We start from the raw sequence: 232125 nt of genomic DNA, 5'->3' as shown, positions 1-232125 counted from the left end.
TGTCCCCTAATCTGCAGTGCATAAAGTTTGTCTCTAGGTGAAGATACGATCCACAGTTATTACACATATCTCACAGTGGTATAAACTAACAATTTTTAGCAAAATAATTGCTCTTCACAGTCATGTCATATTTCCTCAGTATGATATTTTCAAACACATGTTTCAGGAATCATTCGTTGACACACTTTCTCGGCAGAGGTTTACCCAAATAGTCTGGTTTCTTACAATTATTTCTGTTTGGGGAGGAAATAAACTCCGAGGTCTCCAGGATTAGCATGCAAATTTTTATTTTCACTTTCAAATTTGGATCCTTGCTTGCTCATGTTATACTGTTTTCCAACTGTGAAGAGGCATTTCCTTTGCTAGCCGTCGAGCTGAGAGAGTTAAGATGCAAACTGTAACATTTGAAAAGCACGCAGAATCATTTCAAAGCTGAGAGACTCTCTGACCCCTTCTTTCACGCCTTGAGTTTGGCAGGAAAAATATAGGCTTATTTTCAGTTTGTTTGTTAAGCTAGGGCCATGTCCACTAAGTCCAAAGAACCGCTTATCTGAGATCAAGTGACAGTGGAATCAGCAGCAGCAGAAGGAAAACACAAGTAGAGACTTTTCATTATTTGGAATTTAAACAACAGTTATGTGATAGCAAAAGGAGAGGCCAGGGAAAACCAAATCTAGTGATTTTTACTTACCTTCTACAATTGCAACCAGACCAATTGGGTGAAGTAAGTGTTTAAATAAAGGATCATAATAGGAATTATATCTCTTAGATTTCATAATTTTGAAATAAAAGAGGATTCTTCAATCAGATATCTGAAATTCACTCTTTGTAGACAGGAAATGCAAATGGGATTTAAGTGGAACAGGAGGTTCAGTCTCTGCAGAGAAGAGGGTTTTATCAAAGGCAAGCATCTCTTAAACAGATGTCCAAAACGCTGATGCGGATTTTTTTTTTTTTTGTATAATATTGTTCTTTCTGTATGCTATATGCATATTATGTCATAATTGGTAGCTACTCCATCTCCATAAGTCCATAATTATAAGGGTGCATCAATGCAGAACCAGAAACTTAACCAAGGTGGTGGGAAACGAAAAAAGAGCCACAGACCATTACAAAGCAAAAGGCTACCTTTTGAAATCTTTTGCTTTCAAACAAACAGTTGCTTTAGGGTTTTTTTTGATCTTCAAAGACGACAATGTTTTTTCAATCACGACCCTTGGATACTTACAAGAAGCTGCACTGCTGTTCTCCTGGTTAGAATCTCGTAGCTATGTTGCCTCATCTACGCTAGTAAACAAAATGGACATGAACCTATCTGGCACAGTATGACTCATGTCTGTATAGTTAATTTCTCTTACCTTCTGAAACCGAAAGGTTGCAGACAAAATACCTGTTGTAGATAGTCCCTAACTCATGCTCATCCTCAGACTGAGTCTGGTAATTGTCTCGGAGATTCTTCGTTGTGACAATATAAGACCATGCCGAGAGCTGTGCTTAAAACTTAGCAACTGTGGGAAACAGTCCAAGACCATGCCTGCGCACTATTTTGTTTATCACTAAGAAGCAGTTGATGAGTTTAAGTGCATAAATGCACAATAACAGAAGGAACGTATACCATTTTCTTAATCTTTCTTGAGAAAAAAATAGTAATAAATATTGTGGCCTACATTATAAGGACAGGCCTGTGAACTTCTCACTGAACTGGTGGGTGTAGGCTGAAGGAGTCAGAGATAATATTGTCTTATGTTGAACTGAACTACGTTGATACAATTTCAATTAATTGAGAAAGGTTATTCTTAATCTGCTCTGATAATACAAAGAAAATAAACATATCCAGTTATCCAGCCTTTTATAGACAATAATATCTAATTTCTTCCCTTGCTATATTATTCTGATATTCAATTTTGTCTTCCCCCCTGTTAATCTGCGTCTCTCTGATTTGCTATAAATGGATACTGTGAAACCTGGTTCTCCGTTAACTGATTTCTAACACAACTACATTACACAAATCTGACAAAGTTTCCACAATGCCAAGTATATTGTGTTATAAATTTCCAGCTGAGAAACACAACATATGTGTATGGAGTGTTCGATAGCATCTAAACTAAAAATATAAAATATGTTAAGACATTTCTAAGTAACCGTTTTGTCACCTGCATGACAATAGTGGCAGAAATTCACTCCCTGTGAGATTTCACAAAATCTAGAAAATTCTGCAATTTCAGTCAAGTTGTTGCACATCATGCAACGTAGAAGCTATGCAAAATATACCTCTGGGAAGCGATTAGCTCACACACTCTGAGATGTTTTGTATAAAAATTATTCTTATACATGCCTGAAGAATTCTGGTCCGTTGAGCTGATGCGTGTTTAACATCTAAAACAACAAAATTCTTATGCCTTCACACTGAACAAATCTTTTAAATACTTTTTGTCTAAAACTCCTCTTAGTTGGATCAGTTGCTGTCCTACAATTTCACTGTAGATCTCCCAGGTTGACATTGGCAGACCTGCAAAAGGAATTTATTCGGCTCTATGAACTACTTTTTCTTCTATGGTCAATGAAATGTGGAACAGTAGATGTTGATGAAAACTTTAACCTGGAATACTTCAAAATATAATGCATTATCTTATTGACAAAGTCTTATCTGTACTTATAGATCATAATCATTGTTACAGAACCAAGTGCTAAATTGGAGGAATTTCTTTAACGCAGAGAACAGTCAGGCTACAAAGTGCAAACCAGCTGCAGACCCATTAAAACAAACTGATTTATGCTCTTCTAATTGGAGTCCAACCCTGCTGCTTCCTCCATTCCCTATTCCCTACAGTAGCTGGGACTTGGATCAATTGACTCCTCCAAACCCAGGTGGACTTTATCAAATCTCTTACTAAAATCTGTCAGGCACTTCTAATCATATTAGTGATTTCCCATCATATAACATCAATAATTATATTATTAGACTTGGGGCTTGCTTCCCCAATCTGATATAAAATTACCTCTGCATATTAATAACTTTTCTATCATGAGACTTTAATGAAGCAGAATATCAATGAGATGCGATGGGGTGGAAAACTGTTAGTGATACAAAAGATGTTCACATTCTAGAATAGACATGTTGTTCTGCACTATTAAAAAAGGTTTTCTTATAATGAGCAAAGGTCTCTCTCTCCTTTTTCTTCTTTCATTTCCCTCGATGGGGGACAACTGTAAAACTTTATTTACAATTCATATGGAGAATGATTAAATAGCTTTCATTCTCTGTAGGTTGAACAGCACTGCAAATCACAAAGGCACTCACTTGCTAAGAAGAAATTACAGTGATATTGTCTCATCCTCAGCATCATTTGTTACTTTAAAAAACATAAGAAAGTATGTCAAATTGTGGCAGAGACTGTAGTTTTATCTAAAATAAACTTATTAAAGACGACAGATTTTTTATTAACAAGTCAGAAACCAAATGATTAAACAGCTTTCCCTCTGTCTGAATACCAAACAGAAATCAATGTACATTATACCGCAGTGGCAGCTGAGATTGCAGAAGATCCAAGGACGGCATAAAGACTGTGATTTACTGAAAATATTTCACCAGGGCAACAGCCATAAGATGAAATCTGGTTTGCTCACAGAATACATTCCCTTGCTCTTTTCAATATGGATTTAGAAAACTTACTTGCATAAACTGTAAAAAGGTGGTATTCTTGTTACAAATCCATAACTGTCAAGCTAAAAATAATTGTTTCTACATCCTAAGCAGGTGCTCTAGAAAGCCTTTTGGAATATTATATATTGCTGCTCAATGGCAAACAATATTAACAATTTTTTTATTGCTGGTTGTGACAATTACAGCCATAGAAAATGGAACTGCAGAACACTCTGTTTCTATAACCTCCTTGCAACACTCAAGAGAAAACATCATAAAAAATCTATGTTCACCCAGTTCTCATAGTGATTCACACCACGTCAGCTTCATGTAGATCTTCATGGGTAGAGTGTACAGAGAATCTGGATCTACCCATCCAAATGATTAAAGGATGATTTCTGTTTAACATTACCATCAAAGAACCTATACTATAAAGTAGCACACATGACAGCTAAAGTACTTCACTAAAGCTTGCAGGTTTTTTGGTTTCCTGTAACTGTCTGTTATAAAGATGCCAAACTGCACATAGGAATTAATTTTCCAAAACAAAAATATAAGATTTTTACATTGTTTCACAAGTTGTTCTTCGTTTACTTGTTCATTTATTGGATTTACCTTGGCAGAACTGAAATAAACAGAAGAATGCAGGGCATGGTGGCTGAAATTTAAAAAGTGGACAACAAAATGGTGGCCATATGTCACAGAAATAAAAAGATTCTGTACAATATATACTAATCAACATGAAATAAATAATAAAAAATATTCAACAAGTTATTAGGCATCATATTCATGTTATTACTTAAACTTTAGTGATATAATTGGAAAGTATTTAGCATTATTTTTAGCATACTATCTGACCAACATAAAACAATATCACACAGAGAAAACCATGCTTTTCTGAGTGGTTTGAGGAAAAGATTCATGTACGTCATATAGCTAATATACCTTCCACTAGGCAGTACCCATGTTTGTGAGCCCAATAGAAGTAAATCTAAAGAAGCCCTGGATAAAATAATTGCACTGTAGGTGACAATTAGGTAGGAAATATTACAGCTGTAGACAGACATAAAGTCAAGTTCCATCCTGATTTATAATATGTAAAATTGTATCGGCTACAGTGGAGAATACTTACAATAAGTCAATGCAGTTTGTAGGTAATGCAAAGCAGAACACATGCTTGCTAGGTCGAAGTGATAGATTTTATTGAGGTAAAAATGCAAATCCAGAGAGTATGCAAACACTCAAGAAAATGCAAGTAAGTTGCAATTATTTATAGTGTGCAAAGATACAAAGTTTACTAGGTATGTCCCTCACTTTTTCTTGATTTTTTAAAACAACATATTCACTATCTGAAGTCAGGTGAATACTTCCAGGCTATGTCTGCACTAGTTTAATAAAACTAGTTTAATGGTACGGATGATTTGGGGCAGTTCCCTAGCCCCAGTTTGGGTGACAGCTCAGTCTGTTATAAGTCTGTATCATGCACTATATTGGAATGGGGGAAAGTAAAATTTGATTTGAAACAAAAAGTCTATTTCAGGCAGCAGGTAGACTTTACAGCTTTTCCTTGCATCTAGGATCTAGCTAACTATTTTTCTCAAAAGTTTAGGGGGGTTCTCATGGTGTATCAGAGCTTATGCTACCCTTTCAGACCTTACAGACATACTACAGCAAAGGTACCATATGATTTCATAAGTGGCAGGTCTTATTCCATCATGGCAGACCACAGCAATTCCCAGTGATGGTCAAGGAAATTGTATTCACATCTTGCAGTGGGAGAAAAGGTTTTTGTAATGTCAAATGATAGCAGAATTCTTAGTAACTTGGGATATCCTCTCTAATTGTCAAGGCTATCATAATTTATTACAGTGAATAGCCAAATAATTTTAAAAGGTTATGCCTCCTCCTGTAAATTATAGCTATATTTTCTCTAATGCTCCTTTCGTTTCTAAGTGCCTTATTCTATTAACATTCATGTAGTAAAATCTTGTGCTGTATTTTTAATAGTTCTATCTACTCTACACAGAGACTGCGTCCAAAACTTGAAGATAGTTAATCATAATCATGAAAAAGTCTGATACATTTCTAACGAAAGTTTCAAACAAAAATGTGGAGCCTTTTAGAAATGGTATTATCTGGTGATAATTGTTTGCTTTGCATTATTTACCTTTTCTCTATGAAAGGCCAGACATCTGACTCATTCCTAGAAGAATGTGTATGAAGAGGACCTCATTATTTCATTTGATAGTTGACTGGATAGCACTGCCACTGGCTAGAACTTCTCCCAAGGCAGATGATGACTCATGGAGACATTGTTCACATCGTTAGATGAAGGAAAATCCCTAAACATTCACAAAATTATTAGAACCTTCTATAAAAAGCTTTTGCCAATTTTATAAATATATTTATACCGTGTTAGTATTATTTTAGGGTTAGGAATCGCAAAGGATTCATTCTCTTAAATCCTGTCAGAGAACCCTCTTTGTAGCTACAGCAAAGAAGTAACTGTTTAGATCAAACGCTTGCACTACCTCGAACATCATTTTAGTGGTTTTATATATAAGCATAAGAATATAGTTAACAGACAACTACAAATAAACCAAAATATTTTGGGGAGCACACTGAAAGTGGCTTTACATGGTAATAATTATTAATCTCTACACATTCCAGGCTGAGTAAAAAATCCCTAAAAACTTTTGCTGAGCAAGTCAAACAAAACAAAAATTCACAGTCTGAAAAAGACAAGGTAGGTAGGATGTGTACAGGAGAATGAGACAAAATAAAACAGTTACCAGGAACACACTGCAAGCCAGATGCGTGCAACTAGCTTATGCAATGAAGCCAGCGTTAGCTGTTAACTCAGGATGCCTAGAATCCATATTAGGAAAATATTTGAAAAAAAATTAAATGGGAGCTGTATGATTTCAGAATCTGGAGAAGGTAACGGATGTATCTGGCTAAAGGACTCCGTGTAGCGATGGGAGAAATTTGAGAGAGGAAGACTCTGGACATGGAAGGCACAACTGAGCCAAACAACAACATTTTTAACAAGGTAAAGAGAATTTCTTTTAGCGTGCCGCATTCCAGTGTTCTGTCTTGATACATGAAAAACGCTACTGAACTGGAGAATGTTAGCGCAACAAGAATATATACAGCTAATAGGACTGAATTGCAAAGGGGAACTGAGAGAAATTTGTGTACAAAACACGGCTAAGTGGCTACTGAAAGGTGTGAGAAAATGTGATAAGAATTGATTAGACCAGACAACCAGTCTATAAAATCCTGAACTACTAAAGAAAAAAAAATTAAAAATTTTGAAATTATCATAAAGCAAAGTGCAAAATGAGGTCCATTACACTATAATATAAGCCAGTTAATCTAAAAGTGAAAAACAAAACACTTGAGAAAATACTGATGGGTTTCAGCACAGTCTGAAATGCCTGGTATTGTGTTCTTTGTACTGTTGCATGTTGACTGACAGAATGTGTTACACACTATTATTTTTTTTTTGCCTAAATGAACATCATAGAGCAGGGAACAAGTCTCTTTAACTCTTTTTTCACAATCATTTAGTATGTCTGATACGACTGCAGCAGTGTTAGTGAGGTGGAAGCACAAAGTATGTCTATACCGAAAGGGAAATGCAGGCTTGAGCCCACGCTGTTAGCTAACTAGCAATTGAAGCTGATTTGCTTTCCACATGTTCTGCAATTTGAATGATAAGAAAACTTGAGCTTTCTCTGATCCAGCAGCCTTCAAGGGCCAAATGAAGAAGAGAAAACAGAGATGACATTGGGAAAATTATATGTGTATTTAGCGTCTAAAGCAAAGAATAATCAAGAATGTCAACACAAAATAGAAGGTAATTCAGATCTCCAATACTTTTTGTGCTTTTCTCTTCCTATCTTATAAGCAGTCTAATTTTAAGATCCAAACATACAGTAACATTTGAAAAACAGTTTCGCTGAGAGCTGAATCTAGAATTCCCCACACAAAAACTCAGTGTGACTTGTATGACTTGTATCCCAAAAATGACGCTAAAAGGCTTTGAACAAGTGTTCAGCAGTGTTGAACATCCATTATGGATCCCTTGCAAACATCTATAAAGCCCCTTTTCTGGTGCCCAAAAAGTGGAAAACTTTTGAGTCAACTTGAGGAAGCAAGTCAATTAATATAATTACCTAAGCTGGAAGTTAAAACTTGGAACTCCTTTTACTATATGCTTCGGGGACATAATGAAAAACACCAAAAAGCCTTTGCGCTTACAGCATTTGCAAGCAGCAGGGGAAAAAAGACAGATGTTGTCCTTTCTACTGCCCACTAGGATCATGTTATCCTCACCATTAACATCCTCCCCATCCATTTGAAACAACAACTTGAAGGCGACAACACAAGTGTGATATTTCTGGAGCCATTTGTTCAGTATGTGATGAAAGTGGTTCTGAAACCACTAAGAAGTAACTTTCAAGCTGTTGTCAGGAACCTTCCTATCAGGAGAAGGCTTAAGAGTGAAGAATGTATGTTAAAATATTGCTTTATTAACGTGCCAAGGGAAAGATGTCACACCATACTACCGTCTATGAAGACACCCAGCAGACAATTGGAAGGATGGTGTCATAAACAGCTACAGCTCTTCTGCTGCTGTTTCTTTATATTCCATACCTTCTGAAACAATATGATTAATACACTTAACAGCAACTTTGTTAAGTAAGGATCAGCTACAAACAATATATTATTTTTCTCAGTAACAATCTCCAAACTAAATAAATAAAAGCTTTTGCTGCTATAGAAACATTCAGGTAAGGCGCAAAGTATTTTGAAGGCACCACAGGAAGGCTGAGGTTGGAAGGGACCTCCAGAGGTCATCTGGTACCCTCTGCCCACTCCAGCAAGCCCACCTACAGCCAGTTGCTCAGGACCACATCCAGATGGCTTTTCAATATTGCCAAGGATGGAGACTCCACAACCTCCCTGGGCAACCTGTGCCAGTGCTTGGTCACTCTCACAGTAAAAAAGCATTTCTTGATGTTCAGATGGAATATCCTGTGTTTCATTTTGGACAGGACTATCCACTGGGACAGAATCACTGCAACCAGTTCTCAAAAGGCAGTAGATACGCATCCAATCTGTTCCGTTGTGATTTTTTTCCCAACAGTAGTAAAATATCTGGGACAACATCATGTTGTGTAGAATTATTTCCATAAGAAAAAGGAGAAAAGGTCTCTCCTGACTCAGATTCATAGAAAACACTTCTCAGCACGATCTTATGTTGTTCAAAATAACTATTACATAGTGAAGACTAATGTCTGCATTTGAATGCCTTCCTTTTTGGGAGGAGAAGCAAGTGCTGATGGTGGTAGCTCTGTGGACTGTGCTCCTGTAAGAGACCAAGATTCATAATGTCAAGCCACTGTGAGTTCTCCATACAGCTCTTATATGATTCTCCTGCAAGGTTAGAGCAATCCAAGCCCAGAAAAACTCTATTATCTGCTGGTAAGATAGAAGCTGACTGACTTAATTGCAGAGATATACCCTTTATTCTTCAGTAAACTCTGCCTGTGTCTCTATAGCCACTAATGGTCTTGCTAACAGAAAAAGGCTTCCAGTCTACTTGTAGAAAGTCCAGAACATTTCAGTTTATAAAAACAGATCATAAAAAACTTCAAAGCCAATGGAAGTTGTCCAATCTTTTATTATGATTTGTTTCATGGATTTTTACTCGTACTACTTCACTCTTTCTTCCTTCCTCCCTCTGCTTATTTATGTATTGGAAATGTTTTGGGATTTCAGACCGGCTGAAATGAAAGAAGAACAACAATGTAGGCTTGGATGACTAAAGAAACACCAGTGATACGAAAGGGGTTTTCAGGCGAATCCTGCTATCTGTTCTGCTTTCTAAAATGGAAAAAATAAGGAAAATATTTTCCTAGTCTCATCTGGCATATGTGGACATGGTTGTTATATTTATATGCTTTAATCACAGTAAAACATACATTCTGGAGATGCAGTTATGGACAGGACCAGACTGAAGGACCAAGTCACTGCAACTAATTGTCAAAAGAAAGTATGTCTTACTGTTGATCCATCTTCAGAGTTTGTCTTGTTTCTACTGGGGAGTCACAAAAGGAAAAGAGACATTTTAATAACAGTTAAGTAATTGAGAACAAAGCTTCTAGGTTTGTAAGACTTCAGGCAAGAAAAAAAATAATGCTGTCCAGTTCTTAACATAGCTTAGTATTTAATATACTGTCCTTTTTTTTGTTCGATCGACAAAAATTCATATGAATGAACTTGATGTCAGGTACAATGATGTAACGCTTAATTACCATGATAATCTTAATGGATCCAGGAACCTATAGGAATAAAAATAGTTGCTATTCATGGCTATAGTCTTTGCTTATTTTCTGGGATCAAAATAAGATCCAAGGGTTACGTACAATCACTTTTTCATTAGTGCATTGATCATTTAATACAAATGCTTCCCCTGAAAATTGGGCCATTTTCCAGACATTGTAAATTAATCTTCCAGCTCCACAATTAAAGACATCATGCTGATGAATGAGGTAGTGATGCTGATTTACATTCAGCAGTTATGTGACTCAAAGATATGATATACAATATCTTTACCTCCTCAGCAGAAGCAGCAAGCAGTCTCTGAAAACCATTGTCCGCCAGGTTTCTTTGTTATCGCTCTCACTGAAGAACCTGTAATGCTTCAGATAGCAGGGAATTTGCGAATACCAGAAATAGTTTCCTTCTTTATTACCTGTTATAAAAGCAAAGGAAATGCTTATTGATGAAATCAATCTGATGGCCTTGAAGACAGATTATTTATTTTACCCAGAGGATTGTCACACCAGAGGCAGAACCTGGACCAGTTCTCCTTCCTGCCACAGCAAATCAGCCGTGGCCAGAAACAGCTATTCTGAAAAGGATGGAACATATTCATCTTCAGTCCTATTCAGTTCTGGATCTCACTATAGAAACTGCCAACAAACATGTTAATTAGAGAGAATCTAATTCTGTAGATGCTGTTGCCATTGGAACAGAGACCTTAGAACTTGATGAGTGTCTATCATTTGAAATAAAATGGTGGAAATGCTCCAAGAACAGGCACGTGAGAACGTATAATGAATGTGTAAGGGCTTTCAGTTGTGACTTCCATTTTAGGGTAAGTCTTCTCATCACTTAGAGCAATTCTAATGTATTAATTACTTTCAAAATACATAGTACACAGTTTAGCTACATAGAATTTGTGCTGTGAACAGCTCACATACTCTCTCTGTCAGATATTCAGCATTTATTTTTTGATAGCTATGTTATGTGATCCATGATCTAAGTCTATGGTCTCTATAACCTTCCAAATTAAATAACCAGCCTTTCTTGAAACTAGGAAAAAGCAAAGAACAAGTTTATGTTTTAGTAATTATGTATGGTAGAACATGTAGGACTTCAAAGGGTTACAAACATTTTTAATGAATTCCTCAGAGCTATAAAAAGTCCATAAGTAAAATCAGAACTCCCTGTGAATTCACAGTATGCTTTCACTTGGAAAAAAAAAAATACAGTTGCAACTGATATATAATTCAGTGATGTTAGAAACATGCTATGTTAACACTGGGCCTCAGTGTTTCCTGCCACATGCAGTACACACTTTTTTGTGCTTTTAATCCTCAGCACCAAAAAGATGAAGGAAATAGGGAATATTTAAGGATTGTAGCATTTTAATGCCAACATCATATTCAGCTGATTAAACCTCTTCTTCACTGAGGTTTAAGTTCCTGATGAATAGCTCATCACTTGTCTGTAGTTACTATACAAAAGGTGCACTTTGACATACTTTTAGAAAGGATAAATGTAACTGTCATAAAGGGTTTTGGTGCTTAAGAACAAGCATTAACATAATTGCTCTAAAAATATTTAAAAGAGCTGGAGGTCACTGGCTGACCCTTCATATCTAAGAATATACTGCAGTTGGCCTCTGTCTCTTGACAATAAACTGATCAAGGCTGTTGCCACATCCAGTTATAACGCTGTCTGTCAATGTTGCTGAAGTTACAGATTTATCATGGGATTTTCCTTGTCATTCCTTGGTTTTAGAGATTTATAACTCCATTAATCATTCTTTAATATTAATGCAGTAAATTTGCCATCATGTACAATGGGATTTAATTACTTTTTTTTTTTTCCATTTGTGGAAAGGACAAGTGAGATAATTTTCAATTTTCAGAAAACTACTGCTTTTAGAAGTCAACATACAAACCTTTGCAGATGTCTAACATTCAGCATTGCCCATCATCCTGCTTTCTTATATACATGGAATGCGTAAGAAAATCACAATTAAGCGGTTATTTTAGTTCTGTGCTGTCTTGTATACCTGCCAAGAAGCACTGACAAGCCAATGGATATCTCACATACCCAAATTTCTGTTTCATACTAGATAAATCCAGAGCCTATGCAAAGCTGTCTATGTCCCTCATGCCTCAAAGGGCCCTGGATGCAGGGGTTTTGAAAAGCAGCCACTGTTCCCACTAAGATTATTAAGAGATCTTGGCATTTGGTACTTTGGAAAATCAGGAACTTTAATGTGGGGCTTTGTGGGGCCCAAGTGCTACAGGGATTCTTGAACAGCACCTTTGAACTGGTTATAGTTAATTCTTCCAGGGGTGAATTTTGCTCTCAGTATGTAGTAACTAGATTCTTAATGCTAATATGCATATAAAAATATATTACAGATCAATGCACGGGGATGAACTTCACTCCCAACGCGTGATGAATCTTAATTGCATTCTCCTCCGAGTCTCAGATCTCCCCACAGGAGAGCTGCGATCACTCATTTAGATTGGAGAAAGGAGCCACTTTTCTGAATGGGTTTCATAGCAACAAAATCCTTTTAGGCCCAGTCAATAATGCTGCCACATACTGGCCTAATGAAATACAATTTTGCATAAACAAGACGACACATTTTAGACAATATGGTATATTCAGTTGTAAGGGAACATAGGTCACGATACATGGCAGTTACGCTTTGCTTTGCATCTTCAAAGTGCTTCAGAAGCAAACTAATTAATCCTCTAAGTAATTAATACTAATTATTTAGTAGATGATAATTATGGTAGTCGATTGCTTTAAACTAATTAGTTGTAAATGTTTTCATGATATACTATAATGTTTTATATGCAACTGTTATGGTCTGCTGGGCTATAATGTGTATCTTACGATGTTTATTCCAGGTCACAGCTTTTAATGGATGATCAGATGAAAGCATACACAAGCTGAAGGACGAGGTTCACACCAGGACTCACGTGCTGGGATCGACATTACACTAACTGGAATCCAGAGCAAAGTATTTAGTCTTCCTTACACCATGCACGGAAACAGCGAGGACTTCAAAATTAGGGGCTTGTGCGAAGTGTGATAACGCACACTCAGGGCACAACACAACTCAGCAGCTGTGCAAGGATGACCAGAAAATAACAACTGCAGCCCTGTACATGCTGTTAACAAATGCTGTGCAGGGCATAGATCAGCTTTAGGACTTAAGGATGTGTATTCAAGTGAGCTTGCTTTCTTTTTCTTAAATTCGGGAAGGGCAATTGAAGGGTTAGTCCATAAGTAAAGAAAGAGAGACTCACAAGCCAGTAACAGATACGAACAGTCATCTGAGACTGAGACGCAACCTGTGCTGCAAGGGGGAGGGCACTCTCTTGGTGACTGGCGATAGGGGCTACAACCCACTTCAGCAAAGGGGAATCAGACTGGGTCTCCCACATGCAGCAGGAATGCTCTTACCCCTACGCCTTCCAGGCATGCTCTTGGCAGAGCTTTTCCAACAGATTTCATCAAGTGTTTTCTACAGCTGAGGTGGGCACTGAAATGCCTGGCTTGTGAAACCCGGCAAGGCTTAGGGATGAGGAAGACACTGATCTCCTCAGCACTGCCAGGACAGAAGGACGTCTAGGCACGTGCTGGAGACAGCATCTCTTTGCCTTTGCCTATTGCTCTGACAGTAGCAGCTTAGCATCGTTTGAATGGCAGTAGCACTTCAACAGCAAAACAAAGCAAAGTTTTAGCTTTAAAATGTGTTTCAAGTAAGAAAAGCACTGTGTCAGAAATTACTTCACAGGGCGCTGTGTTTTGTTCTCCCCCCAGTGACTCCACATCAAATCTGATAGGCTTGCAAAACAAATGATTTTTCTAAATGTCATATCTAGCACACAGAATCCCCAAGATCTGAAAGTCAGCCTGTGCTCATTGCACTTCTTGCACCATTACAAATAACAATTTTGCAGTCCAAATCTGAAATTGCAATTTTTGACAGAATGGAATTCAGCTCAGCTCTCTACAAAATGACTGGTTTAGTACCAACTACTAAAAAAAAAAAAAAGTTGTATTCCCACTGCAAATTAAACATAAAAAGTCAAAGAACACCAGGCATCTTCGAACACTAACTTTCACCATTTGAATTATTCCGACAGATAAGAATTGTCATGAAAATAAATTAATGTGAGGCTGAAGCCAGAACTGTTGCTTACTATATATATAAGAGTATAAAGGGGATTAATTCACTCAGTTCACAGGCATGGCAATGCTTCTTTTTCACACATTACAGCCTTTTAAGTCCAGAAAATCCCATTTTAATTATGTACTCTAGCCTCCTGTTTAGTGCTAGCTGATTTTCATGCACTAATTTCAGCTTCACAGTCCAACAGTTGAGTTTGAACAAGATATTTTCTTATAGAAATATAACCAGTCTTGATTTTACTATTTCCCAGTGATTAAAAAATACATCAGAACTCTTCATAACCTGCTCCCACTTTTAATTATCCTCACCATCTAAAATATACACAGAATAACTTTCTCAAAATTCTGTCTCTTGAATTTTAGCCTTTTGTTTTTCCTGGACTTTTCTGCCTGACTAAAAAGCCTTTTCTTATCAAATTTTGTGTTTTAATTATATATCTGTCCTTTAAGTCTTTATAAATTGAGTCCTGTATCAATGCATCCACTATTTTGCCAGAGATCACATTGTGAGATGGCTGTCCTTTACCTTAAACAAACAAAACTCTCATAGTACCAGCATGATTCTAATCCTTGGAATGTCTGTGTTTTTCCAATATGTATAGCAAAATCAATATTAACAATCCAGAAAGCTCTTTTGCTAGCTGTTTTAAAACTCATTTGACGAAGATTAGGTTTTAAGATGTTCATTTATGTAGTTATTCTTCTAAGGCAAAGCACGTCATCACTATTTTCAAATATAAATACTGTAACAGTATTTAGAATTTGTACCATAGAGATCAACGGGACTTTTACTGCCACAGCTCCACCATAAGCCGAGTATAGACATTAAAGTCACACATAGATATTACCTAGAAACAACGCTTTTGGGGGATTCTTTATTATTTTATTGTTTTTCAAAAATGTCCTATTAAATATTTTTTAACACTTATCAGCCTGTCTGTAATACTGTACGTTACCTGGAGCTATATCATTGGACTCCGACAACTGAACATTTTCAGAGAAAAGTTTTAGATCACTCTAGTAGCTTTTAAGAGTCCCTGTAAGTTATGATTCTAGTCACATGATATGACTAAATCGGAGGTAGAAAGTACGATCAGATGTCTTCCCCTAATTATTCGCTTAAGCTCACAAACATTGGCATGTTTAGTTTTCCTGAGTACCCTTCAGCAATCTGGAAAAGTTATCTTTGCCTACCTATTTTAAAACACAGTTCAATTAAATTAAGTGAGATGTAAATTCAAATTCAAATATGACTTCAGGGGGCTTCTGTAAGTATTCATTCAGTCAAAAATTTGTACCTTACTTATCCTCTAGATGTGTTCAAGTGCTGGAGCGTGTCCAGAGGAGAGCAACAGGCTGGTGAGGGGTCTGGAGACCAGGGCATATGAGGAGAGGCTGAGGGAGCTGGGCATGTTTAGCTTGGAGAAGAGGAGGCTGAGGGGAGACCTCATTGCCCTCTACAACTACCTGAAAGGAGGCTGGAGAGAGGTGGGTGTTGGCCTCTTCTCCCAGGTGAATAATGACAGGACCAGAGGAAATGGTCTGAAGTTGCGGCAGGGGAGGTTTAGGTTAGATATCAGGAAGAATTACTTCACTGAAGAGTGGTCAGGCACTGGGACAGCCTGCCCAGGGAGGGGGTTGAGTCACCATCCCTAGAGGTGTTTAAGAAACGTCTAGATGTGGCACTTCAGGGCATGCTCTAAAGGGCAGAGACTGTAGGTTGTTGGTTTTTGGTTTTTTGGTTTTTTTGGGGTCTTTTTTTGTGTGTGTATGGTTGGACTCAATGATCTCAAAGGTCCTTTCCAATCATGAAGATTCTATGATTCTACGATTCTGTGAAGGGACGTAAAGCATGCTGTTAGGTTGATTGTGTTGGCCTGAATATTTAGTTCTCCAATGAGCTGCTGCACCCTGAGGAGAAATCAGCATTCAAATCATATCTGGAATTCCGGAACCATGCTTCTAAGTATCTTTTTGGACTTTTTCAGGTTATCTCCTCATTAGAGGAGTGTCACGAATAGGCTGCGCATTTTAAATTTCTCTACTGAAGAAGCACATTATAGGGAAACTTGGTTGTCCTCCAGATCTTGACTGACATTTGAACAAAATGGTCATCAAGGAAATAAACAAACCACATGAAAGCAGGTGAAAGAGCCTGTAAAATAAGCAAAGAATTTGCTTTCAAAGGAAAAAAAATTATTTTCCTAGACATAAGAAAACTTTGAGTAAGTGTGAATTATGTAGTTGATATTTTCATATTTAGGAAGAGATTTTTTTTCTTCAAGGTACCGTTATGGAAAAAAAATCTACTGAATCTGATATTGATGAATCCAGTTGGATGATACAAATTTTTAATACTGTTCTATAGTTATTCCTCAAAAAAGAACAACTTCTTATATTTTATAAAGAAGAATGAGTTTTCACACAAGCTTTATTCTTGTTATTTTAGGGTTTCTCTTTGATTAGTTCACTTCTGTTGGATGCTCAGAGAGCAGTGGGAAGCCAAGAGAACATTTTCTCTCTTATCTAGCAAGAAAATTGAAGCTGCCTTTCCAAAACAATCCTCTCTATAATAAACCATCTTTTCTTTGTCACAACAGGATTAAAGTTATTGTGTTAATTCTGCATAATATATGGGAGAGTTTTTCAGCAAGCAATTTCTTCTTCAGGCACAGTGAAATTTTGTACTTGAATTTTACATTCCACACAGGCACTGTTTCTATCAAATAAACAATTTTTTTCCTCGACAGTTCTAAAAGGAGTGTCTTCCTCTTCTGCTATGCACACATTCTATAATCAAGCTACATTGTCTTGTGTGTCAAATGCTGAAGTCTCTTGCCTTTGCTACTTTTTTCCTTATTTTGTTCAAATTGCAGCTCTTCCATTCCCATCGAATCATCCTTTCACCTTGACTTGTCTGAATGTCTTCGAGGCTTTCTGACACTTCCCATATCAGTATCAAACTCCTCATATTTAGCTGAAAAGTTATACATAGACCTACTGACTTAAACGTCTCAGCTTTCGTCTTGCTGCCATCCTCCATATTCTTTATCTCCATAGTCCTTTTTTCCCTCCTCTGCCTTTCTTCTTACTAGCTTCCTTACACTTGAACTATCAACATTTTTCCTAGAAAAAGAAAAGTCCTTTCATCTTTCTTCTTCCAAGTTCCTCATCAAACGCACTTTTTTAAACTTCCTAGCACAGAAATTCCCTCAATAGATAGTGAGAAGTACTATCTATTCCTGTGCCTCACCATAAAAGACATAAAACAAACTTCATGACATCTTTTCACTCAAAACATCATCTTCTTTTAAGACTATTTTTCTCTTTCTCCATGATCTGTTCCCACCATGCTCTATTACCATTCTCTATGTAATAAGTTTATAAACGTAAACCTAATGTTCTTAAATATATGAGGTGCAAAACTTTTTTTACTACCTCAAAATTTCTCCTGAGAAGTAGGGTGGTTTTTTTCTGAACAAAAGACTAGCTGCATGCCAGGATTATTTGGCTCTTCCAAATTTCAAGTTCCTATTATAATTCATTGAGATATTAGGGCTCTTCAGAATATGCAAAAAGAATTTCATAAGAGAAAGTACAGAGAAACTAACTATAAGGTTTCCTCCCCTTTCCTATAATAAAATTTCTTGAGCTTCACTATTACCTTACAAAGAGGAAAAATACCCAAAACACAAGCTGAATTTTGCAAAAAACGATACAATTTTATCAATATCAATAGTAGTGCTGTGTTTACATTCCACAAATAAAGCTTACTTTCTTTTCCTTCCAAGGGAAAGTTACAATTAAACCTAAAAATAATTTATTTGGACAGTGCAACAAAAAGAATGCTGACTGATCGATATAGCTGCTGTTTTATAATAACTATCATGTCACAATCACCTTACATCCAAACACATGGAAACCTCAGCTGAGCCTTGAGTTGGTATAGAAAAACACTAAAAAATAATAATAAAAAACCCCCCAAAATCTTGTATTGTTTTCATTATGAAAGCTCCCACTTCACATTCTTGGGGTATGACCTTGCAAGGTCAAGGAAGTACCTCTCGGGTGTGGGCTGTAAATGCACAGAATATATATTGCTTTACCTCCAGCACTGGATTTCTATGATAACTCCAATAACTGCAGTAGAGATAGCCCATATTTCCAATATTCTGTAGTGTGGCTAGTGGAATTTCTTCATTAAAAATATTACTGTTTTAAAAAACGTAAGCCTTCAACAATTCAGCAGAGCGGACCACAGCATCATGGTCCTCTACACTGAATATTACAATTTGTAAGAAATTAGTTGAAGAACTAAACGTCTTTCAAGTAGGTTACTAAAATGGACAAACTGAAATTAGATCATTTTCCTTACATACAGATAGCCTTCTTCCCTAGTCTGGACTGCCGTAATCAATCTGCTCCTTCCAGCCTTTCAGAATCACAATTATTAAAACTCAGTCTCACTCCAAAAGGCTAGGGCAGTAAAACACAATATATTTTTGTAAACTTGGTTCTATAGCTGGCTGCTTTTCACCCTCTTTTTCCCATGTGCAGAAATACATTCCAAATCACTGTCTCTCTTTGCCACCTAGCGGGTAGCCTGATTTTACAATTGTATTTGACCTACTTCCTTGTAAAAATATCATCACAGCATCCTACAAAAACATAAAACATGAAAAGTATCTCTGGTGGGCCTTCTGGAAGCATGGTCAACATATGAAGTATGCCTACAGTCTAAACTACAAGGAAAGTTACACAAAGGCGTCTCTGAGATATTGCATTGCTGCTCCAAGGGTAAATCACGGAATCGTAGAATACCAGGTTGGAAGGGACCTCAAGGATCATCTGGTCCAACCTTTCTCGGCAAAACTACAGTCTAGACAAGATGGCCCAGCACCCTCTCCAGCTGAATCTGAAAACTGTCCAATGATGGGGAATTGATCGCTTCCCTGTAGCTTTTGAAATAAATCAGAGTGTTTTTCAAACCCTCACATAGCATGTAGTATAAAAGTGTGATTCATTTCTGAAAGAACCAGAAAGTCCTGGCATACTTACTTGCATTGTTAATATATATTTGCTTGTAGGTTCCCCTGTTCTACAGTTGTGTTGGAATATTGTCAAGTCTGTGCTTCCTCAAATTATATTTGCATGCAAAAATTGATGTGGGTAAAGATAAGAAAAACTGTTAGAATTTGCTTAAAAATTCTTGGCCTTACTACGGAAATTATGATGCTTGCTGATCTATGTATTTAGAAAAAAAAACCAAAACCTAATTCAGGTCTTTCCATCTATTTGTTAAAGTCTTCCATTTTCCCACTGGGCCAACACTAGAGATCAAATCCGGGCAATTATCACTAGGGCTGTGAGGATGCAAAGAGCAAGAACTCAAGTCCTGAGCAGTTAGATCTCCTGCTTGGGCTTTGTGGAGGCACAAGTTAGTCAAGCCAGTGGCCATTTTTATTTTTCACATGCCTGGAATCAAACTGCTTGCAAATGGCCCAACATCATACCAATTGAATCTATGCTATCAGTGTTGCAGACTTTTTCTTATTTTTTAAATCATTTCATATGTATTTGATGGAAGACGTTATCAAATATTGCAGAGCTAGAAATTGCAGACTATTAATAACTGAACATTTTCTGCTTATGGGTGGGCTAAACATATAACACGAGATAAGGTAAAGAGACAGATTGTGACGCTTGTCTGTGGAGGCTGACGTGGCAACTTGACTCTGGAGGTTGTCCTCAATTGCTTCAAGTCATATCTGTACAGACCTGGCCAGTACAGAAGTGTGAAGGCAGTGGACCACAAGAACATTGTTCCTTGTAAGCTACACATTCAAAACTATGAAGATCAAAAGAGTCATAAGATCTTTTGGGGGTCAGAATATATAACTACTAGAAGAGACTGACTTCAGGGATAAAAAAGTATGTATTTATCAGGAATTTGTACTATTATTTGCAACTAGTAATTGAACTTCTAGTATATCAATAAAGAGAACCTTTAAAGATTTACAGAAACTCTCCAGTATAAATAATAAATAAAACACTGGTTTATGCAAAACAAGGCAAATAAAAGCAAGCACCTAGTGCCAAGTGGTGACTATTCAAGAGAGCTTGGATGTCAGAACCTTAGCTATTTGTTACCAGTCTTCTTAAATTAAGTCAATAGAGTTTGGCATATTCTATAAAATGAGCTCAAATGTGCTGTGTTACTCCTTGTACTATAACAGGTAAACAGGATAACACAGGTCTCATCTGCTAGCTAACATGAAGCATCATGACATTTATCAGGCTGTTACACAGAAAGAAAATTAACCATGTCCTCATGTCCCCCTCCTACAGAACAGATTTATTTAAACAGAAATATCTCCTCCAAATTTCCGTCTTGACTTAATGTCCTTCTGATGCTGTATTTTCTCTAGAAGAGGGAATCAAGCAGTCATTCCTAATTCTTAAAATTTGATAGAGATGGAAATGGTGATTCATTACTTTGTCAGCTCTGTATCAGCTCTTGGGTTCGGTACTTTTCCAGTATTCCAGTGAAGTTAAAGACAAGGGAAATCAAAGAAAGTCCTTAATCATGTTCCATAATACCACAGTTATTCTCAGCTTGGCATTCATTGAAATATTACTGGCATGAATTCATTGCCTGAAGATGCAACTTGCAAGTGGAAATGGGTCAAGGAAGACCCACACTTGATTTGCCAAAGGACTGCTTTGATGAAAAGACAGAAAATGCATTTGATTTATCTTTCATTTCCCCAATGTCAGTTCAAGTCCATTACACAAGGGTAAGAGATTAGAATTAAAAAAAAAGGGACTAACAGCTTTCAGTGTTTCTGCTAAGCTCAAGAAATGTCTGTATTCTGCTGAATGGTACTAGCTTCTGGAGACTTTCCATCCACTGACGACTGTTTTGAAAGCACTTTGACATTTGTAATAACTTCTTCCCTAGTTTGCTTTCAGTCCTCAGGTGGCTATCGATATTGAGATTACACATACCATACAATAGAATAATCAATGTGATTTTTAGAAATGCTAAGCAAATAGTTTTCTTGATGTTTGCAATATTGGCCTGTACCACTACTATAAGTTGTGGCATCTTCCAGTTACATAGAGCGTATTCTAAACAAGAACATGAAGTAAGTATGCAGTTATTGTGATTTATTGTGCACTCATCCAAATTATGAAAACTCAGGTTTGATAGCTAAACACGATCCATACTGTAAGAAGAGATGGACTGGCATAACATGAATAGGTAAGGCAAAACAGGCTAAGCCTACATCTACACAATAAGGGCTCACATTATTGCCAGCAATGTAAACGTAATCTGGTGGCATTATGAAGCTGCAAGAAGTCATCTTTTACTTCTCCCTTTTTTTTTTTTTAATTTCCCTAGTCAAGCAAAATGAGTTTTTATGTACATACCTCACTAAATAATTTCTCCACATCAATCACAATTCCTTTTTTTATGGCAGTTCCCACACCACACATGATAACTTAATATGCAGCCCTCAGTGAAGAGTTTCCAGATTCTTAGGATGAAATGGCAGCTGCAGGCAGTTAGGCTAAGACCTAACAAAATAACAATAAATTGGTGACGGAATTCCTGAAGTGATCACGAGCTCCATAGTTCCTTATCAGTGTTGTCCAGCAGGCTAATCCTCAAAGGATTCCATGCTTAAACACAGCATATTACAAGTTTCCATAAGAAATTAAGATCTTAGTCTCATAGTGCATTTCTAATCTCTCTCAGTTTAGTTTCTATACTGGGCTTCCCGGAGTTTACTAACAGCTGAATAATGCAATTAGGAGGAAAAAACACAACCTCACAAGTTTATCAACTTTTTCCCCACCAAGAGAGACCACAGTTTAAAGGACAGCTTTCAGTTTAGTTTACCAAACTATTCAAAGGACTAGAGTGAAAGTTACTCTAATCCATTGAAGCTAAAGCAATAAAAGAACGCTTCTTCCAAAATACAAGCTTTATACACTTAAGTGTCCTACAGCTATCCGGAATATAACATGGAATTGACAAACAAACTGATCTTGAAATGTATTCATGTAAGAATATAAGAAACAGTAAGAACATAAGGAAACAGAGACTGAATGAATGTAGGTAACAAGATGAGCATTTCATCAGATTAAGATGTGCAATTCAATGGCACATCCTTGACCTAGCCATAAAATTCAAATGTATTTTCAACCATTTATGAATTGTATTCAACAGATAATTGATGCTAGATTTGTACACAGAACAACTAAAAGTTATTAAGAAATCATCACCAGTGCAGACCATACAACCATAACACTGAAGAATTTTAGGATTGATGCTAACATCGCCAGAAAAGAACATTTCTTACCAATGTCAACAACTGAGAGGATGTCTAAGCATGGACAGCTAACCTAGAACCTTAGAAAGCTTTAATGCTACAACACCTTAGAAAGCTTTAATGCTACAACACCTTGTAACAAATACTTTTTTTGAAAAGCATTACTCTTATACTAGTTGCTGTATTCTGGAGTTAAACTACTCCTTTTCCCCTGTATTTCAGCACCTCACCTGATTCAGTATCCTGAAGTTATTACTCATTCAGATACTCAGAAAATCTGATAGGTATTATCACCTATAGAGGAAGAATTCTGTAAGAGAGTAACATGAGCTATACATCTTCCAAATTTCTCCCTGATATACAGCTAGCACTATATATAAACAGAGTTCCTATAGTAAATCATAAAGTATAATTTTCTTATGTTGGAGAATCTGGGGACCCTAAGTGCATCATAATGCAAGTAGAATTTAGGACAGGTCAGACAGAAACTTTATTAACTATGATCATACTGAGAGAACATTTGGACAGCATCTCCCTCTCTGCTCCCCTGCTCTCTCCCAAGTGATTGGAGGGACCCAACCTACATACTGTTTCAGAAAAGGAAGAGGTGAGGAAAAATAATCATGTCAATGTTAATGAAGGACAAGTATCCACCCCTGGGAGGGAAGGACTCCTTAAGTAGTGTGCTAACTGCCAAGGAATCAAACAGTAAATAACATGACAATATGGAGGCTTTTGATGGAGTCTACAGTAGTGGCACGCTCAGTATTCTCTTAGCTCAGAAGAGGGGAGTTGGAAACAATCACAGGCTGTCAGCTTTTAGTCAGAAAGGAATGTTCGTTTACTAAAAGTAACTTCTTACCCAGACCTCTCAATCTTCAATATTAATAATTTTACTATAGAGTCTCCACTTACATTTTCCTTTCTACCCATACAACAATTGGATAACCAAGACATGACATCTCAAGACTCCCAAGCTCTATGTCCATAGCAAGCACTAACCATGGAGCCTGTAAACATGCAAGCAAAATTATTGTAAGCATTAGCATACTAAAAGGACAAGCAGAATGGAACCACGAAGAGGTTCTATTTCAAGCTAGTCTGGTATAATTGAGAAAGTGTTATATAATTATACTCACAAAGTATTAATGACAAATAACCACAGATTACTAAATGAGAAGTTAATAAGTACATTATTGTTGATGAACAACATGGGAAAATTAGTGGTCAAGGGAAAAAAAAAAGGGGGGGTTACAGAAAATTGACCGCTACATTTGTACACAACAAACATTATCAACTGAAACTGTCAGCCATCAGAAGAAAGGAGCAGGGATGGAGGGTAACTGCATTTGGTAATGAGTTTAACAAAGAGAAGAATAGTCAACACAAAGCAAGAGGGCAATAAAATTTGGAATGGCTTGAATTGACTTGAAGCATGGGCACACTAAGCATTCAGCATTGAGAAGTGGAAGGTAATGAGCCTGTGGGGAAAAAAAAAAATTGTATGGGAAATTTATTTTTCAAGGCCATATGTTGCAAAAGTTTGAGCTGGAGTAGAATGTAGCATGGTGGTGGATAAAACTAAATACTCCTGTCACTCTGCTTAAGACTGCTGAAGAGAAAATCAAAAGACTGCAAGATCAATTTCAGAAGATACTAGAACAACTACAGCTCTGGTGTGAGAAGGTGAACTCCCACGAGGAACAGTCCTCTGGTACAACATGACACACTTTGCTAAATACAGGACAAGAAGACTTTGGCAAAATTTCAGGACATATGAGAGTCTGTAATGTTACAAAATTTACCAGCATGTGTCTGTATGAAGGTCTGATATTTACTCTATTTTACTCATGAGTCATCAACATTTCATGAGAAATTCTTGGCCTGGACTGTGCAACTCATTAATTTGCAGATCACATAACTTATGCATAGGCTTCCATTCTCTGAGCAGAACATAATTTTTAGAATCCGCTTTTTTCAAAGCAACGCTTTGAGCAAGCTTTTGATGTGCTCTGTGCAATTCCAAAATTGTTTCCATGATTATACATACCACTGGGCTTACCCACTATATTTAATGAAAGCAATTGAAAAAATAAAAAATGGTGGGGGAGAGGGACAGGCTTTTCTGTTTTTCACACATAGACCTGTTCTCTTCTCTACCATAAATTCTGCAAGGTCTGAAGATGGAATAGGTGTTTAGGGAAACACAAGCTTTACCCTTTCTTTCATTTTCTCCTCCAGCACTTGAGAAAACTCCATTCCCATATTGTATTTTTTTTTAAATGTTGGGATCCATATTCCACATCTAGCCTAGGTGTTCTCCATCTGATTTGCTCTGGCTTACTTCTGTTCACATAATTTCTCCACGGTTGCAGCTAGATGGCTGTAAGTGTCAAAAGTTTACAAGTGCTCGAAGGACAAAATGGGCCTCCGTTGCTTCTTTTATCACTATTTGGCAGCAATTTGGGCCATGATCTTTAAAATATTCAACTTCAGTTACTATTCTGGCTGCTGAGAGGGACAGGGAAGAAAAGGAAAGAGGGATTTCTAAAAATCAGTAAGGCAGCAGAACTGCCGTGGAGTTCCATGGGACAAGACAAACGTACTTCTTTATTTCTGAGGTACTATCCCTGGTAAGTATCAGAGCGCCACCATAAATAAAGGTAACATCAGAGTTCCCCAGAGGATCACAGCATTCTATCAACTTCAACATTTTGTATCTTATCTTTGTGTTCATATTTCCTTTCACTGATACCAGCACATTGCCAAAAGTAATTAGATTTTTATCTACCACTAGCTCCATATAATGCTCCCATTTAATTTAATGGAGCCTCTGGTCATTAAAGATACACAGAACTCTCGTGGCCTTGTTCTGCATTTTCCTCAGTTTGGTATGTTGTTAATATCTGAACACAAAGACATTAAACTGAGAATACAATTAAAAAATAATAAAAAAAAACCCACCCAGATTTCTCATTGCTGATCGTTTCCAAGCCTTGTTGTCACTTTGTTTAATTTCCATTCTGCTTTAGGTAAAAAGATCTTGTACCGGACTGTTTGTGAATATTTGTATAAAGTAACATCAAAGAAACAGTTTAGATTTTTTTTTTTATATAAGATTTCCTACACTTTAAGTAATAAAAATACTACACTTTGGCACAATGCATCATACTTTGGAGCACTCCGAGTGTCTCACAGCAATAAAAGGTATTATATATTTTCTCATGAGGAATGGCATGCACAAAGTTGATAATGTAATAGCATTTACTGAACCCAGAAATAAATCCCAATATACAAGCTCTCAAGACAAAATGGTATCTTTCTCACTTGTCTCTATACTGAATAATATAAAATGTGATACTATAATTTAACCAATAATTAATATAGACAAAGGCAAACCCTTTTTTGTGACATCTTTTCTATTATGCAAATAGGGATTATAGAAGTACAAAATTCAAAAATATGAGACTGAAAATCAAGACAAATGCCTATGCTCTTTGCACTTCTCCATATTAACTACTATATCACAAGGCAAACAATATGTTTTTTTTTAATTTTACGCAACAAACACAATATGACAATTTTTACACAAGAAACACAATATGACAACACTGCAAGTGTTCCACTGAAATCCACAATAAGTGGATTGTAGACTTAGCTATTTTGGTGTTTTCAGAGATTACTGAAGCAGAAATACATTCAAATCCAAAACTTTCCATTTAAGACAACCTGAATGAATCTCCAAGTGCAGTAATTATAACTTTGACTAGAATTACCTAGGTGAAAAATATTTAAAACCTGATGCTTCTATAGACAATGTTTAGTTATTGATCAAAAATAACCAAACACTGCTGAGAAAACCAATGTTTATAGGGAGCTGATCTCTTTGGGTAAATTAGCACTATAGATTTTCAGCTAACAAAACTTTTTCCTATCCAATCTATATTTTTGTCACACATTTAATCCAAACTGCTTTTTGTACATGAGTAGTATTCTGTTCACCTCAACAAACCACACAGGAGATTTAAAGACTTATCCATTCAGCACATTTCATCTTAACCCTATTGTGCTCACTTTATAGCTCTGGACAACTTTTCCTGCTGTTAACGCAAGAGTATTTGCTAAATCACCCACCTATTTTACCAGATTATGAAAAGTGGAGATTTTCCCTGCTACTTCGCATTCTTACCCTAATTTAAATGTACTGGAAGTGAACTAGTCCGATTTCTCAGTAACCCATTTCATTATTCAGATTAGCTATATTTTAACTCATTATCAGACATGGTTCCCTAAGTTCTCTTTTATATCCACATACAACTTCCTTATTTTCCTCCCCATTTTCATACCTTATGTTGCTCACACTTAATATGCCTTTTTTTTTTTTTTTTCTTGAGCTTATGGTAATTCAGAGCCACAATTCAGTTTTATACATCTGCCATGACTGTGCTAATTGCGACTATATAGGAAAACTGAGACTTGTGATTTCTTTGTATATTCTTGAATGGAATTAGTTGCAAATACTACTCATGTTTTCTCTGCTTTTTTTTTTTTTTTTTAAATATATATACAGCAACACATTTGTTTTCATTGATTGGTTGGTACAGTGCATTGACATACCATAAACATCTATTCAAAATAACCCTGGGGTAAACATAATCTTTTGCTGATTAAGAATGCTGCAGGTTTACTTGGAGGTGAAGAATGCATTAAACTATTGTCCTGGTTTGAGGACATCATCATTCATTTAAGTTATGGTGATTTGGTAAATGCGTGATGCCATCATTTGTTATTAACAGTAAACAATACAGAATATTTTGGGCTGCTCATATTCTTTCTCAAGACAGAAAGGTGCTGCTTAAAACCACGGTATTTTGCTCAACAAAATTCTTTTTTGTAGGAAGTATTTCTGTCTCGAGGTGTTTAGACCCATGTCTTCAAAATGTTTCCCTCTTGCCTTGGGTGCAACCTGAAGTGCTTTTCCACTACCTTTTAGCAATAATTGGCACCGATGGATCCACTTTAAGACAATGAAAAATACCAGTGTACGGTACTTACCAAAAACCCAGATCCCTAGGGTTGAATACTTACATCTCCAAACATGACCCAATAAAAGACTATATGCCAATGTGTCTGCCTTCTAACTCTACCAGTTAGCCTGATGAAAATGCTATCTTTCTTTAAACATGTTGCCATCCTAAATCATCTTATGTTTCCTAAACTAACGACCTTATAAGAAAGAGACCTTAAGCACCAAAATAAAAGCCTCTACCATTAAACCTAGGTACACTGCACTGCACTAATCCTCTTTTTATTGGTGAGAAACATGCAACACACAGGGCACCTCTGCATTAGCATTTTAGTGTACATCAGGAGAGCAGATTTGATGCCCATCTGTTAAACATCCCTATTTATTGCTCTTTCACTCGCTGCAGTGTGGTTTTGGTCTGCATGAATTGGTCCTTCTTCGGGTTCAAATAAAGCCAAAGGTGTACTCCAGGAGGACACCTAAGAACATCGAACCACCTACATTCATTCCCTCCCTGGGACCCAGAATTAGACTTTTGTGAAGTAGAACCTCCTGAAATTCTTCGAGCATGGACATTAGCTCCTCTGTTCCACAGAGCTGCTGCCTGCAGTACACATCACTTGCTGACATAGACATAGTAAACAAGCGGCTATTCTTAATATCTCCGAAAATCTGTTTATCCTAGAAGTCTCTTGTTAGGTACCCAGCAATAGAAGACATATAAAAATTTTGTCTTAAATAACTTGACTTAAATGTCTGCAGACAAGCTGAAATAGATCTGTACAAGCATCATTCCCAGAACAGAACTCTAACCATGGGGTAGCATCTCATTTTTCACTTGAAGATAGCAAAAATTAATTGCTAATCCCAAATTTTGAGAAAAATATATCTGTTTTTCCACAGCTTTATCAACAGAGAAAAATCCCTACTATAAACGAAGGAGCAATCAAAACGAGTTCTGGTTCCTGAAATAAAGGAACATAGGTAGGTCATAGTGAAAGAAGCAAGAGAGTCAATGTCCCAGCCCTTACTCCGGGAATTGTTTGTGAATTACTGCCACAGAATACACTCCAGGTAATAGCCACAATTCAAGAGAATTAAAACCCATCCAGTTTCTTCCCTCAAATTAATTTTAATCAAGCTAAGCATGATGCAGTGGAAGAATTGACTAAATATATATAATCATTACATTTTTAAATTCTTTATTAAGCAGGAGGCATTCAATCTATTAATTAGTGTATTGTCACAGGCAATTTGAAAGCACCGGTCTTAATCCAAATAGAGTAATTTACAAATGGAGAAACACTGGATCATCATTTGCACAGACATTTTGATGCTGACTTACAGCATTGTTTCCTAAATTCAATGATGTATGGGAAGAAATTAATATTTGAAAATGAAACCGAGCATATTTCATCATAATGTGATACAGATACACTCTTTGACAGAGACATTATTGGTAATGGCCTCCAGCCAATATCTGGCTGTTATCTTATTTGTACAAGGATGCACTTGAAAATCAGGAACAATAGCTGAGAATGCATTATTTTATTCAGTTCAATCATTTTGGTTCCTTCTCCGACATTGGATTTGTGCAGCGGATGCTCAATATGTTTACCTAAAAATTCACAAGGCCTATACAACAACTTAAATCCCATTAAAGCTTCGCACTGGGACTTCAGTGGTGCATCAGCCCTTTACACATGGGTGACTTTCACCATAAATAATGACCCTTTTGGAGCAAGGTTTTCAACTCTAATTAGAGAACATTTTTGTTACTCTCCAAGTGGAAAGCTTCCCGGTGTCTCAGTGGTGCATCTTTTTCTCTGCCCAGGACTGCAGTGGCTCTGAAACATATATGCCTGCCTTCAGCCACAAGGTACAGATGGACTGGGTTATAATCCACAGCAAATTTTAAGGTCCTCACCCAGAGAAATGCATGTAGTTTAGAAATGCATCTAGTTTATAATTTGCTGGGAAATATTCTTTGAATTATTTTTTTTTTCTTTTACCGGGTAGGATTCATTGTAAACTGTAGAAATTTTTACGAGGCTGGCTGATTTCTCAGCATCTGTTTTCTGTGCTTCATCCATTCTTAATGGCTTTCTCCCCATATTTACTTTTCAGGCTGATCTCTATATTACACTCTTCCTCTCCCACTTCAAATCTACTAGCAAGAATAAGGGGATATTTTAAGAAATTTTAAGCTTTACACAGTTCCCTGAGTCAGATTAGCCTTTCATTTACACAGTCTAAATGAATTCTGTGTAAGCCTCCCCTAGCAAAGGTACAATATCCTTTTCCAGCCATCCCATCCTCTCTCTTACCATCAACTCACCGAGTGCTGCAAATGCAGTGGAGTAGCTAATTATATTAGAAATGAAAACTAGTAATGTATTCAGAAATTCAATCCAAGAAAGGATATAAGCATGCACATAAGGTGTATAGAGCAGCTGAATTAGCAAGATACTACAAGTCCTGTCAACAGGAATACAGACATTTCTTGCCTTTCTGACTCAAATTCAGACTGCAAAACTCTAAATGAATAAGAGTAGGAATAATTTTAAATTAGGAGCCCAGTTTCTCCAGTTGAGGATTAGGCAGTTGTATATAAATACAAAGCAGGATAATGGCATTATGCAATATACCTATAATTGAAGGCAAGGGTATATTATGATTAGAAAACTTCCACTTTGAGTCATTACTAAATTTCCTTAGTATTGTGAAATTCAGATATATACTCTTTGTCAAAGGTGAATTCTGGGGAAATTTTTAGAAAGCTGGAATAGCAACCAACCGCTGCTTATTTTCTGTAAGGATTTTTATTCCCACAGACCTTTGAAATTATTGATACCATTGCCAAATTTTACGTTTGTCCCAGCTTGTTTGGAATTTGGGCTCTCTTTTTGAGTAACGACTCCATATTTCTAGATAAACTATTTAATAAACAGAATATTTACATGACAGGAACACCATACACTATAAAGTTGTTCTCTTCGCACTTGACCCTTGACTTCAAGCAATGCAGAGCTAAATTTAGCCTTTATCTCTCCTCTGCTTTTGTTCTGTATAGTTTAATATACTAATTATCTTAAGGGAAAATTCAAAAAGCCCAAGACCCACGTATATGAGGCAGATGACATTCAATATTTGGGGGTTTCTTAACACTTTTCATTTAAGCCTATCTTTTAAATAGGCCTTTCAAACTGTCCAGGGTTACATGATGTACATGAAGGAAACTGATATGTTCACTGAGAAAGAGGGTAGAGAGTGGGGTGAGCAGAATCAGCCTAAAGTATCTGTTCTCATGAAAAAAAAAAAAAAGGCAAAATTACTCTATTACAATGAAAAAAGCTACAAGATTTCACTCTATAAAATAAGGAGAGATTGTTGCCATGGTACCAGCAAAATTTCTCCTTCACTTATATGCACACACATGAACCTTTCTTGACAGAATAAAATTATAAATGTGCAAGGTAAAATATTTTCTATTACACTTCTTCAGAGTATTTTAAATAGATATTTGCATTGTATTTAGATGAAATCATTTCTTGCAGATCTCTTCCAAAGCAAAGCAACAAACATTGTATTGACATTGAAATGCATGTCCTCAGAAGGCACTAGGTAACTCAAGGCACGTAGAAGGGTATATATTGACTTCTGAGCTATTCTCCAGCAAAGACAGATTTCTCAGCAACTGGAAACTCTCTTAACCTGGACAAAATCACATTCAGCAAATATGCAACTGCCTTAAAGTTTTTATCCAGGATGGCTGAATGACTCGGAGTCATGTTCCTGGGGCTCCGTTCCTCATGTTCCTACTGCTATTACTACTCTGTGGCCTAAAATAGGATAATCTTATGTTCCAGTCTATTTGTCTTTATAAGACATACGACATTTTGTGCCAATTTTCCCAAGTGGTCTGAGCACTTAACAGGAAAACTTTTATTCAAGAGTTCTTAGACACACAATCAGATAGCTATTCAGTGTCCTAATGTGAAAAGGCACCGCTAGATTTTCATTGCTCTTTAAATTGGTAGGTGTCCATTTCATGCACAAAGATTTCACACCAGTCCTTAATGTCAGTACAAGCATTGATTTTATATGATGATATTATACCATCTTGTGCCTACAATTGGTCCTTGCAGATACAGTAAATTTAATGACAGACATTTTGAAGACAAGAGGGACCACCTACGAGCACTCAAATAATCTATGTTCTTGCATAATGCATGACATATAACTGTCACTTATGCTAATTTCTAGAAAAGGAAGAAATATATATTTTCAAAATGATCACTGATTCGCTGAAGATTGCAAATCACTAGAAAAATCACCAATCTTTGAATAAGATCCTATAATAGCTTTTTTAAGTTTATAAACTCATTTTCAAATGTGAGCATAATTTCTACCTGAGTTTTGTCTGACATCAACTTCCAGCCAGTAGATTATGCTGCACTTGCAATCAGCTGAAGTCTTTCCCCATGTAATACACAGATGTGATCAGGTCACCTTTTAAAGTTCTCTTCGATAGACTGCTTTTTTTAGGTTTAACCAAAGCAACTTTGGCATCCTTCTGAACAACAGAACTGGACATAGTAGCCCAACAGCTGGACACAATAGCCCAAAATGCCATACACATAGGTAATATAATTTCCTAATTCCCAAAGTAAAGTTCTTTCTTCATAAACCCTTTCAACATATGTTCTCATAGCTGGAGTTTTGCACAGGGAGTTCATGGCTGTTTGATTATCCAGTATGACCTGAAAGTCAGAGACAATATATCCAGAGGCAATACTGTCTTGAACACCGTCCCTCAGTCTGGCTATTTGACCTACATTCACTGTTCCTAGATGCATAATATTGTATTTGGCTATGTTAAAGTTGAACTTATTTGAATAGGAAAGCAAGCTATTCAGATGACGCTGTATAACTGGCTTGTCCCCAGGTGGACAAAATTTGAAACTTTACATTCCCTCCACAGGATATGTAGTCTTTTCCTCTAAAGGAAAGACTTCATCCTCCAGGGCTCTCTCTACTTTGCATTTTCCACACCAGCATGACACTCTTGGAAAAAGTAATGAGAGGGAAGATTGCAACTTCATATGGTCATATATTTAACCCTTTATTTTGTCAGTTATCAATCTACGTCCCACCATTTTATCTCCCCAATGCTAAAGCCACCCACTTTGGATGGCTGAAGCATGCTGCACGCAGATCTAGAACATACATTCACTGTGGCGACCCATCACTCTTCCCTTCTTTCTCTCAGTGAGCAAGCAACAGTGAAAACAGATGCAGTATTGTGCTTTGCTGCTTTCTTTCTCACATGCTGCGTGCTAGAGTCTGACAAGAAAGATTATAAATAGAACAGAGCTTCTTTCTCATTACAGTGATTTTAATGAGAATGATAAATGGGTTCAAATAAAACCATTCAGGCTCCAGTGATAAGATCGCTATCTCTTCCAGTGCTGCATCTAACCCAATTTCACGTCGTCATTATCTTCCCTGAAACGTAATGGAATTTATGGCAATTTAAAGGATCAATCTTAGTATATTTTCTATATGCTATGATTTCTCCAGCACAGGAAAACTCCCCTTACTTGATCTTCATTATGACTATCCTTGCAGGTATATCTGCTCACAAATGACAAAATAGCTAGCTACAGATTAACACATACATTGATCTGTGCACGCGTAAGACACTTGCCTCTTGGTTGTTGTTTATTCCTAAAAGATCAGAGATCTACTGTTATGACTTGTACTGAGATGAATAATGTAATTAAACAACACCCAGGAGAAAGAGGAATAAAAAATGCCTGAATAACAAACTCATTTGCTTTTCAGATTCTTTTTTTTTAAAAAAGACTGCCAAACTTTAAGGCTGCCAAAGACTACCTCAGAAGGAGTGCGACAATTATCAACACAAAGCTTACAAGTGAAAAATGGATTAATAATCCCGAAACTTTTTCATGAAAATTTTTCTATCAGAAGGCTAGAGAGAACTGGAAGTTCATAAGTTACATTATCAGCACAGAGAAGGCATAAGTCAAAGTGAAAGAATAGCAGCCTAAAACGTCAGCGATGACAAGGTCAAGGCAAGGATTTTTGCCACAATAAAATTAAAAGCTATCGTTCCCTTTCATCATTCTCCTAGAAATTGTCTGTGTTGCTTTATGTTATTCCTGCTCCCATGTAAGAAAAAAGAGGTAGAGTAGATCTGGAAGACTATGTTGTCACCTTCTAACAATCCATACAGCTTTCTGCATTCTTGAGATTATCGACTGTTTTGATATATCCGATGGTTTTGCTCATAGTTCCTTGTGCAAATGTTTACCTGAGAACACATAAAGAGTCTGAAAAGTCATAAAATGCCTCTTTTTGGGACCGTGGTTTATGATTCTTTCTGAAAGATGTGGGATATGCAACACTGCTGCCAGAGTGCTCTCTCGTTGTGGGTTTTGTACAATGTCCTTGCAGTCTAAATGCCAGGAACTGTTCCAGAAGTAAACAGAGCCTTACAGACTTTCACTGAAACTAGCACTGAATAAATGCTGGTGCCATCAACAGAGTCAGAGTATTTCACCCAGTATGTTCTGTGTCATTGCTAAACCCTAGCAAGGGAGCTAGAATGTCTCTTTTTCCCTCTCCTCCTCTCTTGCTGTGCCTGATTTTCAGGCTTACACTTTCCTGCTGAAAATTGAACTGGTTTAAGGCAATGGCAAGGATATTTTTTCCTTCTTGTATACAAGGAAGACTGGGGGAGAAACTAGACCTTTCTAGACTTAACATCTTATCCACTGTAGAGACAATGAGGCTCAGTAACACAGTTGTCCCTTCAGTCCTGTGTTCTTACAGCTCTCAAACCTTAACTGTTAGGTCTTAAGAGCTAGTAAAGTTTTCCAACAATACAACAGCTTCACACTCTATATGACTTTTTGGCATAGTAAACTTTGTTCTCCTCCCTTCTTTTTCCTGTTAGGTTTGTTGGTCTCTTTAGCCAAAACACACAGAAAGATATAGAGTTAGCACACGTCCATTTTCTCTGACCTTATGGGCTAAATACTAGTTGAGATTTTATGGAAATGTAAGTCTAAATGTTTATCGCAATATTTACCCAGCCCTTTGTTCTCTGCAGAATAAAGTCTGTATTGTGCATCTATATTTGGATGAGATTCCCTCCTGCTGATTTATCTAAATATGAAATAAGAAAATAAACAACATCAACAAAAACCTTCTGATTTGAGCCCCCATTAAACCCCAGGTTTTCAAAAGCATTCTCTTTAAGTCAAAAATGTCACAGCCTTTTTTATTAGGGGTGAAATTATGGAATGAAAATATCTCCTCTTCTCTGCGCTCCAGGAAGGCCCTCAACCACCTCTTCATTCCAAAGATGGCTAATAATTCCTGCATGTATCGCGTGTGTGCATGAAAGTGCTTCAGGAGGAAAAGTGCTATATAAATGTAAGCTGCTATTAATTATGGCACTCGAAGGAACATTCAGATAGCTTAGTTTTTCAAACTGAACCTACATTAACGTTGCTATATGTTCTAAATTTCATTTTCTCCACAGCTTTTAATTTGCCACTCTGTCAACAAAGAAATATAAATTCACTATTCCAACACACCTCTAAACCTAGATATACTCTGCCTGCTGATTCAACTACAACAATTGCCTAATATATATTATTCCTAGAGCTCAGCTGAGGCTGATGTGAGACAAAGACTCAGAAAGGAAGATGAGAAAAAAATAGTTTGTTTTATACATACATATAAATATATACGTTTTACAACATGGGAGCAGGAGTACTGAGCAGGGAAATCACACACATCTCCTCAGATTTCCAAGAGATTACATTAAAATGCAGCAATTAAAAGGGAGGCAGAAGATGATAAGGATTATAATCAAATTTGTTCTTCTGGAACATCTTCAAGCCAGTGTTCTCAAATCATTTCATTAAACAATCAAATCTTATATGGCATAACATAAGGTTACTAAGAGATTAAAAGATACCTTCACCCATCACCAGGATGACTACTTGGTGTTTAACAAGCAGCTGTACATAGTAAATAAACACTTACTGACAACTACACAAAATGGAGAAGTCAATATTCAGAAAAGATAAAGGCAAGAATTCGTGAATAGGATTGCGCTGGCTACAACAGTAGCCCTAACACCCCTAGTGCTGCAGTAAATGCCATGGGACTTTTACCCAAAGGAGTATTAGGCTTTCTGAATGCAGGAGGCTACACAACTTTTTATTTTCTCGGGTTTTGTGTTAGTTTCTCGTGATTTTGACGACCATAACATAGCAGTAACCTCATCACTTGACGGTCTGCATCTCTCTTCAGCATTGCAGATTCTCTCTTTGCGTGCGACCCGTATCACTCTTACCAAGATTAGCTTGCAGAATATATTCAGTATAGGACTATTCTTTAAAAATTTTATAGGTAAGTCTGAAGGACTCAATTTGTTAACTTGAGCATCTTGCTGGAACCACGTGACTGCTATAAACTTTTATATGACCTACAGTCATACAGAGATGTACACTTTCTGTGCCAAATTTCCATTTGCCAGGAAACCTGCTCAGTCTGGACTTTTTGTGTCACAAACAGTTGGGCTGCTGGCAGAATGCTTTCTACAAGGTCTTGTTCCATTTGTGATTTGGGCCAAGTGGAAATCGTATCGGGTTAGAAAGCTTTCAGACAGGAAAGATATTTTTTCACATGCCGAGACAAGAAGCAATTCTTTGTATGGTTGAATGATCGATTACATTATTGTTTCAGAGATTTAAACTGCATTGTTATGGAGCATCACAGCACTAGGAACTCAGGCTGAGGAGATTGTCTTTTACCTATAGATAGGATCCACTTGCCCCCTAAGAAACTCTTTTATCCAATGTTCATCTCGGAAAGGTAAGAAAGAGAGAAGGAAAGCCTCATCTATAGGAATAGTCATTATCCAGCTACTGGTAGTTCCTGTTGTCATCACTCTGAATAAGGAAGCAATTTGATTTTCTCATGTAGAAAGATATGAGAGGCTTCCAAAAGAAGGCACTGTGGTTAAAGCCTCTGTAGTGTCTGTAGACAATAACAGTAACTCTTCTGCATCAAATGCTGGGGAAGATGCCCTCAGTATGCAAACCCCCTAGATTTATATGTCTGCATTAAAGGACACACAAATACCCCTATGAACATAACAGAATGAGTGAATGATCAGTCACAGGCTACCTGTAAGATTAACTATGGAGACTGGAAGTGTCAAAACACAGTATCCCACATGATGCCTGCTCACCAGGTAGGATATTGGGATTCTCCACCTCTGATCCTTAAAAAAATAAAATAGTAAGGACTGTGTTACAGCAATCCGGGGCTGTGCTTTCCTGAAGTGGATATGGAGATGAGTGTAAAATGCTCTGACAACAGAAGAGCACAGAGAGATGCATTGCTGGGAGAGAGCACTGGGGGACTGCAGAGGGTGGAAAGTGCCAACGTTGATCCCTTCTCAAGTGTACTACTTTCAGGAAGGTAGAACTTAAAATGAAACACCCCAAGAATATTCCACTTCCCACCTCAGAGGGTTGATTCTTCTGGGAACAAGAGACAATTTAGGCAAATTTGGACTAGGACCAAACTGGGATCCACGTTATTGACACTAGAAATACTCAACATCTGTAACTGGGCAGGACTGGTAAGAACATTGGGCTTCCCCAGCACAGAGAAAAGGACTAGAGGTGGGTAGAACAGACCAACATTGAGCACCTCTAGACTTCTCTTTGAACAGTTACTGCTTCTTTAAAATGGAAGGGATCACCTTTCCTCTTTTACACTTCTCTTTGGGAAGGCAACTCATGCAACTGCAGGGTTTCCTTCCTGATACATATCCAGACAGCAGAAGAGTAAAGAATGGAAAAGCATTTCATCTCTCATACCAGTTCAGCGGAATCTCATTATCTTGCTTGGTGTGGCTGCTACAGTGACTTAACTGTTTTCTGTGTCATTTTTCATCAACTGTCTTACAAATTACAGTCTGGCTTTTGAGCGATGGATATTTCATTGTAAGAAAGAATGTAATTTGGAATTGGAGATTTGAAACCAAGTACTGACAGTACTATTCAGACCAAACTTCAGGACCAAATCCTGCCCAGCAGAGTCAGAGCTCTGCCTCGCTGTTACCTTCACACAAGTCATGCCTGCCCAAGCCCCATGCTGCCTCTGACAGCACCTGCTTGCTCTTTAAGCATACAGCACCAGAACTGCAGGGTACAGAAGAAAAGAATGAAAAAAATAATTAAAAAAAAATAATCCACCCATCATGCTTTACCAAATGCCTCATCTAAGGGGTTTTTAGATTTTTGTCCTCTAATATTTTCCAAATTAATCTGAAGCAATTGAAAAATGGATATTACTTATTGGCCTCCAAATTCTTATTTTGAATTAATACAAAATGCAGAGACAAGATCATTGACTCATAGTTATTTCTTAATGGGATGAAAACCAGTGGATTTCTCAAAGTATAAGCGAAAGTTCAGAAAATTCCTTCCCTGGACACTTGTGTTAAGAATAAATTATTTCTCTTCAGGTTTGTATGCGATAAAAGATAGAATTTATTACTATTGTCAATTGTCTCTCACCCAGAACTACTTACAAGGACAATTCATTTTGCAGTCCAAACCAGCAGAACTTTTAATTCACTGGGTAGCATTCTATACTTTTACAGCTCGAGAACACATCTCATTTCTTCCTTTTTTTCCAAATATTGATGAAGTGCAAAAATCACCTTGTTATCTATGGTAATCTGCTCTCACACAAAATTATAATTCAGACATCTACAACATTCTCTAGATAGAAAGCTTACGCAATTCAGGATGATGTCTGTCCCTCTCAACAGTCAGAGAAAGTGGTGTCCTAATTCAATCTAAATACCATGGATGATTCAGTTTCAGTTCTGATTAGAGCTAGAATTGGAAGCTGCAGATAAAGACTAACAGATTGAGTTTCACTACGTGCATAGTTTGGGTGGGCACGGCTGTGTTAAGGAGCTTAGCAAAAGTCTGACAGTGAGTGAGGAACACCTGTAGTCCAGAAGAACCCCCATAACAACAGTTTCCTACTACAATTGTTAGGCAAGTTTTGCCTGAAGCTGAACTACTCCACCCAAACACCCAGAGTGGTGACTTTTTGTTATTCTACCAGTAACTGCTGCATTAAAGGGTATAAATTTCATCATACTGGCATCCTCTGCTTTAATTTGCACAGGATTAGTTTGTTTTTTCTTCTTAAACTCTCTGAGATTTTATGGAGCTTTAATGAGTAACTAAGAAGGATCCAGACTTGTTAAGCCTCTGACAGATGTTCTTTAATAATATCATCGTTCTTGGTCTTTTCAGAGACTAGACAATTGGGATTATATTTTGTGGTCTGGTATGCAATATTTATTAGAATTTAACTATTTCATTAGCTTGCCTTATGAAGATGCTGTGTTAATGGCTGCTATTCCAACTTAATTGTTGCTGATTATTTTTTTAATTTTTACAAGCGTAGTCACACTGTGTGTATCCAGCATATCACTGGTGTTTCCTTTCCAAGAAGATAACAAGGCTTACCAAACAGTGTCACCCAGCAGGTTTTTATTGCCGCATACACTTTGGTAACATAATGCCCTTCCTTTGGATATATCAATTATCGTCACTTTTTCTTCCTTTACACTAACATACTGTTGTCTGTTTAGAAGTGGGAATAATTTCCTTTTCTGATAGCACAAGTATATTTCAGTTGTATCTCACAAAAAATGTCTATGAGTTTGGGAAGGAAGTGTGCAGACACACAGGATAAGAGAAACATGATAAAACCAAGTATACCAAGGTTGCAAAGACGAAGAGACATGTAGCTAGATAACCTGCTCTAATATTTTTACCAGAACACAAAATTTCTTTTCCCAAGAAAAAGACCGCCAATGTTTTCGAGATTGCTTTAAGAAAACAAAGACAGCATAAATATATATTGTTCTTCCTTCCTGGCAGAGCAACCAAACATTCTGGCCTCACTTACAGTATCTCATGTAAAATCACACAGCCCTCCAAATGGGACAGAAAATTGATCCTTGAGCTTCAGCCAAAAAACACACGTCAGATATCAGCACCAGCTATCTATATGTTGACTTCAGCGGCACCTACAACAAACAGCATTGTGGAATAATTCCACTTAGCTTATCTGTAGCCGGTAGAGTAATGATACCAACTAGAAAAATATTCTATAATGCTATCACCTTAAGTAGCCCAAGTTGCTTACCTGTCTCCCCACATTCCTCAGTAATCACCTGGTAAAGCTCCCTTTCTAGAAGCATCCTTGCACAAACAGCACAAACCTCCCCCAGATTTCTTTCTCAATAGTCCCACTGCTTTTTCATTCCTTCTGAATATTGAAAAAGAAATTCTCTAATGACATTTAAGAGGGGTGTTTTTGGAAAATTATTCTGCTACTACATATTTACCTTAATAAAGTTAAAAGAGCCGTAACTCCATAATTACTTATAAACATGGCTCATTTAGGATATTCTTGTTTTATTAGAATAGCAGAGTGCATAGTTGGTGGGGGTAGTGGTGTCTGTCTGTCTGTCTATCTATTTATTTACTTAATTACTCACTCACTCACTCACCCTCAGTGCTAACTCTCTAGCCTGCTTTTGCAACAATTGCAGCTGACTGCAAGCTATTGCTTGTAAGGCTCACCAGGAGGAGACTTCCTACCCCAGAATGCAATCGGGTTTTCTTATTAATCAAAGTCCTTGAGAGCTGAATGTTTCCTGTTCCCTAATCACATCTGTGAATGCTGCTTTAGGAAATCTTTTTTGCCAGCTTTTGCCACTTTTCCTTTTGAAATGGACTGAAAATATATTTAGCCGTGTGTTTTTTAAAGGACTTAAATCCATTTAATGGAAAGAAGGAATAATTCTTCTATTTCTCTTTCTATTTCTCTCTCTTCTCCATGTTCTGTGAGGTGGCCATATCCATGTCTTCACCTACCCCAGTCAGCAGTGCTCTTTTGCCTACTTAAGTGCTATCTCTTCCCTTTTTCCATCGTTCCTTCTGCTGTCTTTTATTTTTTTTCTTCCTCCTCCCCAGGTTTCTTCAATAGAGATAAAGGAGAAGAAGGTCAAAGCTCAGCATACGGCTATGTCTGCATTTACAAGTTGTGCAACACAACAGGAACATACCTGTAGAGCAAAACAATTCTTGCTGGAGAACTGACATCCACGCTACACAAGTTTCAAGAGTTTTCTTTCAGAGGAACTCTAAACCTGGATACTCATTAATGACTACAGCACGTTAGGTGCAATTCTTGAATATATCTACTACTTTAATTTCACCAGGAAGGGAACAAATGTGTGTTCAGAGATTACTCCACAGTACAAAACATAGCACGGTGTTGCGGTTTGGCCTGGACTGGACACTAAAACATGGTAAAGGGAGAGATTAGTGGTGGATTTGCTTTAAAAACAGACTCCTGAGTTAAGTTGATCATGTAGACATACTCTAAGTCACTGACTGAATCAGTAATTCAAACCCTTTGAAGTAATTAAAATCCTGCAGTTACAATTTCCATACAGTCAGCTTCATCAAAAAACACACTTAATTGATGCTGGACCTCAGTTATTGAATAACAACATAAAGCATTTATCCAGGAGACAAGAAACCTGAGTACGCATCCCACTTCAACAGGAGGGACTTCCGTCAATATCTTATTGCCACACAGAGTACATCATCACTGGCTAATGCAGTAAGAAGGAAAAAAGCATACTTGATCCCTTCTGTAGAAGACAAACTACTGTGAGGTCATAAATTCAAGCTTCAGAGGATCAAAACAAACGTAGAGTAGAAGACAGGTCAGTCAGCTAGGAAGAAAATCAAAAGGCTTGTGTTTTGTTTCCACAATTGTCTGTGTATTTTAAATTGCCCAGTCACCAGCTAAAGAAAACAGAAACCATACTGTGAGCAAGCTTCAAAATCAGGTAAAGCATACAGTTGCCGGTCTGACAGAAAGTAGTAAATTGTATGTCAGTCTTGAAGCAAGCCTTATACCTGAAGGACACTTATGCATGCCACTCAGAGACTTAGACAGAACTGGGGAACCTTTGCACCTTCCTTTTGGATCACAGCAGAGCAAGGCCGGTGTTCCAGGCATCTCATCCTCCTCTCTCTTTGATTTCTACAAATATGCTAGTGTTTATGTTCAAAAACCTCAAGAATGCTACACTTCAGAAAGTAGGTGTCTCTAGGGCTTTAATGGTACTGGAAAATGCCTCCTAGCCCCAGGCATCTAAATTCCATCTGTATCCCACAGACAAAAAAAAAAGAGGTTTTGTTGGCTTTCTCCCCTGTGCCATTTTTGGGGTGATCTGCACTTGCTCAATCCAACTGCTCAGCTCAGTAGGGAAATGGGGACTGAGTGATCAGTATCATCAGTGCTGAAACATCATCCTTTACATTCCCCCCTTCTCCCCATTTTTCTTACTTACACTGAGAAAGCCATCAGTTTCTCACATTCTTTGCTTTCAGCTTTCTTTACAGCTAAAAGGCTCTGTGACTCACAAGAAAGCTTATAATGTCTGTCTCATTCTGAGTCCTACTGGTGAAGAGTAAAATGCAGAGAAGTGAGCAACAACAGAGGTCTTGATATTAGCTTTCATTTTAAAAGAACTAAATCTTCTACTAATGGAGCTTATTAATTAGCAAGGGATCCTTAAAAACATGAGGAAGTAAAAGTTTTATGAATACTCTTTTTAATGGTAAATATTTTTCTTCAGGGTAAAATGCTGGACTGCAGCATTTCATTACTGTATGAAATTCTGATTGTGTGTAAAACAAACACAAATATGAACCGAGGAGGAATTCATTGTCAGGCATATTTGAAAAGGATTGCAGGCACCCAGGGAACGTCTCTGTTTGTTGGTTTAAAAGGCCTTTTAATCTGCATCCAATATCCTCCTAAATCTTAAAGCATTTCAGTGCAGTCTTTTCACACAAGGTGGAGTGTGATACATGCCTTGCACATAATTTTACCCCGGCTCAGGCTTTGAACTAGCTGCTAGTGGTAATGGAATATGGAGCTGTCGTGTTCTGCTATTTCGAACTCAAACTAGGAGATGAGAGACTGAAAATAGTTACTCTTTTGACTCTCTGTGTTCTGTGTCACTGAGTTTGAGTTTCTCCTTTAATATTGGAGAAAATCCTATGAAGTATCACCATCTGCTCTGCCTTTATACTCTCCCCTGGACGCACACTGTTGACTACTGTCAGAGAGAAGTTATTGCCCTGGATGGATCTGACAATGGCTGCTGTTATATTTTTTTATGTTTTTCTAAAATTTTAGTAGATCATAAGTACCTCACGTTGCCACAGTCACCCTTAAATTATACTTTTGGTTGATCTCAGAGGAAAGGCCAAAGCCTGATATTCTTCCCACCATAGCAGTGCAATTGGTCTTGTTGCCTTCAATGGAAGTTGCACTGGGTTTTGACACATAAAATTGTACAATGAAGAACCTGAAGTGTTTTCACCTTCTCCAAGGTTATCTTTTGGATCAGATTCAGGTTTTTCAAACTACAATAATCTCCTTCTGTTTTCAACTACCCAAGAGGAACAGAATAATACTGGTGCTAGTCACATGAGCAATGACTCCTTGTGTACCAACATCATTCCTGAGAGGCTGGCACAGAGACCAGCACGTAGTTTCTGTGTCAGCTCTACTACCATAAGACATGGGCAGCCAAAAAACCTGCAGGGATATATATCTTGTGTAAGAAGAAAACATCATTAACCAAATCTTATCCCTAGGTTTCTGTATACAGCAATTATATTGCTATCAGTGAGGCTGATACATATAGATCCAAGGGCAGAATAAAGCTGCTAGATAGCATTTCACTGTAGAGCTGTAATTATTCACATTGTTTTTATCATAATAATTTTAGATTAACACACTAAAACTGTGTAGTGAGTGAGGTAAATTCTACTTTCCGTCTGGAACAATTCCTGACCAAGTTGCTTCCTGATGAATATATAAGTTAGTTCTGCAGTCAATGAAACTACGACATGATGTTGAAATACCAATCCAGAGTCTTTTGGACAGCATGCAGAAGAAATGAAATGGGTTATTTACATGGTGTTGAATATTCTTTTGTTATGGAGGTCATTTTGTATTTCTTTCGAATTGCAGGGAAAGGTTCACACAAAGTCCAATCTTTGTTTAAATTACATTATCTACACATTCACAGGCTTTTTTTTGCCATTTATGATGTTAACTGCAGGTGTCAAAGATCCAAGGATCTGGCATTCATCATGAGTCAACACACAAGAGACTAGTTTCTGAACTCAGCAGTACAGTACAGATCCAAAGGCATACTATTACCTATCTCAAACCCAAAACTTTCCCATAATAAGGAATCAACAGCCTTTGTTCACCAGTCTTTGCCAAAATCTCTTGATCTGGCACTCAAAATGATCAGCTGGCAGAAAACAGAATAACTCCAGTGGTGTACACAAAATATCAGCTGGGGCTTAGGGCAAATCTTGGTCCTAATGAAGTTAATGGCAGAATTCCCACTGATCGCAATGAGACCTGACACAGAATGTGACAGCTGCATATAAACCAGAGCAGACTGGTAACAGCCTTTCAGCTCATTGTACTTCCTTGGAAACACACAGAGGCTTTCACAAGTCCTTTTGTCCACTCCAGCAACTCAAAGGAGATTTAAAATTACCTGGAGGCTAATGCTGAGCAGTGCAGATACAACTGATTTTTAGTTCTCTGCTGTATAAGAAAAATAAAAATGAAATGTTGTTTCAAGCCTCTCTCAGATGAATATTTCATGAACTTTCCAGACAATTAAAATTATAAAAATTACTAGCCAGGCCAAAATCTCTTCGATTTAAAATGTTTTGCAATGCAGTTTAAAAATAAAGAAAAATATTCTGATCATTGAGTTAAACAAAAAAGTAATTTTGAATTTAAGATCTACTAAAATATTTTTTATAACAGCTTTCCATTTCTGACAGGAGCTAACTGGAACAATGCTTATAAAAGTTGTTGAAACATCATTTCCCCAAAAATAGTTTTGGTCAAAAAAATCCTAGCTCATTTTTGAAAGATGTGACCTTTGGATAGCATGAGGCTGGCAGAATGTGTCACAAGCTGCTTCTGGATCCCTTCCCAAAACAAGTGGCTTGTGGTGATCTAAAAACAACTCAAGACAAAAGAGGAGTGGGTTTAGTAACCCCAGCTGACAGAATTGCTCCTCTGTCATGCAGATACTGTACCCCAAATGGAGGGGAAGTTCAGGACTGCTGGGACAAAACAGAGACTGAAAGTGGATTTGCCTTCCACCAGGCTTGCTCAGTGCTTACGCCTCTATTGCACTTGCATAGACCTTGTCCTTTGAACTTTCTGCTAGCAAAATAGTTCAGTACTGCTATACTGAGTCCCACCACTCTGTAGGGTTACCTAATTATGCCTATGAAAAATGAATTTTATCTTCTTTTCCTGCTGTATCTTTTCCTTTATAGCGCACATCACAGGTGTTTATTCAGCAGGAAGAATCAGGTCAGGGTCTTCTATTTTTCTTTGAAGAGGGTTAACACAAGACTATCCTGTTTTTTCTTGATTTAATTACTGATTCTGTGAGGAAAGCTCTCACACAGGTTCTATTACTGTTATTTTGCTTCAGTTGCTACTTGGGGCCATCGTACTGTCTGTTTCAGATATGCCTCCAGGCAGTTTTGGCCTGCTGAGATCTTTTTTTGACACCCTGAGAACTACTGATGAGGTTTTGTACCCCTGCGGCAGCGCAACCTGTCTCCTTGGCAGCTAAAAATGACGCCGCGCTGATTGGACTGCTCTCCGGCATGGTTCATGTATTCTTTTCTTGGCACATAATTTTCAACAGGTGTAATCATGCTCTAAGAGGCCCATGGTAGCAGCCTGTAATACAGTAATTGCTTAAAGGAGCTGCTCTTTTAGAAGAAATGACGCTTGCATTGTCATGCAGGCTGCTGATCATTGCCTGGCACCTCTGCCCTCAAGGCAAGAGTCCAAACAACTTGTGAGAAGGCACTTTGCCATATCAGCAGATGGACATGAGCATAAGCAGCTTAGGGACCATGTCTGCGTATCAAGCATAGGCATTGAGGGCATGATTCCTAGCCAAGAATGCTGCAACTGCTGTTTATCTTCTGCTTACCAACCAAGAGTTGTTTATCTGCTGCTTACCAACCAAGAGTTCAGGGAATATGTCATTGCTAATTAAGACCTGGGCTGGACTCAGTTTCCAAAGTATAAAAAACGACTGTGCAAAACAAGTGTCTGTCTGGCTTGAATCGAGCAGCGAGTCCTAAAAGGGGCCAAGGGAGTTATCAAGATGAAATCTGCACTGGGGCTGACCAAAATGCAGGAAACGGAGCCCCAAAATGTTGCCATTTCATCAGATTCAGGAAAAGAGTAAGGGAAGGGTGAACAGGGAAATCACTGTTGATATACGCGTGGATTTATATTTACTCAAAAAAAAGAGTAGGACTTGGCATAATAAAGGTATGTAGGTGAAATGGGAAAAAATTTCAGCCCGAGAAAAAATCCTGATTGTAAATTGCATGGATTTACAGAATAATCTCAGAAAGGAAGGCTTAGAGGCATTTTTGTTTGGCAATTGTAATACCCGAAAGAAAAAACTTCTTCAAAATAAGAAGACAATACTGTATTCACTGTGAGAAAACACAGATGACCTCAGGAATCCTTTTCTCTCTCAGTTCCGTGAGTCAGGTAAGATTACGTTACCTGAGATACAGTGGTACTACAAGTCCTATAATGCCTTTGAAAGCCTGAACTGGAATTAAGCGGTTCAGAGCCCTCTCCGTGTACAGAAAAGAAATGAAGCAGAGGATCAGGCAATATGTTATTTAAACCATGGTGTGACGTGCGTCTACTCATTGGAGACAACTGCAATATCAGATGACAGGATCAAGGACATGCTGAAAATATATTGGAAATTTGTTAAAACTGGATTTTGATCTTACCATTGTTATCTGAGTTTCAGGCCAAATATTCATGAAGTATCATAAAATCTGCACCTGCCTTTTACAATTTTAGTATCAAAAATGGTTAGTAATTAGGGTAAGAAAAGAGGTCAAGCATTTGCTTTTCTGATAAAAAAGAAGTTATAAATAGATAGAAGGAAAGCAACTGTATAAAAATGCAAAAAACTGAAAGGGATTCAATGCATTATACTTTACCGAATAGTTGAAATACAGCACCCAAAAAGGAAAATCTGGCCCAAAAGGTAGAACACCTGACACCAAAAAAAATCATGAACCAGCAAATTTCAGAGATGATGTTCTCTTTTTGAGGTTGTTACCCACACACTATGAGTAATAGGACCATGTATTTTACATTATTTTATTTCACGTATTTTTATTTACACCCGTGAAGCTATCTTCATCATTATGCCTGTATGGAAACTGGGATAAAAAAAAAGTCAAATGTTCTTCAAATCTTTACAAATACCTATATTCAGACAAAAAAAAAAATCTATATATTTTATGTTTCCTTTACCATGCACTGATACTAAGCAGCTAGAAATGTCTATCTTCCTTTCCCACTGTCCTTCCTCTTTCCCGACCTCCAAGATAAGAGGAAGAGCCTACAAGGGAGCAAAACTAAAGCACAAGCACAGCTCACACAAGCAGACGCAGCATGTTCTAACACCCTTCTCCAATGATACAACAAGGTAAATTATATCACTCCAGACTGTTCTCCAGCCCTATGCAAAAAGACAGACAGGATGCAATTGTCATCACCAGAATATTCTACCAGCTTTCAAAAACAGTCGAGTCCCAACAGCTACTTTCATTATCACTACACTTATATCTATATCAATATTTGAATTTATATATTTACACTTCTGTCAGAGGTCCTTCATATATAAGAAGAAGAAAATATCTTTGGTAGTATCATAAAAATGCTGCAAGGCCATCACATCCCCTTGCATTGTTTCATGCAATAATGCAAATATTTTGCGATACAAAGTAAATTAGAAGAAATCTGCAGTTTTGTCCTTCACTGTCTGTTACCACGCACTTTATCCTACGGTAACTATTTAAAGTCTAACTCAAAGCACAGTGAAGTTAGAATTTGCTCAACGAAATAACCTTTTCTTATTTATCACACTTCAAGTCACTCAGCTTTCATTTGAATATCCTGATGACCTACACAGTCACACATGAATGTCAGTTGAACTATTACAACTCATTTTCTCATACTGCTTATACTGCTTTGCAGCGCAGACAGAGCCCCTCAACACATCAACAAAGTCAATTAAATGGACATTCTTTGCTTGCTTACAAGATGTAGGTCAGCTATCAGGTTGAAGATGATGTGTTAGCCTTATCCTCTCTGCTAGACGGCAGAATATCTAATTTTGGGAGGCTTGGTTTGGAAAAAATGTAGTAAAAAATTGCTCTCCATCACATAACACAAGTACAAAGTACCGTGACTGGGTTTTGTAAGGCTGGAGGACATGCACTGGGCAGTGCCTGAAGGGTATTAGGGAAAACAAAAACCTGAAGAAAGTAACCAGTAGCTGAACAGCAACCAGCACTAGATGGCACACCAACAATGAAAATATGCGCTACTGAAGTAGTACCAGTTTTTTCTGGTTTACCTTCAGCTTTTTTTTCCTCTTCCGTGGTATCACAGCCAAGGCTAAAAAGGAGAGTAAGCACTTGCAAGGGAGGCACTCCACAGTCAAACTTGTGCTTGGACGTGTCCAGCTCTCTGAAAAGTCTCCAGATACCTGCCTGAGGTGCCACTGCTCCACAAGCAGTGCACAAAGAGGCTGAAGTACCTCAAAATGGGCTTAAAATGTGTGGTACTAAAGCTAGACACTAACATTATGGTTGTTCTCAAGGTAATCCAGTCCTTCTTGTCTCCAGCTTCTTGTTTTCTGTGTCCACTCTCTCTCAAATTCACACACTTCCCCTTCTGAGGCTTGCTATAGCTATTCATCTCATCTTCCATTTCACCAGCCCTCCTCTAGCATAACCATCCAGACTATCTATTTCTATCCTGCACAAAAATTCTTGAACACCTAAGCTCCAGCAAAAGAGGTCTTGCACAGCAGCTCTCATCTGGGACGCTTATTGCCCGGAGATCGAGAAAACTAAACTCTTGACAAACTTGCTCTAAAGAGGACTTGTATGGCCTCCCATTTATAACTTCAGGCCTTCTAACCCCATTCACAAAGAGATTTTTTTTGAAAATTGCCTTTTTCTTGTGTAAACTGTTTTCTCACAGTCCAGTTTCACTGCTACCCTACCTCAGTGGGTAAGCAGAGATCTGCCAGTGGTGGTGGTGTGGCCAGTGCACAGCCAGGAGGGCAGAAGAGGAGCAGGAGAGACTGACCATCTTCCCTGAGCTGCTGCCACAAGAATAGGACACAGTGGAGCCTTGGGTCCTCCTCATGCTGCCTTCTTCCAGAATGATTTGACCTCAGTAACTAGCGTAAACTTTTCACATGGTTACCAGGGAGAAAGACAGTCGAAAAAGGGAAAGGTAGAGTCAATGATCTTTCCTTGAGCCTTCTCAGAGTCCTGAGAAAGGTATTTCGAGAATTTATTCTATGCCATGGGGGAAGGTGGGGGAGGAGGCACTTTCTGAAAGCAGCTGGGTTAGGCAACACTAAGCACGAGGACACATTTGAAATGTGACCCTGACCTACTCTGTGCTTCGCATTTTTGCAGGAAAATGCTTTTATCCACTGCAGATCCACAGCATTTAGCCCTTTCCTGAAAGAAGGGGTCTGTGACCTGTCTTTGAAACAGCTAAGCAGGGACTATTCTTTTCCTTTTAAAACACAGTTGAAAGGGGAGATGATGAAACAGCATTGAATAAAATATGAATCCCTGGAGCAGAACTCAAGCTATCCATCTATCATGTAGTGCCCTGCCCATGAAGCTATGTTCGTACTCCTGTTATCTTACTGGCCCAGTGAATCTTGAGTTCATTCCTGTACAACAATCCAGACTCAACAGGATGGCTGAAGAGCACTGCCCACGTGTATACCCCATTAACCGCAGACACCTAAACTAGGCAAGAAAATGGGGCAATGTGGGTCTCAACTCTAAGACAGGAAAGAAAGGTGAACATAATTCTTTTGCAATTACAGGCTACTACATATAAGGGAAACAGTAGGGTGAGACTATCTTCCTTCTAAAGGAAAACGACATCTCCTACTGGATTTCATCCAGTCTTTCCAGCTCATGAGGCACTTAACTAGGTGGAATACCTTTTGAGATTTAATCACAGGATTATCTAATTACTGGATCTTGAATGTGAAGCCCGTCAAACTCAAGTTATGAATTCATCGTTACTTCAGCTTGGTATCTGGACAAGGCTGAGTAAATCTGAACTCTGGCAGAAGGGGGAAAAGAAACATACTGAAGTATAATCAGTTGCAGCTACTCTGAAAGCCAACAGCAGTCAAAGGACCAGAGTCCAAATCCTGACACACAGAAGGAAAAGCATGAGTTCATGGCATATTTAAGCTCACAAAAAAAGAAAGAAATGAAAAAGGGAAAATATATAACAAAAATGTCATGAGCAGTACAACTTTTCAGGTTTCTTATGAAGTAAGTGTAGTCCAGCAGAGCAAGCACAATCTGAAGCGCAGGTTCACTAGTTAATACCTTAAGTAAATTCTTGGTTCAAAATTCCACTGGGAACAATAGTCATTAGGCCCTGTCACCTACTGTAGATGGTTATGAAGGATCTTAATAGAGGAAGAAGCTATTAAACATTTCATCTTAATAATACCTACCTGCTGTCTCATGGTCTGCAAAAAGAGACACAAGAATTTTCCATGATAAATTTATCTCACAGAACTGCTACTTGCTACAGAATTTTTTTCCATTTGTCTTTTTTTGCCATTTCACTCCATACGCTCTGGAAGCATTTGCTGCCAGAGAGGAAAAATATATTATTTACTAAACCAAACCAACAGTTCATGTAGGTTTATGCCCTGTCCTTGGTGGTGGTCTGTATGAGTTACCTGACATAGAATAGGATGGAAGAGATACAAGAAATTCTAACTAAAAATTCTGAGTAGCAGGCTCAATAAGAAAATCCTGGCATAAGCTCAGGATGAATATGCCCTAGAACATAATGATTAATAATAATTTAAATATTGCATCCCACTAATATTTGTCAGTTCTTTCCAATTTTAGTTCTGGCAGTTTGATAATACTGAGACCATTTCAACTTATATATTCCTAAACAGTATTTCACTCCTGTACTGCATTCTCCCAGTTCACCAGCACACAAGTTAAATCGATTGAGAAACAGGCTGCTTTCCATCTGCAACCAACAAATGTGATCTAATACTTTAATTATATTAAAACCCTATCTTTGAAGAGTTTTTTAATAACATGCTAGAAAATCATTACCACCAGTTTTTCCAGTTAAACTTATTTAGGCTCACAGTCTGGTGTAATATTCCAAACTACCCTAACTACAGTCTGCATTTGAAGAGCAAGCCATTAGTTTTCTGTTTAACAGATGTCTGTCTGTTTTGGTTTAGATTCCCAAAGTCAGATGCAAATCCCTCACGTTGCTTCCCTTCTTCTTGACTGCTCTGCTCAGATAAATTTCCCCATGACCCACCTCCATTATGTTTACTAAAGCAGAAATGAAGCATAGATTTGTAACATAAGCAGTAGATCTTCATACTGGTTAGCCCAACACAGGCAGTCACACAAATGTTTTTTGCATCCTGTTCAACATTAGTGCGTGGGAGAACTGATTTCTCCTCACACTTACTTCCATTCTTCTGGAACTGTGAAAAAATCAGTGGCCTTGATTAGGTATTTTGTCAAATAGGTTTTGATGAGATGCGTAGCTGGAAGGATATTTGACTAGTTCTGCATCTGTGCTTTTGAGCAGAAAGAGCTCATCAGCTTAGCTCATATATTTCAGGAAAAAGAGCAGGATGAAATGTCATGAGGCTGTACTGAATTATACGCAAGGTTTACCGACCTAATTCACTTTTATTTTTCCTTTTTTTTCGCCCCCTCTAGTGCAGTATGCTTCAGTAAACCTAATATCTGACTTTCATAACTATTTTGAAAATTATAAATACCTCTTCTATGAAGCACTATGAAAAGTCATTGCATCACAAGCCTTACAAAGAGATGCTGAAAAAAATCTTTCATTAAAAGTCATTAGGTGCTAAATGAATCTACAAAACCATACTCAGAGACCCATATATTGCCTGTATGCAGAATAAGATATATAAAGTTTGTGGCTGGCAATCTGTTATTTAAATGGAACATTAATGTAATAGAAAGTATCTGCTTGTATCAGCAAGACTACCATCATAAACTTCACAGAGTAATCTCTTGCTGTTAATAGCATTTCACAGGAATCACCACAGACAGCACAGAAAACACATCCACTCTAGAGATATACAGCAATATCCAAAGGACAGTCCTTTCTCTTAAATGCAAAATCAGAAAGGGCATTATTTAAAAAGGTCAGCACTCAAATCCGATTCTGGATCTCAGATCCCCAAAATATGAGGGTAGGGTACCAATCTGATCCTTATTTTCCATTTTATGTACAAAAAATTGAGAACTCACCAGCACTGAAATCTGGTACTAAGTATATAAGGAAGAAAAAAATGTTCTCAGGTGTGGAGTGTGGTTTCTCCCCCTTAGGTTAATGATACAGAATTTAAGTTATACTTAATGGATTAAGATGTGTAAATTCAATTGAAGTTTTCAAGTCAAATCCTGGTGTAACTGACTGGTGTAACTCAGATATAGTTCAGGCTTAAATAACACCAAACTAACAATGTGAACTACCAGGGAGCAAACCCAATCACAGTAAGAAGAAAAAATTACTTAACTATGTCATTTCTGTGACTAAATAAAATATCAGATTTGAGTAATTTTAGCAATAGCAAGGCTTCCAGTAGCAGTTAGCAAGATGCTTCTGAAAAAAAATAAATAAATTTGTTACTCTCTTGGTGTCTGAAATAATTGAAGATTTTTTGTGTTGATGCTTTGTTTCATCTTCTATCACTGCAATACCCAACCAGAAAAATATGTGATGTCTATTTGGCTTCATTTAGACTTCATCAATGAATGGTGGATAAGGGTTTTTCTGACCACCCTGAGGCTGAATCCCTTTCTGTTTTCCCATCTACATATTCCAGTACAAGTCTGTGGACACTTCACACCAAAAAACCACTGTGATTCATAACACAGACATTCCTGTTCCTTTCTCACCTATAGGACCTAAACAATATGTTCTGAGCATGTTCAAGCAATGAAAGAGGAGAGGAACTCTCCGTAAAGTCATTAAAATATTTATTGAGGCACTGGACAATCCAGATCAAAAAGCTTCATCATGTTATAAGACTTGGACCTATCAGCCCTACCCGCAGGACAGTATCCCACTGGAAACCACAAGACAAGGGATTCTTAATCTTTCCTTGTGGAGCTCTTTTTTGCATAGAAAAATTAAAAATATTTGTCATTAGTTTGAGATAAATTCTTGCAATTCACATGGGATAAAAGCAAAATGAATTAAAGTCCCTGAGGAAACTAATATTTGTTTCTTAAAAGTAGAGAGAAGCTGGGGAGGGCGACGAGAGACAGGGATCTCCCCAAAGGCACCGACATCTGGGCCGTCCTCTCTGCTAGCCTTCCCCATCACCTAGCTGTTCTGCCATTTCTGCATGCTCACTTTCATAAATCCATTTTTTAGGTAAATATTAGATCCAAGGATTGGGTGACAGAATTTATATACTTATCTCTGGGTTGTGAACTCGCCTAGCCCTCTGGGTATGAAAAGTGAGGAATCAGTAGGTTAGTACTCCAGCAACCGAATTCCCCTTGAGAATCTACCCTCAATGTCTCAGCTCTGTGTTGCCTGAAGAAGGGCACAGGTCAGGTTATTGTACAGAACAAAACATAATAAAAACAATAATTTTTTTTTGCCATGTAAATCACCACTGCCTGAGACAAGATGCAAATTGTAATCTCTAATTGCAGGTTGTCAGAACCAAGCATTTTTCCCAGTTCAGTATAATGGGAAACAGTAGTGACAAACTGATCCCATATCTAAAAACATGACCTACTCTCTCCCTTTTCTGACTTTGAGAAGACTGAAAAACCTTTATCTTATTAATAGGGCATACTTTTTTAGCAGTACAAAGTACATATTTCTCCAGAATATTTCTAGATTAGATTTCAGTACAGCCATAAATCTACATTAGAAAATACCTTGGCAAGCAACTAAGGTTTCATTGTACAAAATGCTTCTGAGTAATACTTAGCAGATTATGCTGCAATGTTTTTAAATGTCAAAATCTAATCTAATCTAATCAAAAACAATTCAGCTGAACTTCCTGAAGGAAAGGATAGGTGGGTGGTCCACTTAAATGACATCTTTACTTTTTTCTAGGATTTTCAGAAATATGCGTGTAACGTGGAGACACTCGCACTCCAAAGCCACTGTGTGCTTGGAAAAGCCATTTATAGTAAAATTTTAATAAGCACACTGATGAATTAGGAACCTAAATTCCCTTTTTGAAAATGAGGTAGGCACTGACAAGCTTAACTCTTCTAAAAATATAAGTGACTCAACACCAGAATTCCCCAATTCTCATGCACATAAGTAGTGTAAATTAAGCTTTTTATCATTTAAGGAACGGAATTATTGCAAATGGCAACTATTTTTCTACTGATATTCAAGCTAATAAAGAGACTATGTATACTTTCTACACACCCTGTTTTTATGTCCAAATCTGAAATGATTTCATCTTGAAGTTGGTTAAGGGTAATTTTTTTCCATCTTGCAATTTGAGCAAGATAACTTCCATAGCTGTAGGCAGTTTGTAGTAGACTTCTCAAAGAGCATCAAAACCAAACCAGAAAATACAAATTCTTATTACAAAAATGTTTATATTTAGAACAGGGGTAAATATTTTAAATACTCATTTCCATGGGAAGGAACTGACATTAAAGGAAGAAGGTGGCAATGCACGTGTTTGCACCTCTTCCTAGCTGGGAAAAAGAAAGGCAATTTTAGTTTCTTTCTACAGACCCATTCTAGATAGTCTGCCAAAATCTTAGCAGAGAAGCCCCACTCCCCTTCTGCCAGGTAAGGGAAGCGGAGCACCCAAACCTGCGTTTCCTTCCCTTGCCATGCTGTGTGATAAATGGTCCAACTCGCTGCTTCCTCAGCCTCAACATGGAGCCGCCTGTTGCGGACTTGCCTTTCAATGTTGCTTTTTCCTTGCATCCAGAAATATCTTCAGTGCCTTAATTTCTCAAGAGGATTTACCATCAGCTACATATTTAAAAAAAAATTCCCCAGACATTTTCTAACATTCAGCAATCTGCTGACTTTTGGAGCAGATGATTACTTATTTGAGCACAGACTTCCCTTTTTCTTCATTTTTGTGCTTTGCACAACAGGGGCGTAATTATATTAATGGTCTTTTGCCTCTAAAGTCTGTAACTTGAAAGGGTCATGTCAGAGACTTCAGCATTTACATCTGTGCCAAGCCTCCAACAATCTATTATTCTAAGAAAAAAAAAAAATAATCCCCTAAAGCACAACAACGTTTAAGGATGTAGCAGATCACTAAGGATCTGCTTGAGACAATAATATAAATATATCAACTCACAGAAACCAATTTGCTTCTATGAATGCACGGTTTGTTTCTGGACAGTATCAGATGCGTTGTCTAAAAGAACTGCACTCATTTAACCTGTTGAGAATAACCTTTTCCCGTTTCATATAACACATACATTGTGATAAACTAATGCCAGCATTCATACCCGAACTTGGAAGATAGATAGAAACTTAGGATACAGTGTTTGCAAACTGAGCTCTAAGGTACTCGGGCATAAAAATACACAGCAAGGGATCTTAAACTTGTAAATAAATGTTATTGAAGACTACTCCTGAGAGCAAGTGTGGAAAAAAACAGGTTGTCAATAGTATATTTTAAATCAATGAGCTGCTGTAGTATTGGAATTTAGTGATGCTTGTGCCCTTTCTGACATTACAGTGCTTGCCATGCTTGCTTTGTCTGATCAGAGCCTGTAATCTTTGCTGTTGCTGTATTTCAAGCTGCTGATGAAACAGCCTGAGGAAAAACTGGAAATACCTCTTTGAAATGCACAGCAGGATTTCTCAAAAATGAAACAACAAAACTTTGAGAAAACTCTGCTGCAGAACCAAAAGCAAGAGAAAACTATGAGCATAAAGATATTCCAACATCCGGGAAATGCTCAGATAGGATTAAAATTGAGGGCAAAAAAATGCCTAAAAATATAACCAAGTATGGACAAGAGTTGGTGCACAGAGGTAGGATTCCCCCAACTAAAAGTAAATATTTATCCTTTATTGTTTTCTCCCCGCTCATGTGTATCCAGCTTCTACAATGGCAGAACAACAACTAACCCTGATTCTTTGCTGTGGTCTACATTGAGAGATACAGGGGTCACTTTAAATTTCAGTTGCAGAAAATCACTTGGTGAAAGTACACAGCAAAACTGTTGTGTCTCAGATGAAAGGCTGGAGGCTGGGCGAACAGAAGTTGATGATGATCTCAAATTGATGATTTCATGGTAAGGAGACAAATAGGAGGCCTTCTGTAGTATCATGCTACCAGAAAATTGGGACATTCTTTCTCACAGGGTTTTGCTAATATTTTATTATTGGTGACATCTCTGTGAGTACCCTGTGTGCAAAAGATGGAGCATCGCACTACAAAGCCTGTCATAAAAAGCAATCCCAACCAACGCTGATTTCATTTAAAGGTAGCAACATAGCAAAAAATTGAGCAGAAACCCAACACTCTCCTTTGCTATGCATGAAACTTTCTTGCCAAGAATAGCACTCTGCAATATTTTTTTTCCCTTTTTCTGCTTTTGCTACACCTGTAAAAGATGACTGCCAGCATGCAGCAATCAGTACTATTTTGTAAAACGGATGATAAAATCAACCTGCTTGCAATAGCAGATAGCTGGAATCAATGATGTAGGGGCTTTCCTCCGATGCTGCATTCCTATAGATGGCCATTAAGTATTTGAAAATGAAGCCTCACTATATGCTACTTATTTTTATATACACTTAAACAGAAGTTTAAAGTTTCAAGCCTTGTGACCCCCATCAAGAAAAACTTCAATAAAACAGGAAAAGAACTTGTACATCCCAAATGATGTACATCCCTAGTAAGTAAATTACAGCTTAGCACCTCAGAGTAGTATTGTGCAAAGGCAAGACATCGGCAATGTCACCTATAAACAAAGGTGACAAATGACAAAGCACCCAGGACAGTACCTGCAACACCCTCCCCTCCAACAGCTGGTCCTTACCCAAGGACACGGCCCAATGGCACACAGATACTTGTGAGCTTTCTGCAGCAAAGACCATCTTATTCTTCCGTGGATTTTTATTACGCCACACCGAACAGCAGGCAGTCTCACTTCATCACGGGGGCTCTGGAATTCTCTGGTGCAAATATAAATAAATGAGCCCACCAAACAGGCTTTTCATGGCGTCTTATGGAAACAGAACCTGCTCTGTGTATGACAGTCAGTGTTCACAGAATCACAGAATGGCAGCGGTTGGAAGGCACGTTCGGAGATCATCTAGTCCGAACCCCTGCCAGAGCAGGGTCACCCAGCGCAGGTTGCACAGGAACGCGTCCAGGTGAGTTTTGAGTATCTCCAGAGAAGGAGAATTCACAGCCTCTCTGGGCAGCCTGTGCCAGTGCTCTGGCACCCTTAAACTAAAGAAGTTTTTCCTCATGTTGAGATGGAATTTCCTGTGTTCTAGCTTGTGTCCGTTGCCCCTTGTCCTGTTGCTGGGCACCACTGGAAAGAGTCTGTCCCCATCCTCTTGACACCCGCCTGCTAGATATTTATAGGCATTGATGAGGCACCCTCTCAATCTTCTCCAGGCTAAACAGACCCAGGTCTCTCAGCCTTTTCTCATAAGAGAGGTGCTCCAGTCCCTTGATCATCTTTGTAGCCCTCCACTGGACTCTCCAGCAGTTCCTTGCCTTTCTTGAACTGGGGAGCCTACAGCTGGACACAGTACTCCACCTGTGGCCTCACCAGGGCAGAGTAGAGGGGGAGGATGACTTCCCTTGACCTGATGGCCATGTTGTTTTTAATGCACCCCAGGAGACCATCTTCTTGGCCACAAGGGCACTTTACTGCCTCATGGGAACATGTTGTCCACCAGGACTCCCAGGTGTCTGCAGAGCCGCTTTCCAGCAGGTGAACTCCTAACCTGGTTCATTCTTTCTAACCATTTCCCTTCTCAGCCTGAGAAACGTGGCAAGATTATAGGGTTTCTGTTGGAATTAGAATTATTCATCATCCTTGAGCCACCTCAGTCCTTCAAAATGTTTGAAAACAAAAGGGAGCGTTTAGTTTTACCCTGCAAAGCGGGAGCCTTATGTACACTGTATCAACAATTAATCTTAAAAGTCACCTTCAATCTCACGCCTGCCAGGAAAGGGGCTCTGTCAGACCCTCCCCGCCCCAAACGCGCCCCGCTCGATCGCGGAGGAAACATCCCAGCGCGGGCGGACAGCGCCCCCTGCCGGCCCCGCCCCGACACAGCCGCGCAGCCACCGCGGGCGCGGGCCCCGCCGCAGCGCGGAGCAGCGCGGGGGTGGCCGGCGGCTCGGTGGGGGGAAAAAACCAAACCGAACCCCCCCCCAAAAAAAACCCCAAACCGGAGTCCGTCTCAGTGAGGTTTACCTGCCGTAAAAGTAGTTTTAACTCTGTGTCGTGGTTTGGCCACTGAAAGGAGGGACAGATGCTCTCTGACCTCTCTCCCTCCAGAGAAGGGAAAGCACCTCCCTTCGGGGAGAGGAGGGAGAGAGAAAGAGACGTGTGAGTTCAAAAGGAACTAAACTACTTTAATAAAATATTAATAATAAAATAATAAAAAGAAAAGATAATAATATCAAAAAGAAAGAAAACTATGAAATACATACGATACATACAAACCCCACATCCAGCTCCCAGGATGACAATCACCTCACCAGCAGGCACTGGAAAAGTCCCAGGCTGGACTCAGCGATTGATGGGAACTGGATTCTAGATCTGGATTCAGGAACACACGGATCAGGATCAAAGGCAGATGAACAGACAGAGTCCTCCCCGGACGCCAGCCGTTGAAGAAAGAGCTGACCCTTTGATCCCTCAGCTTTATACTGAGCGTGATGCAGGTGGTCGGGAATACCCCGTTGGTCAGTTTGGGGTCACCTGTCCTGTCCCCTCCTCCCCACATGTGCGGCCCCTCTACACTTTTCTGCTTCTGACCCTCCAACAGGGCAAATAATTAATTTTGCTGGCCTTGGTTGTTATAGCAATAAGTATAAGCAGGAGCCTCTCTGTATACCATTCCTTGGCATAATTATATCTTATCTTACCTTATCTGTGTCTTTATCATTATATCTATGTCTTATCATTCTGGGAGCAGACTACTGTCTTAAAAATATGCCATTAATTTCAGAGAGTTCGGTGAGTTAGAAGAGGCTTAACTGAAATACTGAACAGGAAATTGGTTCTGTTTTACCTCAAACCACAACAGTTTATCTATTTGTATTTTGAAATGTATGTATTTTTCACTTTGTATATGCACAATTTCATATGTTTGTGCATGCGCTGCGATTTCCACAGAGCCGCTCACCGAAACAGCTTGCTTGGCACCACGTGCACGACAACAGATGCCCGTGCTAACCATGACAGATAATCTGTGAGGAAGAGCGACCTTCGCCCGTATATGAGAGATCTGGGGTAGCATCCAGACTCTGCCTGTGCTCATCCTGATGGACAGTGTTTTCTTCCTCAAGTTTTCTGCCCGTGAGGAGAGGATTTTAAGTAACGCCTGCTTTATCTGCACAGCTACACTCGGGGTGCACAATGGGGACCCTACACGATCTGAAGGGCAGCCCCAGGCCCAGTCATCGGGCACCTCCATGGGGATGGGCCAAAGCCAGGTTGGGACATCAGCCAGGCTCATCTTGGTGGGGCCCATGGCCAAGCAGGGCAGGGGCAGGCAGGGCTGGTGGTATCCTCAGCCCTGACAAGTTTGTCTGGTGTCTTCTGGGTCCTCCTGCTTCCGCATTCCTCCAAACTCTCAGGTTTTTCTTCTTTTCTGCATTTATAAAGGGAAAGGAAAGGAAGTGCAGCGGTCCGGACGTCTGGGCTCCCATGCAACACGGAGGGCAGGTCTGCATCACGGTGAGCGCAGGGCTGGTTCTTGATTACCAAAGCTGGTGGCTAAAGACTATAAGGTCTCCTTGCCTACCTAGTATGCAAATTAACTATTTTCCTATACCACCCCCAAAGAGCTTAAATAAACCCTAAAGTGGATTAAACAGCTAAGAAAAGGAAATCTTCCTCAATTTAGCAGGATGGAATGAATAAAATAGTTTTTAAAAATATGAATAAGAATCTCAAAGCGGCCACATAGGTCCTTAACTGTACCATCTCTAGGCTGCTCTAGTGCCCAACCAAAGCCCAGAAATTAACATCCCGTAATCAGAAATTTTTAGCACTTGTCATCTCATGTCACACATTTATATTGAAAAGACACATTTCAGTAGTCATGCTTAATTTTGTTAAAAACTCATGCTGCCATTTTGTTTCCACTGCAGATATAAAATTTTTTAAATATATGAAAAAATAAAAGCATGATTATATGGACTGAGTATGCAATCGGGACTTTGGAAAAAGTCTCTTAATTAGTTTCCTTAGGACAATATCAAGCACCTAAGAAATAACACAATAAAATAGAAATTTAAGTCACTGCAAGGTTTGAGTTCTGTCAGGACTGCTTTCACTTGTTATAAAAAGAACAGAACAAATTTCTCCAAATGTTTAATGTCAGTACTTGCAGTTCTCCTTTCACAACAGCAGGAGAAAAAAAAAATTGTCTAATGCCCAAAAACGACATCTGTGAAAAAAATCTGTGCTAAAAAGGATGAAAAGAACATCTAGTACAATTTATTCACAGAAATGCCCTTAATAGACTAAATTTACACCATAAATCCCCTTTTCTTCCCAGTTTGCATAATAAAGAAAATGATGGTATTGATACTAGTGCTAAACCGGCTCTGTGTGGTACAGTAAATCAGACTCATGCTATGATTATCAGACGGACAGATTTCTGCTACATGCTAGGGACTGTATCAGCCATCTGAGAAAGTCTTATCAGCACATTCATCCCTGTCATCTAACTTGCATTTAAGGGCATCACTATAAATCAGGATAGCTGAGATTTAAAAGGTTGAGAAAGCAACCAGATCACCAGAACATTCTTGTGTCGCACGCACAGCCCATCTCAGACAGCCCTTGCCGTAGACTTGAAGCTGGTGCTGCAGGCAGAGAGCATCAGAGTGAATTCAAGTAGCAGCCACCTTCCCAGAACAGCATTTGAAATTTCACTTGAGGAGGCACATTGTTGAGCCAACCAAATTAACATTTTCACCATTACTGACACTACAAGATTTATTACTCCCTGTTCAATTTAGAAAGATTCCCTGGGGAAATTTTTAAGGGGTGCCTGCTTTATTAGTTGTTATTGAGTTTGACCATTTGACAGCTTGTGGGGAATGTCTGAATAACAAAATCCTTGCTAGAAAGAGATCAAGAGACCCCTGGTGACTGATACGGATGACATTGATTTGATTTTGGCGTGATGCATTTAGTTTCCATTGTTAAAAGAATATAGCAGATTAATTTATAGAATGAATAGTAACTATATGAATCGTATACACAAAGGAGTCTGACTAGGGCTGCGATAGAACCTGGAGCCCCACAGCGCAGGCAGCTCTTGCTCCCCTGGTAAGCAATAAATTTCAGCAAGATTACTACACAGAGCTATATTATTATATAGAGCTGGGTTACTGTGGGGAGGAAGCACTAGAGCTGAACCCTACAACTTCTACACTTGATATTCACAGAAGCACTCCATTAATGTATTACAGTGGCTGTGAGGTGGGGAGAGAAGGAAAGATGGGAGAGGAAGATTTCTATCTATGAATAACTTTCTTCCAGCATAAAGAAACCAGGAAACATTCTTGTATAAGGAGGATGTTGAAACAATAGAAGCGCTCCAGCAAACACAAACACAGGGTGAATGAGAGTCACGCAGTCATGCAGTTTAAGAGGTATTCTTGGTATTAAAACACAAAACACAAGGCTAGCTAACAAGTAACAAAACACACGGTTAAGCACTGATAAGACTAGAACTAATATTTCTGAGGGATTATGAGAAAAACAGAGAGTCTAGGGAAGTGGAGACAGGAAAGGATATAAGTCTAATGAATTCACCCAGACACCAGAGTATTTATAGAACTATGCGCAAAGACACCAGCTTCCTCTAATATGCTGGTAATAAGAATTTTTAGAAAAGCAGGAGTGCATCAAGTTTACATGATTACATCACCAGCATTGTTTGCTGATTGCCATAACCCATAAGTCAGTAGTCAAAAGTTGTATTGCTGCTGTCAAAATGGCTTTCACTTTCCAAAGAAACGGTTGGTGAATATTCCTGTTACACCAAGAAACAATAGGTAGTGGAGGGACATAACGTACTCAGAGATGGTTGAAATCAGCTTATCTGAAGGTAAACTAAAAGCTGAAGACTTTTTAAAAGGACTTACTTAAAATATGCCCTTAAAAAAAAAGCCTCAAAAAGTCTGAGGTATTTCAATTTCAGATGAAGTCTCTGCTGGATGGGCGGTAGCTATACATATTCTAGACTGACAACTGCACTAAGATACCTTTCTATCATGGTTCCAAAAATTCCCTAGCCTCGTGTATTTATTTTCCACACCCTAGTGCCCCAGCAAATGTAGAGTTGTGGCAACCTGGTTGATCATCCCTACAATTCCACCCTGCAACCACTGAGAGCTTGAAAAATTACCATGTGAAGGAAGAAAAGGATTTTTATTCAGTCTGTGAGCATTTGGGGGCATAGATCTGAACTGTCTAATCTTAGAGTTCATCCGAGGACTAATATGAATCGATCATTAACCCCACATCTGTGCTACATACTGGGCTTTGGCAAAAAAGTGTGCCAGGCAAACATTCAGATTATAGAAACCAAAGGAAGCCTGGAATCCGTTTCTCCAAGCACACTGAGGTTACTCAGCAGGCCTTTGGCCCACTGTTTTTCTACCCATCTATACTTTTCTATGTACAGCTACTGCAATTATACTTAACCCTCTCTGTGTAACATATGCTAATGTAATTTTCCGTACTGTGTTTGAGTCATCCATAATTCACTCCTGCCTTTCTAACACAAAGCTTTATGCCTGTGGGGCTGGTACACACAGTTGGTTTTCCAATCTGCCAGATGAATGCCCAAACCAGTGGATTACAGTCAGCTTCCTTAACCTTGACTCTGTCATCAACAAGTCTATAGAACAAAACAGTTTTAATACCAAGAGACTCTGTGGGGTAGGAGATATTCATAAGCAACAGCGCTAACTCACCATTTCTGGTGATCTGGCATTTCTCCATTGCCGGGTTAATACCCTTGTCATTGACCTACGCAATTTCATTGTGCTAATTTTCTCTTGCTTCGGCCAGAATGAGAGAAATCCTTTTTCTAGAACAAAAAGAATCTCAAGAATAGTAAACTTCTTACTAAAAGCATCAGCTTCAAATGATGAACATTAGCTCTTGAAAATCAACGTTGGACTCTCGGTTTGAATGATATGTCTGTTGTTCCAGGTCTGAGACCAAAAAGGTCAGTGACTATGAATCTCTAATTCGTGGCTGAAATAGAGAGAAAAATTATTGCCGAATGTTCCCTAAATGAGACCTTCGCACACCTTCCTAACTAGTGTGCCTACAGGAGGAGCAATTCAAGGGAGCTCTGTGAGGTACTGCAGTGCAATTCCATTCCTTACACACCGCTGTATGCTGTGAAAGCAAGAGACAAGGCTCGAATACTCCTCGAAAAGCATTTAACAACGAAGAAAAGGAAGAACACATTTCTTCACATTAAACCAAATCAAAATACCGTGTTCAAGAACCCAGCCACAGATGACTAAACCTAGCAAATTGGATGATCACATTATGGTGAGCTACAGGCATGGGTGCCATATGGCAAGAAGTACCCTGCGACCAAGGAGCAGCACGTAAGATCAGCCTCGCTGAAAGAATGATTGATTGCAAGTAAAGAAGAAAGAAATTACATAGGATAGCTTTTTCTGGGGACAGTATTCTTCTTTGTGCTCTTTAAAGCCAAGACAAAGCCTCTGGGAACATAAGATGCTAATTTAAAAGCAATGAAAATGATTTGTACCTTGTCATATCAAACCCTTATATGAAAGCATTTCCATTCACTGTGTAATGCCTGCAATGTCTAAAGATCTTCTCAATTATATTTGTTTTCTGGTTGATTCTCCTCATCTAAGAAAGAGATACATTGCTATCTAAAAAGCAAATGCTTCTGACAAGCTTTTTCTCTTTTTCAATGGCATTATAATAGTAACAAAAAATCTCGAGCCATTAACTTCAGTGCAAATTTTGTCTGAAAATGGATAAACTAAACATTTCTGGATTAGGTCCATAGAATTACACCATCATTAGATTCAAATAGATAAATATTTATTCACGGTGAATGATATCGTAACACTTCAAAGGGACTGTGCTGGGAACAAAGGATGACAGTATCAGCAACAGCCCACAGTAGTCTGATGCTGAAACATTTTATATATTCAAATGTTAAATGTCAAACACTTGCAGACAAAGAGACACGGTTGCATTCAAAAGTGACAGAAAATACTTGCTGCTCCCCAAGGGTAGCTGCTGGACACCAGGAGACTACTGTGACACCACCTATCCCCTGAACCAGCCATCTCTGCTTCAGACAGCAGGAAATCTGGTTTTGCTGGGAAGCGAAAGGGACAATACGTGGCTGTGCAGGAAAAGCAGAAGGGCAGCCATGGAAGCAGCAAAACTCCTGTACTGTTGCCATACCTTCATTTCCTTCTTAAGAGAAAAGCACTGGAACTCCGAGAAGATGAAAAGATATTCTGAGCTGGCTGTGAAGAGAATGATAAATGAACCTGAGGGTAAGATGGAAGGCTGATAAGGGAAGGAATGGAAGAAAGGGGATATCAGAATCAAGTGGAAAGGGAAGAGATCTGGAGGTGGGCAAGAAGAGCTAGGTAGCACCAGCGGCATGAGAAGAGAGAACAGAGGTGGAGAACACAAAGTTCAGTTACATGCCAGAGGAATCGCTGGTAAAAAAGAGCTCGGAAATCACTGACATAAAACACTGTACACAATACAGCAGTAAACCTACATGAATTATTATTCAGATTACACATAATTTTAACTCTGTGTACAAGTGTGAGAATGTAACAGGAAAAGAACAAAATAAGAGCTGTGAAGTGTGAAAGAGAGAGGGAAGAACTTGTTTTTCTTGGGTTATGTTTTTACATACAGAGAAGAAAACATTTTCACTCTGAAATATTAAGAAAAACAATTTAAAATAATAGAAAGTCTCCATTAAAAAGAGTACCTTCTGGATTAATATCTTGTTCTGTGGTTTATCTTAACCTGTTACTTTTCCTTCTCTCAATTACACTTTGAACACCTAAATCTGTCTTTTAGATGTATATGCCCAATGATCCCTAGCTATTGAGTACACCCGTCATGTATAAGAACCACCACCCTGCCAATTCTGGTATCTAAGTCTCAGCCAGGGTCTGTACTGGGAGATATCTATATGTGCCTCTCGCCTTCAGAAAAAGGCCTTACTCCTAGTCATGGCCACAACCCAGCAGGTGGTCTGCAAGTGAAGCTCCCAAAGGACAACGCTGACTAAACCACATCAAAGAGGTGCCTTTTGAATTCGCAAAAGTGAAAAATCAGAATTAGCAAGAGAAAAGATTAGGTTTTTATACCTGGGAGCCATTAAATTGTACCTGAGGTAGTTCAGGTTTTAAGATAACCCAGATAGATACAAGGTGGGAGAGATCAAGGTACAAACTTAGGTAGGAGAGAAAAACTAAGCTAAGGTCAAGTTACTCTGGCAGGAGTTAAATACAATGCTATTATGGACTGTAAAACTAAGTCAATTGTGAATCCTGTACCTCCTCATGATTCCTGCTGGTTACTTTGCATTTTGAAACAAGCAAAACAGGGCTTCAGCCAAGCTGTTTGCTTGAATTTGGCTCAGATATGTCTACACCCTGCTGAACCAACTGATTTCGCTGGCAAATTGATAGTAGCATGAAACCTATCACTGGAAATTATTTGTTGCATAAAGCCAAGATCATTTGGCCAAGTTCACAACAGGTGTAATAAAAATAAGAAAAGTCTCTGACACATTTTTCATACAACTCACCCAGGACCCTATTTCCTGACAGACCCCTTACCTGCTAGCTAAGCAGCTTCTGAGATGTACAGTGTAAAAACAGGGAGCAGTGCTCCTGATGTTAATAACATTATCATTGAAACTTGAGTTGATAGATATGAGTTGATAGATATCACTGGACTGTTTCGATCAAAAGTAATGATGAGTAGTGACAAGGGGAACTGTTATGGAATCATAGAATTATAGAACGGTTTGGGTTGGAAGGGACCTTTAAGGTCATCTAGTCCAACCCCCCCCCCCCCATCTTCAACTAGATCAGGTTCCTCAGAGCCCTGTCCAACCTGATCTTGAATGTTTCCAGGGATGGGGCATCTACCACCTCTCTGAGCAACCTGGGCCAATGTTCCACCACCCTCATCGTAAAACTTTCTTCCTTATATCCAGTCTAAATCTTCCCTCTTTTCATTTAAAACCATTACCCCTTGTCCTATTGCTACAGGCCCTGCTAAAAAGTCTGTCCCCATCTTTCCTGCAGGCCCCCTTTAAGAACTGAAAGGACAAATAAGGTCTCCCCGGAGCCTTCTCTTCTTCGGGCTGAACAACCCAGAGCAGTTCATGGCAATGCTTATCCCATCACTGTCTGGGCCTGGTTTTTATATGGATTAAAATCAGCGGTGAAAGGGTCATCGTTAGGAATCCACACAGGGGAAGTTTCAAATCTAGCTTCTCATATAGTATGCAGTCATGGCGATTGTACTTGATGCACCACATAATCACAGTGGGGAACATAACTGTGTTTTAGAATTTCTTGGGATGGAAAAGCAATAGAAAGAATCACATTGTTCTATGTCCTAGCTTTAAAACCAAAGAATGACACAAACAAGAAAAAATTAGTGAAAGCTTACGGGAGACATGTGAAACGGGTTCCTCAAAATGTAAAAGAAGGGCTCATGAAGCAGCGTAGGACGCTGACTATAGTTCAGGAAAGGATTATACAAAAGTTGCTGGTCTTTGGAGGAGGAAGCTCTCTTGTATGATTTAGTAAGATGTACCACAGTAAAAGAGTACTAATAATCAATTCACCACTGTCTGATAACACCGCTAAAAAGATTAGCGTTAAGAAAGGCAGATTAAAGTAAGTGCTGCAACTGCTGTTGACCCTGACAACAACGTGCTGAATTAGTGAGTATGAGCCCCAATCTAGCAGCAAAGCATATCTTGAAAATAAATTCAAACCAAAGATTTTCAGATGTCTGGTTAAAAACCACTATAACAGAAGAAGAAGAAGATATTTTAAACATGAGTTCTGGGGCATGCAGAAAGAAAAACAATGATGGACTCTTAGACCATTAGCATTTCTTAAAGGCTGTGATATGGAGATACTAAACCATAAGCAGACAGAAATATTTAAAAATTGAGTGGATGCTGATAAGTGCAAGGTAAAGAGTAATGCTCTGCCTGTTTCAGCTTTCATTTGAGCACGACAGGAAATGTGTGGGGAGGATATCAATTTTACAAACAGAAATGGAGGGATGAAGCTTAATAACTTCATTACTTTGTGAAAGTACAAAGGAAATGAAGGAAAAAGCTGCAGCAGGCCAAGGCAAAGTTAGCTGATACAAATGGTGCCTCATTGGCTAATGATTGATAAGAGCAGCAATTACTGACAGTTTTAAAAAATGTCATTCTATTTTAATTTTCAATATGTCAGACCCAGGAAAATTAAATCACATCAGAAGCCACAGACCTATTACTGAAAGGCCAATTTTTATGAAACTTTTCCTCAGTAATTTTAACGGAGAGATTAACTAACGCCTACTCCATTAGCTTCAGTCAGACAAGTTTTAGGAGAACATCAGGCAAAAATGGACTAAGAACTGTTGTACTTACAGATACTGGACAAGGCTTTGCTTCTATTTCCAAAGACTGCTTGAAAATCAAAGAGTAAATGACCTTGATACTCACAGTAGTAATATCATTCAAGACTTCTATCAAAACATACAGATGTGCTTTGAACTTCTATCAAAACATACAGATGTGAATTGAGAAATTAATTAGCATCACTTATCTTAATTAAGGTAGAGATGGATCAGGAAAGAGGGTGTTACCCCTCCTATGTAAAGTCACATTCACTCCTCTAATGCACCCGTTGGAACTGATGGGGCAGAGTATGAGCCGCTTCAGAGCGAGACCTCTACACTTGCAAATCCCAATGCTTCAGCTCCTTCAGTAACCCACGGAAAGGCACGAAGGAAAATATGATCCCTGAGTCCTTGTGCAAACGACTGGTTTTAAAAGCCAGGTCAAAAAGTGCTGGGTGTTTTATACTGGCTCATTTCTTGATTCACGCACAATTTCAAATTGTGAAGCATGGACTATGTTTCTGAGAAGCTGAGTATGATTGTGCTGGAAAACTGTGAGAAAATTGAGGACCAAGTTTAGTCCAAGAAAAGGAAAGGTTATTCTACACTTAAAGGTATAGTTTGAAAAAAAACCAACAACAGGAGTTCTTGAAAAATAGACCTACTGATACATTTGCAGTACCAGAGTTTATGTACCATATCACACAAATATCACTTTCTCTCCTTTACAATACATATCAACAAATGTCTGTGTGTTCATCTTTTATGTTTGATGATAAGGATAAGCCCACTAATTTCAAGCATTTGACAGGGATGCCAATACCAGCTATCTTAGCAGACTGACTTACATGAAGATTTAACCTAAAGGGAACCATCCAAAACTATATATTGTATGCTCATTAATAGGAGACATAATGAATTCAACAATCAGGAGAAATCTTCACAATCAATACAGTAAGACGTGAGGATTTCAGAAACGATCCAATTAGTAATTACTGGATAAGTAACTACCATGCTATCTTCATGCCTCTTTTCACATTTGAACTGAAGTGGGAACCAGTAGAACTTTTAAAATTGAGGGAAACAAGACGTGACAAATGAGACACTTCCTCATATATTATGCACTTGAATAGAAATCCAAAAGGGCATAGTTAGAAGGCAAAACTAGTTTTTCTTCTGATAAACAATACAATTTACAATTCATAAGAAGAACTATATTATAGACACAGCGAGATCTCAAGAAAAGAGACTTGACTTTTATTGGAGATGGCATAGTTCCTCTTACGAATTCAGCAGTTTGACAGGAAAGGAGAATTAATATTCTGAAAGGTAGCCACCAAAAAAGTGTTCAAACAGCAGATTTGCTCTGCAGAAATTGCAGAATTATGCACTGACTTATTTGTGTTACACTTTGGTTTTCCTACAGCAAAAAAACAAATTATGTTTTTGGCACTTGTAGGCCGCTTTGAAACCAGATGAAACAAAGCAGCACCTTGCATTTTGAGAGCTTTCATCTATTCCCCTAAAATTTTAAATATACTTCCCAGCCAATGAACATTTTAATTTGATATTACGTTTTTCTTATTTATTGCTTCTATTTTTTTTTCACTCTCTCTCCCCCACAGGCTTTGCTCTTCCCTGTTTAGGATGTGTACGTAAGTTACTAGATCATATTGATTTCATCCTACCATTATTCTTCTTATGTTACCTATAAAGCACTGATTTTTAGATACATCATTTCTGCTTAAATTTGTCACTTTTACTTTTTGCCTGATCCTTCCAATTCTGTTTGATGTGGTCAAGCATTTGAATGCCTGTGCATTTCACAGCTCCTGCTGCTCCTGGATGCTCATCATGTTCACAGAGCTCACACGACTAATCTGTATGCCCAGCCTGAGCTGCGGCTGGGATGGACAGGCCAGTTGGGGCAGCCCTAGCAACTCCACACAAGGGTTCCCCTGGGTGGGGAGATAAGCACTACATTATTCAGACAGGATCTGGGATAGGGATCAACTAGGGCTAGAGACTGGGGAAGGCTGGAAACCATACGGTCACTGTATCTCATGCAGTCACGTGGAAAAGCCGTGAAATGAGAAGGAAACTGAGGGGCTGCAACAACCAAGAGCTACCAGCCCACTCATTTTTGTTAGAATTAAAAACAAGACTGTATCAAGTAGTACTGGATCAAGGCTGATATCATCCACTATTTAATTTACCTCTTATGAGAAAGGCTCCCTTTTAGCATATATTACAACTACCTGAAAGGAGGCTGCAGTGAGGTGGGGGCTGGTCTCTTCTCCCAAGTAACAAGTGAGAACAAGAGGAAATGGCCTCAAGTTGTGCCAGGGGGGGTTTAGGATGGATATTAGGAAAAATCTCTTTACAGAATGGGTTATCAAACATTGGAACAGGCTGCCCAGGGAAGTGGTTGAATCACATCCCGAGAGGTATTTAAAAGATGGGGTAGGTCCGGTGCTTAACGACATGGTTTAGTGGCGGTTTTGGCAGTCTTAGGTTAATGGTTGGATTTGATGACCTCAAAGGTCTCTTCCAACCTAGATGATTCTATGTTTCTATATATTAGTGTTACTACATCCATTGCGGCCAGCACAGGCCAGCACAGACATCCACATCTCCAGACAGCAGCACCTTGAAGCACGCAGCTCAGCTGTGAGATGGTATCAGCCAGCGCACAGCCGCAAGAATCTGGGAAAACCTGTGCGTGCTTTGGGAGGGTTGGTTATTGCAGAAACGCCTTAGTCACCTTCCTTTCTGCCTATGACCATCACGCTGCCTTCCCTAAGGCAGGTAGCCCTGCACACACTCACCTTGCTTGCTCCTATAAATGCTATTTTTTAACTTTTTCTCCTTCTCTCCAATCTTTTCTGTCTCCATGGAAAACTGCATATTGTTTTCTTTCCCAACACATCTATCTTCATTCATTCTGCTTAGAAATGCTAGCTGTGGCCCTACACCTCAACCACTCTGTACGATATAAGGCCTTTCCATCTTTCCCTCTGAAGGAGGAGAATGGGACTGCTGGAAAAGAAGAGCAAATTAGGAAGCTGCACGAGCTTGTGAAAGATGGAAACCTTCAGCCAAGGCATTGGAGCTGGCCTGCAGAGCCTACCCAAGGAGAAGGGCTGAAAAGAGACGATCTAGCTTGGTCATCTGATGTCAGAGAAGCCAAGATGGAAAGATGCTTCCTCTGTTTGAGCTGGTTTTAGGGGTGCTGTGTATGTGCACTGCAGTGAATGGAAGCTTTGAAACCTAGGTGTAGGTCTACGACATATGCAGAATTTAGCAATAATATATAACAGCAAACGTGAAACATTTTCTTAAAGTTCACATAATAACTACTGTTATTCTTCATGAAGAATTTTATAAACAGCAGACAAGACGACGTTCATTCAATACTGCCCATAGGATTAGACAATCACTTGTACCATTATTTTTATTCTCACCAGCCTGCCAGCTAAGTAAGTTGTGCTTGAATATCTTCCACAAAATAACTTGTGCTTGAATACTTTGAAGGGCTTATATTTTTCTAGAATTTTTGAGAAAGCTGATAACATCTTGATCTAGTTTTTATACACTTTGTAATAAAATATGTAATCAAGGACAGTTAAAAATGTGCAGATATGAGAGATGCACAAGTAATTAAAAGGTGTATACAAAAATTTGTGGTTTTCACAAATTTATTAGTGATGACACGCAATATTATCTGTGTGTATCATATATAACTGACGTTTTTTGTTCTCTTGTACTTTTATGTTACCTTTTTCATTTAGTTCTGCTTTACTGTCTAATCTGGTTAATGCACACTGAACTGCACCAAACGTGTTAATATTTTTGCTAGAGCTACTGAGCTCCCTGCATCATTTCAGTGCTCTGTCGTTCACGCACCAGCCTCATTTACTCACTCCAAAATCCTCTGTGTTTAAAGAAACAATATCATTCTATTTTATTTATTCATTTTTCATTCTGGGATAATCAACAGATATAGGTAAAAGAAACACCAAAATTAAGCATGTGTCAGTATATCTAGTTTCACCGGAAACTTATTACCACCAGAGGGCACTAAACCCTGAGAAACTAAATTGTCTATAAAAGGACAGGAAAGAAAATGGATGATTTCACTAGAAGCACACAGGAATTTACTAAGATGACGCAACTCCTTACCTTAACATTGTCAGTTAAGTGCCAGCACTGATGAAGTGGCTTTATCCCAACCCTGCCGCATTCAATAATCTTTTATGTGAGCATACCTATCAGTGCACAACCCATTAGAATTAAATACTGATCTTCACTCATGCTGTTTAGGACCAGTTTAGCAAAATCAATGGAACTATATCCACGGAGACATGATGAGAGTGAAGAATCATTTCTCATACATTGTTAGTGATTTTGTACACATTCAAGTATCCTTAAGAAGGTCTTTAAGCAGGAAAGAGATTAATTCTTTCTACTCCCCAAAACACACTGAAGTAATTTTTTCTTGTCGTCTTTTTTTGTGGTTTCTTTGGATTATTATTATATTATTTTAAGAAGGCTTTGATGGCAGCTGTAAACCGGGCAATCCAGTTGTGGGAGCGTGACTGCAAGATTACAGAACTAAAATGTCTGCTTGTGGCTGAAACGGGATACAGGCTTCTGCTAAGATTACCTTGATCTCTGGCAGCTCTCAAAATCGCTGTTGCTCACACAGGGCCCATGTCCCCAGTGTCCCCGCCTCAGGCGTTCCTCCTCCAGCAGCCCGCGCCGCAGAGACACAGCTGGGCTTCGCTGAGACCGCACCCACGCAGTTTCCTTGCCCTGGGGAGGGTGCAAACCGGGTAGTCGGTTTTAGTTCTACTGTTGCAAATCTGTAGTAATTCCGGCCAAGAAAAAGGTAGATTATGGTCTGTAAAGTCATCTGTTTGTTTAGAGATCATATGTGTTATTCTTACTTGCACCGCTTTTGGCAAACAGCTGACTAATTGAAAAGTGATGGAGTCGGAAAAAAATGCAGTGAGTAATGATGAACTTTTGCATACTATGTAAAACTTTATACTTCCTTTGAAAATGTTTGCATTCTGCTGCCCTGCACCACAGCTCTGTATGGCACTCTCTTTTCATTTCCTGATGGCTTTAGTGCTGTGTGGCAGCACACACAAAGAATCGGCTGTCTCGATATACGAATTCAAATGCCAGTCCCATCAGCAGGCGCTGCTGTATTTCTCAGTGCCCGACCCTGGAGTGGTATTCAAGCAGCTGGGTTTAGCTTCAGGAACTAAGAGGGAGGGGCAGAGTCGGATGTCAAACAGCCTCTGAGTAAAATGCAGAAAGAGTTTAGGGAGCCCTGATTGAATCTCCAGACAGCTGCGATCTCCCTTGGGCTTTCTCTTTTGTCAGTGACTGTTATATTCCTTTCTTTATAGCGGCAGCCTTCGCAGGAGAGCACGCAGTACTTCCCCGTCATCCCTGCTTCGTTGCTGGCTCCCTCCCCACACCTACCCCAGCCTGCGGGCTGGTGGGGCAGCCTGACACCAGGAGAGGCTGAACCCCCTACAGTCACAGCAGTTGGAGGCCTGTGACCTCCCACACTCCAGGCACGTGTTGAAACTTTAACTGCTGTTATTGCCTGGGATACAGAAACTGCGCTTTCTGTCTAGTGCATTTAAAAAGAAAAAAAAAAAAAAAGTCTGTGGAAGTTCCAAGGTTATGTGATAACCGAATAGCAGTTTTGGGTAGCATAATGCTGGATTTGGGCACCTAATTTCTGAGTCCCACTTTACCTTTCTAAGTCTGTTTGGTATCTGGTCCCACTGGTCTCTAAAAGATTAATTTCTCTCCAAATGACACTATTACTTATATTCTAAAGGGCTAATTCAAAGACAGGGAAATAAATTGGTTAGCTCTCCAACTAGAAAGCCTCAACGGCCTTTAATTGGCTGACAAAAGCACACTCACGAAGATGAGGGAGGCAGCAACATTTGTTTCTGGGATGCAGCCCCCATGTATTGAAATCTCACAGCAAAGCGACCATCCGTGCGGTTGTTCAGCCATCAGAGGAGAAAAAGAAGGTTGAAGAGGCCGGGAAGGTGATATACGGCTTCCCCGTTGTTCCCGTATCGGTTTCAAATTTGTGTTTTGTTATTGTATCTATTTCTAACTTGTGCTCACAGTCTGATTTCAAAACTTACTAAAACTCTGAATATATATATATAATTTTTTTTAAACAAAAGGAGTGTATGCAATACACGTATCTTCAATAGTAGAGAGTTGCTGCACCTTTTGAGACTGTAACATGAATATACGACACGCACAGCGAAGGGAATCCTAAAAGCATTTGTTATCCGAACAACTTACAGGCAGGTCCCCAAGTGGTAAATGCAAAAGCTGTATATATTAGATTCCTTCCCAGAGGACAGATAATAGAGAATGAAATTTTTCAAAGCACCTAACTGATAGACACAAAAGCTCCGTTTTCCACATGATTTAGGACTCAGGTTCATATTTTCAAGGATGCTTTGGTGCCAAAAGACAATCCTCTAACAGGACTTTCAGAAGTTGTGATCTCAGGTTGTAAGTTGTCAGCGGTTTTGAACAGGCCCTGGGGTACCTACCTGAGACAATGACGGGTGCAGAGATATCTTTGAAAAGTGGCCCTCCAATCCTACCAATTTTCTGTGTTTACATAATGGGTTTTTTAAAATATTAAATCAGTTTCGTGCTTTTGAAAAAGCCCATCAGTGGAAAGCAAGACTTTATAAGGGCTACAAACTATCTGCTCTCCTTTAGCACACACAGTTAAGGATTATGCTTTGGTGCCGAACATCCTAAGTGTGATCACTGCTAGTAATTTCTGGTGATGCTTGTTACCTACACTCACAGCCTTCCAGGTATTTTTACTAGTATTTTTACTATTTTTTGGTTTGTTAGAAACAGTGTTTGAACTCCAGACCACCAAAAGCAGAAATACCTACGGCGTACCTGGTTATTGTGTTGATATTTCAGGAATAAAATGGTCCTGCCGCTGTGTGGTTCCCCTTTTCTTCCTTCATTTTGACAGTAGCTGTGGCTTGCAGCAAATCATGGAACTGAAAACCCAGGAAAAAAAAGTTCAGTTAGTGTAACAGTTTGACATGACTCATTGTATCGCCTTGTGATCAATCAGTAGTGAAAATGCAAGGTGGGAGGGGAAAAGGTCTGTGCCTTTTGCAGGTGGCGTGGTCCTGGGTGGTTTGGGCATACAACAACATCTTATCAACACTTACAAATACTTAAAGGGTGGGCGTCAGGAGGATGGGGCCAGGCTCTTTTCAGTGGTGCCCGGCAACAGGACAAGGGGTAACGGGCACAAACTCGAGCATAGGAAGTTCCACCTCAACATGAGGAGGAACTTCTTTACCCTGAGGGCGGCAGAGCCCTGGCACAGGCTGCCCAGAGAGGTGGTGGAGTCTCCATCTCTGGAGACATTCCAAACCCGCCTGGACGCGTTCCTGTGCCACCTGCTCTGGGTGACCCTGCTCTGGCAGGGGGTTGGACTAGATGATCTCCAGAGGGCCCTGCCAACCCTACGATTCTGTGATTCTGTGATACTGTGAGACCACTAAGTCTGACAATGGCTGCTTAAACTCTGAATATACAAGGAACCTCAAGGCTGGGTATTGCATGGGCCTCCTGTGCGCCTGACAGGGGCACGAGGCCTTCCATAGATAGCTCCTTGTGGGATAGCAGACCTCTGACACGGGCCACTGTGTCATTTACACAAATGCCTCAAGAAGCCATGAGACTGTCCAATTACAGAGATCTGCAAAATCATCTTTGGCATCCTAGATGTGGTACTTACACAGATCTAGGTATGGTTGGCTTCCCCACCGCACATGCCGGGTGGAGCTGGGAAGAGCGAGCGGCTAATTAGAAGGCAAAACCCAGCAATGGCCACTGCAATTCCTGCTGCTCCTGGCTCCTGTTGAATACTGGCTCTAATTGCATCTTCTGTGGGCATAATAGCATTTATCTGGGATATATAATGCTGTGAGGAAATTAAAGGCTTAGAAAATACAGCTTTTAAACCGAACCTTGTGTGTCGTATGCAGTTACAAGCTGTTTAAAAGCAGCCTTTGGTGCGCCGTGCCCGTCCTCTTTGTTCCCGCCACCCTGCATCGTGACATTAAAAACCAAACTCAACATTTCTGACTTTGGAAAGCAACCAGACACAATTTTTGGTCTTGCTCCTGACTAAAAATATACTTCTTGGAGCAGTAATGCAGCACAAAACAAATAAAGGCCTAATACTGTACATAGACCTGAACACAAGCCCAGCACCTTAACTGACTCACTTTACTTGATTAACTTCATGATTAAGAAATCCTGTCATGAAACCGCTGTTGCATTAGAGTCGCCCAAGTAACAAAACTCCCTATCAGTTTGGTGCATAAAACGGTTACTTAGGCAGTAAAAGCTGAATATACAAAAAGTTAATCTGAAAGAAGGCCTGAGATGATATTAACAAACAAAAAACACGTGAAATATATGTACTGAACAAACAAGCCTGTTGGAAATTACCTCAGATTGTTGAAGGCAGCGACGAGGAGACGGGGCTGGTGGAGACACAGAAATGGCGCCGGCTCCAGACAGCAGCTGCGAGTGGAGCCTCGCGTCCTTCCCGGCATCACCAGGCTCCGGACTCGGGAGATTCCCTCTGCTCCAGAGATCCTGAGGGAGCCTGGAGTAGATTTGGCCAGACTGATGGACCAAGATGGCGTTTCTTTTTCCACACGTGGCATGAAAGACTTATGTTTCTTCTGCTGCCTTTTCATGCCTCATTTCCCCTTCCTCAGGCTATATTCTTATTTATTTCTCACTCCCGACTACTGTAAAGGACCCAGGATCATTAGCCAAAACAACGTTTTTGCTAGCTCTGAACCTATAATCAGGACAGCAAACACCATTATCCTTTATTGCCTGACACAAACTTAATTTTGCCCTGTAGGTGGGAAAACTGCGTGCCGTGCTTAACACCCCTGCAGGGTCAAAAGTAAGAGCGAATTTCTCCTCAGTAAAGAAGAAGCAGTGACCGTACTGTTTTTGGCTGGGACAGAGTTACATTTCTTCACGGTAGCTTTATGGGGTTATGATGAAAACAGTGTTGATAACACACTGTTTAAGTTATCGCTGAGCAGCCCTTACACTAAGTCAGGCCCTTTTCTGCTCCTCACACGGCCCCGACAGCAAGGAGGCCGGGGGTGCACGAGAACCTGGGAGGGGACACAGCCGGGACATCTTACCCCAAGTGACGGAAGGGATATCCCATGCCATACGACATCATGCCCAGAAATAAAACTGGTGGGGGTGGAAGTTGGCAGGGGCTCAGGCACTGGCTGGGCATCGGTCAGTTGGCCACGAGCAATTGTTTTCTTTCGTATCACTTGTTTTTCTGGGGTTTTTCGTTGGGTTTTTTTTCGTTGGTTGTTTCCCCTCTGTGTTTGTTTGGTTGTTTTGTTTTTTTTTAATTTTTTGTTATTATTATTTTTTGAATTATTAAACTGTGTTTATATCAACCTAGCAGTTTTCTCAGTTTTACTCTTTAGATTCTCTCCCCCTCACCCCCATCCCTCCGCGGAGGGGGGAGTGAGCTGGGGGCTGCGTGGGCCTCAGCTGCCAACCATGACACTGACCCACAAAGGGAGTATTACTTTACTTTACCCCATTTTTTCCCCCCCCTTTTCTCTCATGAAAGATCAACTCTTACAGAATATGCAAACTATCAACTATCATAGGACAGGCAAAAAAAAAAAAAAAGAGATAATAACCCTTTGCTACATACACCTAAACAGACAAATAAAATTGCACGGGGGGGTGGGGGGGTGGGGTGTTGCCTTTCCAAAACGCCGCTCGAAAGAGGGCGCAAACGCTGGCGTTTTAATCGATATTCGCGTTTCGGATGTTCCCCCCGCCCCCGGCTTCGCCTTCGGTCATTTGTCGCTACGTAGCGGAAAAGCAAAGGGTTTAATGGAGATATTAACGAAGTAAAACGCTTCCCCCCCCACCCCCCCCCCTGTCATCCTCCCCGGGGGAACGAATCAACCCCCGGCCCCCCTCGACCGGGCGCGGTTCCCGCCCGGGGGTGGCCGACGGGCGGATCCCCGCCCGTCGGCCACCCCCGGGCGGGAACCGCGCCCGGTCGAGGGGGAGGGGGGGGGGGGGTGGCCCCCGTTTCCCCTCCCTCCTCCGTTCCCCCCCTTTCCGTGCTCCGCCTCTGCGGGCACTGCGCATGTATGGGGTGGCCACTCACTCCCTGACTCACTCCCTCTTCTCCCATCCGTTCCCGGGAGGCATCCCACCCCTTGGGCCCGCTCCCCTTTCCCCTCTCTGTCTTCCCGCGCCGCGGGCGAGGAAGAGAGAAAAAGCCGCCACCATGAATCGTCTGGGGAAGAAAGCCAACGAGACCCTTATCGAGATGGCTTTGTCAACGGATGGTAGGAGGGGATGGGGAAGGAAGGGAGGGAGGGGGATCGCTGTTTTGTTACACCCCCCCCCCCCCCCCCCCGGTGCTTGCGGAGCCGGGCGCGGCCGAGGCTTCCTGCCCGGTGGTGACTCGGGATGGTGACAACCGTAGAAGTGTCGCGGGTGGGAGGCAACGGGGTGTCCCGGCAGAGAACGCCAGCCTGACGGTGTGTGTGTGGGGGGGAGTAGTGTGGGGGGGTCCGGTTCCTCCCCGGGGGTCTGCAGACAGGCGTCTGGGAGATGGGGTTGATCCCGGATGGTTGTCTTTGATCCTCCGGTTTCCACCGAAACCGGCCACAAATAAACGCGTTTGCACGAGCCTGAGCATAGTTTCATCAGGTCTTTGTAAACCCCAAAATAAAACCTTGGGAAAAAAAAAATGGCTCCTACCTCAGCAGGCTGCTCAGAACCAGCACGAAGAGATGGCCCTTAGTTTTTATTTTTAAACAAACTTCCAAGGCAAAGGTGGCCTTTGCCGAGCGGCGAACTTGTAGCCTTTCAGGAAGCAGCAGCTGGGTCCAGGCTGAGATGAGCCGCTGTCGCCCCGCGGCTGAGATGGTCGTGGCAAGAAGGGGCAGGGGGGAGCGGGTCACCTCGCTGCGGGAGGTGGGGGCAGCCCCCCGGCCCAGATCCCGTTGTGTTGGGGGGCTTTTGCTTTTTTTTATAATAGCCAGGTTACACTTTCCAGTAGCCGGGTTAGAGTTTCTGAGTCGTGTTAGTATGGAACGTCATTATTTATAAATGTGGTAATAGTGTGGTTTCGTAAAATAACATGATGCAGATGCTTAGTGTGTGTTTCTCGGTTCCTCACCTGGCAACACGAATCAAGAGTCAGATGTAAGATAGTACCTTGATGTTTTCAGAAAGATTCTAAGATATTTAAAAACAAAAGAAAAATGCTGACCTAGAAAAATTTCTTTAAGGGAATCATGCTTTGAGCATCAGTCCTAGAAGTGAGGATCTTGAAGCAGGAAAGAATCACTAATTGCTGCTGAGTTGGCTGCTTGGATTGTGTGTTTTCCCTCACAGCTTGACTACACTGTCTCTCGTAGAAAAATACATGATGCCATTTTGAACACTGGTGTAAAATCACGATTTTCAAAATATTTGACAGTCTTGTTTCAGAAAGCTGTGACAGCAGCTAATGACTACGAAAATTATCCAAAAAGAAGCCCTTTACAGTGACAGCAAGGAGCGGTGACCACCTGCGGCGAGGCAGGCGTGCGCAGCGAGTGTCAGACGAAGGTTTGCCCTCTCTGTGGGCGCCCGGTGGAGCTGGCAGGCTTGCCCAGACCCCGAGCAGATGGGTGTCCCAGCCTCTTGGCCAGCAATACCCTTCCTAAGGCTTGTGGGGAGGCCTGAGTCATTGCCCGTCCCGCTGCCTGCGAGCAGTGGAAAGCGCCCAGGACAGAGCTGCTCTAACCAGTGGTTGTTCTTTTGGAGTAGCTTGGGCCTAAAAAAATATTTACAAAATAGGCGATAACCATTTAGGGACTGATGTTGGAAGCCAGGTTTGCGCACTTAATTCCACAGCATTCAGTTTTCCCATGAGCGCCTTGAGGGTTTTTATAGTCATAAACCTCAAATATAAGGAGATTTGAGGGGTTTCAGTGAACGAGGATAATTTAGTAGGATTTACCATACAGCAGCACATACCTGCCCACACAAAATCTTGCACTAGTTCAATTCATTTTTTTTTAATCAACTGCTTTTCTAAAATGGAAACAAATGGAATATGGGATAAAGTGAGTAGACTTTTTGAAGTTTATGTTAATTTGTTGTCCAAAATCTCTCAAAGTTAAAAAAAAAAAAAAAAAAAGGCTTCCTCAAATTATGGGTTAGAAAAGTTAACAGTATGCATATATTGCCACTGGGACTGCTCTTAGATCTAAACATCTGCTTTGTGCTTTTAAGGAAAAGATAGCCTCTTAAGGAGGCTCCGAGCTATAGATGTGTGACATGCAGAAGCAGGGTCTGCGCTGTGTCAGTAGGAACAAGGCAGAAGAAAAAACATCTGCAACTTACTTTCCTTAAATACATGTATTTAATTCTGGTTTACTATTGCCTTTCATTAAACTTGAATGCTGAGGAACAGGCTGTGGGGGTGAAAAACTACTTACCAGCAGCAGAAAGTTTAGCTTGCAGAGTCTGTGTTCGGAGACCATGCGCCAAAACTTGTACCTTGAAGGAAGCTTTCTGGCTTCCTGTTGAATTACACCCGCATGAGGTAATAAATTCCATTTTTGTGTGCATGATTTTGCTTTCGATTGGAAGATGTGTGGCGTTTACCTCAAATATTAAAAACGAAGAAAAGTGAACTCTCAAGATTGGAATGTAAATATCAGAGGAAGAAGACGACCACAATATGTTAGGAATATTTCTTTATGTCTATGCTGTCATTCAGCATTATTTTTCCAGCATGAAATGTTAATGCTACGCTAGCTGTGTTGTGGGATATATCCCCAAGACTGTGCATCTTCTGGAAACTCGTAATTGGCTCCATGCTGTGATTTGAAATACGCTGCCTTTATACGCATGGCTCCTTTTTCAAAACTTCCAGGAGTCTGTTTTGAACTCAAAATGCTCTAAGACTGATGTAAATTCAAATGCTTGCTTAGGTTGGTTGTCATCTTGCTTGTCTTCCCCCTGAGATAGGCAGCAAAAAGTCGGGCAGGCTGATGGCATGACTTGCCTCAGCATTCAGGGCCAAATTCTGCTGTCATTTAATAGAATGATATTTCACTTATTTAATCAGAATGATTATGATTCATACTAGTAACATAAAATACAGGCCGCTGTTCAAAACTACGTTTGTAGTATGTATGTAGTAATGTATGTAGTAATTTCTGATCTATTTGTGGAAACGCTGAATGGGATATCGTGTTCCCACAGGGCTAAAGTGGAGGGTTTCTTAACGTGGAAGCTTCTTTTTAAAGACTATTCCTAGGTAATGAAATAAAAGCTCTGAGAAATTTAAACATAGTTCAGAATATAAAAGGTAGGGGAGAAAATACTCCCTTATCCCAACAAACATGCAGTTCCTGAGTGGAATTTCTTTACTGGCTGCGATGAGTCACTGCAGGGGCACAGTGTAAATACAGGTTGGTTATTGGAAGGTAAACCTCCTTTTAATGGAAAACTCCGTGTTGTTGTAGGAAAGCCTGCTTTTGGGAACTGATCCCAACAACTTGGATAAGATCACCTTACATGATGTTTTTGGTATACATGCTGCGGTGCTTTTAATGAGAAAATTAAAACATCAAGCCCATTCCACCACAGCTGTTAAATATGGATTTTATCCAGAGATGGTGCCAATTTAAAAAATAAAAATAAAAAAATTGCCCTTGAACTGGAGACTGAGACTTACAGCACTTTTCTTTTAGATGAGGACCCAATGTATGAGGTTAAAGTCACTGTCACACCCTCTCTCTGCAGCCTGGTGAGTAGCAAAGCGCAGCAGCTCCCGAGGAGGGATTAAGAGCCTCTGGCATGCCTTGTTAACCCAGTAGCAATTATGTGGGAAGGTTAGGCCACACTTCGGAGAGCTGGGCAATATTGCTGAATCCCCTCGGGTAAAGAACTCAGCGACTGTCCCGCCCAGCGGCCGTGAATGCTGTTTAACCTCTATTTAGTAATAAGGGATCCGCAGCTTCACCTTTTTGCTGAGAAAATGCAAGAAAATGCTCTGCAGTTGATTCTGCCTCGCACAGGTTCCTGGAGGAAGGGCTGGTTTCCAGCTGCAGGCAGAGGTTCTGGGCTGGGAATGCTAAATAAATGCTGAGGAAGGAACTGAAACCGTACTGCGACGTAAGGCAGGGGGATGTTCTCTCAGGATTTCCCTCCCAGGCAGCTTCTAGCTAAGGTACTGTGTGGTGGGGTGTCCCATTCCGAGGTGCTAATGGGCTATATAGGACTATAATGGACTATAGGACTAATGAAAAGGCAGGTTTCCAGTGCATAGGTGTTGGCTTTTTTTTTTTTTTTTTTTTTTTTTAAATAAAAACTTGGCTTTGGATCTGAGTAAAATTCAAAATTTTGAAAGTATAACTGCAGCTGGAAGCTTTCCAGTCTTTGCTGGTTGATGAAAATGCAACATAAATATGATCTCACACTCTGGAAGGTTTTTGTAAGTAGCGCTTCTCAACTTGCAAACGAAAGTTACTTTGCTTTCCAAGCTTTTAACAGGTGCATTAGCACCATGTGTTGAGAATTGGAAGCTGTGTCCAAATGCAAGAATTTGCACTTTGGAAAAGTCTCTACAGAAAGGAGATAACTGTATCTTAAACAAGAAGGGCACTTTAACATCTGTCTACAAATGATTAATGATTACTATGATGCAAGGAAAAACTAGGATAAGATAGAAGGGCACTAGTGAAAATGTGCTTTTAAAATTATACTGAGAACTGTTGGCAGATACGTTGTTAAAAAAGACCACTGTCTTCACATTTAGTGTCTGTAAACTGATGAATGAGTTGTATATACACACAGAGAAGTACAGTTGTCTAATATAAATATGTAATTAAGAAAGTATAGGTAATGTAAACATGCGGGGAGAGTTGCTGTGTCAGATGTTAAGTGGCAAGGTAATAATGCAGTGAACTTTTACACTAGTTTTTTATTGTTGTCTGGGGGTTGGACGGACGAGCAGTGTGGTCGCCCCCATTATCTAGCAGCAATTTCATTGCATTTGGTAGTAGCTTTTCACTTGCGCGCATGTATAAATGCACAAAGGGGAGGGAAGACCCTTGTGCTGTATTGCTAGGGATAGTTCTTGCAATTATAATGTATATATGGAAGGATTTTGAGGTGTCGGCTATCTGCAGAAAGACGGATAATATGTCAGGAATTATTTATAGATTAAATATTGGGGGGGGGAGGAGTTGATTCGAGGTTGGGACTTGGTTACTTGCATTACATTATAGAGATGTGTCTTTTTGAAGGGCCTCCTGCAAGAACCTACAGCTGTTAAACTTACAGCATTCATTGCTTTATTCCGATGCATGCCGAGAAAAGGCGTGCTAGCAGGCTAGTTGGCTGCTGCTGGTAAAAAGGTGCAGAATAAGCCAGGACGCCTGAACCAACACTGGAAACTGCATGTCTTGTGCAACTGTGCTGACATGCATTGTAAGCACTAATTATCTCTCTTAATGTAACATAATACAGTATCTACTTTAACTGTCTCATGGTATGTCAAGGGGTGTGACATGAAAATCTATGTCTAAGTGTAGTTCTCCAGAACAGCTGAGAAAATACCTTAATTCCATACCTGCAATACTCATATTCCAGTAATACAGTAAAGGCTTCTGAATCTATTTCTGTGTATTCAGAATACATCCACACATAAATTTGGATCGCTCTTTTCACACCACATCAAGGCAGAACTAGCACTTACTCTCACAAACCGTAGGCCTGCATTGTCTCTCTCTTTAGCCCCTGTTTTCATTCTTGGTTTCTGTCAACGTAGAGTTTAGCCCCTGTTTTCATCATTGCTTTCTGCTGCTGTTTGGTTTCTGCTTTAGTTGTGCCCAAGAAATGAGGAGAGAAATTGTCTTAGGTTTTGCTTGCACAACTGTAATCTGGAATTTTCAGTAGATCCTATTGGGGCTACTGCTGGATGAAAAGCTGGACATGACCCGGCAATGTGCGCTCACAGCCCAGAAAGCCCCCAGCATCCTGGGCTGCATCAGAAGCAGAGTGGCCAGCAGGTTGAGGGAGGGGATTCTGCCTGTCTGCTCCGCTCTGGTGAGACCCCACTTGGAGTACTGCCTTCAGCTCTGGGGCCCCCAACATAAGAAGGATGTGGACTTGTTGGAGCAAGTCCGGAGGAGGCCATGAAGATGATCAAAGGGCTGGAGCACCTCTCCTATGAGGACAGCCTGAGAGAGTTGGGGTTGTTCAGCCTGGAGAAGAGAAGGCTCCAGGGAGGCCTTATAGCCCCTTCCAGTACCTCAAGGGGGCCTACAAGAAAGATGGCGACAAACTTTTTAGCAGGGCCTGTTGCGATAGGACAAGGGGCAATGGCTTTAAACTTAAAGAGGGAAGATTTAGACTAGATAGAAGGAAGAAATGTTTTATGCTGAGGATGGTGAAACACTGGCCCAGGTTGCCCAGAGAGGTGGTAGATGCCCCATCCCTGGAAACATTCAAGGCCAGGTTGGACGGGGCTCTGAGCAACCTGATCTAGTAGAAGATCTCCGTGCTCATTGCAGGGGGGTTGGACTAGATGACCTTTAAAGGTCCCCTCTAACCCAAAACCATTCTATGATCCTATAGATTAATGGGTTATGGGGTTTATTACTATTATTTTTTTCTTTTGCATTTGCAATGTAGTAGTCTGTTACAGATCTGTTCATTAAGAATAAATGAAGAATAGGCCAACATTTGATGTTACTCGTGCTAAAAAAACTCATTCTAGGCTACTGTTTCAAATCAGACTTTTTTTCCAGTGCACATGGATCACTCATTTACAGGTAACAGTACAATATAAGCACCTCATTGTTTCATCTTCTTGGTTTGCTTGGGACTTTTGGTACAGTCAGAACCGTTCTCCGCTGGTCCTCAGTGAGGCAGTAGTGGTGAAGTTCCAAATGCTGTTTTTTAGGAAGTGAGAATATCTTTGGGTGGAGTGCAGTTTTATAACTGGAAATCCCAAGTGATCCTCTTGTCTTCTTTAGCAGGCTTCCAAGGGTAAATGTGAAATTTGAGGCCTTTGGCAAGATAGCAGAAGCCCAGCAAGCCACATGGGTAGGGCTCGTGATGCAGAAGGCTGGCCTTTAATTTTCTGCACTAGCCTGAAATTAGAAAGGGCCCTGTGGTTTGTTATTCGAAGGGGTTTTCTTAACTATCAGGTAAGAAATCAGAGAGCCTATGTTTAGACAACTCATGGTGTGCTAGAAATATACCGTGCTAACGAGTAATGACTATGAGATGTGGTTTTTGGGGTAATGGGCAAGTTGGATGCCTTTGTGTACTTCAGTCCTGTTAATTTACTCGTGCTTCCATAAAAAACTCTAAGCGATGGGAGCCATGGTCCAGTGCCCTGCTCATTTTCTTGATTGGTAGGAATCCCTACTGATAGGGATCAGTATATGACTTCCAGAGTTATTCCATTGTCTTTAAAGTAATTTGGGCAGAAAAAGTCTTGCAAACTCATACTTTAGAAAAAAAAAATTGATGGGATTTGTTTGTAAAGAGTCTTTCTATACTAGTATATTTTTATGTAGTTTAATATGAAAAAAATTAAATGCTTGATGAATACACTAGCAAAATTCCTGATGACACATTTAATCGGAAGCATAACCAAAATAATATGCTAAGTAGAGAATGTGGACCACAAGGAACAAAAAATTGAGGATGAAATTGCCCATCTGAAATTAAATGCCTGGGTAGCATGAAACTAAGGAATAATAACAGAAGACAGTAAATTTGGGGTGTAGGTTTTTATAGGTTGCTTTATACTTTCTTAAAAGTACAAGTTATATGTGTTCCTAGTTGATGCTAATCCAGTTCCCACCATTTTTTTCACTATTTCCCCATCACTAGTTCCCTGTTCATGTATTGCCTTTCTCTTACAGTATCCCTAGACCTCATACAAGGATGGGAATGTGCTGTGTGTGCATAGAATGAATAATATATTGGGCTCTCTGCTGATGTTGAAAACTTACATATTGCAAATGCTGAAAGAAACCAGAGATTGTGTTGCTTCAGAGTTACATCAGTGGTTTCAGTGGAAGTTGGAGAAATGCATTAGTGAATTATTCTATGAGATTTTAAGTGTGCCTCTGGGAACACTGGGAAAGCAAGTCTATACCTAACACTTTGTGAAGGGCTTGTAATTCCCTTGGGCTGTGATGAAAAGCAATATCACCATTCCCCTTTCTTCATCTTACCTTGAAGGAGATGTGAGAGCTCCTGGCAGTTTCACACGTGTGCAAGGCCACTGCCGGAGCTGTTTGTCTGCCTCTGCAGTCAGATAGTGCTGATGAAATCTGGCCCTGCACGTATGAATAGTCCAAGTGCCAACAAGCACAGCCGCAGTGCTTCATGAGTTGTCAGGACTTCTGCAGTCTGGTATTTCACCACCCTGCTCTTCGGAGGTTTATTTGCCATCCTAGTCCCCCTTACTTGCATTTAAATGCTATACAATTTTTAAATACCTGACTTTATCCAGCTATCGCGGGTCTTGGCTTTCTTTTTTTTAATTGTATTTGAACCTATTGATCAGTTTACGTATATCATTTTGCAAAATGATGATACCTGAAAGGTATAAGTGCTAACTTCACAGCTTGCTTTAAGTCTTATCTAAGCTGATACATACAATATGGTAATGGTTGTTGCCTTAACCGCATTAAAACGCCATTCAAGTTCTGTGTTACAACACTCTGCTTGTGGTTTTTTGCTAAAAACAGATTTACCAACTTTTTTTGGTCTTTTTTTTTTTCTTTTTTTTAACCCAGTGCTGTTTAATCAAACAGGACGTTTTATGGTACTTTAAAATGAAGGCAGCTGAGGGTAAACCTCAGTTCTGATTTAAAATACTCTTGTACTATAATATAGATTAGAACTGAGGACTTCATGTCTTTTCCAAATGCTAAATGAGATTTTCTTACTGTTAGGAACAGATTTCTCTTCTATATATTTATGCCTATATAAAGTACTTTTTTATAAAGTTTTTTTCTTTTACTTTCTATGTGTTGATAAATACCTTTTCTATGGAATTGCTTGTTTAATAATAAAACACATTCTGAAAATTAATATGTCCATGAAGCAGACTATACTTGAATGCAATCTCTTCTTTTTTTTTTTTTTTTTTTTCTTAAGGGAACCATAAACGTTCCCTTCAAAATGTTCCCAATAAATTTTCTTGGAGTTACTGAGAATTCAATGCGTTCATTGTTAAGAAATAGTTTTAAATTTTTAGGAGCAGCTCTGAGTGTGCACAGACCACCGCTTCACATGTAGCTTCGAGATGGAATCTTTCATTCAGCAGTGCAGTTATTACTCTTCAGACGATGCCAGGTGAAGTAATAACACTTATTTTACTTGCTCAGGAGCCAGCATACTAGGTGGGTCCTCAGTTCTCCTAGGCAACCCAGTCAGCCAGCTCTGGGAGGATACGGTCAACATAGATGTAAATCTAGTTAATAAGTCATTTTAAAGACATGTTTTTCTTAGATAGGGAAGCACTTAAAATAGTCATTATGAAGCTTACTTGGAAGGAGTGACCTTATTCCGGAGAGGTCTTTGTCCAGTATGCATTTTTGTTAGTGACTCAGTGCTGAATCAGACTCCATATCAAAGATGGAAATCGGTCAGAGTAGATCCCACTGCAGCAGGAATCCCACGGTGATCTTTTGGGAGCAAAGGACACAGTACTGTAAACAGCGCATTGATTTAGTGATAAATAATCCTATTTTAAGTTGAATTCTCTTTTCTGTCAGGCGGGCCAGGTTATTGAATAATGGCAGGGCTTTATCAATATGGTAACTTCAAGACATCTAGGAATATTAGAAAGTTTCTTTGTAGTGGTGCAGAGTAGCTACGTCACAACAACTGCCATGTAAGTTTGTTTCGTTTTGTTTTCATTTTACCTGGACCATCACAATTTTGCTTGAGGGACATGTATATGTGTAAACTGATGTGCTGAAGGCATCAGACATGACGCACGCAGGACAGTATGATAGGTCTGAGAGTGGGTTTTACCTGCTTGGTTTTGTTGACTGGCAGAGATGCTCTTACTGTGTCTTAGAAAATCTTGGAAATAAATGGAAGCAGTATTTTGGAAACAATACTGAAAGTAATAGCAGTACCAGCAGTAATAGTCTTACTGCTGCTAAACAATAAACAGCATCTGCCTGAGCATCCTGGCTCTGCCTTTGCCTTCCGAATAGCACTGTCAGAGGTCTTACGTGTGCAAGTGCAGATGATTTGCTAGTTTTAGTAGCAAAATGAAAATTTTGACCCCTAAAACTGTCTGTTCATCTGCCACTTGGATTTAGAAGCACCGAATATATTAACATTTTTACTGGTAAAAGACATCTACCAAGAGCTCTACTTGGTGCAGATGAATCAGGGTATAAAAGTTGAAAGAAAGGCAAACTTCAGTGCCTTCTCTTGCTCTGTTTTGTGACGCAGCGTTTCTCCGAGCTGTGCCAGACTGCAGCATCTACCCACCAGCTGCTCCGTGCCCGGCTGTACCTTGAGTGCAGCAGCATCGGACAAGCTTTTCTTCTTCCTATCTGCCAGCAGGCCCCGGCTTACCTAAGGATGCTGAAGTGACATAGATCATCGGACTTGTAGGGAAATTGCTGGTTAGATACTGTTAAAGATGCTCGAGCATCCCAGGCTGTGCCTGTCCTAGTAGTTAAAAAAGCCAAGGATTTTTCATTGGCCTTCGAGAACAAGTAGCACAGTCCAACCATGTCCATACAGCTAAACTCCCTCTTCCCCAAGCACGGCAGACTTCTCCAAAGACCAGAACTTGTCCTGTCGTGTCCTTCAGAGCGTGTTTCTGCTCTGTCTGGGAGTGATAGAACCAAAAACCGTTCCACAAAGTGCACTAATATGAAGTCAAGTGAGTAGTCCTGTGGTTGGGCCCGTGTCCTGGAACTTTTATTTGCCTAGTCGAGGCACAGCTGGACCAGGATGTGACCTGTGATGGGTTGCACTTCTCCCAGAAAGAAAAAAAAAGTTCATTTTTGGTGCAAAGGGATATATCGCAAGTCCTGTGGCATAAGCCGTACTGCTTGCCTCGCCCCAGCTATCAGAAAACAGGGTGCTGGGGGAGGCCTTGATTTACAATGGCATCCTGACTTTTTTGTGACAGCACTGAATAGGCTTATTTGTGTTTTATGAGGTTTTATAAATGAAATTAAACAGCACTTGTCAAAATAAGCAAAATTTATTTTGAGCTGTTTTTTTTTTTTTATGCAGGTGACTTTAACTTTTAATTTTATAAAGCTTGTATTACCATTGTAGTTATCAAAGAGAATTTTCCACTTTCTGTCATACTGTCCTATAAAGGGTGAGTAGGCCGTGCCTGGGGTCTCCCATCCATTTATCTGGTTTTAAATACATGATGGCCAGTTGTGCTTGAATAGCTGGCATGACGATTCTGTAAATTGCAGATACGGTGATGTCTCTGTAAAACTGGGAGCGTGTTCGTGTCTAGACCACTAAGGGTTTTTGTCTTTCATCGTGGAATGAATCAGAAGGTTTTGAAGGACAACTTTTCGATTCCTGAAATACTAAATCGCATTAAACCAGTTCTTTTAACCAGTAGGTCCAGATGTGGAGTTAAATTCCTTTTATTTTTTCATAAAACGTTGGTTTTGCCATGTAGAAAAAGAAAGTGATTCAGGCACTGTGAACTAAGTTAAACTATTGTAGAATGACTAATCATTTCATTACGCAAGGAGCCATTTTTCGTGCTAGTTACAGAAATCATAAGATTGCATGTATAAAAGTACCTTTTTTTTTGTGGGGTAAACTACTTACATTTTAAGAGACGAAATCAGTCTCGATTATGTTCTCCAGTCTTCAGTTCTGAATGTTGATTTCTGTGAGCTGTTTTGGATTACTGTTGATCTGATCATCTGGATCTGTAATTGAAATAGAAAGGGTCTGTAATTCTTAGGGCTGGCATACTGAAAGTTTATAAGTAGGTTGCCCTGCGGTAGGGTGTAATTTGGGACAGCATACGTTAATACTGCAAAATTATAGGCCATGTGAAGCTCACTTATTTCCAATAATGTGTAAACTCCCAAGACACACATGTTTAAGAAGTTGCAAATAGCTGTGTGCAGAACTAGAAGGTTACATTGGGAAAGTGGTATTTCTTTCAGTTGGTATACATGCGTGCCCTTGAAAGGCCACTGATTTGAATAAATATTAAAATTATATATGTTTGAAACAATTTTAATGGGTTCTGATAGTCATAGTGTGCTTCTGTGATTAATTATGAAAAAAAAACCTGCAAGGAGTGACTGCAATTTGTACAAAGGGATTTTGTATTGAAGGGCCACTTACATTTAGTTAGATGTCCTCATTCGTTCTTGCTGTGCAGGCGTTTCTAGATCTCTTTAGGTACAGTAGAGCATGTAGTTTTGAAGAACAAGGCCATTCCCTTAAATATGGTGGGTTTATCAGAGTATGATTGGTTTACTCGCATCTTTAGATACAAAGTTGTAATTTCTTGAAGAATTTTAAAGGTGTTTTCTTGGATAGCAGAAACTATTACGGTCCTCCCTTCTGCTGATACGGGAACGTGGCATCCTTGTTAGTGTTGCAGAATAAGGTGCCTGGACAAAAAGGTGAATGTTGGTGTTTGAAGAGGAACCTGCTCCATGCTTTCTGTCTAGGTTGCAGTCTCTGGTTTCCAGGGCTTATTCTTTTATTGGATATAATGGCCGTATTGTAAAGGATAGAGGAGAATTATTAAACAGGTTCATGTTAAAAGTGGATTGTACTTCTGGGCCTTACTGAAGTGTTTTTTCCTTTTAAAGATGACATTGCGATTCTCACCAAGTTCAAGCCGTCGCGGTCAGAAGGTATTGTACTAACCAGTGTTGCGTCATCCTCCCTCTTGTGTGTGTCCTCTGTCCCTTTTTGTTTTTTTATCCTACTGAGAGCCTCTTGGAAATCAAACTTAAGTTTGTATGAGTCATTGATATCACATATGAGCCAAGCTTTTTGCAATGTGGTATACAAGTCAATTTTTAGCTATCTGTGGGCAAGTCTTGGTTAAGAACTAATTGTGCATCTTTGTTCCTGGTGCTTGTTGCAGTTCTGGGTTGCGGCTCCTTTATGCCTTCCTACATGACTTGGACATGGATTTCTTATATTGCTTAGGAACCTGTTTATATGTTTTTCAAGGAGTGAACATATTAAGTATGTTGTACTTCTCAGTTAATACATGTTTTGCATTCTCTTTTTGCCGTCTTGTGTGCTGCACTAGGGTTATTCAGTTTCACTCCCCTGGAGCAGATACCAAGAGGATTTGCATCCACAAGTTGCCTAAGTAATCAGCTATAGAATGATAGAATTTTCATAGTTGGAAAGGACCTTTGAGATCATCAAGTCTAACCATACACACACAAAAAACCCCCTACAATCTCTGCCACTAGAGCATGCCCTGAAGTGCCACATCTAGACGTTCCTTAAACACCTCTAGGGATGGTGACTCAACCCCCTCCCTGGGCAGGCTGTCCCAGTGCCTCACCACTCTTTCAGTAAAGTAATTCTTCCTAATATCTAACCTAAACCTCCCCTGCCGCAACTTCAGACCATTTCCTCTGGTCCTGTCATTATTCACCTGGGAGAAGAGGCCAACACCCACCTCTCTCCAGCCTCCTTTCAGGGAGTTGTAGAGGGCAATGAGGTCTCCCCTCAGCCGCCTCTTCTCCAAGCTAAACATGATACTGGGAATGCATTTGAAATGTAGAAATCTGAATTGCACTTGTTCCTGAGGTTAAACTTTCACAACTGCAGAAAGGAAATCCAGAAAAAACAGACACCAAGGCTGCTGTTGTAGGCCGTGGAATCAGGTCAAGTCCTCTCAGCAGCACAGGCAAATTGAATGTTACTGCTCCAGGGACAAGGTGCCAGGCTGCTTCTGCCATGGAGGGTTGTGTGACCAAACGTTTGGGCTTTCTGCTCCTGGGATGGCTACCTTTGGCCAAAGCTGCAGCAGCCACCTGCTTCCCAGGGCTGTAGGCAGAGCAGGCAGCAGAGCATCATGGTGAGGATCCCTTTCTTCCATCGGGCAGTGGTCTGCTCTCCTGCGCAGCACTCTATGAAGCTAGACCCTCTGTTTAGGAATGTTCTTGCAGAAGCAGCTTCTCAAGTAAGTTAATCTGAATATTGTGTTAGCTGTTTTTTGAGTCAAGACTTTTGTGTTCTTACTATAATCTTCTCCCATTATGTGCCATTTGTTTCTCATATGTGTTAAGCGCTTGTGCTGTGTTGGGAGGTGAAGTGAATTCAGTTCTGTGCTGAAGCTGTTCCTGTAAACCTTTTCTGTGTTTGGTGGTCTGTCTTACAGCGTAGTCCCTGTAGCATTTGTAATATATTTGGGCAGGCAGAATGATCCCAGATTATTTACTTGCACGCTAACTTTTTAGATCTGACTTAACACTGGCCTCTCAATTTGTATCAGCATATGCAAACATCTTTCTACAGGTGCTGAATAAAACTTAAGTGTTCAAATTATATCAACTAATAGAGATTTTGCAGGCGCAGTTTGCTTTAGCAAAATGGCATGCAACAACTTTGAATGTCTGAGCATTCAGAAACCTCTTCACTGTATGTTATATACTATTATATACTGTCGCCCAGTTTCTCATCGCATCATACGTACAGTTATAAATTACAGAGACCTTTTTCTGTAAGTGAATTTAGACAAAGCTTGAGAGGATTTTGTTTCCTCTACTTTTTTTCTTTCAATACTTCCTTGCTGTTTGATGGAGAAAGGAGTATGACGAATCCTTTTTTTTTTTTTTTTGGAAGAAAGAGGCAACTTTCTTAGGTGCCTGCTCTAGGTTGTGATGAGCTGTTTTCAAAACTGCTTATCCTTTCGCATTGGTGGTAGAGCTGTTTAGATGCCTGATTTAGGAGACTGGTCTGTCTGTCTAATCAGCAGAGACATGGTTGTTTACAAAAACTTGGAGCAGGAGCCTAGTTTATGGGTTCTGAATTGCTCTCCGGAAGGAATTGTTGACACAGTAGGTCCAGAGCCACAAACCCAGCAAACATCTCAGTATGATTTAGGGATCTGAAGATATCCAATATGATTTTCCCCTATAATGTTAACATTTAAGTAACAGTGTCCTTGGTGGACTGACTATATTTGCAGCAAAGTCGTGTTGGGAGTTCAATAGTGTTGTTAAAATGAAGGTGGTGGTTTTTTGTTGTTTTGGGGGTTTTTTTGAACAAGAAGAAGCTTGGTAATTTAAGTTGACATTACTGTTCTTGATCCTGTCTCCATATCTCCATTATGTGGGCGTCTGTAATCTTGAGATTATGCACCATTAATCCCTTAGCAACACAAAAATAATTCAATTTCTAGCAAGCAACCCCAGAGATAATTGAACTTTCAAAATGGAGGCAGGAAGGCTCCAGATGTGAGACTTTCACAGTCACCTATCAGACATTTGAGACAAGAAGGAATTTTATCTCATCAAATATGTGATGCTGACAGATTTTTGTTTGTGGCATTTAAAAATGTATTTCTGTGACTGCAAGGTTACAACTAGATAGTACTGACTGAGTATATTGTGTCTCGCAGTGTTTTTTCCCTTCAAAGAACCATTCTTGAAGACTTTATGTAGCTGAGTACTGTTTTCCAGCTTTTGCTTGTTCATAGTTCCACGCTTTCAGGGTTCACTTCATTTTCAGATACGATCATACTTGAAAATAAGGAATGTATTTATGTGAATCTTTCTTTCAATGTTCCTTAGGGGAAGAATGCAATGGACCTTTATGTGAAACTATTTCAACCACAGGATCAGAAGCCCCAAGCAGCTCTGAGGTAAGGTACAGTACCAATGGCGTTAACATACTGGTGGTAGGAAGAAAAATGAACAGTCTCTGTGAAAGGCAGAATTAGTCTTAAAAATATTTCTTTTAGATTATCTCGTACCTTCTTTTTTGTCCACGCAAACATTTTCTTCCTCTAGTGTTCTGAAGGAGCAAACCCATGAAAGTAACACTGCTACTCATTGAGTGTTTTGAGAGAGTTCCGCATGTTAGCGCTACAACACAATAGTAGTACAAAACGGTGTTTCCAGTATCAGTCTTGAAATGAGAATCACATGATCATTTAATATTTTGGCAATTGGAAAAACATAATGCTTCTGCACAAACTCAACACTTTGTTTTTTGCTCCATATTGTATTGCTGGCTTGCTAGGGAATTTAAGGCACTTCTGCGTTCCTCTGCTCTAGGAACTTTTTGACAGTGCAGCAAGATTTATGAGAAAGCAAATGAAGATTTGAGTTATAAGGATACCTCTTCCTTTCAACATGGGCAAAACAAAAAGTATCATCAGCTATTCTTTTTTTCACAGTACTTCATTGCTTAATACGTACAGTACACAATATCTTAAATAGATAGCAGTGTGTGGTTACTATTCAGTTAAGAAACAGATTTAAAAAGAATATTGAAAATATGCAGTCTTGAAATTGGCATTTTATTTTAATTTCTATTGTCTGATTTCTTTATTATGGTTATTATATGCTTAGAGGAAGATAGGAAGAGTTTTAGATAGGAAAAGAAATAGTTGCTCTGTCAAAGTAAAGAGAACTCATCAGAAATGATGTCTTTTGAATCGAGTGTTGAAAAACTGTAGCTGTTCTGCTGAACGTCTTTGGAGTAAAACATGTCCTCACCTACCTCTAAGAGGCAAATTTGGAGATGGCCCTGTGAAGACAGAACTTGGAAGTGCTTCCTAGATTACACAGGTCTTCATCTTGTTAGCACATGCAACCATATCACCTAAAAGTTTTCATAAATCTATTGGTTCCATCTTAAAAATTGTTAGTATGTTCACCCTGCTGCTTTCTCAATCTACTGTGGGAGTTGTAGTAATCTCTTTCTCCTGGAAAATTCTCAGTGAAGAGCCATATCAAATACTTCACTGAACCCTGGGCAGATACGATCTCAAATTACAGCGTATGACTCATCATACCATGATAAGCTTCGGAGTCTGAAGCAGATTCCGAGTTCCTTTTGAGTGTCTCTGAGTAGATGGAGATGACCTATTTCACCAAAGCCTGAAAGAATTAATTTCATGACTTAGCACACAGGAAAAGGCGTGGGAGAAAGGGTGCAACGCATGTGTCTTATGTAGAGGCATGGGATTTGTAGAGACAAGGGATATGAACTTTGTTTGAAGGGTGAAAGATTCACGATGAGGTAGAAAAGGAGGGTTTGATCTTCAGCACTTTCTTGTCTGGGAGGTAGTCTCTTTATGAAACATATCCCTGGTTACCCTCTCAAAAATCTCTCCTTGGTAACTTCATGCTGTCTTTTCTCTTGTTTCCTACTTATGCATGTTCCTTACATAATTTTTTTTTCTTCATAATTTGTTCTTAAATGTCACAAAGTATTGTCATATTAGCCTGTAGTTGGCTTGATGACTCTGGGATTTTTGTTTCGTTATTTTCCTCTCTCCCTCTGAGAAGAGAGGGCTTATTTGGCCTTAGATACTTTATTTCTCCAGATCAGCCAGTTATCTGATGCTTGCTTACATTTAAGTTAGTGTTTTTCTGTGCTTTGCATTATCCTACCCCATGTCTCCTGATATAGTTTCATTTATCTGATTTTTGCTTTCTATGCATTAGGCAGGCATACAGTTACAGAGTTAATCTTCTTGCCCAGTTTCACACTCTCATCAGCCATGACAGGCTTAGTTCTTGATGATTAATGTCCTAGATATTCAGGTTAAGTCTCTCCTTAAAGTCTTTCCATGAGTTCATTCCAATAGTAAGATAGCCCTCATTTTTTTCGTATAGTGCTAATCCTTTATCTTCATGTGTTGTCACAACTTGTTTTCTTCTCCACAAACTGGAAGAATTTCTTTTCCCTCGGTTCTGCGCTAGGCTGCCTTTTGTCATCCTTGATGCATTCCCATAGAATTGAGCAGGATCATCTCTCTTGGCATGAAAGACAATCCATGGTTTCTCCTCTTTTCGCCAAGACCCTCTTGAGCTCAGGTCAAAATGCTTTGTTCTTTTATTGAGAGATAGCACACTTCTCTATTTTGTAATTTTACTCTGGTGATAGGTTGGTAATTTTCCTGTTACTCAACCGTGTACTTACCTTTGTTGCTGCAATTGGAAAATATGAACACTTGGAAGTCTTAAAACAATTTAAGTCAGGTAATTTTAAAACGGAAATGGAATTCATTTATAAAAAGACCATTGGGAAATAGTTAAATGAATTTGCATTCAGGTCACAACTTCATTATGCTTGGGTTGTCTTTTCTTTTGGAAGAGAAGAAACATGAAACACAGTAACAGTATGCGTCTGCTCAGCAGTAGGGAGAAAAAGCTACGGCCTTATTGTTGATGTAGCAACAGAGGAAGGCAGAAAAAGAAATCTAGATTCAAACATGGAGAGCAGAAAATGTTACCTACCCATCATTCAGTGGCAATTTTTTTTCTTTTGTAATCTGTAAAGGAGTATGTGATTTGTACATAAGGAATGATGCAAGTTAAACAAAAATGAAGGTGAAAAATAGTCTGTGGTGAAGCCTGCCAACATACATACAAAAGTCGGATGATGTCCAGGACTCAGAAGCAATTGCGTCTCTAATCAGTGGTGCATTTGGTCCTTCCTTATGGCTTTGCATTTGTGCTCAAACCACCTGCTTCTTCCCTACTTTTATCCTGTTTTTTTTCTTTTATCTGCTTCTTGTTGAGTCTCCTTATTTTTTTTTTCTTTTTAATCTCCCACAAAAACAAAAGAAACGGGATCACTTGGAGTTCAACAGCTCTTCGTATTACAAGCCTTCTAGCACGCATCCTTTCCAGACCCTTTGTCATGCAGGGAGGCAACAAGATGTTTTCAGCAAAGAGCAGACTGGAGAGGAAAAAAAAAAAAAAGGATATGATAGGGATATTTTTCAAATAGCTGCTGCAGTGGGGACTGTTTCAAATTATCTTGTTGTTAAATCAGTAATTCGCAGACAGCCACTTCTCTTAGGGATAGGCAACTGTCCTAATTGAGTCTCTGTGTAGAATCTACCTGAATTAGTTTTTGTGGAGTTCCTGTTCCAAGAAATACATAAATGCCTCTGCAAGTCCTTTCAAGCAAATTGGAAAATGAATGAAATAAAACCTGAGAATCTGTTTTTCCTCTGTGCTTTATACTGGTGCAAAGGGAGAGCTAGAAAAAAAATATAATAGCACAGTTCTGTTTTGATAGCACGGTACATCTCTGTTCAGTGATTATCACTAGTTGTTCAAGTGACAGAGTAAACGAGGATGAGACCCACTGACAAAATAGCGTTCCTATTCTTAAGAGGGAAGAAGGTGAGATAAATAATTCAAGACTGGGAGAAAGGTTAAAAAATGGAATTTATATGAAATTTCCTGATAGTAAAATTTTAGGCCTTTCAAGTGGGATAATTGTAAAATTAGTACAGGTTTTATGGAAGATGGAATCACTAACTACATTGTCATTTATTGATATCTGTAAGAGGTGTATACTGAGGATTATTTGTCTGTCTGCTGTTCCAATTAAGTAGAATAAAGTCACTTAAAATGTGACTCACCCTTATGAAAGTCAGGGGGTTGCACTATTCCCTGAGTAAAGCTGCGGGATCGTGCCCTATTTGAGCTGTGAGAAGGTGGGAATTAACTTTGCACACTTATATATGAAATTTTCACCTTTCTTGCTAATTTCACACCAATGAAACACTCACTAAAAATTCCTGTTAATCAGTATTTTTCCATATTGTAACTTGAACATGAGAAAATCTGAGAACAAGCAGTCTTTGCTTAAACCAGGTTAGCAGCAGTAAATTGGTAGAGCGCCATCAAATGTACTAAAGCAATGCGTTTTACCAAAATTAGGGGTATGACAGATTATTTTTTTTGAGAGCAGCAGGTGCTGCAGGTGTTCCAAATGAATTGATTTATTTTTTTTTTCTGAAGAAACACTATCATAATTTACGTTACTTTTCATGCGTGTTCATTTTTTCAATTCAGACCAGTGGGTTTCAAGTAAAGAAAAATAAAATACTGTTATTAGTATTGTGAAGACAGACCAAATCAGTTCCAAAATCTAGAAGGAAATACAAAAAGGCTTCTGAGGAATATTTTGGAGAGAGAGTGCGTTAAAGATTGACAAGAGTAAATTCCAAAGTTTGAAGGATCAGCCCAACACTACTGCCACCACTGCCAGCCTTCTGCATTCTTGGTTTTCCCCTCAATGAAGTTGGGCTGATGGAGTGTTTCTGAAGGCACTGGTTGGTTCTTGTTTTGGGGGTCATGTGTTATCAAAATTGGAGCACCTTTGTGCTGTACGTAGACTTTGGCGTATAATGAAAGAGTGGTGTCTGTGGACAAGAGTTCTTACATTTTAAATGTGCAGGAAAAGGTATGTTTGGTATATCACCAGTTTTGCAATACTTAACCCCCACGACTTGAGCTAATTAAATTCAGAGAGTTGGGCTGAGAGCAGAGTAAGTTCCCCAGTTTACCAGGACAGTGTTTCACAAAATGGAATGGGAACGTGCAGTGGGGTTTTAGCAGCTGAATTCTGCCAGCTGTGTGTCTTCATCCCACAGTTCAGTGTGTCACTAAACCTATTAAAATTTTATTTTGGAGTGGAGCAATGTGGGCAGCATATGGGGGTCAGTGGGTGGCTAAACCCCGAACTTACGTTTAGTCGTGGAGGAGGTGGGAAGCTGTGGGTGGGAGGAGGACAGGGAGGAGAGCAGATGGAAGGGGGCCAGCTTTGCGGGGGGGTGAGCGTGCAATGGAGAGGTCAGGAGCCGCAGGGCAGCCATGAAAAGCAAGGCTGCGCTTTCATTGATGTCGAATTCGTACGGTACTTTAAATGGCAGATAATTTCAGTGCATAACTGGAGGAAAAACTCGCCACTTAAGTGTCTCATCCCTTAGATCTCTACAAATAGTGCAGGTTTTTCCAGTAGCAGCCGTGACGCGAGGATTAGACTTCTAAACCCAGTTCAGACTATCTTAGGGTAAGAGCACAGTGCAGCTATTTATATTTGCACTGTTTCTCACGTGGATTCCTTGCCAAAAACCAGATCGATCTTTCTCTGTTTATTTGACTGAATTCTGAAAAGGGCATTTTTTGTCTTATCTAGATAAGCAAATACTCAGAGATGGCATCATTAAGAAAGAATGTAAAGATGTGTGTATGTATTACTTGCAATGTAAACAGGAACAAAAATAGCGTGTTTGTTTCCCAAAATTATAGGAGTGGACCTGTGTGGTTTCTCTCAAGAAAAATTGCAATAAAAGTGAAAAATACTCATTTCTAATTTCAAAAAACATAGACAGTACTTTTTGAAAACTGGATTATGGGAAATACACTTTTTGAAATATTACAACTCTAAAACAACGGATGATGATACAATAATGAAATGGAATTGGTATTCTGCTTCTGTTGGAAGTCAATTTAATTTCATAGAGAGCTGTCATATTTTCATAATGCGCTCACCCTATTTGGTTGCACTGTTTTAACCCGTCTGTGTTTTGTTTTCAGTAGCAAAACAAAGGCACAGTGTGAGAAATACTGGACTAACAGAATGAGATATTGAGAAACAGCTTCGGTGTTGCAAACCATTATTCATTGCACTACCGAAGCCTGATCTCAAAATCCTTTGCTTGTCCAAGCCCACGGACGCGTCTGTGGAGGGTAACTGTGCTCTGCAGGGTCCTCTGCTGTTGATGTCCCTGTCACCCCTGTGCGGAGTCGGACCAGAGGACGTTGCAGCACCCTCCGGGCCCACATACAGGAAAATAATGAGCACCCGGATCTTCTACAATTAAAAGCAGGGTAGGGCCCCACCAGGCTTGTATCAGAACTGGAAGCTGGGAAGCCCTCGCTAGTCTCATTAAGCATAGCTACTACAATTACTGATACCAATTTGCCTTGTCTACACTATGAGATTAATGATTTGCCTCCTCGCATTTGTCTTCCTTCAGTTCACACGGTGTAATTTAAGTTTGTATTGAAAAAATAGCTAAGTAAGGGATGTCTCGCTTGTTCTGAATGCGAGTGCAGCCATCTGTGCTATGTACGTTTTCTCTCTTTGCTATTAACGTAACAAAAAGTGCTGTTAAAAGTTGTTCTTTATCAGCTTGTAAACAGAAAGCAGTGCCGGGTTGTTTAGGCTTTATTTTTTATAATGGAAATAGTGAGGAATACTGTGTAGCTTTTAATAAAAGTTATTCTTATTAACATCCGACAGTCATTACGGGCTGCGTAAAAGTCAGTGGTGTAGGCCAGAGACCCAGCTCATCTGGGGAAGCGGAGGTTTGTTTAAACTTTTGACTACCTAGACCAAACATCCACCTGTCACTCAGAATAGCTTTTCAGGAACTTACAAGCAGCAGCTACACTGTTTCTTCTGAAATAGCCTTTTATTTTAAAGCATCCTTTGCATCATCGCTAACAACATTATGTTTTTCCCGTGATGCCACTGGCAGGGCCTAAACAGCACTGAGACTACTTTACTCATCCCTGAACATCAAGTGGTAAGCAGTAAGCAATATTCATGCTTCCTTGCATGAATTTGTGTGGCGTCTTCTATTACCGTATGCCAACAAGTCCCTCACCAGAAAATTTTCCAGTTTCAAGGAAGCCATCCTTCCAAAAAGAATTGTTTTTCTAGCACATAAAAACGAATGTGGCTTTTGAGTTTATTCCTGGTGATGGCTTAAATGATAAATTCAAGCAAATCGAAAGGATAACAGACAAAATTGAAAAGTTAAGTATTGGTGGAGTAAACTGGAAAGTTTGCTTTTTTTATCATTGTTTTGGTTTGATGGGATATAAGAGATATTCTGACTATGGTGTTATTAACAGATATGGGCTTCCTTTTTATCATAATAATCTGGAGGGCTCTCTGAGTCAGCATGATACTTTTAAAATGTTTTAAAGAGCAAGAAACAAACACTGACACCATTGGAAATGTATTGCCTTTTTTTTCTTATTGTAGTAAGTAATAAGGAAAGGCTCAAAACAGCCTCTTACTGAAATTCACAATTTCAGACAAGAGAATTTTATTAATTGTCAAATATATCAGAAGACTTAAAATAACCATTATTCTTTTCTGGAGAAAAAAAACGTACAAAAATTAATTTAAGATACCTGAAGAAGTACATGCTGAGGTATATTAAAACTGTCTGCTTGCTTACGTTGGGCTCTGGTGTCTTACATTAACACATATGCTCTCTTAGCATATTTTTTTATTTTTCTTTGTTCTGTTCTTGTTTAATGTGTTCTTTTATCCAGAGAGGCATTTTCTGCGCATTTCAATTTTAGTGCGAACATCTCGGTGTCTTAAACTGCTTTGAAATGCATGTTTTCAAGCTTTCAGATTTTCACGTGGTTCAAAATTGAAACACAAGTGTGATAACGGTGCAAAAAGTAGCTTGCAAGTTTTAGCTACAAGAAATACTGGGGTTTTGTGTTTCTATTCATGGGGAAGGTTATGGTTTTGTACGCAGCTTTGTAGCCTGCATGAAGCATAACTGGAAATGGGGATGTGTGGTGTGAAGAGTGTTGCTCTTTGAAGTGGGTAAAGCACTCCAGTTGCGTGGATTCCTCCAAGGAAGAAATACTGAAGAGAACCTCACGCGAAGGTGATCTCTGGTGTAACGAGAACCGAGTTTACTGTGCGTGAACCAGGAGTTTGCCTTTTTGATTTTCAGTAGAGTGCCTGTATATTTTCATATGTTGCGGAAGTGCATTTCCAGGAGCTCTTTCCTTTTGGAAATAAATTTTATCAAACAGTTATATTTAGCACAGCAGCACTTTAATCGGCGTGTTTCTCCTATAGCTGTGAAAATGTTTAATTCTGTGAAAAGGGGGCTATATAAATATTTTGTGTGAGCTAGGGATCTAAGTGAGGGTGAAAATTTTGTTTTTAAGCCATTGAATGTTTCCTACTCTTGCAATTTTGAAGGATTTTCTTGTATTTTGATTCAGCTTTCAAACCCTGTATATTTTTGTCCATTTCCATATTCTGAAAATTTTTCTGCAGTGGATTGTTAATTCGTAAATTTTGTAATTTGTAATAGTTATTTTTGTTTGTTACATTGTCTGTGATTAAAAACTAATTTGCCTGTATGATTATCAAAGGTATGTAGTAAATAAAATAATTCTGACTGAATGTTAATCTGAAAAGTATTGCTCTAAACCGAGTTCCTCTGTCTTTGAAGTACAGCCGTGGAGAGGGCAAGGATACGTAGTAGCAAGGTGTAGTTGGAGGAAGCTCCATTGCCCGCAAGGAGAGAGCTGTGCTGAGTGCCCTGTAAGGACATAAATTTCCTCCTAGGTGGATGGCCAGAAATAGAGATCCCTCTGAGTCCTGGGGAGATATACAGGATTAAATCATTCAGGTATAATCTGCAAAATATATTTGCTCTTCAGGTACTGTGAGATCAGTAGACCACCGAGGGCGAGCTGATTGTCCTGCCCGAGGTCAGCTCTCCGTGTGGTTTGGTGGGTGAGCAGAGCCACGGAAATGCATTCGGAAGCCTCTTCAGCTTTCATCCCAAGTTGTTTCTCTGAAGCCCTTTCTGTTAGTTTTTAGCAGTTGACGCCACATCCAGCGGCTCGCTTTCCCCTCTCCTGTTCGCGGTGGCTGGCTTGTTTGCCTTGGCCCTGGAGAAGCCTCTCTGAGCCACCTGTGGGAGCAAGATGGCCAAGGCCTGCTCATCAAGTATTTAGCACTGTGAGAGAGTGTTGCTGGGTTTGAATGTAGCCTGCGACCACCAGCCAGCATTTACACGCTTTACCCAAACCAGTTCGGGCAGAACCAAACATGGGGTGTTACAGCCTTACTTTGTCTTGAGCTGTGCTTTGTTTATTTCCATACTGATGTCTTGGTCTTTTCCTGTAACCCCTCCTGTTTGAGTCAGGGTTTCCTACTGCAGGGCTTTAGTTCATGTCTAACGTGAGGATGCCCAGTCTAGATACCTGGAGGGTTGTTTGGTGGAACACAGTACCATACCCTGACCTAGATGTCTAGACAGAACATAACAGTTATGGGATAACTAGGACTATTAATGTAATTCTGTATGAATCCACTAAGTTTGCACTTCTGTAGCCACACGAAAATTTAGCTCTTTATGATAGACCGTTACAGCATTTGGTTAGCAGATCTGTCCACAGCCTATGAAATCACTTAGTTCTTACAGAGATAATTAGGCTACTAAAAATGGAGAGTTACTACAGGAAAATGGGAAGGTAGTATTTGTTTCTGAACACGTAGTTTTTCGTAAACTTGCTTTGTAGCTGATGGATTTATCCAACTTTTGGAAGCACTGGTAAATGCTAAACACTTGTGGTAACACCATTTCATGGAATCATATGGTGACTTGGATTGGAAGGGACCTCTGGAGGTCTCTAGGCCAGCCTCCTACTCAAGACAAGGCCGACTTCAGACTTGGATCAGGTTGCTCAGTCAGGGCCTTGTTTGGTCAAGCTGTCTGGTCTCCAGGAATGGAGATTATTCAGTCTCTCTGGGCAACCTGTTCTACCTGTTCCTGCTCAACCACACCCTCACATCCAGTTGGAATTTCCCTTGTTGCAACTTGTGGCTGGTGCCTCTTGAGTTTTCACCATACACCTTGAGGCTCCATCTCTTCTGTAATTCCTCATTGGGAATTCAATTATTCAAAAGCTTCTGCTTGCTATCTGTGCTGCCTTGGGAAGTTTTAATTTGGTTACTTGTATTCCAGAAGGTACAGGTCATACAATATCGGCTCTGATGAGGTGTGACTTCATTTAATAACTGCAGGTGGTTGTCTAAGATCAATTAATTTGAATACGGTTCTAGAAAGAGCTGTTAAGAAATAAGATGTACTAATCCCTAATGTTTTATGATTCACTGATTCAACCAGTGCAAATTAGTAACATTTTATATATTTTAAACCTGTTAAGTGCACATTTCTGCACACAATTGCATGAATATGCAAGACCGATCATGTTCTTCTTGTGAAATCCAAATGCAGTAAAATGGAAAGGAATAATTTACAGGTTTAATAAGTAGGACCATCACTATCCATGATGAATAATCCTATGTACAGAAGGAAAGAGAAGTGATGAGTATTCCCCTTCTCAAAGCAGATCCAACGATGACTACTGCATCTTCTTCAATTGCTACTCAGGCCTTTAATGACTGAGCAGGATTCCGATAGATCTTAGAAAATGAGCAAACTTTGATGGCACTAAAGATAAAGTATTACTTCAATTGTATGCAATAATCTAATTATAACTGTGCTACCCAAAGAATTTGGGACGCTCCTTTGGCAGGAGGGTTTTTTTGAAGTAAATATTATTTACTGGGTTTTTTCCTTTGTGTATATGGATTTTGTTAATTCAGTAGGACAATGTCTGTGCTCACACAATCTCTGTCTTTTTGAATTGGTATTTGGTCTGTTTTTAAGCCGATTCCCAACATTGTAAGTTGTTACAGTGCACTTTGGGGTTCCCTTTCCAGTACTGTTGGTGCTACGTAGTTGCTGGTGTGGTTCTATGCGTAATTCATGTCTAAACAGTTGCAAATTGCTCATGGTCACAATTATATTTACAAAAAAAAAAAAAACCCCAACAAAACCAACGTGTAAGCACAAAATAGAATAGGAAAATTCTGCTTCGCTTCTTCTATTGGATTCCATAATTTTTGCGAGCCTCAGTCTTTCATGATTATGTGCTGCATTTGGAAGCAAAAGCATTTCTGAGGTAGTTGTCCTGATCTCAGTCCTTACAAAGTAGTCTGCTTTAATAGATCTGCTGGAAATATTTCTCAAGAAGAAAAACAACGAAAACCTCAACAGAATTGCCAAAGAGGGAAGGCGAGGAGAGGATTGTAGCATTTTCAGGAAATAATATCTTCTAGAATTTTTGTGTTACTCTGATTTGCAACACGGTGCTTCGTAGCTCCCCGAAGGCTAGGACAGCTTCAGAAGTACAGGGATTCTCCATAATGCAGGGATGGTCCAAGCAGGCTCCTGTCGGGTTTCAGCAGTTACCGGTGTGTCTAGTGAAGACACATAACATTTTGCAACACTATGGAACAATAGGGATTTTAAATTGTTATTTTTTTTTCTACTAAGTCTGAGCCTGTTTGAAGATAAATGCATGTCCTGGAGTATGTGGATATTATTGCTTGTAACTTTATCAGCTCTGGAATGACGTGGTTGCCATTTGTCTTTTTATGTCCCGGTGGGTCCAGCCTAACAGGAGCATGACGGAAACGTGTGCTCTGTTCATTAGCCAGTGCTTGTTTTGTTACCTTGGCGTTACATTCAAAGAAACTTTCTTATTGTTCTTTTTTAAAATCTGCTTAAGTATCCAAGTCATGGCAATTAGCAATTTAGGAGTCATTATTTTAAACTCCCCGAGTTTATTATCAAAATGGATGCCAGCACAGCTTTGACTTTAATAAAAAAGACATTATAGTCGTAATATTTATGGGTGCTTGTGTTTTTTCTAATAGTTGGAGGCTTTTCCTGGCTTTCTTAAGGGCATGAATTTCTGACTGTCTCTAGTTGGGGGGTATGTGCTCGAAGCAGTTGGTTTGGGTCTTGGAGAGGAACAACGGGCTTGCTAACTACTTGTTGGTTATTCCAGCAGAGTGGAAGGAGATATAATCTGTTCCTGAAGCAACGTCTCAGGGTAAAACAGTGATGAATGATATTGCAAGTGGCTTGGATGGCTGCAGTAATAACATGCTTCACTGTGTGGTGCCTGTTGTTAACTGGGTGCAAGGTTCACAGTTACAAAGTTCTTTGAGAAAGTGCAGAATATTTTTCACGTCCTTGCATGGCTTAAGAGAGAGAAGACAGTCATATCCCTCTGAATTGTTCTTTTTTGTTCCTACAATTCAGCCCTATATAAATACAATTTTCCTGATGGGCAGGAACACCACCAGCCTCCCTTAGCACGGAGTTAAATTTAGACCAGAGTATTGGCTTCTACGGACAGCACTTTGCTATATGAACCTCTAGTCAACCGATTTGGAAGAGCTGAATATTGATATGATAATAAATAATATTACCTAATATTATGTTAACTTCCCTAGGAGAGTGCAGTAATAGTCTTTATTTGCTTAACGTTAATTGCTGTAGCCTAATCAATGAAACAAATAAATGTTTTTATTACGACATTCTGGCATGCTGGTAAATGAAAATATGACTTTTAGTAGATCAATTGGAATACTAATTACCCTGTTCCATTGATACATTTTATTAGGTTTTATTATTTTTTTCCCCCCAAGAAAGTAAATACTCAATTTTGAACTGTAACCCCTGTATCATTTGTGTGCATTTTCATACGTAGTCATTGCTGGGACGTATTTCTCTGTGGTGGCTGGTTTAGTGAATCGTGTTGATATAGAAGAAAATGCATGGAATTTACTTTTTGCTGCCTGCTTCAAATCAATGAACTGTGCCCTAGCTGGCTTTTGTGTCGAGTGGCGTTTGACTAACTGCAGAAGAAGATTCATGCTGTCAAATAACGCTTGTCTTGGTCATTTATGACACACTGTAAAGACTGTGAAAGAATAAATGGTAGCATTGGTCACAGGTATTGCTACACTAACATATATTTATTCTTCATATACCAGTTATTTACATACAGCGTTGGTGCATATAAGTAGTTGATTTGGAAATTATTTTAACTGGATGTAGCCCTTGCACAAGTACATATTCAACTATGAAGAAACTGAAGAACTGAGGCAATTTGGGGAACTTCTGTGTCTTCTGTTATATTTTAGAGCAACAGCAATACCTGCTTTTTTTAATCGTCTGCCTGTATCTTCCACAGATTGATAAAAGACATCAAAGCAAAGATTCTATTTTCTTCAGGGATGGTGTCAGGAGAATTGATTTTGTTCTCTCCTATGTGGACGATCTTAATAAGGAATGGGAAAAAAAATTGGTAAGTTTGTCTTTTTGAGGTCCTCTTAATTCTTATCGACCATAACCTGAATATCAATTACTAAGCCTTTCAAATCACTACACTCGGCTGGAATAGGACTTAGCTAAAAATTTTATAGCTGCGTAAAAAGCCATTCCAAGTACTGAAATTGCTGTGCAATTTACTGTTGTGTATTAGGAACCAATTTTATTAGATTTTTGGGGCGTTATTTACTGAATTAATCACCCTCCTTTACTTAGGCTGGTCAATGTATTATACAATCAATGCAAAGTAATCCAGATGATTTTGCTTTCTATATTTTTCTTTATATAAAGCATAATATTTTAAAAAATAATAATTGCAGGGATTTTAATTATTTTGTTTTCTCTTTATTCGCTGCCTTCTTTCTGAGCCAGCAGAGGTTACATTTACAAACTAGTCTCTACAATATATATCTCCAAAGTCTGTTCTTAAAAAAAACAAACCAAAACAAAACAAAAACGACCAACAAACTTGTTTCTTGTGTAATCACATTATTTTGAAAGATAAGGCTTTCTGAAGAAAACTAATTATGCTGAGGCTTATGACAAAATGATGATCAAAACTCATTATTTGTGAAGTAAAGAACACTTCTCATCTATATCTTGTCATATTAAAGTGTTTCATAATTAAAAATTATAATTTCCTTTGAACAAAAGCTGCAAGATGAGGCTGTTCAAAAAAATCGCATACTGCTTACAGCCCTTTATGAAGGGAACACTGTTTTCATTAAGGACGTACGTTGCCTGTATGCATCCAGTGTGGAACACAGCCCCTGCGTCATGTTCTTGTTACCCTAAAAAAAGCAAGAAGCCCTGTCATCATCTCTGGTGCTTTTCCCAACTGAAACACCTCCCAGTGTGCTTTCCTGGGCTGGCCACGTGCAGGAGGTTTGCTTGGGAGACCAGGGTTACGCTGTAGCTATGGTACCATAGGTTTATATAAAGACACTTCTTCAAAGCCACGCTGATTCTGTGTCAGGCTGTAATCCTTACTCGATTCCTCCTTCTGCCATTAAGCAAAATGCATTTAAAAAAAAAAAAAAGAAGAGACCAATTGGTGTAGAGAGGAAAAAGGTATCTATGCAAAATATGTGAAAGCAACTCTTAAAATAAACTTTTCCATTAGTCGTACTCAAATAACATGAGGGAAGAGATGGAGACTATTTAGGTAATGTTTGAAGTGGGGTGGAAAACAAGCCAGATGCTCAGTCGAGTCACTCATTCATATTGTGTGCAGCAGTTTCCTTCTCGTTGCTTTAGGGCTCGTTAAGGGGTAACAGGAACCTTTGCCAGACCAGAGGCCGTGTACATGGGTGTCATTATTGACTGAAGGATTCACGTGAGGAGAAACCCAAGAGCTAGTAGCTAATATTGTAGTTTCTCTTTGAGGTAAAAATACACTTAGTTAGGAAAAAACATCTCTCTTGCACAAAAGCAGAACATCAGGTTTGGTGAGGTTTAATTCTGTATATGCCTGTTACACCCACAAGAGTTTACGGCCCCATGGAAGAAGGCATTTGGTCTGTGGCCCTGTGGCTCTGCAGTCACAGGATGGACAGGCATAAAGATACCAATGTTATTTTTCACGTAGTTCCTGAGGAATCTGCTAAGAAAATCAAATTTGCCCTATATTTATGTCCAGCATAGTCCTTCATACAATGAATATGCCTGTAAATCAATGCAGACTTCTTAGCGTAGAAGTACTGTGCTGTTGTCTTTGTGGAAACGAGACTTAAATAGTGATGCACTGCAGCCTTTGGAATTTGCCTGACACACTGTACTTGCTATTGTACAGTCGTTGCTGGAAAGAAATGTGAATTTCTTTTACTGTAGTACGATGAGACAGCAAAATGGAACAGCTAAGAATAGAAAAGTTCACAGGAAGAGAATAACAGTTATGACACAGGGTTTTGTTTCCTTGTCTCAAGGAAACAGCTTTATTCTGCATTTATAAGAAAGGGATGAATAACTTCTTTGTGTGCTTCAACACAGCCCTGATACAGATGTAAGAGGCGGCCTGTTCATCTTCTCCCTGGGCTTCATGCAGAACAAATGCATTAACTTCTTTTGATGTTCCCCAGAAACTTTCCAGCTTAAACTCTGTTTTGAACTTGCCTTCTATAAGCTACATGAATAAATCCTAACCACAAAGTCTCTGTAAACAAAAATTAGGATTACATTTTTGTGTAACAATACTTCTTATTTTTCCTCAAAGCCTCTAGCAGATAAGTGGAAATGTTTTACTTATATATGAAATGCATGTGAACATGGAAAAATTAATATAATTTAAAAAAATATCTAACAAATTATTCATGTATGACCAGGACATGTTCTTTATTGTCCATAAGTGTATTTCTTCACAAAATAGTCCAGAGCACAAGTCTTACAAGGACTGTCTGAGGGAGCTGGGGTTGCTTAATGTTCAGCCTGGAGAAAAGGAGGCTGAGGGGAGACCTTCTCGCTCTCTGCAACTCCCTGAAGGGAGGGGGTAGCGAGGTCAAGGTTGGTCTTATCTCCCAAATAACAAGCGATAGGACAAGAGGAAGCAGCCCCTAGTTGCACCAGGGGAGTTTTACTTTGGATATTAGGAAAAATTTCTTCACAGAAAGGGTTATCAAACATTGGAACAGGCTGCCCAGGGAAGCGGTTGAATGACCATCCCTGGAGGTATTTAAAAGACAGGTAGACATGGTGCTGAGGGACATGGTTTAGTGGGGGTTTTGACAGTGTTCAGTTAATGGTTGGACTCGATGATCTGAAAGGTCCCTTCCAACCTAGACAATTCTATGATCAGGACTCTGGGATCTCTGTGCGAAGTAACGTGTTCCTATCTTTACTGGAAGCAAAGTCCCCCTGTCCCCAGTGGGGCACGGAGCTGCAGAAAGAAATTTTATCTAGTCCTTTTCATCGTCTCAGACAGAAACTTCAGCTTTCTCCCAGCCACCAGATAGCCCAAAGTTAGGGACCCAGGGGCAGCAAAAAGTCGGATGCTTGTTGCTCCTGCTGCACCCTGTTAGGCTGCCGGCTGGGAGAAGCTGCATCCCCAGCTCCGCAGGAGCAGCTGAAAACTGAGCTTGAGCCAAACTGGGCATCTTTACAGCAGCCTGGCTGGTATTTGCAGAAGGAAAGTGTTTGGCATCTCCTGCGTGTTCGAGGGCATGCAGAGCACCCCCTGCTACTAGCAGTAACAGCATTGTTGTCAAAAAACGGGTTTATAACAGTTGTCTATCTGTTGTCCTTGGGTATCTTATCGTGCAGCGTTGCATCTGCATCGGGCATGTTAGTATCGCTGGACTTTGGATCTTGCTTTGTTAATCTTATTGGGCTGGTTCATTACAGCCAAGCATGTGTTAGACGGGCAAGTTACAGCGTACGAGTATGCGGGATATCCCCAGCGGTGTTGGGAGAGGTGAATGCTCTATTGCTCCCTGCCCTACAGAGGCCACAGTGGCCTCCGAAAATGTGGTTTCAGTCTCTTACGAATGCTTTGGAGCGTCTTAAGAACTGTACTTAAATAAAACATGAGGAAGGGCATTAGCCCACTATTACTGGTGTTCACTAATGCGATTAATTATGTTGTTTCCCTTGTCCCTCTGTGACTGCAGAGTGGCATCTGTAGCGGAGTCACGAATATATGCACCAGGTCTAGCGTTTTAGGTTTGGGCCAGTAAGCTTAAAATTCTTACAAGTATGTATTAAAAGAAAACAGCACTGGTCCAAGGGTACATTTTGTCTGTTTTAAGCCTTTGACAGTGACATGAGGAAATCCAGTATTTGGCAAGAAAAGGGGGAGTATTGTTTGGTTTTTTTCAGCAGCTGCAGCAGATTGATTGCTTTTAAAGATGGTTGTTTCAAGTGGCTGGAAAGTACAGCACATTCACAGGCGTTTCGGAGAAGGTGGCTTATGGGGAGCGAGCGAGGTGGTGAAATGAGCATAAATTCTATTAGAGCACTGCAATTTATCACGCTAAGTGTACAGTAAGGAAAGATCAGTGAGATGGGGCCAGACCCTTGGGCTCTGCCCGTTGTTCAGCTGCGCAGCCGGAGGAGGGGCTGGCTGGTGTCTCTGGGACAGAGAACCCTCCCAGCTGAGTCGCTTGGCTCTTCTCCAGCGTTTGCCGGGGAAAGAACGCGCACCAGCATGCTTGCTTTGGAGAAAATCTAATCCGGAATAGCACGTAGCTTTGGATACCGGGCTTGAATGTCAGCTGTTATATACCACTTTCGAATGTAATCATGGATCACCTTTTAGTTGTATTGTTCTCTGTTAGATCAGCGGGTCAGCAAACAAGAGTTCTCGGGTGTGTTTACGCAGGTGCATGTAGGCAGCTTTGGGGACAGACGAATTAAAAAGTAATGCATGGAATTGCATTTGCCCCCAGCATGCGCTGCAACTCAGGAATTACCACATTTGCAAGTTTATCTAGGCCAGCGTCTAATTTAAAATCTAATAATATTTGGCAAAATCAGATGCGAGAGGTAAAAATGCAAAGCCACTAACACTGGAAAATGTATCAACACATTTCAACGTAGATTTGAGGGCCATTAAAGCTGTTCTTCCGTTTGCATAAACTACTCAGATAAATGAACACGAACTGAAATGCAAAGCAGCCTATTTCTCGCAGACACACAGGGAAAGGAAATTGGCTGAAAGCGACGGTGTTTTGGATTTTTTAAGTGTATTTGAAAAATGTCATTTAAGACCTTTCAGTAGAGAACACGTCACGCAGCATTGCAGGTTTTAGCTAGAAGAAAACGGCTGGTCTAGCTAGTGCTTTCTAAAGAGGCTAGGGCTCAATGGTTAGCTTAGCTTGTGGTTGTTCTGGCAGTTCTTCAGCACATTTTATATCATTAGAAAGAAATTAATTCAGCCTCCCAATGGGAGCAAAAATTCTACAGGGAAGGAGGGGAAGAAAACGTTCTTGCCTTAAGACACCACCTAGGAATTACCTGGCAAAACACGGAGTTCAAGAAGGGTCGCAGACTCCCAGAGATCACGCAGCCATCGTGCAGTGCCACAGGCTGGCCTCTTTATCTCTGCCTGAAGTCCACGCTGACTTTATGCGAGCTAAGCATATATAAGACTGACAAATCATCACGTGTAAGCTTATCTACTTTTAAGGTTGTGTTGTTTGTGAAGAATACCATTTGAATTGCCTGTAATCAGTACTTGAACTTCTGTATCGGGCATGATTGTGAAACCAGTAAACAGATGTCACTATAAGCCATCAGTCTTCCACGTGCTTCCAGAATTTTTCTTTTCATCTCAACGTTCTTTTAGAAATTTAGCTAAACTTGAACGATAACACACAACGCACATCACCCTCCCAAAGAATCAGAAATGCTCGAGACGCATGGCTTCATTTCCTTCTCTGGCTAACAAGATTGGACAGTTTATGAGCCTGTTCCTAACTAATAAATAAGTTTCCTGTTGCTAGTTAATGCAGTTCCCGATGGGTTGCCATCGCCGGGCTGGCCTTCGCTCAGAAGTGGCCTGGTGTGCATCAGCTGGGCTTTCTTTCGGTCTTCTTTCTTTCGCAAAAGTCACAGAGCCTTAAGGGGTCGTCATCGGGGCAGACAGGAGGAGTGAAACGCGGTGAAGTCATCAAAGCAAGTGATCAGTTAGCTGCTAACTTCGTCAGTTATTAAAGCGTGTTTCTTTCTCTTCAGGAAAGAAGAAAAGAATTTGAGAGAAATCTGAAAAAGGCTGGTTTGGAACTAGAAACGGAAGATAAGAAGGTAAAAAAGAAAAATTAGGACCAAAAAAATCAATCTGCAAATTATCAATCAGCGTGTACCACTTTGTTTCTTTGAGCAGAATTATCAATCATTCTAGCGGATTTCAGTAGCTTGTAACTAATTTAGGTGAAACAAGCTTAATGTGTTTATTGGAGTTATTTTTCCAATTACGGTCATAACAATTGCGGAAGCAAAATAATTTTGATTCAGAAGGAAGTGATGGCTTTTGATTTCATAACAAAAAGAAAGTGGTTCCAAAATAGCTGTGACTTCAGTGAAACCCACATAAATGGGAAGCATGCTCACAGCTGGGCTGAATCCCACCTCCCAAACAGTAACGTGTTTGCAAGTCAGTGGATGGATTAGCACGTGCCCGCTGGATGTTGTAATTAGGATGAGGAAGGACTCTGGTGTAACGACTTGGGGGTGTTTGATTAGTTTTACGATTTTGTTTAATGACTGGAGAAGGTGGGATGCTGACTTCTTCAGTCAGCACGCTCAGTTTTGGGACGTTTTTGCCAGAGATTGCTGGGGCGAAATAACTCTTGATGAAGTTTAGACTCTGTAGCCACAGGTGGAGGTTGACTGAGCAGCACGTTAGAACGACCTGCTGGTTGACGTTTTCTCCAGTGTATGCAGAGGAACGCTAGAAGAGCATATACTGGGCAGGGAGGCCTGTGATAAGATTATTCATTATCGTAGCCGTGAGGCTGTAAATAAATAATCCCCTTTTCCCCCCTCCTTTTTTTTTCTTTCTTTTAAGCTTTCAAAATTATATAAAAGGCAATACATTTTGTATTACAACTATTCTCCTAAATCTCACAATAAAGCACAGTTTAGTCTGATGTCCGATTTAACTTTCCTTGGGCAGGAATCTGAAGATGGCAAGATTTATTTTGTGAAGATCCATGCCCCGTGGGAGGTTCTGATCACGTATGCAGAAGTGCTGAACATTAAAGTTCCCATCAAGGAAAATGACATTCCCTCAACGGTGGAGAACCCCCTGGACTGTATGCTTGCACCGCTCAGGCTTCCCGAGAAGGTGATGCACCCCGAACCAGATTATTTCACGGCCCCGTTCAGCAAGGACAAGCAGGAGCTGTACCTCATTAACGACGAGAGCACTTTCTTCTCACCATCCATGAGAAACAGAATAGTACGTATGTGAATTTGTCCGATTGTATTTACATGTAGATTTACACAGAATGCAAGAAGGAGTATATAAACTGTGATATTTGTGGGTGAATATGAGGAAACCTGTGCGTCTTTCTTACGAATCTGGAATAGTATTTGTTGGAATAGATGTTCTAGGTGTCTACAAGGTAAGCGTGCCCTCAGGGGTCTCATGCAGGGTAGAGCCTTCTGAAGAAACACGTTTTGCTTTTGTGTATTATTCCTGCAGATTATACACAGTGCACAACCATTAAAGGTTTCTGTTAAATGGCCTTAAAGCAGGAGAGGTCTGAAATCCTTGTGTTTGAATCTCAGGTGAATTATATTCTCACACGTTGCCCATATGGAACAGAAGAAGGAAAGAAAAAATTTGGGATTAAGAGACTGCTAAATAACGGCACCTATTCAGCTGCATATCCTCTTCATGATGTAAGTATTTTAGCTTTCTGCTCCCTTGAGCATTTCCCAGTGTTTTTACTCTTTTACCTGCTGTGACATTGCTGTTTGCAGCAGAAATGAAAACGCACTCAAACCCTTCCGTTTATCCCAGTAATTGATTCTCTTTTGTAATACACGAGACATAGCTGCCAGCCCTGCTATTTATGTGCTGAAATGTCCTGTGCACGCGTACGGGATCTGCGTTTCTAGGATATGTGTCAGTCACATAATGTGCTGAGATTTATTCCATAGTTTATTCCTGTTACGTTTATGACAACGATTATGCAGTAGTACATCAGAAAGATTATAACAAGGAACGAATCCCTACTGGAGATGCATACGCTCAGCAGTGTGTGCGTGTGTAGGGTGTGTACATACAGGTACTGTAGTTACATACATACGCAACCGCAAACACTGGGAATATGGTCAGGATGGTAACTACTGGTGTTTAGTTTTGCTCTAGGGTCAATTTTTAGTACAACATATATGGGTTTAGCCCTGAAATCCCTTGGAGAGAACAAGAGAGAGATGGGTTACTGCATTTTAGGGATTTTTTCTTTTTCCTTTTGAATGTTGTGTCTAATTTGTTGCTTAAATTCTCTCCTTGTTTTTGATAGTTATTTGAGATTTGACACAATGCTTTAGTGAAGGCAAATTGCTTATTTATATCTGTGAATTCTATGGCAAGATATTCCTAAATACATTATATATATTTCTATTTTTAAATGTTTTCAAATATTGTTTTCTCCCTCAGAAAATGAAAAGAAATGGATGAATGGACATTCTTTAGATTTTCGGGGGGAAAGTTTAGCTGATCAGAGTCTAGGCTGTAGAAGACTAGTCTAGGCTGGGAAGTACTCTATGCTGTTGGGACTAGGAAAATCACTGATGATAAAAAGCAGTCGTACAAGAATCTCTTCTATACAAATACAACCAACCTTAAATGCTAAAAAATCATATGAAAAAATTCCAAAAGCATGAGACAGTCTCACAAATCATTGTCTAAAAAAATAACTATTTAACCTTTAAAAATATTTTAAAAATGCGAACTTTAGGTTGTTTAAATGTCTTGATTTCTATTTAGAAACCGGTTTTCATGCTTTTCTTTGTGATTGAGGAACATGCAGGGAAAAAATGAAAACCAAGATCACAAAAAGAATATTTGACATAACCAAATATTTCGAAAAGCAGAGTTCTATAATACAAAATAAACTTACAAGAGCTGTCCGAAACTGTGGTTATTTTGTGCTGTTTAATTTCTAGGAAACTGATGAATTTCTAAAATTTTCCTAGTAGTTGACAGGCAGATACATGATGGTGATGAACACCACTGAAATTAATTGGTGTCAGAATTTCGCGTTGCGTGTCCTTGCATTACAGCTTGAGGAAACCACAGCATGGAGTACATCAGAGTGCTATGGCTGGAGGCACCAAACAACTTTAACTTATATCCCCTAGTTTACGCCTCTCAGTGAAATGCTTTTGGCTTTGTGATTTACAATGTGAACCTGATTCAGAAGTACAGAGAACAGGATTTAAATTTGCATTATGGGATGGCACTTTGAGCAGCCTGGTCTGGTGGGAGGTGTCCCTGCCCAGGGCAGGGGGGTTGGAACTACGTGATCTTTAAGGTCCCTTCCAACCCAAACCACTCTATGATTCTATTATTATTTTTAGTGAAGCGGGAGTAAAATGGTGGTTTTGTACTTCAGGGAAGCTTGAAATTCCGCAATTGCGTACGCTACACCAGTGTAAAGGAACAAACCATTCACTGCAGTAACCTCCCAGTGGAAATGAGCGTGTTGTACCAGCACAACACTGGTGTAATGTAAGATGATGTGGTTACACTACAGGTTGACTTGATGTCTAAGATTGGTAAATGTTTTCTGAAAACGTGTATTATCTTAAGACATACATAAAAAGGGTTCTACTCAAATAAAGTGGTGAAGTAGAGTGCTAAGTTTGATTTTCAAAGTAGTTTAAGTGGCATGATCTTAAGAGGAATGCATCATCATCATTAATGTTCATTTCTTTCAATGTAGTCTTTGAGTCTGTCGATGAGGTGTTTTGCCTTTACTCTGATTTGCTCACAGTGCCAGTACTGGAAAAAGGCAAATGATCCAAACTGTGACAATGAGAGATACACACTGTACATGGAGTGGGCCCGTTTCTTGCGGTTCTACAAAGAACAGCCTTTGGACCTCATCAGGTAAAATACTGCCTGTGTTTTATTACATTTACTTCATTTTCACTGTAATATAAGCGTATTACAAAACAGCTTGATCCTGCTAGGAAATTTTTACTACTTTTAAGATCCAGTGAGAATTGGATACTTAATTGGGCACTAGGTCCTTGGAGGACAGGACCCGAGTTTTTACTAGCAACTGGAAAAATGCCAGTTTTTCCAATCAAGCCTCTTTCAATCTAGCCAGTGCTCCTGGGGTCAGGTATGTTACAGATTATTCAGCTGTGGAAGAACACATACGAAGCATTCCTTGCATATTGTAATCAGTATCTGCCACGATATTTAAATATTGATTTGAAATTTCAACACAGACTTGAAAAAACACTGATAAAATCAGTACTAACCCCAAATTTGAACTAACCCTACCCAAGATCTCTTTGATTCAGCTCGTATGATATAACAAAAACATTACTTTATTCTCAGATTACAGTTGCCTCATTCGCAACACAACCAGTTGTATTTCTGTGGATTACCCATTCGTTCTAGCCATATGATCAGAACTGTTGTGCCCAGGAAAATAAAAAAAGTCAAGCTTCATTTACGTTATCCTGTGGGAAGGTTAAAGCTGGAGCTTCTGCTAGGAGGAGAAAAAGGGTCAAAAGAGGCCATATATTTTGCTCATGCAGCTTGCATACCTTCTCACAGCTAGCTTCAAATCTCGTTTTTCCAGTGTATATCAATGCATTTACTCTTCCGTTAAATGAGAATTTTGCCAAGTGTCTCATTTGGACTCTGCCAGTTTCCTCTATTGCAGTTTTGAACTTTGCTTTGTACTCCTATTAATTGCATTTTTTTTGTATTCAGGAAGTACTATGGTGAGAAGATTGGAATCTATTTTGCCTGGCTAGGATTTTACACGGAGATGTTATTCCTTGCAGCAGTTGTTGGCTTAATCTGTTTTTTTTATGGCTTGATTACAATGGATGAAAATATGAGCAGGTGAGTGTAATGTTGAAAATCTCCTGGGCTTATAATGGGAAAAGCTAAGGAATGTGAACATTTTGTTCTTGCAAAAAGAGCAGGTACAATCTTTCAAAGCTTGTCAGAGCAGACAAATTTGTTCTTCAGCTATCTTTATTGACTGAAATGGTGGTGGACAGCTAATGCAGAACTTGTGACTATTAATTAGTAAGACTCAATTTGTAGGTGAAAAGCAATATTTTATTGCCATTTGGCAATAGCTTTTTATATTGGCGTACCTGCAACACATAAAGTCCTAAGAGTACCACTGACATCTCTCAAAATTGTCTGCTTCGAGTGTTTATTGTTGCCTTAAGCTTTTCTATTTTAATCTATCTTGCAGAGTAGTCCCTTGACCTTTTCGTGTAGGTCATCATTGGCTCTAACTACCAAAAGCTGAGTACAGGACAGATCAGCAGTGCTCTCCCCTCAGAGGAATCCCAGATCTCGGAAGCCAGAGTTTGCTTCTTTTTAAATAAGCGTTATGTTTGTTTCTTCAAGGATACTAAGATTTATTGTATTCAGAGATTTGGGGGTGTGGAGAGGAAAAGAGGGTTGACATTTCACTGCTCACTGCTTTTTTTAATAAGAAAGCTGCCAGAAAATTTTGCGTTTTAACCAGAAAAGATGAATAACAGGTTAAAATTCTCATCCATTCTATTGAATTATGTCATTTTGAGACTTACATTTTAGCCAGGTTCAGCATTCACCTGGGGATACTGCTACACATGTTCGGCTTTCTCTGGATACTGAAGGACTATCATAGGATTGTAAACTCTGCCCGCGGTAGTAGTTAAATTGAAGTAGCAAATGTTGCTGTAGATTGCAAAGCTGAATTAATGCCTCTGCATTTAGAAAAGGTGTTTTGAACGCATTACTAACCTGATGAGAAATAACAGGGTTCATATCTCACCTGAAAGCAGTACATGTACCCAAGGAGCAGTACAGCTCCTTACAGACTTCTGATTCATTGCTGGTGCAATCAGAAAGCCCGCACCACGGGAATTCCTAGTTCTCCTCCTTGTAGCAGCTGCTGCATTCTTTGGCTTGCCCTGACCAACTACAGGCTAACACCAGTGAACATGACAAGAGTTGGCATCTTCTCTGTGAAGGTGCAGATGTTGAGCTTTGAACAAACGAAGCTCCTATATAAAATTTACTTAAAAAAAAATAAATTTAACAGCTTTTGAGGTGCTGTGAAAACAGATACTGTACAATATTTTCTCCTCAGCAAAGAAATCTGTGACCCTGCAATTGGAGGAGAGATCATCATGTGCCCTCTCTGTGACCGAGAGTGCGACTACTGGAGACTAAACACCACCTGTGAGTCCTCAGAGGTCTGTATCTGGTTCTCCAGCCACTTGGCACTTTTGTTCATGAACCAGCTGAAAACTGTTTCGGTACTGACCGGTTCCTGTCTGTTCTGTTGCAGTACTCCCATTTGTTTGACAACGTGGCAACTCTCTTTTTTGCCATTTTCATGGGCATATGGGGTGAGTACATTTGATAAGTTTTATGTCAAGCAATAAAGAGATTTTGGCCAAACTGCTGAGGGACATGGGAAGTGGGAAGAAGGGGAGTGATGTCTTCGCTTTAATATCCTGCCCCAGATGCAAAAGCGAGGAAAGAAGAAAAATAATTTAAAGGTACAGAGGGATTTGACTTAACCAAAATGAAAAAAAAAAAATATCTAGGAGGTATCTAGGGTGTCGTAAGCATTGCATTCTCTATCTGCTAAAATTTGTTTCTTTCCTTAGTAACCTAAGACAGAGTGGCCCAACCTCATGCAGTCCTTGTGAGAGTCTTCTCTCTCCTCAGCGCTGCAAGTTATCACTGTCCCCGGGGGAGAGGAGAGAGTAGAGAGCTTCTGTGGCCTTTCACTGGATGGTGGTTCAGCACTACCACTTCATTAGCAGCGCTTTTAGGATGAGAATTAGTTGGCTTCCATTCCGATTAAGTTCATGCATTATAGTATGTTTTGATGATGCAGAAACAGGTGGATTTCCTGACTCTGTCTGTAAGCACGGTTTGACACCAAGTGATACTTGTTCAGACTTTAAGATTGTATTGTCTCGAATACATGTTCTTTGTCGATTTATAGATTCCGGACAGTGTAATTATTGTTTCTTATTTCCTTAAATATCTTGTCTCCTGCTTCATACTGTTTGTATGAAAGATCACAATTAAATCTTCAATTTGAGTCCAGCTATTTCATTAAGACACAAAGATCTCTAGGTGCTAACAGAAAATCTGTTTGTGCATTTGTTACCGAAGGATCTACCCACTAACTTTTTCGTAGAGAATTCTCAAAACCAACTTCAAATAAGATGATGTTGTATTGCTGTTTTCCTGAACTTTTCTTGGTTTTAAGCACTAGCATTGGAGTGACGTGGATTAGTCATTCAGGAAGTACCGGCAGAAGATTTCAGAACTGCAGATGATAAGCTTTCCTGTGTTTGTGTAAACCATAAAGCCTCTCCAGTTCAAATAAGAACAATCAGATTACTAAAAGTTTACATTTTAAAGTAGTTTATAGAGGGTTTTTAAAATGTTCTATAGTATTATAACTTTTATCGTTGTTTATTTTATATATGAAACCTTTCCCCCTAGTGCCTTGGAAATTTCTTAAGCCAGCCTCACTCTTGATCATATGGAAAGCATCAGACATTCACTGTATTTAAAATGACCGTGATATCAAATAGTGATCAAAAAGCAACGGAAATTTTTGAATGTACTACTTGAAAGCAGTTGTACTTATTTGCAATGGTTGTTCGTATGTTACAGGTTTATGCACAAGCAATTAGTTGCATTATCACGTTCCTTTGTTAATTCTGTATCGCTATTTGCGTATGAAAAGTAGTTAAACTGCAATTTAGCATGGTTGCCACAACCATGGAAATACCCATATCCTGGCTTGGCATCTTGCTTGTCTTCCGCTTATGGAATTCAATTAGTTAATAAATTACTTAATCCATTTTATGGTCTTAGCTGTGAACTTTAATAGGTAGTCAATAGAAATAGATGGATGACATTGTGAGGGTAAATAATAGACCGCAGAATAGGAGCCAGCAGAGAAACAAGTTTAACTTTGTTCATTAAGTTGTTCACTTCTCTCTTAACTATATTTTAACTTTTCCAAATTGCAGTTACACTTTTCTTGGAGTTTTGGAAGAGACGGCAAGCGAGACTGAAATATGAGTGGGATTTGGTTGATTTTGAAGAGGAACAGCAACAACTCCAGCTGAGGCCTGAGTACGAGGCGAAATGTACCCAAAAGAAGAAGAATCCCGTAACTCAGGTAATGAGCCCGCTGGGTGGAGGTGCATGCAGATCCAGTTGTGTGCCGAAAGGTAGTTTGATAACGCGTGAGTTCTGCCTCAGGAACAGGCTAAGTGGAGGCTAAGTAGGCTAACAGGCCATCTCGTGGCTAAGTAGAGATTTGCGACGCACACCTAAGTGATGCCGCATTTATATTGGAGCAGGGCAGGCCCTCGGCTATTACGTCTCCACAGAGCAGTGTTTATGGGAGCAGTGAGTTTGGCTGAAACATGTGGAATGTGATGCCAACCACACCCTCACTGAGCACAACAGATTGCATCAAATATCGAAGCAGAATTTGGTAACGCGTTGTTTTCTCGCTGAAGGCGTCCAGTTGGTGAGTGCTGAGGTTTGGGCTCTTTGGTTGATGGGTATCAGAGATAAACTCTTTAACTGCCGACAGCAGCATGGCTGTGTTAGCGTTAGTAAATCTGGGGGGTCTGTTTTACCCCGGCGCAGGGCCACTGCCGTGTGTCTGTCCCGCTTTCCAGTCTGACGGTAACAGTAACACGGCGGCCTCTTGCACATGACAGATGTGCCCCGTCTCTTGGGCCACGGCTCTCTTCCTGCACATGTCTTTTGTTATCTAGGCTTTTGACACAGAATAAATGAGAATGTGAGGGGGTTACCTCTGGAGCCTGTGCATAACTTTAATTACACTCTGTTGATTTTAATTTCCACTGGAAACTGATAGATTAAATTGGGAATACAAAGGCAAAGTTTATAGCTTTCACTTGGCTAGCACCATCTTTACAGCGTCCTTCCCATTTCAAGGTAACAGTCTCTGAAATCTTCACGCCTTTAAAAGCACTTTCTCATCCCTCCACAAGATAGAAGCAGCGGTGGTCTCGATCTAAAGATACATAGGTGGGACTAGCTGTGGTTTTGCTTCTGGTAGACAGCCACCGTGTCTGGGGAATGCTAGAGATGAAGGTTGCTGAAGCCCTGTGTCTGAAATCTAATTGAGGTACAATTAACCACACTATTTAACTCTGTTAAATGCTGGACGTTTTAGAACGTACTAGAAGTTAATCATCTCCATTTAAATTTAATTTAGGTAGGAGTTATTTGACAAATTTAGGGATCAGATGGCTGCATTCCAATACAACATCTACAACCTCAATTTGACGTATTTTTAAGCCATCCTTCCTTTTCCTAGAATTATATATAAATAACTTATTTTCACTAGTCATGAGTATACTAAGATAGCACAGTTCCTGGGAAAAAAACAGAAGCGGAGCCAGAACAAGGAAAGAATCACTGTTATATAAAGATATAAAACAAGTCCTGTCTTCCAGGGCTTGTCTCCTTAACTGTTAGGAACTATATACACTAATCTTATTTCTTACGAGAGACAGCGTTTGTGTCTCTCCTTCCCCTTCTGCACATGCAGCATTAATGCTGTTCTTCTTATACCTGTAGCTTGTATGCTGTACAAGTTACGCAGAGGTCTTTGATAACCGTGCACTATGATTTTGAGGGTGTACAGCTTCAGGTAAATCAATTTTTGGTTAGCTCATTCAGCTAATTGAAGAGAGGTGCCTGCCTGTTGCATGGGGTTTGCTAGTTTGCATCCCTGTGTATGCTCAGCCTCAAAACCTCCACTTTCTTATATGGCTGCGCAGTGACCAAAACCAGCTGGACCACGGTGGGTCTGCTGCAGTTGAAGGAAAGAGCAGGGAGAAATCCCGCAGGGGGTTTAGGGCCCTTGTGTGCCCTGAAGGAAGGGGCTGCAGCAGAGGGTGCTGGTGTGAGGAGAGGGAATGAAGGGGCTCACCCGCAGGCGGCGATTGTGGACAGCACGGACCAAAACCCATAGCCTGGTGAGGTGAAGCAGCCGCAGCAGATGACAGCCAAAGATGGGTGAGGGGCATTTGTATAACTCTCCTCGGGGAGAAGATTTTTCTCTCTCTAAATTCATGCAGATCGCTTAGGTAGGATGGTTTATTTGGCCTTTATTTAGGGAATAGAAATTGGACTGTAATGTATTTTTCTTATGTCAGAAAGAGATACAGCACTCTTCTGTGCTTTCTAAGTATGCATTAACAATTACCATAAAAATTCAACAACTGTACCGTCCTTTATTTTATGACACATCAATATTTTACCTTGGGGGATTTTCAAAGCTTTTGTGTGGCTGTGATCCTTATCAATACCCTGTTATAGCAAACCATGCAGATTAGCCACGCTGTAGTGTAATTGCCTTTCATTAGATAACGTGCAGTACTGAACACGTGAAAGGACGGGGATTTCAAATAAGTTAATTCCGCAGACTGGTAAGTTGATACGCATACAGCTCACTGAGTTTCTGGCGTCCCAAGGTTGGCTTTGCTTCACTCAGAAAATTATTTCCTCATTATTCCTGGCCATGATTCAAAGTTCTAGGTGCACTGAAACAGAAATTGCCCACCTTGAGGCCTTAATTAACGCCTCATTTGGTCATGAAGCTAAACTATTTAGCTAGATCATAGCTAAAATCTAGTTTTGCTGATTACAGTAGAATCTCAATTCACACAAATAATGAAGCAATCCATTCAAACTTAGGCTCTGTCGTTGGACGTTATTGCCTACATTTTGTTCTAAAGTAGAAAACCTGTTGAATAGCCTAGAAAGTGCAAAACATTTGTTCTAAGTATAGAATATACATATTATTTATTAATAGTAATAGGTTTAAAATGTTATGAGCCTATGTCAAGCCACCTGATATCTGTGCTTGTATCTTATCTTCAGCTGGTTTTTATAGTTCTGTTAATAGAGCTTTTAACTGTTATCACCATCAAACAACTCATTGTGACTCGAGAAGGCAGTATTGGTAATTATGGTTAGAAAGTATACTTAGGCAGACAGAGGCGGTGTATCCCTCCTGAGAGAACAGCACATCACACCTCAAACAAAATCACATCGGTATGAGCACACTCACTGACTGAAGAATATCGCCAAACACTTGTAAAAGAACTGCTGCCGCTTGGTTGTCTCAGAGACCAACGCGCAGCTCAGTCGTGGCCGTTGTATTCAGCGTAATTACGCCGCGTTATCCCAGTGTGTTGGCCTTGTGTGCAACAGAAAACAAACTCCTTTCAACAACATTTTACAGGTTCAATATCTTCTGTTGTCAAAACAAGGATTTCCTGGTTCAATACACTTATTGATAATATACTTAATATTGTGCTCGCCTGTAGTGATTGCTGCCCCTTTGTCCAAGAGGAACGGAATCACAGAATCAAAGAATTTCAGAGTTGGAAGGGACCTCTAGAGATCATCTAGTCCAACTCCCCTGCTAGAGCAGGATTGCCCAGAGCACATCCCTCAGGGCTGCATCCAGGCGGGTCTTGAAAATCTCCAGAGAAGGGGACTCCACACCCTCCCTGGGCAGCCTGTTCCAGTGCTCTGCCACCCTCACCATAAAGAAGTTTTTTCTCATGTTTGATCGGAACTTCCTGCGTTCCAGCTTGTGCCTGTTACCCCTCGTCCCGTTACTGGGAACCACTGAAAAAGAGCCTGGCTCCGTCCTCCTTAAACCCACCCTTTAGATACTTGTAAACATTAATAAGGTCTCCCCTCAGCCTTCTCTTCTCCAGGCTAAAGAGTCCCAGCTCTCTCAGCCTTTCCTCATAAGGGAGATGCTCCAATCCCACAGTCATCTTTGTTGCCCTACGCTGGACTCTCTCCAGTAGTTCCCTGTCCCTCTTGAACTGGGGAGCCCAGAGCTGGACACAGTACTCCAGTTGTGGCCTCACCAGTGCAGAGTAGAGGGGGAGAATGACCTCCCTTGACCTGCTGGCCACACTCTTCCCTATGCAGCCCAGAATTCCATTGGGCCTTCTTGGCTACAAGGGCACATTGCTGGCTCATGGATAATTTACTGTCTACCAAGACCGCCAGATCCTTTTCTTCAGAGCTGCTTTCCAGCAGGTCCACCCCTAACCTATACTGGTGCCTGACATTCTTCCTCCCCATGTGCAGGACCGTACACTTGTCCTTGTTGAATCTCATTAGGTTCTTCTCTGCCCAGCTCTCCAGCCTGTCCAGGTCACGCTGGATGGCAGCATGGCCCTCTGGGGTGTCAGCCACCCCTCCCAGTCTGGTATCATCAGCGAACTCGCTGAGGATACACTCTGTCCCCTCGTCCAGGTGGTTGATGAATATGTTAAACAATACTGGTCCAAGTATCGACCCCTGGGGGACACCACTGATTACAGGCCTCCAACTCGACCCCGCTCCATTAATCACAACCCTCAGAGTCCTGTCACACAGCCAGCTCTCAATCCACCTCACTGTCCCCTCGTCTAGTCCACACTTCCTCAGTTTCCTAAGGAGGATGTTATGAGAGACAGTGTCAAACACCTTGCTGAAGTCAAGGTAGATGACATCTGCTGCTCTGCCCTCATCCAGCCAACCAGTTATAACACCATAGAAGGCTATGAGATTGGTCAAGCATGATTTACCCTTGGTAAATCCATGTTGACCACTTCCAATAACTTCCAGCTCCTGAATGTGCTTGGATATGACATCCAGAACGAGTCACTCCATTACCTTCCCAGGGATGGAGGTGAGACTAACCGGTCTGTAGTTCCCTGGGAACCTTGTCCCAAGATTTATCAAATTCAGATTATTTTTTACTACATCTTCTTGCACTGGCTTTAGTTCTTAAGTGATCCTTTCTTAATACATATAATCTGATGTTTTAGGAATTAGAATTGGTTGCGAAAAAGAGAACTTTACACGAACATGGAAAATTGTTCATGTGCTATATGGGGATACTGTCTTGGGTAAGATCTAGCTGCATGGTGCTGCAGCAGAGATTGGCAACTAACAAATGTAGCCATTTCTTCAATTAAGAAAAATATAAATTGAAGGAGTGGAGGAAAACACTCTCTGGCTGTGTGGAAAAACACGATACATCCAAATAAATGACCATTTTAAGATATCTTGATACAAAGAATTTCTTAAAATTCAGTCCAGTTCTGGACTCTGAACTCAGGCTCTGCCCTACCATTACGGTAATAGTTCTGTCCTGTTCATCTAATGAAGGAGGTGGTCTTTTTCCTTCAGCTATTGATTGATTTTTGCAAAGGTTTAACCATTCTTTCCAAGTACCGTCTTTACTTTTAGCATTGGCATCTCTTCTGTCCTGATTTGTTTTCTCCCCCCAGCACATTCAAAATTGTGTCTTATCTGCCCTTTTAGAGAGGGGGGTTCTCAATGGTTCTCCTCGGATGTGGGCACTTTCACACAGCTGATGAGAGCTCTGTGTGCTGCTTGATGTTAGAATAAGATGATGGATTTGTGAACTGTGCTGTGCTTGCTTGACTGTTTCAGGAGATGGAGCCTTATTTGCCTATAACTAGCCAGGCTGTGCGGTTCTGCATCTCAGGAACTACAGTGTTGTTCTGGGTGAGCATCTTTTGGAATCCTCATTTTAACATGTATCAGAGTTGCTGATGATCCATAATCATGACATTAACACGGTCTGGTTTTAAGCACGACGTTAACACGTGCTTTTATTATTGCCCTGCTGATTTCCTGCTGTCGTGCAAAATGCGCTTCAATTCAGATTAAAAAAAGTCATCCTTGGAAATCTGTCATTAATTAGTAATTTTATTGGACATTTTAGTATAGGGATAATTTTCCTCTCGCTGTTAACAGACCATACTGAAAAAAATAATATTAAAGGCAAAAAAAAAAAAAAAGATACTATTCACTACAATGAAATGTCTACATATTTCTCTGTAGAAATATCTGCAGAGTGAATTTCAGGATGGATGATGTAATCTAACTTCTCCCTTCCATCCATCTCCGTTTCTATGTATTTTTTTCATATTAGCATTAGATTGTCTGCTTTTCTTGTGTTAACAAAATAATTTTGTTAGGTTTAATGTGTCTAATATAACAAAGTGTTTTGCCTGTGTACTTTGCATTTCAGTGCTGCTGAACTCACGCCCATAAAGAATAAAATTTAAAAAGTATAATGCATGATGTTTTTACGTCTTACTTGAAAAGTTGCATGCATATAGCTATACTGAGCTATAAGTATATTTGACGTCTCTGTCCTTTCCTTAGGTGTCTCTGATTATAGCTAGCATGATAGCTGTGATCGTGTATCGTCTTGCGGTGTATGCTGCCTTTGCCAGCCTGATGGAGAACACTCAATCTTTAGAGCCCATCAGTGGATTACTGACCCCTCAGCTGGCAACTTCAGTCACAGCCTCGTGCCTGAATTTTGTCATCATCATGATACTGAATTTCTTATATGAGAGAATAGCCATCTGGATTACTGATATGGGTAAGCAGTGTACTCAAAGACAAAACTTTCAAGGAATCAGGAAAGTAGAATCCATCGAGAGGAGCTCTGTGGAGTTGTTCTCACCTCGGGCCCAGTTCAAGCACTAGGACATCAGTCTGTAGCTTGCAGCAATGACTCAGTCGTATCCATGACCATATTGAACGTTTTCCTCACATTTGCGTAGTTATCATAAGCTGTTTTCTCTTAGTATAATGTTTGCTTATATTAAAACTAGTCTACAGAAACAATCGTAGTTCCAAACAGAATTAAAAGTTATCGTGTGTTATATTAAAGTCACCAAAGCAAGATCAAACTGTCTTGATTTAGCAGTATTTCAATCAGAAATCCTGAGGATACATATTTAAAAATAGACCACAGCTTTCACAGCCATCTTTACAAGAAAATGGACTAAATAATCATGTCTCGTACTCTGGGGGGAAAAGGTAGGAGGCTGGGTGATGGGATAGGACAGTAGATTTTCCAGGGTTTCTTTTTCTTGGGCCTTTTTCCCTTAGCTGTGGTCTAGTGGGAGGTGTCCATGCCCATGGCAGGGGGTTGGAACTAGATGATCTTTAAGGTCCCTTCCAACCTAAGCCACTCCCCAGATTTGGAGTTAATACAGATTGAAGGCAAAGACTGAGCAGGTTGAGAAGTTGTGCCCAAGATGCGTTATTGTGGCTGTAGCCACTGGTAGCTTTCCCTGCAGTAGGCTCACCCCAGAGCTGGAGGAGCCGGCAGGCAGGCCCAGGAAGATCTATTGGGTCTGTAGCAGATTTCATGTTTGACTCTTGCTTGCTTGCTGGAAATATCCTTCCCTAGAGCCCTTCATAGGTCTTTTTCTTTGTTTGCCCTTAATGATTTAGATGTACAAGTCCCTGCAGGTGCTATATAGAAAGAAATGATTGCAGAATATTCAGCTGGAGAGGGGAGAGCTGAAAGTATTATGTATTTGTAGTTTGTACAGCTGTCATAAACGCAGTTGGGTGATCTTTTTTTAGGAGGTCTTACAAGTGGAATCAAGAATTGAAAGGTGTTTGTTGCAGAAATTTAATAGGATGTTGCATTAGGTTTATTTTGATTTATTGCGGACCATCTCTTGTCTCAGAGATCTGTATTGTTTTTCGCACTTGGCCAAATTAGACCAAAGAAAGACAGAACAAGTGGTAAGTAAAATTGCCCCTAGGAAAAAGAAACAACAAAAAAAAACCCAACAAACCAAATCCCAAACCAGAAAATCATAATTTTTTAATCTTTCTTTCGTGAAGGGCATGAATCATAAACATGAAGGCTCAGCAACGTTATTTTGCTGCTTGCAAGTGTGGAGGATTAATTTCTTAAGCGTCAGCGCTACCTGTGGCTCTCGGTTACAGAGGGAAAGTAAATCTGTTTACTTCTGTGGGGCTGCTGCCCTCCTCTGGCGGCCGTGGCAGCTTCGCTTACCCAGGCTGAGACACGGTTGGCTCCAGGGTATGAACTATGTTGGCCGTGGTTGTCAGGAGTATCTCTTCTGACTCTTGTCACTCTTGAATTCCTTCAAAAGGTTAGGCCAGATTTTGTTTTCAGACGGGCAGGTATAACCTACCTCTGGTGCTCTGTGTCTGGTATAGACATCTGAACAGCTCGCTGACGATAAAAATACTTTAATGAGCTGCAGCCTAGGCAGACTACCTCACCTGAGTACTACCTCCTCTGTAGCATCAGGTTCCCAGTAAATACCTTCTGTCACGCAAACTTATGCCAAGCTCGGAAACACTAGGTTACTCAAATATAAAATAACTGCCATAGGGCAGGGGAGTTCAACACATCTGCCAGGTCCTGACCAATTCAGAGGGGCTCAAATGCTTGTATATTTTCTCCCCTTTTCTCCCAGCTTGAGTTGGTTATATGTTATTCTTTAACAGTACATTTTACCAATAATGTGCTTAGGGTTTCCTGCTGCCTTTAAAAATGTAAACATGACGGAGAATGTGATTACGAAGGCAGCAAAATCTTAAGCAAAGGCTTGGTGATGTTCAGTGCCACCGAGATGCCTGTGTCCTTCCCCGCTCTTCCCCCTACTATAAGTCTCGCCTTTCAGAGGCACAGAGCCCATCCAGTTTCTGCCCATTTCGATATAAGTTACATGCGTACAGCATACTGAAAAAATCAATACTGTAACATACTGAAAGAAAAAAAGAAAAAAAATATTCTTTATCATGTGCATTGCTAACAGTGGAATTTTCATAGTCTAGGAGACACTGACAGTTAATGTTTGAGATTCACCTTGGATCTCCTAAAAATTGTGCAAGATTTAAGGATGGGCAAGTGGTAGTGGACAGTACAAAGAAGGGGAAGTTGAAGCTTATAAATGTCTCAAGAATGAATTTCACTTCCTGCCTACTCAGAACATTGCATTGTAAATTAAGGGTAGGGTGTCTGAGAGCCAGAGCTCCATCTGCTGAACTGTTTTGTAGGTGGTTTTCTTTTTCTTTTTTTTTTCCTCCCTTTTCCTTTGGGATGTAAGGGCACTGTGGGTGATGAGTATTTCTGAATCTGTATCCTTTTAAAGGTAATAAAAAAATAAAACTACTGTTTTCTGGTTTCACAGAGATTCCCAGAACTCATATGGAGTATGAGAACCGGCTCACGATGAAAATGTTTCTGTTCCAGTTTGTCAACTACTATTCATCCTGCTTCTACGTGGCCTTCTTCAAAGGGAAGTTTGTTGGTTACCCAGGTGCCTACACATACATGTTTAATCGTTGGCGAAATGAAGAGGTAGGACTTTCTTGATTAAGATGAATTGAATAATAATAAACCAGTTTAAACTCTTTATCCCTTCCAACCTGTGCAGTCGTAAATTGCCCGCTGCAGGTTTGGTCTGGAATGAGCCGGGCCTCAGCTGGCCATCCTGAGGCTGATGGAGGGGCTTCCAAGGATTTTTCCTGCTTTTGCTAGTCGGGGAGACACCAGCAGTGAAAATCTGTGGCTCTCAATCACAAGGGTGAAAAATCAAAAAGCTTTTCTTGGCCCCAGTTCTCCTGAAATACCAGTGGATCTCGCCATAGGTCTTAAAAAGTGATCCTCTAGGTTGAAGAAAGCTGGTATAAATCGAAACGGTCTCTGGCTTTTGGGTGTCTTCATAAGCTTTTTGAGGCACTGCGTTTTCAGAGAAACCATTTGGTAAGGTGCACACCTGTAAGCTTTTGCTTTTTTCCCTCATTTCACTGCTAATTATGCTGTTTGCACGGAGATGAAATACAGTATTTAATGTGAAGCATTGCTTGGGAGCCCATAGTGGAGGAAAAACTTGATGCAAAACACAGTGAAGTGATGCAGTGCACTTACTGGTGGAATATCTCCTCATACTGGTCTGGCTCCTAAGTTCTAAGTGCAGGTAGACATGGTGCTTAGGGACATGGTTTAGTGGTGCTTTTGGCGGTGTTATGCTAATGGTTGGACTCGATGATCTTAAAGGTCTCTTCCAACCTAGGCAAGTCTGTGATTTTATTCTTAAGAAGGCCTCAATAAAGAGTTGAAACTTTAAACGCAGTGTTTGCGGAAAACAGCAGAGAGCAGATACTGGCAAGTATTTAAAGACCTCTGCTGTAGGGATATGAATAGAAAATGCAGGTGCTTCCTAGGTTGGGGTTGCTCTAGTGTTGAGGGATAACCGAGCACCATAGGTTCACCTTGCTGGGGCTGTGGGGTGGCTGCTGCCTGCGGCTCCTGCCGCCCCATCTTTGGGTGCCTGCACAGCGGTCAGCCTGAAGCATCTCTGAATTACTCTGTCTTTAAATGGTCATTATGTTTTGGTGTGTGTTTTATCACACACGTTGAGCATTGAAAGCCCTTCTGTAACAGCTTTCCTGAGAGGGTGTCTCAGCTGGCAGTCCAGGTGAAAATTAAGTATTGTCCTAACAAGCTTTAAGAGCTCCTTTCTTTCATTTATACAGTAGTAGACTGTAGTTTATCTGGGTAATGTCCATTATTTGTGTCCGTTAACCTGCAGTTTGTCTCTGCCAGTGTGATCCTGCGGGCTGTTTGATAGAACTGACGACGCAGCTCACCATAGTCATGGCTGGCAAACAGATCTGGGGAAATATCCAAGAGGCCATCGTACCGTAAGTTACCTCTTACACTGAGATGCCTATGTTATAGACAGAAGAAATTCTTGGAAGGAGGGATAACAAGTATTGCCATATGAAGAAACTTAAGAAAAATTCTGTAAATTAAGCACAAATTCTGACAAGTAGACTCATTGCATAGAGGCTTTTGGCCTCTTTTTGTGAAAGCCGTGCTTGTAAAAGCATGTTGCAACAAGGAGCTTGCTTAGAGAAAGGGATACTTGATCTGCTTTTCTCATTGTTAACTTTTTTCTGCATATACAGCTGGATTTGTAACTGGTGGGGTCGCCGGAAAGCCAGAAATAATCCAGAAAATTTATACAGTCGCTGGGAGCAAGACCATGATCTGCAGACATTTGGAGCCTTAGGGCTGTTCTATGAATATCTAGAAATGGGTAAGTTTAAAAATACACATTTGGAATCGAGGACAAGACACCTTGTACTGACACCTTCAAAAAAATAGCGTCTCAATTAATTGTTATGGGTTGATGCCACTACTTTCATCTGGTAAACAGTAGACGATTAACTGCTGGAAATCATTAAATAGGTCAGCCCAATTAAAAAAAAAAAAAAAAAGCTGCCTTTGCATCTTAGACTGCAGGGAATTTCGCTGCAAAGACTGTTTGTTTCCCTCGTTTGAATGGGGAACATTATTCTCGGTGCAGCCAGCTGTCTCGGCGTCTGTTCTGTTCTTGTTCCCGAGCATATCCTGAGCTGATGTCAGTGGAAACTGTAGGTATGAGCTGCGTGCCAAACATGCTGTGAGGATGGGTACTGCAGATATGACATCTACGAACTCGATCAGGGAGAATCCGTTTAGTTTTAGGTTTGCCCTGATTAAGCGCTTCGGTACAGTCCAGGAGACCAGCAGAGGGAGCATGGGTAACAGAATAGGGTGCTTCAAAGGGAACGTGAACGGGTCAGCGTATGAAATTGCTTTACAAAACCTGAGAAACTAAAGCTAGAAATGGAAGCCAAACTAAATCTAAAAGACACAAAAAAACCCCAACTAGTATTTGTCTATTAGAAGGACAGAATTTGTTGAAAAGTGGTCCCTTGTGTTGTTTTATTTGTATAGAAATAATTATTGCCTAGAGCTTTGCGACTGTATTATTGTCACTTCATACACTTCAAGATATTTCATACAGGACTGTGACCTTGTGAAATTTATATGCTAAGAACCATCAATGTTGCCAGCCATGCCTGTTAGTAGATGTCCTTGCTCCTGCTGAATCAGAACTGAACCAGTACGCTCCAGCATTGTCCTGGGGCTGCTAAGCTAGTAGGAATTTTGTTGCTTGTCTAAGATAAGGAACTGATCGCTGAAATCATGGAAGAGCTGATGACTGGTGTATGGGAACTTATTTTTATCCACTGCCTGAACCAGACAAGATGTTCTGTTTCCTGTCTTTAAAATACAGTGGCAGTATGGGCTGTGCACTGAGGACCTTCACATTCTGTACCGAGAGCCGTTTTATTTTGGTAATGACTAAAGGGATCACTTGCGTATTTTATCTGCAATTCTTAAACTAATGTTGAGACTCACAGGTGGAACTGAATTTGTGTTAATGATTTGACTAAACTATAGGTGGAGGTAAGTTTGTGACAAAAGTAAAAGTATTTCCTCTTTGTTGTTTAGGAGAAGATGCTTGCTCTGTACAAACCGCAGGAGAGGAAAACTAGCCATTTTATTTTATTTTAAATTGCTCCTTTCTCGTAATTCAGAAAGGTGATGTATGAGTATGTTCCCATTCCCCTAGAGTTACATTCCATTCATGAGAGACTGCAGCACCGTGAAAGAATGAGTGTCCAGCACTGCTGGCAGCATCACTGGACAGGACCCGAATGCCCCGTTCCCGTGGGTGCTGCTGAATGGCAGCCCTAAGAGACTAGAGACGTCTCGGGGATGGGACAGGTTGTCACTTAGCTCAGGCCAGGGCTGGAGATGACTTGTGCAGCCTGACAGAAGTTTGCTATTTGTTTTCAAGTGGCAGCTTACATGTCTCATTGTCTCATTGTCACCCTGAGGGTGCTCTTGTAGGGACAGCTTTTGACACTTCTCTTCTCTCCCTTGCAGTCATTCAGTTTGGATTCATTACTCTCTTTGTGGCGTCCTTTCCCCTGGCTCCCCTTCTTGCTCTGATGAATAATATCCTGGAGATTCGAGTAGACTCCTGGAAATTAACCACTCAGTACAGGAGACCTGTGGCTGCGAAAGCACATAGCATAGGAGTTTGGCAAGAAATCCTCAATGGAATGGCCATCTTGTCTGTTGTCACTAATGTAAGTACGTTAACTGTGCTACATCAACTTTGATTCTTCCATGTACTCAGAATTTGCAGATTTAAAAATCAGATGCTGCTTTTTTTTCCTTCGTCAACAGTATTCACTGTATCCCATGTTACCCTGCAGAGGCACGGTCAAACCATTTGGGTGGTTCACCTTGTCTGTATGTTGACGACATGCAGCTCCCAGTCCACATTTCCTTGGACCCAGAAGCTTTCATTCATTTGTCTGTGTTTTCCAGCATTTTGGAATGGCATAAGCCAGTCTGAAGCTTAGTCTGACGATTGCCCAGAGGGGACTGGAGGGGACAGGAGAGGTGCATGAATTCTGTCGGCCGGATGGCATTTCTGTCTTGTCACTATGAGGCCTGTTCTGTGGGAATTCTGCTTGTTCAACTGCTTCTGGATCCCACTATGTGGCAGCGGCTCAGAGTGCTTTTTATAAACTGGAAACTAAATGCTGTGCTAGTATTTCATGTTAAGTATAAAGCAAAGCAGACTGTTGAGCAAAAGAATTGCCTTTTAATGTAGAATAATATCAGATCTGCAAGTGTCTTGGGCAACAAACCCACTTGACTAATAGGCAAGGTACCTGTGCATCTTAAGCATCTCAGGTTTCTTGGGAAAACGTGATGGTAGCCAGTGTTTCTAAATACAGCTGGAGAAAATAAAGTGACCACACACGGGATTCGCATTCATCCGTTCTCACAAGAATTCAAAGCCCGATCTCCTCTTTCACTGTAAAGTGCCATGATCACAGATAGAAGACAGTTTGGTGCGAGGGGATATTTGGGATTTGGTGCCTCTTGTAAGGACTGTTCACATATTTTGGTCCCTGAGTGACGGTCCTCGCAGCAGAGGCTGCAGTCGGAGTCTTTACCGAGGCAAAGTGCCCTAGTCATGCTCACCCTTGCTTTTAAAAGATCCTGGGTCATGCCGCAGAGGCATAATACCAAAAGCCCTTTATGAATCTGCTCACAAGTTTTGTGTGCCACTTCCTTAATTTCTTTTTCCAATTTCTTTTTCAGGCTTTTATTGTTGCATTCACATCAGATATGATTCCTCGTTTAGTTTACTACTACGCTTATTCTGAAAATGAAGACTCCCCTATGTCTGGATACATAAACAACAGTTTGTCGGTGTTTCAAATCTCAGATTTTCCGGACAGAAACAAGCCTAAAATGAATCCAGGAAATTTTGTCATATGCAGGTTGGTGTAATGCTAAATATTTTATCACTTTGTTTAGAATGCAGCATAAAAAGTCAATGCAGATCTAAGTAGTCCACTGGAAATCAAACGGTGTCATTCTCATCATTCTGAAGCGTGGGAGGTAACGTTTAAGCTATTAGCAAGGGAGGAGATCATGCCGGTAATGAAAAAAATCACCTTTTTGTTGTTTAAGAGAGTCTCATTGCTAACAGGTTTTTTGTTTGGTTTTGCTTTTTTACTTAATTAAACGATTGATTTTTGAGTGGTGGAAAAGATTTGTGTCCCTCAGGTTGCAAACTTCAGCCTATATTTTCAAAGGTTTTTAGGCTGCAATGCCAGAGTGGACAAGGAAGTATCACTAAGGGGAAGTTTAGATTGCAAAGCTGAAAATGAGATACAGTATTTAAAGTCAATTGTTATTGTGCTAGATACCACCAAGGATCTGGGCCATCCTGCGTTCATTAAAAAAAATAGTCCTTTCTTGCTAGAAGGGGGCTCCAGAAGAATTGAGAAAGAACTTTGGAGAAGTACATGGTAAAAGAAAAGTATTGATTTGATGAAAAAAAATCCCAAAACAAATGAACCAAGCGAAAAAACCCCAGCGCTTTCAGAAGAAGCTACATTTGTATGTTTTAGCCGTAAAGCCCCAGGAGTCTGTATCCTGCTTACACACGTGAGTGTAGAACACGTACTCAAGACTGTCCTTCCATTAAACCCTGCATCTGTCCAGTCCAGAATCTGTCAGCATCTGTCACATTTATTCAATACTTGTCCGTTACCACGTGATACAGTCCATCGCTCTGTCTTGTATTATCTGATCATTCCCTGAAAAAAAGGTAACCCGTGTACAAAATTGCACTTCTCAAACATCCTCATCTCTCCTCTCCTGCTGTGAGTGTGAGGGTGTTTAAGCAAACGTAAGATAGAAACAAATTGAGAGGCAACCTTTTTTCTGCAAAAGGAAACAGACCATTTAAAACAAGATGAAAAGGTTCCTTAAGTGACAGCTGTATTTGCCTGTACCTTGTAGTCTGTCTCAGACTGAACGTGACATTTCACCTCTGCATGTCTTTCTGTCCATCAGGTACAGAGACTATCGATACCCGCCAGATCATGAGAGGAAATATTTGCACACTATGCAGTTCTGGCACATTCTTGCTGCAAAACTGGCTTTTATAATTATTATGGAGGTATGTTCCCTACAAATTTTCCTTCCAAAGTTGGTACCTTATAGATTCTCTAGGTAGTTCCTAATGTTACAGAAAATATAATTGCTGAGAGTATATAATAGTTTCTTCCCAAAGTAATACCAAATATTCATGTCCTAAATGATTGCTACAACTAGGTCTTCTAACTTCAGGGAGCAAACCTCAGAGTAAGAGCAGTGAAAAGAGCTGAGCAGGCTGCTACGTTTGTTCGAAATAAGAAAGGTCTTTATGCAGATGGAAGAGACATGAACCACCAGGACGAGCACTTCCACTCATACAGGTTTCGTTAGAGCTGTGTGTGAGACGACTGTATTCAGATTCCAGAGAGCATTTTTCAGGGATGTGCATTGGCTAAAAATAGCTAAATTAATAATTTGGATAACTGGTACTTCAGTATTAAACCATTGTCTTGCAAGTTCTGAAGGGAGAAGGGAGTTGTCGAAGTGCTCTTCTCATCGGTATCTGATCAGTTCTCAATAGCTGAGCGTTACGAGCACGACCATGTGAGTTTTCTAAGAAAGCACACAGAGGTACTGGAAAGTGATGCTAGGGATTCAGAACCTGACACTTGGGTTTGCTAGTTCATAAATGGTATGGAATTAAAAGTTTCTGCATAAAAGGAAGTGCTTTAACCTTCATTCACATCTTGGATACACATAAGTTTGTTACGTATTGTTCCAGGACAGACAAATGAAATGTATTCTGTTTGTGAACAAAAAGTGATCGATCTATTTGGTGGTAGATAAAACAATTGGTGTTTCATTTGCTAATGAGTTGTTACCTTTCTCCTGGCCTACTGTTTTGTTTTGCTTTTTTTTCTTTCAGCATGTTGTATTCATCGTCAAGTTCTTTGTAGCATGGATGATTCCTGATGTCCCTGCAGACGTGAAAGCCAAAATAAAACGTGAAAAATATTTAACACAGAAAATCCTTCATGAATATGAACTTGAAAAACTGAAGGAGAAGCTGTGTCAAGGTGATAAACTAGCCTCGGAAAAGGAGTTCATCGCCACAGAAGGGAGAATGGAGTTATCCAGAGCAATGTAGTTGAAAAAAACCAACTGTTCGGGATTTTGCTCATATTCGCTTTTTTTGATCCGTGATTTGCTCAGTACGCATCATCTTGAAAGCTATAGGACGGTTTCAACCCTTCGCTTTCAGTCCAAAGAGTTTAGACTTTTCTTTAAAAGTCTTACTGAGCATTCTAGGTTTAGTAAATCTATGTAACTGTATGACTTCAGCACTGTTTTCTATCTACCCTTCACTTTGAGTAATGAGTGTAATCTTGTAATCCTAGAATTCGGATTCCCAGTATAGGGAATGTTACCCTCAAAGGGCTCACAGGATATGATAAGGTCGTTGCCACAAAGCCCTCCCCCTGTTGCTGACTGCGAAGTTCCAGGCTGTATCCCAGCTGAACGAAAAGGATATCATAGAGGACTCCTGCTGTGGAAAATGCTGAGAAGTATTATTTTTATGACTCGGTCATTTAAATAGGAGAACACTCCTGATACAAGGGTTAGGGGTTGGGGCTTTTTTTTTGTATCCACTATGTCTTGTGAAACATTTGTTTGCAGCTTTGAACTTCTATACGCTTTTTAGAAGGAATTGATTTTTGAAGATATATTGGCTTAATTCCACTTGGAATTATTTATAGGCACAGAGTTCAGTTAATACATACTAATGAAGGAAAAAAGAAACACATAATTTTATTTTCATAAAGATATCATCTGCCAAAGAGTTTGCTCTTTAAATGAAGATATTTTGGAACCATCTAATTACAGTGGTTTTTGAGAAGATGTATACAATGTGGAGAAGTACAGGTAATTTATGTCTCAGTCTCTAAAACTGCCATTGGAAGGTCATGCTTGACGTTAGTTTTGGCCAGAGCTGCTCCTTTGTTTGGGTGCTGTGTTTGGATTCTCTGGGAATGCCAAGAAAGGGCTAAAGCTGTGTGTCTGTACTCCAGGCGTACCATGGGGTGTGCCCGGGAGCCGCACCGCCACGCGAATTCGTCTAGCTGCATGGTTTGTACGTGGATTTGGATTCAAAAGATTTTAAGCATGCCAAATAATCTATGTTTACGTTGTTGTTGTCCTTATACATAGGAGCCTGGTTCTTTTCTCTTCTTAATCTTTAAAAAGGATTTTTTTTCACTTTTGTCATGGGGCTTTTCTACCAAGTTATTGAGTTTATAAATATGTAATAACTACTTGTGCAAAGTAGCTACCAGATGTTTATGAATGTGCCCTCATTTTAGAATTTGAAGCAGTTAGGCATTTTTATGATTTTGCTGTATATTTGACACATATCAACACGTCCATGCTTAGTGCCTTGTTTATTTGCATTCGGCAAAAGATGTGAACACGATCACTCTGGAGCGATGCCTGTTTCCAAGGGGTGCTTGCAGGCATCGTGATACTGTGAACCCGCAGCCGTGGCTGGACAACGTTAGCCAAACCAGGCCTGCTGTGGCACGCTTCTGGTTCAGTGCTGTGCCCGCCGCTCGCTGAGAGCGCTTCATACTGCTCGGATGAAGCAGCTTCAGACTGCTTAGACAAAGTAGCACCGGGCTGTTGAGTTGAGCTCTCTCCTGCTGAAGTACACTAGCTAGAGAGATTAGAATTTTTACTATATTTGCACTTTCAAAGTTATACTTCCTTGCAAGTATACACACACACAAAAAAAAAAAAAATCAGATTTTTATTCCATATCAGCCAAATTATGTACTGTTCACTAGATTCACAACTCAAGGTTTCCGTATTTTGTTTTAGCAGACCTAGCCTACGTCTTGGAATACGTGGCTAGTAACCTTAAAGTTGTAACAGAGTTTTAAATCAGTATCTTGAGTGGAACCGTCATTATTAGCAAAAGTTTTAACGTTGAAGTGCCTACCTCGACCAAACGCCACATGGTTTGGCTGCCAGTCAAGGAGTTGAAGCAGATGTACATTTCTCATTACTGTAAGTTATTCAGCTGCGTTCTGTGAGTTTGCTTGATAAATCAAGCGTGTTGGCAATTCATGTTCCTGATGAGCTGACCATGTTCTTGAATATTCAGATATATTTGAAGTAATGGGTTTATCGGAGGAATGCATGTATAAATGAATGAGCTCTGCTGCTTAATGTATAAGCCAAAGAAGAGTATATCACGTGTGCGACACCAGAATTCACACAATGCAAGCACTTTGCTGCTGCTTACACATCTACTGTTAAATAAACAGCTTAATTTAGATTTCACGGTTTTGTTACTGTTAGCAATGCAAACAATTGCTTCAAACAGGGAGGTGATGAGATGCAAAATGGTATTTCTATGCAAAACGTAAAATCCCGTTGAAGCTGAAAACAGATTTGAAAATTCAGCATTAGATGCACTATTCCTGCTTATGGAACATTGGTTTGTTCAGGTCCTGTAATAAAGTGTCCTAATACACCACATTTGAAAAGATGTCATCAAAATAGATGTGTTGTGAATGAATAATCCCATTGAAAAGCAAGATGGAGGAAAACAAGGAAATACTTTAGTTTGGGATACAGCATTGATGTGCAGAAGCCCCGCATGCAGACCCTGAATTTGAATTACTGTTTTGACCCCTATTTCTTGCTTCTTTCAAACTTATTTTTTGAGATCGCTTCCTATTTAATGATATACAAACAGACGTTTTGCATATGTTGTATCATACAATAGAAAGTGGAAAAAATCTGGGATCAGCTTATTTAAAAAGAAATACATATATCTTAAAAATCCATCATTATACTTCATAGCATTACTTCTTTGTATATAGAAACTGTTCAAAAGAGAATGTGTTATATTAAGAGCTAATGTCACATAACAAAATAAGTCTAACACCTCTTTATATAATAGTTTGCCTTTACTTGTCATTAAGCAGTATTTTGACAGAAGATTATTAGCGTGATTAGGATTATAACGGTTCACATACATATACGTTTCCTGAAGTGTTCTTGAAAAGTGACAAAACCAAGAGAAACGGACTGGTCAGTTTGATATTTGATTTTGTTGTGTTTAATGTAAGTATCTAAAAGTGTCCTTGAACCAAAGCGAAGATAGTTCTGTGCTGGAACTACTGTAACGTGAGCAACAGCAGGTTGCTTCATTAGAATTAGAAAAAGAAAACTGGCCTTTCAAGAGTAATACAATCAGGGATTTATTTTTGTTCCCAATTAAAATTTAGTATTTTTACCTTGGAAAGATTTAATGTGGTATGTTGTAAGCAAATGACTGCAAAATAAAAGTGCTACTATAAGACACTATCCTATTTTTTCTAGAAGATTTTGTTATTATGCTTTTACTTTTTTTTATGTAATATTATCAGTTTGAGACAACAGAACGGAGTGAGAATAGGTGGATTTTCCAACCGTTGTATGTGTACTGCCGGGTTTGATCCGTACTGTCGTGTAGTCTGAGTGGCGTTTTTGTCTTAAGTATGTTGCTGATATATATGATACACTAATGTTGGAATAAATTTTTTAAACATTGCATTCAGCTAACTTATATATGTACGTTTAATATGATCTAAATCTGGCAAATAAAGCAGTGTTTATTTTTCACGTGCTGTCAACTTGTTTTGGGAAATTCCAAGAATTCAGAGAGGAGCTGAAGTGTTAAAAGTTAATTGCCCAGAGAACCTCATGGAGAAAAGCTTTCATGCAGATTTCTGCAACTCATTGCAGAATGTTGGGATGCTCTACACAGTTTTTCTGCAATTGTAACTTCATAAGTTTTTTATTCGGGTGATTATTTGAAGAAAGCCTCCTGCCATCTGACTGCCATCTTCCGCTTGATAATCACAATGCGTAACCGTCGTCTTCATGCGTTTTCTTAAGAATGAATTACCAGGGAAGAGCTGTACTAAGTTCTGCATATTTTGTAGGCAATGCACATGGACCGAGACGGCATGAGTCTGTGATAGCCCACAGGGGAATTAACTGCAAATTCCCTACATTGGAAGACCACAGGTCAGCGAAAAAGACTCGGCACCTTCATCTGCCTTTAGGTACGGTACAAAGAGTGTGTTACAGGCACTCATTTTCAGGCAGGCTGCTTTTCTCTTCGTTCTCTGGATACAGTTTTTATTCTTGCGATGCCAGGACCTGAGGTGACTTCTCAAGTTCTCACTCAGTCACACACGCAGTTTTCACACGCAGCGCGAGTGGTTCACATACGTGCACTTAAATAGCTTTGAGCACAGATAACTGGAAAATATGGCAGAGCAAAAGCTTTTCCAAGGGACTGGTAAAGCCTTACTGTTCACAGATACCTCTACATGTTTTAATCTTTTTTAAAACTCACTTCTGGCACCAGTGTAGGGCTTTGGATTAAATCACGGAGAATCTGGATTCAAGGTTGTGACTTGCTCTCAATAGAGACCGTCAGCACATGTTATCTCTCCTGTTACACCACGTTACCAGAACTTCTCAGGTCACCTGCCAGACTTGATAGGTCATTTCCTGTGTAACTTTGATGTGATTAAGAGAGATGCAATAGCGGTAATCAAATGAAAGAAATGTATGAGATGAATAAAACAATCTTCTCTATATCAAAAAAAGAAAAAAAAAGACCAAAACTATGCCACTACCACTGTGCTTCATACTGAGGTATCAAAAGGAAAAATAAGGCATTAAGAAAGATGAGAAGAAAGTGGTAGCAAAAGGAAAGTGAGAAAGGGGGAAAAAAAGACAAAAGAAGGTGCTGTTGCTACGCAGGATATAGGGGATATTCATGCGTTAGGAAAGTGTTAAAAGAGTTTTCAGCTGCGTTCAAGCTTTGCTCTTGGAGGTTAAACCTAGTCTCCATTGAGGCCTGTGGTAAACAGGTAATGAAGTTTAATTGGGGGTACAATTTCATCCAAAGGCAATTATATTTTATAAGAAAGAGTAGCCTGGTAACTTGTGAGACATACGCAAATCCCGGAGCATACCTGGCTCTCCCCGTGATCAGAAATTGTAGCTACCCTTCAAAAGTCTTAACTCCTTCATTTATCTTATGCAGTAAATGAAGAGGTGCACCAAAATTGTCGTGGTTGTACTTTTTTGCATCGGAAAAATAGGTAAGGCATCTAATTTGCTCAATGTCTTCATCTACCCATATTGAAGGGTCCTTGTAAAAATAAGTCCATATTTATTTGATGCAAAAATGGTAGGCAGCACTGAAATGGAAGAAATGGTTTGAACACCTCAATCGAACTGGTGTTAAATACATTGTCTTACAGGAGTAGGAAAATATGTAACCCATTCCCTAACAGATCAGTGGATGAGACTGGCAAGAGGTGGAAGAAAGGATGTCCCAACATCTGAAGTCTGCACATTTCGTATCTGTTTCCAATGTGTGGGCTCTGCAACAAATAAAATCTTGCCTAATGTTCAAAATGAAAAGAAAGCCAGCATTTCTGAAAATAAGATTTTAAACGTGGCACTGAAAATACATTGAGGTCAGCATAACTCCACCAGTGGCAGCTCCCACAATCTGAAAGCCAGGCTTGTAACTGGCGGGAGATTTAGGACAACACGCGGCTGAGGGACGCAGGGGACGGGGTCGGGGTTCCTAACGCCTGCTGTGGCAAAGAGATTGTGCTAAGGGGGGGGGGGGGTGGGCAAAGGCAGCCCTTACAATGGACTTGTTTAGACATGAAAATCCTTCCTTCCCTAAACAGATGGAAAGAGATACAGGGCAAAAAAAGATGATCATTACCATATGAATGATAACAAAATAATTTCCAGAATATTTGAATTACTTTGTAACCTCATCAAGCCATGGCTACTATTTCTTGTCTGTGTTTCTGCGTGCTCAGGGTGGTCACAACAACTCTGCGGCATAGTCTTGGCATCCTTAAAAAGGAATAGCTAAATTAAATCTTGTTCTGTCTTTAAATAATCAGTTGTCTCTACCAACACTTACATCATTCAGATGCAGCTCAGGAAGTTTTTTTTATGTAAGCATGTGTACCGAGAAATCTGCTGGGAGATGAGTAGGATGTGAAATTCAGCAGCCATACCAATTTTTGGAAGGCGCATATGTACATTCCCCTGCAATAATTAGTGACTATGCTTTCTCAGTCAGAAGTGAGTCAGCCTGAGACATTTAGTAAGGGTATGATTCTTTTTATTGCTTTTTGCAGCTCCCCAACAAGCCAGTGCTGTAGATAGATAGTCAGAAACACATTTGTATTTGAATTAGACTGACCTAGCTTTGTCCTTGGGTGTTCTAAACACCCAACACTATTCAGCATTTCAGTTTGGGTACTGAAAGATGTGGAGGACATCATAACTACGTCTGTAGTCAAGAGGCATTAAATAAATGAGCCTTTTAAAAATCATTGTCTTGTTCCTTCCATACCACAGCAGGTTTGAAATGCTTGATGTTGCTGTCGATGTCTGGACCATACCATCCTCAGCAACGAAAAGCCATGGTGGAAAAATTCTGTTTCTGACAATCCCTAGTTCCGTGCAGCTCCCATGCTGATGGCTTTTACTAATTTGCCTCAGCTAGTGCTTGGTGCAATGTACAGAATCATAGGATGGTTTGGGTTGGTAGGCGCCTTAAAGATCATCTAGTTCCATCCCCCCTGCCCTGGGCAGGGACACCTCCCACCAGACCAGGTTGCTCAAAAAAGGAAGCCAATGTTCAAGAAGCGCTGCTTCAAGTGTCCAGAAAGGAATAAAAATAGTCCAGAGAGAAGATTTTAGCAGGGGAAACTGATAGGAAGGGTGGCTTCTCTGTCGTGTTACAACCTCATCACAAGAGACAGTTTTGCTATCAGTTTCTCTTGAATAAACATTTCTATTGACCTTAGCCTGTTAGTAGAGCGTCGGCAAACAGTCAAGCTACAGGTAAGCCTGTGTTCTGGTTGTGGCATCTGTATTATCCTTCAGACAAAATTCTGGCTCTGTCTATGCTGATGGAAATTGTACTATTACTTTCAGATGTGGCCAAGATATCAACATTTCTCTAACAAAGATCCAGGTTTAAAAAAAAAAAACAGCTGAAATAGGTGGGCCAAGAGATTTCCATACTCCTCACTGCATAATGGCAATCCATTAATTTTAAGGTGTCTAGACTTCATGTTGCTCTAAGCAAGCTGCTAGGGCGTTGCAATTGGGAAGGATTCCCTAAACCCCCCCTTTCACATAGGATTGCCTCTGTGTGGTGACAGCGTCTTTGGCTTCCTCAGAAGCAGTGCAGGAGACAATGTGGCAGTAGTACCAAACACCGAATCCTAGGTGCCAGGTCACACTTCCACTCATCTGCCAGCAGAGGCTTCCTTGCATGGGTTTCACGTTTGCAGCTAGAAGTGAGACTCCTGTGCCTCCAGAGCCTCCCAAGACACTGCAGAGTGCGAGGGGGCACATGTCAGGGAGCTACGGAATTGTGCTGGGCAGAAGGATATTCCTGTTGATGCCACACTGCACGAACATTTCAAGAAATATTCCTTGTATCTCAGCCAAGAACTCAAGGCGCCCTGCGTTAATGGTGTTTCCTGCCACTTCAACTCCACTGAAGCTGGGGTGTGCAAGTTCAGGACAGAGAAACAACGGGAGGTGGTCCTGCGGGGCGTGCCAGGGGTGTTTTCCTGGGAAAAGAACATTCCAGCCCTCTACTTTTTTTTTTTTTTACTTTTTTTTTTAAACAGGGCAATCTGATACATCACCATAAAGGGATTTTTCACAAAGATCTAAGTAGAAAAGTCTCATGTTTTGAGTGAGGGAACAAGATCCTGTGTGTTTCATGGTAAGCAATAAGTGCCTCGATGCCTTTTCATTGTATGTTTTTGTTGTGCATTCATGTGAAAATAGCAAATGATTCTGTGGCTACAACCAGCCTGTCACGATGACTCGTGTTGTAATTAGAAGATGCCACAATATGCCAAGCCACCACGTACCAATGAACGACATTCAACTTTTTCATCAAATGAAAATTCTCTCTCTGGGATCGGTGAAAAGATGATGCTGCAGTTAATGGGCTCGCTACTGTGATTAGAGAGGAAGGAGGTGACACAGGTAGAGGAAATCAATGCAGAAAGAAACCTGCTCTGTACTTTTACTATAAGTTCAGAGTGTTAGGTTACCTGCTGAACGTGTGGAGGGAACTGAATTTAGCAAGGAACTATGAAGTCCTTGATATAATGACTTCAAATGGGGAAGGGTGAAGAAATGGAAGTGTAAAGGCTCATGAACTGGAGAAGATAGAAAAACTGAGGCATCAGATGGGCTTGAAGCCGGACCATGTAGAGAAACTGCTATGGAGACTTGTTAATATTCAGATGTGTAGAAGAAGCCTTTAAATGCAAGCGCTAGTCTGTCAGCGAGTCCCCCCTGCCTAGCAGAGAGCGGCCAATTTTATTAGCAGTTAATACAGGAACTGAAATGGGGCATCCAAGAAGTTGATTCTGCGGGGAAGGGAAAAGCGGGCTTTCCTCTGCTTTTGCATCTGGAAGAAATTAAACGCAAAGAAAGCGTTTGGAGTATTTGCTTCACTTTCAGTGCTAGGATAAACTCTGCTTCGAATATCTATCCAGCACAACCAGACACCTCCCTGTGCACACAGCAGCCTCCCCTTCTCCTGCACACACACCACCACTCCTCAGTGATTTATTCAGGCATCTGTCATTGCAGGGACCTGACTCATTCCTGGGCACAAAGGTAGTCACAGGAGCCAGCGCTTTTGCCAAAGAGCTCAGGGTGTCTGAGGAGGATGGGGCAAATGCCGAGGAAGGAAAGTTCAGTTGCTTTTGTGGAGAGAACAATTATAACTTCCTACAAGGCTACCTTGATGGGTTTCTTCATTCTGCAATTATTTGTCCTATATTTGGCACACAAATGCACAAAATTCTCAGTCGTTCTGCAACTTTATAATGAAATCTCTATCCTGCAAAAGGGTTGATATTATTTAGCATAAGAAAAGCAAGTGGTATGGGATCATTGTCTTCAAAGAACATGTCCCTTGTCACTTTTTAAAGTGTGCTGGAACAGCAGCTGGGCCTGGGGGTGTTCTGATAGGGCAAATCCAAAGCAGCAGGTAGGAATTTCTCTGTCAATTTTAATGCCTTTGATCAGACCGTAGTGATTTGTCAGTAAAATGTCAAACACCTAAAAAATGAAGATGGTCCCACCATAAATCTCTTCTCAGAACTGGCAATAATGATACAGGCACTCACAAGATGTTCATGTTAACGGTAATGCGGAGAGGAGACGTCTGTCACATAAAGTGGAAACATCGTGCTTTATGTCTCTGCATTTGGACAGAAAACAGTGACAGATTTTTGTAGAAATGCAGATACCATCTTGGACACTGTTCACAGGACTCTCCTTCCAGGGACTTTTTCTTCATCCCATCTGTGGGGCTGACTGAACATCTCTCTTATCTGGATTTTCATCTTCCAGGGGAAATGCTGGGCTCAGAGAACAGGATTTTCCCTTGCAGCCTGGTCTTAGCTGACCTATGTGGCTCCTAACCCATCCCGTTCTGATTGTCTACCATTTGAGCCAGCTGCACTGTATCTTTTAAGGTGTTTTTGGCAAGATAACCAGGACAGTTTACCTTGTTTGCTACTACAGTACCATCTATTTTGTCACATGTCAGAGCCAAGATCACTATTTGGCCCTGATGCCTTCACTGAAATCCTTGAGGGTGTTAAACAGGGGCGGGTTCTGCTTTGCATCCCCGCATGGACAATGACAACTCTGACAAGTGTACCAGTCACCTCCGCTGGTGGTGCTCAGACATGTCCAAACATCAACACTACTTGTCGTATCTATGTAGTTTCCAGCTTCACCTCTCCACTTCTCCCTGACCGTGAGCTGCGCAATTCTGGCTGCTTCCTGCCCATCCTTGGCACTTGCTATTGTTAACGGCAGCAGCATCAGGATGCTGACAAATGGAGCCAAAACTCACCGAACGTAGGTATTCCACTCTGATCATTTTTGCCTTCCTTTGGTTTATTTAACCCTTGTGAAGAAAAACTTGCAGCTTTTTGAGGGCATGGTGGCCCACTGCCAGGAAACCCATTGCGTGGGTGAGTACTTGGTGGGAACTTGGGTGGCAGCTTGCAGTCTATACACTTGCAGCAATCCTCTCTTCGGCTTCTTAGTTGGTGAGGATTTTTGAGAACAGGTCACTACCAGAGTAGCCTCCTCTTTTTGTACCAGCACAGTTCAGAAACTCAGCAGCAGAGGGCATCTGTACAACCAGCATACCTCCAGCCTCCCACGATATTCGCTGAAGAGATGAAAACTTTTCTGCCATTGAAACCAACAGCCCCATCGACTTCCCAAAATGGGATTACACCATATATGTAGGACTTATAATGACACTCATGCTTATATTCTAAAGACTACTTATTTGGACAGCAAACAGCTTCAGTCACGGCAATTGTCAGTCCTCAACCCTGAATATTCTGATTTTGAATGAAGCGAAGTAGGCAATCAAAAGAGCTGGCAGAAAAACTTAAAGCCTGAAAGAAATTATGCTTTCAAAATCTTCTTTTGAAGACTCACAACTGATCTCTTCATCAAGACCTGGTCGTTTATTTCTTTTATTGCTGTCATACATCGCATGTACTATTAAAAATGCCAATGAAATGAGTTAGCACATTTTGACTCACCATTTTTGGCAAATGAAATTATTCCCTTAGTTTTATTTCCTCGATGTTAATCCAAGTTTTCCAAAATAGGATTTTTCATGAAAAACAAACTTCTATGTGACCAGTTTTTAAATTGAAAAAGCTTTCAATCATACAACATTTTCTAAATGGCTGTTAAGTATACTTTGGGGAATTTTTTTAAATATTAAGAGCAGAAGTTTTCATTATTTTTGGTTATCATCAGAGGCAAAAAGTTTTCCACTTCTTGCAACTCTCCATCTTCCATCTTGTTCTGCAAGTCTGAGTTACTGATTCCCACATTCAAATTGCATTTCAGCTACTTGCATTTGGGGGCTGCCATGTGGCCATAATATCAAACAGATTGTATATGATTAATAACCTATTCGTAACGGCTGGAGAACTATTCTCAGGCCAATTCCGTCCTAAAGAATTAATAAAAAAAATGTGAGAAGTATCAGATATTTGAATATAATCAAGAAGAAAAAATTTCTTGCACATGCTCAGTTTACTCGGCTTTCCCTCCTGATGCACAGAGAACTAAGAACTTCTGAGCCTGATTTCTCTTGGAGTAGCTTCTAGCAGAAGAAGTGATGAAGTTACATTTTGGTCAAGTATTTGTTAAGGGTATCAGAATTGGGCATACATGTTTAGCAACATGATCAACTGTTTAGAATGATTTTGATTTTGCAAGCGATCTTTTTCTATTTATGTCCCTCTAGCCTTTTGTGAAATAACAAGGATTAAATTAAGAAAAAGCTTGGAAAAGAAGGTGTTTCAGCTGTCCTGTACATTTCCCATCCCACTTCTGCTGATAAAGAGACATTCATCCATACACTGGGAACTACTGGTCTGTAAACTTCTTGTTACCCTATGTCCTGGTTTGAGGTAAAACAGAACCAACTTTCTGTCCAGTAATTTTACTTTTTAGTTAGGCCTCTTCTAACTCTCTGAAATTAACAGCGTATTGTGCCAAAACCTGTTCATTCGCAGAGTGATAAGACCAGTGTTTAGAGTTAGTGCCAAGGAATGGTATGCAGAAAGGCTCTTGGTTACACTTATTACTATAACAACCAAGGTCAGCTAATTTCATTATTTGCCCCGTTGGAGGGTGGGAAAGGGAAAGGCGTCCACCTGCAGGGAGGAGCGGATAGGACAGGTCACACAAAATGGGGTAGAGGAGACATGGGAAGATGAGGCATAGAGTATTTTGAAAAAAAGGAATACATTCCTTTCACCCCCATTCACCCCCAACAAAAGGCCGAGTTACAGTCTAGTTTCAAGCTGATAACCTGCCTGAGGTATGGGAAACCAATTCCAGACCGTGAATCCTTGTGAGATTTCCTGCAAAAATGCTAGCCCTCATAGGAAAGTCCTATTGTATTTAAGGTCATATTCCTTGAGACTGAGTTCAAGTAGAAAAACTTGGGCTGTTTTTTACACTCTCTGACCTCCCCTGTGCTCCACATGGACTTAAAAAAGATTCTTGCTCTCTCTTTCCCTCACTGGTCATATTTTCCCATCTCCTTCAGGACGTGTGAATGGTCACCCATCCTCTTAGTGAAGACGGATTAATGAGGATCATTTTGAAGTCTATTAGAAGTGCTGGAGAGTATAGGGCAGCTTTTGAAAGACAAGCAATCAATTTATGAAGCCTTTTGGAGAACACTAGTTGAGGTACAAGACATGAGCAAAGGGAAGATGCCCATGTAGACCGGGAAAGCGTGAGCTGCACGAAGCCCTTAGGTGTAATGTTAACCAGATGCGAAAGTACCTCTCAATGATTTATGATGTGCACTGATGATGGAGCACGCACCATTCAGAGGGTGATTAATATTCTTGTCATAAATAGAAAGAAATGGGCAGCCTGCCAAGCAAATTTGTCTGTGAAAGCAGAAGACCGGCTCAGTTCACCCAAGAGTGACTCAGTAATATGAGACTGATTGAACTCATGGATTCAGTGGAGATTTTTATTAAAGATAAGCTACCTCCAGGGAAAGGTGTTTCCATGAGCCATGGGGGCCTCATAGTAAAAGAGAATTTGGAAGTGAAGATGATGTGACTGACAGAACGGATTTTTAGGGACTACTTGCTTTCCAACCATTCAATTAGGGGATGTGTAGTTATTTCAGAGCTTTGATTAATATATAATTATTCCTACACAGAAAGTCAGAAAACCATGAACCCTGTTGTTCCAAAGGCCACGAAGACTAGCTTTCGTAATGCTTCTGATGTATTCAGCCCTTGAGAAAGCAGAAGACATCCAGAAAAATAGGAATATATAACAACATGTTAGGTGTGAATGAATTTGCAGTCTCAGACCAATTACTGGACACATGCAATAGTCCAAAACAAAACAAAATAACACAAAGTTAGGTACAACCAGTATCTTCCTTACTGAGTTAAAAGTCAGTCTATCATGATAAGGGGAAAAAAATGATCTGCACAGAAAACATATGGCATGATTCAGATCACTGCCAGAATATTTAGATCCTTTGTTCTGGAAATAGCCTCAGTGATTTTATTGGAGTTATATACAAAGTAAGACCTACAGTTTGGAACTGTAGGAAAATATTAAGTGAGAGAGAACAAGAAAACAAACAGCTAAATTTAACAAGTTATGTGTTGCAGAAATTAATTACCTAGCTGCAGCCCCCAGGGTGTGATCTCAGGACATCTGGCAAACAGCAATAGAACTGTGCTTGTAGCCTACCTTTTCTTACATATTTATACACATCTCAGTCTTGATCTTTGCTTGGCTGCAGCGTAATGCATATTTTTCATGGAGAAAGCAGGCTTAATATCTAAGAAATACCTATTCCTCAACAGGGCTTTAGAACAACCGAATGGTAAGACAATTTTTGAGGAACTGGCATCACTTCCGAAAGGAGAACGTAGAGGATGTGAAACTGTGTATGGAAGGGCTCTTAGCTAAAGATAGACCACTGCTAAAATGCAACGCGCGCATTGAAGTTAGTTCTATACAGAAGGCCAGATCCTGAATTCTTTTCCTGATATTCTACAGAGACATCCCCCTGCTGAGCTAGGTAGGAATACAGCCCAAGCAGAGACTTTGACATTTGTCCTTTTCTCCCTTTAAATTATTATTTCCTAATGGATTGAGAATTTTCTGTAGCACTAAAACAGAGAAGTAGCAGCATTGCCTTATTAGAGCTTTCTATCTACACTTTAGTATTTGTCTCTGGCAAACAGAGTGGGATTCATAGATCATACACCACAGCACACAGAGACAGCACTAATGGTAGCACTGATCCCTTCTTCAGCTGGGGAAAAAAAAGCCAGTTAAGAACTGCCCATAAAACAGTGCCCTGTGGGTAGAAAAGGGAAGCAGCCAGAAAATCTTTGTCACAAGAGGAGCCAGAAAGTGCCTCAAGTACAGAATGAGTTGTAATAATCAGACATAACGCAGTAAAAGTCCATGGTGAAGGCCCAATAGATGTCAACTGTTAAGCTGAGGGCTGTTGGGCTGAAAACCAAAAGACAGAAAAGCTTGCCCATGCTGAAAATGCCAATTTAAGAGACAGACAAGAAAACCCTTAGCCTGGTAAGGGCTGAAGGTTGAGCATAAGTCTTTTGAATTGTTTGAACTTCCAAGTCTTGTAATAGACCACTAAATAAGTAATTAAAATTCACTTCCCTACAGGAGCCCTGGAATAGCTAAAAGGATCAGAACTGCTCACACAGAGACTGAGTCACACAAGAATCAATAGGTTCCGTTTGACCCAGATGGAATTGCAGAAGCCAGAGGCATTCGTTGAAACATCTGAACTTCTGGCTACCTACACCCAGAGGAACCTAGAAAGGAAGAGGAAGGACAGACTTGGAAGTGAATCAGAACCACGCTCTTAAATGTGTGGATGTTCCCATCCTAAATCTGGTATATTTCTATATAAAATTAAAGTGCTAAATAAGGGTCCAGTAGCATTCCACCCATTTCAGTTGGTGCCTATAGAGCCTAATCATGCCAGAGCAGTGCCATTGCAGTGTAGCTGTCAAAGCTAATATCACCCCATGGCACTACACAACACATTTGGAGCCACAGCTTCCTTTAGTGGAATCAAGCAGTTAATCCACCAGCTCTGTGACGATTTATTTATAAGAAACAATAAGAAAAAATAGATATAAAATATTTACTCTTAAACACCAGATTACAAAATGAAACACACATGAAACCTAAGCTTGAGGGCGTTCCCTGTGACATTTAGAAAAGGGATCTGAACTGAGAACTTGATATTTTTAGTTACATTTAGAGATCACGGAAATGGATGGGTAGAGTGCTTTGGCCTGGAGCTAGTTACGTGATACCCCAGTCTCCCCCCCTGCCCTGTGGAACACAATGTAATCACCACTGAGCTCATTAGCAGGGTTCTAAAATAAAGCAGAGGTTTTCCTGTCATCTTGACTTATGTGCCGCTCTAAGGTTTCCAGGGGATGAGGAACATCATACGTATTCAACAAACCAACAGGAATAGAGGTTCTGTGCTCAGTTTCCCTCAAAACCTTTTACAGTCTTTGGTTTTCCTTTGTATCTTGTGGTAAGAAAAAGAACATTTGGACTTTTATGCCTTCAAACCCATGGACATGTTGTCCAAAGAAGGTATCAGGCACTTCTTAAGTATTTATTGTATAAAAGAGATGAGATCTTTGTGGCTTATACAAAGCAGAGGAATTGTTTCTCAAAAGATAAAGTAATACCAAAGATAACTTCTGCTATTAATGGAACATGAAATCAACAAAACCCCAACATCTAATGCTGACTGTTTCAGTCCAGTTTTCTAATGAAATGAGTCTTACACTTTTTGTGTGTGTGTGTGTCCCCATTCCCCTTCATAATTGCTTTTGAACTTAGTTTCGTCAAATTTGCCAGAAAAATAGTAGTCCTAGAATTAAGAGTTACATACAATTTTCAGAAAAATAGTTTACCAAAAACGCTTTTGTAAAGAAAAACAAGAGAGACACGATGAGGGAGAGAGAAAAGGTATGCTGATGACATGACAGAACTAAGGATGCTGGCAGGAAAGCATTAGGGACCACGCAGAGGAGGACTGGAGTTCTCATAGATCCTGACCTGGTGTGAGGAGGGGGTGGTAGAAAGGTAGAGTTAATGAACACAGGAAGGCTCAGGGAGCCAGATGCATCCATTCTGATGCTCATAGAACAAGTCATATTTTATTTCATATTATAAATAAAATGATGGGACCCTTTTGATTAAACTACTAGTCATTTGAGGATACGCTGGCATTGCTAGCTTGGATCAGTGTTATCTGATGCAGCTGCAAACATATAGAACCATAAAATCATAGAATGGTTTGGGTTAGAAGGGACCTTGAAGATCATATAGTTCCAAGCCCCCTGCCATGGGCAGGGACACCTCCCACCAGCCCAGGTTGCTCAGAGTCCTGTCCAGCCTGGCCTTGGACACCTCCAGGGATGGGGCAGCCACAGCTTCTCTGGGCAACCTGGGCCAGGGGCTCACCACCCTCACAGCAAAGAATTTCTTCCTAATGTCTAATTTAAATCTCTCCTCTTTCAGTTTAAAACCATTACCCCTCATCCTATCACTACATATATGACATAAGAAACACTCCCAGATTCCTAATTTTCCTATTTTGGAACAAGATTGCAGACAATTCTACTAGGTTTATTTCAAGGAAAATTAAGAGATGAAATGTGATCACATTCAGTCTTGAATTCATGTGATGGTTGTCAAGAAATAAGACTAAAGAAGGAAATATGGGATGAATGGAAGCCTCCCTCAGTGCAATGCAACATTCTTTCTTGGGAAGCCCTGAGAATTGTTGATACCTTTCTATGGACTCCACTAACCCCAAATATCAACTAAAGACACATCCTTTCTCTGTATTTATTTTTTGCTATGGTTGTATACACTGTCTCAAAATATCGCAGTTGAAAACACACAAGCGTCTGTAGATCACTGGAAGCTGTTCTGGCAGAGTCTAGTGGCAAAGGCTAAACGTGTTGGCTGTCTGTATCACTAGCAAATTATACTTTGGGGATATAGATTACCAATTACTAATTATGTATGTGTTTCTCCTTAGAGAAACTGCTTTACATGTAATAAAATCTCCATACATTCTTCCTACACAGCATTTTACGTACTTTGGTTTAATTTAGTCTAATGAAAAATCAATGTTTGTCCTAAAGAAGGATTATTGTCCCTCTTCCATATAAAAAAAACAACCTGAGGTGTGGAAAAAAATGAGTGACAAATTCAGGCTGTAATATCAATCCCAGACCCAACACTGTAGTCCAAGAGTCTGCCTGCAAACTCAGGTGTCAGTTCCCTGTTGTACTAAGCACAACTATTTTCCAAATATCTATTATAACTTATGTTGTGTTGGTTTTCCCCACCAGGAATAGTTTCCTGATCAAATGATGTACCTGAAGTTACCTTTGGTATCTCTTTGGCACTTCTAGTAAATGAATGTCTAACATAGATTTAAGCGCTGTTCAAATCAGTGTGATCTGTGATCTGAATCAACAGAAATCCCACCCCAAACTTCTCTTAATACAGTTTAAAATAATGTTAAGAGGCAAGTCAACAGAAAAGAAAGGACTAGTGCAGCTCTTAGAAAAGCTGGTTTTGACTTTCTAATTCCAGCAATAAAAAACCACTATAACACATTCTTCAAATTGTACATTTCCCTCAAGGTTTTTCATGCGGTGAAAAGAGACCTGACTGTCACTGAGAACAAACTGACTCTTGCTTAAAAGCCTGGCCTAAGCCGTTAAACAGTCCAATGATGGACACCATGGACACAATGACAGATTAATGAAATAAAAGAACCTTAATGATCATATTGATAGATAGGATAATATGCTGCAATCCTTGGCTAAATTTCATTGTGGGTAATTGCATCCCACTCACCAAACGTTGATTAGCTTTCTTGTGTACTAAGAGAATTGTTACTCTAGCTCATCCCCAGAGCTAGGTGTATTTCTATCTGTGTAACATGACAGATGGCTTGAAGTCCTTCGGGATCCTTTGCATTTAACTCATGGAGAAGCACAGGAATTCAAAGGAACAGACATTCCTGTAATATCTGGGAAGAAGATAAGCACCCCCATTTACTTTTAAGATAAATATATTTGACATTGTCAAATTTCTGCACAGATATAAAAAAAACCCAAACAAACAACCACGAATATAATTTTTGTTAGATTTTGTTTTCAATCTAGTTGCTAATATTAAAAACAAACTGGATTTTAGGACAGGAAAGGGAGAACAGAGGAAAGAAATAAATCTTTATGTAATCTAATGGGAAATTTTCCAGCCGTGGAACAGACATATATGGTAACTGCAAACCATGTAGTGGTTGTCGTGATTTTTTTTACCGTGAAATCCGCTATATTATAGAACACGGAAATTGCCTGCATTTCTAGTGCCTTAATGGCTTCTACCACTAGAGGGCTGAGGCAACAGCTTCAACACGATGACGAACCTGCCCTGCCACACAAACACACCTTGGATTATCTGGAAATCAGGCATTACCGTTTAGAGTTAACACTATGAGTTTATATGCTTAAAACCAAGATATTCCTTAATACAAAAAAAAGTGCAGCTTTCAGAGACTTTTATGGCTTTCTTTTTTTTTCTTTTTTTTTTTTTTTTCAATGACCGCTGTTACTTTCTCGGAAAGCAACAGCAACTTTCTGAGTACTGGGGTTTGTAGCAAGTCTTTAGAGTATTTCATCCTCTATGTTAGTGCAGAGATTTCTGGGGAAATTACCTCCAGTTTGGCTTAAAACCAGAAATCACTCTGAAAAATTAGAATCATAGAATCATAGAATACCAGGTTGGAAGGGACCTGAAGCATCATCTGGTCCAACCTTTCTTGGCAAAAGCACAGTCTAGACAGTGCTCAGTGTGCAACTTCTGTCCTCTATTATGTATTATTTCTTGTGATTATTAAGCTACTGGCAAAGCAATGTAATAATGTTCTAGCAGCTGAAGGGGGGCATCTGAAAGAGAGTAGCCCAGTTTACAAGCTCTAAACTGTCATATATCACACTTAGGTGAAGTAGTGGAAAAGCTACACAACTTCGCTTGACAAAATCCACAGTCACAGTTTATGCTGCCTCTGCGGACAGCTTCCTGCTAGATTTTTCTATTTGTCCCTGTAATTGTTGACCAAAGTTCCAGATTTCTATTTCCAAGCAGCATGAGCTGGTTGAGGGTGACCTTCCAAGTGAATGTGTATGTTCTGCCCAGACACATGCTTTCTTTATCATGTTTCGGCTCAATCCTGTTCTCTTTGGGACACAAAACGAGAAAGATAAACTGTCTTTGTACTGCTGTGGAGATACAGAGCCAAGATCTGATCCAACAGTTCAACTTCAGCCATGTTTGTTTTATAGCGTAGAAATTACCAATCCGGCCCACAGCTCAGGAAATTAAAATATCATGCAGGTTGTAACCAACACAGATCAGGAGGAAACAGAAAGAAATTCTGTGAACTTCTAGCATTACGGCGCATTACAGCTATTCCTTTCAGCACCGTTGCGTAACACACTTCTCAACAGGACATAATAACCACATTGTGCACACAACCTAAGTCTGGAGTTATATGCACAAAAAAAGAACAAAGCATTTCATAAAATATATGTTTAGCCACTACTGGATGTATCTCCTAAAGGCAAAATTGTCTATAAACTATTGTCAACCAAACTTCATGTAGTTTTGATTGGGATTCGGGAATCTTTACAGGTTGGAGTGCAGGATTCAGCATGACTCTGTAACACAGACATGCATTTAATGACATAACTAAGATTTTGAGCACATAATTTATACCTGAAAATTATATTGTATCCTTGAGAAGAGTATTCTGTCACCTTTTAGTAGATGGGGAAAACAAAATCTCTTAGGTTGAATCTGTATGATCATATGAATTTCAAGTAACATATATATGATTATTTTTCAAAATGGATCATAAAATACATATTAATTTATAAGTTTTGCATGCACGACACTTGGGAAAGAGAAAATCCATATTGTGGTGTATCAGCAGCAAAGATAAGGTCAAAAATGGAATTTAAATAAATCATATTTTTAAATCACTGGTATGTATCACTGATGAAAATTTTAATTTAGGGTGTAGTTTGTTTCAGCAAGGCTAAAATGTAGTGGACAGAATGATACATTTCTGTGTTGACTTTCTAGTCGTCTAAAAGGATTATACTATATTTAGACACTATTCTGAGGGTTATTGTGGACAATTTTGAGATTAGATATATAGCAATAAGAAAAAGCAAGCTAAGAACTACATCTGTAATTCTTAATCTCTTCCAATTAACTTGTTGAAATAGCTCAGTCAGAAACTTGTAAAAAGGGACTATTTATAGAAAGAAAAGTGCAGGTAAGGACTCAATCCTTCAGCCTTCACACAAGCAGAAGCAAAAGAAAATCTCATCAGGCAAAGAGAATTGTATTTAATTACAAGATGTCAGGATTAAACAATTAGCTTTCTGTTCTATGTGAAAAACTGCAGGCATCTGCAGCATCCTGCATCTTAGCATATCATCCCACAGATATTCTTAGAGCTTTTTCAGAACTGCAATTTTTATTGGGTCACTTTTGACTGAATCTCTTTCCTTCTGGTCAATATGCGAACATTTAGCAGTGATATCCAGACTAGAATTTTCTGCATAACGTCCTATTTCACCTGCCACTGACACCAGTGGAAAGAACTCACAGTGATTTCACTGGAGTTTGAATTAGTCCTTTTGTGAGAGGAGTCTGCCTGTGACAGGTATTCATTACAGAAATAACTACTGATAACAATTTTGATAACATATATTAATGCTATGTGTTGTTTCTTCTAGAAATGCTTTATTCTATGAAGGTTAGATAACAAATATATAATGTTAAAAAAGCTGACAAGTCTGTACATATTTTATAACACTAATGACATTAGCTTTCTACTGCGCTTATTAGTACCTCATGTGAAACCAAAACAGCTGAGCTTGATCAGGATGTGACTCAGTAATACCTGGATATAACATGTGATAGACCTAAAATTTCTACTTCAGATGGCTACAGCAGCAGCCTAGTCACTATAGCATTTTACTATACCAGGGCTGTTTGCTATTTTGCATATTTTATCCAATTAAGGACCAATTCTGCTCTAGTAAGAGTCTACACCCAGGAGTGTCTCATTTGGCCTTTAAATTCATTTTTGTGTGATATGATAAATTATTTATCTTTCCCAAATCAGTCATCATTTACTTATTAAATACTATCATTTTATTAATAATTGTTGCTGCTGCGTAGTAGCCATAGCATCAAAAATATGCCAGTGCTGAGCTTTCTAAAAAAAAAGGTCAGAAATCCTTGTACGTCGTGTGCAAATAAACAAAGCACCCTTGCCCAGCAGACTTCACAGTCTCAAATTCCAGCTCAGAAAAGTGCTTAGCACTTCTCTGAAAGGCTTGTGTTATGGAATCCAATCCCATTTCATCCCTGCTAAACAATTTCCCATTCCTGCTGCCTCTCAGAAAAATTTAATACAGGTTTCCTTTGAGCATCTGCAATGGCACAGTGGAGCCATGAAACACTGGGAAGGCTTGTTTATGTAACTGTGCAGCTTGGCATGTACTGGGAAAAATCCTTTCGGCAGTGTAATGGTAGTGAAGATGCTGCACTGAAACCGAGGCTGAAAACCACATTCAGTACCTACCATGATTTAGAAATCGGCACTGTGTTATGATGCTAATTAGCAACATTTCAATTACATATAGATTTTATTTATTTTCTGATCTAGAACTTTATGGGGTTTTTACAACTTTGAAACGAAATATTGAAATTCTATACGGATTAGTCATTATGGGAATTTCAATATTAAAATAATTGGTCTTGTCTAAACGTGCTTTGCTCCTGTAAAACTTCATTAACCCTCCACCAGAGGGCAATATCAGAAAAAAATATTTATATAAATTCGAAGAGCAGTAGCTTTTAGGATATTGCGGCTGCAACACAGGTTTTCATTATGGAACCTTGCTGATTACATTTTGTCACCAGCTAGGCAAATGAAGGAGTTTAATTATTTTAGAAGGATTTCTTTACAGCACAAGTTATACATTTATTATTTTTTTAATTAACAAACCTACAGAAACTTTAAGATTAACATGAAACCTAGAGAAATATAACGGTTATGACTTAGAAAGAAATATTACCTTTTGCATCTTCAATCTACCTCAAAGTGATTAAAGTCAGAAAATTACTACTAGATTCTGGAAAGAATAATAATTCTGTTCAGAATGTGGCCAGCTCAATCTAGTGCTGTAACTACCACAAATCAAGTCCAAATGTTACGCTGGCCTACTCAGAGGCATGAAAGCAGAGGACACAAAAAAGATGAAAAATATTAAATGCTTAAGAGAAAGCAGTCACTAATGGATGCTTAATATGATATAAAATAAGCTCTTTGACTAAATATGGATGTAGAGACAAATATACCTTTAGAATAGATGTTATCTATTTATAGCAAGAGCAGTATTATTTGCAGTTAATGCCCTGCTTCCCCAGAAGTGCGACTGACTGCATGAAGGCCACGTCCTTTCCTCCACACAACAGTACAAACGGATCAGCGACTCTTGCCCCCGACGTGCGAGGCGAACCCCGCGGCACTGTCCGCGGCCCCGGGCTGGCCCCGAAGAAGGGGGGCGACCATGGGCCCTCACGAGGCCCCGCGGACGCGGGTGGGAGGCGAGGGCGCGGCTCCCCGCGGGCTGCGGAGCGCGGTCCGCCTCCGCAGCGCGGGGTGGGCGCGGCGCTGTCCACGGTGCTGAAGGGGGGCGAGGCGCTGTCCGCGGTGCTGAAGGGGGGCGAGGCGCCTTGAGGGTGCCGCTCGCCTCCGCCGCCGCCCCGGGGCGCGACCTGCGCGGCCGCGCTGGGAGCACCGCTGCGCGGGTGGGCGGGCGGGCGGGGGCAGCGCGGACACGCCAAGGCTCCTCGCCGTCCGAGGGGTTTAGCCAGCGGCTGCGGGGCGCGGGGTGCTCCTCAGCCATCTGCTCACGGCGGCGAATCGCACCCCTCCCCCGCCGGCCCTACAGCCGGGGACACCGCCAGCGCCAAACCGAGATTGCTTTGAAACGCTCCCGCAGAAGGGATCTCCATCCCCTCCCAGGCGGGCATGGCACTGCCTCCACCCGCCACCACGGAACCCTGCAAGGCTGAGAAGAATTTCTGACCGTGCCTGGCAACTCCGCGCTGCCGGGAAACCCGGGGGCTGCCTGCAGCGCTCTCAGACTCCCCGCTCGCTGCCGCACACAGGCGCGCTCCCTCGCCCTCGCCCCTCTCCCCCCCCCGGCTCCGCACGCCGGCGCTCCCTCTCTCTCACACACACACGCACACACGCTTTCTCTCACTCTCCCTTTACCCGAAGGTGCACTGATAGCCATTTAATGAGGGGGAAAAGTTAGGAGATTAAAGCAATATGAACCATCGTTGCTCGTAGCAGTGCCCTTTCCAGAGCAGAGCAGAATCCACCGAGCATCCCTGCAGGAATGGAGTCGGTAAAACAAAGGATTTTGACCCCTGGCAAGGAGGGATTGAAGAATTTTGCTGGAAAATCGCTTGGTCAGCTCTACAGGTAAGACTGAGATCTCTTCCAGGACTCCACTTCCTAGAAATATTTGGAAGCTTTTCTTAACCGCCAGCTGCTGAAGGAGGTCGAATTGCTTTGGGGAGGTTAGCGGTGGAGGGGCTCGGAAATGTTGAGATACTGCTGATACAATCTGGATCCTGGAAACTAGTGCTGAAGCTTCTCAATATGGCACCCTCGTAACTTCTCTATCTGATTCGTAGATAGTGTGAGTAAATACGTAGTGAAAGATTGCCCCATCTTTCTCCCACAAAACCAGGATCCCATCTTGAAATCATAATTAGGAGAGAGCAGATCCTTGTATTTTTTTGCTGTGTTAATTTTGCAATGCAGTTACAGGATCTTTCCCCCTGCCCTTACCAATCATTAAATAATAATAATAATAATCTTTCCTGGTTTCGATTAGTCTTGTCCCTTGTGTAATTCGTCGTCAGAGGAAGATAAACATGGAGATGTATAAATAATTGATATCCGAACGATTTTTTTTTTCTCTTGAAGCTGAAACATATAGAGGGATGTGTTTAATTATTTATCCTTCTGCCTTGAGAAGCATCCACTTGTCTTACAGGTAATGCAGAACTGCAATTTCTAAACTCAAAAGCATCACTCAACAGTGTATTTCTGTGTGTACAGAACATTTCTACCGTCTTCGAGCCCTGTACACACAGATAAAGAAGCCCCAAATTCTCGCATACCTAAAAAGTGTATGCGCTGAAGTTGACACATCGTGCTCTACCCAATCTGGCGACTTTAGTGACCTCTAGGACGTCTGAGAATAGGCTGTGAAATTCCAATGTATTTTCGATTGTCCCCTCTGCTAGAAATTACCCCGAAGTGGATTTTTTTTGAATTTCAGATTAAAGGTAACTGCGGATTTATCTGCCTAGGGTAGGTCACGTAAAAGTCTTTTTTCCATACCTATGCGGCAGTGTTGGGCACAGGCACAAGGCTGTTCCACAGCATGAGTCACAACTTCTGCTGCCATTTTCAGGAAAGGGGACATATCAGTGAAGTGATAAAGACAAAATTAGGATTTCATTTTTAGTAGGAAGGGTACAATTTTGAAAAGCCAAAAGCCAAACCAAAGCCATCAACAACGCAGTGAATATCCTACAGTTTTTGGTCATATTTAAGTAATTTTCAATGGTCAGAAAAAGAAATATTGATGATCTCGAATAACTGCTTAAAATATAATTAAGGAAATAAACCTCTTTTTTTGCACTAAAAAATTCTACAATATAAAACGAATACTATCATATCTCCATTCTTCACATGGTGAATAGTGGAGAAACGGTGTTTGTATTTTCCAGCAAAACTCCGTTTGAACTCCCCCCTTGAATAACAAATGCGCGAATTCCTAACCTTTTTTCAACGCACGGGACGGAAGTATTTTGTTTCCGATTTTTAGAATTAAAATAGCTTTCCTGTCCCTTACACATTGATTTCTAGTGTCTTCACGAAGACAAGAAGTCCATTCAGGGAGAAAACACTTCTACACCGTCCTTTATTCGCACGAACGAATTTTGAACATAAACCCGCGGTGTTTTATTTTTTTCACAACTTTAAGACATTCCTTAACGCGGCGGTCCTTAAGCATGGAAATAATTCTCCCAACAAAGAAAAATCGGGAGAATTTCAACGGAGTAATTATTGGAGAAAATCCCTGTATTTTCTCCAAAACACGGAGAACCTTTTGAGCCTGATTCCGCTAATTGTTACTGCCCCATTAGCCGGATGAGTTAACCTCAAAGAGATGCTCCGAGGAGAATTTCTGACGTGAGAAAACACTCCTAGAGCAGGGGTGAGGGCAGCGGTAGGACAGTCCAGAGTGTGGGGTAATGGCCAGATATTCTCTCCTCAAAAGGATGGAGCTTGGATGGAAGCGGTTAGTTTTTCCTGTCTTTTAAATATCTCAGGGACTGCAAAAGAAGATTAAGAGATTCAGCATGGGACACTTGTTCGATAAACCCCGTCTTTCCTACTACCGACATGGCATTTTTAAAGCTTTACCAGCAAAGAAGAAATAAACCGAAATGTTCTAAGTCACTTTTCGTGGATTGCAGGGTATTTTTTTTTTTCCGGTATTTTTCTGTTGATTAGAAATAGCTGCAAACAACCGTTCCCCTTCGGATTCCTGCACATTGTTTTCTAGGAGATAGGATTCTCATGTAAAAAGAAGGGAGTGGGGGCAATGAGATCGAGTTTAAAGCCGATCTGGGGAGGTTAAACCTGCTAAAAGATCCCACGACTGCACCGTGTAGCTGAGCAGATGCGATTTTTTGGAAAGACTTCTCCGGAGCTGCTGGTTCTCTAAAGACGCTCATGTTTTCTTTCACTGCATGTGACAGCCATTTTGCAAATCTAAAATAAGTATCAATATCGCCCCCCCTCCTTTCTGTTAACATTTCTTTTGTTCCCAGACCTGAAGCGAGATGCACACCAAGATCAGCCCCCTCGGTGTTTCTAATACAGCAAAGAGGGAATAAAACCTTCTCCAAAAGACTGTTTCGGTGTCCATACTATGCCTCTTGGGCTACCCAACATGGCGCCTCTGCAGTGGTTACAGATGATGTCTTCTTAATGCGTCCTACATATTTCAGCAGAAGTCTTTAATGATAGATGAGCAATTCTCAGCTAGAGCTCCTCCCTGGGCTTCTGCGGCGGGGTGGCGGGGGGAGTTGGGGATGACTAATCGTGACTCCCACAGGTCATTGCCAAAGAACAGTTGAAGGTGAATGGAAAACAAGGAATAAATCCTCAAATCAATCCAAAGCGAGCCAAAGGGGCGGGGGGAGTGGTGAACTTAAGCCTTCAGCTACCCGAAGTGGCTGTGCGTTCAGGCGGCCAGGGCTTGACTTTCCCTTCTTCTGTCGGGCAGAGTCCTAGAGAAGAGGCAGAAGCCCGGGGACACCATCGAGCTGACGGAAGATGGAAAGCCCATGGAAATGCCCGAGAAGAAAGCCCCGCTATGCGACTGTACCTGCTTCGGGCTGCCCCGGAGATACATCATTGCCATCATGAGTGGACTGGGATTCTGCATTTCCTTCGGGATCCGATGTAATTTAGGAGTGGCCATCGTGGATATGGTCAATAACAGCACCATACACCGAGGAGGAAAAATTATTAAAGAGGTGGGAACCCTTCCCTCGTAAATCCCATGTCCTCCCAGTACAACTCCCAGGTCTAGCACCTTTAGCGCAGGCGAGACAGACTCGGACGGTTTCGCAGCGTTTCCACCCCCCCACACGCCGCTTCAGCCCGCGATGCTCCCCGGGGCGGGCGGCCCCGTCGCACCGCCCGGCCCCGCCGCCGCCCTTTCTAAGACGCCCCGTTCTTGAAGGAGAAACAATTTCTACCGATTACTCTTATTTTCCTTTTCGGTTCCCAGCCCCATTTTGCGGTATTAATTTGCGCGCAGATTTTTTTTTTTTTTTCCTTTCGCACACAACCTTGAAAAAAGCAGATATCTCGTAAAATAAGGCAGAGGATGGGGGAAGGAGGGCATCGAATAAGCGACTGCCAGCGGATGTGCCGCGCTGTAACAGAGACGGGGAGGTTGTGCAGGAATGTTTGAAAACACCAGAGTGAAAGAATTTCCGTTGATAAAAGGCGTTAAAAACGATAAGACCCGTTTTAAAGCTGGTTATAGCCTAGCGATAAAGAGGTGAATGCTAAATACGGACGAGTGCTAAATGTAAATAAATATACAAGTCCGCCGACAAACGCTGATAGCTTACTCCTTGCACAGGCAAAGTGCTTACAGCATCGGCCGTGTGGGGAAGGAGGGCAGGCGACGCCTCCGACCCCCCCATGACCGCGCAGGGCTGTATTTGGAAGCCCGGAGAGATGGCCCCGAGGGGATGCAGCAGCAGCTGGGTGTCCCCCCGGGTCCCTGGGGCTGCGCTGCCCCGGCCTGGCCCCGCGGAGCCGGCGCCGTCCGAGCGGCTCTGGTCACTCATGGACGACCCTGTCCTTCTCCTGTCCCAGAGAGGCACGTAGGGTGCTGGTTTTATTGCTATTATTAATTTGGTTTGCTGCTTATTTACGCGGCGGGGAGCCGGAGAATTTGCTGTGGTGGGCTAAGGCACAGTGAGCAGCTTTGGGCACCCGGCGCGCCGTGTCCTTGTCCCCGGCCGCAAAGTGCCACCCCCTTGCTAGAAACCCCCCCCTCGACTGCCCGGTATGAAGTTACTGCGGGTGAATGCTTTAATCTGGCCCGATTACAGCCTTCCTCTTCTCTTTCTCCCCTTCTCTCCCGGTTCCTTTGCATTGGAAGAAAGCGAAGTTTAATTGGGATCCTGAAACAGTCGGCATGATCCACGGCTCTTTTTTCTGGGGATACATAATCACCCAAATCCCCGGCGGGTATATCTCGTCCCGGCTGGCAGCTAACAGGTAACGGAGTCCTAAATAGCCCCAGGGTCCGAGTGGGAGGTGCCGGGAAGCGGGGGGAGCCACTGAACTCCCCCGGAGCCGGGGGCAGGGCAGGACGGCCGGGCCCGCCGCCAACCGGGCCTCCCCTGCACCCCGGCAGCACACCCCCCCCCCGCCTCTGGTTCAATGGCGGTGGCGTTAAATAAGGAAAAAAAACCACTTGTATGAAATCCGGAAACGTGGATGTGGTGATGCACTGACCACCTATCTTCAAACTACCTGCTGGTTTTGCGGGGAATATCTCGTGTTTGTTTCTTTTCCCTTTAATAAGTCATTTAAGGAGGTTTTGGCAATGATATTCAAACAACCTGTATTCAGAGGCAAATTCAAAGATTCATTATTTCATCAATGCTTGCAAGGTTATTTTTTTTTTCCATGATTGAACGAAAGAATTTTATGATTTTTGTTTTAATGAAAAGGAAAACCATCAGTAGGAATTTTCCATTAACGCACAAATGGATTTAGAATGGTCGAAAAACATGTTTCAATGAGACTTCCACAATGAAAAGAAAGTGCAGATGGTGCGGGGACTTAAGGACTCGTTTCTATGGTGTCTGGCAATTTTTCAAGCACCCTGGGTGCGATTCTACCTGTTAATTAGATCCACTGAGTATTCAAGACACATGAGGCTTTCACATCCATGCTTAACGCCATGGGCTCATCGTTTGCAGAAGCAGCGAAGGTCCTAGTGCCACTCTTCAAAACAATAGCAAACTAAGTGCAAATGGATACTAAAATCAGCAATATATACCTTTAACTCTTCTCAGGAGTGGGCAACATCAAAGGTAGGCCTGGGTAGGCAGAGAGCTTTGCCTGGCGAGGAAGCTTACTTGTGTTTATTTGAGAAAGAGGGGGAGGAGAGAGGGGAGCTACAGCGAAAATGCTCTCTCCAAGGTAAATACCTTTTTAGACAGAGACCTAGATTAAAAATAATGAGTGTTTACTAAGGGAGAGATGCTCTGTAACTGAGACAACCCTAATGTCCCTCATTTTAAAGCAAATAAAACCAAATACATTTATTATACTGGGATATCCGTTGCCTGTACGTTTACAAGTGCCATCTTTCTGATAATGGTTCAGAAATGTAAAAGGCTATTTGAAAAAACAATTAACAGCCAGTTAAAGGATTCTTTTCCTTTCCTCCCTCCGTCGAACATTTTTGCATCTTTACACAGCCTGTAAATCGTCAGGATTAATTTGAGTTTTGCTTGAGTAAAGACTGCAGAATTTGACTCGGAGAACCAAAAATCTGTCTTCATTATCCAGAGCAACATCAGTAAAGCCATTTGAACCAATCCAGATTTAAAGTGGTGCAACTACAAAGATTTGCAAGACAATGGCAGGGACATTCCCAGGAAAGCTAATTAGTAGAAACACACAACCTGGCATATGTGAATCAAATTTTCCTCCTTTTCACAAACATTTATCTTTATAAAGGTAAATGAAGACTAGTTCCAGTTATTAACCTGGGTGTATTTTAACTCAGCAATTTTCACAGATTAGTGGTTAGTTATTACTCTTGTGGAAGCCTCTGAGACAACTCCAACACAAGGCAAATGACTATGTAAATCACAGATTTAATTAAGGAACTAGCTATGACATATACGCCAGTGATTGCAAATAGTAAAATAGGGATAGTGGCTGTGAGTTATATTTCGTTTGTAGATAAAAATGGCAGAGAATAGAGTGCTGTGTGGTTACATGTAGTGGCTGGAATAACAGTGTATTGAGGAGGCGAAAATACAAGTTAGTTCCTGAATGCTACAAAGAGATTTTGACATCTACACATTCAACTTGAAATTACCAGGATGACTGTAGGGTAAAGCGGCACCCAAAATAAGGTGCAAGCCTTGATAGCCATACCCTTTCCAAGAAACTGCATAAGAAAAAGTCAGTCAAGTGAGTACGCAGGCCTAGAGGCCTACAGGACCGATAGAATATGAGCTACTATAAAAATCTCTGCTGATTTACTTGTCTCATGCTACAGCCACAAATAGTCCCTTCACACTGTGGTGGATGACAGCCAAGTAACTTTTTTTTATTTTTTTTTTTACAAACCTCACTGAATATCTTTGTGGCGTCAATGGTTTCCTTTGCATTCAGAGCAAGTTTGAATTTATACGGAAAAATAAAGTGTTCTACCTAAAAAACAATAGACTTCAGAATAACATCACCAGATTCAAGATGATCTGTGAGAAACTTGTCTTTGAGCTTAAGAAAAAGGGAAATTTTCAAGACAATAATTCCCTGCAAGGGAAGGAGATAATGATTACATGGAAAAGATAGCATGAATGAGGAACCGACTCCCAGCTGCTAAGAGTGTCAAGGAAGGAAATTGGGAGGAGGGTTAAGGTGTGCTTTGCAAGCTTAATTTATTATTGACAGGGAGTTGCTGAGTGTACGGCACTGAGTTTGCTTGGCATTAAGATTCAGTCTAGCAACCAATTATAGAGATTGAGTTGACATAATTCGAAAGTTTCTCTAAGGTAAAACACACGGAAGAAATGACCCTCCTGTGGTATCAAGAAAATCTTTCTACACACAATGCATTAATTTCAAGCTGGGCTGAAACCCTTTATTTTGATTCTGCCCCTGTTTTAAAATACCTACTGCCAATCAAGAATTAGCAGTCCTGAGCTCTGAACTCTAACATATTTTCTTCAACTGAGTCTGTCAATGGGTAACATTTTACTGAGATCCTTTGCTAATTGTAGAACTCAAGGCTGCTGCTGCAGTTATTCTCTTCTGCCTTGAGCCACTGCTCTTATCATGCATAGCTCCCCACTACTTCTGACAGATCAGATTTAGTGATTTACAGATTTACAAGTAGCAAATGGAATTTCTCAGTAATTTGCACTTGATAGCTTGGATCTCAATTTATCTTACATTGCGTCATTGAGAATTTTCTATTATAGAGTATTTTCAGCCTAACACTAAGAAAAATGCTTTATTTAAAAGAAGTGTATTTACACTGCTGTAGTACCCAAAAGGTCAAGCAAAATTGTGTTCAAAATGTTTAGAAGAGAACATTCAGAAACAACACATCTCCAGACTACTTACCTCCCAGGTGGTCAATAGAAGTTGGGCTAGTATGTCACAAGAGTCAGTGTTCCTGAACACTTTCAACCTCTATTGACTTTTATAGGAATAGGGAACCTTCAGTACATTGCAAGTCAACATAATTTTTCAAAAGACACGTATTGGACCTCAGATGCCCCCTCATTTGCAATCAGTGAAGCTTTAAACTTCCGTCCCTTGAGTTGTGTGTGAAAACAGAAGAGGATTCCCTTTTGCCCCAAGAGGTTAGAGACCTCCCAGAGGAGGATCTGCCTCTGGAAGATGCTGGTATGAAAGCACTATGCAACCGACCACAGCAGACTGGGGGAACAAAGGAAGAGCAATGTGGAGTCCCACGGGTAGGGTTTGTTACAGCTATACCTTTTCTCAGGGTTAAGTTCTCAATGAACAATGAACAATTAACCTTGCCATCGATAAAGCACGACCTGATGATAGCAGAGAGTATTGAGCAGGCTCTAGTAGTTTAGAGAAGGCGTCTTGTTGCATGGACATCCAGGTTTGCGACTAATCTGGGTTACTTCTCCTATTTGAACATATGTACAGCCTCACACTATAAAATGTGCCCTTCTCCCCAGGCTGCAGTACACTGGGAGCAGAATTCATGGTCCCCACAGAGATGTTTACGTAACTATCTTTATCGAGAGAACATCGGCTACGATTCAGAGCTTTTGAGACTGTAGTGGCCATAATAGAGCAGCAGATTCCAGAGACAAATCCAAAATAATGTAAATGCATATTTGTTACAGCCCTTTCTGATTAGTAATAGCAAAGCTTTCTCCCCCAAGACTGAATTAAAGGGGGAGATTTATTATATTTTTTTGAGATTGTTGGGGGTTCAATGCTATGTTTTCCGCTAAATCACAGTGGATTGTGACTAGTGTGAGCAGGGCTTTCAGGAGGAAGGAAGTGAGTTGCTTCTGCATTGTTAAAAAGTATTTTTCCTTGAAAAATACAAGAAAACATGAAAATTCAAGTGTCATGCCCTAATACCATGTATCCACACTATTTAATCAGCTGAGCTATTACTCATAATGGCAGTTAATGCCATTTAAAAGCACATAAATCTCATTTGAGTGCTTTTAAAGTACAGGTTTTAATGTCAGCATTACAGAGGCTCCCGCCAGAAGGGTTGTCATTATACGATTACGATGCGATGTGAACAGAAAGGGTATGAAATGCTGACAGTCCTCCAACCCCACCTAGTCTCAGTTTCTTCTTAGTCCATGAAAATAACTTTGGCTAGGGCTAATCAGAATTCATCTCATCTTGACAAATTTTAAAAAATAATCATCATTCTCTGGCACTGAAAACTTATTAAAAGAAAGGAAGAGAAATTATGTGGTTTGGTGGTTTTCCAACTCTATCATTCAAAATTTGACTTAAATGAAATGCAATGGCCAAGGTGTTTAAATGTTCTAAACCAGGCTGAGGGATGCGATATTCTGATATGAAATTCATAAATGTCATTTAGAAACGACATTTGTTATATATATTTGTTCTTTTGTAATATCTTAACAACTATATTTTAAACAGATTTTGCTGTTCTGATGCTTTGAAAACAGCAAACTGGAAACTGGTGTAGTTTTTCTTGACTCTGAGCTCTTCCCGGAAGATTTATGCTCTTTGAGCGAGTTAACAAGCACTTCAAACCTCAGGTGTATTGTGTCATTCCCGGTATCTCTGCCTGTCTACCCTGTAAGGATCCCAGGTTACTTGGGGTATTTGCACGGGTCATCACGTGCCGTGATGAAACCCCTTTTTTTTGTGTTTTTCTCAACCAATGAGTGCCTGTAACTGGGCTAGTGATATTTATCACACTGGGACACTGGCAATTGACTGGCTAGTGTTTGTGAACCTTTCAAAGATATGATACTGCTGAATAGTCCTTAAGCAAAATCTACTGTGATCTTCACATTTCTTCAGCCATTTCAGGCATATGTATAAATGCTGAGAAGCTTGTGGGTACAAAAAGGACCAGACAATCAGCTGATATATTAAGTACCATTTGGTAAACTGGCTTCTGTTCAATATGTATGGCACTCAAGTGCAAGGTAACATCAGGGAGTGGGGACCCCCCCTGGAAATCAGTCACGCTCAGTGGGATCTTAAGCCATGCTGAACTAGAAACTCATCTTGAACCTCCAACATGATGCTCTAATAAGGAAGCTGGTGTAATCCTGGGATATTTATTTTTCTGGTTTTAGTGCAATGAGTGTATTTAGGTCAATGACACTGACCTTGGATTGTTGTGGGTAATTTGGGTACATGCATGTTAATATGTGTGGCAAAAAGCTAGAGATTGATTTAGAGATCCTTAATTACTTAAAAGATGACAGTATATAATGTCACATAGTGAAAGAAATAGCAAGGACCATGTATTCAGGATATTAGTATATGAAAAAGAATGCTAGGAGGCAATCTGACTACAAAGTGTGTGTATAACTCCGCTCCGCTCGAAAAAGTTGCCAGGTATAAATGTGTGCTCTAGTCCCAAGGAAAGATATAACAAGAATCAGCAAATGACAATCATATAAATGGAAAAAAGCATAAATATTAACAATAATGACTAACCACCACTGATCCAACCAGAGAAATTATATGCTAGATTCTTCTTTAGGTACTAAATTCCTATATTGGAAGTTATATTTTAGCTATTATAAAATGCTTTCAGTACAGGGATAATTAAGCAAAATACAAGGGATAAGCGAGTGAAACATAAGAGTTAATGCCATAGTGACTGTCAGGCAGAAGGCCTTAAAACTAAGCACTTGTTTTGCTTCTAACCTAGAAATATAATAATTTTATTTGAATTAATATTTCCTATTCCACATTCATGCTATTGCAAAGCTGCAGTGCCTGTGAATAAACTACTTGCTGTGCTGTCACACGGATACAGAAAGGTGTGAAACTTTACCACCTCATCTCAGGATATTTTAAATATCGTTATATTTTAACTTCTGATACACCCTTTAAAAATTCTTTAAAAATCACGCTGGGAATCTGTAATAAACCCCTTGCCTATGAAAAACACTACCAAAATGCTGTGGCAGTATTTTCTCACCGATTTCCGAAGTGAACAGTTCAAATACTTAGGGTAAATCAGGAGAGATTCTCTGAAATTAACGGGTCATTGTTAGATGACGCAGGATAGGGAATTAATTCCCAAATTTGCAATTATATATTTAAAATAGAAATGCAGTTTTTGACTGTATGTGCCAAGTACTGTTTCAAAAATAGGTCTGCAATAATCACAGCCTTTTTTTTTGGTAAACCAAAGCTGAGTGACCATTTTAGTTCATTTGTGCATACTCAAACATTAGAACTTTCTTACACAAAGAAGTACAAAGGACAGAATAAAATGACAATTTTTTAAAAATTAAAGCCCCCTTATAATTCTATGATAATGACATATATTTCTTATTATCTGTTAAACCACAAATGCTGGCACTATTCACATGAAGAATCATCACTACATAGCTATACTAAATTTCTCTACAATGCAGTTACCTCTCATCTATATTGAACTCTTCATCATTGTCACATTCTAACCTGAATGGAAACATAGAAATCAACCTTTCACTTCAAATTCATCTTTGTTTTTAAAGTGCCGTTCATCTTGTTATTAAGGGCTAAATCCTTCTTCCCAGCAAGTAATCTGATAGGATTATTTGCATGAATAAACTGAATGGTATTCCAGACAGCTGTATGTCGGTGCATCTCATCTCGGAGTCCCAGGGATTTTCACTGAAACTGTGTCATTAGCGTGTCAGTGAAATCAGGGTATTTCTCCCTAACTCAGCCTTAATGCCAGCAAACATAAAAAATGTAAAGTAAAGCATTGGTTTAGAAATACAAGTGCAGAGAGTCCCTAGAACTATACATCTTTATATTTTTCTGTTTTAAAAAGAGAAATTATTGACTCTCCTTTAGCGGGTAGACATACTGTCTGTTTTTCTGATCTGCAAACAATGTATAATTCACAGCATGACAGATGTGTGGATGGCTAGACAAGAGCCAACTTCTGAACTTCTGCAGACATAAGGTGACCTTGTGCTGTGAGAGAGACCCCCCCCAAGCTGTATTTGCCAACCCCACCTTTCACGTTCGGTTCAAAATCCTGCAGATTAAACTGGGCTCCGATCCCAGGCACTGATGTTGGGTTCGCCTGTTTCTTGGCAAAGAAGCCAATACTGCACAAAACCCCCAAGATAATTTCGCCACCCTCCTGTATTGCAGGGTCTCTTAGGCACCAGTCACTGCGAGAAGGGGACTGGGGAAACATCTACGGGCGGCTGGTACCGCTGCTGCCTCTGCCATATGGCTCAGGGTCCTTCCATTTTTCTGTCATGAATGATGAAGCTGTTTTCACAATTTAATGATGCAACAAGGGATTTGGATGGGGGTTTGGGTTGGTAAAAGGGGGCCTCAGATGTGTGACAAAAATTAATAATGTATCCAAGCCCTTATTATACTAGATTAGATGGCGGGAGGTCGGCTTTTACATATTAATGCTTCATGAAGGGCTTATAATAGGATTTAGTATGAAGGGCACACAGACACATCCCCCCTCCTCCCTTGCACACATATGAATGAAAATAACCTGTTTTATCACATTTTAAAAAAGCCAAATAAAGCTGCTATACTACGGCTTCTGGCCACAGACTATTAATAAAGAGGATCGGTTTTAAGCAACTCTCTCATGAGGCATGGCCAACCTAAGACTGGCATTTGCGAATAAGTGTTCCTTTCTAATGTCAAAGGTAGCTATTCTATCTGTTTTGCTGGTCAGCTGAGTTCATCATCCACTCTGATATTCATGGCATAATCCCAGCTTTGTTAGCTCTATGTCATTTTATGCAAATTAAAGGCCCAATTCAGAAAAGACGACTACATTCTGAATAGCATTTATGAAGCCATAAACTGTCAGGGTGGACACTTCACAGGAATACGTCTACAGTAGAGGGGTCAACAGAGTCATCAGAAAATTAGCCTATACTAGAGAAAAGCCTGAATGATGATGTATGTCCCAGAATAGCTAAACGGTGTCTCCCCACACTGGATTAATTTTCACTTAGTCCATTTCAAATACATAAACAGAAATATAAATTGTCCCAAGAAGAGTAATTAGCATGATTACAAACTGAAAAGATAACTAGAATAAGATAAATATTATCAGGATTGTTTAGGTTACAAAGGTGATGCACAGGTGACGTAATAGGTACATACTTAATAAAAATCAGTACAGTAATGTAAATATTCCAAATGAGTGGTTACTTACAGTTCCCAGTGGAGGAGGTAACCATGGATGCACAGGGGAAGAGCTGAAAAAAATGCAAATTGTCACCATATATTATTGAGTAAAATAATCTTTTCAGAGGTCAGTAAGAGCACTGTTTACATTTACATATATTGAAAGCAAGTAAACCGTTATTAATGGTGTTAAATTTAGAGATCCCAAGCAAACCTCAAGCAAGTACATTATAGGCTAAAATATTATTTTCTGTGTTACTGAGAAGCACCTGTATTACTGTCAGTTGACCAGTCCAAGTCCACAAACGTGGACTTTTGGAACTACTTGGATATGGAATGGCAGTGATCCTCAAGATACTAAATGCAGAGAACTACATTTACTCTTGATGAGTTTTTTCAGGACTAAATAGAAAAATTTCAGAATTTGACCCTGCTTGTTCAAATAGAACTAACAAGAGTAGGATTATATCTAAAATTCGGATTTATTTTTGCATTCCATCCTTCATTGACCCAAATCCTTTGAAATTGGTATCTGCAGAAAAATTGCCACACAGTTTACATAAAATTACAGCCGACGCTTTCAGACCAAGCTTATAAAGAAACATATTACTTATTGGAATTGTATCACCCAGGTATGTCAATCCTGTCAAATAACTTTGCTCCCAGTTCTCTCCCAGGTCCTGACCCTCCATGAATCCCTACTGCATGAATCATACCTCATAACCGGAGTCCCTTTCAGAGGGGAAAATATTAATCCTCTCTGAAACAAAACCCAGGTATGCTTCTGACATAGTTACTTCCAGGCACTCTCTCCAACAGGTATCCTTAATCACCTCTACCTGCTTTGACACTTCACCCCAATACAACGTGCACACCGGATTTCATGCAACAAAATGCTGTTTAGGTTGGTTGCATAAAGACACTAATGTCACAGTCACTTTGCCCTGAAGGAATCTGTGTTTGCTCTGAGCAGTTCAGATACGATCAGCCGTAACACATGGCCCATATGTCAGAAAACACCCCACAAAGCAGTACAGAGGTAGCTTTTCAGCCCAACACATAGCAGTTATTCTCCCAACCAGCTCCACAAAACATTTTAAAGTTAAAACCACAGACGATTTCTTTGATAAGTGTATTATATTTAAATCAACGGAGGCAGTTGAATCACAGCCTAAGCCCTGGAACCCGGTAAGGTAATTTGAATGAGATGGTCTTGGTTTGAAACATGATCTAGCAGATTACATATTTAAAGAGCAAGCCATCCCAAAGCTAATGAGCTAGAAGCAATGAGTGAGAGTTTTATCTGGACATATATGGATATAATGAGTTGTAAAACGAAACCGCAGGTTTGAAAGATTCCCCAGCTGAATTCAAACAGGAGAGAGAGAGGGTTGGTAAGGTGATCAAATGAATGAAGAATGAAGAAGATGAGGTGAAGAGGGCCTGGCTTGCTTAGCCAGGCAAAAGAAAGAAGATAGAATTGCTATTGGGGTAAATTGCAGAAATTAAAACCGCTAAAATAAAACAGCCTGGGTACAAGATATCTATTGGATGTAAGAAGTAACAAGCTGGAAAGGACTGCCCTAAATAAGTAGGGCAAATGCTAATTACTTCTGAGATGGAACCTGATCTGCTGGTGAAAGGATGATGTAATGCACTTGCTGGTAAGAGCAACGATCGGAATTTAATGACCCAGGAGTCTTTTAAGTTCAGCATCAATTGCAATGATGCTGTCATCCGACAGTGCCCAAGTTTTTCATAAAATACACACTGACATATCAAAAATAGGTCTGCGAACAGGCAATGGAAGGCGCAGCCTGAAAACTATTTAGGGTCTTGGTTTGATCTGTGTTTGACCAGTGGCATTAGCGGGGCTTGGAGAAGGCAGAAGACAAAAGGAACTTTGTGTTACTGATACGCATTGACTTAGTCTCTGCGTGGCATTTCACCCTGGTGCTTAATCCAGGCTTTGCATGGTCCATTTTGCAAAAAGACTTGTGAATATTGTGGGATTTATTTATCATCAAAGCTGGCAGATCAGACCACACCAAATTTAGGACCCCAAAATGTTCGTGTTCTGTATCAAAGTCTTAGGAGACCTGATAAGGGTAGAGACACACTTTGTAAGAAGGGAAGTGTTCATTGGCAGCTAAATGCCTGAAATTTATATATATTCAGTCACTGCATAACTCAAAGAAAAAATAAGTTAAAAAGGATGATCACAAATTGTCATTGCTAGCAAAATTTGCAGAAGGAAGGATTCTGAAAAACTGCTGCATGCCTACAGGCATTCCAGCTAGCTCCTGGCCTGTTTCTCCCTAGACATTTTGTTTTACCAAAAAAATTAAGCATTCAACCCCGCGTTCAGCCTTGCAGTTCCCCTCAGACAAGAAATTCTTTGCGTTGTATAAAAAAATAACATAATCAGGTCTATGTTGCGCTGTTGGCCTTTTGTAGGAGGAGGATGTGTGTCAAAGATTAATGATAGTAGGCAGAGTCAGAATAAAAGATAATAAATTTTAGAAATCTGGAGCTGACAGAATAGTCTAAAAAGTCACTTGGTGTGATACATGTGCAGCTGCCCAGAGCTGCTCCTGCCCTGGGACTCTCCCAAACAAGCGCTGTTCGAGAAAGAACATCAAAGGATAGTAAAGACCCAGCTTATTTTTATATATGTTTGATAAAATAAGCCTTTGTTCAACATCTTTTATGTGTTATCTGTAAGGAAAAGGAATGTCAATAACCAGCTCACCAAGTTGAATCCAAATAAATTTCATTTTTCCTAATGACAGAATTTTCTTCTCATTTTTAGACTAGGTTGGGAAATCTTTGCAAGGGAAACTCATGTTTTCACTCCTCTTTAGTTCCTACTCTTACCTCAGACTAGAAAAAATGTTTTACCTTTGTTTACAAACAAAGCATTTGTCCAATACAGGTACTTTACCTAATGAACATAAAGTCCTCTATAATATGATCAGTATTACTGTAAAATTGTCAGGTGCAGAGATTGTATGTCCCAGAAAAGAACCTGGGCTACATTTTCCGTAGGTTCCTGTTTACAGCCAGAATAAACCACCTTATAATATTTTGATTTAATTTATTGTAGCAGAGTGAAGTGCTCTCACAGACCTCCCTGTCTCCTGCCATGATTCCCTAGAAAACTAACAAAATAATCAAACTTTCCTATTCTGTAGGTAGGTCTTCTATGAAATGATGATCTGGCTTTTTGGAGGTGAAAACTATTCAATTACAGTCCTGAATTAATTTTCTATTAAAGCCATTGAAAACTTCTTTAGGTTATCATGAATAGTGATGTGAAAACTTTTATGCCTTCATAGTTTGCAATAAATCCACTAAAGTATCTGCAATCTTGTTTTGTAGTTGTCAGTGACCAACATTTACTATTCTTTAATTATTTTGGATTTTAATGACTTGGCATTCATTATCGATTAATATAGCATATATTTAAGCATCTTAAACCTACAGTATTTTCTCCTTTAAATAAATATTGAAAAAGGCTATTTTGAACATACGGAGTTATTCTTTGATATTTTTTTTTTCCAGGACAAACTTTAGTTAAGGTACTTCATATGCTTTAGAACAGACATAGTATTTGGTTTCCATAACAGTTTAGTTTTCACAAAGTGGAACCACTTATCTGGAGAATAAAGAGACATAGCTAATTGTGGAATTTTTCAATTATATTTAAAAAATGACATAAATAGAAATACATGGGATTCAGACAGCTGAGGAACTGCCTCCTCCCCACAGACATATGAAAGGGGTTTTAGGTTTATGGAGTCTTTGTAGCAATTTTCACTCCCAGTCACCGGGGTAAAAGGATGCTTCCAACCAGGACCCCTTACTTTCAGATATCACATGTGTAACCCGAACATCACCCATCTGGCATCCAGCATTTGGCATGCATCCGTGCTCCCACTGTTCTCAGCTCACTTTTTGAGCTGGCACTTCTTCCAGCCGAGTAACAATATCTATAAAGCCCTTCCGCGCAGAATGCTCATGTAATATGAATTGCCTGGATAGTGGGGCTGCACAGATGCAGAGATTAGAAATCCAGAGATGAAAATAAATACATTTCTTTCTCTATAGTTTGTCTCCAAAGAGAAAAATGAGCCAGTTGGCTTGAAACCCAGAAAGATTAATTCCCCCTGAAACCTCATTCCATTCTAAGCATTTTTCCTGAATTGTCAGAGTCATTTCCTTCCTCTGCTCCCATCCCAAATGTCTCTTAGTCAAATATGATTTTGCTATTATTACTACTTGTATTACAGGAGGACTCAGTCACAGCTCATGACCTTCAGATAATGCCAATGTCAGTAAAACACCGAGGATCAATGTTAGATTCTGTCTTTTGGGACTGAGTCTACCAAGTCTCGAAATAGAAATGGATAAGCAAAGCATAATTTTCTGTTTCAGGGCTTCTTCTCGTCACTTCTGAGTGCCAGGCTTTACTTATTTTTTTCCCCTCTTTGACATGCTACTACCATATTTATTAATTTGTCTTCTGTATATGGTTATTTTCTTCTTTACATGTTTATACCAACTGCTGATTTGGGGTCAGAAAGGAATTTTCCCCAAGTCTGGGGACTGCTGAAGACCTATCAGGGCATTTTACTTCCCGCCTAATGCCAGGGCCGAGAATGACGGCAATGTCATTGTCCTCTCCTGCTCTGTCTCTGTGACATATTGTAGTTTTCCCAAAGTTTACCGGAAATCTGCTAAAGCTCTTCATCTGTGCCATGGCATTAAAATATGTTTTGTGGGGTTTGGAGTGTGTCCAACATGAAATGGATGTTCAGGGACACCTCTGAATGAAAATTCAACAGCACAGCTACATGGAATTCCTAGGCTGGGCTCAACCTAAGGGATGCAGCATGACTTGGCTGACTCTGTATACAGAGACATGAACTCTAGTGGTGCTTGAGGTATAAAGCCTTCTCCAGAAGCCCATGCCACTGTAGAAAGCATGACTGAAGAAACGCACAACAGGGCATGGCAGCTTTAAGACCATAAGGGCCACATCTGTCTTTTCAAGATGCAATCGGAATATCAAGAGGACAAAGAGATACGTGTATAAAAAATGCAGTGGGGTGTGGGATAGGAATGAACACCCCTGAACAGGCTGAAAGTCTTATTTTAAACAGGGAACCATATCTGTCTGAGAACGAACATAATCCATCTTCATTTACAATAAATACAACTATGGAAGCCCACATACTGTCAATTCGCCATGGAAACATAAGGATCTTAAAGAAAAACATGATTTCTAACCCATGTTTGGAGTTGATGTTGCAGCAAAATTGAGCAAATGTGAATTGTTTGAGAAGCAGAAACGAAATTAAAGATCATAACAGATCATAAAATCACTAGCTTAATAAAAATATCAAAAAGGTAAGCCCAAAACAAAGAACGCAATTTTGAGGTTTGATGTGTGGGTCAGTAAAATGCCTTAGAAATGCCTTGGGAACGATCAGAATGTTCGGTTTCCCAATTAGGTATATTAGAATGTTAGCAGCATTCAAATATATTTAGATTTATTGTAGCTGAAAATCCTTATTGTTTGATCTAAATCGTAATGAATGTAGTTAGCTGAGCTATTTAAAACAATAAAACAGTAAGTTTGTACAAAAAATGGAACTATATCCCAATACTCTGTTAGGAAGAAGAATTTCATATTTATGGAGGTGACAGAAATGTAACAAGACAAAAGAGCACAAAGCAGAAATACTGATGATATTTATGGATGTGCATGGAGAGATGCAGAGCAAATGCAGGAAGATGTATTTGCTCTTGGCTGAGAGTTACACAGGAAACCGATGCTCTAAAATAGGCGTGCACTAAATTCATAGCGCCACTTTAAATATGCAGTCAAGAAAAAGGATAAAAAAGCCATTTCTGACAAGAATCATAATTTAACTCTAATTTATTCTCCCCTTAAATCCATAGATTTTTGGGTGAAAAATTGATCTGTTTTTGAGAAGGCTGTTCCAACAGCATAGTTCTGAGAGAGAATTGACTTACAAGTGACATTGTGGAATTATGCTCCTCGGTGTAACTAAATATTCACTGGTACTTGTGTGCCTAAATACAGGCAAGATTTTCATTTGGAAGATGCAGGTCTCTGATACATTTTCCTTTCTCTTCTAGAAGGAACAGAGTCAAGGAAACAGCTTCTCTTTAGTGAACATGAGAACAAAGGCAATTCTGGGAAACACAGCTTTCAGCTGTGGCAAACAAAAGCTGATTTCAGATACAGAATTGAAAAACTGAAGTAAATTACCTCGACAAAACAGTTACATACCATAACAATTTTGCAAATCTCAGCCTTAGGAAAAGATGGCATTTTTTAATATTCTAACTTAGCATGATTTTAGCAGGAATAGTGATTTAGAAAGAGTTGCACTGATTCACACGAGCTAAGAATCTGCTCCAGCAAGCATACGCACAATCACAAAATTTAAAACTGTATTGCTGCATTAGGCATTTAGCTAAATATCTATTCAGAAAAGAAACCGGAAAGGTAACAAACCAAATAGTCCTTTCTTCCTGCTTACAAGCAAATACAGATTTTCTCGACGAACCTTTCAAACAGTTACAGTCTACTGCTCTTCACAATTTGCTAACAGGAACATCTAACTTTTTAAAAGGATCTGTAAAGATCACAAGCAAATCTCCTATGAGTCCCAAACTCTTCTCATTAATAAATAAAGAAAAAAAGCAAATGAAAACCAAGGCACCATTGTGCTTTTTGTGAACATATGGGGGGTATTAAAAATAAGGAAATGAACTGCATGTGCTTTTGGAGTAAAAACTTACACATAAAGAAATTAAGAGTAAAGACAGAATTCAGGCCAAAATAGTTCACGCAGTGCAACACAAACACATGCACCAGTCAGTCCCAGTAAATGTACTGAACACGCTGCCAAATAAAGCCAGAGATGTTCTGCACAGCCAGCTAGATCTTGTTTAACACGAGGTGGGGATCACAGGGAACACAATGAGGAGACCAGATTTAGAGCTATTTAACAAAGCTTCCTTACTGTGCCAAGAAGCTTTTTTTTTATTGCTGCCCTTTAATATTTGTCAAATAGAAGTGGAGTATACTCAGTCTGCTATTTAAAGATTCGTGTCAGGCTGTAATTTTAAATAGAGGATGTGAAATATAGATGTCTTTGAGGAGACTTTTTTGTCTTGAAACTTATCCCTGCATCCTGCTTCTTTAGTCCAAGGTCTGTTTCTCACTAACTTATGGCACTGTACCAATTTCTGAAGAACACATGCTAAGGTTAAAGGTTTCTGTCAAATCAGTTCCACATCAGATACCATGATGCCATATGTTAAGACATCTCCAGGATTTATTTTAGCATTACACAGTTTTGTATAAAGAAAGTGGCCAGTCATTGCTACTGGCTTCATCCCTTTGCATAGTTCCACTGAAAGGAAAATGGGGGAAAAAAGAATATTTCCACAATAAAGGAATGAATATAAAAAAAATGATTTAATAATGCTGGAGAAAAGGCTTCCTCTTACAAGGGGTAGATATTAATTGAATCAAATTAAAATTCAGTCAAAGAAGTGGAATTTTGAAAATGAATCATCACTTCACACGGTTATTTAGACCTCGTAATGTGCTTTATTTGAAGCAATTCCTAGGATGCTGTTGGAATCAAAATCAGCAATATTCAATGAGTAGCCTCTGAAAAACCAGCAGAAAGAATGATCTGTTTTCTATGGATATGTGTTTCCAGATTGATTGACTCTTGTGTCTAGGAAAATCCCAGCTCTGTTTGAAATTCTTCCTGCTGCTTTGGCATTTATAAAAGTGGATTCTCTTCTGCTTTGTAAGTAGTGAATGCATGGTGCCACTTTCTTACAATTAAAGCACTAATGAGAATCTCTCTTTTACTTGGCCACCTGTTTTAGCAAACCATTTGGAGACCTGATTTCTAATTTCTCTCGAGGGTGGTGAATTCAGTCAGATTTGGTTGAAATAGATGTGAAAATTGACTAAAGGAAAGAGTAGGGATATATGGGGAGAGTAAGATCTTTACCTCTGACTGCATAAGATGTATCTCCTTAGGAAATGATGCTAAATAGATGTCTATGTCCATGTTTGGTCTGGGTCTTATCAAACAGGTTATTACACTAGATGGAAGTAGACACTAATCCAGTCCAGCAGTTAGGATATTCCCTACATAAAGAACATATGTTTAAATACATCGAGATTGATATGTGAGCATATGTGGAACAAGTCAATTGGAACAACACTGAAGTTACTTCCTTTCCTTTTTATTTTTTTCCACCTTTGCAGAGTATTTGGTGCTGCTATACTGCTGACATCCTCCCTCAACATGTTAATACCGTCCGCAGCCAGGGTGCACTATGGGTGTGTCATCTTCGTTAGGATCTTGCAGGGCCTTGTAGAGGTATGGAAAAATTATAAAATAACCAGTAAATGTGGTAGATGCTTTTTAGCTTTTGATTAGTAATTGCAACATTTCAGGGGAAAATAAAAATTGCTTCCAGTTTATTATTGATTTTTCACGTAATGGATTTCAATGTATGAATTGCAGCTATTTGATTTTCCTTCATCTAAAGTTTGATTTTTCTTTATCAAAAATACATAGCAAAGTTTTCCCACTGAGATATGTATTTAACACTGAAGTTTCACTGAAATCCCGTACATCATATATATTTATAATGCTGCTGTTCTCAATAGTTTTTTGCTGTCCAGCCTCAGATGTTAAATCTATAATAAAGAGTTAAGCTTCTATCATAGGCCCTGCCCATGCTCTTGTTGGTATGAATGAGAGATTTACCGTGATTTAAGAGAGAAAAAATTTGAGCCTGCCTTCTAAATTTATTTGTTTGCTTGTTTCTTTACTGAAAGACAGATGTTTAAGCCTGTGATCACTGGTTCTTTGTTCCTCAAGGCTATGTACTTCTGTTTTTTGCGTGGGCTGATTTTAACTCATGCGCCTTATTGTATAAAAAAATTCCAAAAGAGGGTACAGAATGTGCCTGAAAGTTAGGCAACTGTCAATCAAGTTCTTAAAGTATACATGTATAAATATGGATCCATTCCTGAAAAGTGATCTGCGTGTACAAAGGTGTGCTTGACTGCAAAGGGGAGAGGAACAGGAGCAAGTGGGTAATTACAAAATAAAATGGCTATTTTAGACCCACTCACTTCTGTGATACTGTTCAAAGGAATTGTGAATGCAAACCACCTCAAACAGGACCGTTTGAAGAAGGTTTACAATAAATCTTTAAACAATTAAGGCTTTATATTTTTTTGCAAAATTAGCAAAAGACCGAAATGAACAAGAAATTGGTTATAAGATCTTCTTTCGAAACAGAAGAGTGTATTTTACAACCTTTTTTATATTATTGAGATTGATAATTTCAACATTTATGATAATATCAACATTTGCCAAAAGCTATTAATTTTTTCTACTTTTTGCATAAGAAACAAAACATCAAATTAAGAGAAAAGTGACTCTGTATAACTATGCTTACACCATAATTTTTAAGCATGAACTTTGTGAAAAATTAATGTATATTTCATGTTAAATTTTCTAAAATTTCAAAACTGCAAGATGCTGTGTTTCTGTGTAGTTTTCCTATCATTAAGTTAAAGGCTGGTTTTGAAGAGGGACCTAAAAATAACTGGTTTAAAATCAAACCAACTAATATCAGTCAATTATTTGCTTCAAGTGCTCAAGAAGGTTCATTAAAGACAAAGGTAGTGAAAAATTTCTCTCCTAACATTATATTTTTAAGCTCTTATTGATTTTATTTTCTAGTTTTAGAGCAGTGGAACAGTAATCTGTATTTCCTAAATTCTATTTTAAATGTTAGAAGGCCACCAAGACTGAGGGTTGGAGGAATGAGCCCAGCATTAGAAAGACTCCAGAGTGTCTGTGTTTTCATCCTTCCTTTGACTCTGGTACTTGTGCATTAAGATTCTTTCTTTTTAATTCTTTGCAATTCTTTCCTGGAAGGGGGAGCAAAAGGAAATAATTACGTTTTATATCTGGTTCATAATGCCTCTTTAATGATTTGGAGTGATACACAAAACCCATTTCAACTTTAATAGAACCGGAAGTTTTTCTACGGCTGTGCTCAGACTTGACTATAGAAATGCAAAGCATTCTCAACTTCTTGTTTGTAGCACTTAAAAAAAATAATAAATCATGCAAAGACAATGAACTGAGTGACTGATCAGCATTAGCTAACTTGTGGCACACCCATTCCCCAGGGGGTCACCTACCCTGCCTGCCACGGTATTTGGAGCAAGTGGGCCCCCCCATTAGAAAGAAGTAGGTTAGCAACCACTTCCTTTTGTGGTAAGTAACTTCCTATTTTTGTCTCTCTCTCATTTGTAACATAAAAGTGTTTTGAGACTGAATTTTTCTCCCTTTTCATCCACACATGTCTTGTTTTGTAGGTTCCTATGCAGGAGCTGTTATTGCAATGCCCTTAGCTGGAATTCTAGTGCAATATACTGGCTGGTCTTCTGTGTTCTATGTGTATGGTATGCATTTTTTGCTCCTCTCACTCCAATATTGTATGACCTTTCTCTAGCCTTTCTAAAAATGTAAAAGCTATTGTTAGGCCAAAAAAAAAAAAAGAGAAGTGGGGCTGTAAAGATAAAAATACAGTCTAGAGAAAAGGACAATGGAAGAACAGGATTTAAAAGAGAGAGTAGGAAAGCAACATTATTAAATAAGAAAAGAAGGTAGTTCATGGTGAAACCTTCATCACTTCTAGTACAAGTAGTGCAAACTGCTACGCAGATCTATAGAATCTCAGATCATGTAACGTGGCTCTTTCATTTATAGAACTGTAAGTTTGGAGTACCTGTTCTGACTGAAATGTCCTGATTTTTATCTGAAGACCTACATAGCTTCATTCACACTAGTTGTGCTACCTTAACTTACACTGATGGAAAAAAAGTGCCCCAAAGGAGTTTATTCTGCAGTGTAAAATTGGTGTGAATTAGGAGGAAACCTTATAGAAATTTGATAAATTACTCAGGAAACACATTGCTATGTTAAACAATGCCACAATCTTGTATTTTACAGGTAAAAAAATAGTGCAGTAAGCAAACAACAGTGGCTTAAAGCAGAATGGAACTTCATTTACAGTCTGGTGAAATGAAACGGAAGCTGTTTCATTGCATTGCATTGCACAAATAGATGTTAAAATATACGTGATTATTCACTTACAGTGAAATCATTCTGTAAATGAAACAAAGAAGATTTCACTGTGGTCCAGCTCTGCATGTATTTTGCACAAATATTGTTTGCAGGATCCAACTCTCTGTTAGAATGACTCAGTAGAAGAGCAGTAACAACAAGTGCCATTTAAATTTGTTCTAATTATTCACAGCTTTTTTTCGTTGATTGCTGCTTTACTGTGCACCTTTTTAAAGTCTTTCTTTCCATTCCAAAGGGAGTTTTGGTATAGTCTGGTACATGTTTTGGCTTTTGGTTTCATATGAGAGTCCTGCAAAACATCCTACAATCACAGATGAAGAAAGGAGATACATAGAAGAAAGCATTGGAGAGAGTGCCAACCTCCTAGGTGCAATGGAAGTAAGAATATTACTCATACACTTGTTTCCTGTGAGATAGTAGTAAAACTCAAAAAACCCAAATAGAAACAAACAAAAAAACCCCCCAAACATCCTTCTCCTTTAAGACAGAAATGCGTGTTTCATACAATTGCATTTTTTAGGGGGTAGGGAGATCTGAAAACCACTGATGGATTTCTGAGTCGATATTGCTTCTGTACAAAGACAATCATAAAATCATAGAATGGTTTGGGTTGGAAGGGACCTTTAAAGGTCAGCTAGTCCAACCCCCCGGCAATGAGCAGGGACATCATCAACTGGATCAGGCTGCGCAGAGCCCCGTCCAACCTGGCCTTGAATGTTTCCAGGGATGGGGCATCTACCACCTCTTGGAGCAACCTGGGCCAGTGTTTCACCACCCTCAGCATAAAAAATTTCTTCCTTCTATCTATCTAGTCTAAATCTACCCTCCTTTAGTTTAAAACCATTACCCTCTGTCCTATCGCAACAGGCCCTACTAAAACATTTGTCCCTATCCTTTCTATAAACCCACTTTAAGTACTGAAAGGCCACAAAAGATCACTCATGGAATTTATGCCTCTTTTTCTACTCTAAAGTATAAAAAAACCCCGACAGCTACATTTGAAATTGTGGCTTTATTGAGACTTTCATAGTAGCTTGAGTTCAAGTGGTTAATTTCCTTCCTATGTAATCCCTTCTGGAAGGTTTTCCTCTTCGTAAAAGTAAACTGGAAGAAAAGCAGTACTCAGTGTCTCTTGAGGTCCTCAAAATATCAGAAAAAAAAAGCAAATCCTGACTATTCTACATTTCATTTGCAAGAAATACTGTAAGTTGCAACAGAGCATGCTAGGAGAGCCATAGGAACATTCCCTATTATTGTGGCAACTTTGCTGGAAATGTGCTATCAAGCCTCTCATAATCTGACTTAGTTCTGTACTGGATTAATTCTCAAGAACTCCCAAAAACCAGCTATGAACTCAGCGCATTTTCTAGGCACTTAGTAATCCTATCATGCTCAATAATAATTTTCTTATTTCTCTCACTATTGAAAAGCTTTAAAGAAACTATCACCATGCTTACAAACTCAAGAAAGTAAAAAAAAGCTTGGTTCTTAAGCCTCACTTCATCTGCTCAAATTTTTACACTGTCCATTCCCAGTAGACCCTCACTACCACTCTTCAGTATGTTTCTAATTGGTCAGAATATTGGTTCTTGATTAACTCAGGAATAAACCATTTTTCTCTTAGTAAAAAACTATGATACAGATTAAATAGGGAACTGGAAATACTATAGATTCATTTCTTTGATAGCTGATATTTTTAAGTGTTCTTGAGGTAGCGTCTGGGTTGATGTTTAATAGAAGTCAGCAGAGTTCATGGTTTCTTATGTAAGTGCTTTTGAAAATCTTGCATGGTATGAGATCCTTCAGAGGATGTCCATACAATTCTAACTTGGACTGAATAATTTCTGTCTGTTTCTTATTGTTGCTTTTTAATTAAACATTTTTTTTGGAAGTCATTAGTTTGTATCAATAGTTCAGTTGCTTCTAAAATATTTAGACTGAAATTCTTCCCATAGTATCAAGTTGGCTTTTCTAGCTGGCTTCTCATTAATTAAGTCATGCTCTCTCTTAAGTGTCATTTAATAGGCATATGAGGTATTGCATATATCCATCTATGGGCTGGTTTTCTTTGAAGAAAAGCCAGTATTCAAATCAACAGTAGACTAAATTCAGCCTGAAACCTTTCTCAAGAGATTTTCAAACACTCATCTTGGTCTGGATCCTGTATTTGGATCAACACAGATGGACAGAACCCTGGGTTCATGGAGAGGCGCTGGGACTCAGCAGGATTGTAGTTCTGTCCATCTGTCATTTTTTTTTCATTATGCAATTCATTTTAAAAATAAAATAAAATAAGCAGAAAATCTATTGACCGAGCAGTTTCAGCAGTTTTGATTAAAAAAAAAACCTATTTAGAATGCCGGGATTAAGATTTAAATGCTAAAATACATGCTTAAAATAAACAAGGATGAAATTGTGTACTTACAGTGTAAAATCTGACTGTTGCCTTAGATACAAACCCATTGTGTTTTAAAGACGTGTTATAATTTTGGACTTAGTATATTCATGTTTAAATGATTGAGATAATGGCACTTGTACAGGAGTGTTGTGATCCAGCTAAGTATCACCGAGTTTCTCCACTTGAGCATTTTATAGTAATTTTTACTTGCTTATGTTTTTAAATTAAATCTTGATCATTCAAACACGGATGCATGTACTTTATGATAATTGAAGTCATTGGAATTCAGATACATAAAGCTGTGCATATATGAGCTTGTTGGACTATAGGTAAAAATAACAGGTAGGAAAAGGGAAGACAGATAGTTGATAATGATCAAAATGGTGACTGGATTCCCCTTTCTATGTTTCAGAAATACAAAACGCCATGGAGAAAATTTTTTACATCTATGCCAGTCTATGCAATAATTGTTGCAAACTTCTGTAGAAGCTGGACTTTTTACTTGCTGCTTATTAGTCAGCCTGCTTACTTTGAGGAAGTCTTTGGATTTGAAATAAGCAAGGTATGTGAAAATAATGTAAAGCTTTTGTCTTAGCTAAGTAAACATCAGAACTACATTTGTGGTATTTATTAGGAGGAGGAAAGAAAAGTGTTCTGCATCTTTATCATGGGTTTAAGTCTTAAATCTTATCCCTCCCAGTTACTGTTCCCTTGACCAGCACACAAAAGTGAAGTAACAGCAACGACAAAGGATTGGATAGGGGAAGGTGAAGGCAGGATGAGATCTAGTGATGATCTACTTGGGGCCATATTGCAAAAAGTCCTTCAGTTAAGTGCTTGAAACCAGACCATGCGTGGTATCAGAAGGGTATCGAGAGACCCATTACACTTCTGTCCCTGACGCCCAGGGGATGCAGGATCCCACCAAAGCTGTAAAGAAAGCATTGACAAGTGGTTCCATTTTTCCAGGTGCCTTTTACAAAGCAGGACTGCCTAGTTTTAGGAAGGATAGTACAATTTATCACCTTTCTATATCCCCCCTTACTGTGGTAAGAACTGCTCCCCCCTTTTCGCCTAGGAAGCGAAAGAGATGGTGGCAAAATATGGCACATAGGGATGATCTGAAGTTCCACGTAATTCTTAAGAATTTTGGATCAGACCTGTAATGTCAACATGGATACATGCAAACAAGCCTTCAGGGTGTAGAGTAAGCTTTCTACTAATATACATTTCCTTCTCGTGAAAGTGACAGAGGCTTGTGCTTTTGAGAGACCTGTATTCTTTTGATACTGTTCCATGAGGTGTTATCACCCTAAATTGTGGTGTAAGTAACAACTGGATGAGCAGCGTCCAAAGTGTTGCCATATTATGGAGTATTTTCGAAATTATGTAATGCCATCCTGCATCTAAAGATGGGCTTCCATCTTTAGCTGGAGTTATTTTAAGAAGCTTAATCTGATCATTTTGCTCTGGAAGATTCTTCTTAGAGTGTATTCAGAGCAATGCAGAGCTTTGTAAACAATGACAGAGAAGTCAGTTTTCGTCTGCTGGGCATGTGAATAAATGAATAGTTATCATTTAGTCAGGAACACCTCAAAGTAGTAACTGCAATACCATAGTTACCCCATGGTTAATATCTGGCTTATTGGGAGAAACATCTATTAACATGAAGCTAGCTGTCACAACAGAGTTGCCACATATACAAACTGCAGTGAAATGCACAATTTCACAACTTTAATTGAAGAGTAAAGAAAACTTGTTTTCTTTTTTTTCTCATGAAGTCTGGCTGCTCTGCACACTGATGTAACCCAAGTCAGACATCAGGCCAGCTGATACGCCGTTCAGACAGGAATTATGCAAAAACCTCTGTGCTTAAGCACTTTTTCAGATAAACACAATAATCAGAATTCCCTATTAGAACAAAATGCCACGTGTACTAAACAAAGCTATCCGCAAGGCAGTTATGTTGGCAGGAGGTAGGAGCTGGCAGTTCATGCCGTGCTCACAGATACCCTATCCTGCTTTGAAGGAATGGTCTTCAAACGTACTGTAATATCTTGGAACAGCCATCACAAAATTACTATGTCTTACTTCGCTAGTATGTATAGTAATTTGACTGTTGTCATACTACATACAGTTTCTCAGACACATCTTTTGCCCACACGAAATTCGAAGCTTGAGGGATGGTCAGAAATCAAAGGCAACTGGCCGTTGTGCAGGTGAGGAGAATCCACAGGGAATCTGGCTGGACATGTTAGGTTTGCTGGGCAATGCTGCACCAAACACATCACCAGCAGAAATGTAGCAATTCAGTTCAACACATTTGATCATAAATTTTCGGAAAAGAAAGGGCAGAGGGGCCGTAAGTCAGGGGAAAAAAAAACACAATAGCTTAACTATAAACTGTGAAAACAATCTATAAACAAAAAGTGTCACGGCATCAGAGGTTGTTAAAAACTCTGGCTGTCCTTCATAAAATGCAATGACAACATCACCAGTTTTGTCCGTTTAATAACCAGCAACCAAATCTAACCAAGTTAAGATTTTTGGGTTTAGCACGTAGCCTGAAATTGAAGAGACACAATTAATTAGTTGCTGAATACTGCAGAAAACGAAGAATCAATGGTTTCTTACGGTTTATACACTGCTAATTCGAATGATTATTTTAGGTGGGTATCTTATCTGCTGTGCCGCATTTAGTGATGACAATTATTGTTCCCATTGGGGGACAAATTGCAGACTTTTTAAGAAGCAAGCAGATTCTTTCAACCACTACTGTGAGAAAGATAATGAACTGTGGAGGTAAGTCTTCCTATTTTATTAAAAAGCTTCTTTTCAATATTGAGTATAATATTGAATTCAGATTCAATCTCCATATAGTATGCTGTATACCATAAACTAACAAACTACATGGTTTTATGTACTTACGAAATACTTTGTGCATTTTTTGTATATTACAGATGTGGTTACTAACACAGTTGTTCCTATTCCCAGTTTCAATATAGATGTTTGTTATTTGAAAAGGCATTTAGACTGTTAAAGAAATAGATGAGCTTTCTGGGGCTAATTTGCCTGCCCTTAGCTACTTACTGAATCTTAGCTCATCTAAAGAGAGCCCAGAAAACTACCTGAGGTTGCGTATCTGCCTTCTGAGAGCTTAATGTCACGTAAACTGGATCCTGGCTGTGATAAGGGCTGCAAAATTCATAAGCAGGTTTAGTGTATATTCCCATTAGGGTTGGCTGGAATGACCTAACCAAATCACAGATATTTATTTTCATCTTAAAATCGAGAGGAAGTAACAATAAATTAGCATACAAAGAATAAAATAAGGATTATTTGAGATCGCAGGAAGTGGGTTTTAGGGATGAAAGAAATACCTGATTATATTCCAGTCTGAGGTAATGTTTTGCCTCTGTCTTCCTATGGAATATTACCATATCCTAAAGCCTGCAATATTTGAGAGGGAATGAAATCTGATGCCTGGTTTTCTTTATGATTTCCCCAGGTTTTGGTATGGAAGCAACTCTTCTTCTCGTGGTGGGATATTCTCACAGTAAAGGAGTGGCTATTTCATTCCTAGTGCTTGCTGTAGGCTTTAGTGGGTTTGCCATTTCTGGTAAGATTATATTACTGGTATTAGTAAATTGTTTTATCTTAAGAGATAGAACTTCTCATTTGGTTTTTATTCATTGATAGTAATTTAAACAAACCTCATAATTCTAAATAACGTTATTTATGATCATTACAAAGGAAAGTACAATCAGTACCACATCTTTTATATTAGATTATTTTTGATCAAATACTTCAGTCTTTTCCACGTTCATTGCAGAAAATTAGACTTTCTTTTCAGTGAGGTGCTGATGTACACCATAGATTTTTCTTGAAATCAAACATATAACAAAAATGGACTGATATTATACAATGATACCTAAATTTACATGTCTTTGTTTAAATATAGGCATTTTACTATTTTTTTTCCACTCTATATTAGTTAATGCTTTGTTAGTGTGGCATTTTTTTATTACTTTGGGGTCTAATTACCAGCAATTTTTTTCTGATTTAAAATTCAGCTCTTCCCCTTTCCTGCTGATATATCACCCCTTTGCCTTTGCCTTTCCCAAAGACAAGTCACCTGGCCTTCCCTTGTTTTCCCACTGTGATCTTCGTATCCTCTCCCATGCTGGTTCCTTATGTCTAAAACAGGCTCTCTCTTCTTTTGTGCCAAACGTCTAAACTCTCCTTAACCAAATCTGTCCTTAATCCCACATATTCTGCAAGGTGTCATACCTGTTTTGTACCACTTGAAACGTGCATTGCACTTTCTCTGATGGTTATCCGTCTCATACTGCCTGCCTTTTCCCTTCTATTATCTTTCTGTAGCCAAAGATTTGGCTTCTGTTTTCACTTACTCAAGTCCTTATTTTGGGGACAATGTGTTCTGTCACTTCAGAGAAGCACGTGTTTTTTCTAAGATTATTTAAATTGTTACTGCATTAATTTCAACAGAATTAAGCTGCTGGAAATGCAAGAGAACAAACAAATATTTATAACAATAATTAATAAATCAATTATAGATACTGTTTGTTTAATCCCTTCATTTTGCCATTCGAGAACAGAAGGGAACTCCCTTCTGCTGGACTGTGTGGCAAAAGGAAAAAGGTGGGCAATAGGAAAGGAAAGTGGTACGAGCTGGAAGAATGTTATTTACAGCATGAAATGGTCATGAATGACATCGCAAAATGTGAACTTCCTCCCTGCCTAAATATCTTCTGGATTCTCCACTCCACCCAGTCACTACTGAGATTTTTTAAAAAAACTGTAGTTTTAGGAAGAAAATACACTTGGTATCCTTTTATAACACATCTTAAAAAGAAAATGAAAACCCTGAGTCTCTGTAAGAATATTTAAGCATTATAAGCCTTTTAGAGAAAAAGAAATGCAATTAAGCAGCCCAAATGCGTCATAGTAAAATTGTCAGGTGATAGCATTACTTTTCAGAACTGAAGTAATGCTCTGCCTTCGGTATGAATGTTTGCTGACCTTTGTATTGCAGGATTCAATGTCAACCATTTAGACATTGCCCCAAGGTATGCCAGCATCTTAATGGGGATTTCTAATGGAGTCGGGACCTTGTCTGGAATGGTGTGCCCTATAATTGTCGGAGCAATGACAAAGAACAAGGTAAACGGCAAGACAGTTTTCAAATCTTTCGGTTTAATACTATGATTTTCAAGAAAAAGACCTTCCCATAGTGCAACTTGCCAGGCTATCTGTATTAGAATCTAGGACCTCCAGGGAATAGCACCCAGGAACTTGCAAATTTGAAGCATGCTTCACTATATGCTCACCAGGTCAATGCTTTTGTAGGCTAATGAATAGTGATTTTTCAAAGGAAGATGGACATAAATAATTGGAAACTGGACACTTAAACATTTTAGCTGTGCTGACTATCTCAGCTCAACCCCTAATTTAAATCTTGCAGCTCAGAAGAGCTAGATAAGTCCGTGCACTGCTCTGATTTAGCAAATTTCTTCTTTACAGACACGTGAAGAGTGGCAGTATGTCTTCCTCATTGCTGCTTTAGTTCATTACGGAGGTGTTATCTTCTATGGCATATTTGCTTCAGGAGAGAAACAACCCTGGGCAGACCCTGAACAGACAAGTGAAGAGAAATGTGGCTTTATCCATGAAGATGAACTTGCTGAAGAGACGGGGGACATTACTCAGAATTATGTAAATTATGGTACCACCAAGTCTTATGGTGCTACAACCCAGGTCAACGGTGGCTGGCCTAATGGTTGGGAGAAAAAAGAGGAATTTGTACAAGAGGAAGTACAAGACTCATACAACTACAAGGAAGGAGATTATTCATAACAAACCTAAATATTGGTTATATTTTGTAGTGTTTGTGATTAAATTCATTGTGATTGTTTGCACACAGAAATAAAATGTGGTATAAACATGTAAACACATATCAAACAGGAAGGTCTTACTGTAAAAAAAATACATCAAAGTGCAATCTGTATGAGTTGTGACATGTCATCACTTTCATTAGGTTATATTTGTTCTATAAACATTAGAGTTTTAAGGGTTTACTGGTCAAAACTATAGAGGCAATTAGATACTTACAGTATACAAGAGCTAAAACTCATAACTAACGATTAAAGCACAACTAAGCAACCAAGTTGGCACATCTAATGCTCTTTTTAGAAAGCCAAAATTACTTGATCATTAAAAATGCACTTATATATTTGTTACACTGTATTGAAAGAGATTGTGTTAAATACACGCGTTTACTCAGTGCAATGTAGGAATTGTGTGTTAAGTCTAAGACAAGAACTTTCTTAAAGAAGAAAGGTTGAGTCTTAGGCATTTACAGAGGGTTGATCCAGTTCCTTTAATGGTAATTGTATCAAGCCTAAAGAACAAATAGGGCATATTGTATGTTTATCGTGATTACATGCTGCAGGCTACTCTGTGATGAATAAAGGAATTATTTAGGAGTTTTATACTGAATGTTTGGGCACAAATTCTTATTTCTGTTCTTTACAGAATCTTATGAAATTATAGGCATTGTCATGTTCTTCCCTGCATTTATCAACTAATAGAAAAACAATATATAACGTTAAGTCTGACTTTTCATGCAGACTGTCAAATCCCTTTATCAAAAAACAAGCTTTATTATTCTATTCTTTACAGTATATACCAACTTTCTACTGGTGTCTTTAGAGAGAGAGAAAAACCCAATATAACATAGAAAAAGATATAGTCTTTTACAAAATTCCAAAGAGAAATTTACTATGAGCAAGTAGCCCTATGAAAAAGGATGTATTTGTTTTGCAGAATATTTTGAAACCAATAGAAGAAACAGAGAATAATTTAACCCTTATTCTTCCCTTAATAGCTTTCATATTTTTACACATCGTGCCACAGTTGTATACATAGATATAAGTTTATTGAAGATACTGTAATTATAGAAAATGTTGCTATTTTAGAAATCCCTGAAATAAAAAAAATGTATTTGTCTTTCGATTAAACCTAATAATAATGGACACTGAATAAGAGAAACATATAAACTCACAATAAACCAAAGTGGTAAATAACTAGTGTTGGGTTAAAAGAAGCCAACAAGCATCACGCTTGTCTTTTTAGCATAACTCAACAGTGAATGCAACATTAGTGTACCAAGCAATAAGTGCAATGCATTACGAAGTGCATAATCTTCTAGACTATATATTAACCTTCATTTAGCTTGTTGTATATATTCGGGGTTGTTGGGATTAAACCAAACTGAACCAACTGAAGTTAGCAACACCAGACCACTTCTTAATACTCTAAAATGACAACAATGATCCATTTCTTAATTCAATCAAATGATTATTATTGTATGTAATAATCCATTCTGGATTCTTGGTCTGTTCATTGTATTGTGCTAGTGATTGGAAACCCTGCTACCGCAATATACAACTTGAGGATTGTTTCTTCTTCTCCTCCTTTTTTTTTTAATGCAAATCATACCTTGACCTTAAGAAAAAAGTATTTTGCTTTGTGCCTCAAAGTGATGTAAAATGTGACCATAGCTTTTGCTGTGTTTAATGAAAAAAGATGTGGACTGTGTCACTTTTGTTGCTGCAAAAAGTGTTAATAAAATGCTCTATTTATCCTTTTATATAAAAAAAAGGACCATTACAGTTTCTTGTAATTTTCTTTTAGATGTGCTCTGATATAGGTGACTAAAATTATAGTCGCTGCAGAACAAATTCTGCTATCAACATGGAGATAATATCTCATGTCGCAGCTGGGAGCTGTGCTGAATACCCACCCAGTATCCTGCATTGTCTACTCTCTCCTCCAACCATCCACAGATGTGTGGTGGGAGAGTCACCTAACTCTAAATTGCTGTTCCTCCTCTCATAAGGATGCCTGGAGTAGGCGTGGAAGAGAAGGGAGCAGGAGGATCAATGTGCCAGCCAATGCAGCATGGTGGGAAAAAAAACCAGACTAATCTGTGTTAGCTAAAGAGCTGGCATGAATTAGCATTCTCTAAAGAAAATGAAAAGCATCATGGACTGCTCTTCTTGGAATTTTTTTCCTTTCTTGCTCCTTAACTGAAACTGAAATAATGTTACTTTCTGTCCATCTTTGGATAGACCCTAGAGGAATCAGTAAATCCAACAAATCCTATATTAAAAGTAAGTCTTTTTCTAAAAAAAGTTTTACTCTTCCATAATTTTCGTGCACAAAGTAGAAGAATGTAGAAACACCAACCTGAACAAAAGGCTGCAAGACACCAGATAGAACAGTAATGGGCCCAGTGTTTCTCACCAATAGACTGTTTGTCAGGAGATGCTGAGTCAGGTAACACACAAAGTTACTGCTAATTGTTTTGATGGACTGGTGTGATGTTGCCATGGAAACTTCCTGAAAGATTCGAAAGTGGGATAAATAGGGGCTGTAACACTACGGTTGTATTTAGCATGGTAAGTGGACAGCTCGGAAAATGAAAACTAATTAACAAAATCAAAATCAATTCTTCTCAGTTTTCAGTCTAATCTTAGAGATTCTCTATCTTTTGAAATTGTTTCAATAATTTTCTTTTGTTAAATACAGGTGGTTTTTTTTCTTATTAGCTTGACACCTTTTAATTACTTAGAACAAAGGAGAGACTTTAACCCAGGCATTAGACATTGCACGGTTCAGCCATGCACAACTTGGTGGGAACTCAACAATTGCCTTTAAGCACCACACCACTCTAAGGTCCTCCACAATTCTCTTTCTAGCCCTCTGCTTCTGCTCTGACTCCTTTACTTCCTCTTCAAATGGCAGTGCAGAAAAACCTGTTCTCCTGGGAAGGAAGAGCATGACAGGTTTTAAGATTTTTACCTCTTCACAGACCCCTATTCACAGAAAACTATAAGAACCAAATGTCAGGAACATAACTGAGAAAGAAGAGGTGAAATGGAGAAAATAATAAGGTTCTTGAAAGGCATGATAAAGTGAAGACAAGCAGGAACAGCTGGATCCGTTTTTGGGAAAAGGAGAGAAGGAGAGTTGAGGGGACATGATCCTTCATCTAAACTCTGATATTTCTTCTCAGTAAATTTGTTTATATTTCTCCTTTTCATTTGTATAAAGTAGCACCTTGAAAACATACCTCTTAAACCACTTCTGAACGGTGCCCTGTTTTCCCAGAGGTTTCTCTTCTGCACTCAGACTCCAAGAGGAGCTTTGCAGATGCGTGGCACTTGCGTGGCGCAGTGTTCCTCTGTTGGAACTCTTAGCAGCTCAAATCATCCCCCTTTATCATCAGACTGTGTTCACAGTCACTTGTTCGTTTTGGCCTGTCACCTATTTCTGTTCTGTTCCCCTATCTGGTACTCTCTGCTCACTTACTATGTTGAAAAAAGGAAAGGAATTGTTACTTACGTTTTTCTGTATCAGTTAGTTATCTTTTAAGTGAAGAAAAATAAGTAAAAGGAAAAGGCAGAATCCAGACTCCACAAAATCGTTAGAACAGCTTTGAGTTTACGTGGGCTAGAATATCACCTCAAATGTTCACCTTTATGTCCTCAAATGATTTCACATAGATGGTATCACTCAAGCAGTGACAACTTTTTAAATATTTGAATCGGCATTGGTCAGATCCCTTCGGTTAACACGTACTCTTTGTTGCAGAGATAAAGCTATCATAAAGTGCTCTTTGCTCTCAGAAGTGATCGTGAAATTCAATGGACCAAATTTCATAAAACCACTTTTCTATGGGGGAAAAGAAAGCCTCAAGGTAAAGGTTGAATAACAGTGACAAAAGAATATCTGCAAATATGAATGAAGTCCTCTTTCAGCATGAAGCTAGGAATAGGAATGAATATGGAAGTCAGAATAAATGTCACAGTTCAAAGCCGTACTGTTAGAAAGATAACATCACAGTCTTAGTTGCTGCCTCTGAAAGACGAAATGTTTTGTTCCCTTTAGGATAAGCTGTGGAGTTTGAAGGCTAGTCTAAGTCTAGATTAACTATTGACAGCAGCTGCTTTTGTACTTATTTTGAATTTGTCTGTGTTTTTTGCTTGAACAATTTTCATTTCACTGGGAGATTTAAGAATAAATAATCAAAGGACCTAGAACTACTGTCAGATATTTTAATTTAATTTAATTATCCATGTATATCCTCTCTGATCCGGCTAATGTGTGTGATGTTGCTATTCCGGCTTTGCTTCAGAGTTTTTCACTCTGTTGTAACCCAAAGCATGGCAAAGAGTGAAATGTGTTACATGTTCACATACATACAACTACTGAAGCCGATGTACTTACACTCAGGTCAAGTGCTTAGACGGTATCTTCCATATTTGAGAATTAATATTACAAAATGATTGTTGGCAAATGCCTCCCTGGTAACGCTTTTAACATTAGAAATATATCATCCTTGCAATTTTTGTTTTAGGTGAAGCCACGCTCTCTCAAATGCCACAGGTGAGGCATCAGAAAACAATATGAGATTTTGAGTGACAGTCCAACCTCTGGCAGGCTCTTATCTATAAGAAAGTAAGTAGAGAATAAATATGAAAGAGAAACATTATGTCCCCCTTTCTCAATTAGAGAAACAGTATGAAAGGCAGATATGATGTTAACCATAAAATATAAAGAAAAGTTAGAAATTACAGGAAATAAAGTGTTGTAGGAAATTGAAGAAAAGGCTTATAGAAGAGCTGCCAAAATTCCTTGCTTTTGCTCATGGCCGTAGTGGGAGAAAAAACCTGAATATGAAGTCCTAAATATCTGGTCCCTATTCTGAGTCTCAGGTATGATCAAAAGTTGGCTCAGAAGCTGATTATCACGTTTTGGCTGTACCTACTTTGTCTTAACATTGTTTCTAACACAATTCTCTGTCAAGGCCACGAGGGCACTTATAGGCCTTAATTGCCCTGAGCATCCTGCCCTGGCATCCCCACCTGCACCCCCAGCCATGGCTCTGGAGCCCCATTTCAGCTCAGGCCTGGGCTCCCCTGTCTCCAGTCTGTCTGCTGATTGTAAGTTGGATCTATGTTGTACCCTTGTCTCCAGTCCTGCCTTTGGCCCACCTCCTGTTGCTCCTGAGAGGGCTCTCTGGATGGATGCTGGACCTGAATCCTTCCTTGCTGTCTCTGGGACCGTCGGTGGCACCCTGATCTACCCACGTTGCTCAGACCCTGTGGGACTGCACCCTGGCCAATAACGGCACAGCCAGCAGCTGGGTCACCCTTAGATATGGCTTATTTCCCTCAACCCTTCCTGCTCTCCCTGCTGGATGCATTCCATGATGCACCAGTGACAGTCCAAGGAGACTTGCGAGACTTCACGCCATGAAAGTGCATATGGTCAATTCACACTCCTGAAACTAAGCACCGTTGCCGGTAGCCCAAGAAGCACAACAGTGCGTAATGATCCCACCATTATTATCTTAAAATACAATGAAACATACTGACAGGTTGGGCAGGACATTAAACCTATCGGAGCATACTGCTTCATTAGTAGTAGGTTTTGCATTCCTACTTAAAGTCTGTCTCTCTCACAGATGTACTCTGCCATCATGGATATACCCATTGTGCCAGTTTCCTTTTCCAGGAGGAGCTATGTTTCGTTTGTCAGTGTGTCTTGATGGAACTGTATCCAGTTTTCATCCTTGCACCCACCACAGATTGTCTTCGCTGTGTGATGGAAGCTGGTATTACTGTCCTCAGTCCTTCTGCTGGAGATGATCAGTTTTTAGTTGCATTTAAACTAGCTTTTCAGAACTGACATATCTTTACACTACTTCTGGCTGGGCACTGTTGCACAATGGCAATACTGTCTGCTCACAAAAGCATGCAAGCAAATGATGTTCTTGACCTTTAGACTAACCAGGGTCAGCGGTGAAAACTGATGGTTTGCAAAACCGGCGATCAAGGCGTTGTAAAGAGTAACACAACCTTGTACGACTGACAAGGAGCTGATGACAAGGTGTTGCTTGTACCCTGAGGATCAAATGGCACGTTCTGTGCACAAAGAATAGCGAATGGGATGACATGGACAAACAGTACAGCTGTATTTGATTTAGAAAGATCCCAATTCATACTAAGTAGTACGAATTCAATCACATCTACTCTGACTGTGACACCTTGAATGAAATACATGATTTATACATGTCCAAGTTTACATTCTCTACTGCTTTTCTTTCAGAATATACAGATATTACACGTCATTAGCAACCTAACAAAATAAACTGGCTAACTTAATCAGTAAGAGGAACAATTTTATTTCAAATGGTAAACATATCTTATATGAGAAAGACAGCAGCCACCCACATAAAAGATGGTTATTAAAATTAATCCAATTGTAAAACTTCACTTAAAATTTAACATGAACCATATTAGAGTATTCTTCTAGGTTTGCATATACATACACATACATGTACATAAAATATGCACATATATATGTGTACATAATATACAGATATTTGGAGCACAGAAAGATTTTAGTTCTCTTTTGACCTGATCAAAATCCTAATATATCCTCAGCAAGTTCCAATAGCACCTACGTAAGCCTCCTCTCAAAACCATTAAACTCTGCAATATGCATGGTCATCAGCAACAAGTAACAAAAATTTTAACTCATACATAAGAGGTTTGGTTGTTTTTGTTCTCTCTGAGAAGATGTTGAAGTCCGGTAGTTTGAGGGAAATTCAGAACAGCAACCTAAAAAAGCTCTGTAAAACTGGATGGGGATATTGGCAGGAAACACTTGGTGTTGTATTGCTTATCTTGACACTTCCAGCATTACATTTTCCAGGTCACATATGTAGAATAAACTAATATTTATTTTCCCCATAGCAGGAACTTAGTATTTAGTACTTAAGTTGACATAAATATTTCTAGAGGTATGAATAGCCTGATAGAATTTCCCAATTTAAGGGATCTCCTTGAATTCAGAATGTACTTTTTCAGACCATCTCTGTTCTCTCTTGAAAAAGAAGTATGAAAAAGAGCATTCCTTAAAGAATGGAATTTCTTTCACTTATTTGAATGGTTGTAGTCCTCCTGGCAGGGTTTTCAAGCTTCCTGATTGTCACACTTACTGAAAAATCTGAACTGATTGCGTAGGACATCTACAGTAAAAATGATACCAGGAAATGTTGGACTTACTTACTATTTCCATGCCATGCAGATGAATAGCATGTGCACTGTAAAAATGTGTCAAGGTCCACACAAACAGTGTCTGGTTTAAATCAATGTTCAGAAGATGAGAGTGGATGGCTGGATGTCCAAGTATCCAGAGAAAGGAAAAAATTCCTCATATTTTGGAAAATATTTCTATGCGATACAAGGAGTTGGGTGTAGAAGAATCCAGACACAGGTACAGTAGCCCTATTCATTGACTTCTCTCCACCCTTCTGTAGCATCTGGGAAGGTCAGTAAATGAAAGAGAAAGGCCACTATTATGCCAAACACTGATGTAAACAAAAAGCAAAAGTGATGCTTGGAAGCAGGAAATGAACGAGATGAGAAAGCATTTCAAAAATAAAGGATAGCGTTGTTAAAATTGGAAGATTGCCATTTAATTAGCATTTGTCTTGATAATCAATTAAATGTGTCAACACTGGATAATTGCCATAGATGGCCATGAACTAAATAAATTTATGAGGAGGCTATAATAATTTCCTTCAAGGTAAATATCAGAACAATCAAAAGAACCGCTTTCTGTTTTAATCTGGAAAGATACAATGTTCTTTTACGTTTTGTAAATGTTGCTTTCTGGAATTAAAATGGAATCAAATAAAGACAAGGTCAAGCAAAGCTCAACTTTTTTCTCAGCTGTTTTTTTTTTTTCTGTGCAGTTATGTCTGATCATAGGATCAATAAAGCACAAACTGTTTACCCTGTATAGATGAAGCGCCAAATTAAATGTGATGTATGGAAAGATGCCTCTCAGCATGTACAAGCCTTACACAGAAAATCAGAAGGCAGCACTGAAGGTGAAGACTGACCATCTAGCTCTGCTTTAGGACTCCTGGAGACAATGGTCCACAGTTATTCCCTGCCTGGCACTGGGATGGTGTATAATAGGACGGAACTATGAAGAGTGGACTGACCATGCTCTCTGAGTTAGTATTCTCCATTGCACAAACATGCAAATCCCAATGAATGTCAACATATGGCACTGAACAATAAAAATATAATAATAATAATCTCAGCCAAAAGTACAAAAGAAGAGCTAATTCATATAGCAAGCATGTATGGATCCTCCAAAAGAATTTTAGCTCTAACATGAAAATTAAAATATGTTAAAATTCTGAAAATTAAATATTTTTAAAATGCAATTAAATAAATTAAATGTTTTAAACAAAAGTTGTGTTCCAGGAAATATATTTTTGATCTTTTCCCCTATTTCTCTTACATCTCTATTTCTTTTTCAGATATTGCCTGGGTCATGCTGAGAAGCTTAAAATTTGACTTTTTCATAAATCAATACACCTTTCTTGTCAAATCAAATAATCTTTTTTATATACTGAACACATTTCAGTAATGAATGAGACAGAAATGAAAATGTAGGAAGCCAGAATTACCTCTTTAGGCCAATTATTTCAAAGGGCAATTTTTTTGTGTCTGTGTTTCACATGAGTAAAAAGAACAGGCAGATGTTTAAAAAGCATTTTCTAGTTCATTTATTTTCCTGCCTTAGAATGTCTTTATTAGCCTAGAAACTTGTTCATTCAATGCCAGCCTTATTGTAACTGTAATTTACTGTTTATATTACTAAATGTAAATACTCCATGTTTTATTTAGAATACAATCCTTTGGGCCATGAGTGGTTTATTTGTTCTTGTGCATTAATTTGACACGAGAGGACACAAAAACTGCTTAGCAGAAAACCTACAAGCTGAAATAATTGCTGTGGAGTGGGAATACCAGCACTATTTAACATTTAATTATTGGCACTCATGTAAGATCTATTCTCTAACTGATACTTTAATGCACAGATTGTGAAACTTTGGAGAACTGGGCCCTATCCTCTAGCAAAATACCCAGTTCTGCTCCCTAGGGAGGCAATGTGATTTGAAGACATTGACTTCAATACAAGGAGGATAAACCAAGTTTCTCAAAGTTGCCATTGTCAGGCCGACGTAACAGCCACACTGCGCGTGCTGAAATTTTGTTCTGGAACAGCCACCGCCAGGCAGGAGATTATCTGCAGTGCTGCTTCTCACGAGATTTCAGTCTATTTTCCCTTATAGAAATGTTCTTTCTATTCTTTAATAGAATAGAATTCTATTCCATAATAGAAATATTCTTTCTATATAGAAATATTCTTTCTATATGGGAAAATTTATGGGTTTTATATATAGAAAAATCTATATTTCCCATATTCTTCCATAACAGAATGGAAGAACTGGAACAGAGAGAAAGCCCTAGCTGCATTTTCCTCAAATTCAAAACTTTTGACATCTGTTGGTTCTCTGTCAGAATGAAAGGTTTATCTTCACAGGACTTCGCAATAAAAGCCCAGAGTAGTCCTGGGCTATGGGTGCTGCTGCTGCAGAGAGTCAGAGCCTCAAATGGAAGCCTCTCATATGCCGGGCAAATGTTCAAATCCTTCCGTCAGGGCATTGATCTTCCGTAATCTCCTGATCTCTTCTGTTTACTTAGCATGAGTTGGTAAGAGTATTTGAAGCAAAGAGAAATGATGTCTCTGACACAGAGTAGAACCGGGGAAGGTATAGCTCCTGGTCACCAAGTGATGTGTCCGTGTCCGCCTTCCACGGCGCCCAAATGGCAGATGTTCCAGATGTTCTGATTCCAGCATCAGTTAGGTAATACACCTTAACACACACCTAAGTTTCTGTCAGTAGTGACAATGGTAAGTCACACAAGAAAGACAACCCCATAAAATAACGAAGGATACAACCTAGAGGCATTATGTCATCAGAAAAAATACCCTCTTTGACTAATAAGTGAACCTGGAGGCATTGCTTGGAAATGCTTATTTTCTCTTTTGTTATTGATTCATATGGTCTTGTGAATCTATCACTTTCTATTATGTTATAAAAATGAAATAGTCGATCACATGTAAATTGATTAACAGCAACATGTTAGCGGCATGACTTAATCAGTCCCTGTGGGATTACTATTTCCTTGCTTGTTTCTTTCATTTCAAGCAAGTTTGGCTTCTTTTTCTGCAGTGAAATCACAAATCACATGATTCATCCTGGAATAATCTCATAAAAATAGTCAAAAAGGCATACAGAAACAGGAAAGTGTGAGAAAGATTGAGTCAGAAAAGAATCCTCCAGCTGACTAAGGGGAGAGATTTAAAGGTCACCATCAAAACAGGCTGGAAACCCAAACATCAGAAAAGACAAAAAAATCAATTAGCAAAACCGTATTGTTGATGTTTGCAAGTTAACTGTCTTAATAACAGAGTATAGACACGTTATGCATTCAAACACTTTTGGGACACCTCAATCCCTTCCAAAATAAAAGGTCTATGTAATTTTTATTAGGAGCTAAAGTTTCTTTTAAAAATGCTTTTCACGTGCATATGTTAGAGTTTATACGGACAAAAAGTATTTATAGAGTAGCTTGAAGCCTGACATGGTGTTAAGTGTGACTTTGCTTCTGTTGCCTGAATGAGCGGTGTTAGGACCCGCTGAGACCCTGTGCAGTGAAACGGTGTTGATCTCCCAGGGAAAAATGCTGGAGTCCCTCATTTCATTTGTTGTGTGTGGCCACTAATTTAATTTGTGATTACTAGCAAAGTACAGGAAGATATATACAGATGAATTATTGATCCGTTTTTGGGCACTAATTAGAACAGGTTTGCAGTTAATCTCTAAAGCACTCTTTATCTTGTATGCAATAAAAAGAAAAACAAATTTAATTTGTCCTCTGTTGTTCTTGTGATTAATTGAACGTATGAAAACAAATCGGCATTATATTCCTAATAAGGCATTTGCAAATGAACACTTCGGTTTGCAGAAATCATTCTCATTATTCTGTATCTGTAGAAAGAACTGAGATTGCCAGTAACAGCTCTGACAGAAGGCAGGGCCTGGGGTAAATTTAGCTATATGCTAATATTTGATTTACAGCAGATAAAATGCTTTACTACGAAAGTATAGTAAAAATGAAAAAGCCTGACATTTTATGGTAGTAAAATAGTAATTTAGCATATGATTATATACTGACAATGCCTTTCTGCTTTTCCTTTCTCCTCCCTCACCTCCCTGAGCCTGTGATATGACATTTCCTATCGTATGGCAGCAGAACTGTAGCTCCGTTGAAAGCTTCCTCCGAGACGGTGCCGTTGCAGCTGTGTGGGCAGCGCTGCTGCAGTCCTGCTCCTTTCTTCCCTTTGGCATGAGAAAATAACACTTCCAAAGAACAGCTTTGGCCATAAACTGCTTAAAATAAGGAGCCTGATCGTCTCTGCTGCCAGCACAGATTTCATGTCACACTTTATCATTAGGTATCGCTTCCAGGTAAGCAAAACCAGACTTTACCAAGCATCATCTTTCCGCAGGATCCTCTCTTACTAATTAATTTTTGTACTGTTTTTAAAGGCAACATGTTTTAGATGACCCTCCATTTTGACACAACACAAAAAAACATGATATAATGTGCATATTAAACGGGAGAAATGAAGATGTCTATATGAAATAACAGTTCTAATTTGTTCATCTTTGTCACTTAAAAAACTCTATTAATGCTAATTAAATTCTCGTTATGATTTTTGCATTAACATTGACAATTACCTCACTACTTAGTACTGTTAGATTTATTATACCTTAAAGAACAGAAAATCAGAAAATCCTCTGTCCTTTTTCTCTTGAGGCTTAAGCAGGTTTAAGTTCACAGACAGAAGAATAAACCCTCCTTGTCATTCCTCCTGCCTTCTACCGCCGCCAGACGATGCTCAGACACCAAACTGAGCATGTGCAACATACACTCACTAAAAATTCTGGTTGCTGCACTGTATGTTTATATGGATATACCTATGTATGTGTGTATAAAGATTTAAGATTGCAAAGACAAGTATTAACAGTTAGGAGACATCAGAATTAAAATCTGCAGTTACAACCCTAATCAGCTCCTTTTCCACGTACATTCTCAAGCAATGTACAACAAACTAATGCATTTTTCTACGAGACCTCCGTGTCACTCAGTACACAAATGGATAACAAAAACTAATGAGCAGCTATTGAATATGTTGTTTTCTCCTCCTTGTTCAATGTTATCACCCCATTTAAATCCTGATTTGGAGACAGAATGATTAATTTCCTTGTTTATTCTTTGGTAATACTCATGACTACAGTGTCCTAGTGCTTCTGACATTGATCCACATTTCCTCAGCCCCTAAGTAATATAAGAGGGCCTTGACTGCATGCTTAGGTAGAGAACTAGATCAAAAAATGAAAATTATAACTAATTTATAGGGCACTAATTTGAGAGTTTTTAATCCTGATTTTTCAGAACAATTGGTGATAAATACAGCCTCCCATATCAGCTGCAGTTAGAAATGCTCTAATGGCACCAAATAAGGAAAAAAGAAAATCAGTTGATTGGGTTGGCATTCAACAGCCTCAAATAAAACGTCATCTCCTTTTGCTAGTAATTTGCTAGCAGTCTTCTGCCTCAGTCATCGCACATTTTTCAACTAATGTGACAAGTCACTTTTATTCATCTGTAGAAACTGTTTTCTGTGTAATGAGTTAGTCAACTTCTCATGAGAACTGTAGTGGCCCATCCCCAGCCCGTGTTCCTTGCCTCACTCTCCATCAACCCAAATCTGCAACCTGCAATTACTAGTCCTGACCTATAATCTCAATTTCATTTGATTCCTTAGTCCAGAGGACCATTTGGATAGTAAAATTCTTGTACCTCATCTACTCATATGCCAACCCTTTTATGAGGTCAATAAGAGCAGCCACACCACCCATGGAATCTTTTTCACAGGGATTCTCCATGAGCTGGAACCCCATAGGGAATTACAGAATCACAGAATCTTCACGGTTGGAAAGGACCCTTAAGATCATTGAGTCCAACCAAACAACCTACAATCTCTGCCCTTCAGAGCATGCCCTGAAGGGCCACATCTAGACGTTTCTTAAATACCTCTAGGGATGGTGACTCAACCACCTCCCTGGCCAGGCTGTCCCAGTGCCTGACCACTCTTTCAGTAAAGTAATTCTTCCTAATATCTAACCTAAACCTCCCCTGCCGCAACTTCAGACCATTTCCTCTGGTCCTGTCATTATTCACCTGGGAGAAGAGGCCAACCCCCACCTCTCTCCAGCCTCCTTTCAGGGAGTTGTAGAGGGCAATGAGGTCTCCCCTCAGCCTCCTCTTCTCCAGGCTAAACATGCCCAGCTCCCTCAGCCTCTCCTCATATGACCTGGTCTCCAGACCCCTCACCAGCCTGGTAGCTCTCCTCTGGCCACGCTCCAGCACCTCAATGTCCCTCTTGTACAGAGGGGCCCAGAACTGGACACAGCACTCGAGGTGCAGTGCCGAGTACAGAGGCACCATCACTTCTCTGCTCCTGCTGGCCACTATTTCAGTGCATGCAGCTACATACTTGTGCATTTGAGTACCATGAAGTGGTGCATACGAGTTTCAGTGGACAAATACAATGATTGTCCAAGGTACTCTAGAGCCCAAATCTTTGAAAGCATGCTTTCAAAAATTTCAAAGTTTAAATTATTGCATATTGATTTAATTGTCTAAGTAACTAATTATCAATTTCTGTACGGTTTGCTTCTTACTGTGTGAAAGAATGTTTTCATTTTGTCATGTGTATTGCAGAAATGGACAGAAGTGTATGGGATACGTTGATAGTAACAAAGCAACAGGGTTGCAAAGAGACGGTTGGCCAACTTTGGTAGAGTAGCCCTACTGTCTTCAGACAATTCAGGCCAGTTCAATAAGAGTAAGAGCACCCCCCATACATCTGCCATTTAAATTTTGGAAGATTTCTTTATGTGCATTTCTTATGAGTTAACACACATTGAAAAAAAATGTCAGGCAAAATTCCCAGAAACAAATCGGTTTGAAAGTGAAAATAATGATACTGCTGAACTACCTTATAAAGGACTTCTGTCTTCAAATATCTGTGTTATCTTTCATAGCTATTTGCTTAAGAATCAAAACCTGTATGTGCATTAAAGCAAATGTAGAAAAAGCCCTTCAACAAACAGTGAATGATGTGCAGGAGTTCAGTCTAAAAAAGGCAACTCCACAAGGAGCCACTAGAGTATAAGAAATTTCGCTTATTTCTAAATTCATGAGAAATATAGTTAGTCAAATCCAGACACTGAATTATGAATGGTTCTGAGCAAAGGGGGAAAATTGTACATACTGTACAACTGACAAAGAACGGTTTGGCATCCAAATACTGAGGAAAATACTGAATATAAAATAAATACCAACTGACAATATGAAAACATTTTTCTGTCTCAAAGCTGCCAATCTAATGGTGAAGAATATAGTTTGAAGATGTTGTTCTTTATTTACATAAAGAATGAAATGCTAGAGGCATGAATTATGTCATTTCTTTGTCTCTGGTGTTTCTGAGTTGCCCCTCCATCTTTTAGATAGTAATATCTCTTTCTCTAAACAGCTATTTTTGAAGAGAAAAATTTGCCATTAGCTACATTTTTGTAAGTAAACAAAACCCAGCAGTGTGGCTACTGTATTAGATAACAGCAATAAAGAGCTGGCAACACGATGTGCCATGGGTCAAACTCTGAAAGTGTAGTTGCATACTTGTAGCTACTCCTACTTCTGCATAGTTCTGTGACTTGTGTCTCACGTCCTTCATTTGGGATGCCTGGAAGCTGCCAGTCTGCCCACTCTGTGTCAAGTTGATTAGATATAGAATCATATACACTAAGGACAGGAGCTTGATGTGACAGCTATTATGATTTTGCTTTCGGCTAGCTGAATTCCTTTCAAGATTTTCAGATAGACTACATTGGTATGAAGAGAAATAATTGCTTGATCTAAAGATTTAACACAATTCAACACCAAATATGGTAAATGTGTGGAGTTTCGCTTGTATTCTCTCACAAGCACAGGTTTTCCCTATACTGTAAAAGCTGCTTAAACCAAATCTTTCTCCCTTTTCCCTGTTCCAAAATCTTACTGTCAGGACTCTGGCATAAAAAGATCTTGCAAATCCATAGCAACCTAATTTTTAATCTGCACCACCAAAAATAAGTGCGCACGCGTGGCTTCCTCCCCCTCCCCCCGGTCATATGCTCCATGACAAATTCAGCCTTGGGGGGATGAGGGATTAGTCACTGGAGCAGGAAGAGAGGACTAAGGATTCCTTACAAAAGAAGTGCCTTCAAACTGGGTGTCTGCTACTCATCACTCCCTTCACGTGAGAATTCAAAAATACTTGGCATGTTTTATGGCAAGTTGCCTTTTTAAAACTAAAATGATAATAATGGGACCTCTCTGACAGCTGCTCCGTGGTTTGGAATATGAATACTAGTCCCAGTGGAGGCAGATTAGAGGCCAAAGTGCAGATGAAATGGGGAGAGGTGAAAGGTTGTTAGCTTCAGACTTGTGTCTCCAGAACGTACCTTACAGACCTTCACCACATAGCAATGCTGTGATATTTACAGCACTTCTTTAGTTTTGGTTGAGTGCTCTTTAAAAAAGAGTATATATAAAAATATAGATTACTTAGTCATTATACACATGATATACCTGAAATAGCATTTAGCGATCTTTAGAAAAGACTATGAATCATAATCAGAAAGAAAACTTTATGAATATTATGTATTATAATTAGGCAGTGCATTAATTACATGAAGAGGAAAATCTTTAGACCTTTTTTTTTTCTTGCGTTTATAAATGATCTTCACATTTCCCCAAAGCGTGCATTGTTACCAAATCTTAGTTTTTCTGTTGTAGTGTTTGCTATTGAGGAACAAATACTGACAGCTACCAGTAATAATTAGCCAACATGGACAGTCTGGGAACAGATATGCACTATCGCCCCAGCAGCATCAGACATTGCACAGAGAACCTGTGGAAACTACTGGGAGTAGCTCTCAGGACTGGGAAATAGGATATGCTATGAGATCATCCAGAAACATTTCTATTGTTTCATCGCTGATGTAGCACATACGCAGAGCAGCCCGTTTCTTACCTAGCCTCGCAGAACACAGTTCCGTTACTAAGAGAAAAAGCAAGCTGAGCACCTCTTTGTTTGGGCTGAGCCCCTTTCAGGATGCCAACATATAGTATATGCGACCGTAGAATTTTTAGTGGCAGCTCTGTACTGCCTAAGGATTTACAGACCTTTGACACTGTACATGAGAGGTCTGCTAAAATCTCACACAATATAATGTAGTTTTACTTTTTCCTTTTAAAGGCACCTGATACCAAGGAAATATATACAAATTTATCCTTAAAAGAACATTTTAATTAAGCACGTGACATTTGGGAAATACTTGAGTTATAGATGCTTCTGAAATGTCAATTTGTGTGTCTTTCTGTACGTATACGATAACATTTTTCGAGCACCTTTTGACACATTTTGGACTCATTTTTCACACACTATGTACACAAGGACAATATCGCTAAGAGTTCGAAAGCTGTTTTAAATTTTCCTTTTTCAAATATTTGAAGTCCTAACTTATTTGTTACTTAAATGGAATTTTTTAATACTTTTTTGCATGAGTTTTTGCAGTATTTTATACCGATATTCAGTAAAAGCTTTTACATCCAGAGAAACATTCTTTTATCACTCTGAACTTGCCAAGAGGTCCCTGCAGCACTCAGAGAACGATCAATACTGTAGAAAACATCAGACACATCCAACTTCCTTTCTCTCCTTAAAGCATTAGCACGTAGCATATGTAACTCGATGCTCAGAAACTTCGCATAAAGTCACGACCCCTGACAAGTCAGTGTCGTATCTGGCAACTTTCAAAAGCTATATGAAAGGCTGCTTGAGTGGGAGGAGATGATGACAAATATTAGTAGATTAATAGTAATATCTTTTTCTTTAAATAGAATTCAATGCAAGTTTGGAAAAAGAAACAGACGTTGGTAAGTACTAGGGACACTTGAGTAGAGCCAGTTACTGCGTGCAGCAGGCACTGTCAATGCAACTAATTTAATCACTGGAACTAACTCAAGAAAAAACTCAGTTAATTGTGGTCTTATATAAGGAGTGACGTCAGTCCATGTCTCGGTACTGGAAAATAATGCAGCCTTGTGGGGCTTTTAAATCTAGCAGCTGGCAGACTGTGATGTTGACAAGGAGAAAGACTAGAAGCAAGAGCTATTGCATTTTTAAAGTCAGAAATCTCTGTTCAAAGTCAGGAGAGATCTAATATTTTTTCTTTGTCCTTTTCTTTACCCTCTGCAGGTTTGGAATTTACACAGAGGCAATTGTTCTAGGTTCAGGTGTGTCAACTCTGGAACCCGGGCAATTTAAATTTTATTATTATAATTTCTTTCAAGTTGCAGATATGAAATTGTGATAATCCTGATACAAAACACTTATACAAGCACAAATCACTGTGAATGCAGCATTTATCGTAAAGTTTTTCCTCAAAGGAATATTCAAGAAAAATGTTAAGTAGTCCTTATTTTTTTATACTGCTTTTGGAAAATGTTCCTTGGGGATCTTTTCCATTACGCAAGTTGCTCTGTTATGTGAAATGGCCGGTCATTTGGCAGGCATTTTGGAGACAGGATGTGGAATGTGATGGGCTGAGAGATCAGCAAAGGTACTGGTCCAGCGACCTCACTTCTGTGATCACGCAGAGTGGCTGATTCACTTGTCTGGGTCCATGATGGTGGGAAGAAGAGCTGATGACAAAGAAGAAAGATGTGGCTGCAATACAACTGATCTAATATTTTGTTTCTTGATGATGACAGCCAAGCTACCCATTGTTTATATGTCACCTGAGTGTTCTTAAAGAGATCTTCACAGAGAAAGGAAAGCATTAGGCTCTCTTAGAGGTGGGAAAATCCAAGCACAGCAAACTGGAAGGACAGGACACGTTTACCCAGTAGGCTACTGGCAAAGCTAGCAAGAGAGCCCAGTCTCCAGCTCCAACGTACTGTTGAACTAAGCTACCTTTTTCAGTGAAGAAGAAAAAAATAGACACAGATATACTTGGACGAATTGGATTGGACTTCGATTAATTTCAGCACATTTTATTCTTGATTCCGACAGAGCACTGACTCATCAGAGTCTGGAAATTGTGGCTGAACTGCTGGGAGTGACACTTCACAATTCCTCACTCTCATTTCCGTAAACAGGACTTCTGTAACATCAGGCTGTGGGCACTGAAGACGTTCAGCAACTCACAGGACTCAAAACTAAGCCATCATGTTGAGCTCTAAATAATTTGATGGGAAAAAATATTTCTCTATCTCATTTCGGAGGCTCCCTTCAAGGGCACAGACTTGTTTTTCCACTTATAAAAATTCTATTGTTCTCTTTTCAGCAGTGAATTGCAAGAAACAAAATTTTACTGGGCACTTCAATAAACCACTTTGAGCTTCTTGGCTTTGCAGACATGCAATGAGTGAGTAATAAATGCTCCTTGAAGGATCAGAGCAATTGCCCGTGAATGAGATTACATGGCACATCCTGCTGCTGTCTGCCTTGGCAGCACTCACACATAGGAACTCCAGATGAGGATATTAGAATTATATTATTAGGGAACTATACATTTCTAATTACAAGTATTATCTCCTAAAAAACATCATCTGCATTTCAGGTTCTACACCTCTCCAAATGTAGCATTTCAAAGAGAAGTGCATGAGCAAGCGCAGTAATCCTACATAAGGAAATTAACATTTTACTGAATTTTCTGCATTCATATTTCTGAAAAAAGATTTAACACTGCTTATATATTTTCCTCAAGGAATATCAGTCCATGAATTCCTTTCCTTGAGAAATATGTTCATTTCTGCACGAATGTTACGGAAGGATCCAAAATGCCTAATAGTTTATCATTAAGATAAATGAGCAAACGAGCTCTTTCCTTTCTCATTCCTAAGCGTAAGCAAGTATATTCCTCTGTGCCATAAATCACAAATATACAAGAAGTCCAACCAATTTTCCAATAAAATATGCCTCCTTTGGATCTAATGTATAAGACATAAGTATTCTATCCTAAGACAACGACAATGTTTTTATCACAGTGAGTGACTGAGCTACCCAAACCAAGGGCAGCTGTAACTTGTGTTGCCAACAACTTAGGCGGGTTTTCTTACCTTCCCATTGTGCTGTTCAGTAAAAAATGCATACAGGTAGTTACCATGGTAATTCCTGCATCACATGATAATCATAAGCTGTTGCAGAGATATAGAGCATCTTCTTAAAGAAGCATGCATAGATGCACATAGATAACATAATATATTTTAGATAAACTTCCTTGTTCAGTACATCTTAAATTAGATGGGGTGTGAAAATGTTAGGACAGAAAAGACCACGTCAAGACTTCCCAAGCTAGACAACGGTAACACTGAAAACACATTTGCTTGTAACTAGTTCAGTGGGCACAAATGATTGATTAGATTTTAAAATCTTAGGACAGAAGTTGCATTACTTGTACAGTGCAAACAGTATTGCATATACTTTGCAAATAATCATAACAAAAATAACTGATTTTTTCCTTTGTAAAATAGTCCTGAAAGCACTTGGTAGATATACTAAGAAGGTAACTGTATGCATTAAATTAAACTCATGCAATCACACAAAAACTGCAGAATGAACCTGATTTTGAAATTCTGGGGTTTTCTTCAAATATGGAAGTAACAACTTCCATTAATTAAGTACGTGTTTTAGTCTTTGGTCACAACCTAAACACCAATGGCTGAAGAAAATATTCCAGTTATTCACAGAAAAAAAAAGCATTTCAAGCTTAGGAGTATGCTCTTGCCTTATCTTCTACATCTGAGAACAGAGCTCTTTTTGCTTTTGAAGCAGCCTGTCTTTAACTGCAAAGCAATCTCTTCTCTAGTCAGAAAACTCTCTCTCTAAAGTTCCCATTTAGGTTGATCTAAAGCAAAGCCTGGTGTGTGATTAAGGAAGGACATGAAAGGATGGAAGAAATCTAAAAATGCTTCATTAAAAGATGTTTGCTTACATATGTGGGGGGAGCAAGGAGAGGAGATGGAGGCGGTAGCGTGTCTGTCTCATCACTTTTCCTGTTTCGATAATGCAGCTACTGAGTTTTTGTGTGGCTCGCAACACGTAGAGCAGCGAAGCCCATTAGGCAGCCTTGTTGCTGTTCTCTGCACAATAGAGGCAAACAGGGCTGCTTCTTTTTCTATTTCACATCAATTACAACCTGTGGCAGTGATTTTTCACAGAATCTTTCTGCACATTGGGCAAGACATAAAATAAAGGGTAGGAAGTTGGGCTTGGTACAAAAGCTTGGCCTCTTCTCCCTTACCAGCCACACAGAAACAATTCAATACAAAAAAGCTACAGTTATTACCACTACTGCCTACTATTACCACTACCATCAGGATTTATCACAAATGTAAAAGTACTGAAAATGGAAGCAATCATCTGGTGGATTTCTCCTAATGATCCAGTGGTTGCCTTCTAGTCCCAAAGATGGTGAGACACTGGCCCAGGTTGCCCAGAGAGGTGGTGGAGGCCCCATCCATGGAGACATTCAAGGCCGGGCTGGATGGGGCTCTGAGCAACCTGATCTAGTTGAAGATGTCCCTGCTCACTGCAGGGGGGCTGGACTAGATGGCCTTTAGCGGTCCCTTCCAACCCAACACATTGTATGATTCTATGATATTTAAATCCACCTTGAAATCTGCATCCAAACCTCTCAAGGTCTAGTAGCATCTCTATAGCAATTCCGAATGTATTTTAAAAAGGGAAACTATTAAAATTATTTCAAAGCTACTAAAATCTTACACAGCCAGTCACAATGCTATGCACTGCATTTATGCCTTCCACATGAATCTACCGCTACTGTCAGTACTTACCCCCACCATCACCTGGTTAAGAACAGGGGTGATGAGGTCCCGTCTCATCCAGATGAGATCCAGATACTCATCTGGATTTCAGATGAGTAATCCAGATTACTAATCTGGAGTAATCTGGCTTTAAAACAGCATGTGTGATGAACAAAGTTGTAATGGGTTTAGTGTGAAAGCACTACTGAGTAACTCATTTTTCCACTTTTCCTCAATTTTTATTTGGATTGTAGAGACAGTGGTCGAGTCCAACTGAGAGAGTGTGGGTGATTTCTAACTTGAAAGCCAAGACTGGTACCATTTGTCAAGTGAAGGTAGAGACAGAAAAATAAAACAGCTCTAATTAGGGATAGAAATTAATGACATTTGATTCTGTGTATAAGCAATTGTGCAAGGAACGGAGAACTTCAGCTTCTACCAGCATCTGAGGGAGGGGTAATAAGCACTTCACAAATGCCTTTTCCAACTTTTGAAAGGGGCTCTTTTTGCATATTGTCTTTGTCTACTTTCTGTATCAGAGCAGACCCTATTTCTCCTGTTCATTGCCATAAGCTTCTTACAGTTAACAAAACTTAGTCTAAGGAAAATGTCAAATATAATGAAAAAGAAAGATGAAAAGTTATAAAAGAGAGAAAGTTGGCAACAAGTTCCCCTATGGGTCACATTCTCACAGGTTCAGCAAGTTCTTCTGTTTCATCCACTAAAAAATACGCTACCACCTCAGCTGCTTCTGCTGCAGCCATTGCTGCTCTGGTTTGTGTCACCAGGGTATTGTCCATAAAAAGAACACCTCCTAAAGCACTGCATAATGTCACTGCTGGTTGACAAGGTGGAAAAACAGTTTTATTCTTGAAAAACACCAAAAATGAACCACTGGGATTTTACCCTTTTTCTTTCTTTACCATGAAGCAGATTGTGAAAGAAATAGCGTATAATGACATCGATGAAGAAAGAATAAACTATTCATTATCACACTGTGATGTTTAAGGATGATTTTGAGAATATTAGAATATATGATGGATCCATAACCTGAGTAGAGTCTAGAAAAGAAGGTTTTGACATCTTCTAATATGAACTCCAACACTGAGAACACTGAAGAAGGAAGAAATGTCACTGATTTGTCAGTTAGATATAATCAGTATGGTGGACTTTGTTCTAGCGCTTGGAAAGATAGAGCACCACAATTTGCCCGAATAAAAACTAAGGTTATGATTAAACTAAGAGCTAGCAGGCAAGTGGTAAAACATAACAGAAGGCATGTCAGAAAGTTTAAAATACATTTTGATAAATTGCCTCTTGATTCTGTATGTTGACAGGAACTGGTTTACACCTAGAGCAAAATTAATTCCTAAAGGAATGCAGAAAATCGCCTGTCAGCTAGACCCCTACACAGATATATCCAAGGATCTCCACAGAGATTCCAAAGACATTTCAGATTATAACTATCATACTGAGACTTTAAAATGAGTCACAGTGAATATTAAGGTACTAATGTCTGTGGGGAGAAAGTGATGAAATATTTCTGTTAAAAATGAGGGTAAATGGGACCCTCCATCCATCACTTACTGATGTTTATGAATATATTCTATAGTTGTAGAAAACTGCAAAGCTGACTTATCTCAATATCCTCCAGTGGTAACAGGAATCTGGAGAGTGGCTGAAGCCTGGGAAAGTGTAATGTAAGGACTAAAGTACAAACTCATTCATAATTTAGAAAAGTTAGACTATCAACCGCCTAATCATCTGACCAATGAGATCCTGGAAAACCTTTCTGCATGGATGTCGAGAAGAAGAAAACCTAATATTTTTAGATGATGCATGATCATTTTTTGGAAGTATGTATACAGCCTGGTTGTCTGAAGAGCAGCAGACTACTTATGAGAATTCACAAGTTTATCTCTAGTCCTTGCAACATGTAGGGTTATTTTTAAAGGACCAAAAAGTACCTATGGGAAATATTCTTAATGCAGGCCTCTGAACACCACTTCACATCCACAACATGATGTTATTATTTTTATTTATTTTTTAGTAAGCTTGATTCTGTTCCAGAGATAATAGTCCTTGCTTTTCTTTTACAGTGAATTCCTGAGGCAGAACTGCTGAGAATTTATCATTAGGCTGAATAAGGGTTGCTCTAAATGCTACTGACCAAGTGACTATTATAATGCTGTTAATTGAGCCCCTAGTGCTTTAGAGCTAACATATATGTCTCTATTTGGCTTTCAGGCCTAGACCAAGTATGGCGACACCAGGAAGTTTTCCATAACTGCTCTTTCAGACTGACAGGTACAACATTGTCTGTTCTCTTTTTTCCTGTATGTTTTCTGGTCATAAAAAAAAAAGTTTTTTATTCTCTAAATAACCAAATGCATCTTCTAACTTTCAAGAATATCAAAAAGTCTGTGAGGATCAAGATGAATCATTTGACACACACATATTTCAATGAACATGTGGGTGGACACCAGAATGTTTTACCCCTACTGCTGTTAACTTTCAGGCTACAAAATTATCAGGTATCAAAATTATGTCATTTATTCTACAGAATCTTCACTAACAAAATCTGCCAGGCGATGACCAAAGAATTATCCTGAGATTTGGAAGATTTAAATTGAGCTCCGTGTTAGGATATAGGCTTCCTGTGTGATCTCGTGCATGTGACTCAGGTCATTTAAACACGATGCAGAAAATTTATGCTTTCTCCTCCTTATGATGGGATTCGTTTCCAGTTCTCAAAACGGTTGTCTAGTCATCAGGGAATAAGGTTTGGTTTGGGCACAAACTTTTAACTTTTAACTGCTGAAGGAGTTCTACGTGCAAGGAAGGATTACGGGGGAACGCAAGAATAGCCATACTTGTTCAGACCACAGCTTACTGCTTCGACTCCAACAATAACCACAAGTGAGCACCTGTGGAAGAGTACAAACAATTTTTCCCCTGTTAATAATCTCCCAGGCACCCACAATTTTCAGCTTGGAAAATTCCCAAAGTCTGCTGGTATTTGTCCACTAACTTATCCTCAGAAAATCTCTCTTCTAAATACTTATTAGCCACCTCTTGACAGAATACATTTTGTCATACAAAATTTCCTAAAGCAAAGAATTTCACAGGTCCTATGCAACTTCTTTCTTATTTTGGTTTTTTTATTGTTGTTGGTGGTGGTGTTTGGGGTTTTTTTGTTTGTTTGTGTTTTTTCTGTTTGTTTGTTTTGTCAGCCCCTACTGCTCTAATTTGATGGTCCTGATTTCTTGTGCTGGAAAAGACAAATGACAGCTCACCATGCTACTCATGATTTTGAAGACTTCTGTCTTGATTAAGTTGTCTTTATTTCCATGTTGAAGATCGCTAGCCTACACAATCATCCTCTGTATGGAAGTCATTCTTTTGAATTTTGAACTTTTCTGGTTCTAGAATACATTTTGGGGGCATGAAGGGATTCAGAGCAGCCCTGCTGAGAAGGACTTGGGAGTAGTGGTGAATGAAAAGCTCAACATGAGCCGACAATGTGCGCTCACAGCCCAGAACATATACCACATCCTGGGCTGCATCAAAAGAAGCGTGGCCAGTAGATTGAGGGAGGTCATTCTGGCCCTCTACTCCACTCTGTTGAGACCCCACCTGGAGTACTGTGTGCCATTCTGGAGCCCTCAGCACAGGAAAGACAAGGACCTGTTGGAGCAGGTCCAGAGGAGGCCACGAAGATGATCAGAGGGCTGGAGCACCTCTTCTATCAGGAGGGGCTGAGAGAGTTGGGATTGTTCAGCCTGAAGAAGAGAAGGCTCTAGGGAGAGCTTACTGTGGCCTTTCAATACGTAAAGGGGGCTTATGACAAAGAAGGGGACAAACTTTTTATCAGGGCCTGTTGCGATAGGACAAGGGGCAATGGCTTTAAACTAAAAGAGGGTAGATTTAGACTAGATATAAGGAAGAAATTTTTTATGCTGAGGATGGTGACACACTGTCACAGGTTGCCCAGAGAGGTGGTAGATGCCCCCTCCCTGGAAACATTCAAGGTCAGATTGGATGGGTCTTTGAGCAACCTGATCTAGTTGAAGATGTCCCTGCTTATTGCAGGGGAATTGGACTAGATGACCTTTAAATGTCCATGATATTTCTGGTGTCAGCAAATTATGGATGTATTCCACAGTTTAATGCAGTTTTCTCTTCATTATCTTTTACTATTCTAGTAATTCCTAATGTTTGATTTTCTTTTTGACCTTTGCTGAGCACTGGGCATAGAATGTGTCTCTATATTATGATTCCAATGTCTTGTTGCTAAATGGTAATGGTCATCTCAGAGCCCATCATACTACATATGAAGTTAGGACAATCTTCCCCATGTGGAACACTTTACACACAAACTCAAATTCTCATACATAGCTTATATATATATATGTATATATATATAAAATTTACTCCAGAAATGAGAACCAGAAATAGTAACACAATCAGTGTCACATGAAAAAGAGAGATCAGATTCCTAATACCTACTCCACTAAATAATTTAATTTTTATATTACTTATTGATTGGAAATACGAAGCATATCTCACCCTTCCCAACTTAATGCTATCACTAGGCTGTAGGCTATTTCCCTTGTCTCAAACATGCCTTCTCTCTCTTGCAGACCTCCATAAATATTTCATTGTTCAACTCGGTGTGGGACAGCTTCATGCAAGAGGGACTGACGATGTATTATTCTACAGTATTTTGCTGGATGATGACTAAAACCAGAAGGAAGGGAGGGAGAGAGAAATGGAAGGAAGGAAGGCAGGGAAAAGGAAAGGGAAGTGGGGCGGGAGGAAGGGAAAAGGAACAGAAGGGAGAGGGAGAAGGAAGGAGGGAAGAAGTTAACATCTGTCAGACAAAAGAGGGAACTGAATTCAAGTATGTAGTCCACATTAGTCCTTCTATTACTGAGTTGTTAGATAAATTCTGAAGCATCTGCTTCTGCTACCTTTTGAAAGAAGGTTGGTTTCACCTCAGAAAAAAGCTGAAACGCTTGATTCCCAGGGAGAGTTTGGGACTGAACTGAGAAAAGTAACTGAGCAGAATGCCTGACAGGCTTTTAATTCCTGGAAAGGAGATGAGTTCAAGCTATGTCTTTCTCATTATGGCTTCCTCTTGGCATTTCACAGTTCCTTGGTCAGTACTCGAGCCTTTGCACAGCCTATTACACTAAACCTGACTTTTCTTGTGTTGTGCTAGGCCTGAGGGACTTTGGCTGTGGTCTCCACACAGTGGCAAAGCAAACGAGTTAGGATCTGCCAGGGGTGACATTATAACACCCAAGGTCCCCTTGCCACTGTAGGCTCTAAGTCTAACTGAAAATCAAATGGATTTAGGTTCAACAGAGTCTGAAGTCCGATCTTCAAAGTTACTAGACTCCTATTAAATAGAACTAAAATGGGGAATTATTTTTTAAGATCTTGGAGTAACTAAATTTTTAACACGATACTTAAATTCACAAGTGAAGTAGATATTGAAACAAATGATGAAGCCATGCTAAGGTATATTTTATATATAGCACTTTAAGACTCTCCGCATCAGTTCATTTGGTTTCCCACATCTAAGGTTACTATGGTAATGCTTTCATTCATGCTTCATTTCCATGTGGATTTTACTCTTTTATGGGGATACAGATTATTTTATACTGTATGTATGTAGTGTAGTGGGGTCCTAATCACAGTTACGGGTTACAGTAACTTTGGCAATATTGTGACCACCTGTTTCATTTATATCTGAGCCTCTTTAGTCACCACTATCTACTTTTATGATGTCTTTCTCTCACAGAGAGAAAAATACTTTCAAAATGGTGGTATTTGTGGACATCACTGCTGACATACTCACTTAAAATATTTTCATTCCCAAATGTGAAGAGGAAACCTGAATAAAATCAGCAGTCCCTCAAGGTGCTTTGAAAATCCAGGCCTATGCGATTTATATGTTCATTTCCCATTGAAATAAAAAGAAAATAGCCAAATACCCTGTGCAACTCTGAAAACCGTATCTTAAGATTTATGGCAATGTCTAAAAAGCTAATAAGGAAATTCTTTCCCTAGCAATAATATATACTATTGATCTCGGTATTTAGCTGTATTTTCATTCTTCAGCGCAGAAGAAAATAACGGTAAGCCTACTGATTTTACTTTTCAGTACTCCTGGCAAATATAGGATTGTTTTCATTAGTGGCAAAACTACTTTTGCTCAGCTATGCACTGTGCATTCTCTGCTAAGCTGTAATGCAAGCTAAAATCTTTCCTTGGGTATGCAAAATAGTTTATTATTTCTAACAGTTACACACAACCAGGTTTAGTTAAAGAAATATGGACGGATTTAAAGGGCACAAACCCTCTAAAGACCTAAAAATAATCAATTCTTTAGGGGATTCTGGTGCTTTTAAGTGTGTTTCTGCAGTACGGAAATCTGATGTGAATTATAAAAAGAAAGCAGTGCCCTAATAGCTTGCAGTATTATTTTATATCCCAAAATTGTAAAAGTCAATGTGTACACTCCATAACACAGGGCCAAAATCTGCCCTTCTATCCATCCCCATTGATTTTAACATTATTTAAATTGTTCAGAACAGAAAGAAAGCTATTGTAAAAATTTTTAGGCTGTAACACACTTGACTGTAATAGCATGTATACTATAAGCATATTCTGTGCAACACAGCGGAGTTTTCGCATCGGCCAAGACTACCTCCAGCTCCAAAGGTGCAGCAGCCTCCTGGCAGTGAACCAGGGCAGTTCTCCTAAACGAGGGATTACTACATTTGAGCACCCCCACCAAATTAAGGATCACTATATTTTAGTGCAACGTTTGAGCATATGGAATCTGCGGATCCAGAATTTAATACCTAATACCTAATACCTACACAAAGTATTAGTCAGGGCTTAAAACCTAAGAGTTTAGGGGAAAAAAAATCATTTTAATGAGTTAAAATTTAGTTTAATCAGCTGTTTGTCTGTGCTGTGGCTTTTTGCTTTTAGCTTTCTAGATCATAACGATGTCACTACATTATGCTGTCCAGCTTTCTTCCATATCTATGAGGACTTGAAATTGGCTTCTTTTTTAAAAGAAAGTGCATGATTCTCACTGAACTGTCTGAATTAGGACCCTAGTGCTTGAGCAAAACTGCTAAGCATGGTTTCATCTTTGCTAAAATGCTGACAGTTCTATTAAAGATAGTTACCTCAGTGGTGCCTTCTCTGGTTTCCCAAGGAAGACGTGCTCAGGGCATATTGGCTGCGTACATTAGGGTTCCACCTCTTCTTATTTACCCTGAGAACAGAGCTGAACCCCATCCAGTTTAGTTGTTCAAAGACCTGAGTCTAAAGCCTGTGATGTATTACCAAGTCTGCCACCAGTGTGGATGTCTGATATACTGTAATCTGCAGAAATGCTAGGACTGGAAAAATATTTTTACAAAGGAAAAGTTCATTATTTGCAAAGAGTTGCTTTGTGTATGCAGAGAAGCAGAAACTACACAGCAGAAACAATACAGAGAAATTAACGTCGTCCATTGAAGACACCTTCCATGGAGCCTTTCTATGAAGTCAGAGCCAAAGGTTTTTCAGCTTGTTTCCAATAGCAGAGCCCTGACAGTAAAGAGAAGGGAATTTTTGGCAAGGAGAACTAAACTGAATCAAAATGAAACTGTTGTTTAGAAAATATTTAATTTAAATGTTTTGCATATACAGTGCACTTTGCCGCCAAAAGCTGAGATACTCCAATTTCATTGAAGTACCATTTAGTTGAAAAATTAAAAAAGGTATCAAGAATAAAGCACCCTGTTTTGGCACTTCTGAACTGGAAGTCTGTAGTTTTTTCTTACACACAGAGTGGAAGCAAAATAGAATGTTTCAAAACACCTTAATATTTTTTCCAGAACTTTCATCTTAGAAATTCCAAAATTTAGATGGTTTTCCCCTAAATGGCATAGGGATAATTACTGAAATCTTATTTTTTTTCCACAGCCTGGATTTTCTGTCTTCTGTGTAGCATTCAAAGTGTTCCACCTTCTCAGAAAAGAATGACACCTTTGATCTACATCCTCATTGGACTGGTGTGCTGAGAAGCAATTAAAAAGCTGTATTATTGAGCTGCAATTTCCACTCTCCTGGGAGACTGAAAAAACCAGAGTGCCACACGAAGGCAGTAACACATCCATGGTATGACCTTAAATTTCCAGAAGAGTCTTGATAACGCTTTCAAAAATGCTGTGACATAAGGTAGCCATAAGATCTGTGCTACATTATATTAGATGATTGTCTTGTTGTTTGGCAGTTCCAAGCTCAGAGAACAAAACCAACCAACCAAACCAACCAATAATGTCTTGAGCTATATTAAAATAACAAGGCAGACTCAGCAGCCTGAAGAAAATAATTGTATAGCCTCATGGTAGTCTTTTAGTTAGTTGTTGTGTGTCTTCAGCTCGCTCACATAATTAAAGGCAGGTAGCATCAGGTGATGAAATGAAATCTTTTTCTCAGTGTACTAAGAAAATACTGATTATATATACATTTATTAAACCAGCCTGTTTGATCATACCTATGAGTTCATGCTAGTTACTACAAATGTAAAACATACATAAGAAGTACAAAGACATGCAGATTAGTACACACTGCATGGTCACACAGCTAATAAAGAGAGAGCTGTGGTTCAACATAATTGCCACACATTTCTTAAAAACAAATGTAGGTTATTCTACAAACATATTCTACTAATTTATAAATTTTCCACCACATATCCCTTTCTAGGTAAGCTGTTTACTAACTGGACTAATGCTAGCATAAAAAGGCAAACGAATATTAAACAAGCTTTTTTTTTTTATTAAAAAAGCAGTTTTTTTCCATTAGGCAGAGAGATTTTGGCAATATTTACTTATCCTACTTCTATGGGAGCAGGGTAGGTACAATGTATTAGAGCCCTTTGCATTTACGCTTCTAACTAAATTCATAGATGCTGGCAAACTTTGCTCGTTTGTCTGAATGCTCTTTGCTCTGCTTGGTTTCACAGTAGCTGCGAAACTGGTCTCCAAAGCCCATACACACCACGGATATTTATGCATAGAACGGAATGGAAGCAAGAGAAAGCTTTCAAAGAGGGGGCTGGCTGTTCCCATCTGGAGCTCTAAATGAGGAGCTTTAGCCTCACTCTGCCCCACAGGGGACACACACGCCGGTGCAATAAGGTTTCCTATACATCTTGTTAAGCCAGCATTAGATTGAAAAATGCCAGTTTTCATCCACAAGCCACCATCTCCTGAGCCCTCAAGCTTGTCCTCAAGTCTCATAAAATACTTGCTTCCACCTGTTTCCACCACTGTTCCCTAGAGTTTACCATGAATTTAATTGCCTGCCAGTTTTTATGTCTGCTTAAACTACAAGACCTTTAAATAATTTATGTCCTAATTACTGTTCATCATTTTTTAACTAGAAGGCTCAATTCCATTCACACAAAAGAAAATTCATGGGATTCATCCTGAGGAAATACTTTCAAGGAGCCATATAAAAATAGCAAGTGCGATCACGGTTTTGAAAAATGAACTTAAACTTACTCTAATAAAATGTCATAAAAATATTAATCATTCCCTCCTGATATGGATCACAGTCATTTTAGCACAGCTTCTATTAAATAAGTTCATAGTTCACGTGAAATGTAATACTTCAGATTTCTGGGAGACCTTATATATTGATCATCTCATTCGGGGCTACCATTCTGCTTGCAATTTATATTCCGTTCTCCCAAGCAGCAGGATTAAACCCAACTGATGTTTCAATCAATCTCAACTAACACAACCTCAGGCTATCAAATTCATCTACGATAATTCGGAGCAGAAGCCTGCAATGCCTCTGGGCCACAGTTCAGAATTAAACTTCTCTTTTTTGAAAGGGAGAGTGATTTTTTTTCAGGACTACAGTATTTTCAGGTACAAGCAAGTAATGCTTAAAGTTGCTCTGTGATTTGTGGCAGGGCATCTTAGGGAGAGAGGAAATCATTCTAATGGAGTGTTATAAGTTTCTTGAGTTCAACAAGTTAATAGAAGACACATGTCTGGAATGATTTCGCTGTTAGCATTTTGTCTGAGAAATATACACAAAGGAAAAACAGAAGATGAAATGATAGGACAAGGGTAGAATAAAGGCTTTTGAAGTTTTACTGTCGCTACCAGGAATAGCTGTAACTCTTTTACAGGTTTATGGTATTTCTGTTAAGCATATCCTGGCCAATACTTTAAAAGTCTGATTGTGTATCCATGCATGATTGCTTCTTTGCTTTTGCCCAACCGGGCCTATTTAACAGAGCAGGGGCCAGAAATTCCAATGGTCTATGCATCCAGAAGCTCCAAAAATGAATTCCTTGTGAATTTGAAATACACATGATTGTGTAGACAGAATTAGGAGTTACAGGAGACTGGTTATTAAAATATTTACTTAAGAAAATAAAACTGTTAGATGTTGGCCACTGTAGAAAACAAGAACAAAAATAATATGACTGCGCAGACATATTTTTTGCGTAACTACTTAAATGAGTAGTGCAATATTTATGAGTAAATTTGTCAATATATGGATGTCCAACCTCTGGCTGTGAGCTGGATCTGACTCACCAATGTAATTCAATACCCACTCTTCAATTCCCCCTTCCCAGGAAGCCCTTCAGGCACCACCTTTCATACAATCTATCTGGCCTTCAGGGTCCTGAATTGCCACATCCTTGACCAGAACAGTGCTGTCCTTGACCAGTATCATCAGACGAGAATGTTTTCAGACAGGTATTCATGAAAACAACACCGTGTTTGCTATTGCACACCCCGGTGTTCGTGCATTGCACACTGGTACCTGTCTGCACTTGGTCACATAACGGACGCCCTTATAGTCAGGTAACTGGGGGAAGGAGAATATAGGTCTCTCCATTGTTTTCAGGACAGACTACTGGCATTTCCCTTTACTCAAAAGATGGGGTAGAACTGGAACAGTTGGGAAGAAAGAAGAAAATCTTCAGGTGAATCCACTCAGTTGTGGTCATAAGTTATACAGGAGAGAAAGTTTTCCATTTAATTTTCTGTACACCTTTTAGGGTAAAGGTGCTACACACAAAGAAACCCTCAAAGTCCAGGACATTCAATGACTGCATATGTTATTAGAGAAGTAATTTCTCAGTGGCCGACATTTATCTTGTTTTTATTTGAATACCTCATCACATCTCAGCCTTGGCTAGCCCAGACTCAAGAAGTGTGGTTAAAATTTTCGTCTAATACTGAAAAAAGGTGGCAAAGATTTCTGAGATGATTTTCTTCCCCAGCTTTCTCCAAAGGCCTAGCAGATATTCTACTTTTTCCCTTCAGGAGAGGCAACATATGGAAATAATACAGGGCGGATCTCACTCCAAGCCACTTTTATGCTCTTTGAAACCTGTCTGTTCAGGCAGTAAAAGTATTTCTTGACACAACTGCTCTCAGCTACTATGTTCTTGTTAAAGCAGTCAGTTGTTCTCAGCCCAGACGGAATAAACATAGTGACCCACATACTCTTTGGCCTGACAGATCGATCTCTCCCCGTATCCCAGTCAAGGCATATCATGCCTCTATTGGTGTCTGTCAAGAAATCAGCACACAGCCATCGACTGCGGCTTAATACATTGCAAATTCTCGGCACTGGGTGACACTGAAGTCTTTTAAAGGCAGCTTAATGCTTTCTACCACTTTCCAGAGAAATATACATGTGCCAAAGGTACAATCAGAATCCCACTTTCACACCTTCTGCCCAAGCTTGGAAGTATCCCAACTGCAGAAGAACATTTTGCATGATTTCAAATACAGAGGGGGATTACTGGGGCACTTTTAAGGCTGAATAGAGAATTTCATACTCAGTTCAGGTGTATTCTTCTGATGCTTTATCATTAAAATTAAAAGGAAAGATTTTTATTGTCAAGTTGCACCAAATACAAGACTCTTGCTTTTATCGTATCTCTGGTTTAAAACCAGTTGTATTCATTATTGACAGCACTCATGTGAATTCATAAAGAGAAAGTGACTATGTAATTTATTTAGCAATGCTAATATTGCTTTGCCAAATGTTCCATCCCAATAATTTTTGTATCAATAAAGGAAGTTCAGAGGATGTTGCTGCAATAAATTATTTTTCCTGAGAGGGATTAGAGCCCTCTGAGGGTGCCCCATGTGTTGTAATAACCCCGGGCTACAACAGTTTCATCATGCTGTGGTATCCTTTGTTGATTTATTGCTTGGCTAATGGTCTTCAGAGGGGAGACTTCCTAATAATTTTAATTCACTCCACCCACAGTTCAACATGGGCAGCAGTATGTGTACCATCACACCGGGAACTTCTAACAGCCCAAAAGACTGACAGAGCAGCAGGCCTCATTCACAAGGAATTAAACAATATCTAAAGGCAAGGATCCTGTTCAGACAGAGGGACGCCCATCAGGATGCATGACTTATGTCTCTTTAAGAGACAGAGACTTTAAAAATCATTTGGTAGTTTTTTACAGAACATAAGATCGCACACCATTTCTCACACAGCAACAAGAAAAATATAACTAGTTGAAAAGGCAGAACTCTCTGTTGATTATAATTTTTTAAAGATGTGGTACATGACGGAAAAAATCAGTTACTTACTTTGTGGTGCATACTAAATCCTTTTTTTTTCAACAGAACTGTTCATGGAATATGAGCTGCAGAATCCCAATTTCTGTGAATATTAAAAAAACAAACAACAAAATAAGTATGTCCTTACTGTTTACATTAAAAATACTGTTGTGCCTTAAAAAAAAATCAGTTAATTCGTGCAACAAATTCATGGAAGATATAAAGGGGTTTTAATTTTCCTTAGGTGAATTGTGTTTAATCACTGACTGAAAATTTGACCATTCAGTAGGAAAAGAACTCCACACATTTTGTAGGAGATAATTTGTCATTCAGTTTTGCTGGTAGAACTCTATTTAAGTTTTCTATGCCAGAATAGAGAATACTGAAAAGAAGCTCATGTGAATTCTCATTATATATAATAGATTATTGACACCGTTGATCTGATTCTGCCCGGAAATTTCCTTCTCTAAAAATCTACTTGCTTTTATGAGAGACTTCTTGTCTCTCTAACGAGTCCACTAACAAGTAAGCAATTTGTCCATTTGCTTATTTGGTGTAGGTGATCACCTTAAAGGAACAGGGCCGAAACAGTTATTAGTTCATTTCTGTTGCATAATTTCTATCTTGTTAAAAGTCTGTTTTTTTATTTATGTCTTTGTGGGGCTCTAAGTGTTTGGAAAGGTAAGGCACCAGAATCCATAACTAGTCTCCACAGCTAGTTAGAGTAGAATCATAGAATCATTATGGTTAGAAATGACCTTTAAGATCATCGAGTCCAGCTGTTAACCTAGCACTGCCAACGCCACCAGTAAACCATGTCCCTAAGTCCCACGTCTCCATGTCTTTTAAATACCTCTAGGGATGGTGATTCAGCCACTTTCCTGGGCAGCCTATTCCAATTCTTGACAACCCTTTCAGTGAAGAAATTTTGCCTAGTATCCAATCTAAACCTTCCCTGGCGCAATTTGAGGCCATTTCCTCTTGTCCTATCACTTGTTACTTGGGAAAAGAGACCAACCTCCACTTCACTACAACCTCCTTTCGGGTAGTTGCAGAGAGCGATAAGGTCTCCCCTCAGCCTCCTTTTCTCCAGGCTGAACCTCAGCTGCTCCTTGTAGGACTTGTGCTCTAGACCCTCAACCTGGAAGGAAACGGTGTCAAAGGCTTTACTAAAGTCTAGCTAGACAACACCCATAGCCTTTCCCTCATCCATTACGTGGGTCACTTTGTCATAGAAGGAGATCAGGTTAGTCAAGCAGGACCCTGCCTTTTAGTTTGGAAGTGTAAAACAGCAGTGCAGCCTTTCCATTTACACAACTTCAGTGCCTAAGTCTTATCTAAATCTTCTCTCTTTGTCCTCTTCACCTCCATCATGCACCGGGTACCCAAAGTTGCTAAGCTACGTACAAAGTTTATGGGTAGAATATATCAATGCTCTGAATACTCTCTGCTCACAATATAGAGAAAGTAATCTATGAGTTTTGTCTTGCAAGATTGTGCAACTACCCAAATGGAACAGGCAGCTATTTATGGTCATGAAGTGTCAAGAGCACAAGAGATCAGATTGGTACTAACCCATAGCCAAGAGTGGCAGAATCAAAGAGCTGGCCCAAGGTAAAATAACTAACATTGAGATTGTCCTTGTACACGTGTCATCAGCTCCATAAATAAACAGCAGTGTGCCACACGTGTTGGAAACTTCTTGATATATTTCCATTTGCGTCCTCAAAACTGCGAAGTTTTTTGGTAATGGAAATCCCAAAAGGTTCATCATGTGTCTTTTACTTAATTGTCCCAATTTGAAGAGAGAATGTACTTTTAAAATCCTGTTAAAATTTTACCTGGAATGTCTCAGGCATACCACTGCCACCTTAACACTTCACATTCTTCAGCTGAATGCTGAAGAACAAGAGCACATTTTTTTTTTACAGAGTTTTCATGCTTTCATAAATGGATGCAGTGTGATTGAAAAGTAACAAAGGATGAAAGAGCAAAATTCAGTTGTCTTTTGTGTACACAATAGCAACTCTGTGAGTAGCTTCCGCTGGGTGTATCCTAGTTTGTGTCTTAAATGTGAAAACACTTGGCTAACTTAAATTTGTGTTTTTATTTTTAAAATCTGTCTTTCACTACGCAGGAGAAATTCTTAGAAGTGATCACGATTTCAGTGACACAGCTGTTATAAGAAGCCACTAACAATCATGATGTTGCCACGCAGAAACGCAGAAAATATATATACTTGCAATGGCATAGATTTAAGTTCCAAGTTATCAAAAATTTAATTTTGGTGATGTGCTTGAATCTGTCCGTAGTTAGGGCAGAAAATCCATTGACTTCGATGGGCACCCAAAACCAGTGAGCATTGATTGAAACAAGCTCAGCTTCAATAAAAACACTGGATTATACAGTAAGCTTCAAAATTAAATCCTGCATTGTATCTAGCTACTGGGATTTTAAAGAAAATGCTGAAGCCCTAAACCAAGTGCAGTGAGAGTTGGCAGGGAGCAAAACCACTACCTGTAACACATTTGAACACTCATTTAAATTGCTGACTGTTATTAGATACTGAGTGATGAGGATTTAAACATCTATTTTATCAACTACTTCTCTCCACTGAAAGGAAAAGCAGCATCATACCATTAAGATGCTCTAATCTCCTTTGCAGGATAAATCACATTGGAACTATATTTAGGTCGATGAGATAGACATCTTTATTCCCATTCATTCCAAGTAAAGGGTACAGAAGGCCAAAATGACTACTGAGATTTCTGAGCATGATCAAAATGATGTTAGTATGGCAGATTTGTTCTCATTCTACTCACATAACTATTGCTGCCTATGGCATACATAAAAAACCCCCCTTCTGCATTTAGTCTAAGAATGACAGGAAGAATGCTGAGAGAAAGCTACAGGGCTGTGTACTTCCTAACTATAAAGAAAATACAACAGAATTAAAGAGTACATCTGAAACATAAAGATCTAATTCTGATCCTTTTCTGCTAGAGATCAGATTTATATCTTTTTTTTTTAAACAAAATATCAGCGAGTAAAGAATCGTTTAGTTTGCAGGTCTTGCTCTACAGTCGAAGTAGGCACAGACCCAAAGACTAGCCACATATCCAAGCTTCAAAATACCCATCTAATAACATTCCCTCATTGTACTGCCTTGTCACTCAAACCGATCTAGTGAATTTGCAGACTTGTTTTGCTCATTGATACAGAAAGAATATTTTCCCTTTACACAGATGAAACCAAGTGAAGGACAAGAAGTGGAACGTTTTATTACTCGAAAGGTATTTCAAAATTGTCTGAAGCATTCCAATTTAATGAAACCCACCTAATGTTATTGGTAGCCCCATCCAGTGTTGATTTAATCAAACTGACATGGAGCAGTTGAAATCAAGGCCTGGTTCAAGTAGCTTCCTCAACTATAATTTATTTTCCTCAAACCTGGACATATTAGTTTCACACACTTTGACATTTCTGATAATGAAAACATCAATAGCCTGGCACAGTTGTAATGAACATATGAATAAAAGTCACCAGATCAGCCTTTTTGTTTGTTATAGATACCTGGGGAGGCTGGATCACTTCTGAGTGGGAGACAGGAATTTGATACCAACGCGAAGTTATGCAGCTGAGATGGAATAACCCCACACAACCCAGCCTGGGCACTGCTGGCTAAAAAGAACCTTTGCACAATGATAGATGGGGGACCTGGTAGACGAGCAGAACATGAGTCGGCCGTGTGCTCATCCAGCAAAACAGGGTGATGACACTGGGCCGTGTTAGCAAGAGTGCAGTCAGACAGCTGAGGGAAGGGATTTCCCCCCTCTCTTCACCATTTACGAGACGGCATCTGTAGCAGTGTCCAAATTTGGATTTCCCAGTATGAGGGAATGGGATATAGTGGCGAGCCATCTATATAGGCAGTGGACTGAAACATGCTATATACTAGGAGAAGGTGGATGTATTCAGAGAAATGGATTTGGGAGAAGGCTAAGGGTAGATCTTACTGCTGTCTTCAGCTGCCTATTGGGAGGATAGAGTCAAAATCTTAGGGGTGTGCACTGATGGAACTAGAGGCAATGGGAGAAGTTGTAAGAATGGAAATTGCATTACGTACTAGGAAATTTGTTTCCACCATAGAAGTAGTTAAATACTGAGAAAGGTTGCTCTGGGAGGCTGTGAAATCTCTGTCCTTGGAGATATTCATAACTTGACTGGACAATTTTCCCAGCAACCAGAGCCAGGTCTAAACTGACCCTGCTTTGAGGGCTGTGGGGTTGCACCTAATGATCTCCAAAACTCCCTTCCAGTTTGTATTACTCTATGCTTCTGATTGTGTTGCATTACATCCCTAGTTCAATGTCTGGTTCTACTGCAGATATAGGATATGACCATCAGCTTTATTTCAATCATTGTTTTCACATAAACTGTAAAGAGCACTATTTTTTCTGTCAGTTTCGTCTCTTATTGTGCATGTATTTGAAGTATGGATTTCTCTGACTTTAAATTTGGGGATTACCAACTAGAACATTGAAATAATGATTTAAGCATTTCCATGCCTCTCAAAATTTGATTTGGAGCCAACAAGAATGATCAAGACAAAAGGATAATAACTGAATACTGACTTCCTATCTGTTCCATTTGGCTAGGTATCTATGATATATCTAACTTATTTCCATTTTGGTTGTAGTATTTGTTTGGAAATAACCATAAACCAATGCGTTACAAAAATCACGCATCAGCTTCTCAGATTCCTATTACTGTGCTACATATTCAAAGGTTAACCTTAAACCCTAGATCAAGTTATTTATCCACTATTTCCTCCTACTTGCAAAGATGTATTATATATGTGTAACGAATAAGCAAGAGCTACCTAATAAATGCAGTTGAGATCTATTTAATATCATTAACAGTTGCTGTAGAAAAAGCAGTGCAATCCAGAAAATAGCATATAAACTGAAGGGATGGCACAAGTTCTATTGCAGTCTCTGTCATATTTTCCTATGTATGTAACCTTTTAATGCTAACTACTTCCACATCAGTGTGGTTTGCTAGTAAATTTTAGCCCTCTCTCCAAAATGTTTTGCTACCTCTTAATTATGTGTTATCCAAGTAAGATTAGGTACATGATATCAGAATTTATGCAAAATTTGGAGATTATGTGAATCTGCAACACCCTGTCACACCCAAAAAGCACAACAGGATGCCTCCCTTCTCAGCTCATTCTTTCTCTTGTTCAGAAAAAAAATGCCCAGAAAACCTATTAGGAAATATGTATTCACTTCAGTGTGTCTCAAAAGTGAAAAAAATTGCTTCAATAAGGAAGGAGTAAGGTAAGACAATAGGCAAAAGGAACAGATTGAGGACAGTTCCTCTAGAAAGATACAATAGAAGCAATAGGTAATTTACAATTAATAATACCAACTGAGTTTAGCTCTTCACCTTCATGGAATATTTTCAGGAAGGTTATGATATTCTAAAAATACTTACCTGATCTAAAATCCACTGAAGTTAATGGAAAGATTTCTATTAACGGGGACACCATGATTGTTTTTGGAGGTAGTTTTGGCTCTATGGATTGGACTCAAGGAAATCTCTGTAAATAATATAATTTATGAAAAAGGATGGAAGGGTTATCTTTTAAGGGTCATTTATTACTGCTGTGCCCCTGCATAGCAAGTCAAAAAAATATTACTAATTTCTACTAATACACAGTATTTTTTCTTGTAGAGAAGTGGTTTATGCTGGATGTCATGCTCCATTCTATGCTTGCTATACTCTCTTTGGGTTTTATTATGGTACAAATGCTCCCTTGTAGAATTTTAAACTTTAGTTTCTAATAAATCATGTTAAAAGTCTGAAAGATCTTGTGCCAATAATGCTCAGTTCTGTAAAGTTGCTACAAAAGGGA

General features: G+C 39.5%; 2 protein-coding genes and 1 long non-coding RNA gene across 21 annotated transcripts; 2 read left to right on the top strand and 1 right to left on the bottom strand.

Annotated features, from left to right (window-relative positions):
* Positions 1–10269: 10269 nt before the first annotated feature.
* LOC141741624 (uncharacterized) lies at positions 10270–76755 on the bottom strand. The gene is made up of 4 exons (XR_012586436.1): positions 76372–76755; positions 74794–74900; positions 72485–72633; positions 10270–10409 (listed from the first exon to the last, which is right to left on the bottom strand). It is a non-coding gene; the product is annotated as an uncharacterized LOC141741624 (long non-coding RNA).
* Positions 76756–78006: 1251 nt separating this feature from the next.
* On the top strand, positions 78007–138625 carry ANO5 (anoctamin 5). Of its 19 annotated transcripts, XR_012586902.1 has the most exons (24): positions 78007–78284; positions 90816–90860; positions 93768–93838; positions 100496–100543; positions 105651–105695; positions 106845–106958; positions 112649–112717; positions 113589–113873; positions 114206–114319; positions 116371–116537; positions 117378–117512; positions 118765–118870; positions 118966–119026; positions 120680–120831; positions 126171–126245; positions 126912–127134; positions 129722–129891; positions 131140–131237; positions 131505–131635; positions 133318–133523; positions 134554–134735; positions 135164–135408; positions 135820–135925; positions 136769–138624. XR_012586902.1 is itself a non-coding variant. In XM_074586294.1 (23 exons), the coding sequence occupies exons 1-23, from the start codon at positions 78080–78082 to the stop codon at positions 136988–136990; spliced, it is 3027 nt and encodes a 1008-aa protein (XP_074442395.1). In that variant the 5' UTR covers positions 78008–78079; the 3' UTR covers positions 136991–138625. The 19 variants fall into 19 exon arrangements, 17 of the variants coding, with proteins under 17 accessions (XP_074442395.1, XP_074442394.1, XP_074442396.1 ...); XM_074586294.1 differs by lacking the exon at positions 135164–135408 and having other exon boundaries at positions 78008–78284; positions 105654–105695; positions 136769–138625; XM_074586293.1 differs by lacking the exon at positions 135164–135408 and having other exon boundaries at positions 78008–78284; positions 136769–138625.
* Positions 138626–159355: 20730 nt separating this feature from the next.
* On the top strand, positions 159356–194298 carry SLC17A6 (solute carrier family 17 member 6). Its single transcript, XM_074586292.1, has 12 exons — positions 159356–160189; positions 163080–163332; positions 164478–164596; positions 181296–181410; positions 183246–183333; positions 183435–183521; positions 184442–184584; positions 187017–187166; positions 189274–189406; positions 190113–190223; positions 191661–191788; positions 192149–194298. The coding sequence occupies exons 1-12, from the start codon at positions 160104–160106 to the stop codon at positions 192479–192481; spliced, it is 1746 nt and encodes a 581-aa protein (XP_074442393.1). The 5' UTR covers positions 159356–160103; the 3' UTR covers positions 192482–194298.
* The last annotated feature ends 37827 nt before the right edge of the window (positions 194299–232125 follow it).

This window comes from Larus michahellis, chromosome 4, assembly GCF_964199755.1.
Source record: "Larus michahellis chromosome 4, bLarMic1.1, whole genome shotgun sequence".
In the NCBI taxonomy this organism is placed as follows: domain Eukaryota; kingdom Metazoa; phylum Chordata; class Aves; order Charadriiformes; family Laridae; genus Larus; species Larus michahellis.
Note: the sequence above shows the minus strand (reverse complement) of the source record. Positions and strands in the feature narration are given on the sequence as shown.

Bases quoted from the DNA above. Each gene is read 5' to 3' on its own strand.
- ANO5 (XM_074586293.1), top strand. From the start codon at position 78,080: ATGTATGGGGTGGCCACTCACTCCCTGACTCACTCCCTCTTCTCCCAT. The intron at 116,538-117,377 runs GTAAAATACTGC...TTTTGTATTCAG, and splicing joins CAGCCTTTGGACCTCATCAG to GAAGTACTATGGTGAGAAGA. The intron at 126,246-126,911 runs GTGAGCATCTTT...TCCTTTCCTTAG, and splicing joins GAACTACAGTGTTGTTCTGG to GTGTCTCTGATTATAGCTAG.
- SLC17A6 (XM_074586292.1), top strand. From the start codon at position 160,104: ATGGAGTCGGTAAAACAAAGGATTTTGACCCCTGGCAAGGAGGGATTG. The intron at 181,411-183,245 runs GTATGGAAAAAT...CCCATTCCCCAG, and splicing joins TCTTGCAGGGCCTTGTAGAG to GGGGTCACCTACCCTGCCTG. The intron at 189,407-190,112 runs GTAAGTCTTCCT...TGATTTCCCCAG, and splicing joins AAAGATAATGAACTGTGGAG to GTTTTGGTATGGAAGCAACT.